At 45.8% G+C, this 287,252-nt stretch overlaps 3 protein-coding genes across 14 annotated transcripts; 1 reads left to right on the forward strand and 2 right to left on the reverse strand.

Moving 5' to 3' along the window:
* The first annotated feature begins 14,674 nt into the window (after positions 1 to 14,674).
* Positions 14,675 to 171,275, forward strand: HELZ (helicase with zinc finger). 11 transcript variants are annotated; one of them, XM_082441863.1, is made up of 35 exons: positions 14,675 to 14,743; positions 16,063 to 16,118; positions 17,127 to 17,203; positions 20,090 to 20,146; positions 26,181 to 26,238; positions 38,361 to 38,588; positions 40,921 to 40,957; positions 51,417 to 51,541; positions 53,996 to 54,052; positions 58,168 to 58,219; positions 59,614 to 59,689; positions 61,700 to 61,898; positions 62,366 to 62,473; positions 63,532 to 63,829; positions 70,798 to 71,065; positions 78,381 to 78,714; positions 79,583 to 79,713; positions 84,754 to 84,933; positions 85,476 to 85,580; positions 91,118 to 91,296; positions 94,193 to 94,311; positions 95,466 to 95,611; positions 96,898 to 97,045; positions 100,920 to 101,103; positions 102,255 to 102,483; positions 108,787 to 108,991; positions 115,780 to 115,831; positions 116,616 to 116,806; positions 118,537 to 118,744; positions 130,269 to 130,348; positions 134,284 to 134,824; positions 135,223 to 135,481; positions 136,282 to 136,798; positions 160,442 to 160,694; positions 164,490 to 171,275. In XM_082441863.1, exons 6-35 carry the CDS (start codon positions 38,379 to 38,381, stop codon positions 164,822 to 164,824), a joined length of 5,826 nt encoding a protein of 1,941 aa, XP_082297989.1. In that variant the 5' UTR covers positions 14,675 to 14,743; positions 16,063 to 16,118; positions 17,127 to 17,203; positions 20,090 to 20,146; positions 26,181 to 26,238; positions 38,361 to 38,378; the 3' UTR covers positions 164,825 to 171,275. The 11 variants fall into 11 exon arrangements, with proteins under 11 accessions (XP_082297989.1, XP_082297988.1, XP_082297990.1 ...); XM_082441862.1 differs by lacking the exon at positions 26,181 to 26,238; XM_082441864.1 differs by lacking the exon at positions 17,127 to 17,203.
* A 12,572-nt stretch (positions 171,276 to 183,847) lies between these two features.
* On the reverse strand, positions 183,848 to 195,017 carry CACNG1 (calcium voltage-gated channel auxiliary subunit gamma 1). 2 transcript variants are annotated; one of them, XM_082441968.1, is made up of 5 exons: positions 194,665 to 195,017; positions 188,232 to 188,300; positions 186,197 to 186,271; positions 184,963 to 185,100; positions 183,848 to 184,529 (listed from the first exon to the last, which is right to left on the reverse strand). In XM_082441968.1, the coding sequence occupies exons 1-5, from the start codon at positions 194,897 to 194,899 to the stop codon at positions 184,303 to 184,305; spliced, it is 744 nt and encodes a 247-aa protein (XP_082298094.1). In that variant the 5' UTR covers positions 194,900 to 195,017; the 3' UTR covers positions 183,848 to 184,302. The 2 variants fall into 2 exon arrangements, with proteins under 2 accessions (XP_082298094.1, XP_082298095.1); XM_082441969.1 differs by lacking the exon at positions 188,232 to 188,300 and having other exon boundaries at positions 194,665 to 195,011.
* Positions 195,018 to 206,698: 11,681 nt separating this feature from the next.
* Positions 206,699 to 264,114, reverse strand: CACNG4 (calcium voltage-gated channel auxiliary subunit gamma 4). Its single transcript, XM_082441967.1, has 4 exons — positions 263,806 to 264,114; positions 218,403 to 218,486; positions 213,545 to 213,685; positions 206,699 to 209,442 (listed from the first exon to the last, which is right to left on the reverse strand). Exons 1-4 carry the CDS (start codon positions 264,023 to 264,025, stop codon positions 208,904 to 208,906), a joined length of 984 nt encoding a protein of 327 aa, XP_082298093.1. The 5' UTR covers positions 264,026 to 264,114; the 3' UTR covers positions 206,699 to 208,903.
* Between the last annotated feature and the right edge of the window lie 23,138 nt (positions 264,115 to 287,252).

A 287,252-nucleotide genomic window follows, 5' to 3' on the forward strand; every position in this document is an offset into this window, starting at 1 on the left:
GCTCGCCACAAGAGAATTCATCACTGAACTGTGTACCTCTTGCTGTCTCTGCGAATGAAAAGCTCCGCTCCGAAACTTCAACGACTAGAAATAAGGGAGTTAGACTTGTAGGCCCTAAATGCCATTGCCAGTTACAATCAGGTCTAGGAAGAAAATGTCCTCAAACATATTATCCTATTTGAGTGCCATTTTCCTGTGGAAGAAGTCTTGGTTCAATTGTGAATGCCAAAAATAGGTTACCAGGGTGTTTCTGGTTTGTTTTGTTTGTTTGCTCTTGTGATATCAGTTCTTAATTGGAACATGGGAGGTGAAAGGCAGGAAGAAAAGAAATGGGTATTTTTTAAACTCTCTACTTGAAAACTGAAAGCTTTGAAAGGAGTAAGAGCTAGCCTTGCTGCAGACTTTCTCTAACCAAGCCATGGCTGGAGATGCCTGTAACCCTCAAGCAATCGTTCCCATTTTACATATGGGGAAATGACAGCAGAGAGAGGCAAAGGACTTGCCCAGGGTCATCTGATCGCAGGAAACAGCATTTCAGGTGACTTGTTCCAGAATTTGTGCTTCTAGTCACAGATGATGGGACTCTTCTCCAGACCTATTGAGAGGCATGGGTTCTGCCTTCAAGTTGGCTGCTTCCTCTTCGACAGTTCTGTGGCCTTTATTTCCTTCCTGCTCTGCTGATTCAGGACCCCAGGAAGCCTGGCTTCCTGTCAAGATCATTTTGAGGACTGCCAGCAGAAATGCAGACTCAGCAAAGCAGTGCTCACCACGGGAGAGGCTGCAAAAGGTCACAGAACCAGAGGCAAAGGCAGACCCACAGAAGTGCCTGTGCACGCAAACATGCGCTGAAAATAACCTTCTAGGGGAGACAGGGAAAGGGGGTGGGTACAAGAACTGGAAAGCAAAACAACACGGATGAACCTGGGGGAGATTATGCCGAGAGAAATAAGCCAGACACAGACTGACAAACACTGCATGATCCCACTTACACATGGAACCTAAAAAAGTCAGACTCTTAGAACCAGAGAGTAGAATGGTGGTTGCCAAGGGCTAAGGAGTGGGGAAAATGGGGAGGTGTTGGGCAAAGGGCACAAACTTTCAGTTTGTAATAAGATGACTAAGTTCTAAAGATCTAATGTATGGCATGGTGACTATAGTTAATAATTTGGTACGATGTACTTGAAATTGGCTAAGAGAGTAGATCTTAATTGTTCTCACTCCCCATTCCTCCCCAAAAAGGTTAAAGTGATGAACGTATTAATTAACTTGATTGCGGTAATGATTTCACAATGTATATGTATGTTAAGTCATCATGTAGTACACCTCAAGGAACTCGTTTTGTACAACCTAAAAGAAAAAAGCAAGAAACAGCAACTAGATAAGTTTGGGGATGCCAGAAATTCTTTAAAAGTCTATTTATTTCCTTTTAGAAAGAAATATTTCTGCCTTTATTAGGAAGGAGAAAAATATAGTCTTTTGTTTGTTAAATCTATCCACTGAGTTTTAAATTTTTATTTATTTGTTTTTAAATTGGGATGAAATTCACATAACATAAAATTAACCAAAGCGCACAATTCAGTGGCATTTAGTACACATTGGTGATGTGCAACCCCCAACTCTAGTTCCAAACATTTTCATCACTTCAAAAGAAAACTCCATACCCATCAAACAATTGCTGCCTCTTCTTTCCTGCCCCCAACCCCTGGCAACAATAGAAACTTTTACATAGCGGCTTAATGAGCTTGGGGACTTTATCCCTCATGGATGGCGGGGAAGAGTGCATGACAGGACCGTAAAACTAGACTAAGGGCATGCTTCTTCCATTCTGCCTTCGCTGGGGCTGGAAAGGAAAAATCCAGTGGTGGTTTTGGTGCAAAGAAGTTGCTGCTTCTCCAGGGCAGACTGGCACCATGTGCCCACCCACACTGTCTCTTGCTGCAACCTGCACTTCTTGTACCCCAAATTACTTCCCTTGACACCAAATAGTCTGGCCAGGGAGCAGTAGGTAAATGTTAGGACCCTCCACAGAGCATCGAGGCTTAAAAAAAAAATAAGAAAACATGATAAAAAAAAAAAAAGCCAAAAACTCAAATATATAACATACAGGGTTTGCAAACATTCAGCCCAATATTTTGTAACCTTTTCTGTTTTCTTTCGACCTTTTTTATTGTGAAATAGAACACACACAAAAACATATGAAACAGAGATGGACAGCTCATTGTTATATCACAAAGCAAAGATCCGCGTTCCAAAACATTACGTAAGGCAACTAAAGAATGCTCACGTATGCTCCCTAACCTCCCTTTGGAGGTGACCTCAGGCCTGAATTTTATGGCAATCATCTCCTTGCTAAGCATGTATCTCTCAACACTATAGCTGAATTTTGCTTGCATTTTGAACTTTGTATAAATGGACCACAGGGTATGGACTCTTTTGTAACTGGTGTTTTTGACTCAGCGTCCTTTGTGAGATTCATTCATGTTGTCGAATGTAACAGTTGTTCATTCTTTTCATGGCTGTGTAGTATGCCATTGTATGGCTGTAGCAGTTTACTTACTTTTTTTATAGGTACACTTTTATATAGTTTCTTTTTACCAGCTTTATTGAGTTATAATTGACAGATAAAATTGTATATATTTAAGTTGTACAACATGATGATTTGATTGTTTACTTATTCTCCTGCTATGGCTAACAGGTTTTACCCAACTTCCGGCTGTTACAAATAATGCTGCTATGAGCACTCTTGTGCATGTCTTTTGATGTACAAGTTCACATATTTCTGTTGGGCATATTCCTAAAGTGAGATTGCTGGGTTATAGCATAGGTTCATTTCAGCAGATGCTGCCAAACAGTTTTCAAAGTGGTTATACCAATCTAAGCTTTCACCCAACTCTATTTGAGAGATTCCCTTGGTCCACATTCTTACCACCAGTCTGCTTTGTCAATCTTTTAGATTTTAGCCATTCTGCTTGGTGTGTCATGCTATCTCATTATGATTTTAATTTGTATATCCCTGATTATTGCTGAGGTTGAACACTTTAAACATGTTAATTGTTCATTTGGATTTTTTTTTAATTGGGGGGGAATTGCCTGTTGAAGTCTTTTACCTACTTTGGAGTTGTTTGTTTTTTCCTTTTTATCTGTGGGAGTTGTTTATATATTCTGGGTATGAGCCCTTTGTTACGTGTTGCAAATATCTCTTCCTACTTGTGACTTGCCTTTGTGCTCCTTTTCTTTCTTACGTCTTTCTTTCTTTCATCAAAGTATATCATGATATGTTTACATGCACAGAAATTCTTAATTTTAATGCAGTTAAGTTTATTTATTTTCTTTTTGGTTAGTGGTTTTTATATGCTGTTGAAGAAGTCTTTTCTATCCTCAGGTCATGAAGATAGTCTTCAATATTACCTTCTAGTTCTGAACTATCCAATATGGCAGCCACTTGTGGCTATTTAAATGAAAGTTAATTAAAATGAAATAAAATTTTAAAATATTCAGCCCTTCAGTTGCCTGTATTGAACAGCACAGATGAGAGAATATTTCCATTTTCTCTTGGTCTGTACTGTTCTAGAAGCTTTATTGTCTTGTCTTTCATAGTTAGATCTACAATCCACCTGGAGTTAACTTTTGTTTACGGGGTGGGGTGGAGGTAAGGCTTCATTTTTTTCTGTAAGGGCATCCAACTGTCCTAGAACCACATAATGACAAAGACTTCCATCACTGGTCTGCAGTTTCACCTTTGATGTAAATCAAGCATTCAAATAGGATCTGCTTGTCTCTGTGTTCTCTCTTCTTTTTATGTATTTGTACCCAAACCACATTGTCTTCATTTCTGTAGCTTTACAGTAAGTTTTAATATCTGGTAGAGCAAGTCCACCTACTTCCTGTTTCTTCAAGAGCGTCTTGATAATTCTTAGCCCTTTGCATCTCCTAATAAATTCCAGAATTGGTTTATCATTCTATTGTGTTTGTGTCTTTTGGTCTATTTTATACCTTTTTATAATGTTTGCTTTTGTCCTGACCATATGTATATTGTATAGTATATAAAGTGTTTCTCCTCCAAATCTGTCAGTCCTTGAATATAGTCCCACAGAATATTTGTTTACTTTCTATTTTCAAAAACTTACTATGGGCAATACTCTTTGGGAATAAATGTGTTATATGAGCAAAAATATTGCAAGAAATCAATATTTGGAGATTTTGATATGGTTGTATATAATCTATAGAGCATTTGTGGGTGAACTGACCTCTTGAAACTTTTTTGAGTCTTTAAACCCAGGAGTATGGTATGCAGGTCAGGGTGTCCAGAAACAGATGTTTAATGGAGTTTGGAGCACAAGAGTTTATGAGGGAAAAGGAAAGCAGTTGAATTGGGCAGAGGAAGAAATCAGATCCAGAGCTGACAAAGCTTTGGCTACCCTGGTGTGTTTTGGAGCATTTATTGTTGTGAGAGTGTCCGGTGTTGGGCTGAAATGTCCATGCTGAGTCATGAAACCCAGGCTGCCCGGGAAGGGCAGGAAGAGAGTGACCCCAGGCCAAGCAGCACTCAGCAGCTGAGGCAGGCCCCAGGCTGTGCATTCCCCACAGCTGGGCAGTGTCCTTCCCTGAAGGAGGACCGGGTGTGTCTGGCACTCCCAGGTCTACACAGCTCATTCTTAAGCTTTTTAATTTTCTCCTCCACTTTCTTTCCTGGCAATTCTGGGATTTCAACTTTTCTAATAGTGAGTTTGCACCCGAGACCCTTACCAGGATGTTGAATCCTGTATCCCAGGAGAGCACTCCCAAGTCAATAGACTCCTCTGCACCCACGTTTATATTCTGGCCCCCTTGATCAAGCACCCTTAGAATCCAGTCCCTGGCATACTGGCTAGGCCTTGCAGCACTTTTGTGGGATATAATCCCTCAGCATGTCCCTAGCTGCCACAGACTGTGACTCAAGCTAGTGATAGGCATAGTGCCCAAGGAGGGGCAATTCCGAGGAACCTAGGCTCTTCTGCATGGTGTTCCAGCAAGTGGGGGTGCTAGCTCTTACTGGGGATTCGGGGGTGATGGGTCACTTCTGCAGGCTCAGAAGGTCCACAGGAGTCCAGGAAGCCGAAATACTCAGTGTCGTCGCCCATACGTCTCCATCCCGTCCAGGGCCCGACCGGCCTCTGCTGGGTGTTTAATCTTCTTTGTCTTGGTTCTTAGCTTTCTCTGCCTTGTCACTGTGAGAGACGAGAGCTTCATTTTATGCAACCAAGGAGGCCTCTGGTTTTCACACCTGGCTTTCAACTGCCCATTACCTTCAACTCTTTATCATCGTTCTGTAGAACATTAACGATGCATATCAATAACCATCCAAACCAATCATCTCTACAGCAACGATGTCCTCCGTAAGTCTCGCGTGCCTGATACACTACCTCTGCCAGGGCTTTCACTCCGACCAGGACACCCTCCTCACGTGCCAACAGAAGGATGTGAACAACAGAACCAGCACCTTGGGCCAAGGGCTGTCTGAGCCCCACGCACCTACCATCAGTAAGGGGGACCTCCTCGCTGGCCGGCTCTGAACCCCATCTTATCACCTGCTTTCTCAGACCTCTCCTGAGCCAGCCGTCATGGGTGAGAGTCTTCAGAAGCAGAGGCAGAGACCGACTTTGAGGTGCAAGATGCTTATGAGGGCTCGACACTTGGGGAAGGGAGGGGAGGCAGCAAGGTCAGGCACAGCAAAGGGTCAAACAGCAATGCTGGCCCCATGACACTCCGTCAGTGCAGCAGGGAGTGGCCAAGAGCTTTGGAATATCGTGCATTAGCTGAAAATGGCCCTAAGTATGTCCCTGTCCCGTGTGTGTCACTGGATGTGTGCTGTTCTGGGACCCGTGTAACCTCAGGCAAGGCAGCTCTCTGCAGCTGGAGGCTGCGAGCAGGCCACATCTGCATGGCTGAGCAGAAAGCTCTCTCTTGAAGGGCATCTAGATGACGGCTCCAGGTCTGCCACACATGATGCTCCTCATTTATGTCGATTCCACAATGGTTAGTTCTGCAGAGTTCTGGTACACATTCCAACAGATACCTTCCTATGTATTCACTGTTTTACCACTGTTGCAAGATTTTTTTTTTTTTTTTTTTTGGTGATTCCCCGTTATTTAAAAAAAATTTTAACTAAACTATAGTTGATTTACAATATTGTGTTAGTTTTCAGTGTACAGCAAAGTGATTCAGCCATATATATATATATATTCTTTTTCAGACTCTTTTCCATTACAGGTTATTACAAGATATTGAATATAGTTCCCTGTGCTCTAGTGAATCCTTGCTGTTTATCTATTTTACATATAGTGGTGTGTATCTGTTAATCTCATACCCCTAATTTATCCCTCGCCCCCTTCCCCTTTGGTAACCGTAAGTTTGTTTTCTACGTCCGTGAGTCTGTTTCTGTTTTGTAAATAAGTTCATTTGTATCAGCTTTTTTTAGATTCCATATATAAGTGATATCATATAATATTTACCTTTCTCTGACTTACTTCACTTAGTATGATAATCTCTAGGTCCATCCATGTTGCTGCAATGGCATTATTTCATTCTTTAATGGCTGAGTAATATCCCATTCATCTGTCGATGGACATTTAGGTTGCTTCCATGCCTTGGCTATTGTAAATATTGCTGCTATGAACATTGGTGTGCATGTATATATTTTTAAACTTTTTATATTCTACCTGATTATTGTTTTATATAGTATATACTAGTGTGTAGAAATACATTTTAATATTGATATTAGTAACCTTACTCACCTCATTTGTTAATTCTAATTGTATACTTGTGGATTTTTAAACATATGTATCAGGTCATCTTGTACACAGTGTTTCTTCTTTTTCAAACGTATACCTTTTACTTTTTTCTTGGACTGCTTTCTGCACTGGCTTGGTCCTCCATTATGATGGTAAATAGAAGTGGTCAGAGCAGGCATCCTTGTTGCCGGTTCAAAGGGAGAGCTTTCAACATTTCACTACTTGGTATGATGCTTGTAGCTTTCTACACTATTTGGTGTGTTTGTTGAAAATTTTGCACACACTTTATCAAGCTCAGAGAATTCCTTTTTATTACTACTTTGTTAGTATATACATTTAAAAAAATCATAAATAGTGCTGAATTTTATTCAACATTTTTTTCTGAGTGATTTTTGAATGTTAAACTAAACTAACATTCATAGAAAAGCCCACCTTGGTTGTGATGTATATTAACTTCTTTACATATTGCTGGATTCATTCTGCTGGTCATTTGTGTAGTTTTACATTAAAGTTTATGAGTGAGATTAGCCTGTTATTTTTCTTTTTGGTAATGTCTTTGTTAGGTTTTGGTATCAAGGTTGTGTGGACCTCATGGAATGGTTAGGGATTATTTCCTTTTTCTATTCTTTGAAGGAAAATTAGATTGGTGCTATTTTTTCCTTAAATATAACTCAGCGAACTCACTGATGAAGCTGTCTGGGCCTGGAGTTTTCTTTGCAGGAAGATTTTAAATTATAGGCCTAATTTAAAATAGTAGATATAGGACTAGTCTGGTTTATATATTTCTAATTGTGCCAGTTTGGAAAATTGTATTTTCAAGGAACTGGTTTATTTCAATCAAATTTTCAGACTTATTGGCATACAGCTGTTCATAACGTTATCTCAGTGTCTTTTTAATGATTGAAAAATCTGTAGAAATGTTCCCTTTTTCATTTTTTGGCATTATTTGTGCTTTAATTAGTCCCATGAGGAGTTTATTAATTTTATTAGTCTTTTCAAAGAATTAACTTTTGACTGTTTCCATTTATTTGCACTTTCTTTGTGGTTAAAGCAATCTCTCAGAAGAATACTTTGCTTATTCTTATTTCAGGCTTATTTTTTATTACATGCTTTTAAAAACTTTCCATGTTCACATGGCTCTAGCTACATCTTAATTCTTGGATGTAATATTTTCAAAAACTTCCAGTGTAAAATATTTTCTAGTTCCCACTGTGATTTTCTAAATCCACGAGTTATTGAGGAGTATATAGAATTTTCAAATATGTAGATATTTTCTTACTTTTTTTCTTGTTTTCTAGCCTAATTGCATCACTGTCTGAGAATGTACTCTTTATGATTTAGAGCATTTGAATTTGTTGAGACTTGCTATATGGCCCAGCATTTTCATAAACATTCCATGTAGACTTGAGAAGAATTTGTGATCTGCGGCTGCGGGTGTAGTATTCTATATATATCTGTTAGGTAAGGTTTGCTTATCCAGTTGTTCAGATCTATTTCTTACTAGCTCTCCATCTGCTTGTTTTAACAGTTACTGATATATGCATCTTCCACTATACTTGTAGATTTGTCTCTACCTCCTTGCAATTCTGTCCATGGTTTTGCTTTCTATATTTTGACGCTATGTGTATTTGGCACACACAAGTTCAGAACTGCTACGTCCTCTTGGTGAATGAAGCACACCGTCATTATACGTCCTCTCGGTGAATGAAGCACACCGTCATTATACGTCCTCTCGGTGAATGAAGCACACCGTCATTATACGTCCTCTTGGTGAATGAAGCACACCGTCATTATGAAGCACCCCTCTTTACTTTCAGTTATGCTTTTTTGCCATACAGCCTACTTTCTTTTGGTGGTTTTTGCATGGTTTGTCTTTTTAAACTTTTGTTCTTCTTCCAAAAATTGTGGTACAATGCACATACAATTTACTGTCTTAACCATTAAAACTTTTAAAAATTGCGGTAAAAACTCTGTAACTTGAAGTTTACCATTTTAGTCATTTTAAAGCATACAGTAAAGTACATTTGCATTGTTCTGCAATTAATCTCCAGAAGTCTTTTCATCTTACCACACTGAAGATGCTATATATGTATCCAGTTAACAATTCCCCACCCTTCCTCCCCACCCCCTGCTTGGCAATCACCCTTCCTACTCTCTAAGAATTTGTCTACTCTAGATGCCTTCATACACATACAATCGGACAGTAATTTGTTTCTTGCTGCTGGTTTACTTCACCCATAGCACAATGTTGTCAAGGTTCATCCATGTTGTAGCATGTGTAGCATTTCCTCCCTTTAAGGCTGAGTAATATTCCATTGTGTGTATATGCCACATTAAAAAAAAAATCCATTCGTCTGTTGATGGACACTTGGGTTGCTCCCACCTTTTTGCGATCGTGAATAACGCTGCTGTGAACACGAGTGTGTAACATCTGTTTGAGTCCCTGCTTTCAGTTCTTTTGGGTTTATACCCAGAAGCGGAAGTGCTGGGTCATATGGTCATTCTGTTTCAATTTTTTGAGAAACTGCCATCATGTTTTCCATAGTGGTCGCACCATTTTACATTCCTACCAGCAATGCACAAGTATTTTAATTTCACTACATCTTTGCCAACACTTGTTATTTTCTGTTTTTTGTTTTTGATTTGATAACAGTTGTCTTAATGTGTGCGAGGTGATACTTACTCTGGACTTAAGTTGCTGTCAAAAGCAAAGGACCTTAGGGCACAAGGACCCCAAATCTTAGAATCACCTCCCTGTTCTGTCTACCCCTGCTAGTTTTCACTTTTGTTACCCTACCAGATGTTTCCAAGCAGATGTTTTGAGGAATACCTTGTCTATTTTGTTTTAGTAGTCCTCAGTGGGAGGGTTAGTCTGAATTATCTGGACCACCATCACTTCTTTTCCATATTTCAAGAAGAAATGAAGTGGGCCTTAAAGGTAGAAGGAGAGTAGGAGTCCACGGATTTAATATTTCTTTATTTTTTCACCCACGTTATTTCCCACATCTATATTTTAAGTAACCTGGAGTAGATGTCCTGGCTGAGTACTCGCAGTAGCTCAAATTAACAGGCAGTGAATTTTTTTTTTTTTTTAGATTAAGTGGGAATAAAAAGAGAAGAAAATCCATGGAAGAAAAAGGAGTGGAAGAAGAAGGGGAGAGAGAAGAAGGACCTGGAGGGATAGAGATGGAGAAGGCAGAAAAGTGGGAAGAAGAAAAGAGAAAGATGAAGCGGGGAGAACAGAATTAAAGGAAGCTCCATTTAGCTTTACCAAGACCTGTAGCCAGTGCTCCTCTAGAAATCCAGAGTTACTACTTGTTTAACAAGCAAACAAACAAAAAATTCCTTTCGCATTGTCCTTTCCTTGACAACCATTCACTTATTTTCATGATTGGTCGTGGAAAAGGAAATTAATTCATTCACTCAACAAATATTTATTAGGTACCCACTATATTCCAAGCTCTCTTCTGGGCACTGAGGATAAACAAATGAACAAAACCTACACAAGCCCTTGCCCTTGCTGAGCTTCCATTCTAGTGGGCCACTGTACCCAAGGTACAGTGACTGAGGCGCTAAATGCTATAACAAACAGATCACAACTTCTCAGCAGGTTAACATAATAAAGGTCTGTTGTCTGCTCAGCTGAGAGTCCTTGCATGTATTTTTGGTCATGCAGATCTGCCCTGCTCATTCAGAGTCACACTTCTGCTTCACGTCTATTGGCAAGAACTAGTCACATGGCCCCAAAGGCAAAGGCATGGCTGGGAAATGTAGTTGCCAGTAACAAACACAAGTCTTTGGTGATCAGCAAACTGATTCTTCACATGGAAAGATACAGACAAGAAACTGAATAACAAATTATTTATTACTTTAGGAGGTGATAAATGCTACGGGAAAAATGCAGGAAAGAAATAGAGTGTCTGGGAGGGGGGTAGTATTGAAATTTTAAATAGACTGGCGAGAGACGGACTCACTGGGCTGAGCAAAGCTTGCAGGAAGCAGAGGAGTGAGCCATGTGAATATAGGGGAGACGGTGTTACTGGAAGAGGAAACACTCAAAAAGGAGCCCATTATGGCTGAAACAGAGCCAGCGGAGAGAGGTAGGAGATGAGGTCAAACAAATCAGAGGCATATTGTGTGGGACTCTAGTTTCATCCTCTGAATGAGATGAGAAGAAAGCAGATGGGTGTGAGCAGAGGAGAGCTGGGATTCGATCTGCACTTTATCGAGACCAGTGTGGTAGCTACACTGGGAATACACTGAATGGGGGCAAAGGGAAGGAGATGAAAGTGCATGGGACCAGAGTGGCAACAATGGAGGTGATGAGAGATGTCGGTTGCTAGATACATTTTGAAGGCAAAGCAGGATTTGTAGATGGATTGAAGATGGAGTTTGAGAGAAAGACAGGCGTGACTGTGGCCTGAGCAATTAAGAGATGGAGCCAGGGAAGACCGTGGTGGAGCACGTTTGTGGGGGGAAGTCAAGAACTCACCTCTGGACGTGTTGAGCTTGCGACGTCCATGCGAGTTTCACGTGGAAACGCTAAGAAGCTGCTGGATTAGGGTCTGAAGCTCAGGAGAAAGCCCTGGGCTTGAGCTACAGGCTTAGAGTCCTTTCTCAGGGTAAAGACGCTATTCAAAGCCTTGAGACCGAAAGAGAAGGGCAGGCAGTGTAGTTGAAAAAGAGAGACCCAAGGACTGCGCCTTAGGTCTGGAAAGAATAAGATGTGGCCATTGTTGGGGATGGGGAGAAAAAAAGTGAGGGAAGGAAGCGGGCGTGAGTGGGGAATTATTTGGGGCTGTGGTTCATCAGATCAGAATCAGAATGGAGCACCATTAATGGTGACCAAGGGGTCTGTTTCCCCCCAACTCCGCTCCTACCTGCCTGCCTCTAGCTGTGTACAATCCCAGTGGTCTGATGATGGGCAGGGCCCTCAGCTGCTCATTCCATGCTTCTGCACTTTCACCACCACCCCTCGCTCTCATAACGGTTTGGTCATTCATTCAACAATTCTTTGCTGAATGCCTATATATGTGCCAGGCCCTGAGTGAACAAGCTAGACAAGGCCTGTGCCCTTATGGAGCTTATACTCCAAGGGGGCTGGGGCAGATAACAAACAATCAACAAACAGACAAACAAGAACATTCCTAATCCAGGGTAAAAGAATAGAGAATGCCCTGCTTTGGTTAAGGGGATCATGAAAATTCTCTTCCAGGAGGGGACATCTGAGCTGAGACCTGAGTGCTGCAAGGATGACGGTCATCAGATCTGGGGGTCAATGGTCTGGCTGGAGGGAGGCTTGCTGTCTGAGACCTGAGTGTTACAAGGATGACGGTCATCAGATCCGGGGGTCAAGGGTCTGGCCGCAGGGAGGCTTTTGCTGTGCTGCCGGGGAATGCTGAAGGCCAGCGTGCTGGTCACGGTGAGGAGCCGCCTCACACAGGACCCTGCAGGCTGCGGTTAGGAATTTGGTTTTATTCTAAGTGTGACGAGGACACCTCCCGTGGGTTTACGCAGAGGACTCACGTGACAACATTTCACAGACCTCACTGGGTTGGTCAGATGGAGAGCAGACAGTAGGGGGCAGAGTGGAGGCAGCGAAAGGAGTTAGGAGGGTTTTCTAGCTCAGGCCACAGGTGGCATCTTGCACTAGGATGGGCCAGGATGCACGTTGTATTCGACGAACGGGTGGGTCAGGCAGTCGCATATACCAAGCTCTTCTCTGGGTCCAGGCCTATGCAAGGCCAAGAAAAGCACCTACTAAAGAAACGTCGGCGAGGTACAGTCCTTGCCCTCAGCTTACTGAGTGCTGAATTACAGGAAACTCAGACCACACATATTAAGGTGCCGGGTAAACGCAAAGCAACCAGTAAGTCAGTGCATAGGAGAGGCTGACCAGGTGCAGAAGCGGGAAACAGTAACTGGCTCCCGCGTAAAGAGGAGACTTCGAAGCCTTCTCCAGACGGGCGGGGCGGCCCATCTTCCAGCGGGCAGCGGCAGAGGGTCGCGAGCAGCGCTGCCCCCCCGCCCCCAGCCCACGGCCCCGCGTGGCGGCGGGGCCTGGATTGTCCAAGAACTTGGCTCCGGGCTCCGGTTTCCCAACTCACTCGGAGCTCAGAGAAGCGGTGACTCACGCGAGGGCCCTCCCGGCACGTCGCGTTCTCAGCCGGCCTGCAGTGACTCACCACCTCGCTCCCTCCCTCACCGCTGACCCCGGGCCAATCCCTTAATGAGTCTACTCCCCACTCTTCTCACTTGGCCGGGACAATTGCCTGGTGGAGTTTTTAGCTCCCCGGGGGCAGGGCTTCTGTCAGCAACCGTCCAGGTTCCTCGAGAGAGGCTTCTCCCAGGGTCTGGAGGAGCATAAAACCCTTGGGTGGACCCGAAGGCCCCAGGCCCTCCCCGTGCACCGAAGGAGGGCTTTAATGCCTGTGCATTCTTCTAATTTCAGAGCCTTTCAACAGCATTTTATACCAAACACAATTTCGCAAGTCTTGGTGTCCTGGAGGAATTTTCCCTTGGACACCTCTTGGTCAAAATTTGCTTGGGGGAAACAAAAAAGCAACCAGAGTTGGTCCCCAAAGTCTGCAAAGCAGAGACCAGTGGCAATGGGAGGTGAGAGTGCGGCGGACTGACCAACGGGCCCCGGGGCAAGGGGACCACCGCGCGAGGGCGCGGGCCGATGCTCTGCTCGCCCGCGCAACCGAAAGCAGGCGGCGAGTATCGCGAGAGCGCTCAGCTCCCCTGCAGCGAGCCCTCGGGCAGGAGCAGAGGCCCAGGCGGCGGGCGTGGGCTGCGGGGTCGCTCGCCTGGTTCCCCGGCTGGCCTCTCGGCGCCCCTACTTCCAGCGCGCCCCGTCGCAGCCAGGCGACCTGAGCGGCCCCCAACCAGCTTTGGGCCGGAGTGCTGCCCGCAGTCCTCCGCTCGCCCGGCCGCCAGCGCTCGCCGCCCGGCTGGGACCCGGCAGGTGGACTGCGGCGGGCGCACCCTCCTTCCGGCCCCGGCCCCTCTCCCGGACCCTCCCTCGAGCCCTGGCGCGCCTCTGCTCCCCGGCCAGAGCTCGCAATCTGCGCCCCCGAGTTACCTGCCTCGGGAAGTCCCAGTTCGCAAGCAGCCCGGACTGTAAAAGGGTGGATTCGGCAGAGCCCAAAACCACATTCCTAGGGGAGGGGTGGGGTCCCCATCTAGAGGGTCGCGGATCGCATTACCGGCCGAGGGGAGGAGACAGCGGAAGGGAGAGTCAACAGGGGTAAAAGTTGCCTTTCGCTTAGTACTCCCCCTCCCCCTCCCTAACGCGCGGCGATGCCGGTAGGCTCGGGGACACAGTGTCCGCCCAGGTTCCGGAGCCCGACGGCCCCGGAACGGCTTGGCAGGACAGAGGCATCTTTCCATCCGCGGATGCGGCAGTCAGAGCGCCGGTTGGCCTGCAGGGCTGCCGGGCTCCGGGGCCCCGAGGGCGACCCCCGGCCGCCCGGGGGCGGGAAGCAGAAGCCCGCCTCCGGGCACCGAAGATCTAGAGCAATAACAGACGCATAAATAAATCAATGAGCAGCTCTTTGCTGCCAGCAGCAGGGAAACCTCGGGCTGATTAAATGCAGACGTGGGGTGTCTGCCAGGACAGGAGGGCGGCGGGGTACAGGGAACCGGCCTGGAGGCGAAGGGTGGGGGGAAGGGAGGCCGGGGCAGGAGCGACGGGTAAGACCCAAAGCCACGTTTTTAAACATGGGGGGGGAATTTTAAAGGCAAACAGTACGGGGGAGGAGGGGGGCCGGGCTGCGAGCCTCTGGGCCTCCCAGCCACCCGGGGCAACTTTCCGGGCGGGAGGTGCGGCCCGAGGGGCGGCGCCGGCGGCGGGAGGCGGGAGTCCGAGGCCGAGGGGGTGGGGGGAGTCACTTTAAAGGCTCTTTCTTACCCATAATGCTTTGTGGGGACGTTGACAAGTGGATCCAAGATGGCGTAGAAAGTAATGACAGGTAAGTCCTGACTTCCCCCTTCTCTGCTGCTGGGACCGCTCCGCGAGCTGCCGGAGCCCTCCGGAGAGGGGACCGGACTCCCCTCCGGTCCCCCGAGTCCCGGGAGGGGCGGCCCCGGGGCGGGCCTGGGGCCCAGACGGCCCGCGGCGGGGCCTGGGAAGCGGGGCTCTTCGAGGCGAGGCCCGGACGCTGGGGCTGTTTACAGCTTCTTCCCCTCCCTGGCCCCCTTCCCCTCCGCTGGGGGCCGCGGAGCCCTCGGCCCAGGCCGTGGAGGGGGCCTCGCAGACCCCGGCCGCGAGCCTGCGGGAGGTTTGTCCAGCCCACGGCACGCCGGGAGGGGGAGTCGAGCCGCCTTGCACGCTCCCCTCCTCCGGGTCGCGGCTGGGGGTGGGGAGCGTGCAGGCCTCCCACGCCCCGCTCGATTGCCCCCTCTGGGCTCGGACTTCCACGCGGGGTGGGGCGGGGGCCGGAGGGTGGGCGCGGGGAAAAGTGGGTCAGGGGTGCACCCCTCCCTCCCCCGCCGAGGGCTGTTGCCTGAGCTTCACTTTCTCTACCCCGTTTCTCCGCCCCCTCCTCGGAAATTCTCATTGGCCCACAAGCACATCAACAAAAATAAAAACAGACGATCCTTTCCTGGAGATTCCTTCAAGACTTCCCTTTTCTTGAGCTAAGGGACCGCAGTTTTATCTAAGGAACTTTGATTGCTCTCCCCCCAAATTATTTGAGCTTTCTGCACCCTCCCCTTTGCTGAGGATCCTCCAGCCAGGGTTGGAAATCAGGGTCTTAGGATTCTTCTTGGATTGAGATCCTCAGGTTTTGTTTGAAACTCAAAACTGTTGTTCCTTCACCCTCACCACTTACACTTTTCAGGCAAATCGTTAATAGATGTGTAACTCCAGAGACAGTGGATTCCTAGAGTTGGGCGGGGGGAGGGGGGAGGAAGGCGTCGTCCTGGCTAGTTTGTTCTTAATTTTGCCCTCTCAAACTCGTATGAATGGATTTCTTCTCCTTCATCTTTTCATTTTTCTCCTTCTTTTTCATTTCATTTTTTGAAAGTAAGGTCAGTCAGATATGACATTTTTATGTTTGAATTTTAAGAGCACTTTATAATTATTCTTTTATCACACAGAGAGGAAATGTTTTTGTTTTAAAGTAAAGCAAACAGACTCATTTACAAAGCTTGCATACTGTACCATTTTGGTAACTTTTTCCATTTGAAATTTATATGCCCTTTCACTTCAGGCTGATAGAATGTTTGCTACTGATCATGTCTCTTACTGGTGTTGTATAGACACATTTTACTTTTCTGTTTATCTCAGGAATTGGATGAAGTAATTGATCACTAAAGAACTACAGTGCTGGTGAGATGTGTAAGGTGAGACTGCAGTTAAAAATGATTTACCTTTTTTCCTTCTTTATTTTAATCAAGTCATGAGGGTGAGACTGAAACTAAGTAATTTGATGGGGCCATCTTTATTTCCAAATCACTCACTCAGTCAAATGGGAGTAGAGGCAGGGCTAGATTTGGAAAAGACAACTGTGTCAAGTATACCAAACTTTTCAGCTCCTGGAGCTTATCCAGAGCCAAATGTTATTTGCAGCCATCCTTGATTAGTATCTTCACCAGGGGTAATTATAGTTTGCCTATTTAAATTCCCTTGTGTAACTTTAATTGAATGTCTTAATTTTATCTGTCCTTTGGTGTCCATCACTTAGTCTGCATTGAGTGTTAGTGATTGTGTATGTGGATTTTGTGTGTCTGCAGTTTGTGGGACTCATGTAAAGTACACCCTTTCCATTGGAAAGAATTATTTCAGGCAAATCCTGCTTTTATTTTCTGAAAAATGGAACAGTGCTTGTCTCTCTCATAATTATTTGGAAATAAAAATGATAGTGGTGCATTTTGGTTAGGTTATTAGGGATAAGACTGGCTTCTTATTATCTTCTGGTCACATGTAGTGTGTGAATTCAGAGTGTTGCTCTATTTAATCTAACTTATAAGGCTTTGGATTTATAGAACATTATTAATATAGTGTCAATGAACAGTCAGTATTCTGTACTGGTGAGAAGGAGAGTGGTTTGCTAATTTTACATTCTTCACAAGCAATTTTCTCAACTTTAAAAATATATCTTTTTTTTTTATTTTAGGCATTGTAGATGTACTATACTACAGTGTGTGTGAGTGTGTGTGTCTGTAAAATATTTTACTATGGTTTATTGAGAAAATGTAAGTTGTTATGGTAGATTGGTTACTGCAGGGTTTTGTTTTTTTTTTCCTTTAACACATCTGGGTAGCCTTTGTATTTTGAAATCCACTCACAAAGTTTTCATCTCTATCACACATCTGTTTAAGAAGAGTAAGTTGTGCTTTATTTTATTCCAGATTGAGGCATACAATTGACATTTCTGCCTTAAAAAAAAACTTGGGAGAGGAAGGTGGACATAAAGCAAGATCTTTTTGTAAGTGCACACACCACATTTGCTTGTGTTTGAAACTCAGAAGTGCTTGTGTGTATTACATATATTTTTATTTTTATTCTTAGCAGAGCAGATATGGATTTTAAAATTTATTTATTTTCAGCTTACAGATGGAGGCATATTCATGCCTTAGACCTCCCAATCTGTACCTTTTATCTTTTTTTTTTTTTTTAATATACATAATACTTTGTGGAAAGAACCAGTGATCTACTTTTGGGCCTATGGAGATGTTTGTTTATAATCTAAAAGGGAATATTTAGAAATAGGTAATCTTGTGTGGCTGGTGTTGTTTGGCCTGAGCTGTGTCAAGACATTTTCCACAATTTTCACACGTGTAGACCATGTGAAGTGTTAGTATTCACTTCAAAGTGAAGTTGGTGGTTGACCACCAAACAGGTTGTCACACGAAGCATTCTAAAATGGGAAATGCCATAGTACTGAAGTTTGTGGTGAAGTGGGGGTCTGTGTCTTTGAGCTGAATGAAAACATAGCTTTCTTAGTCTGTCCTTTTGGCTGGGAAGCTGGGACACTATTTTTAGGTAAGGCGGGAGTTTTGGGGAGTCAGTAAGTGCCTCTCTATCAGCTGGTGCGCTTGATTTTTGCAGTTGTTAGCAAGAAGTTTTATTTCTAATACCATAAATATTCAGTCTGCATTGTTTTAAAGTATGTATACATTTATGGACAGTCCAGTGTTTTACTGGAGAAGGGAGTGATGCCAAAATAACAGGGGAAATCATTCCTACTTGCAAAGGGCCTTGTGTAGTTTAAAAATATAGAGCATATTCATGAAAGGCTAAGAATATTGCAGAGGGACCTACAAATAAGTAGACCAGATCTTACAGATGCATTTTTGTTCTCTGTTTAAGAAGTAGGCATGGTATTGATATTAAATGCAAATCAGTCTATAATTATCTGTCAGACTATATTTAAGATTCTAAATACAGGCCCAGCACAAGAAGTAAGGTCCTTTGCCTGTGGTTTTAAATGCGTAGCAGTTTTAAATGCATAGTAGATTTGGGGCCAAGTTTATCAACTTGTCGATAAACAAGAGATGGGGAGGAGCTACTTAAAAAATTATAAACAAATTGTTATGGCTCTTTATTTCCATAAACTTAGATAAGTGCACATGCAAATGTAACTTGATTTCTAAGTAATAGTTTGAATTGTTTTCTAGGAGAGAAGTATGATACGTGTGGAGAGTGCGGCCACAGCAGCTTGTAGTTCATTTAAACTGCTGGCTGTACTCAGGGTGGCTCCTGTAGCGCTGGCTAGGAGCAGCACGAAACTTAGTGGTCTGTCACTTCACCGGTGGCTGAGATAATACTTTTGAGCTTTCCTGAATTTAATAGAGTTAATATTCCTCTTTCAAAAATAAATAGTAGACATAACATGAAGATTTTAAATTTATATATATGTATATATATGTGCGCATATATATTTATATATGTATATATCTTTATTTTAAAAGCTACCAATTGTCTAAAGCAAATTGAAAGTTTTTCAGCATACGACTAAAGAGTCATACCAACTTGTTTACTGGTGTAAATTGTACTGGGTCAGTTTCTCCAAGGGCAGGAAGTTGTCTGGTAAAGCCAGAGTCTGTGTGTTCAACTTGTTTTGACCCCCAAAAACCCTGATTCATCATTAGGTTCTTCAAAGAATGCACGGCAAATTTTTTTGAGTAAACCATTGTGACATGTGAATGTTTGTGATTTTTGTTATTTCTGTGCCATATTTTAGGTGTTCTCGAAACCTCTGAATTTGCCTTTTTGCTTTCTTCTGTCGATATTCTCCTTGTGGTGAAAATATCCCTGTGAGGCGAGCTTCCTTTCTGTAGGCAATATGTGTAACTAATACAGTTAAAAAAATTATTTATTTTTATGTAAAACTGATGCATGCTATGGTAAACAAATCCGAGCAGTGCTAAGTGTATATAGGAAAAAAGATAAAAAGCCTCTGCTCTCCTTCCTCCATCTTTAGCCATGTCCCCCTAATCTGACCGTAGAAAGCAGTTGGTGTTACTTGGTGTTTGGAAGACCTCTCTTGCCTAGGTGCGCGGGCAGTAGTGAAAGCAGAGGGAGAAGTCAGGGAAAGGCATGGCCACTGAAACCGTTTAGATGTTAGGCAGGGATGATTCCGCCCTTATTTCCTGTGATGTTAATTAATATTGATAATCTTAAACTTCCATTCGTTCAAGATAACTGTAATTGAATTGTTAGTGAAACACTCAAACAGTTAATTGCATTGTCAGGTTGGTAAAGTTTTGATTTGTTGATCTTGTAAGGAAATAAATATTTGGAAATTGAATTCACGTAACCTTAGGGCCGGGAGTAATGTTGGTAATTATCATCTGTGGAACTTTATGATGAGATGCACAGTATACTTACTATAGGCTTTTTATAACTCATTATCTTTCCTTTAGTTTTCAGAACAACTCCAAGGTAGCTGTTATTTCTGCTTTGCAGAGGAAATTTAGGTTAAATGTGAATTAACGGACATAACGTTGCAAGACTAGTAAGTAGTGGTGCTGGCGTTGTGCCTTGGAAAGGGCGTTCTCTTTCCATTGCAGTCTGCTCTGCTGCTTCTATCTAGTCTGTCTTATTTTCCAGATAAGGAAATTGAGGCCTGGAGAAGTCAAGTGACTTGCCCAAGGTCACACAGCTCATTAGTAGCAACATTAAACCAAATTTTTATCTCTGGACCCTTATCTCAGGACTCTGGGTCCTGGCTGGTTACGCTACATTTTATTGAAGTACTGTGGACCAAACAGCCACACGCTGTGAGCACTGGGTACAAATGCTCCAGAACTGATGCATCAGCAGTCTGGTTTTCTAGCATGTGTTAAAAGGTTCCTTCTCTCTCTTTCAGAAATTATAAAGAGCTCTGATGGGCTATTTGGGTGATACCCAGTGCAGTGAACTGCAGGTGAGTAAGGTCTGGGAGAGCCTTATTTACAAAGCGAGGACTTGGTAATGCCTGAGGAAGAGACAAAAGAGACTTAATCTAGAGGAGAGTGTCTGGTCAGCAAGATGAGGTGGGACAAGGTGGAGGAGGTAGGGCACTGGTGCAGCGGGGGTGACCTGGCTGAATTGGCGACTTCTGGAGCAGACTGGGTGACGGTGAACATACTCCAGACAGACTGCCTGGCGCTTTGTCAGTTTGTTTGAAGAGAAGTGAGGGTAGGTTAATCTTCCACTTCTGTTTTGAATGAGTAACTGCACAGGGATTCAACCTATCTGCATATGATTGGATCTTCAGAGGTCCTTCAGTTTTTGTGTCAACATTCTTGAGTGTTGGTCACCCAGTGCTCTGATGAACGGGTTAAGTATTCAATTGTTTGTTTTTCCTGTTATCTGCTATGTGTGTATTGTCAGGAATGACTGTATGTATCTGCAGTTTTGAGGATCTGGATCCCAAGAACATGTCAATGGAAACAAAAGGTTAAACTTTTTTCCTAATGGTTGTATTAGTCCTTCAGATTATTTGTTTTTTGCTGAAATGCCCTAAGAATGACATTTTAGTCTTGAGTATTTATTATTTCACAGTAATTAATCTTCTTGGTCCATTATAGTATCTTGGCCATTCAGTGTTAAACTAAGAAAATGGTAATACTACAGAAAAACAATTAGAAGACTGTTTTAATATTGTCCTTGTGGGGCATCAGTGCTAAAATTATTTTTTGATATATTTTTAATACTAGTCCCAGAGACTTTAATGAGACAATGCTATATACTTTTAGGGTTTATAATTAAACTTAGGCTTGGCTACTTATTGATTGCTAAAGTAAAACATTGTTGTAGGGGTTCTTTGTTTCTTGAGTTAGGGTAGTTTTGCACAATTCATCCCCCACAGGTTCGTGGGGATGATCAGAAGACTAGTTGAGCTGGCTTCTTGGTCCTTGGAAAGCTGGGGTCTGGGTTGTCATAGGTCATTGTGATAAGAAGTGCATGAGAGTTCTCAGTTAAGGCCAAAGTGAGCAGTAAAAGAGAGGTGTGGACCTCTTCCTGAGACTATATCAAGTTTGCATCCTGGGACCCCTAGTTTCTCCTCAGTATGGTAGAACTTTCTCTCTTAAATTATAAAATAATTTAAGAATTGTTATTAAGTAAATTATTAAATATTTGGGTTACTACCCCTAAAACAGTTGATTTTGTTTTTGGCATTCTGTTAAAAAAAAAAAAATATATATATAGATATATATCTATATATATATATACACACACACACACACACACACACACACACGCACATATATATTATTGTACTCATTTTTAATTATGCATGTAATTTGAATTTTTCCTATTTATTAGATTATGAAACATTTCCATGTTATAGTTGTCACAATTTTAATTGACATGATTACACTTTGAGAGGCTGCAAAATACCTCATCGTCATGCCGTCAATAATTTACTTAAATCTTTTTATGTTAGATATTTATGTTGCTGGCTGGTTTTCAATTAATACTTTAATCTACGTTATTGTAGATACTATTGTATTTTTTTTCTGGCCAATTATATCTCTAGGATAAATTTTTGAATGCATTATTGTGTTAAATGGTATGAATGTTTTTATGGCTTTTGATGTATATTGCCATACTGTTTTTCAAGAATGTTATCCCAGTTTGTATTACTAACAGATATACAGATGTACCTGTTTCACCATAGCTGGATAGAAATACATTTTTAACTTAAAAGTTTTTGCTTATTTAATAGTGTAAGGTGGCATTTGTACTTCTTTGTTCTATAATGTTGAATTTTTCTCTCTGAGTCTCTTCATGGTGAATTGTTTGTTCATATCCTTTCCTATTTTAATCAGTAAACTATCGACGTGGGCTTTGGATGGTAAGGCAAGTATAACCAGCTAATAAACAGGTGATTATTAAAAAGATGATCAGAACGTGTTCAGTGAGAATGTTCAGAGGGAGTCGAGTCTAGATGGTAAACTTTCTTGAGAACAGTGGTTGAAGGGGAACAGGCGACTTATTCCGAGATTCAGCTCAGCAGGTGTTCAGTGCGCATGCGCTGCGTACCACGTGTTGCGGCCTCTTAGTGCTTCTCAGGTCATCATGGCATATACGTGGTCGAAGGAGGGGGCTGCTTGAGGCCTGACTCGTTGGGGCTTTGGCTGCTGAAGTCGCTTTGTGGAGGGAGGGCTGGGGGGATCGCTGACGAGGACATCTTGCGCTCATTCGCGGCATACCGCAGTGCCGTGGCACAGTCTTTGAGAAGCTCTGTTCTGAAGGATACAAAGATGAATAAAACATCATTTCCTCTGACAAGGAACGAATCATCTAGTAGAGACAGTAGGGGCACCAAAAAAAGAAAGGACTAATAGGAATCTGAAGGGTGCTATAAGAGGGGTTCAGACAAGGTGCCTCGGGGTTCAGCGGAGGGAGCGACACTGCCCCCTCGGGGATATAAGGGAACACTTCAGCTGAGGAGGTGGCATCTAAATTGCACCACTGTGAAACTGAGGCGCCGTGGCAAGAAGAGGGCATTCTGGAGGGAAGGGTAGCTTGAGCCAAGGCTGAGGGGCGGTGTTGCAAATGAGGCGGATGTCCGGAAACGGAGTATCCAAGTTACCCGGACCCTGGGTTTCGTGAAGGAACATAGCGGACAGTGAGGCGGCTGCGAGGTCACGACTGGGGTTTGGAGGGTGAATATGGTGGGTTGTCAGCGAGGAGAAACTAGAGACAGGGTTTTCAGCTGTGTTCAGGGTTCTACTCCGGGCGAGGGATGATGAGTGCCTGAGTTGGTGTACTTGGGAATGAAAGGAGGTGGTGGAGTCAGGAGAGATTTCGGAGGTTGAACAGAGAGGTGTGGTGACTGATTAGGCAGGAGGGGAAGGGAACAGTCAGTTCTGTGTCTCGAGTCAGAGGTGATGCTGAGGTTTTCATGGTTGGATGGCGGCAGAATGGGGCAGCAGGAACACAGAAGCCAGCAGGGAGAACGGGCAGGAGCACAGAAGCCAGCAGGGAGAACGGGTCTCAGGGGTTCAGCACAGAGAAAAGACGACTTTGGTTTTGTGTGTTGAGTTTAAGGAGCTAGTAGAAAGGTGAAATCAGAACCTTAACCCTGGAAGGGACAGAAGAGGAAGTTCAGGGCCCAGAGGAGCTGGAGGGGCCAGTGAGGTCTCACAGTTGGGCAGAGCAGCGCGAAGACTGAAGCTTCCCGATTCCCACTCCAGCGCTCTCTTCACTGCCTCAGACTGAGACGCTTCTCTGCTGTGCTGTTTTCCTCGCACCCAGGTGTGCTCAATAGGAAGTTGGAAGTGGCAGAGCTTATGTTGGGAGTGAAGAGTTTATTTTTTAATTACATTTTTTTTATTATGGAAAATTTCAGGTGTATAGAAGTGGAAAGGGTATAATCAATCCCACTGTACCCGTTGTTCAACTTTAATAGTTACTAATGTTGTTTCATCTGTTTCCTCCCTCTCCATCAATTATATTGAAGCAAATTGGATAAAGTGTTTTGGTGAACTTGAACTCTGGGTATTTGTAGTTAAGGAGAATTGAACAGTTCAGTAGGGTATGTTCTGAGCTTTCTGGGTGGGGGTCTAGAGTGAACAGAAGTAGGATTAATTGCCAGAATTCCTGGGCAAATCACTTACGTCTTCTGAGCCTTCGTTTGTCTGTGAGACGGAGGTAATAATGGCAGCGTCACAGAGTCACCTGAGATAAGGTGTAGAAAACCCTCTGTGAAGTGTGAGCCTCAGGTGTTACGCAGATTTTAGTTGTTGGTAATAACAGAAAAGGTAGTGCTGTTCCTTTGGGCCTCTGTGCTGCTGGCATCCAATACATTCTTATTATTCAGCAAAGAATTACGCGAGGTACCTGAGGCTTCAACAGGGAACAAAACAGACAAAATCTCAGCTCTCCTGGAGCTCATGTTCTGGGTCTGGAGGATAACAGGAAGCTAATACCTTAATAGTGATTAGTGTGGGCCAGACACTGTTCTAAGTGCACTCATATTTTACCCTATGTAATTCTTGCAGCAATGCCTTGAAGTGTGTAGCACTGTTACTATTCCCATTTTGCAGATTTGGAAATCAAAGCAAATTTTTAAGCAGATTGCCTCAGGTCACCATGCCAGGATTCAGATTCAGGCAGAGCTGGCTTCAAGCCTATACTCTTACCCCTTACCCCTGTGCCATTAGAACGCTTTAGCTCATTCATGGCGTACTAGTGTTTGATACAAATTAAAAAAGTAGGCCCTGATTGAAATTATTCCTAAACAAGTAAGTGTTCTCTTCTTGTGGGAGAAAAAAAGACAAAAACAAATGAAAAAAATGGCAGTACATAATTCTCTGTGGAGGGAGGTATATTAATATTCTTATATAGAAAAGTATTTTTCTTACTAACTTTTTATAGGCTTCACCAACTTTCTAGGTTTCTTTAGATACAAATGGCCACCTCAGTGGAAGGAAGTCATTCTCCTGCTGGTACTTGGGAAGAATCTCTTCTTGGATGGATCTCCTTCTTGCTTACAGTTCTTCTTTTTTCTCCTACTGCTCTCTTTCCTTACCTTGGGGCAGTTCCCTTCTCTGATTTCCCCTGTTCTCTGGGCCTCCTTTTCCTCACAGCTGTGGTGTCCCTTCCCAGTCTCATCAGCTGCCCATGTTCTCAAGGATTTCCTTCCTTCTGCCTTTGCCTTCTCTTCCCTAGCCTGCCTCTGTCAGTCACCTTGGGCCTTACCCTCTGTTTTGGCTTTTCTGAGTTGATTCAGTGGGAGTAACATCAGGACCAGTTTCCCACCTCTGCTCTGGCTCTGCCCTGCCAGCTCTGGGTTCTCCTTCATGAGCAGGGAAGATTGGGACATGGGCAGTGAGCGTTCCTTAAGTTTGCATCAGGGTTAGGGCATGGGCCTCACTCCTTTTAAGGAGGGTTAGGAGGGTATTATGGCTTGCATACTTGTGGGGTGTTTTTTTGAATATTGTTAAAATATATATAACATAAAATTTACCATTTTAATCATTTTAGCATATAATTCAGTGTCATTAAGTGCATTCACATTGTTGCACAACCATCACCACCATCCATCTCCAGAACTTTGTCATCTTCCCAAATTGAAGTTCTGTACTCATTAAACACTAACCCTCCATTCCCCTCTCCCTCAAGCACCTGGCAAACATCATTCTACTTTCTGTTTCTAAGAATTTGAATAGGGTCCATTCATACCATAGGTACCTCATATAAGTGCACTGATACAATATTTGTCTTTTTGTGACTGGCTTATTTCACTTAGCATGTCTTCAAGGTTCATCCATATTGTAGCATGTGGCAGCATTTTCTTCCTTTTTAAGGCTAAATAATATGCCATTGTATGTAAATACCACATTTTTTTTAATCCATCCATCTTCTGGTAGACACTCGGGTTGCTTCCACCTTTTGGCTGTTGTGAATAATGTTGCTGTGAACTTGGGTGTATACATATCTGTTCAGGTCCCTACTTTCAGTTCTTTTGGGAAATACCCAGAATTGGAATTGTTAGATCATATGGTAATTCTGCATTTAATTTTTTGAGGAATCCCCATATTGTATTCCATAACTGTAGCACCATTTTATGTCCACCAGAAATGTAAAAGGGTTCCAATTTCTCCACACCCTCGCCAACAGTTATTTTCTATTTTTTTGATAGTAGCCCTCCTAATGGGTGTGAAATGATAATATATACTTGTTTTTAAAGGTGTTTTATGTAGAGTAATAGAATTTCAGGACTAGAAATGGTATTAAAGATTTCTAATTCAATTAGCTGTAGGCAGCAACGAATGTTCTCGTATGTCTTAGCATTTTCACTTCTTTCTCAGTTGGAGAAAGGCATTTTGGGCAGATGGGTCTATACTGGATCTTCGGCTCAAGATGAACTATGTCTGACCCAGGCAGGGTACATGGAATGCAGCTTTGTAAGAGATCTGCTCTTCTCTTCTGCCAGTGACTCTATTTCTTATACTTCTTTACAGTTTCCAACTGTGTCTTCTGGGTTATTTAATCTTCTTTCCGGCTTCTTTAAGGGATAAGGTAATTGTATTCAAATAAACATATTTATTTAAAAAAACTAGGTAAGTTAGCAATTAATGAGCCCAAGATCAGTATAAACTGCTCAGATGATTAAAAAGACTGTAGTCAATATCAATTTGAAGGAAACCTAAATATTACTCCTGGATGTTAGCTATAATTCCTTACTATGTAAAATAAGTCACCCCTTTTCAATCTTTTTTTTTTTAATTTGGAGGAGATGAATTAAGCAGCATAAAATAAAATATATATTTACGAGAAGATTATAACTTCTGGATTAGTTTGGGTTTTGAATCTTTTTTAAGTTAAAGAAAACTGTTAGTTTAATTTATATTATGAAAATCTTTACGCCTACAGCAAAGTTGTAAGAATAGTATAATCAATACCCAATTGTTAGCGTTATGTCATAATTTGCCTTGTCTCTCTTTCTCTGTCAAATAGATAGAATTCTTTTTTTTCCTGAGCCAGCTGAAAGTAAGTGGCAGACATCTTAGATGGCATTTCATTCATACTTCATCGTGTGTCTCCTAAGAATGAGGACATATTTCTTCATAAACATAATACCATTATCACACCTAAGAAGATAATTCAGTAATACTAATAGTTATACTATCAGATATCAAGTCCATGTATAATTTTTCCTATTTCTCCCCGACATGTATTTTATTTCTTTAGTTTTAATTTATTTATTTATTTATTTTTGGCTGTGTTGGGTCTTCGTTTCTGTGCAAGGGCTTTCTCTAGTTGTGGCGAGCGGGGGCCACTCTTCATCGCGGTGTGCGGGCCTCTCACTATCGCGGCCTCTCTTGTTGCGGAGCACAGGCTCCAGACGCGCAGGCTCAGTAGTTGTGGCTCACGGGCCTAGTTGCTTCGCGGCATGTGGGATCTTCCCAGACCAGGGCTCGAACCCGTGTCCCCTGCGTTGGCAGGCAGATTCTCAACCACTGTGCCACTAGGGAAGCCCCTCTTTAGTTTCTTTTAATCTAGAATAGTTATCCCTTCCCTTTTAGTTTTTCATGATAATTAAGCATGTTGCTTGTTGAAAAATTAGAAAATGCAAATGAATTTAAAAAAATTGTAATCCACCACTCAGAGCTACCTACTTTTAATTTTGGAATAATTTTAGACTTACAGAAAGTTGTAAATGTAGGTCAAAGTTCTCATATACTCTTAACCCACCATTGTTAACATCTTACATTTTTAAGGTACATTTGTCAAATCTAAGAAACCATCATTGGAACATCAGTATTAACTAATTTCCAGATTTTATTTGGATTTCTCATTTTCCCACAAAGTTCTTTTTCTGTTCAGGGATCTATCCAGGATCCACGTTGAATGTGGTTGTCATGTCCTCTGGGCTCTGACAGTTTTTCAGACTTTCGTTTTTTTTTTTTTTTTTTTTAATTTCCATTTTATTCTTTTTTAATTTTTATTTTATTATTTTTTAAAAAATAAATTTATTTATTTTATTTATTTTTGGCTGCGTTGGGTCTTTGTTGCTGCGCGCGGGCTTTCTCTAGTTGCGGTGAGCGGGGGCTATTCTTTGTTGCGGTGAATGGACTTATCATTGCGGTGGCTTCTCTTGTTGCAGAGCACGGGCTCTAGGCATGTGGGCTCAGTAGTTGTGGCTCGCAGGCTCAGTAGTTGTGGCTCACGGGCTCTAGGCATGTGGGCTCAGTAGTTGTGGCTCGCGGGCTCTAGAGCGCAGGCTCAGTAGTTGTGGCGCACGGGCTTCATTGCTCTGCAGCATGTGGGATCTTCCTGGACCAGGGCTCGAACCCGTGTCCCCTGCAGGCGGATTCTTAACCACTGCCCCACCAGTTATTCTTTTTTTAAAAAATTATTTCCTCATTTGTTTTTATATGATGATGCCTTTATTTATTTATTTTTTATTATTGTTTATTTTTGGCTGTGTTGGGTCTTTGTTGCTGCGCGCGGGCTTTCTCTAGTTGTGGCAAGTGGGGGCTACTCTTCGTTGTGGTGCGCGGACTTCTCATTGTGGTGGCTTCTCTTGTTGCGGAGCACGGGCTCTAGGTACACGGGCTTCAGTAATTGCAGCACCCGGGCTCAGTAGTTGCGGCACACAGGCCCTAGAGTGTGCGGGCTTCAGTAGTTGCGGCGTGTGGCCTCAGTAGTTGTGGCTCGCGGGCTCTAGAGCGCAGGCTCAGTAGTTGTGGCGTACGGGCTTAGTTGCTCTGCGGCATGTGGGATCTTCCCGGACCAGGGCTGGAACCCGTGTCCCCTGCATTGGCAGGCGGATTCTTAACCACTGCGCAACCAGGAAAGTCCCAGACTTTCCTTTTTTTAATGACAATTTTGAAGAGTCCTGGTTCAGGTATTTCATAGACAGTCCCTCAGTTTGGGTTTGTGTGATGTTCTCCTCATGATTAGAATGGAGTTAGGGTTTTGGGGAAGGAGATATTTACTTTTAATATTTTGTTTCATCTCTATTTCTTGGCTTTTTATATAAGATATTCAATGCATATAGATATATATTTACAAAAGTAGGCTTATAGACTATTATTTTATAATCTGCTTGCTATTTTGTAGTCTGCTTGGTATGATGATGGTCGTGGTGGTGGTACACTTTTGTTTTAATTATGCCGTTGGCTCTCTTGCGTTGATTTACATTTTATTTATAAAGCTCAACTGCTTTGGATTATGATGTGTTTACAAGGCTACACAGATAATCCGGAAGGGAAAATGAAGAAATACAAATGACAGAAAATGTTTTATAATAATAAAATTTTCTTGGCAAGCAGCAACCTTTTCTCAAAGTCAGTCTTTTAATATAATTTGCTTCATAAATATGGGTTTTTTGTTTTTTCATATCTTTATTGATTAGTAAGCATGTTAAATGACTTGGGAGGAATCTCACTGTCTTCAAGAAATAATTTGGAATTATTGATCCAGAATGCTGACAGTTCTCAAAAATGGGTCAGGAAAATCAAAGTAATAGATAGAAAAAAAAAATCTCAATTTTAGCTCTTGATATAACTTTTCTTAAATTTAGGGTTTTTCTTTTTATAATTTAAGTTACTAAAACAGATGGTGGAAGGTCCATCAAGATATTTATTTTATGTATTTAAAGCATTTTACTTTGCTGTATTGAATTCCATTCATTCTGGAATTTAGGAGAATTTACCTCTTTATGAAAGAGATTATTCAAAGTAGAAAATGATTGATGACCTTCGCTTCCAGTTTTCTTCTCAATAGACTTAGTTTCTCTTCTAATGCTTCTTGCATACTCAGTAATTTTATAAGTTTTAGAGAAAAATGCAAGTCTGGCTGAATATTAAGCACAGTACAATAAATAAAGCTTTTTTACTTTGCAGAATATTTTACACGTGTGTCCCATAGATTCATCACAGATTCTAGTTTTGGATAAAGGCAAGTACATTTAAAGACAATACAACATCCCTGTCTATGACATTGGCATTCGAATGAGAAGTGAATTTGGTTCAGGACAGTTCTTGGAATGCTTGGCATTTAGGTTATTTTAGGTCAACTCTTTCGGAAATTCAATTAGAGTATTTATTGAATGGTTTTAGTGAGCTGAATGGTTGTCATGGGGATATAGATGATATAAAACATGACTCCTATTTATAAAATAGTTGTGTTGGTCAGATAAGGCATCTTGCATGATGTATTTAATCCAAGATAATGGATGAGTAAGAGGCAGATCATTGTATAGGAAGTAATTTTGGTTTTGAGAGAGGCATTCTTAGGGAAATAGGCCTTGAAGTGTTCATTTAGAGCTGGGCAGGATTCAGGTCCGGAGAGAGGAGGGGAAGGATATTTGCGTAGAGGGAAGGGCATTGGCAGAGCCTCAGAGGCCTGACGGTCCCTGGGGCATGTGTGGGAATGGTGGGAAAGTTGGGTTGCAGTCAGCCTGTGGGTGGCCTGGACGTTGGGTAATGAGCGTGGCCGTCAGTTTATGGGCGCCGTCTCTAGAGTGGTCTGTAACTTGCTTCCTCCCTGAGGAAGTGTGACACGCTTCTGCTAGCGGCAGTGTCTTCCCCACAGCTGTGCTGTCCGTTGAGGAGAAGGGGGCCTGCTCTGCCATGGCTTCCTTACTCCTCAGGGTATGGCATGTGAGTTATTTTAATAATGTATCAATCTGCCTTTTCTTTCTTTTGTCACCATGCATTTACTTTCTAAAATGGTCTTGTTTTCAGGATAATAATTGGGTTTCCACAGGGAAAATAATAAGGTATGAAGCAAATTACTGACTAAAGGCAAACTACTGACTTAAAAAAATGAATCTCTAATCTTTTTTCTAGTAGTTCTTCTTTTGTTTAAATTTTTGTTTTGTTAGTTACGTAAAGAAACTTATGTGTAGTAATTTCTGCTCAGGTGGATCGTGGTAATGTTTAGCACAGCTCATTGGTCTTCTGGAACCTTCACAAATGCAGTCTGATTCATTCCAGCCAAGTTAATTGTGAGGTGGATAATTTTTTTTCCCCTAATGGAGTCAAACGTAAAAGACAGAGATACAGAAATCATCTTCAATTTAGATTGAAGAAATTTTAGTTACTACTGTTTGTTCCTGCTGTTTGATCACAGTTTATTTTTATTTTTTGAAGTCTGTCTCTAATCAAATAAGATTTAATTTTTTAGAAGCAAAAGAGGACCATGACTAAATTAATAAGAAAAGTTAATTTAAGGACAATAATTGATTTTTAAAAATATAAAAGTACATTTCATGACTTGATCTCAAGATGATCTGGTGGTTATCCTTATACTGTCGCAGAAGGAAGTCCACAGTGGGACGAGAATGATGCTTGCAAATCACCACCCTTCTTATTATCTAGTACTGAACATGTCTTAGTCCAGGCCAGTCTGCCTGCCACCTCTGTGGTACACTGTTGACTTCATTTTTCTTCCAGTATTTACTTTTGGTCCTGGAACAATTATCTAGCTGTGATGGGATTCTTCAAAAGTATTCTTCAAAGTATCCTACATTTTGTACCTAGTGAACTAGTGATTGTTCTGTTTGCAGACATTCTTTCTGAGGCTCTGCTCTTGCCTCGAAAACCTACATTTGCAGAAAGGGAAATGTATAGGTTTTCCTTTTATTAACAAACTTATCCTTCTTTATTTCTTTCCAGTTTTTAAAAACCGTGTCCATTGTGACATTGAGATTCATATTTTAAAAATAATTTAAAAATTTTATTCTTAAAATTATCATACAGTAAAACTAACTTTTTTCTTTTATTCTGTTAATTTAACACGTGTAGTTTGTGCAGCCATCACTACAATCAGAATACAGAATAATATTATCACCCCCCAGAATTCCCTAATGCTATCCTTTTATAGTTAACTGTGCCCATCCTATAACCTCTGCAACCACTGACCTTTTCTCCGTCCCTATAGTTTTGTCGTTTTGAGAATGTCATATAAATGGAATCATACATGTAAGCTTTTGAGACTGGGTTCTTTTACTCTGTCTTTGAGATTCATCTAAGTTATTGCATGTATTGAAAGTTTATTCCTTTTTATTACTGAGTAGTTTTCCATCCTCACTCATTAAAGGACATTTGGGTTGTTTCCAGTTTTTAACAATTACGAATAGAGCTGCTGTGGACAATTTGTGTACAGACTTTTGTGCAAACATAGTTTTCATTTATCTCTAGGGTAGCTGTCTCTGGGGAGAGGGACTCACTATATCATCTGCTGGGTGATATAGTGAGTATATTTTTAACTTTATAAGAAACTGTCAACCCTTGTTCCAGAGTGTCTGTACCATTTTATATTCTCCCACTAGCAATGTATGAGAGTTCCACCTATTCCACATCACTGATATTATCAGTGATTTTAATTTAGCCATTCTAATAGGTATATAGTAATATCTTATCGTGGTTTTAATTTGCATTTCTCTGATGACTAATGCCATTGGACATCTTTTCATGTGCTTATTTGCCATCATTAGATCCTCTTAGTGGAGTGCCCGTTGAAATCTTTTGCCTAGCTTTTAATTGGGTTGTTTTCTTACTGTTGAGTTTTGAGAATTCTTTATATATTTGGATACAAATCCTTTTTCAGGTATGTGATTTGCAGTTGGTTTTCTCTCAGTCTTTAGCTTGGCTTCCCATCCTTCTAACATAATAGTGTCTTTCAAAGAGCAAAAAGGTTTAATTTTGAGAAAGTCCAATTCATAAATTTTTTTCTTTTTTATATTATACTAAGATGGGTAGATTTTAAAATAAGTTTCTGTTCTATAAAAGTGGTGAAAAGTAACTTAGTGACGGGAATGTTCTCCTCAAGTTGACTTTGTGGAAGGTGCACATGTTATTTTCTGGAAAGGTAGTGCTAATTAATATACTCCCTAGTCTTGGGAACATCTAGGACTTTTGTTTAACCAAAGGATGCAGTTGGTTTAGGTTTGTGAGGGTTTTCACACTTTTTTTTAAAAATGATAATCACTAATGTGGTTAAATATGTATACTTTCATAATGCAGAACTATGTAGGAATTAGTCCTTAAGACTCTTCCAGGGTTAAAATAGTGGTATATTACATTCACATTTGATGCTTTTGGGAGTGCCTGAGTTTGTTTCTGCTTCACTGGAACAGCATTAGAACTTTGAGTGTTGGTTCAGATTCAGTGTCATGGCTAAAAGCACGAGCTGCATCAGAATGTCTGGATTTGAATCCTGCCTTTTATTTGCGGTGTAACTGTGGGTGAGTAACTTAACTTCTCTGTGCTTCAGTTTCCTTATCTGTTAGTGGGAATGATAATAATAACATCCACCTTGTAAGGTTATTATGAGGAATCAAGTAGATTACATAATATAGTCATTTCAACAGCATCTGGCCCACAGTAAGCATTCAGCAAATGGCTCTTGTTGTTATTTTTATTATTATTGCTGAAATAGCTTTTTGATAAAATTGTTTAAACAAATGTTTTGGAATATTTTCAAGAGTCAGAATAACCACATATCACACACTAAGTCATTTCTCTCCCATGCCCACTTTTTTCTCTTTACACGTGTTATTATTAATCAATACCTGTGACCAGTGTTTTTAATAATCACGTGTATATACACTGTTTTACAAGACAACTATCCGTTCATTCCATTTTTCACATCCTGTGAGGTACTAATCAGATATACACATATGCATCAGTTCGCTTCAGCTGCCTGAAATATCAACCTAAATTGGCTTAAGCTGGAAAGAAATTTGAGTTAGGCTCACCTAACTGCAAAGTCAGGCACAGCGAGCTGGATTCAGGGCTCAAGTAAAGTCATCAGGACTCAGGTTCTCCCCACGAGTCAAGTGCGCCTTTTCCTGTATGGACTTTAGTTGTAGGAACTGTGTGTTAGAAAAATGGCTGTAGCACATTCATCCCCTGTAGCCTGTTAGCGCTTAGGTTCAGCCGGGAAGAGCGCCTGTCTCTTTCCCAGAAGCCTCAGCAAAAGTCTCATGATGTCTCATTGGCTCTTATGGGGTCACGTGTCTGACCTGGAGCCGATCGCTGTTTGAGGCTGTGAGACTGGGATTGACCAGTTCTGGTCACATGGCAGCCGTGGCTCTATGGCGGAGTCGACCCCGCCGGAGCCACGCTGACTGAGGGTCCGGGAGAGGTGCCTACTCTGAGGGAATTTGTGGGCTTTTATTACCAGAAAAAGGGATGGGCGCTGGCTGGTCAAACGGCTAATGTGCTATTAGGCTCTTTTTGTAGATCGGCAGCAGATCACAGGGGTTAATGGATTTGAATTAGAATCTTGGTTTCTGATTCCAGCTTTTTTGTCTGTGAAGTTACATCCTCCAGGAGTGCGTTCCCCACAGGGGCAGGAGTTTGCAGAAGGTTAGTGTTGTGTATTCTTTTGGTGAAAGTTGGATAATTTTCAACAGGAAGAGAAAGAGTCGAGGCAAATCGGGGTGGCCCTCGCAGTGGGTGGACGTGGTGGTGCTGCTTCCCACAGTGGTGGGTGCAGGCGACTCAGCGCCCTTCTCCGGGCCTTTCTGTCCCCGTGGCAGAGGCTGTACAAGACCCAGCTTGGTCAGTGTCTGTCCGCCACGTGGCGGGGTCGCGTGCTGTAGACACGGGTGTATCCGTGTATCCCGGCCAAGAGTGTCGGCTACATGGTGAGGTGTGTCTGGGAGCTGGCCTCGTGTAGAGGTAGTTTCTAGATCTCTGTGTTTTTTGTAGTCCGTTTTAGCGTGGCTTGAGACATTGTCTCACTTTGACTTCGGCTGGCAGTTTTTATTTTATGTTTTTCAAGAAGGTGCTTGAACTTCTTCAGGAGTATGTGTAGCCAGGTCATGCTGTTTTCTGAAGAACCAGGGAAGACAGTTACCAGAGACCTGCCTTGTATGGAGAGCTGCACTACAGAAGTACCCGCAGTGAGGTTCAGGGAGACCGCAGTTAGAAATGAACTGTTGGGACCTGATTAATTAACAGACGTAATTGTGGTAGGCATCTTCATATCCAGTGCTGAGGTGGGCACCTGAGCCTACATATCAGAGACATTAACTCTTGAAATTAAGTCACTTCCCCCCATAGCTCCCGGAGTTAGTAATTCTGTCCCTAATCTCTACTTCTGTGTTACTTTTATTGAGATTTCCCTGGCTAATATGTTTGGTGATTAATGTTGACGGTAGTCTTTGTGATCTCCCCTCAGAGCCAGTTTTAGGGGTTAGCTTGTCTTTGTCAGCGACGTACAAGTACACTTGTTTCTCCAATGGCTATTGGAGAGCATAATCATTATTATGATCGCATAATCATAACCATTATTATTTTATCGAGATGGAGAAAATGGGTGAAAATAATTCCTCTGTCAAGTAGATAAAGTAGTTACATAGCATGATATTTTATTTTCTATAAATACAGTGTTGTATGTTGAAATCTGTAAAGTGATTTCCACTTTATATAAATCGAAAATATGGAATTTTAGTGAAATAACAGTAGCTAACACTTACTGAGCACTCACCGTATGCCAGGCATTCTTTTAAGCACTTTACACGTATTATTTCACTTAATTCTTAAGTGAAAATAAATAACCATAGGAGGTAGGTATTAGTTGTCTTCTTGCCATTTTAGAGGTGAGCAAGTTGAGATGCTTGAGGCTAAGTCATTTGCTCCAGGTCACACAGCTGGTGAGTGACACAGTTGGTGAGTGACAGCTGGTGAGTTCTGAATGTAAGTCCTCTGGCTCCAAGTCTGTGCTTTGGATCACTGTGCTGTGTTCTCTCCCTAGTAAAGATTTTAGCTACTGTGTTGTTAGTTTTTCTTTTCATTTTATTTCTTTTTGTAATATTTTCTAGATGTGGGCTAGGAGTTTTATAGAGAAGATTTGCTAATTCTAGGACCTTTGGAATCCATGGATTTATCCATCTTCTGTTGCTGTTATCTGGCAAGCAAACACTATATGCTTGTTTATATCAGTAGGTCTCAACCAGGAATGATTTTGCCCCCCAGGGGACACTTGCTGATGTCTGGAGACAGACATCTTTAGTTGTCATAAGTCAGGAGACGTGCTCCTGGCACCTGGTGGTCAGAGGCCGGGATGCTGCCGAAACATCTTGTGAAGCACAGGACAGCCTTCCGCAACAAAGAATTGTTCAGCCCAAAATGTCAGTAGCATCAGCTCTGGCCTATAGAATAAGTTACTGATGATCTTGTAATGCCATTCTGATCTCTAATGGGCAAAGTCACGTTAGTAATGTAGAAATGATTACTTTTGTTGTTTGTTTGATAATTGATTTCCCCAAATTAATGCATGTTTGTATAAGGGACATAAACACCAACTATAACTTAAATATTTAAGTTCCCTTAAAGTAAACTGGGAATTATAGCCCAGTGAGGGAGAGCTGAGGAAGTTTAAAGGGAGGCCGGGTGATGCCTGAGGGTACAATACTCTAAATATTTGTTGGATTACCTTGTGAATAACACAATTAGATTTCATTTTTTGTGTTGTGTTAACTTGTCAAATGTATAAACATTTTAAATATCCTGTAATTTTAAAAACCGTGTTTTGGTATTTTTTTAATTAAAAATTTCATACCGAGAAAAGGGGAGACTATTACATTGTACCCCATGTATGTACCACCCATATTTAACAAATACTAACAAATACTGAAGTCCATTTTGAGCTCTTTCTCATCCCATCCCTTAGGTGTTTCTGCATTTTTTGTTACACCAAACATCTCAAAAGTTGAAGGGGCCTGGACCTCTTCCGACGTCTGTCATCAGGCCTCACTCACTGCTGCTGCCTTTTGTCTGCCTGTCAGCTTCTCCCCTCATCGTTCACTGCAGCATATAGGCGGCAGAGGGCGGAGCCAGGTTGTCTTTTCAAAGCTGGAAAGGCCAGGCCGAGAGTGGATGTGTAGGCTGGAGAGAGGCGGGAGGACGATAAGTATGGGTGTCCCCCAATGTCTGAAGGTAGAGCGTTCCCATGAAACCTTTCATAGGCCGAAATGGCGTAAAGCGAAGAAGCAGTGACCATAGGACACACCTTGCTGACGGATGCACAAAATAAACTGAGCTAAAGCGCAGAAGCTCAGCAACAGTTGAGAGCTGTGGTGCTTTGGTGCCGAGGTGCTGAGTGTGGCTCCCGGGAAGGAGCCGGGCGGCGCCCCTTTCTCCCGCCTCTGCCGCTCACGGTGCGAATTGCCCCTGCGAGCGCTGCTGCCGAACGCGTGCGGACGCTGTTGTCACTTTCCCCCCTTTTTTGTAAAAGTGGATGCCCTCTTTGGATTCCTTTTGGTGAGGAAAACAGGCACTAACGTGGGTCCTTCTTAAAAGCAAAGCGGCATAAATCGAGCTTTGGAAAGATGGAGGAGACCTGTACCTTGGGGCCACTTGGTAAGGTGGAAAGTGGGGAGCGTGAGTGAGGGTGGGAACAGGCAAGAAGAGCAGCCTCCGTACCCACAGAGATGGTGATCAGGGGCCAGCAAGAGTGATCCTCCGAAGCAGCGTTGTGACTGTCAGGTCAAAGGAGTTTAGGTCTTCTTTGCCCAGGTTTTCTGCTCCCTGCATTATGAGTGGTATAGCTCAGGAGAGGCTGCGCTTGAATTCTCAGTCTCTTTCACTTGGACTGCTTAGTGGTCTGTTATTAATGGCAATGCCTGCTTCTCACCAGTTGTTCACAGGACTTCTACATGATAGGTTCCTTCTTTTTTTTTTTTTTGACCGCACCATGCCGCCTGTGGGATCTTAGTTCCCCGACCAGGGGTCAAACCCTCCCCCCGCCCCTTTCCGTGGAAGCGCGGAGTCCCAACCCCTGGACTGCCTGATAGGTTCCTTCTTTATTTAAACACCTCCCATCATGCTCCATTGCTATGGAATAAAGCCCTCACTTCTTGTGGCATTGGAGGGCATTCTTAGCTCCTTTCCCTCCTTCTCTGACACACCTGGAGTTTATCATGTGCTTTCTCTTGTCTTGGTGATTTCTTGTGCATTCTCTCTGAAGAACTCCCCTATGCTCTCCCTGTCATCTCTGCACAGTGAACTTGTGTTCTTCTTTTGAGGTCAGCTCATGCCTTTCGGCAGATGGAAGGTATTTCTTGCTATTTTTCACTTGTGCTTTGTCTGTCTTGCTAGAATCTGAGTTTCTTGAAAGCAGTGATGACATGCTTCCTCTTTGAGTTTAGTGCTGCTAACACAGGGCCTGGCCTCAGGAAGTGTTTGCTGAACTGAATTAATAGCCAGTTCGAACTTGCCCTTGAGCCAGTTTTTTGTACTGGTGGGAAGAATCCTACATGGTATGGACTTTGATTCTCTGCAGTCTCAGTTACAGAATTATAAGACCGAAAATAGGAGGCTGGGGTAGGAAACATTTTTGCACCTTCTGGTTTAAAAGAAAAAGAGACGCCTTCATGGCTTATTACACTTTGTAATATTCAGCATCATGTTTCATTTATAAATTTGATGTATTGTTGGCATGATCCTGACTTACGGTTGATATTTTGCTTGGATTTTAGTAAAGACTTCATAAAATATAAAAGAGAAGTATAGAATTTGTAGCATCAATAGTTGCTGCTCAGCTCTGACCTTGATCAAAAGGCTGGTTGAGAGTAATTATTTAGATAGATAGTTGAGCCAGTTGAGTTAGGAATGGGGCTAGAATTGATAATAAGTTTTTAAAACCTTTTCTTACTTGTTCTTTCTCCCTGTCTTTAGGATTTTTGTCCCTGAGTCATGGAAGACAGAAGAGCTGAGAAGTCATGTGAACAAGCGTGTGAATCACTTAAGAGACAGGACTATGAAATGACCCTCAAGCACTGCACAGAGGCCCTCCTTTCTCTTGGCCAGTACTCCATGGCTGACTTCACAGGGCCGTGTCCACTGGAGATAGAAAGCATCAAAATCGAGAGTCTTCTTTACAGAATTGCCTCGTTTTTGCAGCTGGTGAGTAAACACTGTCCATGAGCCCGTGCTGAACCATGTAGAATGGCTGTTTTCTGTGAGTGGGGACTGTCGCTGATCACTGCTTCTACAAATCACCACATTCTGGGCTGAGGACATGAGTGAAGTGGCTGGTGATTGGTGAATATCTTTGATGGCAAGTAACTGTGTTTTTCAGCCTTGAAAGTATTACGGTTGTATAGCATTTTGGATTATTCACTCCATTCAACAAATATTTCAACAAATATTATTCAGTCAATACAACAAATGTTTGTGCTGTTCTAGGTATTTGCTATACGTTGGTGAAAAAGAAAGAGAAAGACCCCTCCTTCATAGTACTTTTTCTAGTGGGGGGGCAGACAGTAAACCGTAGGCATTACAAATAAGTAAACACTGTAGATTGTTAGAAGGCAACAGTCTGCATGGAAAAAAAGTAGAATAGAGGGTTACTAGGGTTAGGGATAGGGTTGCAGTTTTAAATTGGGTTAAGATAGGCCTCATGATAAGGTGACACGAAGGAGGTAAGGAAGTGAGCCATGTTGAAAACTGGAAGAAGATCATTACAGGCAGAGGGAACAGTCAGTGCAGAATTCCTGAGGCGGAAGCATGCCTGCCACGTCTGACGAACAGTTGGGAGGCCCTTGTGCTGGAGTTAAGTGCCCAAGGGGGAGAGTGCAACAGGGCTAGATCCTGTGGGACCCTTCAGGCCACTGTAAGGGCTGGTGTCTGCTCTACTTGAGATGGGACGCTGTTGCGGGATTTTGAGCAGAGGAGTGGCATGATCTGCTTTAATAGGAGTTACTTGGCCTTTGTGTTGAGAATAGACTGTAAAAGTGTAAGAGCAGATGCAGGGAGACTAGTTTGGAAGCTATTAGAATAATCTAGGCCAGCGGTGAAGTGGCTCAGATCAAAATGCTAGCAGTGGAGATGGTGAGAAGTGGTTTGTTCTGGTTACAATCTGAAGATAGAACGAAGCAGATGTCCTGATGTACTGAAGGCAGGGAGTGAGAGGTATAGAGCAGTCATAGTTTACTTACTTCGCCCTTTTTCTGTCTGAGCAATTGGCAGCGTGGAGTTTCCTTACACTGAGATGAGAGGGCTGTAGGTGGGGAGATGGGAAAGGGTTCATTTTGGACATACTGATTTGAGATGACGTTTAGATATCCAGCTGGAGATGTTGAATAAGCAGTTGGATATGCAGGTCTGGAGTTTGGGAGAGAGGTCTGGGCTAAAGGTGTTAATTTGAGAGTCTGTGGCCTGTGGATGATATATAAAGTCTTACGCCTGGGTCAGATCAGCAGGGGAATGAGTATAGGTAGAGAGAAGGGGAGGGCTGAGGACAGTCTTGTGGCACTAGTTTAAGAGGTTGGGAGGAGAAGCAAAGCATCCTGAAAAGCAACCCATGAGGTTAAGGAAAACTAAGAGAGTAAGCTGTCCTAGGAACCAGTCAGAGAAAGCCTGTCCAGATGAGGGAATGTTCAGTGTCCATTGCTGTGAATAGAGTCGTGAGAACTGAGAATTGACTGAGAGATGACAGTGTGTCTAAATGGGTACATGTAAGTGTATCTAACTGGATTCACTGGCAGTCACTGGTGACCTCCATGAGAGCAGCTTCCATGGAGCGGTGGGTGAAAGCCTGATAGAAGAGAGTTTATGAGGAAGTCAGAGGGAAGGGAATTGAAATACATGATATAGACACTTCTTGAGGAGTTTGCCCCATTGAAGCACAAAAAAACGGAATGGTAGCTGGTGGGAGAAGTGAAGTCAAGGGAAGGATCCTTTCAGATGAGAGAAATAAGAGCATGTTTGTTTATAGGACTGAACCGTTAGGAAACAGAAAATTAATGACGTAGGAGAAACAGAAGAAGCTTGCTGGAGCGCTGTTCTTGAGTAGGCCCTGGAGCAGATCTTCACGGGTGGTAGGATGGGCTTTAGGAAGGAACAGGGCTGGCTCACCTGGTAACAGGTGGAAGGCACGGTGTGCCGGGAAGTGGGCAGCCATGGTAGTGGCCATCCGTGGAAGGTCTCTTCTCAGGGCTGCAGTTTCCTCAGTAAAGTCATTAGCTGAGAGCGAGGATGGGGAGGAGATTTCTGGTGACTTGAGGTTAGAGAGGGCGAGAGGGAGGAGAGTGAATAAATGGCCTAGGGACGTATACTGTAACGTTTGTTTGTAGAATATTGTGTAATCCTCAGCACATGAGTTAGCTTTGCTCTGTGAATATTAAATTTGCAACATTAATGATTAAACTTTGAAACAAAGCTGAGCTTTTTGATAAAATCTGTTTTAAGCAGCCCTTGAGCTACTTAACTTTATCTTGTATCTTTTATTTTGCAGAAAAACTATGGGCAAGCTGATGAAGATTGTAGGCATGGTATGTTTAAAAGCAGGATTCTTTTCTGCTGTGAAGATTTTGAATTATTTAATTGAGCAGTGTTTTTTTCATATGCTAATTTCAAAAGTGATCATAATATTTAAAAAAACCCACCTCACGGTGGTGCCTAGTGACTAATTTGGACGGCGACTTTCCTGCTATGGTGGGTGCACACGTGAACACTGTTCCTAATCACAAGCGTTGGCACTGCTGTCACTCCCTTGGGAACACTGATAATGCCCTTTTAAAGTTTGCGTGCGTATTTTCCGTCAATAAAGAGCCATATGTTAAGAACTGTAGCACATAACACACATTGATTAAAACGTTAAGCTTGGATAAATTGAAAAGCTGGGCCTCTGCCTCCTAAAGTGTTCTTTTCCCCTTCATTAGAAGATTTCCCTTAGAGAGCAGAGACTGACTGAATGCTCTTTAGTGCTTTTTCCTGTTTTCTTTTGGGCAGGAAATTGATTAATAAGATTCGTGCTCTTTGGGTACTCATAGAATAGGAATCCTTTTCTTGGAGATTGCTGCCAATTCACTAGAATGAATCTAGAAGTGAGTGGGAGGAGGGTTCAGTGTACATTCTCACACACTCTTGGTGGGAGTTTTGCACAGCTCAGTGATTTGGATAATATAATGTTTCAGTTATCCAAATTGGGGTTGGGGGGCTGAGGTGTCTAACATAAGTTAAAGTTTTTTTCCTATTTGCTCCTTTGTGTCAAAACTTTTAAAAGTATTAGCTCTTTTTGTTGTTAACCTTACAAAACCATCTTATCTACTCCTGGGGCATATTGGACATAATTTAACCATTCATTAAAGATTCAGTGACCTCTTTGTAAACCTTGCTTCATCGAATTGTATACTTTGGGAGTTAATCGGCCTGAGAGATATCTAGTACAGTCTTCCGTTAAAAAAATCTTTACTATCTGTGGACATTTAAAAGTTACCAAGAAGCCAGATAATACGTCAGATAATATAGAGGAATATGAAGGAGGGACCCACTTCCCTTTCTCCCCTCATCTGAAGGAACCATGTATTAGTTTGCTGCATCTTCTTCACCTTTCTCTGTAGTGATAAGCACAAATGCTTATAATACATAGGTAGGATCTGCCTTTAAAAATTAAAAAAGAATTATGTGATCATCACAAAGTTTCTTGCTTTCTTCTGTAACAATAGATCATGGACATCTTACTAAGTTAATAATACATCAGCTCCAATTCCTGCTGAATATTCCATGGCGTAGATGTGCCGTAATTTATTCAGCTATTCCCATATTGATGGGCATTCAGGTGGTTCTAGTTTTCTAGTTTGTAATAGTTCATCCTGTAATAAACATACATTCTTTCTTACTGTTGCCTTTGTTTCTTTATGGTAGTCTTAAAAGTTAGATATCTGGGTTAAGGAGTTTTAAAAGTTGGATGTCTGGGTTAAAATATACTTGAATGTCTGTTTCTTGTGATCTCACTAACTGGAACCTCTCAGTCTTGACACTGTGACAATCTTGTGTGTGAGAAATGGCCCCTCTTTCTTTAATGTTCCCTTCCTTGAGTACTGGTGAGGTTGATGCTTTTCATTTGGAGACACACAAAGTCCCAGAAGAGTAACTGACTTGTGAAGAGTTGTGGAAGGGTAAACGCTGTGGGTGAAGGAACATAAGGAAGAACGCTGCATTTTTTGTTAACTGTTTTACTTAGCGTTTTCAAGTGAGATACTATTTTACAGCTGCTGAATTACCAAAATAAAAGCTTAACAGGAAACCTTGGAGATGAAGGATAAGTCTGTCGCCTGGATTGTGATCATCGTAACATGAATGTATACGTATGTCCACACTCACCAGACTGTATGCATTAACTGCGTGCAGGTTTTGGATACTGATTATGTCTCTGTAATGTGGGGAGAAAAGTTTAACCAATGTCTAAGATAAGGTTGCAGTGAAATGAGTGTAGGCTTGTGGTGGTGGTAGAGTATGAAGCGGAATACAGCTTGGTAACATGTTCGTTCCTTTGACCCACTAATCTTAGTTCTGGGATACTGTCCCAAGTAAATATTCCAAAAGAAGGAAGAAATTGTACGTGGAATGGTTTTCATTGCAATACTGTGTGGAAAAGAGGAAAACCGGTTAGCTTGCAATAAGGGTTCATTGATTACACTCTGTGCATTCCTTGTTACCATTTATGTGATAAGTAAGAACATGGAAGTGCTTATTTAACGTATATAAACTTTGTCGTTTGAAATAGACATTTGGGAATATGGGCAAAGTTTACATGTGTATATTGCTAATTGTAGAGTTCTGCTTTTATATTATGTACATGTAATTTTTTTTCTTTTCACCTTTTGGTAACTTGTGTTTTTTTTAATTGAAATACCGTTGATTTACAGTATTAGTTTCAAGTGTACAGCAAGCTTATTTTTATATAAGGTAAAATACCACAGTTAAGCAGTCAGTTAGTAATAAAAAGCAACACGAGAATCTCAATCTCTGTTAATTATTATATTGGTTTGTAACGCTAGATAGCCCGAATAGCTCCTGCCTTAATGGCCCCAGAGCTTTGTTTGAATTTTATGTACTAGAGTATCATCCTGGTGTCTGTTCCCTCACTGTCAGGCTATCAGTTTGCATTCCTTACAACTCTCAACATGCCTCATTGCAACTACCCTCCCCCTCTTCTCCACTTGCTGCTTCTGACCCTGATTTCACTTTCTTAGGCAGGGATAGGAAACCAGACAGACAATCTTTGTCATGGAGTTAAAAAACATTGAAAAATTTTTTTATTATGAAAAATTTAAAACATACAGGAAACTAGGGGAAAGAGTGTAATAAACATTCATAGTCTCGAAACTTAGGTTGTAACCTTTTGCCATATTTACTTCATTAATTTTTTTCTGAACTATTTAAAAATAATTATAGACATCATGATATTTACTCCTAAATACTTTAGTACGCATCTCTAAAAAATAAGGTCATAACTGTATAACCACAATATTATTATTAACCTAATAAAAATGACCATAATTCCCTAATATCAAAAACCAGTCCATAATCAGATTTACCTGGTTGTTCCCAAAATGTTTTTTTTTAAGGTTGATTTGTTTAAGCCAGGAACTAATCAGAGTCATAAGATTTAATAGTTGGAATTCTACTTAAAGAAGAAATAGATTCTGAGTGAGGACTCAAGGGCATCCTGAAGATAAACTACACAGACTTTAGGTTGATGGAGTTTAGTTCTGAGTTTGCTGTTGTGTTCTGGGTAGTGAGGGTGGTCAAGCCAGTGACCACTGAGCAAGTGAGGGGGTCAAGTCTGTTTTCATTATCTGAACATACGCTGTATTTGGCATAACAGGACAACTTTCATAAGATAAGGATTCTTTTTCTTCCTCTGAAATATTCATCATATAGGAAACTCACATTTTTTTTAAACTAACAAAAGGGAATGAGGTAAATGGAGAAAGTGAAATCAAAAGATAGTCTTATCAGCTAAGAGTTTTGTGCTACATGTAACGTGTGGATCAAACTCAGTCATTATAACATCAATGAATATTCTTCATAAGGCTGCAAGATTTTTAAACCCTAGGTGAGAGTGTCATTAATTTAAGAAATTAATATAAACAAAGGAGTTTGGGCCATCAATTGATATTTATTATATTGATACTTGCCCTGTGAAGTAAGTGATTCAGTAACCAAAAAGCCCTGTTAAATAGATGCTGACTGTATTACAAAAGGCAAATTGATACATGATTGATTGCACCTTCTGTACTTTCCTTCTCTGAAGAGTTTTGATTAAATAGATTTTATATTTTATGGTAATTAAAAATGTTTTGGAAAAATAGTTAATAGGGGTAACAATACTTATTCAGAATTATCTCTGGGTAAGACCCTCTGAAGTATTTTGTTTAATCACACTGTAATATCATTCCAGTTTTATGGGTGAGGAAACGGATTTTGTGAGATTAAGTAACTTGCTTAAGAGCATAGAGACAGTCCAGAGTGGAACTGTTGTTGTGAAGTGAGGTCTTTCTGATCCGAAAGGCCATGCTCCTTCTCTTTATCCCAAGGTGCAACCTGTTTATTCTTCAGGGTTTTACAGACATTATTCTATTTAGTGCCACAAACCTGGGGGGGAAAAAGGCAAATGGGTATTTTATATTCTAGAAATGAAAAAGACTGAGGCCCAGGATCACGTAGATGATAGTGGAGTGGGGCAAGAGTTTGGATCTTCAAGCCTCTAGTTCATCCAATTTTTCCTGTCGACCAGAATGTTAAATAGGGATGCAGTTCAATAATATTCCTTAATTACTTGTTCTTTAGATCCATTTGCGGTAACTATTTTAAAAATTCCATGTATATAAGCTTTATTTCTCCAACAGGAATTAAAAAAAAAACTTTTTATTTTGAAATAATTATAGATTCACAGGAAGTTGCAAATATAGTACAGACTGATCCCATGTATCTTTCCCCCCAATGGTTACATCTTACATAACTGTGGTACAATATCAAAACCAGGAAGTTGACACTGGTTCCATGAATATGTGTAATTCTATTTCATTTTATTATGTGTAGATTCAGGTAACCACCAGCACAGCCAAGATACAGAAGTGTTCCATCACGGTGAAGGTCTCTCTTGTGCTACCCTTTGTCGTTACACTCACTGTCTTCCCTCCCTGTGTAACCCCTGGCAACCACTAATCTGTTCTCCACCTCCATAATTTTGTCATTTTGAAAATACCACATAATGGAACCATATTGTACGTGATCTTTTTTTTTTCAAATTTTTATTTATTTATTTATTTATTTATGGCTGTGTTGGGTTTTCGTTTCTGTGCGAGGGCTTTCTCTAGTTGTGGCAAGCGGGGGCCACTCTTCATCGCAGTGCACGGGCCTCTCACTATCGCGGCCTCTCGTTGCGGAGCACAGGCTCCAGACGCGCAGGCTCAGTAATTGTGGCTCACGGGCCTAGTTGCTCCGCGGCATGTGGGATCTTCCCGGACCAGGGCTCGAACCCGTGTCCCCTGCATTGGCAGGCGGATTCTCAACCACTGCGCCACCAGGGAAGCCACTGTACGTGATCTTTTTAAGGATGACTTTTTTTCTCTCACCATGTGTTTGAGACCCATCCAGGTTTTTGTGTGTATCAGTAGTTCATCCATTTTTATGGCTGAGCAGTATTCCACAGCATGGCTGTACCACAGTTTGTTCTTCAGCAGGAACCTAAGGCTTTCTGGAATAGGACCTTAACTTCCACTCTTCATTTCCCCATAATGCCTATTAACTGTTTTAAGTAAAGTTCTTATATGTAAGTTGATAGGGATAGAATATAAATCAGGAAAGTGTTTTTTAAATATTTAAGTTAAGTTGGAAACCATCCTCTAAGTGTGCAGACTCTCTTTTGCATGAGTAGGTAGATATTTAAGTAAGCAACAGTCTCTGAACTACGTCCTTTGAACTCAGCTGCAAGAGCCTCACCATGGTTGTATGACTGTCTGTTCTAGACCTTTTCTTATTTATGCAGGGTGTCAGTTATAGTCATGAGTGACGTACATGTATTTCATGTTGTTTTTCACTTATGGAATAAATACTAGCATTAATTTTATATTAGCTCAAATTATATGTATACCATAAAAAGAGAAGATTTAAAATGAGTGGTACCTTGCCTTGTAAAATCTCAATGAAAACCATACCAAAGCGGGGCGGGGTGGGGGGGGACGGACGGACACGGACGGACAGGACGACGACACTGAAATTAAGATTACTGTGAACACCTGAAAACGTAGCCCTCTCGCATAGTGCAAAGAAAATAGTCAGAAGAGGAGCAAAATGTCAGTTCTTCTCAGTAAGCAAATTATTTTTTAAAAAAGTAAGCAAATCAACCATGGAAACAATGAAGTAAGGGAGTGCCTCAGCAGAGGATTTTCCACACTCAGGATTTCCTCTGAGCGCTTACAGCGGACATAGCAAGGTGTTGACTTCTGACGTTGAAATAAAGGCAGTGAAAGAGTTTTAAGATAAAAAAATACAGTTAAATTGATTTTTTTAAAGTAGAAACAACTTCTTCCAGTTTTTGAACAGTTAACAGAGATTAACTTTCCTGTAATGATATAGCAAATGCATCTTGGAAATTAGGGTTCTTTATAATGAGGAGGCTGAAGGCTCTGCAAGCAGCATGCTCTCTCTCTCTCTCTTTCTAATGCACACACCGTACAGCAGGCTACTCAGGAGTCCAAGAGCCTTTATGCTGAGCTGCAGTTGAAGGAAAGAGTACTTTCAAAAATATACAGTAAGGTCTCAGATTCAAAGTTTATGGCACACACAAGAGGGCTGTAAGAGAGATAGAGATTTTTGTGACCAGGTTAAGGACCGAACACTGGAGGGAGCAAAAGCAAGGTAGCAGGGATTTGGGGGAAAAAAAAGAGAGAGAATGAGAGAGAGAGTACATTATAGTATTTAAATCTGGAGGTGAAATATTCAGAAGAGGTCTGTGTGATACCTGACATTGAATACTGTTAGGGCTTTTCATTTTCCAAAAGCGTCTCATAAAGGAAAGATTTTATCTGCAAAAGACCTTGGTAGGAAGGACATAAAATGCCACAAAAGCTGCGGTCCGCATGTCTTAAAGTATTATGTATTACAACTGGAAGTAAAGAGAGGGCAGGGGGAAAACAGGTTGAGACAGGAGAAGGATGGTGGAAAAAAAAAAAAACTATTTGGAAAAATGGACCCGGGTGAGAGATTTGCCACAGAGTTCTTATTCTGGTTTACATGATACTTTTTGTTACTTGTTACAAGTGGACATTTTAACCTGATTTAGGCCTTCTGCTGTTTGGAGTCTGTTTATAAACTCCTCCCCTAACCCCACCCCAGTAGATGTTTGGCAATAAGTTTATTGCCCAAAAATTAAATGGCTGATATTTAGGAAAGGAATTTATTTTTAAATTATAAATTTGTTTTATATATTTATTAAATGAATCTATTTTCATTTTTGATTCAGTTCCTGATGTGTTGGTTCTGAGAATGTGATTATATCCAAGTGGTAAATAACTTCACTTTATTAATGACTCAAGGATTTAGTTTAATGGTAATTTTAAAATTTCTTTCAAAAATTTTGGAAAAATACTACCTTGATTAGGCTATGCTCTTCAATAAAAGGCTTTAGAAATAACTAAGGACTTGATAAGAGAAATAACCTTTTGTGGTCATGCTACTGAAAAATACAGACTAATACTCAGCATTTACTGAGCTTTAAGCTTGTTTTAAATTATCTTTCTCATCGCAGGTAATTCCTTACAGGCAAGGGGAATTACATTTTAATTGTCGATCCTCTCCTTTTGGTAGCCAGGGGCTGTCAAGCACTTACAGAAGCTGTTTTTGTTGAAACGGTTGAATGAGTACTCCTTTAAGATTACTCATATTCTGGTCCAAAACATTCCAAGTAAGACAGATTTCACGTGTTAGAAAATCTTACAAAAACTTAAGAATGAGAAGGGATAGAGACTTGAATTTAGCAACGCAGCTAAGGTGTTCAGATTTCTCCTTTGTAACTCCCAGGGGAAGGAAGGAGTTATGTGCTCACTGTAGAATTTCACAGATAGTTGGGGGAAGAGAATTTATTTGTAAGGAATCATAACTTTTTTACAGTTGCCCAAGATTAGGTTATGTTTTAATGTCATCTCTTTTGGCAAGTTCAATTATTATAGCTGAGGCAAGTTTAAGAATACACTAGGCCATACTTTGTTTTCTTTCAAGCTTTTTCAAGATGTTAAAGGTAATACAGGACCAGATTGGCAGCACTGCAATTTGATTTTATCATATGACACCATAGCAGGATAGCTTTTTATCTATAGTAGTTGACTGTTTCTTTGCCATAGTTCTTCATGTGGGATCCTACAAGACTTAAACTGAATTGCATTTAAAGACAGCCATTAGAAGAAAGTACATCAGTAGTGTTTCTTGTCTAAAATGTTTAGAGAGAGGAAAGGGAAACATAATTCTGACAAATCTGGAGACATTTAGACATCAATGTAATGGAAGAACTTTTGCAAAATAAAATTCAGCATATACCTTGTACAAAACCAAAGATCTCTGAAGAGTGCTTGTAAAATATCATGTCATTTAATACTCTTTAAACATGACATAGTCATCTGAGACTGAAATATTCTTACATTTTTTTTCCATTTCCCTGAAACATTCTTCAGCTCTGGACAACTAGTTTCTTAATATCCCAATTACTGAAAAGGAACTAGGATAGTTCCTCAACAGTTCTTAATACTGTTTTATAATTTTTAGAGGGGAACGTAACATCTAGGGAACTCTTGAGGAGATTGTGCTAGATACTTCAGATAATTAACACAGTTAGTCTTTACCACAACCTTATTAGGTAGCTACTGTCACCTCCATTTTACGGGGGAGGAAACAGGCTTAGCGAATGTGAGTGATCCAGACCTTGGTAGGACTGTCATTTTTCTTCAGAGCATTTTATTAATGCTTGCATTATATTATTTGATCCTTGCAACACATGTTTTCATCTTGCAATTCTACAGATGACCACACTCAGGACCAGAGAGATAAAATGACTTGCCAAAGGTCATATTTGAATAGTTTCAGGAATAGTAAGATCTGAGGGAGATGTGGGCTTACTGTGGAATTTTCTGAGATGCTCAAGACATTCTTAAGGATGCTCCGTTGTTGTTAGTCATGTATTGGAATTGTCAGTTGAGGAGATAAGTGATCTGTAACATGGGTGGTATGACAGCAGGTTGGTCTAAACTGAAAGTAGTTGAATAAAACCTTCTTGAATACAGAGACTGCAACTTTCAATTTAGTAATCTGATTCAATAAAGTATATATGTAGAAAGATGTTTATTACAGTGTTCTTTTTAATAGTTAAAAATTGGAACTGTTCTGGATCAAGGGAATAGTTAAGTAAATTGACGTATCTACTTGATGGAACATTATATAGCTAATAATATGGTTACACTATAATATGGAAAATACTGAATGTGTCAAGGGGAAGTAAAGTAGGATATAAACTGTTATATCAGTTACAGTCATGTAAAAATTATGTAAATATTGATCAGAATTTGAAGAGAACATGAATAAGTGAAAACAGTTTTTTGGTTGAGTGGTGAGTTTATAGTGAACTTCTGTGTAGAATTTTATTAGTGTTCTTTTGTTATGTTATTTGGGTAATAAAAAAATTGAACCATATAACAAAAGGATATATTCAGTACCACCAAAATCAATATATTAAGAACAGGGCTTCCCTGGTGGTGCAGTGGTTAAGAATCCGCCTGCCAATGCAGGAGACACGGGTTCGAGCCCTGGTCCGGGAAGATCCCACATGCCTCAGAGCAGCTAAGCCCGTGCGCCACAACTACTGAGCCTGCGCTCTAGAGGCCGCAAGCCACAACTATCAAGCCAGCGTGCCACAACTACTGAAGCCCCTGCGCCTAGAGCCCATGCTCCGCAACGAGAAGCCCGCGCACCACAATGAAGGGTAGCCCCTGCTCACCGCAACTAGAGAAAGCCCACAGGCAGCAACAAAGACCCAATGCAGCCAAAAATAAATAAATAAAATAATTACATTTATTTTAAATATATATATATATATATTAAGGATGGACCCAATGGACTTTAAATGCAGTATATTATATTGATACTTAAACAAAACATTTCCTTGAAAATAATTAGAAAAAATGCAATTTCCAAAATATTTTCTTTCAGCAAATTATCTTTTTGCAAAGGAAGCTGAAGTGTGTATAAACCAAAAATAGAATCTTGGACTTAGCAGTAAAGAGAAGGGTACAGATTGTTTTACTGGTTGAACCATTAGCAGTTGTGGGAAATCATCTCAAATGACATGGCATAAAAAAATGAGTATATTCTGTATTGTTAGAAATATGTTCTCCTTGTGATTGTATTAAATTAAGTCAGTAAACCCTTGCAGACAAATTCGGTAGCATTTTCTCTAGCCATTTAACAATTGGGTTCTTAGTTAATCTTGCTGGTTTTGATAAAAGCTAATTCTTAATTGCTTAGGAATATCGAAATATTGAGGTTTGCAGTTTCTATGCTTATGCATTTTAATGGCACTGGGTCTCTTTGTCAAAAATGCAAGAACTTTATTCAGCGAATATCTATCCCTGCAGTTTAAAAGCCCTCATTTACCCAGAAATCATAGGGTGAACAGTATTTTCACTGGAGAGCTGTAAGATGAATTCTCATGATTTTGCGGTGATCCTACCTGACTATAGGCTGTAGTAGGTTAGGTATGTTGATTGTCCCATGTTTTTTCTTGGCTTTATGCATGTCATGGACAGAACTGAAACATCACTGCCTTCCTCTAGTAGTTATAGTTATTCTTTTAGTATAAAAGAAGTCATGCTTGGGATAGTGTGCTAATAATAAAATTGAGAAAAATGTGTATCGAATGTTACGTGGTTAATGATGGCTGTTCTTTCACGACAGTGCTGGGAGAAGGACTGGCCAAGGGAGATGGTACCTTTCAAGCAGTGCTTTGCTGCATGCAGCTTAAAGGAAAGCTCCAACCTGTATCCAGCATTCTTGCCAAGTCACTGACAGGAGAGTCCCTGGTATGTTGATGAGTTCTAAATTTGAATGTCTGAAAGCGGATTCATCCATTTGACTCCTTAGGTGTATACCTGCGTTCCTCTAGGTTCTGTCAGAAATCAAAGTTTATAAGTATCTTGAGATGCTTATTCCTCTTCAACAAACTGATGTTTAATCATTGGATTCTTGTAGTTTGTGATAATATATATAAGAATTGGAGATACTTTTTAAGCTTTGAAAGTATAGAATAACTAAATGATTTTCTTTAAAGGTATAATTTAACAGAACCTGGAAATATTTTTGAGTTTTAAAATGCTCCCGTGGACATATGATCTTACGGGATTCTTAAATTCAACAATTTATAAAATGCTTAAATTTATCTAAACTAAGTAATAATTACTTTTGTTTCTGAAGATGTCATATGTGTAAGTTAATATTCATGACTGCTCTGATGGAGTTATCTAATTCTTTTCAGACTTTGGGATAAATGTTTGTATGTAGTATTTAATTTTTGAGAGTTTTTGTTTGTTTTTGGATGAGATAATTGAAAGACTACTTTTTTTGTACTTTAGAGTTGGCAATCTATAGAAATTGGAAGAAAAGAGATATTATAACTTTTTTTTACCAGTTGGTAACTGTTACAGAATTTGCTGATATTTTTCAGGAATCATAATGAAAAACAGTGAAAGCAAGAAAATACATGTATACTTTGTTATACAGCATGAATTCTCTATACTTTACTTCTGAATTAACATAAATTGTGGAAAGCTGGAGCAAAGTTGTGTTTTCACTGCAAATAAATATATATTTGGTAAAAAAAAAAAAAAAAAGGAAATTAGGAAAGTACTTTGTATATTGTTGAGTGCAATGTAATGACCCGTCTCAGAGGGTAATTTAGTTATTTTCTAAGGAATTATTTTGCAGTGAATTGTTTAGTTGGTTTAACAGTATTTTTGGATGTCACCATTTTAACAAATGAATATAAAAGCTAAGATGTGTTATTAATATAGCAAAATTGTATGGGTATTTAGTTCTAAATAGATGATAAAGAATAGTTCTCTTCTTTATTATTTAGATAATTCTATCCTTAAGGAACTTTTCTATATAAGTTAAGCATATTACACAGTTTTACCTGTTGGATTTTTACTTATTTTATTTTATTATTTTTTAATTTATTGGGGTATAATTACTTCACAGTGTTGTGCTAGTTTCTGCTGTACAGCGAAGTGAAATAGCCATATGTATACACATATTCCCCCCCGCCGACCGCAACTTCTGGATTTCCCTCCCATCTAGGTCACCACAGAGCTGTACAGCAGGCTCTCAACTAGTTATCTATTCCATACACAGCAGTGTATACACGTCGGTCCTAATCTCCCAATTCATCCCACCCCCCCTTTCCCCCCTTGGTGTCCATACGTTTGTTCTCTACGTCTGTGTCTCTATTTCTGCTTTGCAGATAGGTTCATCTGTACCACTTTTCTCGATTCCACATATATGCATTAATATACGATATTTGTTTCTCTCTTTCTGACTTACTTCACTCTGTATGACAGTCTCTAGGTCCATCCACATCTCTACAAATGACCCAGTTTCATTCCTTTTAATGTCTGAGTGATATTCCGTTGTATATGTGTACCACATCTTCTTTATCCATTCATCTGTTGACGGACATTTAGGTTGCTTCCATGACCTGGCTATTGTAAATAGTGCTGCAATGAACATTGTGGTACATGACTCTTTTTGAATTATGGTTTTCTCAGGGTATATGCCCAGGAGTGGGATTGGTGGGTCATACGGTAGTTCTATTCTTAGTTTTTTAAGGAACCTCCATACTGTTCTCCATAGTGGCTGTATCAACTTACATTCCCACCAACAGTGTAGGAGGGTTCCCTTTTCTCCACACCCTCTCCAGCATTTATTGTTTGTAGATTTTTAAATTTAAAATTAGGAAGAAGCAATTTGCTTTCAAATCTCAAGTGAAATTTGAATTTCAGAAGAGTGAATGTTTTATGTATTTTCCTTCAACAGCTTTGTTAATGAACCATCTTTAAGTAGTGTGATCATTGTATGTGAATCTGAGCCATAAGTAACTGAGTTCACCATTTTGTAAATATAGCCTATTAGTTTCAGAAAAAGGAGTTTTAAAAAGTTGAGGTTTATTTTTTTCTTTACTTACTCTATCTTGCTCTTCAGTGATACCCTTTGTGAATATTCTATTGAATTAATTTTAACTTCTTGGGCAAGGTGAATACAGTGTTGTAGGGCACACTGTATCTTTTGTCCTGTTAATCTTTTTAACTTTGCGCTTAGATGGTTAGCTTTATCACCACCTCCAATGGTAATGAGGATGGGAGATGAGCATAGCATCGGTTTTCTTTTTACAGATAAACCTTAGAAACAGCTGAAGAGTTAAGTCCCCATAGTAAAGAACTAATATACTACTTGGTTTTTCCGTTTTTCATTTGCCCTTTCAGAATGGGATGGTAACAAAAGATTTGACAAGACTGAAAATACTTCTCACAGAAACGGAGGTAAGACTGTTTCACTGGATCTCTTTGGGAAGAGTTTAACTCAGTCTGGCTAGTACGTGTTCTTTATTAAAATTTGGAAAATCACTGGGCATCAGCAAGGCTTTAAAGATGGGGTAGTGCAGCCTTTAGACTTTCTGTAACCAGGCTTGGTCCCATCCTAGGAACTTTGCTTCCTATCAAGGTGCCTCTGCATCCCAGGTCTTCTGTTTTGTCCCTAGTTTTTGTTAGCTGTCTCTGGCCAATAAATGGAAAGATCATGGGGAAATTTTAGTTTTTAACTACATCTGGCAATTAGAAAATTCTGTTATTAAAAGTGAGATACTCCTCAAGCCTTCTGTGTTTTTAAGTAACTAATAGAAGCCTGTGATTTGAGGAGTATCTTTAGGGAATGAGTTTAGCTGATGGAGATAATGTGTATCAGGGTAAATGGTGAACAAAAATGTGCTCTGGTGAAGCAGTTGAAGGCCGGGGACAGCAGCGGCATGTAAAAGGCCCGTGGCTTTGTAAGTCTCAAATTTCTATTCCTCATACGGGTATATAAGAGTATTTTTATTTAGATGTCTCATTTTAAAAACAGCCATTTTTGTCAGTTTTTATCATAAATGGAAGCCCATGTAAAGTGGTCGATTGATTGGCTTATTTATTTAAAAAATGGCACCTACTATGTGCTAGGTATTATGCTTGGTGCTGAGGATACAGCACTGAACAAGACACTCATGGTCCTTGTTGTCCGGGAGGTTAGAGTCTTGGGGAGGAGATAGACAATAAATACATAAATCAATTAAACAAGTATAGGTAGAATTCTTACTTACATTGAGGTAAGTGGTATGAGGGCAAAGAATAAGCTTTCTGTGATGGAAAAATAACTGGAATGGTGGTGAGGGGGCGAGACACTTAAGCTGAGTTGAGAATGAGAAGGCGCTGGTCTCGTGGAGAGTGCGGTAAGGGTGCTTGCTCCTGTCGGGCCAAGAGGGTGGGACGAGCCCCAGGTGTAAACCTCGACCTCCTGTAGATTTCCTTCCCACTTCAAATCTAATTATACATCGCAGTTCGTACCAACAAATAAGTAAGCAGAGAACACAGTCATGGTGAATTATATAAGCTGCATAAAGATACTGTTTGTTTTGCTACAATTAAATAGCCTTTTAAAGAATGTTATTTTCTTAGTCTTATGTTATCTTATTATGGATTAACTGAGAATCAATAAGCTCTAATTAACTTCGAAGCCATTTCCCTTCTGATATATACGTAGTCTTTTAATTTCTAAGAAGTAAAATATGACAATTATAAGTGTTTTAGACTCTTAAAATGAGAACATAAAATAAGATGATTTTTGGCCTTGTTCTCCTCTTTTATTACCTTAGTTGAATTAGCAGCTTTACATCTGATAATCATACACAAATATATATAAAATTTTATTTTTAATATTTATAATCCTGTTATGTATAAGGTCACAAATATCACTTGACTCTCATTTTGTGACTGTACTTTTGGAATAAGTGACTTAAATTTTGTTTATAATTTCTTTTCTGTGTAACCAGAGTAGTAGTATTTTTGGTTAGTGCACTGGTACTATTAAAAAATCCATCTAGAAAAAGCTAACAAACAATGCTACCCTTACTTATTATTGCACCTGACGTATTTAAAAATAGCAACAATGTGTTATTTAAAGATTGGGCTGAGCTGACGTTTGACCTGTAAATGCTAGTGGATGAGAATAAAGACATGGAACTAAAGGCTGACTAATGAAAAGAAAAACAACACATATTCTGTAGGAAAACTTCAAATATCCAATCAATAGATTTGATTGTAACTTTACAGGAATTCTAGCAGTGTGAACTTCGGCTGCCTTCCCTGAAGGTCTCAGTAGAGACTGAAGATCACAAACTAATTGATGTTGCCTTTCTGTCTTAGGGTCTGAGCATATAAAAAGGGTGTTAAAAAAACAAAACTAAACACAGCACCTGGAAACTAAAAGCCACAGTGGCCGAACATTCAGCCCAGGCTCGAGCTGCTCGTTTTCACCAGCTCTTCTGATGTGGCTGTGCGGCTCCCCAGACCGCGCCAGGCTGAGAGCTGCAGTGTCACCACAGGCGCGCTCTGCCCGCTCGCGGGTTGTTGTAGACGCTGACTCACGAAGGGCGCCACGCGTGTTTCCCTTCTGACAGTTATACATGCTTTCAGCTTTATTTCATCACCAAAACATTGTCTTCCCATTTTTTCTCGCACATTTGGTAAATTTATTTTGATAAATTTTTTTAGAGGAGATACTTTCAATTCATACTTGTAGTGAATTTTTAGCTCTTATATTTATAAATTCTCTGTAGTTAGAATCATATTTTAAGGGCTAGTGTGGGACTATGCTGCTTAGATCTTGCTTATAGAATTTTAAAGGATCTTTTAATATACCTTTTTGGTGCGCATAGAGTCCTTATAATGTTAATAATTACTCCTGATTTATTTGTTAGCTTATGTATTCTTATATTCAGTCCTCATTTTACAAAAAGAATGGGTTGTCTTTAAAAACTTGTTAGTAAGTAGTTTGAGAATCAGAAGGCATTTTCCTGTTGAAACAGTATTATAGTGATTTAGTTCCAGCCCAACCTAAAAAGGGTCCAATTTAATCAGTGACATGTAAATTATGGTGATATTATTGTTTCAGTTATACCCAGTTAGCGTTTATGCCATTCTTTCTATGGTACAAGACATTCCAAATTTCATCTTGGGATACCGTTTCCTCCTTCTCATTCAGTTCGACATTTACTGAGTGCGTGTGCTGTTCAAGGTTCTTTGGGTTTTGGAAAGCTGAGAAATCCATGAAAAACAATCTGAAGGGCCAGCCCAAGATGTGCATAGCTAATGTAGCCACAGGGCAGCCTGTGGTCAGTAGGTTCTGTAATGGAAGTACAAGCAGGGAAAGGAGAGATAAACACCCTGCGGAGAAACCAGGGAGGCTAGTGTCAGAACTGACGTTAAAGGATAGAGGCAGCTAAGTAAAGAGCCAGGAGTGACTTGGTACAATAACTTGGCAGTCAGTTGGTTCAGGGGTAGATGAGACAAGTAGTAATGATGCTCTTACCTAGGATAGTGGCAGGGGGTGTTGAGTATGAGACAGACGTGAGAGGCGTTCTAGACCTGGTTGGGCAAAGATTTGGAGAATACTCGGAGCAGGACAGAGTCTGAGATGGCTTTCAGGGTTTCAGCCCGGCTCTTTTGGGGGAAGAGGAATCCATTAACCTGAGATAAGGAGCGCTGAAGGAAGATGAGATTCGGGGTTAAAGTTGATGAACTTCACTTACACGTACTGTGTTTGAAGTGCCTGGGTGGCCATCCATCCATCCCCCCATCCACCCGTCCGCCCAGATTTACTGAGCATTCATTACGCGCCGGATCCTCTGAGGCGCAGGGATGCAGGGAGGCAGTTGCAGGCTGTTGACAGTGGATCTGTGCGTGGCTGACAGTGGCCCAGCATGTAAAATGCTATAGAATAGTTAAGCTGGCACTTAACTGTTCTCTAGCTGGCACTCAGTTGCAATTGGGGGTGTGGAGCTTAGAGTAAAGTTATAGCCCAAGGGGCACGTGGAGAACTTACATGCATTAGAGGGGAAGTCAGGGCGAGCGGGTCCCCAGCCATGGGCTCCACTGTGGGAGAAGGTCTCGTCCTAGAGCAGCGAGGGGGACTCGGCCAGGACAGGCTCCCAGGTCCTCAAGTGGTGGTGGTGCTGCACTTGATGCAGGAGAAAAAGCCCCTCGCCGGCTGGTCATACTGTAGACGTTAGCAGAGGAGAGTGCAATACGTACACGGATGGAAGGTGCTACTCCACGGGGTTCAGGACTGGGGACCGAGACTTCTCTTGCTCCCAGGTAATTTTTATGTGGGGAAGGAATCTCTATCAGTTTCCTTAATGAGGGCCACAGAAGTACTTCTTTTCCATATTTACGTATGGAAACTAGAGCAAGGAGCAAAAGATACCGTTTGCATATTAATGTTTATTAAAAATTTCTAAATATTCAATCTCAAGCTTTTTAAAAAAATGTTAAAAATGTCCAAGTTTAATTCAACATCAACTAGTTATTTCGTATTATAAACATTTCTTTCATTTGAAAAATTGCAGACAGCAACTGGTAACGTCCTCTCTGGATATCATGTGGAAGACTTAGAAGAGGGTAAGTACGAAACTGTTTAACTTCTGGTAGCTGTGATTTTGGGCATTGCTTCTTTATTGATTATTGGGAGGAAATTTCTGAGTTAGATTACATGTTAGTGGAGGTACAGGAGAGAATATAAAGATTTAATTTTAAGAAGTAGTGCGGATGGAAGCAGTTTGTTCACTAGCCCCTGTCATGGAGTAATAGAGTACGGAGATGGGAGGTAACCCCGGAAGTGACCTATTTTGCCTTCTTTCCTCCATGTGCACAGTTCTGAACTTGAACCTTGCTCTTAGCAATCTGCAGAGGGAGGTCTTTTCTCCTTTCTCTCTATCACAGGCTAGTACAGTTACTACTTTTTGGAAGTTCTGACCTGTAAGCTACGTTGTTCCTGCCACAGTGAAAGTCTGTGATCTCCTCTTCTCCTGCCAGAGGAAGGTGAAGAGAGATGGGCATTCATTGAGCGTTTGCTGAATGATGTCTACCATGTAGTGGCTTTCACAGAAACGAGTACTGACTTCTTAGAGTCTTTCTTCATCTCTTTGATAGGTGATAAAACTGATGTTCATTAAGGTTCGGTAATTTTCCCAGTCACGCAGATAGGAAGGGGCGAAACGCAGCTTTAAGCTCAGCCGGGCGGAGTGTGCTTTGGGGGCGGCGGAGCGCAGTGACCAGTGAGGAGGTAGAAAGTGGCTACAGGGTCCTGGGAAACTTGCTGCTGCCCAGCCTCTGGAGCTCAGCCGTTTCTCTCTGACGCTTTATTTTCCTTGGCTTATTTGGAACCTTTTATCCAAGTGCATTAATTAAAACTCATTGTATTCAGAAGGAAACTAATGTTATTTTTTAGCTCCTATCTCAGAATTCACCTTTTTGAACTTTATTTCAATTGTTAAAAAAAGATTACTTCATTCAGTGCCATGTGTCAGACAGACCCTAAGGAACATGGATGGTAAAGTGGAACTTCTTCTCACTCCATATGCAGTACTGGAATTTGTTTTACAAAATTTCCTTCCAGGATACCATAATTTTCTCATTCCTGAAATAGTTCCTAATAGAGACACGGCTCATACTTAAGAAATGACAAGCATGCCAACACACCTCCCCTTTAGATGCCAGGCAGGAGACGGCACTTGGGAGCATGTCCGCCAGTCGCTGGGATAGAGTGAGGGTCATTGATTTGTCTTAGCTGCCGTGTAACTGCTTCTTCAGTGATTTCTAAGTTTCATATGGCTAAGTGATTTATAATTCGTTTGACTGGTAGATGACTCTTTTGGTAGAGGCAAGCATGTCATGTTCTTTTTACATCATCTGAGATGATGTGTATGGAGGGTTTATAGTATTTCTTACACATTAAAATATCAGAATTATCAGCAAGCCTCAAATGATAAGACTATATCCTGATTACTCTCTAGGATCTTGTAATGGTTGGCATTTCCGCCCACCACCTAGGGGAATCACAAGCAGCGAGGAATATACTTTGTGTAAAAGGTAACGTGAATTTTTTTTTTAAACCAATGACATGTCTTTATTCAAAGGATAGTTAATTTTCCTTCACTTTTTGAAAAGTAGTAATTCAGATTTAAAGAATATGTGAAGGAAGAAGCATAACAATTGAGTAAAATGGTTTATTTTCAATTTGAAACAGAAGCCAAAATGGTCATTATCATTAAATAATAATCAAAACCATATTGATGATCCTTCTTTTAATTATAAACAACAGTGATCTAAATGGAGATTGTTAAGACTTCTGTAATACCAGTTGGATTAATATGACTCAATTTAATTGCTGGTCTCTTGTTTATGTGAAATTTACCTAAATTATGGTGATTGAAGTTGAAGTTACCTTATTTAAACTGAAATGGAGCATAAAATAGATAAAGAAATCTTAAATTATTTTAATAACTTCTCTAAAAAAAAAGAAAATCTATTATCACGTAATCTTATATAGAATTTATGAGTAATTTATATTTGAAGGGCTAACCTTTCAAAATTTAATAATTATATGTTAAGGTAGAAAGAATTATTAAAGTTACATCAAGAAAGGTTCTTTTTATAAGAACTAGAAACTCTTGGTTCTTTAGATATAAGTTCTAATTACTCTAGGTTGCTTTTGATAATGAAGGAAGTTTGATATGCAGCTTTGATGACTGAATAGTCAAGAGGTCAGGTTTGATTTTATTGTAGAAATAAAGAAACTAGGTAGTAAATTTTTAAAATCCTGGTGGCATCAATGTTGTAGGAGAGGTAGAACGCGATCCCGTGCAAAGGAATTATGAGAAAATTTATAGTCCAGATGAGAATATCAAACCTTCAATTTTTACGGAAATAATTTAAAGCAAAGCAATAGAAAGACAAAGAAATATTTGGCTTATTACGACATACTGAAGAGAAACAAATGCATGATTTTAAATGTGTCTTAAGCATAAGAGAACTTAATAAATAGCATAATTTAAGTTCAAGTACTTTATGTATCATCAAGAAAAGCTTTAAATACACTCGTCTTTTCAAATAGGGTGAAACACTTGATAATTTACACTGTGCTGTGGTTCATTTTGTATTTCTCATATTTTTCCAGTTGAAAAATTATAACATAACATTGCTTTTATCCATTTGCTATTTATAGTTTGATTTTCATTTTTTCTCTCAGAAGATCTTTTATTAATTTTTGAATGTTTAAAAACTGGCTGGATCTATTATTTTATAGAGTATTTAAAAGTTAAAAAAAAAAGTTACTGATCAAAGTCTTGCATTTTTATCTGTTTTGACCATTGAATTATCAGTTGAATTTTATGAATTTACCCATTGAAGAATTTAATCTGACTATTGAATTAATTGTGATTCTTACATAAAACTTTTATTCTTAATTTATTTAAAACTTCAAGCAAATTAATATAGTCCAATATTCTCAATGAAATATAGGCAATAGTAATGTAGGGAAGAGTGAAAGCATTACATTTGAAGGTGAAAAGTAGAAGCCTTGAAATGTTAATTCAGTGACATATTACTTTTTTTTTTTTTTTTTTTTTTTCCCAGAACAAAATTTCTAGTATGTGGAAAATTTTCTTTAGGTCGTATCATTTTGGGAAGTAGGGCATACCTGTGCTTGATGAACTAATCCACTTGATGTCAGTGTTGCTTTAGAAAAATTCTGCTCTAAGAGGAATTGTCTAACAGAGTTGTTATACCATGAAGGAAGCTACCTTTGCAATGCCAGTTTTTGTGGGTGGGGGGCGGTCATGAATATGTTCTGCTTTGTCATCCCCTTACTCCAGAGAAAGAGGTCAGTGAACATGGTGGGGGTTGCTGTTTTGATTAACTGTTACAAATGTTTTCTAAACCTCTTCTTCCTCTTCGGTGCAAGACATGTGATAAATATGGCCTTTCAGGAGATGAAGTTTTGTTTTTGTTATTGGAGAGTCGGAGGGCAAATGCTGGAAGTTTATCTTTTAAATGGTCCAACAAAGTATATGATAAAACAGTCTTTCCTATTCTACTTAGATTTTTAGAGCAAGGAATCTGTAGGTATGGTGCCCAGTGTACTTCAGCACATTCCCAGGAAGAACTAGCAGAATGGCAGAAAAGATATGCTTCACGGTTGATAAAATTGAAACAGCAAAATGAGAATAAACAGCTCTCAGGCAGTTACATGGAAACCTTGATAGAAAAGTGGATGAATTCATTATCTCCTGAGAAAGTGGTGAGGAAAATAAACTGCATTTTTTTGTTTGTTTGTTTTAAACAGTGCCCTTGTTTGAGTCTTGACTTTATTTCGTGCTGTATCTTGGTTTATTTCCCTATCCTCTATGTGAAACACTTGATTCTTGATAAAGTGTTTTTAGTAGCAAAAGTAGACCCATTTGCTAAAATAAAGAGCAGAACTAAGCCATTTGTTCGGAGACTTGCAGGTATTATATTAATTTGTCTTCATTCAGGGAGTTTTTATTGCCATTTTTCGTTGTTGTTGTTGTTAGTTTTCTTATGTCTCTTATTTTAGCTTTATTATATTTTGTGCTTATAAAAATAACTGAAAATTAATGTATAAAATACCTTGCTTTGTAAACAGTTCCATCAGCATCTTTACCATTGACATTTATTTACCATGCCAAAAGTGTGTGTTTGTGTTTTTAGGAATAAAACATAACATTAACTGCTCTCTGTTTTCAGCTTAGTGAATGTATAGAAGGAGTAAAGGTAGAGCATAACCCTGATCTGTCCGTTACTGTCAACACCAAAAAATCTCACCAGACATGGACCTTTGCTCTCACTTGTAAGGTATGAATTTTGTGATAGTTGAAGAATATATATGTCTTTCAATTTTCGTAAAGGTTTTTTTGGACCTTTAAACCTGTGTGTTGAAAGAGCATTGAAAATGTTTTATTCTAAGTGCATTTTTATGTAGGTTCTATATTGTGATAAGTATATTGCTGTATTTTGATCATGAAGGGTACAGGTTTTTCTTAGATTTTGAGATAAAAGCTTTGTAGATGTTTAGATACTTGCTTATTTATTTATTTGGTGAAGAGGTCTTCGACATGTTGTCTTCCAAACTTAAAACATAGGATGGGGTTCACGGCTTGTAGTTAACTATTTAAAAATTGAATTGTTTAATCTGGTGGTTCTAAGATATTCAAACAATGAGTTTGTTTTTAATTTTGATTTAATGAAATCACAAATTCTGTAATAACGGGTTTTTAATATGAGACATTTTCTGCAGTGCTTCCCAGCCTGAATTATAATGTTCAAAGTTTAAGAATGAAGCAAAGTAAAATATTTCTGTGAATATATGCAGTGGAAAAGTTTTGTGTACTTTTTGGTGATGTTTCTTCCACTGTACCATCTGCATCTTGGGATGAAAAATCTGGGAACGTTTAGCTTCGGCCTTGAACCCAATCCAGTGTCTTCAGAGGTCACTGCTCTCCTATGAAGACTTCCTCCTTGAGGCTAGATAAAACTTTTTTAGGCCAAGGGTATGGAAAGTTGGAGGTGATGGTGATACAGGGTGAAAGCTTTTGCCACAGTGAAAGATTAATGTATCACAGAAAGAGCAGGGAGGCTAGTAATGTAGCGTAAATGTATCATTTTTGAAAATGTCAGCCTTATTGAGATATAATTGACATCATAAATATATCATTTTAACAACTGATTTTTTTTTAACCCTTCTGATTTTTTTTTCTTAAATGGCTTACGAGTACAACTTGTATTTTTAACGTAGTGTCTTAGAAGCATGGGAAAGTAAAAGTCCCTTATGGAAATATTTTCATTGAAGAGCCCAATTACAACTGGATTTTTCACCCCCTTGTACTCAACAAATTATTTTAACTTCCTTGTAGCCTGCAAGAATGCTGTATCGTGTAGCATTGCTTTATGACGCTCATCGTCCTCATTTTAGTATCATTGCAATATCTGCCGGAGATAGTACTACCCAGGTATCACAAGAAGTCCCAGAAAACTGTCAAGAATGGATAGGAGGAAAGATGGCCCAAAATGGATTAGATCATTACGTGTATAAAGTCGGGATAGCATTTAACACAGAAATATTTGGAACTTTTCGCCAAACCATAGTTTTCGACTTTGGATTGGAACCAGTACTCATGCAAAGAGTAATGATTGATGCAGCTTCTACAGAAGGTAAAATTTAGACTTTTTTCCCCTGATAACGATGTATTAAAAGGCACTATAACAGCAACATTAAAAGATATGTATTGGCCCCTAAATATACCATGGACAGGGAGGGAATAGTAAAGAAAAAGATCCCAAGTTTATTGACTCACTTACTGTGTAATGGGATTCGAATGGTTTGCATTATGCCCTGGTCACTTCATACAGTCATCAGGCAAAGCTTGCTTTGAGGTTCCCCAGACTTGTATAAGTAGATGATCAGGTCTCTTTTGGTCTACCAACTTCATTTGATGATTTTAGCACAGTAAAACCTTTCAGTATTAGTTTGGGTAGAATATCATTTCGGTGGTAATTGTGAATACACCTACAGTGTCTATTTCCATGTTCAACTGATGGTCCAATTAACTTTGCTGATATTAGTACATTATCTCTGAATGGAAAGTCCTAAAAATAAGCTTTCACAACTTGATTTTACTAGTATAAAGGAGACCAAAGTGCCTTTAATAGGATCTGCTTCATGTTCTTGGGAAGAGGTCCCTGTTTTTAACACGCAGGCACCTGCAGAAGATGGTGAATTACTTTGTAAATTGTCATGTTACTGCCTAAACCTAAATTTTATGCCAAGATCCAACTGGATAAGGGAAGGGCACGTTAGCCTACCTTTCTTTGGCTCTTGGTTGGATTTATAGGTGCTTTATTTTATTTCATGAGCACTAAATATTTATTTAACATATAGCAGAGCTGTGTGAAACTTGCTATATTATATTGGCTGTAACTAAGCATATTGTGGAGGATGTTTTTCATTATGTCCACAGTGTCCCATTTATGAGAACCTAGAAGTTTTTTTCATGAGTAACTGCTAGGACTTTATTTTTTGGGCATAACGAGCAGGTGAAACTGGTTCTGTCCCCTTTACCTTTAGCTGTGAGGAGGGTTAAAGCAACATTTGTGCCAAAATGGAACAAGTAGGTGTTACCTTCTTGTATATGTGCTAATATTATTACCCATCCTTCATTTTACCCATACTTTTCATTTACTTTGATCCCTTTCACCTGTTTTTATTCTGTTGTGTTCTGCTTTTGTCATCTTTTTACTACTCTTTGGAATAAAAATATGTTAATTCCCATAGCCAAACAGATAACAGTAGTTGATGAAATAAAAATACTTGATTTATATTTACTAATAAAGCAGTTAGTTGGCATATTTTTTCTGTAAAAGGCCAGATAGTAAATATTTTAGGTGTTACAGGGCAGATGATCTCTATTCCAATTACTCAGCTCTGCATTATAGTGAGAAAGCTGCCATAGACAGTATGTAAATGGATGGGTGTGACTGTGTTCCAATAAAACTTTATTTTCAAAAACAACGCAGGCTGGATTTCTCTTGAATGCAGTGGTTTGTTTACTCTTACGCCATTACGTTGCTTTTAGAGACTAGAACTTGAGAACTACTAGATTGCACCCTTTTTAAATCATAAGGAGATTTAAAATCATAGAGATACTGACATGCATCTCCTACTCTCAAATATAATTCTAAAAGGATGTTCTTGGCTTACATATGGGTTGTACTTTAAAAGTTTGCTTTTAGACTGTGGCTTTTAACTCATGACTCATTTCCCATAAAAATAAGTTTGTAAGTGTTGTCAAAAATCTGTACTAGTTAATAAAAGCCTATTTAATTAATAATATAAAGTGTTAAATATCTGCAATAAAAAGAGAAAACGATACTGTTAAAACATGATAAGGGAAGTGGTGATGAAGAGGATTTCAGGGCACCCTCATGGGTTTGAGAGATTGAGGGTGCTTTGGCTACTTTTGCCCCAGCTATGTGCTACTTTTCTAGTTGGAGAAACAGAGCAGTGGACAGACTTCAGAGTTAAATAGAATTGGATTCAAATCCTGATTTTCTACTTAATTCCTGTATGACCCTGGGCAGAGAACTTAACATCTCTGAGCTTCATGTGGAAACATCTGGTAAATGGGGCTAGTAATATCTGTCATAGAGGATTATCGTGAGAACTAGAACTAAACCTTGCACAATATCTGGCACATAGTAGGCATTTAGTAGTAGCTGCTGATGTTATCATTAGCCGTCATTAGGATAATTTCTGATTTGCAAACAGAAAGAAAAAAGGAAGAGAGAAGCGTTTTTTGTTTTGTTTTGTTTTTGTGTTTTTGTTTTTTTTAGTGAGGACCAAGACTAGGGTGCAGCCAAGGGACTGAAAAGCAGAGATGAGGACCCAAGTTATTGAGGCCACAGCACTTAGAGATCTTGGCAAGAGAAGTTGTCCCAAGATGAATGATGTTTTGAGACTGGTAACTGGAAGAAATAAAGAGCCTCATTTCTGATGTTTCTGATATATCAGTTTGAAAATATAGTAAAATTTATATTTGATTCAGATATGGTAGCGGGAATTAATACAGACAGGGATGTTCTCCCATCTGGGACCAATACTATATACCCTCCCCCCTTTCTGTAATACTATATCCTTTTTCTTAGTGACCTTTTTGCAGTTTGATATCTTTGCCTATTTTCCTTTAAACAAGGTCTTACTTCTAAGTTGTTATGTTATGGAAAATAATTGAATAAAATCAGGCATTTTCTTGAACTAATTTGCAAACATTAAAACAATTTCACATAGTGAAATTTGTTTTTCAAGGACATAGGAAAAACAAATATTACAAGAGAACAATATAAAATCTTCAAAATGTATTTTCTGATAAGATATTTTGAACATTATAAAGAGAAAAACTTAAATCTAGGTTTAGGCAAGCTAGATGACATTAGATTGGCTTTTTTTTGTCATTACTTAAATTAGCTGACCTGTTGTGCTCATTTTTAGTTCTGTCTTTGATATTTTTACTACTCTTACAATTGATGTCGTTTCTTTTCATTGTTTTTTCCTTGTTGGTGAGGTTCAGGTACAGAAAAAGGCACTATATGAACTAAAGAAAAATTTTTTTGGATTAAAGATGTGCTTCTCACAAATTTGTGGCAAAGGACATTTACAAAAGAAGGAAGTTAGTGAGTTTTCCCCTTGCTTAGAACACAAACTGCGTTATACACTTTATACCTCAGTTTGAGTAATAAAAAATTTTTGCTTGACAAAACTGATCTGGAATTCTGCTTTGAATATCTGGAAGCTATATGTTGGAAATTAGTTCTTATATTTAAATTTGAAAACGATATTTATTACACATTACTTTTAGTCTAGCAATGTATGTTAAAATTAACATTAAAAGTTAGTACGTCTTAAAAATTATCTCTGGCTGTCAAAGTTGTTGGTAAATTAAGGACATGTTTATATATATAAATATATAATGTTTACTATTATGGGGTCAGAAAATTAATAGAAAAATTGATTTAAAAAATAGGGGCTTCCCTGGCAGTCCAGTGGTTAAGACTCCACGCTTCCAGTGCAGGGGGCGCGGGTTCGATCCCTGGTCGGGGAACTAAGATCCCATATGCTGCGTGGCGTGGCCAAAAAGAAAAAAACAGAACAAACAAACAAAAAATAGTATATTTGTCAATAAAAGATAAATGTAACTGAGTAGAAGCATGTAAAAAGTGTGAGGTACTCCTATGTTGTTACTCCGCTGTTTTAACTTTTTATTAGCCTCATTAAGAGAACAGACAACATGGATAAGCTAAGAGATGTTCATCTTAACGTCTGAGTAGCTCTTTTAGTGAAAGGAACGATGTTGAAATGGATAGCTGAAGTCGTAGTTTGGGTTTCCTTTGGGATTTTGTTTTACTGTTGATTTGGGCTGTGAAGATTTGTAAAGCCACAGACCAAAATGTTTCCTAAGGAAGAGTGTTGTATCCAATTTTGGAATTAGGAATCATTTCATCTCATTCTCTTTAAGTCCTAGATAAATATACCTGTTTTTAATAAACCCTACATTTGACATGCATTTACTGCATGCCTCTTGTGTGTCAGCCTTTGTGCTGGGTATGTAGGACACTGCATGTTTTTCTCCTAACTTCTTATCCACGGTCCAGGGTTTGTTAAGGATAATTTTCAAGTCTGCTGTACTACATACTTCAAGATAAAACAAGCCAACCCTTTGGATGCTTTATTAGAATAGTAACTATGCGGCTGAAATGAGAGCATTTGCTATTCACAGTAGTCAGAAGGGTGAGGGAAGTTGGGAAGCGAATCTTGTGTCAGACTAGTTATTCCAACCTTGAATTCTATTTTTGATAGTAACAGTTCTTCCCATATGTTATCTTCAAGAAATTAGGTATGTTCTAATTATGTTCAACTTTTTTTTATGAATTTCTCTTAAAATACATGTGTAGCTTCTGCCTATCATATCTCAGGGTAACAAATTCCGTAGGTTTATAATTTGTCAGGGTTTCAGATTTATTATTATAGGAGTTGGTTAATAAGTCAGTGTTAAACTCTCCCTAAGTGATTTTATGCATATTGATTCTAACCTGTTCACTTTTCATCTTCCCAGAATGTTTTTTTAATTTTATTTTAGCCTAGTTTAGACTGAGGAAGAGTGCTTTCTTACCACGGATGGACTGGCTCAGGCTGCCCTGAGCACTGTTCACGTCTGGGTTGCATGTTAGCTGGTGCATGTGCTGCATGGGGTGGGGGGGGTGAGATGAGCCCCAGGACTAGCGTGTCCAGTGTTCCCCTGGGGGAGCCTCAGCTTCCTCCTTTGTTTAAAGAGGAGCTCTTGAGACCTAATGACCTTTAAGCACTCTAAGTAGGTGGGTAATTGAGCAGGTTTAATGAGAAGCTTTTTACAGCTGAGAGGATTGGAGGCAGAAGTTTGTCTCCAGTTGAACATGAGCAGGGAAAGAGAAGTGGCTTTTGCAGAAGGTACCCTCAGTAGTCACTGGCCCCAGGCCATCTTGGACGCCTGAATGAATGGCCAAGGTCAGTGGGTTGTAGACGTTTTGATGCCGGCACACATGGATTTTCCCAAGATTCTTCTCTCTGCTCCCCTAGCTCTCCCCTCTCCTATATTGTATTTATAGTTATTAAAAAGATGGAATAAAATTTAACATTGTTTCGGAATTGTTTTGAAATTGTTGTGCTACCTGCTAAAGACATTCATGTTAAGAATTTCATAAAATCAGGGTGGGAATCATGGTACTAAATAGGTAAAATGAGAAAAACAAATACTATTTCTCATGCCACTTTCCCCAAAAAGCCTGAGTACTTTTAGCCCAGAGTAGAATGATTTTCTGTAAAATTTGCTTTGTATATTAAATAGGTGATACAAAAAGCTTTTTTAAAGGAAAGCTGTACCATTTTAAGTTTGTTATTATCCCAGTTACTTAAATGGCAGTTAGGAATAGCTAGTGACCTTTTAAAGAATGTGAATATAATATTGATGTAGGTATAGTCTGAATCAGTTTCTTATTTAAAATAAAATTATGAAATATAATTTCCCTATGCCCAAAGAATAGACATCCTTTTATTACATATTAAATAAATTCTTCAATAATGCACAGAGTTTAGTGTGTTTTTTTTAAAGAGCTGGTTATTTGGTCTCTGTACCATTAGTGTTTCTCCTTTTGACTTTTGAATTAAGGGAAGAAAATTATGTACATCCTTGCTATTTTGTTAATAGTATCTGATCTTTAGTGATGGTATAATCTGTTTTAGGAATGTTGGCGTTTGTATAATTTAAATATTTTTTATAGCTATGATCTAATAAAAGGATAGGAAGGGCCCAATTTTGGAGTGATTTAGGAAGAAAATGTGGTTAGTTTATGAAACGTCTCGTGAGGCTATTGCAAAAACAGACCATCATTATCTCATCCAGAGGATTTTAAAAATGCAAAATTTTAATAAGAAGACCATCTTTATATATTGATGGTTATAGTTGTGTTTATATTGCCATTTGATGAATAATAAAACTGGCATTTAAAAATGCCTTTTCAAGGAACAAAGATTAGAAATTAAGACTTTTACATTTTAATCTTTTACTAGGATAAACTATTTTCTAATATTGAGAAATTTCTCTTGGTGGATGAGTATACTTACATGTTTATAATTTATATATAACATTTAAATATAGCAAAATCTGTCACTAAGCAAGACAAGACAATTACACAATCTGCTCTCATTTCAAAGATAGCACAGGATAACTTGTCTTTGCACCTTGGAGACTGATCTCTGTTTAAACTTTTTATTATTTCTTCCTAAAATTTTAACTTGAGTTGTAAAACCATCTTTCCAATTAGGTTATATTAAAACTGGATCTTGGCCTAATGAGTTAGTTAAGCAACTTTTCTTCCCCCTTTTGGTCAAGTTTCATACTTATAGGTGTATGTGTGTCCCACCCAATAGGAAACTGAAATGCTCTGTGGATAGAGTGAGGCTACCCAGTGCTCGGGGTTTATGTTACGGTGTATGTCACCCGGTGCTGGTTTTCTGCTGCATTTTTTTCCCAGAGCTGTGAGAACTCGATCAGTCATTCATTTTGACATGGTGCCCTACTTACCGTGCAGTTTAACTGAGGCTAAACTGGATTTTTCTGAAATGGCATTTGAATAGTACATTTTATCACTTTTAATGTGGAATTTAATGTGGGAAAAAAACACGGAAGGTTTTTGTTTCTCTAATAGGAAGAGAAAAGTGATTATCACCTGATGAGATTTTGTCTTATGAGAAATTTACCATACTTTCTTCCTGCAGATCAGATTTCTCTTGACTAAAGAGTTAAGTTCTAAATGTTAATCTGTATTTTTAAAATGTTAATAACTATTTCTGGTATGTCCTAGCCTGAGGTACAAAAAAATATTTTTTACATGAATTCCTATTTATGTTATTTTGTTAACCTAGACAAAAAAATATTTCTGATATGGGGAAAACACTCTGTCAAATGGGGTTTTATATTGTTTCATTTTTAAGAACTTTAGCATACAAAATTCTCTTACCAAAATGCACAGTGTATTATTTGAGAATTTTAATGTTGTGTTCCTTTATAAATGTGTTTTTTGTTTCCATTTAGATCTTGAGTACCTGATGCATGCAAAACAACAGCTAGTAACCACGGCTAAGCGTTGGGATTCTTCTTCTAAGACTATTGTAGATTTTGAACCTAATGAAACTACTGATTTGGAGAAGAGCCTTCTTATCAGATACCAAATTCCTCTCTCTGCTGACCAGCTATTTACCCAGTCCGTTTTAGACAAATCATTGACCAAGACCAACTATCAGTCACGGCTGCATGACCTTCTTTATATTGAGGAGATAGCCCAGTATAAGGAAGTCAGCAAGTAAGTTACTTTAGAAACACTTTTCTTTTCTTTCTTTCTTTTTTAAAATCTCCCCTTTGGATAGTATTTTTCATGTTTAAAATACGGAGGGGGTGCCTAAGCGCAGCCCGGTAGTGAAATGGCTGTTATTCAGTAGCTGTCATCCAGTATTGGTATATGAGCTTAAGGGAAGAACTGTGCTCATCTTGGCATCCCTAGTGTATAGTGCCTTGCTCACCTCCACAAGCCTTGCTGCCGTGCGCTGGGAGTATAAACGCATGGTCCCTGCTCTTCCGGAGGTCTCTGTCAGTGGGAGAGCAAACACTCAATGATTATTTGTCCAATAAATGTACAAAAACTGAAGGAGGCCACATATTTTGAAAAGTAATCAATCATGAAAGTAGTATTGAGGGAATTCATACTGGTTTCTTACATTTCAATTGTAAGGATCGGACTCTACAGGAACACCTCAGAGATAGTGTGGGTTCGGTTCCAGACCACCACAATAAAGCAGATATTGCAGTAAAGCAAGTCACATGAATTTGTTGATTTCCCAGTACATATAAGAGTTAGGTTTACACTATTCTGTAGGCTATTAAGTGAAATAGCAGGATATCTAAAAAAAAAAAAAAAGGTACATACCTTAATTAAAAAATACTTTATTGCTAAAACATGCCAACCATCATCTGGCCTTCAGCAAGTCATAATCTTTTTGCTGGTGGAGGGTCTTGCCTCAGTGTTGCTGGCTGCTGACTGATCAGGGTGGTTCGTGGTTGCTGAAGGTTGGAGTGGCAGTCTTATTTTAATTTCTTAAAATTGCTGCATCGAATGACTCTTCATGAACAGTTTCTCTGTAGCAGCAACGCTGTTTGATAGCATTTTATCCAGTTAGAGCTTCTTCCAAATTGGAGTCAGTCCTCTCAGACCCTGCCGCTGCTTTATCAACTAAGTGTGTGTCATGTTCTAAATCCTTTGTTGTCATTTCAACAGTCCTCACAGCCTCTTCACCAGGAGTAGATTCCACCTCAAGAAACCACTCTCTTTGCTCATCCGTAAGAAGCAACTCCTCATCTGTTAACTTTTTATCACGAGATTGCAGTACTTCAGTCCCGTCTTCAGGCTCCACTTCTAATTCTCGTTCTCCTGCTGTTTCCACCACATCTGTAGTTTCTTCCTCCACTGAAGTCTTGAACCCCTCAAAGTCATCCATGAGGGTTGGAATCAGCTTCTTTTATTAAACTATGGTTAATGTTGATATTCTGCCCTCTTCCCATGAATTACAAATGTTTTTAATGGCGTCTAGAATGGCAGATCCTTTCTAGAAGGTGTTCAATTGACTTTGCCCAGATCCATCAGAGGAATCACTGTCTATAGCAGCCATAGCCTTATGAAATATATTTCTTAAATAATAAGACTTGTTAGTCGAAATTACTCCTTGATCCATGGGCTTTAGAATGGATGTTGTGTTATCAGGCATGAAAACAACATTAATCTTGTTGTTCCTCTCCACCAGAGCTCTTGGGTAACCAGGTGCATTGTCAGTGAGCAGTAATATTTTGAAAGGAATCTTTTTTCTGAGCAGTAGGTCTCAACAGGGGACTTAAAATATTCAGTGAACCACGTTGTAAACAGACGTGCTGTCATCCAGGCCTTGTGGTTCCATTTATAGGGCACAGGCGGAGTAGATTTAACATATTTCTTAAGGGCCCTAGGATTTTTGGAATCATAAGTGAACATTGGCTTCAACTTAAAGTCACCAGATGCATTAGCCCATAATGAGAGTCAGCCTGTCCTTTGAAGCTTTGAAGCCAGGCATTGACTTCTCCTCTCTAAAGTCCTAGGTAGAGTCTTCTTCCAACAGAAGGCTGTTTCATCTACATTGAGAATCTGCTGTTTAGTGTAGCCACCTTCATTAAGTATCTTAGCTAGGTCTTCTGGATAACTTGTTAAAGCTTTTTGCGTCAGCATTTGCTGCTTCACCTTGCACTTCTACTTACATTATGGGGATGGCTTCTTTTTTAAACCTCGCGAACCAACCTCTGCTAGCTTCAAGCTTTTCTTCTGCAGCTTCTTCACCTCTCTCAACCTTCATAGAATTAAAGAGAGTTGGGGCTTGTTCTGGATTAGGTTTTGGTTTAAGGGAATGTTGTGGCTGGTTTGATCTATCCAAACCACTAAAACTTTCTCCATATCAGCAATAAAGCTGTTTTTCTTTCTTACTATTTGTGTGTTCATTGAAGTACAACTTTTAATTTCCTTCAAGAACTTTTCCTTCACATTCACAACTCGGCTAACTGGTACAAGAGGCCTAGCTTTTGGCCTACCTCAGCTTTTGACATGCCTTCCTCGCTAAGCTTGATCATTTCTGGCTTTTGATTTAACGTGAGAGACATGTGACTCTTTCTTTCACTTGAACACTTAGAGGTCGTTATAGGGTTATTAATTGGCCTAATTTCATTACTGTTGTGTCTCAGGGAATAGGGGGCCTGAGGAGAGGGAGAGAGATGGGGGAACGGCCAGTTGGTGGAGCAATCAGAACACACACAGTTGTTTGCTGTCTTGCACGGTTGCGTTTTGTGGCATCGCAAAACAGTTAAAATAGTAACATAAAAGATCACCATAACACATATAATAGTAATGGAAAAGTTTGAAATATTGTGAGAACTACCAAAATGTGACACACAGACATGAAGTGAACAAATGTTGTTGGAAAAATGGCACCTACAGCCTTGCTTGACTTAGGGTTGCCATAAGCCTTCAATTCGTAAAAAACACAGTATCTGCAAAGGACAGTGAAGTGCGATAAAACAAGGTAGACCTGTACTTTTACACGGTCACCTTAGAATTCTCTTTTTGAAAATGGATTGAATGAAACCTCTCAAGATTAGAAAAAATGTATTTTGGCTTGAGGCTGAATTTGATAATCAGGTTTATCTTTTTTTTAATTTTTTAAAGAAAGATGATTTTTTTTCAAAACAGTCCAGATATTAAGAGTTCTTTTTATGTTAAGTTTTAGTATGAGATGTGTGGAGATGGTAGGAATAATACTGCATTTCATTTAAGTGTTAGAATATGCTTCTGAGTTCTTTCAAGATTTTTTTTCAACTTCTCTTGTCCTCAGCTACATGCTGTTGTGCATTCAATAATGATTCCACCTTGAAGTGAAATCGATTTCATTCTCAGATATACATTTCCAAAAGAAATTGGCTCTGGCTGAAGCCGTCATGTGCATGTGCATCAGAGTGTGTTGTGTGGCCTGCAGGACTGGGGCATTGTGGCCGCCCAGCAGTGAAGCTGGCAGGACAAGCCCGATGTGCAGGTGCTCATTTCATCGTTGCAGCGGCTGAGGCCTCTGTCGATTCAGCCTTGGTTCTGTGCCTCTGCCTCAGTAGACCCAGCTGTTTTTTGGCTTATTACCTTGGTTGACTTTTGTTGTCATTCATTTAGTCAGAAATTGCATGAAGGGAAACTCACTATATATAGCTTTGAAGTGTTTTTAAAGTTACACTCAAGAGGTATAACTATTTCTAACATCGATGGAGCCATATTTCTTTTAGCTAGAAGTATGGTTTTAAATCGGTTGAAAACTTTCATGGGCTACTATTCTGCCATTTCCAAAAATGTTAGGAATCCTGTAAGCTTTCAAGTTGATTTTAAAATGTGACATGGAACCATGGAAAGATGGTTTTTCTTCTTTTTAAGACATATCTTTGTTAATTATAGGATATATTTTGTATTTTAGGTATTTCTGAGTTATTAAATCTCAAAAATGCATATTGTTTTAATACTTAAGAAAGCTTACTAATGTCTTTTTAGTTTCAGCCTGTTAATCTTTTAGAAAAATTAAATATTAGTAGCTGTAACTTTGAGAAGGTCTCTAATGTCTGCATCTTGAACATATGGTGACTCTTCTGTGGGAAAAGCTGTATTTCTTAGTTCTAGTGTCTCTGCCTCAACAGTTTTGTTGCAAGGCACAACTCAATGTCATAAAAGAATTCTCTTATTGCTTTAAAACTGTGAGATTAATTTTTCATGCCTGCTAAATTGTGATCAAGTGTTTTGGGATGGTAGATTCTAAAATAGATGTAACAGTAAAACTTTAATATATTACCCAAGTTAGTTGAGAAAACATTATAGGATTACAAGAAATTGTTAGGGAATAATATGAAGTAGTTGAAATGGGAATATGGTGCCTGGAAAAAAAATCAGATTATGACAAACATGTAAAATTAATTCAATGAACAGAATTTATTGAGTATTCAAAGTGCTAGTTTCCAGGCTGGTCATTGCTGATTCTGAGGTAAACAAGTTACGTTTCCTCATTTCGCCAGAGCTTGAATGACATATCAAAGTCAGCTTTCTGGACCAGGTGGCATTTAAGCTGAATTTTGAAAAACAGGTAATTGTCAGGTGAAGAAATAGGACAAAGGTATTTAGTTTGAAGACACAGGATAGGAGAATAAGAGCATAGAGTTGTGGGGGAAGCTGCAAGTCGGTCATCGTAATTTTAATGGAAGGGGGGACGTGTGTGGTGGGGTGGTGAGATAGAAAGCTGTTTACACTTTACCCTCGGAGCCGCCTATCATCAGACTCGCATTTTACAGAGACCCTCTAGTGGTGGCTTGGAGAATAGATCTGAAGCAAGACATCATGGTAGGAGTTTGTTAAAGTAATTCAAGTTAGAAATGTTGAGATGCAGATAATTTAGGAAGAAGAGGAACTAACAGGGCTTGGTGGTTGTATGATGGGGAATGAAGGTTGGTGAGAGAGACAAGGTCAAGGATAACTTGGTTTCTGGCTGGGGCAACTAGGTGGATAGTGCCATTACCTGAGCTGTCTAATACACGGGAGGATTGGTTTGGGGTGGTACGTGGGGAAGTCAGATGGTGATTCTCTTTTGCTTTTACTGAGTTTGCAGAGCATGTAATCCAGTGTGCGTATTTGGCAGTTAGGTTTACAGCCCAGAGCCGAGAGATCTAGGAGAGGGCGTCCTCGTCTTGGGAGAGCCGACAGGGTAAGAAGAGGGCAGGTGGATGCTTAGAAGGTGGGTGGCGCTTGGATGGAAGACGGAGGAACAGCCAGAGAAGTAGGAAGAGAACCAGGAGAGTGTGACTGTGCAGAAGCCAGTGGAAGAGGGAGTTTAAAGGAAACGGAAAGTGGTTGCAAAGTAATAATAATTTTTAAAAAAGATCAGAAAGCTGGACATCAACTTTAGCAACAAAGAGGTCATTTGTGAATTGAGAATGGACTGTAAGGAATCCCTTTTCTCTGAGAAAGCTTTTAATGACCACACATCTCAGTTACGTGGATGGTAAAAGCAAAGTAGAAGTTGAAGTACATTTGAAAAAACATGAGAAACCCAGGGGTTCCTGTTCTTCTGCAAAGCATGTATTTTATTTTCTTTAAAAAGGAAGGTGAACGTAGACTATGTGTAAACTGGGGAGGGTCGCATACTTTTGTTTCAGTTTATGACTTATTTTTACATGAATCCTTAGTGCACATTCCGGTCCTCAAAGAATCAAACGTGACTAGATAACATACAATCTGTGTTTCTTTAAACTATATTGTACTTTTCTAGTTTGGATCTAGTGAAATATGGATAGAGAATGAGAGAAATATAACATGATTTTTTAAAATTCCACATATATATATATATGAATGATACACAGAGCAAGTACTCCTAGAATTCATTTGATCCTCATAGAAAGCCACGTTATTAAATACTAAATTTATGTTTATAATAAAGTATATTTTTACATATCCTTTTGGAGCCTTAAGTATTCTATTTTAAGTGTTTTTTTTTAATTTATTTAATTTATTTATTTTGGGCTGCGTTGGGTCTTCGTTGCTGTGCGTGGGCTTTCTCTAGTTGCGGCGAGCAGGGGCCACTCCTCGTTGCGGTGCGTGGGCTTCTCAACTGCGGTGGCTTCTCATGTTGCGGAGCACGGGCTCTAGGCGCACGGGCTTCAGTAGTTGTGGCGCACGGGCTTAGTTGCTCCACGGCATGTGGGATCTTCCCGGACCAGGGCTGGAACCCGTGTCCCCTGCATTGGCAGGCGGATTCTTAACCACTGCGCCACCAGGGAAGCCCTGAAGTGTACTTTAAAATAACTAATGGAGCTTATAAACGCTATGACTTGTTACGTGCATAAATAGCTGTTGAGATGTGTTATTTTCCTTGAGTGTTTTCTTATTTCTATTAAAGTATTTCTCTAGTCTTACAGTTTTCTAACTTTAAAGTGTATAAATGGAAACTCAAAATTTTAATATAATGTTTTAATTAGAATTGGTTTCCTAATATTGTAAGCAGTACAAATGTTTGTGTTACAGAAGTGTATAATGTTTTAGAAAAGGGTTTTTTTTTCTTTTTCTTTAAGAATTTATAAGACATTCTTGACATCACGTATCCAAAAGAAGATCTGAAAAGAAAATTCAGTAGTACCATTAAAAAGTAGCCTTTTCCACAAAAGGGTGTATAGATTATAGAACAATTAAATTTTTTCATTCAAATTTTTTAAACCTTATTAAGAAAAAGGAGAGAGTGTTCCCATTGTTACCACTTTGTCTTCTCTCTCACAGCACCATTTCAGAATGGCAAAGGAGAAGAGCTATTAATTAATTTAAATCTTTCTTTCACTTCATCTTTCTTGACTGTGTGAATTAATCTTGATTCTCTGTGCTTCTTGCACACACATGTTCTCTTTCATGCTCACATGTGCTCATGGAAGTGGGAGTGAGTGCACCAGCCATTGTCTAATAAGATAGCCTTTAGCTTTTCTTTCCATAAGTTGGGCATGAGACCTGCCTTGATGTAGCCATGAATAAAAATGTATTCTGGATGTTATTCGCCAACGGTATTGGAAGAGAAATTTTATGGTTAGAATCTTGGTAAGATCTGCTTGGAAAGCAGCAGTTTAATAAAAGTCTGTTGTAGTTTCAATACAGGGCATTTCCTTCTGGCTTTAGGTGATTTTAAAGTCTTGACTGTCCTAATGGTATATTCAAACAGACTTTCATATTAACTAATACATGATATTTCATTTTATTAAAAAATCATACTTAGCTTCATTTTAAATGCTCAAACCTAAAAATATGTGTATTCTTCAACACAACTAAGCATGCATTTTTATAAACTTGGAGAGTTTATTCACTTAAAGTTTTGTTGTTTCCAGCTTGGATTAAAGACAGTATATCATTTGTAGCTCAGTGGAGTGGAATTGATAATGAACCTTTAATTTTTCTATGTTTATATTTGATTTATTTTGTTTTACTCTCTTATTTAGTTTTAATGTTTTTGATGTGAAATATTCAAACTCATTTTCTACTTCTGACTTAGGTTCAACCTTAAAGTGCAATTGCAGATTCTAGCAAGCTTCATGCTCACTGGAGTTTCTGGAGGTGCAAAGTATGCTCAGAATGGACAACTTTTTGGCCGTTTTAAGCTTACTGAAACACTTTCTGAAGATACTTTGGCTGGACGGCTGGTGATGACCAAAGTCAATGCTGTTTATTTATTACCAGTCCCTAAAGAGAAGTTAGTACAGACCCAGGGAACCAAAGAGAAGGTTTATGAAGCTACTATTGAAGAAAAAACAAAAGAATATATATTTTTAAGGCTATCCAGGGAATGCTGTGAAGAACTTAGTCTTCGGCCTGATTGTGACACACAGGTATGTCTTGAGGTGTGGCAGCTTCGCTGTGGCTGTCTGTAGTTGCCCTGTCAGCAGGTCCTCTTCTTCTCGTTTGGTTTCCCTCCGTCTGCCACAACTAGAAGTGCAGGTGACTTTGAAGTGTTGATTCTGGTGGGTGGAGAATTGGACCTTTGATAACTTTCCGAGAAAATCGATTCTCTTCAAGTAAAATCTAAAATGTTACAGTTTTATACGAGGTCAAGCTTTCTGATTTCTGTTTTAAATCGGCAATGGAAGAACAGATTAAAATAAACTAAGCTAGATCCTGGGGCAGTTCTTATCTGAAGTTGTATCTGCTGCTGTTCTTTTTGTCTTTATGGATTTTTAGGTAACTGTGCTCAGTCTGCCATATTTAACTGGAAAGCTACTCTTTTCTTCCTTTTAAATATAGCATTTGGTGAATACTATCCATTCATAGTAAATCAGTACAGTGTCATAGGCCTGGTTTTAACCCTTGAGAGATGATATTTCACAGATGTTCTACTAATTTTATCAAATATATTCTTCATAGGAATGGTGGAATCAGATAATCTTTATTTAGAGATTAAGTAATTTACAAGTGCCTCAGTTTCTTTAGATGAAAAATGAGGTTAATAATAGTATACACGTCATTGGTGCTATTAAATGGGATAATCTATGTAAAGTGCATACTACAGCGCCTGGCACTGAATAAGCAAAGCAAATATTAGGCATAATAATTATTATTACACTATGATTACACTTTAAAGGCATCTCTAAACTTGGCCCCTGAAAAAGGGTTATCTCCACAGAGCATTCTAGGAAGCTGAAAAGCGCTGATGTCTGCTTTAATGCTTTTTAAAAAAATTTTTTTTATTTTGTCTTTCAGGTTGAACTTCAGTTTCAGTTAAATCGATTACCCCTCTGTGAAATGCATTATGCGCTAGACAGGATCAAGGACAATGGGGTTTTGTTTCCAGACATCACTATGACTCCAACCATACCTTGGAGTCCCAACAGGTACAAAAAAGAGATATCTCATTCCAGAAGTTATATAAATTTTAAATTTAATATCTGTATCAAACAACTCAAATATGTTTATAGGAAAGTTTCCATATATTCTTCAAGAGACATGTTATTAGTTGAGAAAAGAGAGTACAAGAGCCCTTAGAAAGAAGCATTTGAAGTTCATCATCGATTTTCTTCACTTTTCCTCAGAGTCTAAATGAGTTCTATTGCTTTTCTCAACAGCCTTAATTTGATAGAATGCCAAGCAATTTAGGAATATTCCTGAGTAGAAGCTGAATAGGGAAACTAGGGCCTTTCTAAAGTGGTTCAAATAGTGAATTTAAAATAATTTTTGAATAGGGAAGACATTTTTGTAATTTAGGAAAATGGAGGAAGTATCATGGAAGATGCTATAAAGTTAATTGTTATGTAAATATTTTTCTGCTTAATTCTCTTTACACATCTTTACATGTGGTTAAATATGATGCCTCTATTTTGTTTCCAGACTAACTGTAGTGACAGCTCTATGACTGCATCTTTTTTATTCTTTTACTGGATTTTATCCTCTTGGCCCCTGCCCATGCCCAGCTCACTCCACCTTTTTTTTTTTTTTTTTTTTTTAAATCTCAGTGGCTCCACAAAATAGTTTATTTTTTAATCATTTGTGTCAATCTAGTCATGGTAGGGTGGCCCTGCTCCATCTCTAATGGAGGCCCTGGTATCTTTACTGAGTGGTTTCCAAGGTCACCCTGGGTGCTGACATGAGCTGGCAGACAGGGGAAGCAGGAGCACAGAGGACCATGTGGGAAATTTTTATGGGCCAGGCCTAGAAGTGACTTATATCATTTTCCCTCACACTTCATTTCTTCTGGTCCTAAAAACAGAACAAAGCAAAATATGCCTTATAATACAAAATCCAAATCATTTCTCCCTTGTTTTCACTTTCCTCATTCTTCTTTTTATTGCCAAAATTCTTGAGCAAGGATAGTCAACCTAATTGTGGTATTCTTATCTACTCATCCTGTAATCTGTTTTCTACTTCCTCACTCTCCTGAAAGTAATCAGTGATCCACCAATTGTAAAAATCCAGTGACATCTCATATTTGTAGCTCTCATTTGATTCAGCTTCTCTGCACCCTTCCCTTCTCTCCATCCCTACAGCCAGTGCGTAATTGAGAGATTCAGCTTCTCTGCACCCTTCCCTTCTCTCCATCCCTACAGCCAGTGCGTAACTGAGAGCTGGGCTATTTCAGTAGCCTTCTACTCGTCAGTCCTGCTGTCTGTGTCTCTGTTCTGTGGTCCAGCCCACATGCTTCTTCCAGAGTTAGTTTGCTAAAATAATCATTTCATTTCACTGCTTATAAACCTCTGAAGGGCTTCTCCTTGATACGCAGATAAAGTCTGAACGTCCTAATACAAAACTCATATTATGTGGTCTCATTGACAATGCTTCTCAACAGTATCTTTTCAGATTTCTTTTACTTTTTTCTTCTTACTCTCCCTTTCTTCCTCTAAATCCTCATGTTCTAGCCATATAGAATTACCTTGACGTTTGTTTAATTTGCCCTGAACTTATTTGCCTCCTTATCTTTTTTAAAATTCTTTAAAATTAAAAAAAATTGTGGTAAAATCTACGTAACGTAAAATTTACCATCTTAACCATTTTTAAGTGTGCGGTTCACGTGTATTCACACTTGAAGTGTGCTAAGTGTATTCACATTGTTGTATTCACACTTCAGGTGTGCTAAGTGTATTCACATTGTTGTGTAGTTTATCTCCAGAACCTTTTCATGTTGTAAAACTGAAACTTTATACTCATTAAACGCTGCATTTCCCCCTCCCCCAGGCCTGTGTTCTATCTGTGGTTTTTTTTCTCCCTGAAGTAATCTTTGCCCAATATTGATCTATTGGAGGAGCTACCTGTCCTTTAAAATTTAGTCCCGCTCAAGGGCTCTCTCCTTCTAGTAAATGAATCTGCTCTTCCATTTCATTATTTCAACAAATATTTATTGATGCCTAGTATGTGCTAGATTCAGTCAGTTTTGTACTTTCAAGCATAATTTTTCTAAAATTAATTTTTCTCAGTTGTGTACATTTCTGCTGTTCTCATTAGACTCTGAGCTTTTTAGAAGAGACCACATCTTATTTGTCTTTGAATCTCCAACACAACCTTGCACATTATTAATATATGACACATTTAAGTTAATAAGAATATGTTTAAAGAAGAAAATTAGGGTTTCAAATGTGAGGCCATACCAGTAAACTTATAGGCATTGACTTGGTATGTTCACTTCTGAAAAATATATTGTGGATAGCAGTATATTCAAATACCACTGATTGCAGGTGTTAACTGCAAAAGTAAGGAAATGTCAAGTAGCAGAAAACTTTGAAGCAGGAAGAGATTTCATACCACTATAATTTAAATAGTAATTAAAATGTATCTAGGTCTAGGAACGCTGAGAAGCTATTAGCCATTTAAAATCTTTTCTGGAATAAGGTGGAATATAGAAAGATAAATGAAATTGAGAAATTATTCTTGAGCATGTAGTCTATAAATTAATTACAACAATGTGTCAGACTAGGAAAAAAAAAGAACTTAGAATTAATTTGGTTCAGGGAATAAAATAACTCTCATTTTATTCAGAGTAAACTTGAAAAGACTTTGTTGTTTTAATTGTGAAAATCAGAGATGACTTTTACCAGCATGTTTATTATAAATCTTCTTCCCTTTATTAAGCAGGTAGTATAATAAATGGAGACAATTTGTTTTACTTATTGGCTTTCTATAAATGTTCATCATTCATGATGAGGAACTATAGAGATGACTCACATTGGTAAAGTTTCTGATCTACTCTGAAGCATTTATTTGCACTGAAACAATTGACAAGTAGAATGGTCTATATAAATAAAGAGATATCGACATATTTTGGAATTATACCTGTAAATCTGTCACTAATCTCTTAGATTTATACTTATGTATATAATCTAATATCGATCTCATTCATAAGTTCATTAAAGTCCCCAAATTTGTGAGATTAGAGGGTATTCTAAAAACATTTTTTGATTTTCAAAAGTGTGTGCTGGTCAAGTAATATCTTATTTTTCTGAAATCCTCAGAAAATATTATAGTAGTAGAAGTCAAAGTTAATTTTGCACTTATTGCTCAGTTATTTTTCTTAACAGCTTACGTGCATTATCTTATTTGATCCTTTAAAATAGCTATCTGATGCAAGTATCATTATCTCCATGTACAGATAAAGGAACCATTGGGGTCAGGTATCGTAGAATCATAGTGGTCAGGTATAGATGCAAGCGACAGTTTGTTGGATTGACTGTGGCTTAAACAAATAGAAGTAGAGGCCCAGAGCTGGGTGGTCGAGGGCTGGTACGGGGGCTCAGCAGTACCTTTGCAGACCTAGTCTCCCTTTTCTCTCTACTTAGAGAGCATATTAGTTTTCCGCGTGATGCCTGTTGTTGCCTCATGATTATAAGATGGCTTCTGCGGTTTTATTTATCATGAGCTTTTTCCAGCAAGGTGAAGGAGGAAGGCAAAGGAGCAGGAAGGCTTTCTTCTAGAGAGGCTTTGTTTTGTCTTACTGGGTATAGAAGCTCTTCTGAGGGACTTTTACGTCTCGTTGACCAGAGTTGGGTCTCCAGCCACAGAGGCTGGAAAGGGAGTATATAGCTGTCTGGGCTCAGTAGTAGAGGAGGAAGAGACGGGCACCGCGGGTGGTTTGGGGGTAACCATTCCACAGTGTCTGCCACGTGTATTAGCTCTGGACATAGCACTTACCTAAAGCAGTTTCCTTGTTTATAGGCGGTGGAGCATTGCTAGGTAGTGGCAGCATTATGAGTAAAGAAACGGGTTAATGCTGAGGGGTTCTTTGGAGTTTTAGTGAGTGGCTTCCAGGAAACCTAGTGCCACTGGTCAGAGTCCTTTTGTTTTTTACTTAAAAAAAGTTAAATTTCAGAAAAATAGATAATGACATGTTTATACGCTTAAAATTTGTTTTTAAAATTTGTTTTCTAAGGTTTTACATTAGGAGAATTTTGTTTGTTTGAAGTTATCTATCATAATATATAGCATTAGTTATAATTTTTTAAAACTGAAAGAGTTAAGAAAACTTTCCGTAAATAACTAGCTTCTGTTAAAGTAGAGAGTAGCCTCACAGAGTGGGCATTTTGCTATCTAAACTGTGTCCTCCTATTTCAGGGTTATTTTGTAGGCATTTTGCAGATTTTCTAAGAGTCTCTACACGCCCTTCCTATTTTGGTTTACATCTCTATCATTTTTACCATAGTGGTTGCAATATTTAGTATCATAATTGTAGTTATGAGAAAGAATGCTGTTGATTCTCCACTTAGTTTGATCCCTTTCAGCATCTGCCACCCATTTAAATCTTCAAAACTTAGCCAAGTCATAGAAGGGACACGAATAAGATGGATTTCATTACAACAGCCATTTGTGTTGCCATGACAGGTGTTCTCTACCCAGAAAAATAGGACCTACGTATGTTATTTGTGTGTGTGAAAATAATCAGAAAACATTTCATATTGTTTGACCTTAAAAAAAACCCTGCTTTTTTCTGAATTAAGAACTTTATAAAAGTTTGATGTCTGTTAACCAGTGACACAGGTTTTTTTCTTTTTCTTTTGTTTTAAATTTTACTGAGAGATCTTTCAATGGATTAGAATTTGAAAATCAGTTAGTTTCCCTTTTCCGTTTTATTTGCTATGCAAAGAGACTGCTGCTACTTAGCAACTAGACTGGAAGTGTGTTGTGATGTCTCTTGGTTAGTTACCAGAATCTTTTTGCACTTGGAAAGGACAGGATAACTAAAGTGAATTTTGATCAGAGTAGTAGAACACCCTACACCGACTTTGTTGGGAATTTTTTAAAAAGTAGTTTTAGAATAAACATTTGTTTTTATAGATGCTATGTTATTTCAGTATTTTTAATGGTTCAGTGAAATTCAAGATACTTGTGTGCCGTGTTCTGCTTATGAAGAAGATGCATGTGTTTAAAATAACATCCATATTAATTTTCTTTAGACAATGGGACGAGCAGTTGGATCCTCGGCTAAACGCAAAACAGAAGGAGGCTGTTCTGGCCGTTACGACCCCACTTTCAATACAGCTGCCTCCCGTTCTCATCATCGGCCCCTATGGCACCGGCAAAACATTCACCCTAGCTCAGGCCGTCAAGCACATTCTCCAGCAGCAGGAGACCAGGTGAGGTGGCGTTGTGTGTGACCTGGTCTCATCAGCAGGGCACGGTTTCTGTGCTTGTTGTGAAGACAAAGCAAGGGCTAGCGAGACAGTTTTCATCTTGCTTGTAAAAATTTTTTTAAAATACAAATAAAGAAAAAGAGCCACACTCAAACCCCAAAGCACTAAAATTTGAATTCTCTGAAAACGTGCTGTTTTTAAAAATTGGCAACATAGAGAATGGTAGCTTTTAAATAGTCCTCAAAACGCCAAGTCTGCTAAGAGATTGTGATAAATGTTAGTGCCAAAAGGGTTGGGTTTTTAAAAAATAATTTTATATGATAGATTTAAAAATAATTTGGGGGAACTTATCTCCTTTATAGCTTAAAGAGTAATTAAGCTTTAATAATAATTTCCTAAAAGCATAATTGAGTAATATGTTAGAGGTTACCGAGTAGGTTGAGGGAAATGTATTATATTAAAATGGCCACTGCTTTTTTTGGGTATTATACTGCTTGAATAGTTTTGTGTTTTATCATTCTTTTTATTTGCACCGTTTATTTCAGCAGGATTCTCATTTGCACCCATTCTAATAGTGCTGCTGACCTCTACATAAAGGATTATTTACATCCATATGTAGAAGCAGGCAATCCCCAGGCAAGACCTCTCAGGTATTTTTTTAAGGCTTATTATGTCTCTGTATCATACTTTATTATTCTTAAGAAAAGGTGTCTATAAAGATTTTAGTAACTTTGAGAAAACCAAAATCTTTAACTGTGCATTGGCATTTGGAGGTTATGCCTTTTGAAGAAACCATTTAAATTAAGGAAAAATTTAAAAATCTTTGACCATTCATTTCTTAAACATTAAGTAAAGAGAAAGACATCCTTTTTTAAGTTCTGTATGTAAAAAATGTTGTTACAATCTGAGCCGATTTTGATGTGTTCCTCTAAAAGCTACTATATATAAATTTATGATTTAATAAATTACGATTAAATCAATTTTAATTAAAATTCTAGCATATTTTGCATGGCAGAGTAGTCATGCAGTGATAGTTGTTTATGGAAATAAAATTTTGACTGTGATCATGCAGGTAATTTCATAGACGCTACACATTAGAGAAGCATGAAATTGAAGTGATTTCTGCAGCACGGTGTAACCGACTGGTACTTACAGCTCTTTGCTATCATTTAAGAGATAAAGAAAGTTCTAGGTTAATACAGGTCTTCTAAGTGTCTATGGATATGAAATGTTCTTAAATATAGGGTTGTGGGGGAATAAAATCCTTTTCTTCAGAAAACAATAAAGAACCATTAAATGGTTATTTATTATACCATTTGCTCTCATTGTTATATGAATTAATGTTTAGTTTTGCCATTTTACAAACTAATGTGTCATGCCCTATGTTGTTCAAATACAATTATTGTTTAAAAATTAATTTCTAACCACACTTTTGAATCATAATTCACTAACTTTCTTTCTAGTTGAGCCCAGGCATGGAAAAATGAGGTTACGCTATTTAATTCTTTAATAACCGTAAGCAAAGCCATTTGAATGATTTTGCAATTGCATTAAAAAGAACAAAAGAGGGAAAAGTGGCATGGCCTGTTAACACAGGTTTTTGTGCCACACTCTGTTTCTACTCTGAAGACAAATTAGAGAAGAAATAAGTATTTTAAGTAGAACCCAGTTTTATTTGATAAGAAAATATCACATGTATGCAGTCACTATAAATGAAAATGTGACATTTACCAATGGATAAATTCATCGATAACTAGTTTGCTTCAGATTCTAATCTTTTTTAGCTCATAAGTGAAATTGTTAGCTAGTAGCATTTTTGCTATGAGTGTTCTTACTTCAGTGTCGATAAGATGTTTGATTGTTGGTAGAGCTCGTGTGTGTGCTTATGTTTGTGCATGTATGTTATGCAGGAACTGTGGCAATCTCATTTATCATTGTCCTTGGCTTGGAAGCAGTGGAGTGAAGACCCCTCAAAGCTTGGTTGACCTAGCATAGGTCATTTGACGCTTGGGGCAGGACAGCTGTGGCTGATAAACACTGAAATCCATTATTTGGCTAGCATTATGTTTAGCTTTTCCCATGTAAAGTTATGTTTTGGGCATTACAATCCAACATGTAGTGCATCTAAATATGTAGGATAAGAAGTTATGTTCCAGTAGGGTCTATGTATAGTTGTAGTGGCCCAAATACAGAAACTTGCCCTCTAGTAGAAAATATTTAAATTTATTTAAATACAAATTTCATGTTATTTCATTTAGTAAGTGGAATAAGATAAGAAAAGGCTTGGCCTTTATGTGGCGCTGTATTTTCACCATAGTTTTTTTGTTCAGGAAAGATGTTAACTTGTGAATGTATTTCCTAGGAGGGTTAATACATTGAAATGTTAGGATTTATTAGCACCATCTATTATTACATTAACTGAGATTAATTTATAATTTTCCTAATGGACAACAAATATGAGTGGTATGGGAGATGGAATAGAGAACATTAGAATGGCTGAGCACGCTGGGGAGATCAGCTTTATGTGAATTGTCCCAGAATGCAGGGGAAAGAACACAAGAGGGCCCGAAGTGTCCGCATGTGAACTTGAAGATTTGTTGTCTGTGGAATAAGAGTGATGATGACAAGTTTACCTTCTCACACTGTAGCTTAGAGTGGGCCCTAGTAAACGTGACAAAGTAGGAAAATAGCCATAAACATTAAATAGTTAAAACAGTAAATATGTTTAAATATGCACACTTGTGGTTAAAATGTATAAAATTCTATTAGTTGCCAGGAGTTGAGCTTAAATTATTTTGGGATGGAGGTTTTAGAATCCATTTTAATTACATTTAGTTTCAGTTTTTACTTCTTACTTTATTAGAATTAGAAGATTTTAAAATGGACTAGAGAGGAAAACATAGTTTCTGTGTATGGTTCTGAAAATCAGTAGCTGATTCTGGCAGTTATCACTTATTAGATAAAGGCTATCTATGGAGAAAGTGTACATTTACTGTTTTCTGGACAAATAGAAGGTATATGTTATTTTATAAAGATCTTTAAATAAATAAATAAGGTCTTTCTGATTCTGTAGTATCTTATGTAATAATATTTTGGGGGTGTTCATTGCATATGAATTCAATACATGAATACAATTTCAGTTAATTAAGATGATATATTACCAGACAGTCTTCTGTTTTAAATTTCATTATAATTCATGTGGGGTGTGTGGACAGTTTATTTCTAGAAATATGTAAATTACTTAGTTGGTGTCACCTTTTATACCGTGGACTTGAAAGTGTCAATTCTCCAATTTTGAAAAATGTTGTTGGATGTGTTTTAAATAATCTTATAGACAGTGTCTACCTTAAATGTTGCACAAAATGAAGGTACTGAGAAAATATTTAAGTCTTTTTTTTAAGTCAGCACTAGACTATTATTTTTTAAGGAAATGGGCCAATGATCAAACTTTGTATTCTTACTAACTTCATCTTGAGCTAGCTTTCCAAGGTAACTACAAAAAAGTCAGTAATGAGGCTTAGAACTTCAATTTCTATTTTTTCTTTGAGAAAGAAGCAGTGCCTGGAGTTAGATTTGATAAGTAATTTGAAAAATGAATTTTTCAATTTTATAATGAAATGTTCATTTAAGAAAATATGGAAAATATAGGAAAGCATGAAGAATAAAAATTATCTATAACCTTACCAGAGATAAATACTACTAACATTTTACAGTTTAATTTCTAGTCATTTATATGCTTAAATATACACACATAAGTTAATATTAATGGAATCATAATTTGTAAATACTTTTTCAGATAATTTGTAAAATGAGATTTTTCATATATTTAAAAGTAAATTCTGCTTTGCTGATCTGATTAAATATTTTTTATTAAAACCTAAAGCATGTTTAAGATTTTTACATCTTTTAGGAGTGGTGTTGGTTACTTTCACAGTCCTTCCTATCATAGTAATGCTCTTAAAATACATTACTTTCCTCTATTACAATTTATTTATAAATTAGGGACATTTATTAAATGCTTTTTTTTTTTTTTTTTTTTTTTGCTTTGCTTGCAAAAAGACAATAACCAGTTTTAATTGTTTCGTGGAGGGTTAGAGCACATTGTAGAAGATCATGAGGTTAGTATTTGTGCATATGACATTTGAGCTGCCTTTGAAACATTCTGGAGGAGACAGATGTCAAATAAGTAGTTGGATGTGCATCTTGGAGCTCAGAGGTGAGGTCCTGGCTGGAGAGAGAAGGATGTGCGAGTCATCAGGGTAGTGGTGGTAATTGAAGCCATGGGCCTGGGATGAGATTGTCAGGTGAGAGGACAGAGCTTGACGAGAGCACTAAAGGCTAAGCCTTGAGGAACCAGCTTAGAGAGGTGGAAGGAAAGCAGGGAGCGGTTGAGTTATGGCAGCTGAGGGAGAGAATATTTCAAGGAGGGAGCAACCACAGAGCTGGATGCTGCTAATAAGTAACTTGATGGGCCTGGAAAATGTCCAAACGATTTAGTGACGTGGGAGTTTATGTCCCTTGATTGGACCCTCACAGTCTCCTAAGTTCTTTGCTGTTTCGCTGATTGCTCCTTCCCAGTCTCCTTTCCTGTGTCCCTCCGTTCCCCAGCCTCTACATGCGGAAGTGGTCCGTCAGCCATTCTTCCAGCTAGTTTCCTTTTTACCTACACTTACTCTCCAGGTGAGCTCTTCTAGTCTCAGGGTTTAAGTATGATCTCAACTGTATATTTCTTGTCTTAGGCATTCTTCTGAACTCCACACTTACAAATACCTCTGCTTACTGGATACCTCTACTTGGAGGTCTGCTACTAAATATGTCCAAAACTGAATTCTCAATTCCCACCCCAGATTTGTTCCTCCCTATCACCACTGCTGCCACTCATCCAGTTTCAAAGCCATGGAACATCCTTTCTCTTAAATTCCACATCTAGTGTATCAGTAAATCCTGTCGGCATTACTCTCAAAATGTGCAGTGATCTGACCATTTTCACATCTCTACTGTTACCACCCTGGTTCAGGCTGTCATTTTTTCTTGTCCGGATCCTTACAGCGGCCTCCTAATGGGTCTCCTTACTATTGCCCCCTCCCCCTGCCTCTCTCCCAGTCCCTGGTGTGATGGAGCAGCTGGTACTGGTTTGTGAGAGCCAATCATGTGCACGTCTGCCCAAGTTCATGTGAAATTGGCCATGATAGTAGGTTTTATACCCCAGAAACCAGCAAACACTGCCGATCAGGTCACCCCTCCCCACCCCTCCGAAGGCTGATTGTTCAACATTTACCACACACCACTGTCCAGCCCTCTTCCTGCCTCCAAAACTGCGTATTCCGTCCAAAGAAACAGAGGGGTCCTTTAACAACGTAAGGCATGTCTCATGACATGTGCCCTGTTCCAACTCTCTGATGGCTTTCCATTAAAATCAGAATAAATCCAAAGTCTTTATGAAAGTTTGCAAGCCGTGTGACTTGCCTCTGTGCTGGACTGTAGTAGATTCCCAGCAGATCTTTGTGATGTGGGGGGGGTGGTTAAGGATGGGGGGAGGTGGGCGGGCGGACGGATGAGTTGGTTCTGTACCATCTTAGTAATCTGTTGTATGAGTCCCGTTTCTGTTTTTCTTTTGCAATTAATAGAAGAGATGCTCTTTCTTAAGATTTTCTGATGGTCCAAAATTTAAATTTATTTTTAAATTTCCAGAACTTTAGATAGAGGTCTATTTAAATATAGGTATAAGAATATATTCTAAAGTGAAATGCAAGTAACTTTTAAATTTCTCTTGTAAGTATGCAATTCACTATATTTTATTAGCATAGATAATTAAAATATAAGTATATTTTTGTAAGAATAATCTAGGAAAAAAAAGTAATTCCCAAATGGGAATGTTTTGAAGTAAAAAAACTAATGCTTATGAAACTCTGTGTGTCATTCTGTTGTAAGATTATTCTGAACACTTAAAAATAATTAGATATTTATCTTATCATAGTGTATATACTTTCTGCTTGATTCATTTTTTTGGTGGGGGGGAGTTACAGTTGTATGTTAAATTCTAATCCAGCAGAGTGTTAACAGTTACCAGACTTATTTGTTAATTTCCAGGTATTGTAGTCTTAAAATCATAATGTCGATATTTTGATAATCAGATACTGGTAAGATGTTAATAAGTATAAATAGGAAATGTTATCTTCTTTTATAGGGTATATTTCAGAAATCGCTGGGTAAAGACTGTCCACCCAGTTGTGCATCAGTACTGTTTGATCTCAAGCGCACATTCCACCTTTCAGATGCCACAGAAAGAAGACATTCTTAAACACCGAGTGGTTGTTGTTACATTGAATACTTCCCAGTACCTCTGTCAGTTGGACCTGGAACCTGGTATGCTGACTCAAGACACAGAAAGGGTGTCTGAATGCACAGGGCTCTGCATTCAGTTGAGATCAGGGGTTGGCCTGTGGGCCGTATCTGGCCTACTGTCTGTTTTTGTAAATCAAGTTTTATTGGCTGGAAACACAATCATGCCCATTTATTTACCTATGTTTTCTATGGATTCTTTTGTGCTACAGCAGCTGAGTTGAGTAGTTGCAACAGAGATTGTATGGCCAGAAAAACCTAAAATGTGTACTGTTTGGCCCTTCACACACACAAAAATTATCAACCCCTAGTTTAGACATTTTAGTGACTGCTACTCTATTTGTTCTCTAATTGATCAGATGGTATTTACTTACTATTGATCATGTGAAAAATGCAAATTTGGACAGTGTTGGTTTTTTTACAATTTTCTCAAGTTTTTAATTTTGAAGTAGTTTTCCGTTAATACAGTGTAGAGACAACAATCATGATAGGTTTTTTTATAACATACTATTAAGATTATTTAAGTACAGAAACTATGTAAAATCAAACTAATATACAAAGTACAGACAGATGGTGACAAGAAGTTCTGATAAATATGGCAGAACTTAACCATCAAAATGTGGTATCACTTTAAGTTAGTTGCTTTGGAAGAATATTCATTTATTACCGCTGTATTATGATTGTTGACATTGGTCAACGCCTTTTTGCTCTCTCCTTTTGGAATTGCTTTCAGAGCCAGTGACAAATTCTTTTAAGTCTCTGGAAGGTAGAGACAGTTCTCTTCACCTTGTATTCCTAGCACTTGGCCCAGGGTATAGACACCTGGAGGCCCTTGATAAACCTCTGTTTATCTTAAAGAATGAACAGTGGCCAAACTTTCTTTTTTGAGGGTAGAGTTAATTTTAGAAAAGCTTCAAAATCTTTCTGAGACATGTCTGGTAAGTAAGGTAGGTTATCAAACTGAGCAATACCATTAGGGGTTGAAAAAAAAAAAAAGAGAGAGAGACGTGCCTCTCATGTAATGAGACTTATTTTTCTTGTGCACGCAGCTCATAGCTGGCTGGTGAGGGCAGTTACAAAAGCAGAGTTTCAAAAATGTTTTGAACAGTGGCTGCATCCATTGGAATGAGTTATATTTCCTCTCAACTGACTTCTTTGATGGAACAACACTTATTTGCAATGTAAATTTTGGTATGTTTATTTAACAATCAGTCTCATTACTTCATGATTATACTCTGCGTATTTGCCACGTAAATTAAATACCCAAGCCTCCTAAACAGTATAGTTTTGAGGAAGAGTAAAGAATGGCTTTGAAGAGCAAGAGTGTAGAACATTTATTGGAAGTCAACTATCTGCTTTGTTTTAGGCATTGTTTATACTTTAATTCTCATATCAACTCTGTGGAGGGTTATTTTACAGCTAAGACAACCAAGGCTCAGGCTAAATCAGTTTGACTAATTCAGGTTTCTTTTACTAGCTTAAGCAACAGTATAACAATTTCATGATTTATTCAGTTCCTGATTTAAGCCTAGCTCTGTTTAATTAAAATGTTATCCAATGAAAACAGTAGATTTTTTTCACTAGTCTCAGTTTTTTCCGATTTGATCCTGTAATTGTATAGTCATCTTCCTTAATTAGTCTTGTAGAACAAAAAGCACAAATTCTCCTCAACAGGGAGAAAAATGCATGTGTCCAAATCATGCTTGGGCCACTGTCATTAAATAGACAACAGTTACTGATGCTTGTGCTGTCAACATAGCCATTTGTTTGCATGGACCGTGATGGTGGTGGTGATGGTGGTCGCGGTTATTACTGCCAGTCAGTAAGGTTTAGAAAGTTCCCAGCCTAGAAACAAGTGGCATTAGGAAGTTGTATAAACAGATTGTTTGGAACTTGTTGCTATTCATAGAAATAGAGGTTAGGTTCTTGGGCCAACTCACAGGAGGCTAATTAACCTAGAGAGTCACAACTTGTCATTCTGTTGAGAAGCTACTTTGTGTTCTTTGCTGTGCTAGTAAAAACAGGGCCCCCCTCTCGCTACCTCAGTGAGCTAGCCATCGGGGGCAACATTCACTTCTACACATTGAGACAACAAGGAGATTTTTCTTCTGTCTCCTCTTTAGGGGCAAAGAGGCTTTTCCTCCTTTCTGTGCACAGATTCCTGCGCCTCCGTGTGAGTGGCAGCAGTAACCCAGACGTGGGTGTTTGCATCTGGGGGATTTTTGATACTTGTTGTGTCACTTTTGTTTTTTTCTTTTTCAGACTGGTGATATTTTTACAGCCAGGATAGGGTCTTAGGCTAAAAAATTGTGTATAATCTGTACGCACACACACGCGCGCGCGCACACACACACACACACACACACACACAATAAACCTAAATAATCAAAATAGTGAATTGGCTAACAGATAACCTTTGTTTTTGATCAAAGTTAGATTATCACTTTCTCCTTTATATTAGATTTTGGGTATGATTTTCTTTAATGTCGAATGTGTGTGTTTAAGCTAAAGTTACTTATAAACTACCATTGTTTTATTTTTGGTGTTTTAGCAAATACATAGTGAAAGGATTTTGGGCCTATCACTGTTTTGTTGCCAGCTTTTCTTTGTGGTGAAAAGCTGCTATCTTGTACTTTTAAAGTCTTTTTTATGTGTCCTGATTTAACTGTTAGTCTTGGGGCCATTAGTACCAGATGCCATTTACATATCTATTGTTGAGTAAAATAGTTATTCCTTTCAACTTCTATTTTTTAAATAATGATTTAAATATATGATCTTCTAAATTGAGGACTGGCATTAAAAGTACTCACAGCTCTTAAATCAGGACACTAAGCTCTTTCCTTAACAGAAAAGAAAGACACCACTCCTGCCTTTATCACTGCTGTAATATGCGGTCCTGTGTTTACACTGTGCTTCGCAGGGTTTTTTACGCACGTTCTGTTAGATGAGGCCGCGCAGGCCATGGAGTGTGAAACCATCATGCCCCTGGCGCTAGCAACTAAGGGCACCCGGGTTGTCCTGGCTGGTGACCACATGCAGGTGAGTGCCCTCGGAGTCACCATGTTGAAAGAAGCGTCTGTTATATTTTGATGTTTAATATTTTGTTTTCTAAAACAGCCTATGAAATTGTGCCATGCGCATATGTCAGTTTAAGTACTTTAAATATTTCTGTACTGATAGTGGAAGATGTTGGTGATTCTGAAGGAAAATTGCTACCCGCCCCGCCCCACTTGTTTTCCTTCTTTGGATAGAGAGTGGAATGAATGAGTCTGTCCGTGTCCTAATTGCCATGTTTATTAATTTGAAGTTCAGTTCTCTGTAGTATGAATATTTGATTCTTACTTTTCTTTATCAAATAAATTTCAATGGTCCTTCTTACGATTCCCCAGCTCCTGTCCCCAACATTTGTTTTCCTGAAGGGTTATTGTTTCATTATCATGGGAAACAAAGTGCTTAATTAAAAATAATAACCGAAATCTCAAAGAACTTGTCTGATCTTAATACCGACGTATGAAAGAAACTTACAGTTTTTCTATTAAAATATCAGTTTTGCGAAGTTTCAGTCTGAGGTTCTCTCTCTTTTGTCACGGTCGGCTGAGGTTGAAGCTACACAGTGTTGTGGCTGTCCGTTTAGCAAAGAGCTGGAGGTAGAGGGACAAGTTCTGTTTTTGTTTCTTTGCCAGAAGTTTAATTTTGTTCTTAGCATCAAAGTTACAATCAAGGATGGCTCCTTACACTTTACGAGATAAAGATGGCTTTTTTGCTAATTATTAAAAATAAGTGTTTTAGTCATAGGCGGTGTATCCTGCTAGCTCACTGTTTAAAATAGTTGCTTAATTTTAGTGAGACAGTTGATTGACTCCCCCAGTGATGCAGTGGGTTGCATCCCTAAAATTACTAAGGTAGTAGCTATTTATTATTAAGTTGGAAGAGTCCTTTATTAACCTATGTGTAGAAACTCTAGGTTAGTGTTGGCATGCTGAAACGAAAAGTTAGACAATTTAGCCTCATTCTTTATAGTAGTAAAACTGTTCCTAGAAAATATTTTTGACTCTGCTTATTCCAGCATTCAGCATGTTGAGGTTTAGTACATCAGAAGTTTCAGCATGGTGGATATTTTTTAAAGTATGTTAAAAAAAAAAATACTACTTGTATATTTAGTTAAATTCTCTCCATGTGTCTCTCTGTTACAGCTCAGCCCTTTTGTTTACAGTGAGTTTGCCAGGGAGAGAAACCTCCACGTTTCATTGCTTGACCGGCTCTACGAGCATTACCCTGCCGAGTTTCCCTGCAGGATCCTCCTGTGTGAGAACTACCGCTCCCACGAAGCTATCATCAAGTAGGTGTGAACTGCCCCTCTGTCACACTTCGTGTGGTCCGGTGGAAGGGGACTCAAAACAGCACTGTTCCTAGGGACAGATTATTCCCAGCGGAGTTTACATGGTGTCCCTAGTGTTGCAAATTATGTTTAATTTAATGTCTGTAAAAGTACACTTCAAAAGTCAGCTGTAATTTTTTGTAGTAGGGCAGTTCTGGAAACAAAAACTTTAGGTTCTACCAGCTATAAACATATTTTTCTGTGACTAAATATATAATGTATACGTAAAGCTACATGATGTCATAAACAAATATGTTGACAAGCCACATAATGGTTTGCGTATGTGTGTCTGGCTGTGTTATACAAGGAGTCTATTTTAAAAGAAAGGAAGGCTGGGAGGGAGGAAGGAAAGAAAACCATGAAACTTAGTAGTAAAGTTTTAAAAGGTCTCTATTAAATATAGTATGCATCTATACAAGTATCATAAGTGGTAGCCCAGTGAAAAGTCACAAACCAAACGCACCCCTCAACCGGCATCCAGACCGAAAAACAATGTTCCCAGCACCCTGGGAAGCCCCTTCGTGCTGCGTTCCTGTCACTGCCACCACCAACAACTTAGGATTTTTTCAAGTTTAGTATAATTTAATAATATTGACTATGGCAGTCATGTGAAAATAATTTTTAGGTTTCTCTGAAAGCAGTAGGAGAGATATAAAAAAGTTTAGATTTAAATATGGCTTTTATCAATATCTCGAAATGTGATTCCTCTTTTGTCGTTGCCAGTCATTTGCTGCAGTCAGTGATGAATCGAGTACTACGTAGTATCTTCATTAGTAAAGAGTATTCATTTTACAGTTGAAGACTGGAATACCCTTTACTTGTGTGTATTGTTTCAGTGTCTGTAGATCTTTGTGATTGCATAAGTATATGATCCACATAAATAAAAATATACATTTAAAAATTTTTAGTATAGAAAACCATAACAGCTAGCAAATTTCCTCATGAAACAAGAGTTTCATCTAGTACTGAACTGTCATCATTTCTTCCTTTTCTTTCTATGTTCTGGCTTCATGCCTTCCCCAGATCAATTCATTTATCAGTGGTATACCAGGAGCCCAGTGTGTTTTCATTGCTGTGGCTAATTTTGGTGAAAATCTTGGCATCATGGGTATTAGATGTTTGGATTAAAATTAATCATGGGCATAAAGCAACGTGAGATTTGACTGGTAATTTTTTCTTATGGGTAAAATTAATTTTGATGATAGATTACTTTTTATTTATTTACTTATTTCGGTCTTTTTCTGCAGTTACACCTCTGAGCTCTTCTACGAGGGCAAACTGATGGCCAGTGGAAAGCAGCCAGCACACAAGGATTTCTACCCATTAACCTTCTTTACAGCACGAGGGGAAGATGTGCAAGAGAAAAATAGCACAGCTTTCTATAATAATGCAGAGGTACCTTAGTCCTTTTTGCAAATTGTTGACGTTTTTGCAGTCACATATATAGTCTGGTCTTATTAAGCGTTTTATTTAAATTTTGGGGTTGATATTTTATTGTGTGTGGACTTCATTTACATGAAAATAGTATGGAAGTTTATTCTTTCTTGTGTAACATTGATTTGTTAAGATGAATCTGCCATGGGAAACACAAACTTTGATTTACATTTTGTCTTATGCCAAAATACAGAACTTCATTTAAAAGAAGCCGTCTAAAATGGACTGTGGTGACATTTTATAGCGCACACTCCAGTGAGGAAGACTTGAATTGTGGAGTCCTGTGCTCCGGGCGGTCGCACAGACCCAGATGATGATGGAGCTAACCCATTACGTGCTGCAACTTGTGTGGTTCTCTTACAGTTTCTGACTTTTTAAGTTCAGAGAAAATGTGGGAAGTATGAGGGGTCAGATCAGGTAGCAGACAAAAACCTGTGATGTCTTTAGGGGCCAGCAGGCCAGAGAACCTGAGGTTTGGTTCTGGCTGTCACAAGGGAGTGGAGTTCTGGACTTCAGGAAACCCAGGGGAGGATGTGTCCATAGTTGGTCATTAGAAGAATGATTCTTGATCTGTGATCTCCATCTCCCTTTCTTCCCTTGAGTCCCGTGCTTTACTCATTTTATTTACCAAAAAAAATGCCATTTATTAGGTAATAGTAATTCATCTTTCCATTAAAAAATTGGTCAGAGGCCTGTAGTTAGAAGTCAGTACAAGAAAATTGACAGTACCCACGTGATAAAAGCCTAGCCAAAAGTAAAGAAACTTGACATTTTAATTAGTCTGTGCCAATTAATTTTAGGAAAAGGTAAACTTTTCTTACCTGTTTGAAATATTGACAGATAACTCTAGGGTTTCCTTTATTACTTTTGCACTCAGGTTGGAAACTGCTGGCTGGAAAATCAGTTAAGAAGAGAAAGGAGAATAAATATGCTATTATACTGTCTTTTATAATTAACCATGTAATTACCTTTAGTAGTATGCTTTGTTTGTGTGGATTCAAATTACTGTCTGGTGTCACTTGCTTTCAGCCTGATGAATTTCTTTTAGTGTTTCTTTTAGGGCAGGTCTGCTAGTAAAGAATTCTTTCAGTTTTTGTTTTTTCTGGGAATGTCTTTATTTTGCCTTCATTTTTAAAAAGTAGTTTTGCTGGATGTTAGATTATTGTTTGAGTTATTTCTTTCAGCACACTGAAATATGCTTTCCTGCTGCTTTATTACCCTCATTGTTTCTGGGGAGCAGTCGTCTGTTAATCTTACTGGCGTTCTTTGTAAGTGATGAGTTGTGTGTTTGTGTTGCTGTTAATCAAGATTTTGTCTTTGTCTGTGACTTCTACCATGTTGACTATGATGTGTCCGGTGTGCATCTCCTTGCATTTACCTTACTTGAAGTTCACTGATGAACTTCAGTGTTGATTAAAGTTTTTCATCAAATTTGGAAAAGTTTTTAGCCATTATTTCTCTGAATTTTTTTCTGCTCCTTTCTGTCTCTTCTTCTGGTTCTCCCATTATATGTATGTTGCTGAGCTTAATGGTGTTCCATGTTTCTCTGAGGCTTTGTCCTTTTTATTTTCCCTCTGTTCTTCAGATTGCATAATCTCTAAATATTTTTGTGTTTCCCAGTTTGTTTTTCTGCCAGCTCATGTCTGTTGTTGAGGCCCTCTAGTGAATTGTTCATTTCTGTTAGTTTACTTTTCATCTCCCTGGGGCATAAATTATTCCACAGTGTAATCCAACTGAAGTTGGGCCCCTTGGCAGGGACAGAGGTTGCCGTTTGCGAAGTTTACTCGGACCCTCTCCTAGGCAGGACTTACGGAGCAGTTGGGATGGGGGGATGTGGAACTCGTTCTTCACTGGCTGTCTCTTACCCCTGTGGAAGGAGCTCTGTGAGTTTTGTATATGTGTGTAGAATCTGTGTTGCCATCCAGGGGCCGCCATCCAGCTGCTGTACCACCAAGAGTGGATCCTCTGCAGCCCAGAGCTGGGGAGGTTGGGATCTGCTGATGTTCATTGGCGGCATTGAGTCCACAGAGTGAGTCTTCTGTCCTCGGAAGCTGGGGGAGATGGCAGCTGTCACTTGGCTGCCAAGCCTGCTGGATCAGCTCTCCTGTAATACATCCTGTACGAGCAAAGGAGACTGCTTGCTTCACCCACTATCCCACTCAGATCCTCCCTATGCAGCAGGAGACGGGGGTAGGGGAATAGGTACCACCCAATTGCTGCTAACCGCTCGTAGGCCTCCTGCCGCACATTGCTGGGGAAACGAGATCTGACGCTCATCCGCTGCTGTAACCGCCTGGAGTAGCTCTTTCACCCCAGGGAGCTGGAGCAGGTGGGAACTGCCCTTCGGCTGCTGAAACAGTCCTGTAAGACGGGGCTGTGGGAGAAGGGGGGCAGTCCCAGCCTTCCACTCTTCTTACCAACTTTCTGTAGATTTTGTTGAAACAATGCTTCTCAATTTCTTGGAAGCTCTTTGATCAATCTCCAGAGACTTTGAATGATTATCTGTTGGTCTTGACCAGCTTCATAGATGTCTATCTGGGAGAGAGGTTTCCCCAAGCTCCTCATACCATTCCAAGTCTGTGTATTTTGACTACAGTTTTATGCTGCCTGTGATATAAGGGATAACAGAGGGACGAAGTGGAGAAATGGTTACGTGTTGCTTGTTCCTTATGGGTGACAGCACCGTGTTTTCAATCCAGTTGATTCATCAGAATCCTTGGACAGTCCGGGTAGTTGTTTCGCTTGCTGTTATTTCATTATAACAACAGGATGACTAGAGTCTATTCCTCTGTCATTCATTGAATTTACATGTGGAAGTGGGAACTGCATCCTGGCCATTAATCCTCGAGTTCTTAAAAGGAATAAAACTATCAAATTTTTGTATATTTACTATTATAAATTTAAGTAGATATTACTAACAAATAGTAAATAAATAATGTATTTAAAAGACATTAAAAAATTTCTCCTTCCTTTCTCTGCCCCTGGACTCTTGCCTGACCCTCTATTGAGCTTGCCTTATAATTCGTATTTTAAATTAGGAATCTATTTTCTAAATGTACAGTCATCTCTTCACAGGCAAGGAGCGTGTTTAGTAATCATTTTGTCCCCTGCTGTGCCAAGCATCGACACTATTTGTTTGATGAATTCATTGACTTAAAGTAGATTAAACTACACTAAAAGTTCTCCTCTAATGCACTAAGTGGGGTCCAGAAAATCCAGATGGTAAAATATGGGCTTACTTCACTGCCAGGTGAATGACAGGGCTGGGGCGGAGTCGTACCATGAGAAGGCAGTGAACTCTGAAAGTCTGCCCTGAGGTCCAGATTCGCCCCAGTCCCAGCGGCGGTTTGCTGCCAGCTGTTGGCTGTTCTGTTTATTCATATCCGCAGGGAGAGGAGGAAGGGTAGCCCTCGCACTGCTGAGATGTTTGCGGCGCTGGCTCTAGGGCTCTCCTAATGGGTATCGTCGGCCTGAGCTACAGAGTGGACTGAGAAATACCGGGAACGTGGGCTTGCCGGCCCCACGCGCCTCTCTCTAAACAGGAACCCGAAACTGTCCCCATTTGAGAAGGGGGGCCAGGTGAGGGGTGGGGCCAATGGCCAGTTACATCGTCTCCGATTTTCACGTTTTCACTGGGTGCACTGTTGTAGAGATTTACTGCTTGAAATGTAAACAAAAATGTGTTCACATCAGCAAAGCGTTGTTCCTGGTTCGAGGTGGTTTTAAAACGACATTTGCCAAAATGGAATCCTTTGCACATCGATTTCAGTTACCATATTCTTTTCTCCAAGCACTTGTATAACTTTAATATGTATACGTGTACGTTTGTTTAAAGGTCTTTGAAGTGGTGGAACGTGTGGAAGAGTTAAGAAGGAAGTGGCCAGTAGCGTGGGGGAAGTTAGATGACGGCAGTATTGGTGTGGTGACTCCGTATGCCGACCAGGTGTTCAGGATACGCGCTGAACTTCGAAAAAAGAGATTATCTGATGTTAACGTCGAAAGGGTGCTAAATGTTCAAGGTAACTATTAATGGAAATGAATTAAGTTATTCAAATGGTTAGATCTTAAAGTGTGTGCACATTTGATTTTTAGTTTTCAAGATCTCTTTTCTGGACAAGCAATTATGTATTCATTTCATACCAAGTTCTTTAATGCCAAATTTGGCAATTCAAGGTCGAGCTCATTTACATGTTCGTTAAATTTCTATATCCAAATAAAAGAAGTATCAACAAATGGACTTCCTTCATGACTGTAACTGCAAATGTCTGTATGCTATAGCTGCAGTCGCAGTAGCATACAACACCTATTGTTGTTATAATGTATCTGAGAACTAATTTGTTTATAAAGATTTTTAAAAACTTGTACCTGTCAAGCAAATTTTTAAAGGCATAGCTTGTTCTTCATCTAGATTTTCCTAAGTGAATAAAGCAACTCTTTTAAATTTTCATGTAATTAGTTGCTATGAAATTTGTGCATTTTAAGTAAGTGAAGCAACACTATAATGTGAGTGCCAGAAAAGCCCAGTACCATCTGAGGTTTCATGGTAATATACAATAATAAGAGTAATACAATTTCTAGATCATGGGAAAAAAAAATAACTCCAGTATACCATGCATTCAGATCACGCAGAATTTGGGTGTGCATTTTAGAAAGAATATTACTAATAAGCTAGGAAGCGTCCAAAGACGACCTAGCATAGCTAGTGGTCTAGAAACTGCCCTGTGGAGTCAGAAATGGTTGAAAGAACTAGGATTGTTTGGCCTGGAGAAGAGAGAACTAAGAATTGACGCTAGAACTGTATTCGCATCTGTGGAGACTTGTCATAGAATGAGGGAAGAGATGTGTCGATGTAAGAAAGAACATGTACAAACTAGTCTCTCTCTAGGCTTCCTTATGGAATCAGTTCTTTTGGGTGTATTTCCAGAAGTAGAGTTGCTGCATCATATGTTAGTTCTATGTTTAATTTTTTGAGGAACTGCCATGCTATTTTCTATAGTGTTTTACATACTATTTTATATTTCCACCTACAGTGAACAAGAGTTCCAGTTTCTCCACATTCTCATCAACACCTCTTATTTAGCAATAACATTTAAAAAATGAAATGCTTTTATTATATCAGTGGTTCAGAATAACAGTCCTCTTTTATTTTTAATTTTTTTTTGTTTTACAGGAAAGCAATTCAGAGTTTTGTTTCTTAGCACAGTACGTACAAGACATACTTGTAAACATAAACAGACACCAATTAAAAAGAAAGAGCAACTGCTGGAAGACTCCACAGAGGACTTAGATTATGGTTTTTTGTCTAACTATAAGCTTCTCAACACTGCCGTCACAAGAGCGCAGTCCCTGGTTGCCGTGGTGGGTGATCCCGTTGCGCTGTGCTCTGTTGGGAGATGCAGGTAATTGTGTGTTAGTGTTTGAGGCATTAAAGGGGGCAGTGCAGAGTGATTTGCATCCCTATGCACATATTTATATGACCTCCTGGCTAATTAAAATCAAGTTTAGTCTTAACTAATACCCAGTGGGAACACAAAAATATGTTGCTTTGAGCCTATTCATTATGTATGTAAAATTGTGTGTTCATTGAATCAGTCATCATTCATAAGATGTTTCCTGAGTGCCTACTGCGTTCTAAGTACTCTTCTAGCCACTGAGGATACATCAGTGAACAAAACAGACAAAAATCTCTGCCTTTGTGGGGCTTAACATTTTATTGGGGAGGAGGGGAAGACCGACGACAGTAAGCAAAATAAAAACACTTTGTAGTATTTTATGTGGTAAGTTCAATGGAAAAGAAATAGAACATCAAGGGGCATTAGAAGTGATGGGGTAGGGCGGGCGGTTTGTGATCTCACATGGTGTGTGTGGTCAGAGAAGGCCTCACTGAGAAGCTGACTCTGGAGTAGAGGGTTTGAGCTACGCAGGCTCCTGGGCTAAGAGTGGTCCGGGACAAGGGACTGACCAGTGCCAGGGTCCTGAAGGTGGTTTTGTGTGTGTGTGCGTTATCTTTGCTGGAGACTGAATTTCATACCCATACTCGCCTCTTTTTTCCTTCATTATTGTTTTAGCTCGTTTTTGATGAGTTTCCTTCTCATTTTCTCTCAAGGCTTCTCAATGCAAATCTTTGTGTCTGGTTAATCCAGAGGATCTTAAAATTAGGGGGTTAAAAAGGGTTGTTATTTGCCTTTGGAAAGAACTGTTAGTATTCCTTAGATTGTAGTCATAAGGGATGTTAAAATATCAACATAAATAAAAAATTTCTCTTTGTACACTTATGATTTATACTAGTTAATAGGAATTTTAATTGTATGAAGCCAGTAAGACTTGGCCTATGCAGTGTTGAAAAACCATGTTACAAAAAAAATTTACAAAAAAACAGTTGAACAGAAATTTAGAATATTCTTTATGAAAAAGAAAGAAATACACGAGGGATTACTTAAAATTTTTTAAGTATTCTAGTACCTGTCAGAGTGAGTTCAGAAAAGCAGAAAGAGGTACCGATGGTCTCAAATACGCCTTGGGTAGTTATTTCTTCGTGATATGTTAAAGTAGACAAAGTTGTTAGGAAGTGGACTGTTTAAACCAAGTTTTCTGTTGCAATATAGATATAGCAGCATTTTATTATCTGTTTTCCTGTCTCAGCAGGAAAAAAGTATTCTATGGCAAAGGAGACAATTTGGGACCTTTAAGAATAAGCTGCATACATTAGAGTTTAAGATTCCAAAAGAAGTTAATATACTTTATAGGGGAAAGCCATTAACAAATGAATCACGTAGAGTTTAATTTATGGTTACATTCTGAAGAATAACCTTTTATTTTTAAGGAAATAAAACTTGAATGGTCCATGATTTGTTTATATATAGCTAAACAATTCTATTGTAAAATATCTTTAATTTCTTATTTAAAAAATAGATTTCCATTAATTTTTAGCCACTAATGACTAAAAGTTGGGGAAGGAACTATATTAATTCCAAGATACCAATGAATAAAACTAAGTCTATTAATTTGGCTTCCCTCCTGAGAAGTTCACTTTAGTTACTTTCCTATTCATTGCAAATATATTTGGTTAGAATATTGCTGTGGTAGTTTACCATTTTTGTTTATATTTATCATTTGATAAATGTGAGAGCACATACAGTTTGATTAGAATTTTATTAGATTAAAACATGTAAAATAGGCTGGCATGTATTAAAAGCAACTAGAAACTGTTGTGGGAATAAATAGATATAACAGTAGTCTTGAGTGACATTACTTTTGGACAGTCTTTATAAATAACCCCAAACATTTACCAACATGCGTATTTTTTAAAACCATTACCCCTTTCCATAGAGGTATATTATACTGTGAATTACATGAGATCAACATTTTTCACCCCTTCTCTGACATAAGTCGTTATTTTCTCAGAGCAAATAGGTGAATGATTCTTCCTGAGGCCATGCTATCAGAATGATCCAGGGCTAATTTTTAACTTGAAGCCAGGTCTACTGGTTGCTTATTTCTTACTACTCAGCTGGAGTGTGTCAAGTACCTCAAATTAATTTATAAGCTAAGTAAAATATTTTCAGAGAGGTCAATACATTGTGTAGGGAGAGAAAATCATGTGACCCATAGCTGAATGGGAATGCTGATAATCTGTGTTATTTGGACAATTTAATCAGCTCTAACCCAGGAGCTGATAGTTGAGGCTATGGATATTTATGCTATACTCTTTCCAATTTCGTTAGAAATTAAATTAATCTCATAATACAAGTAAACCTGGAGGACATAATGTGATTCTTAGGTACTATACTAATGAAGGCGTGAATTCTTTGTATCAATAGTTTGAGTTAATCAGGATGTCTCCCTCCCTTGCTCATTTGATATTTATAAAAAACTAATATGATATTTCCAAATATTGATCAAGTTTTCAAGGAATAATTACTGTGTATACTATACCAGTTTAGAAGGCAACCAGTTATATAATCTTTTTTGTTGTAAAGGATTTTTAAACAGAATTTTCCTGTTAACCCTAAGTGAATGGAAGGAACTTTCCCTTCTCCCACTCGCCAAACAAACAAATATTAATGTAGTAGCTGCTGTTTATTGACAGCTTTCTCTTTGCCAGGTGCTAGGTCAAGTGCTTTTTACACTTTGCCTCGTTCATTCATCCTAATAACCCGGTAATGTGGGTATTTTATTTGCATTTTAAATGGGCAGCCTGATGTAGAGTTTAAATTACTGCCCAGGACCACATAGCTACTAAGAGTCTCACTCAAACAGATGTCAGATTGACCTCACTGGGTTACCCTGCCTTTCCAAGGAAGCGAGGCGTGTGCGTGGATAAATCTACACTGAGTGAGGAGAGGTGATTGCGGGCGGCGGGGAGGGGGGGGGGGAGGCGGGGCATGTTCATGCGTTTTTCCAAACCAGAGTTTGGAAGAGATCTCCCTTTGAACCGAATTTCTTCATTAGCGAATTCCACCTGCTCAGTGAGATATAAACCTATTTCACACTTGTAGAGGTGTGTGTATGTGCACACACACCCTCTCTTTCTATGACCTGAGGACACCAAGTGATTTTTCAATGTTTTATCAGCGATCCTAGAAGCAAGGTTAGCATGAAAATGAAAGCAGACTTTGGGTTCATGCGGTGATTGAAAGTAAGGTTTTGTCTTCTGAAAGTAACACTTACATCACAACGTAGAGACACACTTGGGTTTTCTAACCAACATTACTAGAAAAAAATACTAACATGTTAACATTTTAGGGAGGCACTGAGAATTGGTGAAGCCTTTGAATAATCATAGTGGTGAAGTCTTCAGTCTGAGTGTTGTTGAAATTCTCCAGTGATCTTCCAGTTACGTGTTCTGAAATGCCTCATAATGCCATGTGTAGTGTTTCATTAAAGAATTGAGTTCAAGGATAGTGTGAAATGGTCTTTGAAAGAGCCTTCACAAAGAGAGAAAAAAGGAATATTTTTGGCTTTAAGAATTTTTGAAGGAAAGAATACATTTCTCTTAAAGTTTAAAAGTGAGAAATAAAAGTCTTAGTGATAAAGTATAATAATAACACTGTTGGTGCCGTGTTTTACACATGAGGAAACTGAGGTATGAAGAGAGGTTAAATAACTTGCCCAACGTTACAGGGCTGCTGAACGACAGAGCCGTGACTGAAGCCCAGGCAGCCTAGTTCTGGAATCCACGTGCTTGACCATTTTGCTATTCCCTGGGGCTATCAAAAGACAAGTGAGATTTAAGATAGAAATTCCAGGTTGCTTTTGGAATTCGTTGAACTTGATTAGCTTATAGCAAGTGTTTAGTGTTACTTCTGAAACGGTTCCTTTAACTCGAAGGCTGTTTCCTTGAGATCCCTGGGATCTTGTAGATGAAAACTGTCACCAAGCTACCAGCTTCTTGTGACGTGTGAGGTTGTTTAAAGGTTCTGCTTAACTTGATGTTATTTCAGTGCAGTTGAGGTCAGTAAGAGCCATATAGGGACAGGGTATGGAGCTTAAAAAGGAGCTTGAGATAGAGCAAGTTCTAGCATTTTGGTTATGTAAGCTGGAAATGAAAATACGTTATAATAAATTAAAATTTAAAACTGGGCTGTAAAGTCAATCCATTCTCTCCTCATTTTGCTGTGTCTTGAAGTTCACACGAATATGAAATGCCACTCTATGAAATTGTTACTTTATCAACTAGACCAAAAAAACTTCCTTTTTAATACAGGATGTAGTAGAATTGTATTGATAATATAAATAAATACAGTTGAATATTTAGGGGTTCTTTATCAAAAGGGTAGGGAAGTTTTTGGATTTTAGATCCTGAGTGCTAAGTTGAAGGTAGTCTTTCCTTAGCTGTCAGACTATGAGAAAAAAAACTTGATTCCTATGGAAGGTTCTTAAGAATAAAAATAAAGGGCAGCTTTCAATGTGCATTTTTCTTAGCAACACACACTTCCCGTAGCTGAATGAGTATCTTGTTAGCCTTTATGTCTTATTGTTGGAAATACATATTTAATATTTTATAGCATTTTTACCTTTCCTATTGTTGACATGGAGGCCTGAAATTTTTTCTGGACCCATTTCTTACACCCATCTTTAAAAAATTAGAAAAGATGGTAGAAAGCATATGTAAGAGAAACATAGTTTGAAATGAAAATCTGCAAAGTTTTATGAATATATTAATAACTCCATTCCCATATTCATATACTAACTTTTATAATATAAACCTTTTTATTTATGCTTCTTGAAGCTGTCGTGATTACCTGCTGTCCACCTGGACACAAGGGTGCCAACTTGGGAAGAAACCATATCACATGTCTTTTATAGCATAATAAAACATTATTAGAACCTCATACTAAAGATAGGTATGCATATTTATAATAGTCATTTAAAATCCTAAAACTTTTTATATGTTATCTTTTGTAATATATAATATTTTTAATATTTGGAGGTCAATTTTCAAAACTTTAGGAACAACAGTGTACAACTGGATTAATTTTGAATGTATTTTTCTCCTTCAGTGTTTATTAATTTGATTAGGAGATAAATAATCATCATTAAAATTAGCATTCCAGGGCTTCCCTGGTGGCGCAGTGGTTGAGAATCCGCCTGCCAATGCAGGGGACACGGGTTCGAGCCCTATTCCAGGAAGATCCCACATGCCACGGAGCAACTAAGCCCGTGCGCCACAACTACTGAAGCCTGCGCTCTAGAGCCCGTGAGCCACAACTACTGAGCCCGCATGCCACAACTACTCAAGCCTGTGCGCCACAGCTGCTGAGCCTGCGCTCTAGAGCCCGTGAGCCACAACTACTGAGCCCGTGAGCCACAACTATTGAGCCCACGTGCCGCAACTACTGAAGCCCGCACGCCTAGAGCCCGTGCTCCACAGCAAGAGAAGCCACTGCAGTGAGAAGCCCGCGCACCACAACGAAGGGTAGCCCCTGCTCGCCGCAACTAGAGAAAGCCCGCGCACAGCAACAAAGACCCCGTGCAGCCAAAAATAAATAAATAAATAAATTTATTTAAAAAAAAAAAATTAGCATTCCAACTTCCTGTGTTTTTCATAATTTAATTCTTTTAACTTAGTCAATTAATGTTATGAGCTTTGCTGTGACAAGCGTCAGTTAATTAAAAGAAAAATATAGGAATAACTGGTTATTTCTTAAGTTCCTTATGAGACTTATTTACTTTGTGGTTCAGATTTATGTCTGAATTGGCTTTTCTTAGTCACCCAGCACCAGGCTACTTTGGCCCCATAATTCAAATCTGTGTGTGTGTGTGTATGTCTGTATGTATATAATATATATATATGCATACATACAAATGTGTATATGGTGAGTATGCCTGGAAGTACACATCTTTGATAAAATGAGTTATCAAGTTTGAAATCCTTGCTTACTGTGTGGATAACAAAATCTGTCATTCCAAATTAGTGTGCATAGTCGAGCACTGACCATGTTACTTTCATTGATCAGCCAGAATTAATGGAGAGCAGAATTTGTATGTTCCACAGTACTAGACATGACTGTAGTTTCAGAACCAAACTTCTGAAGTCTTGTGATCTGGTGGGAAGATTATACCTGAATCATAGATGAATACTGGGCCTAAGGATTTGGGGTTGGGGTGGGGGAATTCGAAATTATCTTTAGTTGCTTTTAGTCATTTCTGTGATCTCGTCCACTGAAATTATAAACTGATCTTCTAAATCTTTTCTGTAGGAAATTTTGGGAGCGGTTTATTACCCTGTGTCATGAAAATAATAGCCTACATGGAATCACTTTTGAACAGATCAAAGCTCAGCTAGAGGCTTTAGAACTAAAGAAGACGTATGTGTTGAATCCACTGGCACCTGAATTTATCCCCCGGGCTCTAAGAGTGCAGCACACGGGAAATACCAACAGATTGCAGCAATCACCCCCCAAGGTAAAGCCTGTCAGTGAAATTGAAGAGGTTAAAGAGAGAGAACAGTGCAGAGACGTCAGAGCTTTCTTGGGCTGCAGGTTACTTTACGTGTTGGAATTGAAGGTTACATTTGACGGCAAGCAGTTTCTGCAAGGAACTCGTCCAGTGTGGACATTAAGCGAAAATACAGTGTGGTGTTTAGCCATGCTGCTTAATGGCATAATCATCCTCAAAAAGTTTTCAAGGGGACTTCCCTGCGGTCCATGGGTAAGACTTCACCTTCCAATGCAGGGGGTGCAGGTTTGATCCCTGGTCGGGGAGCTAATATCCCACATGCCTCGCAGCCAAAAAAACCAAAACATAAAAATGCAGAAGCAATATTGTAACAAATTCAATAAAGACTTTAAAACTGGTCCACGTCAAAAAAATCTGAAAAAAAAAAAAAGAAGTTTTCAGGTACCTGATTAGGTCTTGTGCCCTTGGTATAATATGACCTCGCAGTCCTCTCTACTGATAGACTTACTTTAGCAAGATGTGAATAAAACAAAGCCGTTTAAAAGACGGCCACACATATTAAAAGTATGCTCTTATAGAATATTACATAGCATGCTGTTATAGCATATTTTTTTACAAGGAATAATATAATAATAGCAATATTTGTATAAAGAAAATAGTTCTGACCTCTTGTTGATGACCAAGTCAGGTGGTTTTTGGCACAGTGAGAAAACGTGGCTGGCTGCTTGAGGGTTGCTTTAATCCACTTGGACCCGTGTTTGCTGTGTGAGAAGTAGTCCAGCCATTGGAATGGGATGGGGGGGAATCAAGGCCCCCATGTCTGCTTTTGAACTATAGTTATTTTGGGCAGAAACAGCTGGTTTATTTGCTAGATTGCCTGAAAAAAAAAATGCTTGCACTTAACATCCTGAAAAGAAAGTTATGAGAGTGGCATGTTTAGTATTTGTTCTGGTTTGTGGGTGTAGTTATAGTCATCAGCATGATATTAAACTTATTGACATGAATTAAGAGAGTATGCCAGTTTGGGGCTTCATTTTTAAAATGTAAAGCTTAATGTGTAAGAAATAGTTATTGGTTTAATAGCCTGAAGATCTTTTTTAGCTGAGTAAGTATTAAACTGAGACGAGAACTGCTTTCTGTTTTAATGTACTGTTGTCTGAGTTTAATAAAAATGGACCTGATATACAATAATGCTTTAGTGACTTGGAATTAAGCAGATTAAGCATTTTGCATAACTGAATCCTCTAGATTTCTAAAGTTTAAACTATTGATAAATTAATAATCAACTTATTTATCAAATAGTTAAGTTTCTTCTATGCGACAGCTGTTATGGTAGGTAGTAGAGAAGCAAATCGCCCCAGTCTTCTTGTGGCAGATGTTGGAGGGTAACGGTCAGAGGAAGTACCACTCCACCACAGTGGAGATTCAGGGTAATTTCACCGAGTGGATGGAGTGAGTGGGAGATTGGGGAGACTGTCAGAAACTAGAACAGAAGCTCCCTTAGGGCAGAGATGTTTGCCTGTATTATTTGCTGCTCTAGCCTCTGTGCCTAGAACAACATCTGGCTTATCACAGGTGCTTAGAAGTATTTTTTTTTTTTAAACTTTTATTTATTTATTTATGGCTGTGTTGGGTCTTCGTTTCTGTGCTAGGGCTTTCTCTAGTTGTGGCAAGTGGGGGCCACTCTTCATCGCGGTGCGCAGGCCTCTCACTATCGCGGCCTCTCCCGTTGCGGAGCACAGGCTCCAGACGCACAAGCTCAGCAAGAAGTATTTTTAAGATTAATGAGTGAAGCTTAACAAAGAGCTCATACGAAAAGCAAGAGTTGTGAGAGAGCAGGCTCTCCAGGGAACAGCAAGTAGCTTAAAGTAGGTGAAGAGTGGGAACCCAGTTAGAAACTTTTAAATTTTATTGTTTTTTATTTAAATGTTTCAGAGACATTATACCTTTTGCACATTCTTAAATATAGTAACTACAATAAACTTTTTACTTAATTGATCAATGTTAGCATCAATTAATGTACCACAGATGCAGCTAGATTCAAGCCATCATATCAAATGTGTACTGACCCCTAAGCAAGATCCTGTGATTTGCTTTTTGTTTTTATTTTAAAGGTAAAGAAAATACATGTTGAATCCACTTGCTTTTCCAACACTATAAACTCCCCGAAGACAAAAATCCTATTCTGTGTACTTCTTATGGCCCCTAGTGCCTAGCCCCACTCTGCCCATAGTAGGTGCTCAGTGAGTATCTGATCAGTGAATAATGGTTATGATGCATCCAGGAGAGTGTAGTGGGGCTTTCTTCTTTCAGTAGGAAGGCTGTGTAATTAAAGACCATAGCAGCCATCTCCCCAATTTTCTCTTTTTAACTTTTTGGGAAGTTTTCTTCACTGATCCAGTAGATATCATCTGTTATTTCACTGTCACTAACACAGAGGTTCACTCAGTTGTTTATATACCTGGTTACTTAAAGTTCTTTATATCATATATAATGATAATAATTTTAGGTAACTAAGTTATAGTGAGCCAAAGGTTACTTTTGTCGTCATCTCTCCCTTCACGCCCCAGTACTATATTTTACTTCTATTAAATTGTTTTGAGGATTGAATTTGTAATGGAGTCTTTTTTTATCCAACTTTCTATTGTAGAAAATTTCAAATATATTGAATTCCCTATCATCCAGCTTCATTAACTATCAATTTATCCTTGATCTTGTTTCAGCTATCAGCCCACCACTCCACCACCACATATACGCACTGGAGAATTTTGAAACAAATTCCAGATGGTTTATTTCATATGCTAGAGTCTTTTGATGAAGGGGAATTTACTTCCTTGCAAGAAAAGCATGCTGTTTCTGAAAATGGGATACTAAGCCATATAATTTCCCCCCAAGTTTCCTTAATGTTTAACTTTTAATGCAATTCTGTGCATAAGAAATATTAAAAACTAGTGAGGTTAATGTTAGCCTAAAACTTAAAATCCCAGTAAGATTTAATGTAGACAGAATCATCGGAAGCCTCAATGATGGTTAAACGTGCTCCAGGACCTGCTCCCTCAGGACTGTCTGGCAGCAAAGCCTACCCCGAGCTCTTGACCAATCGAATGGCTTTACTCTCACTACGGTGTAGGTTCTCTGGTCAGGGTTAGTGAAGGTACAGACATTAGGGGATCCAGGAGCAGGTGGTCCTAGCTAAGCCTCATTGCCCCACTCTCCAGGCATCATTTATTTGTAGGAAGGCATCTGTTTCACGGGCGCCTACAGAATCAGCACGTAGGAAAACAGTTTGCTTGTCTTCAGTCTGCTTACTCCTGGGCACGTGCTGGGAACAGTGTTCAGAAACTTTGCGAAGATGGGACAGATTCATTTGTACATACTGTAAAAACTATTCAGAGGATAGATAATATTCAGAAATGGGTCCTCTGAGAAGACCATGGCATTGTTTTGTAGATCTCAGTTTGTGGATTGTTCTTCACTGTCTGTCTCCAGCTGCTTACGTTGTGTCTCGGTGTCCAGACATGAGAAGACGTGTCAGACTTCTGTGGCTCCGTAGCCCCAGTGCCCAGCCAGGGGTGGACATGTCGTGGGCCCTCGTAAACATTTGTTGAATGAATAAATGGAAAATGATGAAAGAATGAGTGAATGAAAAAATAAATACTTGAATGAATAAATGGTTGAGTAAAAAAAATGGTCCTCAAAAAAACAGATGATGTGAACTACATTTGCTTATAAGCTTTCTCCCAAAGGTGTACATACTTTCTGAGATTTATTAACAGAAGTTTGGAATTATCATTATGGAATGACTTTTCTACATAGTTAGCTGTAGCTTACTGCTGCATTGTTATTTTGTTATATGCTACCAAACACTGTATGTTTTGTATAGACCAAGCACACTTATTGCTCTACAGTTGCATGTGAAGTCTAAATATGCTAGAGGAGTTTTCCCATATTGAACTGTACAGGGTGCTGAATTATGCTTGCAGATATGCCACTGTCTTTTTGTGAGAGGCCCCAAGTTGCTTTTTCTCCCCCATTCGTTCAACAGTATTCATTGAGCCAGGCGATGTTCTAAGCTCAGGGAATCAATAATGACCTAAACAGATGAAGTCCTAGGTGTTTAGGGCCTTTTATACTTTATATGCAACAGCTCCGTCAACAGAGTCATCATGACAGCACGGTGATGCAGATGTTCCCTTTCCAAGTTTCTTTTTCACTTAGTTTATCACACAGCACCCGGAGTGCTGGTGTCTTTTGTCTGGCATGCTTCCAGCTTTCCAGTGCAGGGTCAATCCAGGCTGTGGTTATTCTTTGTATTGGTTTCCTATTGCTGTTGTAACAAATTAGCACAAACCTAGTGACTTGAAACGACACCCATTTATTATCTCACATTTCTTTGAGTCAGATGTCCAGGTTTTTGTTGGTTTCTTGGCTCCAGGTCTCACAAGGCCAGGATCAAGGTGTTGGTCGAATGGGCTCTTATCTGGAGGCTCTGGGAAGGCTCTGCTTCTAAGGTCATGCAGGTTGTTGGCAGAATCCAGTCCTTGCGGTTGTAAGGACTGAGGTCCCTGTTTCCTTGCTGGCTGTCAGCTGGGAGCCATTCTTAGCTTCTGGAGGCTTCTTTCCAGTTCTCGCATGTGGCCCTACCTCTCAGAGCTGTCAACGGTGCATTGAAGCCTTCTCCCTCTCGGCGTCTCTGACTTCCCCTTCGACCACTTGTGTCTCTTCCTTCCTTTTCTGCCGCATCTCTTTGATTCAGCTGGAGAGGTGTCTCTGCTTGTAGGGCTCATGTGATTAGATTGGATCGCCCCAGATAACCCAGGATAATCCTTCTATTTTAAGTCTTTAGTTATATCTGCAGAGCCCCTTTTGCCACATGACATGACAACTCATGGGTTCCAGGGAGTAGGGTGTGTATGTCTCCAGGGGGCTGTTGTGCCTTCCACACTGACCCAGCGACAGCGTTTTCTCCACCTGATACACAGCCGCCCCCGGTTGACGCGTCCACAGAGGCTAAGAAGTCTAAATGGTTTGTTAGCCTCCTGGAACGGTCTTCTCTGTGCTGCGCCCCTGCTCTCCTTTCTTCTGTCGGCGCATCTGCCTCTGGCTGCCCTTGCGGTCACGCCTCGTTGCTTACACTTCTCGTCTTCCACCTGTTGCTGCCGTCCCTGCTGTCTGCCATTTTCTCCTTTCCTCTGCCTGCTTTTCTTTTCACTTCTCTATTCCTCAGAAGCTTGGTTTTTTGTGTTTTTTTTTTTAATAGCTAACGACAATCACTGTGAACATTCTCTTCTGGTTAATGGACCAACTCTGATTCTTAATGGACCAACTCTGATTCTTTCTTGACTATGTTTCTTCTGACTTTTGAAGAGTTAGAGCTTAGCTGCCCTTGCCTCCCCGTCGCTAACCAGCTGACCATAAGCCTCTGGTGTTTAGTGCTAACCTGAATATTTAAAGTTGCTGACGGATGGGGAGATAAGTGAAGCGTCACTGTACCTTTGCTTTGGTCAAGAACAAATTCTTCTTCTTGCTGTAGACATTATCCCCCCACTTAAGTTTTCAGATGTAATGTACAAATAAAAAATTTACGTGGTCGAAGGGTAAGTTGTATAATGTGCTACTTGTGTTGTGTAATGGCTTTGTGTGTTACATTTAACCAATGAAAAGAGAAAAAACATTTTTAAAGTCTAGAAACTCAGAACCATATGTTTCTTCACGTATTTCTGCCCCGAAGTCATCATTTTTAATGGTAGACTAGCATGCCATTGTATGAATCTGCCATTGCTTATTTAATAAATGTTCTACTGATGGACATTTAGGTTCCTGGAGGTGCAATTATTGGGTTAAAGCATGTGTACATTTCTGATGCTTTTGACATCCACATTGCTTTCTAGAAAATTTGTACATTCTCTTAAGCAGATTATGACACTGTGCATTTTCCTGTTCCTTCAGTAAATTTTACAGTTTAAGATACCATGAATCATACTCAAAATATCATAAACCCCAAAGCATATTTACATTCATGTTATTATTTTAAAGGTTCTCATCCTCAAGAGTTGAAGATTGATATTTTTTCCTTGAAAACGGCTTTTACACTTTATCATTTAATTCATAGAAAATTTATAGAGAAGCTGCAAAGGAACAGAATTTAGGTTTCAGTCATATTGATGCATATTTCTTTTTATAAAAAAATTAATTTAAAAAGAAAAAAGAATTTTAGATACCCTTTATTTGAAGTTGAGGAAACTTGAGGCCTAGCACCATGACTTAATGTTTTTATTTTATTTTATTTTATTTTATTTTATTTTATTTTATTTTATTTATTTTTGGCTGTGTTGGGTCTTCATTGCTGCGCACAGGCTTTCTCTAGTTGCGGCAAGCGGGGGCTACTCTTCATTGTGGTGCACGGGCTTCTCATTGCGGTGGCTTCTCTTGTTGCAGAGGACAGGCTCTAGGCGCGCGGGCTTCGGTAGTTGCGGTGCGTGGGCTCAGTAGTTGTGGCTCATGGGCTTAGTTGCTCTGCGGCATGTGGGATCTTCCCAGACCAGGGATCGAACCCATGTCCCCTGCATTGGCAGGTGGATTCTAAGCCACTGCACCACCAGGGGAGTCCCTGACTTAATGTTTAAAAAGAAGGTTGGCTCAAAGGCATCTAACGGTTATTAATTACAGACTCACAGTCTTTAAATTTTAATTGTTGCTATATACATTTATTTTGCATGGGATGAGGAAAATGGTTATTGTTCTTTAATATTAGGTGTGTTTAAATTATTATACATTTGTGTTTTTCTGTAAAGGGGAAAAGCCTCCATCATATCCAGAATGATCATTTCCAGAATGATGGAATTGGTAAGTGGAAAAATTAGCCCTATGAAAACTTGCTTTTATGATGTAAGACATTTATTCCAAATTTCATCATTTAGAAAGAGGAGGATGGAGAGGGACACACACACACACACACACACACACACACACACACACACTCTAACACTTTGAAGCTCATGTAACTCTTTTATTCAACACATCTGTTCTTGTGAATGCTTTGATATGTCATTTCCGAAAAGGGGTGATTTTGTAGGTACCAAGGTACATATATAGAAGTTTTGAGGATGAACATTTAAGCCTCCTATGCAACGTAAGTTTTTGGAACATATTTATATCCTACAAATGTTGGTTATACAAATTTTCAAGATGAAGTTTATTTACGTGATTTAAAATGTTGCAGAATTATGCTTTTAAAACAATAATTGCTTAACTGTTTTGTATGTGGCTGTGTTACAGTTGCAACTCAAAACTTTATTCTGAAGAATTGTTTACGTTTTCTAGTGTCAGAAGAATGTTTACTGTATGGTTTTCTCTCTTGAAGGACACATCTCCAGCTCCTTGCAAGACATTTTAAATTATGCTAGTTTTTAAAAGGAATACTTTGTATATCTCAAGCTAATTTTAGGGAATATGGTAAAATGATTGTTTTTTTAATATGCTCTACTCTTTCACGCTGATAACTCTTTGAATATAAGATACCTTATGGCAAAGCTGGGGAATGTGTTTTGCTGTTGCATGATTTTAATTATTTTTGTCTATGTGAATATGTACAGCTATTGAGTGCATCCTTTCTCTGTTTGTTTTTCAGTTCAGCCCAATCCTTCTGTACTTATTGGCAATCCTATTAGAGCATATACTCCTCCACCTCCTCTTGGACCTCACCCAAATTTGGGGAAATCTCCAAGCCCTGTTCAAAGAATAGATCCTCACACGGGGACAAGTATTCTTTATGTACCTGCTGTCTATGGAGGGAATGTAGTTATGTCCGTGCCTTTACCTGTAAGTAGATGTTTAAGATACTCTCTATTGAATTAGATAAAATAGGCTTCACTAAATTAGTGGCTATCTCAAATAGTGTTCTACTAATCTCTCTCTCTTTTTTTTTTTTTTTTTGGTTTTCAATGTCTGTAAGCTTCTTTCAAAGCAGCTCTTATGACCAAAGAAATGTGAACTGTTGCTTAAAATTTGTTACTATATTGGCAGTGGCTATGAAGAAATCTGTAAATTGGGTGTTTTGATTGAGAAGCCTTTGTATTGTCTTAAATATTTTTACTGGGGAAAATTGGGCTAAAAGTTAACAGAGCTAGTAAATTGGACTCTTGTTTTGTAAAGTGATGTTTTATTTTATCTTTTGCTTTTTCATTCTTATATAATTCACTAAGCCTAAGAAAATACAGTTCTTTGGAGGAAGGAAAAAGGTTTGGATTAGCCTAGCTCCCTTGGATCTAAATTTATCTGAGAAATTCCACACCTTATGAAACCCTACTGGCACTTAAAAACATTATTAAATCATTTCTAAGACTATAGATTTTTAGAGGGCTTCCATCTTATGTTAAAACTCATTTTTCTTTTCTTTAAGATTTTTGAGTATTTTGGTAAATAAAAAAATTTGCTGTTTACTAATATTTCCAAATTCAGGAATTTTAGCCTAGAAAATATTTCTTTCATTTAAGATAAGTACTGCAGTTTCAGGTAGAGATGATCACTGTCAAGGATCTTTGGCACCCCTGCCTACACCCCCAAAATGCAAAGACGCCTAGCTGCCAACGTTTTTCAGCCATCTTGGTCATGATGGTTCACAATCCCGGCAGCCAATGAGAATAACTGTCAATAAGAAATATGTCATTTATGTCGACTCCCCATAGACTTTCCATTTTAGCTGAGTTATTTCTTCCCTGACAGCCTGGCAACATTATACATCATCTGCTTTAAATAGTAAGTCCCTTGGGATTTATATTTCATTTTACTAGGTCAAAGAGACTTTTAAAGATTTCTAAGAGTCTGAATTTAACAGTTGTATTATAATAAAATAATAAGGGTGGTAGCTCAGATGTCATTGTGTTTATTCTTTTTATATTAATATGCAGAGATTATATATTTTGACACACCTAAAGAAATTTTCTGTTTCTGTGGTTTAATTAATCAAAAGCATTAATTAAATTAATGACCTGTTGGAATTTTGCCTACAGTAAGTGAACATTAAATGATTTGGTTATTCATATAAAATAGTAATACATATTTTTTGAGTTGAGACTCCTTAGACTGAATTTTTTCTTAAATTTTTTCCCTGTTCTCTTATTCAAGTTTATTAAACTATATATCTATGCAGTTATGACTTTAAAAGACAGTTTTCATGGTAATCAGTGACATATATGCATTCATATTGAGGGAAAATGATTCAAGACTATAAAATGATTTGATGCCTCAAGGAATAATTACCAGTTTTAAGTCCTTGATTTCTTCCTAACCTAGTGTGTAAGGGAAATGGTCAATTTTCCCTTACATACTAAAGATTCAAGGAGGTTTTTTTTTTTGGTTTTTTTTTTTTGCCAGTTGAGATATAGCAGTCATTCTACCAATTGTTACTATTAGCATTCATTTTGTAGTTATTCATTTTGATAAAATTAACATCTCTGTGTGTGTTTGCTCTTTCCTAATTAATAGCACTGTAGCAGTTTGCCTTTCAAAATGTACTGAAAGCAATTATTCTATTTCTTATAATAACCTAGGTACCATGGACAGGATACCAGGGTAGGTTTGCAGTTGATCCTCGAATCATTACTCACCAGGCAGCAATGGCCTACAATATGAACCTCTTACAGACACACGGGCGGGGGTCTCCTATACCTTATGGCCTTGGGCATCACCCACCTGTCAGCATAGGGCAGACGCAAAACCAGCATCAGGAGAAGGATCAACATGAGCAGAGTCGAAACGGTGAGTCGCTTTGCTGTTCTCGTGTCCCTAAATTGATGGTGTGCCAAGTTGTGTCAACATACGAGGTTCCTTTAACAGTGTGGTTGTCAACTCGTTCATAGAGTATAACCCTTTCGGAGGAGGGATCTGATGTAAACACTATGGGTCCTCTCTCCAGAAGATAGGATATGTGCACGGACACAGAATTTACAGGTAACCTACCACTTAGGATTGATGGGACCAATTGCCTGGAAAAATGTTAATAGTTAGATTTTTTTTAAATGGTAGTCATTTAAAATTGAGACAGAAAACCCTCTCCTGTGAAACATTTTTGTTGACCCAAAATATTTTTGTAGCATACTAAACATTAATGCTACTGTGGCAATAGTTTATTCTCATGCAAATCGTAGTCTCTTGTCTACTCGAATTATAAATAAGGAACAATTACCCTGTGTAATTTTTAAAGTCAGGTTTATTGAGGTATAATTTATATAGAGTAAAATTCACCCTTTTAGAATGTAGTTTGTTGTGTTTTGACAAATATACAGAGCTGTTCACCACCACCAGTATCAAGATTCAGGGTGTTTACATTTCAAAAAACTCCCTCATGTCCCTTTGCAGTCACTTTCTTCCTCCAGCCCCAGCCCTGGGCAACCACTGATCTGATTTTTGTGCCTATACTTTGGTCTTTTCTCTAGTTTGTCATATAAATGGAATCATAGTGTCTGGCTTCATTCACTTAGCTTAATGCTTTGGAGACTTATTTGTGTTGTCTGTGTCAGTTGTTTGTTCCTTTTTGCTGTTGATTAGTATTCCCTTATATGGATGAACCACAGTGTTTTTTTTATCTCTCCATCAGTTGTTTTTATCTATCCTTAATTATTTCTAATTTTTGGCTCTTATGAGTAAAGCTGCTGTGAACATATGTATTGAACATATTTTCATTTCTCTTGGGTAAATACCCAGGATTGAGCTTGTTGAGCACATTTGTTAACTTTGTAAGAAACTGCCATACTGTTTTCCAAAGTGGCCAAACCATTTTTCATTTCTAGTACGCGTGAGATTTCCAGTTGCTCCGCATTCTCGTTAGTACTTGGTATTGTCAGTCTTTTTAATTTTACCCTTGCTTATGGGTATCTGATAGTATCTGATTGTTGTATTAATTTGCATATTCCTAATGACTAATGATGTTGAGTATCTTTTCATTGGGCTTATTTGCCACCTGTATATCTTTGATGAAGTGTCTATTTGTATCTTTTGTCCACTTTTTTACTGGTTTGTCTTACGAAGTTATAAGAGTTCTTTATACATTCTGGATACAAATCTTTAATTAGATATATGTTTTGAAAATATTTTCTCCCAGGATATGGCTTGCCTTTTGATTTTCTTAACAGTATCTTTCAAAGAGTAAAAGTTTCCATTTTTGATGAAGTCCAGTTTATCCAATTTTTTCTTCTTTGGGTCATGTTTTTGGTGTTATGTCAAGTTTTTTTCGCCTAATCCAAGATCACAAAGATCTTCTGTGTTTTTTTCTAGACGTTTCATAGTTTTAGCTCTTATATTAGGTCTCCTTTGAGTTAATTTTTATATGTGGTGTGAGGTAAGAATTGAAGGGTTTTTTTGTTCTCATTTTGTTTTGTTTTTGCATATATGTATGTTCAGTTGTTCTAACACCGTTTGTTGAAAGTACTCTCCTTCCTCCATTAAGATGAGTTGGTGCTTTTGTTGACAGTCAGTTTACTGCCTGTGTGAAGTCTCTATCGTCTTCTGTTGATGCGTATGTTTGTTCGTGCCACATATACTGTCTTGATTACTGTAGCTTCATAAAAGTCTTCAAATCAGGCAGTATGAGTCCTCCAACTTTGTTCTTCTTTTTCAAAATTGTGTATTCCAGGTCCTTTGCATTTCCACATACATTTTAGAATCAGCTTGTGAGTTTCTACAAAAAAAAGCCTGCTGGGATTTTGATTGGGATTGTGTGGAATCTGTAGGTCAATTTGGGGGAGAGCTGACATCTTAATATTTAGTCTTCTGTTACATGAACGCGGTGTCTCTCTCTTCTTTAAGGTCTTTACTTTCAGCCTTTTTAAAAAAAAAGTTTTCAGAATACAACTCTTGCACTTATTTTGTTAAGGTGAAAGCTTAGACTAATAGAGGTATCTTAGTGTTAGAATTTTCCTCCTCAGTAGTGCATCCCACAAAATTCCAGTGTTCTATTTTTATTTCATTCAGTTCAGTACACTTTCTAGTTTCTCTTAAAATTAGATCCATGGATTATTTAGAAAGGTGACTTTGGGTGAGTTATTGGGGATTTTCTAAGAATTTTTCTGTTAACTGATTCCTAGTTTTAATTCCATTGTGGTAAGGGAACATATTTTGCATGACTTGAATCCTTTTGAACTTATTGAGATTTGTTTTATGGCTCAGGATACGGTCTGTCTTTATAAATGTTCCATGTACATTTGGGAAGAATGGAGTGCTCTAGTGCTGTAGGTCAAGTTGGTTGATACGATTGTTCAAGTCTACTTTATCTTTGCTGATTTTCTGTCTACATTGAAAAAAAAAGAATATTGAGAGAGGAATATTGAATTCTCCAAATATAATTGGTATTTATCTATTTTTCCTTTAAGTTTTAAAATTTAATTTAATTAATTTATTTTTGTACAGCAGGTTCTTATTAGTCATCAATTTTATACACATCAGTATATACATGTCAATCCCAATCGCCCAATTCATCACACCATCATCCCCCACCGCCACTTTCCCCCCTTGGTGTCCATATGTTTGTTCTCTACATCTGTGTCTCTATTTCTGCCCTGCAAACCGGTTCATCTGTACCATTTTTCTACATTCCACATATATGCGTTAATATACGATATTTGTTTTTCTCTTTCTGACTTATTTCACTCTTTATGACAGTCTCTAGATCCATCCACGTCTCTATCAATGACCCAGTTTCATTCCGTTTTATGGCTGAGTAATATTCCATTGCATACATGTACTACATCTTCTTCATCCATTCGTCTGTCAATGGGCATTTAGGTTGCTTCCATGACCTGGCTATTGTTAATAGTGCTGCAGTGAACATTGGGGTGCATGTGTCTTTTTGAATTATGGTTTTCTCTGGGTATATGCTCAGTAGTGGGATTGCTGGGTCATATGGTAATTCTATTTTTAGTTTTTTAAGGAACCTCCATACTGTTCTCCATAGTGGCTGTATCAGTTTGCATTCCCACCAACAGTGTGAGAGGGTTCCCTTTTCTCCACACCCTCTCCAGCATTTGTGGTTTGTAGATTTTCTGATGAGGCCCATTCTAACCGGTGTGAGGTGATACCTCATTGTAGTTTTGATTTGCATTTCTCTAATAATTAGTGATGTTGAGCAGCTTTTCATGTGCTTCTTGGCCATCTGTGTGTCTTCTTTGGAGAAATGTCTATTTAGGTCTTCTGCCCGTTTCTTGATCGGGTTGTTTGTTTTTTTAATATTGAGCTGCATGAGCTGTTTATATATTTTGGAGATTAATCCTTTGTCTGTTGATTCATTTGCAAGTATTTTCTCCCATTCTGAGGGTTGTCTTTTCGTCTTGTTTGTAGTTTCCTTTGCTGTTCAAAAGCTTTGAAGTTTCATTAGGTCCCATTTTTTAATTTTTGTTTTTATTTCCATTACTTTAGGAGGTAGATCAAAAAAGATCTTGCTGTGATTTATGTCAAAGAGTGTTCTGCCTATGTTTTCCTCTAAGAGTTTTATAGTGTCTGGTCTTATATTTAGGTCTCTAATCCATTTTGAGTTAATATTTGTGTATGGTGTCAGGGAGTGTTCTAATTTCATTCTTTTACATGTAGCTCTCCAGTTTTCCCAGCACCACTTATTGAAGAGACTGTCTTTTCTCCATTGTATATCCTTGCCTCCTTTGTCATAGATTAGTTGACCATAGGTGTGTGGGTTTATCTCTGGGCTTTCTATCCTGTTCCATTGATATGTATTTCTGGTTTTGTGCCAGTACCATACTGTCTTGATTACTGTAGCTTTGTAGTATAGTCCGAAGTCAGGGAGTCTGATTCCTCCAGCTCTGTTTTTTTACCTCAAGACTGCTTTGGCTATTCAGGGTCTTTTGTGTCTCCCTACAAATCTTAAGACTTTTTGTTCTAGTTCTGTAAAAAATGCCACTGGTAATTTGATAGGGATTGCATTGAATCTGTAGATTGCTTTGGGTAGTATAGTCATTTTTACAATATCGATTCTTCCAACCCAAGAACATGGTATATCTCTCCATCTGTTTGTGTCATCTTTGATTTCTTTCATCAGTGTCTTACAGTTTTCTGAGTACAGGTCTTTTACCTCCTTAGGTAGGTTTATTCCTAGGTATTTTGTTCTTTTTGTTGCAGTGGTGAATGGGATTGTTCCCTTAATTTCTCTTTCTCATCTTTTGTTGTTAGTGTATAGGAATACAAGAGATTTCTGTGCGTTAATTTTGTATCCTGCAACTTTACCAAATTCATTGATTAGCTCTAGTAGTTTTCTAGTGGCATCTTTAGGATTCTCTATGTATAGTATCATGTCATCTGCAAACAGTGACAGTTTTACTTCTTCTTTTGCAATTTGTATTCCTTTTATTTCTTTTTCTTCTCTGATTGCCGTGGCTAGCACTTCCAAAACGATGTTGAATAATAGTGGCGAGGGTGGACATCCTTGTCATGTCCATGATCTTAGAGGAAATGCTTTCAGTTTTTCACCATTGAGAATGATGTTTGCTGTGGGTTTGTCGTATATGGCCTTTATTATGTTGAGGTAGGTTCCCTCTATGCCCACTTTCTGGAGAGTTTTTATCATAAATATGTGTTGAATTTTGTCTAAAGCTTTTTCTGCATCTATTGAGATGATCATATGGTTTTTATTCTTCAGTTTGTTAACATGGTGTATCACATTGGTTGATTTGTGTATACTGAAGAATCCTTGCATCCCTGGGATAAATCCCACTTGATCATGGTCTATGATCCTTTTAATGTGTTGTTGGATTCTGTTTGCTAGTATTTTGTTGAGGATTTTTGCATCTATATTCATCAGTGATATTGGTCTGTAATTTTCTTCTCTTGTAGTATCTCTGTCTGGTTTTGGTATCAGGATGATGGTGGCCTCGTAGAATGAGTTTGGGAGTGTTCCTTCCTCTGCAGTTTTTTGGAAGAGTTTGAGAAGGATGGGTGTTAGCTCTTCTCTAAATGTTTGATAGAATTCACCTGTGAAGCCATCTGGTCCTGGACTTTTGTTTGTTGGAAGATTTTTAATCACAGTTTCCATTTCATTACTTGCTTGTGATTGGTCTCTTCATATTTTCCATTTCTTCCTGATTCAGTCCTGGAAGGTTATACCTTGCTAAGAATTTGTCCATTTCTTCTGGCATAGAGTTGCTTGTAGTAGTCTCTTATGATGCTTTATATTTCTCCGGTGTCCGTTGTAACTTCTCCTTTTTCATTTCTAATTTCACTGATTTGTGTCCTCTCCCTCGTTTTCTTGTTGAGTCTGGCTAAAGGTTTATCAGTTTTGTTTATCTTCTCAGAGAACCGCTTTTTAGTTTTATTGATCTGTGCTATAGTTTTCTTTGTTTCTATTTCACTTATTTCTGCTCTGATCTTTATGATTTCTTTCCTTCTACTAACTTTGGGTTTTGTTTGTTCTTCTTTTTCTAGTTCCTTTAGGTGTAAGGTTAGATTGTTTATTTGAGATTTTTCTTGTTTCTTGAGGTAGGCTTGTATTGCTATAAACTTCCCTCTTAGAACTGCTTTTGCTGCATCCCATAGGTTTCGGATCGTTGTGTTTTCATTGTCGTTTGTCTTTAGGTATTTTTTTGATTTCCTCTTTGATTTCTTCAGTGATCTCTTGGTTATTTAGTAACATATTGTTTAGCCTCCATGTGTTTGTGTTTTTTACATTTTTTTCCTTGTAATTGATTTCTAATCTCATGGCGTTGTGGTCGGAAAAGATGCTTGATATGATTTCAATTTTCTTAAATTTACCAAGGCTTGATTTGCGACCCAAGATGTGATCTATCCTGGAGAATGTTCCGTGTGCACGTGAGAAGAAAGTGTAATCTGCTGTTTTTGGATGGAATGTCCTATAAGTATCAATTAAATCTGTCTGGTCTATTGTGTCATTTAAAGCTTGTGTTTCCTTATTAATTTTCTGTCTGGATGATCTGTCCATTGGTGTAAGTGAAGTGTTAACGTCCCTCACTATTACTGTTTTACTGTCGATTTCCTCTTTTATACCTGTTAGCAGTTGCCTTATGTATTGAGGTGCTCCCATGTTGGGTGCATATATATTTATAATTGTTATATCTTCTTCTTGGATTGATCCCTTGATCATTATGTAGTGTCCTTCCTTGTCTCTTGTAACATTCTTTATTTAAAGTCTATTTTATCTGGTATGAATATTGCTACTCCAGCTTTCCTTTGATTTCCATTTGCATAGAATATCCTTTTCCATCCCCTCCCTTTCAGTCTGTATGTGTCCCTAGGTCTGAAGTGGATCTCTTGTAGACAGCATATATATGGGTCTTGTTCCTGTATCTATTCAGCGAGCCTGTGTCTTTTGGTTGGAGCATTTAATCCATTCACGTTTAAGGTAATTATCAATGTATATGTTCCTATTACCATTTTCTTAATTGTTATGGGTTTGTTTTTGTAGGTCCTTTTCTTCTCTTGTGTTTCCCACTTAGAGAAGTTCCTTTAGCATTTGTTGTAGAGCTGGTTTGGTGGTGCTGAATTCTCTTAGCTTTTGCTTGTCTATAAAGCTTTGGATTTCTCCGTCAAATCTGAATGAGATCCTTGCCGGGTAGAGTAATCTTGGTTGTAGGTTCTTCCCTTTCATCACTTTAAATATATTGTGCCACTCCCTTCTGGCTTGTAGAATTTCTGCTGAGAAATCAGCTGTTAACCTTATGGGAGTTCCCTTGTATGTTATTTGTCGTTTTTCCCTTGTTGCTTTCAATAGTTTTTCTTTGTCTTTAATTTTTGTCAATTTGATTACTATGTATCTCATTGTGTTTCTCCTTGGGTTTATCCTGCCTGGGACTCTGCGCTTCCTGGACTTGGGTGGCTATTTCCTTTACCATGTTAGGGAAGTTTTCGACTATAATCTCTTCAGATATTTTTTCGGGTCCTTTGTCGCTCTCTTCTCCTCCTGGGACCCCTATAATGCGAATGTTGTTGCATTTAATGTTGTCCCAGAGGTCTCTTTGGCTGTCTTCATTTCTTTTCACTCTTTTTTTCTTTATTCTCTTGCATGGCAGTGAATTCCACCATTCTGTCTCCCAGGTCACTTATCCGTTCTTCTGCCTCAGTTATTCTGCTATTGATTCCTTCTAGTGTATTTTTCATTTCAGTTATTGTATCGTTCATCTCTGTTTGTTAATTCTTCTAGGTGTTTGTTAATTCTTCTAGGTCTTTATTAAACGTTTCTTGCATCTTCTCGATCTTTGCCTCCATTCTTTTTCCAAGGTCCTGGATCATCTTCACTATCATTATTCTGAATTCTTTTTCTGGAAGGTTGCCTATCTCCACTTCATTTAGTTGTTTTTCTGGGGTTTTATCTTGTTCCTTCATCTGGTACATAGTCCTCTGCCTTTTCATTTTGTCTGTCTTTCTGTGAATGTGGTTTTCATTCCACAGGCTGCAGGATTGGAGTTCTTCTTGCTTCTGCTGTCTGCCCTCTGGTGGATGAGGCTATCTAAGAGGCTTGTGCAAGCTTCCTGATGGGAGGGACTGGTGGTGGGTAGAGCTGGGTGTTGCTCTGGTGGGCAGAGCTCAGTAAAACCTTAATCCACTTGTCTGCTGATGGGTGGGGTTGGGTTCCCTCCCTGTTGGTTGTTTAGCCTGAGGCGACCCAGCACTGGAGCCTACCCCCCTCGTTGGTGGGGCTAATGGCGGACTCTGGGAGGGCTCATGCCAAGGAGTACTTCCCAGAACTTCTGCTGCCAGTGTCCCTGTCCCCACGGTGAGCCACAGCCAACCCCCGCCTCTACAGGAGACCCTCCAACACTAGCAGGTAGGTCTGGTTCAGTCTCCTGTGGGGTCACTGCTCCTTCCCTTGGGTCCCGATGCACACACTGCTTTGTGTGTGCCCTCCAAGAGTGGAGTCTGTGTTTCCCCTAGTCCTGTTGAAGTCCTGCAATCAAATCCCACTAGGCTTCAAAGCCTGATTCTCTAGGAATTCCTCCTCCCATTGCCAGACCCCCAGTTTGGGAAGCCTGACGTGGGGCTCAGAACCTTCACTCCAGTGGGTGGACTTCTGTGGTGTAAATGTTCTCCAGTTTGTGAGTCACCCACCCAGTGGTCATGGGATTTGATTTTATTGTGATTGGGCCCCTCCAACTGTCTCATTGTGGCTTCTCCTTTGTCTTTGGATGTGGGGTATCTTTTTTTTTTTAAACATCTTTATTGGAGTATAATTGCTTTACAATGGTGTGTTAGTTTCTGCTTTATAACAAAGTGAATCAGCTATACATGTACATATATCCCCGTATCCCCTCCCTCTTGCATCTCCCTCCCACCCTCCCTATCCCACCCCTCTAGGTGGTCACAGAGCACCGAGCTGGTCTCCCTGTGCTATGCGGCAGCTTCCCACTAGCTATCTATTTTACATTTGGTAGTGTATATATGTCCATACCACTCTCTCACTTCGTCCCAGCTTACCCTTCCCCCTCCCCGTGTCCTCAAGTCCATTCTCCATGCCTGCGTCTTTATTCCTGTCCTGCCCCTAGGTTCATCAGAACCTTTTTTCTTTCTTTCTTTTTTTTTTAGATTCCATATATATGTGTTAGCATACGGTATTTGTTTTTCTCTTTCTGACTTACTTCACTGTGTATGACACACTCTAGGTCCATCCACCTCAGTACAAATAACTCAGTTTCATTTCCTTCTATGGCTGAGTAATATTCCATTGTATATATGTGCCACATCTTCTTTATCCATTCATCTGTCGACCTACACTTAGGTTGCTTCCATGTCCTGGCTATTGTAATTAGTGCTGCAGTGAACATTGTGGTACATGACTCTTTTTGAATTACAGTTTTCTCAGGGTACATGCCCAGTAGTGGGATTGCTGGGTCGTATGGTAGTTCTATTTTTAATTTTGTAAGGAACCTCCATACTGTTCTCCATAGTGGCTGTATCAATTTACATTCCCACCAACAGTGTATGAGGGTTCCCGTTTCTCCACACCCTCTCCAGCATTTATTGTTTGTAGATTTTTTGTTGATGGCCATTCTGACCAGTGTGAGGTGATACCTCATTGTAGTTTTGATTTGCATTTCTGTAATGATTAGTGATGTTGAGCATCCTTTCATGTGTTTGTTAGCAACCTGTATATCTTTTTTGGAGAAATGCCTATTTAGGGCTTCTGCCCATTTTTGGATTGGGTTGTCTGTTTTTCTGATATTGAGCTGCATGAGCTGCTGGTATATTTTGGAGATTAATCCTTTGTCGGTTGCTTCCTTTGCAAATATTTTCTCCCATTCTGAGAGTTCTTTAACTTAACACAGTTTACTTTCCAATTTATGTTTTACCACTCAGGTACAGAAAAGGAACCTCACAGTATTTCAGATTTTCCTCTTCTGGTCTTTTATCTGTTGTTATCATACATTTATTTTACTTTTACCTATGTTATAAGCCTCAAACATTGTTATTATTTTCAGTTAAAGAGCCAAGTATCTTTTTAAAGAGTTTTAAATAATAAGACAAATAATCTTTTATATCTATCCATGTAGTTAGTACTTCTGGTAATCTTGATTTCTTTCTGTACATTCATGTTTCTATTTCAGTAATGTTTCTTCTGCCTGAAGGACTTCTTTTAATATTCCTTGTAGTTCAGGTCTGCTGGTGATGAATTCTTTCAGCATTTGTATGTCTGAAAATGTTTTTATTTACAGGGCATAGAGTCTTGGTTGATAGTTTTTTTTTTTTTAATATTTTATTTATTTATTTATTTATTTATTTATTTATTTATTTATTTATGGCTGTGTTGGGTCTTCGTTTCTGTGTGAGGGCTTTCTCCAGTTGCGGCAAGTGGGGGCCATTCTTCATTGCGGTGCACGGGCCTCTCACCATCGCGGCCTCTCTTGTTGCGGAGCACAGGCTCCAGACGCGCAGGCTCAGTAATTGTGGCTCACGGGCCCAGTCGCTCCGCGGCATGTGGGATCTTCCCAGACCAGGGCTCGAATCCGTGTCCCCTGCATTGGCAGGCAGATTCTCAACCACTGTGCCACCAGGGAAGCCCGGTTGATAGTTTTTATCTTTCAGTATTTTAATGATGTTACTCTACTGTTTTCTTGCTTACATTATTTTTAATGAGAAATCTGATGTCATCCTTATCTTTGCTTTTCTGTATATAACATGTCTTTTCTTTCTCTGACTGCTTTTAAGAACTTATTTTTATACTGGTTTTAGTAATTTGTTTATGATAAAATGATATTCCTTGGTGTAGTTTTCTTCATGCTGCTTGTGTTTGTGGTTTGTTGAGCTTCTTGTATCTGTGGGTTTACAGTTTTCATCAATTTGGTAATTTTTGACCTTTATTCAGAAATTGTTTCTGTATCACCTCTTTTTCTCTTCAGGAATTCCAACTACCCATTTATTATGCTTCTTAAAGTTACCCCACAGTTCACGGATGCTCTTTTCATCTTTTAAAAAATTCTTTTTTCTTTTTGTGTTTCACCTTGCAGTGTTTCTATTTCTATGCCTTCAGATTCACTAAGTTTTTCTTCTGCAGTGTCTGAACATCTGCTAATTCCATCCAGTGTATTTTTCCTCTCAGACATTGTAGTTTTCATTTCTTAAAGTTTAGTAGTAAGGCTATTCTGGCACAAAGTTCCAGTGGCATTCTTAAAAGAATGTTTTCAAGGAAGAATCCAAATTAAGGATTTGGTTTCAAGGGATTTAAAATATCCAGTAGTTAGTTCTTATAGATTAAAAGCCTTTCACATGCATGAACTAGCATTATTTGTCTATTATAATTGTGATTTTTTTAACCTGAATATTGCTTCCTTTAATGTTTGTCATCCACTTATATTTAGTTTGATATCTATTACTTTTAAAAGTATAACTGCATTCTTTTCAGAATATCTTTATTTAGTTTAGATTCCTTTACTAAATTACATTGACGCATTATTTGGATTTTTGCTTAATTACATTCGTAAATGGCCAAAGTAGTAAGCCTTTATACATAGGCCTTTTCTATGTCTAGTTTAAGAAAATGAGGCTGTAAATTCCTGGAGAATGGGCAGTTATCTTTGGAGTTATTTGATATTTTAAGGTTATTCCCTTATTAAGTTTTTGCCTTGTCAGAGAGATTTGCTTCATTTATAAATTTTCTGTCTTGCAGAGAAATTGCAACTCTGAAAATTTAAGAACAAAACCCAAGCAGTAATAATCAATTAATAATTGTTGAAAAATGTTTAAAATGTTCTACTTCTTTGTCTAATATTGGATAGTCATTGGCATTTTGTAACATCTACTGGAGACAATTTATAAGAATTTTGAAATATTTTCTTAGGTAAAAGTGATACAAATAATCCTGGACCTGAAATTAATAAGATTCGGACGCCAGAGAAAAAGCCTACAGAATCAAAACAGGTATGTGGTTTACCTTTAGTGAATGTATTGTTCTAATGGAGTTAGTTTGATTGATCGTCTTGGAATCCTGGTGTTTTAAAGAAAATTATCTACCTTTTTATGTATATCTTTTACATTTGTTGTTTCATGAGGATCTGGTGGGTCATGTTGCACTCTCTCCCTCCACCTTTTCTTTGGCTACACTATTTTATTTATCAGAATACTTCTCTCAAATTGTGTTATTTAGCAATAGACTTGAATTCAGAGACTTCCAATGGTAAAGTAATAAATGAAGACACCGCTATAGATGTGTTATTAGAAATTATCTCAAATGGAGAAGAGCTGTTGTGGTGCGGAAGGGAGACTTAACTTCCTCAATCCCTCACCTTGTTCTCTCATCACACCTGCTGTGTGCTGCATCCTTCGCTCTTAACCTGTTTGTTCATCTGCTTTTTCTACTTCTGTGCTCGTGAACCACTTAGGGAAAATTAAAATCATTGGTTGAATTAGTGCCACTGGAAATGCATGCTTTCTAATCTCAGGGAACCCGTGGGGTGCCTCCCCATTTCTTTTGTAGGTGCCTGGCTCCCTTTGCCCAGTTTTCTCAGCAGCTCTTCTGATGCCTGCTTACCTTCTACCTGTTATGCTTACGATCAGGAGATGACCTGGCCTTAGAGTGAAATTCATCAGGATTTCACGCTGTTAACTCAGAACTTTAGTCCTCACACTTTTCCTGGGTCCTTGAACATCCTTCTATATCACCGATCTCAGAGGAAGAGTTTCCATTAAGACTTACCTCTCCTCTTCCGGTCACCTCACAGACCTTGTCCCTTCTCTTCATTTATCTTCAGATTCTTTCCAGCTACTGGTTCTTCCTCCTCAGCCTGTAAGTAAATTGATTGATAGACTGTTTGTTTAAAAGACACTTTATTTGGCCTTTATTTCCTTTATATAGCTACTGCCTAATTTCTCCTTTTTCCCCCTCATCTCTTATTTGTCCCTTAACCAACACAGACTAGTATTAGGCCTTAACATTTCACTAAAACTGTTGAGCTCAAAGTGACCAGGGACTTCCCCGGCAGTCCAGTGGTTAGGACTCTGCACTTTCCCTGCCGTGGGCCCGGGTTCGATCCCTGGTTAGGGAACTAAGATCCCGCAAGTGGTGCAGCCAAAAAAAACAAACAAACAAACTCAAAGTGACCAAATCTTATGAACATGCTTCAGTTGTAGCCTTACTTGACTTTTCTTTGGTATTTGGCACTATTTTCTACCTCTTTCTTCTTGACCATCTTGTTTCTTTTGGTTTCTTTGACACACATTTCTACTTATCACGACTCTGTCCAACATGACCTTCTGTCTCTTTTATAAGGTCCTGTCGACCGCTTCCCATCTGTCCCTAGTCCTAGTCCTTAAGTTGGGGTTTCCGAGGCTTCTCTCATGGTCCCATACCTCTCTTTGCATTCTGTGCTTTCTTACCATAAACTAGTCCAATTCCACAATTTCCATTACTTGCTCCCTGATAGTGACTTCCAAATCTGTATCTGCAACCTCAGGCTGGCTTTAATCAACTGTTCTCTGTATTCAGTTACTTATGCCTCATAAGCAGCTCTGACTCACAGTTTATACAACTGGAAGGGCTCAGTACCCACTGGAGGAGCTGCAGTGCCAATTAGGCGGCCAGGGGAGCTTGCTGATAGAGTAAGAGGGAAGCAGCAGTGAAAGTAGGCGTCCTGTGTGTTTGGGGAAGGGTGCAGAGAGAAAGCAGATGGCGTGTGGGGCGGTACAGCAGCAGCACCTGTAGTCAGAGGGCCAGGGTCAGGGTTAGGACAGACCCAACCAGGAGAGTCGGAGGTGCTGTCAGAGCAGCTGAAGCCAAGATGGCCAAACGTCTCTCACGTCCTTTTTAAAATTTTTCTGTTGTGGTCTTTCCCTGTTAGGGGACTAGGCAACCTGATAGACGTGTTTCATTTTCTTTTCCACCCTGATGCTTCGTCCTGGGGCCTAGGGGGAACATGTCCTAGCTCTCCTTGACTCAGGATTAAGAGGAAAGCAATAGAGGAGAATCTGATTCTGATAATATTAGAGTCGGACTCCTTCAGATTGTACAGTCATCTCCCCTGCTCAGCCCCTTGTAGTATCACAGAGGAGCACAGTCTTGATCTAAACTTCTACGACACTGGCCCAGCGTCTTGTCCATGTCAAAGTCAGAAGTGAAGAAGGCAATTGAAACATCAGCTTATCCACAGACAACCTTGACATCTAATCATGGTCTCCCTCATGCGGTCAGAGTATGCCTGTCAACAGTATCTGTTGGAGAAAGGTGTATCTCAGCTGAAATGTCGCTTCAGTCATTAAAAAGATGAAGATTTATAGGGGAAAATGTTTGTTTATAAAGAGCCTGAATCAGGTTCTGAGACAGTTGAAGAGCAGGCGTGGCAGCTGCTTGGGAAGACTGGGACCGAGTTACCATCCTTCTCCTTTCATTTTCTAGATAATTTACATATACCCAGTAGTCTTCAGGATCTTATTGGCCAAATTTAACGTTGGTCCATTTGAGCTCGACATGAGAATGCTCTTGGTGCATGATTGGCACATCGCAGCCATTTGTGGCAATAGCTTGCTTGCCAGGTTACCCCAGCTTCAATTCAGGAACAAACTGCTTGTTCTGTCTTCTTGAGAGTGGTCAGTTTCATGTCTCTTAAGATCAGACTTGTGTTTCAGAAGGATGCCAGCACTCCCTAGCTTAAAAACCTTTGGTAGCTTGCCACAGTTTACAGGATTAAAAAAATGTTTATTCTCAGTATTGACTCATTCAGGGTCTTGTGTAATTGGGCTTCTGCAGTTTCATCTGATTTCAGGGGGAAGATTAGCATGTAAGTCCAGTTGTAGCTCTATGTGCACGGAACTTCTCGTCTCAAATCTGCTTCAGTGTATAAGGTGTTACCTTTATCTAGTATGTACTTCCCTCATACTAGATAAAAAACTCCAGCTTTTTATGCAAGATTATCATTATCTCTGTGAAGTCACCTTTAATTTTCTCAGGCTCCAGGATGTCACCTCACGTCCTCTTACAACACCTCTAATTTTACGTTTACACGTTGGTATCCTCTACTGGACTCCAAGCCAGAGCTGAGAGCTTAGCAGACTTGTTCTGTGAAAGGCCAGATACTAAATGTTCAGGCTTTGTGGGCCGTGTGGTTTCTGTTGCAGCCGCTCACCTCTGCCGTTGTAGTGAGGAAGCAGCCGTAGACGGTGCGTCAACTTGCACAGCTGTGGCTGTGTTCCAGTAACGCTTTATGCACAGAGATCTGGCGGACTGGAGGTGGCCTGGGGGCCGTCGTTTGCCGCCCCCGCTCTGCGCCCCTGGGGTACAGACCCAGTCTGACTGCTGCTTTATCTCCAGCCCCAGGCACAGTGTCCTTGGTAGGCCCTCAGTAAGTGTTTGTTGAGGAATAATGGCAAACATTGACAGCCAAGCTTTTAATGCAAAGGTGATATAGTACTTTTTTTTTTGTTCACTTCCAAGTTATTTAGACTGAGACTTTTTTTATATTAATATAGATATGTTTGAGGAAGAGATGTATAAAAACAATAAAATCAGAAGGAAAGAACACATTTTAATGATTTATATCAGAAGGAAGTAAATGGTTATCTTTCCAAGGAAGAAAGTGTGAAAATAAAAATAATGTTTTTAAATGAATTAAAGTGGATACGCTAATAAAATAGTAGTATCTTTCCTTGTGACTCACATTTAATATGCGGGTTTTTTTCTGTTTCATCTTTCTTAATTTAAAGAATATTCCCTCATTTGATTGTCAGAAAGTGATTTATTGGGCCCCCAGCGCTCCTGCTATTATGGATAAGAATGGATCATATCTTTTAGATGTGCTAGGGGTGGGAAAAGGTGGTGAACCACAGATCTTCTGCAGCTAAAGAATACTTCTTCTTTTTTTTAGATGGATTTGGAATCAAATCCACAGAACAGAAGTCCTGAATCACGTCCTGGTGTTGTTTATCCCAAATTTCATCGCAAAGATAATCTCAACCCCAGACACATAAATCTTCCCCTTCCTGCTCCCCACGCACAGTATGCAATCCCCAGCCGTCATTTTCATCCACTTCCCCAGCTGCCGAGACCACCATTTCCAATTCCACAGCAGCACGCCTTGTTAAATCAGCAGCAGAATAATTTGCCTGAACAACCAAATCCGATGCCGCCCCAGCCGAATCAGGCAGTCCCGCAGCAGAATCCGCTGAGTCAGCTTTCTGCTGCCTGCCAGGCAGGCCCCGGCAGTGCTTTTTTTAATAATGCGGTTTCTCATCGACCGCAGTCCCCTCCTGCAGAGGCTGCAGGTCCTGAGCAGCAGCCGCCTCCCATGCTGCAGGGGGGCCACAGTCCTCTGCGAGCCATTGCGCAGCCCGGCCCCATTCTTCCTTCACATCTGAATAACTTCACTGATGAGAACCCGCCAGGACTGCCTGTAGGAGAGGCTTTAGGTAAGTTCTCTGATCACTGCTGGATGTGACAAATGCAGAGATGATTTACGTAAATGACGTGTGCTATACAGTATTTTTTGAGTCAGGATGATTCATTTCTTCAAATAACATCAGAAAAGAATCAATAAGTTAGTGTAGTAATCAGAATCTAGTTCCAAATGCTATATAATACTAAGCATCCAGTTGATGTCAGGTTATGTCGTAATGTAGGTAAGGAAGAATCATCATCATCGCCGTAACTTTAGTTACTGGCAAGTTTAGAAAAAACATATGCTTTCTCCAAAACTCAAATTGTAGCCATTTCTTTGTGGAGAATATCTGGTTGTAAAAACTCTTGAAAGAATTAACTTGAAACCCTAAATGCCGAAAACGTAAACTTCGCACCAATGTTTCTACAGATCGTGTGCATGGGAGTGTGGCTCTGGAAGCATTGCGGCAGCAGCAGGTGCGGTTACAGCAGTGGAGTGAGCACCACGCCTATCTCAGCCAGGGCAGCGTTCCTTACCCACACCATCACCATCCTCACCCTCACCCGCACCCGCACCCGCACCTCCAGCATCTTCCCCAGCCGCCCATTGGATTACATCAGCCACCAGTGAGAGCCGACTGGAAGCTCCCCAGCAGTGCCGAAGATGAAGCGGAAACGACTGACTCAAGGTATTTCAGCAGACGGACACGAGCTCCTTACCCTTACCTTTCTTGAACGGTGTCCTTTTAGCCTCAGATTGGAATATTGTCCCAAAGAAATTGGATGCCAGCCTTCTAGGTACATTGCTACACAGTTCTGTCGATTGACTCTAAAATATAGAGCATCTTTTGAGAAGTAACTCTTCTGAAAATCTAGGCATGGACGACCCGCTGTGGCTCGTAAGTTAATGTGGCCCCTTGCTTTGCAGTCCTTCTGAAAGAAACATACCATCACTGTGCGTGGTTTTTTCATACTCAGTCATAATGCAAAGAATGCAAAGAGGACAGAATTAAATTAGAGGTTAAAAGTTAAAAATTATAAATTTATCATCAATATCTTTTTTTCTAGTAGCACAAAATTCTACCGTCTTTTAAGTATATAGATGTTTGAGTGTTCAGTCCTCATTCTAAACTTGTTTTTATGGTGTCATGTGAATGCATTGAAGTGTTTCCTAATCCCTTCTGAATAAGATCCACCATTATGGTGACCTTTTATAGCCGTCAGTTACCAAAGGCATGTAAAGACCAGGACAGTTGTTTTTAACACCAAGGGAAAAGAAAGAAATCAGATACTTGGGCATATTTAGTGTCTTCAGTTCAACACCTATGAGCGTTAATGCTTCCTATTCTTGAGATGAATTAACATTCGTTTTGATTAAGTAGTATGCTACTGTTTGTAAAAATTACACATGTAATTGCTTAAGCTCTCCTTAATGTGATGAAGCTTTTCTTTTGTTTTCTCCTCCTCCTATTTCATCATCCTTATGTAGGTTTCAAGACTTAATCAGAGAACTGTCTAATCGTGATCAAAGTGAAACGCGGGAACTAGCTGAGATGCCGCCACCTCAATCAAGACTTTTGCAGTATCGACAAATTCAGACCAGGAGCCCACCAGCAGTCCCCTCGCCCCCGTCCAGTGCAGACCACAGTTCCCACTTCTCCAACTTCAGTGACAGCAGCAGAGACCTCGAAGTAGCCAGCAGCCCAGCCTTTGCACAGCGCCTGCCGCCGCAGCTGTTCAGCTCGCCTTTCTCATTGCCGGCTGAACACCTCGCCCCTCCTCCCTTGAAATGCCTGGCACCTGACGGAGCCTGGGCTTTTGCCAGCTTACAGCAGAATCGCCTGATGGGGCCGGGTGTTCCCTATGGCCTACCTCCACTGCCGCCCAGGCCACCGCAGACCCCTTTTGTGCACATGCAGAGCCATCAGCCTGCTGTCAGCCAAGAGCCCTTCCACCCGCTGTCGGCGCGCACCGTGTCGTCCTCTTCGCTCCCCAGCTTAGAAGAGGTAAATGCCTTTCTTCTGCGCTCCTCCTTTCGGGAATTAGTTGATGGTGAAAAATACCAATATTTGTTGGTTTGATAATGACGGTGGACAGATCTTAACTATATTTAATAGTCTTGTAAAGATAATATTTTCTTGCAACTTATTTATTTTTCAGCTTCATTTTAAAGAGTTGTTTATTTTTTTATTGAAGTCTAGTTGGTTTACAGTATTGTGTTAGTTTCAGGTGTACAGCAAAGTGATTCAGTTACATATATATATTTTTTCAGGTTATTTTTCATTGTAGGTTATTATGAGATATTGAATACTATTCCCTGTGTTATACAGCAAATCCTTGTTGCTTTTCTGTTTTATTTATAGCAGTCTGTATCAGTTAATCCCATACTCCCAATTTATCCCTTCCCCCTCTCCCTTTCCCTTTCGGTAAACCGTAAGTTTATTTTCTATGTCTATGTGTCTGTTTCTGTTTTGTGTATAGATTCATCTGTATTATTTTGTGGATTCCACATATAAGTGGTACCATGGGATATTTGTCTTTCTCTGTCTGACATACTTCACCTAGTATGATATTCTCTAGGTCCATCCATGTTGCTACAAATGGCAATATTTCATTCTTTTTTATGTCTGAGAAATATTTCATTGTGTGTATGTAGGTGTGTGTATAGATTGTGTGTGTGTGTGTGTGTGTGTGTGTATGTATGTATATATATACCCCATCTTCTTTATCCATTCCTCTGTTGATGGACACTTAGGTTGTTTCTGTGTCTTGGCTGTTGTAAACAGAGCTGCTATGAACACTGGGGGTGCATGTATCTTTTCAAATTAGAGTTTTCCGTCTTTTCTGGATAAATGCCCAGGAGTGAAATTGCTAAATCATATGGTAGCTCTATTTTTAGTTTCTTAAAGAACCTCCATACTGTTTTCCACAGTGGCTGTACCAACTTACATTCCCACAAACAGTGTGGGAGGGTAACCGTATCTCCACACCCTCTCCAGCATATTTATTATTTGTAGACTTTTTTTTTTTTGTAGACTTTTTGATGATGGCCAATCTGACCAGTGTGAGGTGATACCTCACTGTGGGTTTGATTTGCATTTCTCTAATAATTAGTGATGTTGAGCATCTTTTCATGTGCTTTTTGGCCATCCGTATATCTTCTTCAGAGAAGTGTCTATTTAGGTCTTCTGCCCATTTTTTGATTGGGTTGTTTGTTTTCTTGATACTGAGTTGTATGAGCCATTTGTGTATTTTGGAAATTAACCCCTTGTTGGTCAGGTCGTTTGCAAATATTTTTTTTCCATTCCTTAGGTTGTCTTTTCGTTTTGTTGATGGTTTCCTTTGCTGTGCAAAAGCTTTTAAGTTTGATTAGGTCCCACTTGTTTATTTTTGCTTTTTTTTCTTTTGCCTTGAGAGATTGACCTGAGAAAATACTGCTATGGTTTATATCCAAAAATGTTTGGCTGTGTTCTCTTCTAGGAGTTGTTTGGTGCCATGTCTTATATTTAGGTCTTTAAACCATTTTGAGTATATTTTTGTATATGATGTGATGAGGGAGTGTTCTAATTTCATTGATTTACCTGAGGCTGTTCTTGGAACTTATTTTAATTTTCCTCTTTTTATTGTGCTATTTCAGGCTTTGTAGAATGGTCATTGTTACAACATGAAGCCTTTTATTGCTGTTTTAGAACATTTAACATCTGACTGACTTGAGGAGGCTATTCATTCAAGAAGCTTCGTCCTGTCTGATCTGAGGAAATGGTTTTTAGTGGCTCATCTTTTTACTTACATTACATTTGTTAATTACAAATTTGTTCATTAAGGTTTTCCATAGATGTTGGCTTTCTCAGCCAGTGGTCTGTTGCAAGGGCTGTGCTCTTTCTCCTGTCATTCATCCTGGTGCTTTCTTAGACTCGGGCAGTTAATACACAATGACACTGATTCCCAAATATCAGAATTTGCAGTCTTTAACGTAGAATTGACTCTGCTAAACTAAGCAGTTTAGGGTAAACTGAATTATACTTTGGTATTGCCAAAGAGCATCTTTATGGACCTTCACTGATACAAAAATCTTAGTAATTCTAGATTATATAATTTCAAAAATGGTACCATTCGGTGTGGTCTATAAAAATGTTGTCTAGCTGTTCCTGTTAAGCTTGCAGTGATTAAAGGTAAGAATGTGTAAAGCTCATGTGGTCATTATCAATCACAGATGTCTTCTTAAAGCAGGGTAAACATTTTGAATTTTGAGATATGAAAAATATTTTTTTGACATTAGCTTCATTTTGGCTGTTCCTTAATGATTTCTAAAGGCTTTAGAAATAATTTATTCATGTTTTGCAAATTTTCTGCTACAGATGCTGATTAAAAAGTCAAGTTTCATAGGGAAGCTTCTATATCTTATTTGTAGGGTTTTGGAGGTAATTTGTTCAAATTGTTCCAGTATTCATTGATTGGCTCATCCTGTGTAATAACTGTCATTAAAACAACTTAATTGCTGTCTTAGCCTCCTAATGTAAACTGTAAGCATAAGATGAATTGGTATCTGTATATATGTATTGTGAGGATCTAAAGTTTGGAACCATACTTTTAAAGACTGGACAACACATATATGACAGTATTTCAAATTATAATGGAATGGCTTCACAACTGAATAGTAGTAATTTTCAGTTAAGCAGTGTTTTATGTATGTGTCTACCTGTGTATTTGTTTATTTATGATAAAATTCATATAACAAAAAAAATCACCATTTTATCCATTTTAAAGTAAAATTTAATGGATTTTAGTATATGCACAATATTGTGCAGCAACCACCGCTATCTAATTCCAGAACATGTTTGTCACCCTAAGAGAAATGCTGTAACCAATGAGCAGTTACTCCCTGACCCTCCTACTTGCAGTCCCTAGCAGCGCATAATCTATTTTCTGTCCCTGTAGAGACTTCTGATACAAATGGAATCGTGCAATATGTGATCTTTCGTGTCTTGGTCCTTTCATTTAGCATAATGCTTTTGAAGCTCATCCACTTTGTGGCATGTTATCAGTACTTCATTATTGTTTATGGCTGAATGATATTCCATTGTATGGATATACTACAGGTTGTTTATCTGTTCATCAATTGATGGACATTTGGGTTGTTTCCATTTTTTCGCTATTATGAATAATACTGCTGTGTACATTCATGAACAAGTTTTGTGTGAAAGTATATTTTCAGTTTTCTTGTACCTGAAGTTCTTGGGTCAAATGGTAACTCTGTTTTTGAGAGGCTGCCAAACTGTTTTCCACAATGTCTTGGGCCATTTTATATTCTCACCAGCAATGTATAAAGATTCCAATTTGTCCATTATTTAATTATAGGCATCCTAGTGGGTGTGAAGTAGTATCTCGTTTTGACTTGTGTTTCCCTAATGACTAATGATGCTGAGCAGCTTTTAATATGCTTATGGGCCTTTTGTATATCTTCTTTGGAGAAATGTCTATTCAGGTACTTTGTCTGCTTTGAAAAACAATTGTCTTTTTGTTGTGGAGCCATAAGGGTTTTTATGTATATCCTGAATACTAGGTTCTTATCACATATAATTTGCAGTATTTTCTCTCATTTTGTGGACTGTCTTTTCCCCCTCTTGAGAGTATCCTTTGATGCACAAAAGTTTTTAATTTAGATAAGGTCCAATTTATCTGTTTTCTCTTTGGTCGTTCTGCTTCTGGTGTCATGTCTAAGAAACTGTTGTCTAATCCAGGATCACAAAGATTTACATCTACCTTTCCTAGTTTTATAGTTTTAGTTCTTACATTTAATTCTTTGATCCATTTTGAGTTAATTTTTGTACATTTTATGAGGTACGTGTCTAATTCACTATTTTGCATGTGGTTGTTCAGTTTTCTTTGCACCATTTATTGAAAAGACTGTTCTTTCTCCATTTTATGGTCTTGGCAACCTTGTCAAAAATCAGTTGACTGCAGACCTATGGGTTTATTTCTGGACTCTAAATTCTCTTCATTGATCTATATATGTCCTTATGCCATACCACGCTGGCTTGTATACTGTAGCTTTGTAGTGAGTTTTGTATTTGGAAGTATGAGTCTTTGGTACTTTGTTCTTCTGTTTCAAGATTGTTTTGGCTATTCTGGGTCCCTTGAATTACCATATGGAATTTAGGGTTAGTTTGTCAGTTTCTGAAAAAAAAAAAGCCAGCTGGGATTTTAAAAGGGATTGCATTAAATTTGTAGATTAACTTGGGAAGTATTGCCATCTTAACAATATAAAGTCTTCTAGTACCTGAACATGGTACCTTTCCATTTATTTAGGTCTTTTAAAATTTCTTTCAACAGTATTTTGTAGTTTTCCAATTATAAGTCTTACACTCCTTTTGTTAAATTTATTCCAAAGTATCATATTATTTTTTGTGCTATTGTACATGGAATTGTTTTCTTAATTTCATTTTTTGGATTGTTCACTGCTAGTGTTTAGAAGTGCAACTGATTGTATATCTGCAAACTTGCAGAGCTCTTTGTTAGCTCTAATAGATTTTTTTTTGTGGATACCTTAGGATTTTTTATATAGAAGATAATATCATCTGCAAATATAGTTTTGTTCTTTCCTTCCAATCTAGATGTCTTTTATTTCTTTTTCTTGCCTAATTGCCTGGCCAGGACTTCTAGTATAATGTTTAGGGTACATTTTTGGCAAAATTAGGGGAAGACAAGCATTTCCGGCATGAGTTTTCCAAATTTCCTTCTGTTATTGATTTCTAATTTCACTCCATGTGGTTGGAGAACTTACTTTGTATAATTCTTATCTTTTAAAATTTATTGAGACTTGTTGTATGGCCTATCCTGGAGAATGTTTCAGGTACACTGGGGAAGAATGTATATCTTGCTCTCATTGGGTGTCATGTTCTATAGATATGTTAGGTCTATTTGGTTTATATTGTTCAAATTTTCTCTTTCCTTTGGGTCTGCTGTCTAGGTTTTATATCCATTATCGAAAGTAGGATGTTGAAGTCTCCAAATATTATTGTTGAATTGTGTAGTTCTCCTTTTAATTCTGTCAGTTTATGCTTCATGTATTTTGGGCTTCTGTCCTTAGGTTTACATATGTTTATAATTGTTACGTCTCCTTGTCTACCTTTTATCATTATATGGTATCCTTTCTCTCTCATAACAATTTTTGTCTTCAAGTATGTTTTTTTCTGATATTTGTATAGCCACCCCAGCTCTGTTTTGGTTACCGTTTGCATGGAATGTCTTTTCTCATCCTTTTGCCTTTTGATTTTGTTGTCATTTGTTTGTTTAGTGATTTTTCTGAACTAATTTTTTAAATTTAATTTTAAGTTAATTTTTAAATTTTGAACTAATTTATTAAAGTCAGTATTTGTTGTGTGTGGCCTCTGAAATTTTTCTTCCGTGGGCTTAATGATCAACTAGTCATTGCCCAGAGATTTCCTTAAACACCCCATTCCGAAAACATTGCCCAGGTTTTGCAGCGGCGTCTGTGTGTGTGTGTGTTTGCGCACACCTTCCATACTCAGCCAGGCAGTTTACGCCTCTGCTTTAGCTGTAACTTCCTGCTTCTCCAGCCTCCAGATCAGCCAGAGGTGAGAACTTTTCAGGCCTTTCCTGAGCACGTGCACAGCATGTGTGTGGTCTTCTAGATTCCCAGGGAGGAACAGGTCGGAGCTATTCAAAGTCTTTATTCCCTAAAGTATCTTATAACCCAGGCTTTCCTCCAAAGCTTTTTGTTAGTCTGTTGTTTGGTCCAACTGCTATCCATTGCTTCAGGCAGCAGCAACTAAAACATCGGCCTTGTAAATATTTTCAGTATGGCCCCTTCAGCACTGGTTGAGTTCTGAGTTAGATAAGTCAAGTGTTGTTTTGTACCAGACAGGTCAAAACAAATAATTACAGCTCTTTGACAGTGAGGCCCCTTCTGCTCTGATAGTAGTGCTGGAAACGCAGGGTCTTATTTTCAAGGCTACCACTCAGCTGGAGAAGCAGGGGCATGGGACTACGGTAAATGAAAATACCGCAAATCTTGCTCTCCTTACTGAAATTTTCTGGTTTCTCTTGATTAAGTGCTCCCCTGGTTGCTGCAAGCTTTAGTTTCCTAAATTCCAAGAAAGTTGATTGTGACGGTTTTTGTCAGTTTTTTTTGTTTGTTTTGGTTTTTTTAAATTAATTAATTTTACTTTATTTTTGGCTGTGTTGGGTCTTCGTTTCTGTGCGAGGGCTTTCTCTAGTTGCGGCAAGCGGGGGCCACTCTTCATCGCGGTGCACGGACCTCTCACTATCGCGGCCTCTTTTGTTACGGAGCACAGGCTCCAGACGCGCAGGCTCAGTAGTTGTGGCTCACGGGCCTAGTTGCTCCGCGGCATGTGGGATCTTCCCAGACCAGGGCTCGAACCCGTGTCCCCTGCATTGGCAGGCAGATTCTCAACCACTGCGCCACCAGGGAAGCCCTTTGTCAGTTTTTTCATTGCTTTTATGGAGTTCCTCGTTCCACCATTTTTACTGATAACCCTTGTGATATTTTGATCTAACCAGTAGAATGAGTTCATAATGTTTGGGGGAAATAACATGCCACAGTTTTTATAAGGTTTTATAAAGTTTTGTACTTTGCTAAATAATGCTGGATACTGAATAGTGTACTTTTAATCATTGATCTATTTAAATGTTTCTTAGCTTTGGAATTTAAATTCTCTGTACCTTCGAGCTCTTAACATTTGTTATTACTGTTTAGCTGTGAGTGTATGAATAAGTACCTTCAATTGTCAGTGGGTTCTTAGAGTGCAATTACTTTTGCAAAAACATTTGGTCACCTTTATTTTGATGCATGAGATTCACAAATGATGACTGACTTGCAACACTGAAGAAAATACCTTGACAAGGAAAATATTTTTACCACATTTGCAGGATTTGGCGTTTTCAGTACATTAGGATAACTTCTGTCTGTTATGTTGTACAAAACGATTTTGCATGAATCATCTCACAGAATGAATGGTTTATATGCTTGCTGTTTATTTCCAACCTTTTAAAATAATTTCCTTAACATTAACAATACAGAAAAGTGTGTTATTTCCCTGCCTACTGTGAATTCTTTCATTGCTAGAAACCTTGGTAGATGAAGCTTATGTTGGATGAAAACATCTAGATGTTAGCTTAACGGTTAACTTGAACAGATGGTTTTTCATATTGTGTTTCATTAGTTTTCTCTTTTTTTATAATAATTTTGATTTTCTTTTGACAAGTGATATATCTGGTCAGCATGGAAAATGTGGAAGTTAGAGAAGTTATTCCTCATTTCACTATACCAAGATAGCTACTGTAATGTCGGGGAGTAAGAAATTTCCTCTACCCTTCTAGGTTCTTCTGGCTGGTCTGAGAAATAAATTGACATGAGACAGCTTAATAGGAGAAAAATCAAACAAAGTTTAAAATCATCTGTACATGGGAGAGACCCAGGAAGACTGAGTAACTCACCAAAATGGTCAAAGCCCTCACCTTAAATACCATCTTCAGCTAAGACAAAAGGATGTGGGGTGGTGGTTGGAGTTCAGAGCGCAGGAAGGCAGTTGGCTTGGAGATGGAAAATCAAGTGTGTGGTTTGCCGGCGGTGCAGCCAGTGGGACCCAGAGAGGAATTTTAACAAACAGGCTTTGCTGGGTTCCTCCCTGTCTAGACACTTAGTTCGCACTATAGTGATCTCTGGTGACAGCTCCCCTCCTGGAACAGGTCCTCTATCTGCATTCTTTTAGGCAGTTAGCGGGAAGGTCAGAGGTTCTTCCTGAGTCTTTTGGGCCTTAAAAACAATCAGCCTAAATTAATCCTCAAGCCAGAGAGACATTCTGGGGTAACCAATTTTGTTCACCTACAGTAACAGATAGCTTTTCATAGCATTCACAGGTGAGAACATGTAACTGTCATGGAGGGGGGATTACTTGTTGGAGACGTGAAACAATTTTTTTCCCTAATTGCTGTGCTCAGTTATATCACCCCATCAGACCTTTCTTTCTACCAGGTCAAGATCCCTAAACATGATCTTGATCCTATTCTATGACACTTTTTGCTACTTAAAAATTTTAGAGTCTTCTCATTTAGATGCTTAGGGCATCAATCCATGGATTTTCCTTACCTACCTCAAATGCAGCAAAAGCCCTGGCCCTCAGCTGCCTGGATGAAGCCAGGGCTCTGTGGCTTGGTCCTAGTGCCTGCAGCCTCTCCCACTTCTAGTTCTTCACTGATGTGAGGAGATAAGGAGAACGAAGGGCAGAGGGGCCTCCTTACCTGGACCAGGTTACAGACCATCCCTGATTGGAAAGAGATTGAGAAATTGCTCCAATTGGATTTCACATTTCAGTGTAAGCTTGAGGTTATGATTTAAGTTTCTCCAAATATTTAGCCAGTTGTTTTCATACTCTTTATTAAATGATTGCATATTCACTCAATAGAATAGTAGCTTTCTTGTCAAATACTAAATTCTTTATAATACCGCTGTATCACATTTGTGTTTCAACTCACTGCTGTTAGGGGAGGGGGAAATGAAATGCAAGGAGCAGCGAGTGAAGTTAACTCTTGGCTTCTGAGCTTCCAAGGATTCAGTTTCTAGTAATTTTGGCATGATTTGGGATTCTTTCAAGGGTAATTTTGATCTGAATGAGGTTTTTCATTTTGCATGATAACTTTAGAATCTAATCTCTGAGTAAGATGCAGTTCTTCAGTATATGCTGCAATCTGTTTCTGGACTTTCTATTTTTCTCCTCATCTGTCTATATGTTTCTGTACCAGAATTACACTGTTTTAATTTTTGAGGCTTTCTGGTATTCTAATTTGATAGTGTGACGTCTCCCTTATTACTTTGTTTTTTTTCTTCCAGTTTCGGTTTGGGGAGTGCCGGGGAGAAGAGGTTATTCTCTGGTTTTTCTACTAGAAGTTTAGAATACCTATGTGAACTCCTCCCCCCGAAACAGAAACAAAAACCTTTCTTAGGTTTTAATTTCAGTTACATCAAATGGATAGCTTAAATTGGGGGAAATTTTGTCTTTACAAATATTTTAAACCTCTCATTTAGGAACTGTACAGTCTTCAGTATTTTGATTTTTTTTTCCTTCTTCCCTCCTTCTCTTCCTTTTTTCTTTGTTTTCTGAGTGTTCCTCTGTAAAATTCTGTAGTGTTTTCATTTCTCATTAAGTTTATTCTTAGGTTGATTTTTCCTTGCTTTGTGTTTATGAACAGGACCTTTTTTTCCTCCCATTTTACTTTCCAGTTATTTTATCTCGAGAGATAAATCCTCATGCTTCTTAAGTGGAGATAGTTGCATCACGTTAAAAACCTTTTGTTTAACATAGAGCCAGCAGTGCAGAACGCTGGTGCAGAACAAAGCTTTTGCCATTTAAGAGGTACTTTGCCGTGAAATAGTTTGATTAAAAGTCCTCACTAGTAATAAATGGAAAATTCCTTTTAAAAGTGTCATTGTAAAAGTCTCCAAATGTTTATGAAGCTGCACATTTTTGTGCTGCAGTGGTGGCATTGTTGTAATGGCCTTCTAACAAAAACGGAATTCTCGTAAGTCACTTATTCTGATCAGCTTCCTATAAATCAGCATTTACTTATGCCATCTTAGAGATGACGAGTAAGCCTCTGTGAGGTGTCTGCTTTGAAATAGTTCTCTTATGTGTTGGCTTTTGAACAAAGACACTTTTTAACCCATCTGTTTATTTTCATGTTTTCTTTCAAACAGCTAGTTTTGAGGTTAGTTTTCAAAACTATTTTCAGGAAGTACTTGTCCTTCAATACGCAGTGATTTCAATACTGCTGTCTAATCATCCTCCCCCTCCCCCGCCAAGTCTCCTTCTATGGAGCAAGGTATTATTGTACAGATGTAGCTTGAAGATTATATTCTTGGCTGATCAACATAGTCTGTCTATTCTGACTTTAAAGGTGGATGGATGATGACAGGTCACGATTTATGTTGCATAACCAGGTAGTATTGCTGTCTTCTCAGAAGTGTCTTCTCAGATCGTCACTGTGTGGTATCTGATAAACCATCTGATGCATATAACAGAGACAGTGATCAACAAATTAATAAATTAGACCTGTAACTTAAGCATGAATATGCTTAAACTATCAAAGCTAATCATTTAAATGAGATGCTCTATTTTAATTAAAGTTTCTGGCACCATAGTTAATGAGACTTGGAATTTCCACCAGAGCATTTAGCTCTTCCTTAGTGATTAGCTTTGATAGTATAATTATAAATAGAGCCCTAATTCATTAAGTTGCTAACCTTTCCCCCAGTTATTTATTTATACATATACACGTGAATGGCTTGCTAACCTTATACATTAGAGGTGTACCTTATAAGACAGTGGTAAGCAGATTATGAATTTTTACTTAAACTGACAACAATCTCTAAAAATAGAAATTCATACATGAGTTTAGTCATTTAGCTTTTTCTTCTTAAATGGCTTTTGAAACTTTAGAATTACACTATGATTTTTAGAAGGAGATATTAGCAGTGGACTTAGAAAATGATGATCATGTTTAGCAACATAACAAATTCACAGTTTAAGCATGAAGAATGTTTATAAACACACAAACATATATGGAGTCCATACTGAACCCAGGACTAAGGATCTCCGACAGAGGAGAATAAGCCTTTAAGGAATAAATAATGAAATTATTTAAGACCTGAGGCCTCTAAAATTAAATTCTGCATGCCAGTCATTGATAGAGTTGCCATCTAAAAGTAAAGGAACAATCTGATCGGCAGGAGATGTATGTAGAAAGAGTAGTCTTACTCTTCAGGAAAAAAACTGAGAACTGGGCAAAAGCAACAGGAAACAGAAAGTGGTCAGGAAATAAGAAAAGAAGAAAGAAAATAAAAGGTGAAAAGTATAGTTTATATATTTGAACAGCCTAAGGGCCCACAGGACTGAAGTGTAGGGGGAAATAAAAGGGTGTTCTCTGTCAGAAATATATATATTTTTTATAGGCAAAGGATCTTTTTCTCAAATTTTTGTTTGCGGGCCCTTCTCTTTCAGTGTACTTCACAGGCATTTCCCTCTGTGGGGAGAAAATCTGAAATTTTAAACTAATTGCCCATAATGCATTTTATTGTAATCAGTTAGCCGTGCTCTCTATAGTTTTTTGAATTTAAGTAACTTAAATAGGCTTGTATATGTCATAACACTTTAATTATTTTAGCAAATACATCAAATTGTTGATGACTGTTAAGGTCGGTGATGGATTATGTTTGGACTTTTTAATAATAAAAAGTTAAAATATATTCTCATTGACAAAGACTTTGATTTATTGAAGGCTTTAAAGTAAAACTTAGAACTTTGGGATTAGTCAAGTCCTTGAAGATCATTTATTCGAACTCCTCCTTTTAAAAAGAAACTGAGGCAGTGAGATGTTGAAGGACTTAAGAGCTTAAGCAGTTCCTAATCACAGCAGAGCTGAGACTCCTGACCTCCGGTCTCGCGCGTTGTTTCTGGAACATCACACTGTTGTTCAGATCCTTATGCCACAAATAAGGTTTACTCCGAGAAAGCAGGAAGTGATTGCAGTTACATGAAGTAGACGTGGCAGGTGGGTGGGTGAGGCCAGGGGTGAGACAAATCATGTTCTTGGGACCAAATAATTAAATCTTCAATTATATGAAGTTCTCCTTTTCGGAGAAGGGGAGGGATGGTGGTGGAGAGAGAAGGAGATGGTTCATTTTCGAATTCCGTATTCTTAGAGCTATCCAGTTCTACCTACTAAATGTTTGACAGCTCAGATAATTAATTTGGAGATCTCAAATATCAGAAGATTAACTATAAGGAATTTATTTCTGAATGTTCTTTAAAAATTAAACAAAATTCTCTGGCATTACCTTGTTTTTTGAAATTAATTATGATAATTGTGATTCTTCATAGTTACAATTATTCTTCAGAGTTGTCATAGCTGTGAGTTGAAGGTAAACTTCTGTGTACTATTTTATTTATGTCAAGCTGACATATTTTCATTGTAAGAGGGATTGTGGTCTATAATTGATAACTTGACTGTTTCACATTCAGGAAGAGTTGACAAGAGCCAGAATGAGTCAAGGTAGCTCAAAATGTCACAGCAGTGAACCTGACATTTCTCTCTTAGATGTAATATTGCATTCCTTCTAGTATCTCCTCTATTACCTTGTGTTTGGATGTAGGAAAATAACATTGCTTGGTGGGAAAATACTATTTGCAGAGTGTAAGTGCCCTTGCCTGTGAAATGCTTTCAAATGGTATTTTTCTTTATTTAGACCTAAACTGATTTTAATGCACTTTGGTACAAAGTCACGTTCATTTTAGTATACCTTTCTTTCAAGAAAAACAATAACAAAACCCAGAGATAAATGTAATGTGGTTTTGAAAATTAAGATAAATTTTTGCTTCTATTATGATTGAATCTTATGAACCTAATGTGACATTGACGTTTTCAAACTTCTGTTAAGATAATGCATTTTATTTTAAAAATAATTATTTTAAAATAATATAAAAGAAATGGTGGAGAGTGGCATAATTATTTAGGTGAGAGATGATGGTGGTTTGGACTATGATGGAGCAGTAGTGATGGCGAGAAGTAAATTCAAAGTCTGCTTGTAGCTGAGATCTACAGGGATTCCTGATGGATCCAATGTGATGTGAAATGCGGTGAAATAGAACCACCTCTTTCTTGTTTCTGCTCGCCACGTTTCAGTTGCTCAACAGCCACGTGTGGCCCAGCGCCAGTTTACTGAACAGTGCAGGACCCCAGCATCTCCCACACCATGGGAAGGTCTTTTGGACAGAATTGCTCAACTGAAGGACTCACACCCTTCAGCTCTTTGAAACTGTCTTGTATTATTTCTTTGCTAATTGTCTACCATCTTTTTTTCTCTGTTTCTCACTTCCTGAAGCTTCTGTTGATAAGATGTTAGACTTCCTGGATTCTTCAAATTCTTTCTTTCTCTCACATTTTAATGTTTATATTTTTCCTGCTGTCTGAGATTTCCTTCATCTTACCTACAGACCCTTCTATCACACTTTACATTTGAGCCCTCAAATTCTTTCATTTCCAAGAGTTCTTCCTTCTCAGGTTTTTCCTGTTTCATAGCATCTTATTTTTGTTTTTATAAATGCAGTGCCTTTTCTGAGGAAACCAATTGAGAGTTTGTTGTTGTTGTTTTGTCTTAGATTTTTAGTAAGAACTAAAAAAGCATTTAAAAAATATTTTTAAAACATCATTGCTACTTCTTTTTCCTGGGCCTTCCTTTTCTCCTGTTTGTCTGTGACCATCTTTTACGCTGGAGACTCCCTTTAAATGTCCGGTAACCCTTGATTATCTGTGTCCCTGAAAAGAAGTTTGGGAGTTTTATGTTTCCTTAATGACTCACTGCCTGGCAGGCTTTTCCCTGGGGACTTTTTAATGCTTGAATCTTCTAGGAGTGCAGAGTGAGACTACTTGTTCTCTGTACAGACTTTCAGTTAATCCCCCCAGTTCTAACCCTTCGTCCTGCCTTCACTTTCCATTGTAGCTTGTGTTTCTGAGGCCCGAGCCTCTGTGGAATTCTGCAGAGTGGACTGATTCTCCTCTCAACTGGCAGCTCTGACTCCATCCTTCTTCCACAGACACAGTCTTCCATGTGTTCCAGAAATGTGTCCTATGTTGATGGGCAGTCATCCAGTCTTGATTGTTATAGATCCTTTATGTTCATTTATTATTATTTTAGTGGAGTCTTGGGCCAGTCTCCACCATTAACTGGGAATCATGCCTTTAAAAAAAAATACTGTTTCAGAAGTTATCAAGTCCTTTTCAATAGATTACATGACATGAACCCATAGACATTACTGTTGCAAACTACAGTTTATCCAACACACATTGCCTGGCTTGCTAATACTGATTGTTTTTAATCTTATAGTGGTACTCCTCTCCTAGTTTCTTTCTTCCCAGGTAACTCGACAAAACTATAGCACATTGCTTTAGACGTAAGGTGATAACCTTACTGGGAGCTAAACTGAAGTAAGTTAGTAGAGCCCAAGAGTGTTCTATAGTCAGGAATTTCTTCTTCAGAGCTTGGGGAAATTAAATAGAAAATATGGTATGTATTCAACATTAAACATTTAAATCCTTTTGTCGAATACTTATTGAGGACTTTTAGGTTCTAGGCATGGTGTTTAGGTGCCGGGAATACACAAGTGAGTAAGGTCTGATTTCTGCCCCAGAGTCTTTGCGTGTCCTTGACATTTTAATTTAGGTCAAGGTTACATTGCCTCTTCTTGGATCACACGAATCCAGGCCAAAAACATATTTTTAGATTAAAAGAAAAACGTGAGCATCTCCAAAGAATCAATTTTGTTAGTGAACCGATAACCTTCATATTGTATGAAAATTTATAGTTGAACAAGATGTAAAGCAATGGAATTTAGTGGTATTTTAGACCAGTAAATTTGTAAAGTTGTGAAAAATTATTAAATATCCTAGAAATGAGATAAAACTCAGAGAGTACAGACTGATAGTCCAGATTTGTTTTTTTTAACTTGTTCAGTGGTTTTTTAGAAAATTAAATTTGACTAGTTTGAGTGCCAGGCATGTATTCTTTAGTTTATCACAGCATAACTCCATATTGTTCAACACCTGGTCTGATTTACATTACACATTTAGGTTATAGACTTGGTCCTACGGCATTAGAATTTTCCAACTTTAAATGAGTGAAGAAATAAAGTGCAGCTATTAAATATGATGTAATAAATGAGTTTTCATAACATAAAAAGATACCTGTGATATTTTAGTGAGAGAAATTACCAGGCTGTGTATATCATTTTAAATGAATGCGTATGTTTATATGCACACAGGGGAAGATGCTCATAGTACCTGGTTTTCTGCTTGTAGTGATGTTAAGTTGATTGACGCGTGTCAGTGATCAGATGACAGCAGTCTGAGCCACCGATTTTAAAAGTTCCCAGCGACCTTTTGGATTTAGCAGCTATTGGCGACTATCGTTTAGAACTGTTGTTTCATTAGAGATGGCAAAATGGCGATTTTAAAATTCTTTTAATTTCTTTTGTATCTATTTTTCTTCTATAAAAGAGAACTTCTCCTCACTAAATGTTTCATTCCTTCAAATCTGGTCTATATAGAAAAAAATGAGTAGTTCTTGCCCTTTGTTTTCTTGCCCTAAATTTTCAGAGTAATGAATTGGTGCCTTAGCAGGCCCCAGAGATGACCACTCAGGCTCCCCTCACCTTTTTTTCCTTTGGAATATCATCATGAATCAGGTATCATTATATATTTGAGTTTTCAGTTCATTGTAGCCATTCTACAGTGTGACACACTGTTATGTCTCTGGCCAGTGGGAGCCCCTTCATATTGGTGGCTGTGTTCTTTGACATATTGACAGTGACCTTTGGTAGCGTCCTTGCTTTCAGTCAGGACAAGATGTCTCTAGCTCATCTCGTACATGTTCTGCTCCTGACCAGGAATCAGGTGTTTCTCAGGGCAGCCCTGATGGAGACTGTAGTCTGGTACTGGAGGTGCTCTCTGGTACTGCTTGTCCCTGCTTTTTCACTGGGCAGAGCCGGGAAGTACTTTGTTTTTTGAAAGAGAAAAATAAATCATGAGTTCATATTGATATTTCCAAGTCAATGAAGGATTATAAGGTTTTTAATATTTGTGTTTTTCACTTTACACAAAAGATCATTGTTCCTAATAAATGACTAACAACTAGTCATTTGCTTTATATGTATATACATACACATAGGTAAGCTATAGATAGAAAAGGGTGTGTGTATAATAGTTTCATAATAACAGTACTGGTGTTAAATTAGCAATAAATGCAGTTGAAGATATCTGCGCGGTTCATTTTGTCCTAAGGCTATATCCCATAGATATATTTAGTTAAAATACTGGATTTTAAAGGTATCTGAAATAATTCTTCTGTGTGTGGTTATAGCACTCATTTGATAAACATTTGAGTTTATTTCTATTTGTTTTTAGTTTTCAAATCTAATTTTGATTTTAAGAAGCACTTATCAGTACATGGTCCCAAAGTCCAAATTATAAAACAAGTGATATTCACAGGTTAAACTTCCATTCCTGGCTCTACTCCTTCCTTATCCCTTCCCCCTATAGAAAAAAAATATTATTTTTTAAAATTAATCCTCTCATTATTTCTTTTTGAAAATAAAAGCAAATACTTATATATGTACATGTACCTCCCTTTCTTAGCTAAAAGGTAGCATGTTATACATATTGTTGTGTATCATGATAGATCAGAGCTCATCCATAGCAGTACTTAGAAATCTTCCTCATTCTTTTTACAGCTGCATAGTACTTTCATTATATAGCTGTACCGTGGTTTATTGAACTGGTCTCCTATTGACAGACAGTTGGATTGCTTCCAGTCTTTTGCTATTAAAAAATAGTGCTTCATTGAATAGCTTTATGCACACGTCAGAAGGATCTCAAAAACTTTGGTTTATGTGATGTTTAAATATCTATCAACAGTTTTTTTAATATAAGCTATCAGTGTTTAAAACTAATAATTTAAAATAAATATCAATTCATTTAAAAATTATAATAATGAACTCATTACTTGTTAACAAAAATAACTGTATTTTCCAAAACAAAAATGTTTAGTGAAAAGAGTGCCATTTTTTCAATTTTGCAAATCTTCTGCGATATGTCATTTTGGTTGAAGTATATGAAGAAAACTGTCACGCAGATATGTACCTGGAAAAGGGATTTTAAATTTTAATGACTTTTTCAGACAATTATAGATATTCTCCCTTGATACTGCACCAAAACTTGGCAGTTAGTAGTTTCTTAAACATTAGTTGCAATATGGAGTCAAAAATTTCACTGTGATGGCCAGGGTCTCATAAGCTAATATTTAAAATGCCCATAATACAATCCAAGATTACTCAGTATATAAGAAATGATGGAAATCTCAGCTCACACAGGAAAAGCCCATCAACGGGTGCCAGCAGTAAGATGATACAGATTTTGGAATTATCTGAAAAACACTTTAAAGCATCTTATTATTAAAATGCTCCAAAGAGCAATCACAGACCTCTTGAAACAAATGTTAAAATAAAAAGTCTTAGCAGAGAAAGAGAAGATATTTAAAAAAAACAAAACAAAACAAAACCAAGTGGACATTTTAAAACTGAAAAATGCAATAACCAAAAATTTAAAACTCACTTGATGGTCTCAATAGCAGAATGGAAATAACAGAGGAGAGAGTCAGTGAACTTGAAGATCAATTGAATTTGTCTAATCTGGACTACAGAAAGAACAAAGATTGGATAGGGTGCGGGGGTGGGGAGGAACACAGAGCCTCAGAGGCCTATGGGACAAAAACAGAGGTTGAATATTCAATCTTTTGAATTTCATCAGAGTCCAAGGAGGAGAGGAGAAAAAATGTGATGCTGAAAAATATCTGACAAAATAATAGCAGAAAACTTCCCAAGTTTGGTGAAAGACATAAGCCTACAGATTTAAGGAGCAGAGTGAATCCCAAATAGGATAAACCCAAAGAAATTTACACCTGGGCATATTATAATCAAATGGCTAAAAGCAAAAAACAAAGAAAATAATCTTGAGAGAAGCCAGAGAAAACACATCTCATTAGAGAACAGTAATTCAAATGACTAATGATTTCTCATCAGAAACCATGGAAGCCAGAAGGAAGTGGCAAACATTTTTAAAGTGCTGAAAGAAAAGAACTTTTAACCCAGAAATGTATATGCCGCAAAACTGTCCTTCAGGAATGAAGGTGAAATAAAGACGTTTCCTGATAAAGGAAAACTAAGAGAATTTTTAGCCAGCAGACCTTCTCTAAAAGAATTGTTAAAGGAAGTTCTTCAGACAGAGGGAAAATGATACCAGAAGGAAACTAGGCACATCAGCAATGGAAGTTGAGCAACAGATACAGTAAATATCTGGATAAATATGATAAACTGTTCTCCTTGAGTTCTATCAAAATTCCCAGTTGAGAGCAGAATATATAACATTGTCTGATTGTTTTTTAGTATATATAGATGTAATATATAAAACAACTATAACTATAGCATAAAGAGGAAAAGTAAAGAACCTAATATGGTAATAAGTTTTCTACATCTCAACTGAAGTGATAAAATATAGATTCTAAGTAGATGATGAAAAGTTTAAGTATGTATTCCATTATCCCTAGAACACCTATTAAAATAGCATATAAGGAGACATAGAATCACAAAATTAAAATGAAATTACAAAAACATGTTCAAATAGCCCGAAAGAAGGCAGGAAAAGGAAAAAGGAACATAAAACAGGAAATGAACAGGAAACAAAAGACATAAGACAACTGACTTTTAAATCTGAACATATCGGTAATTACATCATATACATGATCTAAACATACCAATTAAAAGTCAGAGATTGTGAGGATGGGTTTTTCAAATAGTTCTAATTATATGCCATCTACAAGAAACGTTAAAAATATAACAGTATAGGTAGTTAAAAGCAAAGGATGGAGAAAGGCATACCATGCAAAGACTAATCAAAAGAAAGCTAGAGTGGCTATATTAGTGTCAGACAAAGTAAACTTCAGAGCATAGGAAGTTATCCAAGAGGGACATTAGTACTGATTAGAGGGTCAGTACATTAAAAGGAAATAACAGTCTTAAGTGTGTATGCATCTAACAACAGAACTTCAAAATACGTGAAGCAAAATCTAAAAGGAGTAACAGACAAATCCACAATTATAGTTTGAGACTTTGACTCTCCCATCTCAGTATTTAATAGATCTAATAGACAGGAAATCGGCCAGGATATAGAAAAAGTGAGCAACATCATTAACCAACTGAATTTAGTTGACATTTATAGAACACTCCAACCAACAATAGCGGAATATATGATCTTTCCAAGTGCAGATGTAACATTCACCAATAAAATATGTTATCTGACCATAATAGAATTAAACTAGAAATGCATAACCAAAGGATAACCAGAAAATCTCCAAAACTTGGAAATTAAACTGCATATATCTAAATAATTCATGGGTGAAAGAGTAAGTCTCAAGGGAAATTAGAAAATATTTTGAACTGAATGAAAATGAAAATATAATATGTCCACATTTGTTGTGATGCAGCTAAAGTAGTCCCAGAGGAAATTTTGTAGCATTAAATGCTTATTTTAGAAAAGAAGACGTGTCTCAGATCAATAATCTAAGCTTCTATCCCAAGAAATTAGGAAAGGAAGAATAAAATAAATTAAAATCAAGCAGAGGGAAGGGAATAATAAAGATGCATAATAAAGATGAGAACAGAATTCAATAAAAAATGAAAACAAAAATAATAGAGAAAAATCAGTGAAACCCAAAGCCAGTTCTTTGGAAAGATCAATAAAACTGATAAAGCTTTAGCAAGAGTGACAGAGGAAAGGAGAGAAGCACAAACTACCAATATCAGGCACGAAAGAGGAGATACCACTGAATCCAGTAGCCATTAAAAAGGGTAATAATAGAGGAATACTGTAAACAACTCTTTGCATAAAATTCAGCAACTTAGATAAAATGGATCACTTCTCTGAATACCACAAACTACAAAAAATCTCACTGAAGATTAAATAGATAGCATACGAATAGTCTTATAACTGTTAACAAAATTGAATTTGTAGTTTAAAAACCTGCCAAAGAAGAAATCTGCAGGCCCAGATGGTTCGCTGCTGAATTCCTCCAAACATGTAAAGAAATACCACCAATTTACACGATCTCCTCCAGAGAATGGAGGAGAAAGGCACACTTCTTAACTTACTGTATATGGCTAGCATTACTCTGATACCAAAACTAGACAAAGACGGTACAAGAAAGAAAACTACAGACATATCTGTGAACATCATTGCAGTATCCTCAACAAAACATTAACAAATTGAATTCAGCAATATATAAAAAAGAATAATACACTATAATCATGTCAGAGCTTATTTCCAGAATGCAAGGCTGGTCCAGTGTTTGAAAATAAATCAATGTAATCCACCATACTAACAGTCTAAAGAGAAAAATCACGTGATTATATCAATAGACACCCCCCCCCCCAAAGAAAAGCCTCTACACATTTGACAGAACAGAACATCCACTCATAAAAACTCTTGGCAAACTAGAAGTAGAAGGGATATTCCTCAACCTCTTAAAGGGCACCTATAAAAATCCTACAGCTGGGCTTCCCTGGTGGCGCAGTGGTTGAGAATCTGTCTGCTAATGCAGGAGAGACGGGTTCGAGTCCTGGTCTGGGAGGATCCCACATGCCGTGGAGCAACTAGGCCCGTGAGCCACAACTACTGAGCCTGCGCGTCTGGAGCCTGTGCTCCGCAACAAGAGAGGCCGCGATAGTGAGAGGCCTGCGCACCGCGATGAAGAGTGGCCCCCACTTGCTGCAACTAGAGAAAGCTCTCGCACAGAAACGAAGACCCAACACAGCCAAAAATAAAAATAAATTAATTAATTAATTTAAAAAAAAAAAACACCAACACACAAATATGTTTAAAAAAAAAAAAAATCCTACAGCTACCGTCACGATTAATGGTAGAGACTGAATGCTGAACGCTTCTAAGATTAGGAATGAGTTAAGATGTCCACTCTCAACATTCCTGTTCAACGTTATCCTGGAAGTCTTAGCCAGTGCAGTACAGCAATAAAAAGAAAAGACACGGAGTTTGGAAAGGCAGAAATAAAACTGTCCCTATTCACAGATGACATGATTGTCAATGTAGAAAAACCCAAGGAATCTACCCAGAAAACAAACCAACAAAATTAATTTTGACTAATGTGAATTTAGCAAGGTTTTGAGGTAAAAGGTCAACACAAGTCAATCCCATTTCCATACATTAGCAACATTCAATTGGAAACCAAAATGTAAGAGCAAATACCATTACAATAGCCCAGAGGAAAATGAAATGCTAGGTGCAAATTAACAAAACCTGTACAGGGTCTGTATGCTGAAAACTACAAAACTGCTAAAAGGTAATTTATTTGGTGTATAAACCATTTCATTCAGTTGTCAGCAAGATTTCTCTGCTTATCCTCAAATTACCTTTGAGGACAGATTCCAAAGTAGCAAATCATATTTTCATGCATTTACCTACATCTGTGTTGTATGAAATAGGTATACCAGGAGACCATCTATATATTATATTTATATATGTACGTATGTATATTATGTGTGAGTGTGTGTGTGTGTATATACATACATATATATATATATATATAAATTCTTCAACGTATCTAATTTTAAGAACATTCAGACAATTCCAGGTTTTGGTTCTTTTTCTAACAGAGGATCAGTTACATTCATAATGTCATTTGAAGTTGAATTTTATACTTATCTACACATTCATCTTTGTCAGCAGCTGCTTAGGAGCTGTTATAAACATGTTACACAATACTTCCACAAGTACTGTGCGTTTCAACTGTGTGATTTTTTTGTATTTCAGTTTGGAAGATATAAATGACACACATTTTTTTTAAAGTTTAATTGAATATTTTCTCCTTTTATATCAGCTTTCCATTGCTTTCTGATTTTTAGTTTTCCTCATTTAAGCATTGTGGTTCACATATCTATTCATTGCAAAAAGGGGCTTATAATGTTAATGCCTGGAATTCATATGAGTATCACCAGGGAATTGGATTATTATAACCTGTTTTCTGAGGCCATGACAGATTTTAGTTTTGTACTTTAGTATTCACACATAAAGCCTTTAGAATGTGCTGCCCTGCAGTTTCTGCCTGGGCTGAACACTCAGGGCATGGTAATAAAAAGAAGCACTTCACTTTGAGTCTAAGAGCTAGTCATCTTCATAACAAACCTTGATAAAAAAAGGCGCCCTGCACAGGCTGCTGTGACTGGTCATTCATTCACTGCCTAGCCATACAGAACATAACGCAGTTTAGGAATGTTGGTTATTCTACTCAATACCATAAGCTAATAACCTTGATGAAGAAATTTCAAATGTGCTGATTAAATTCACAGTTGACACTAGTTAGAATGGTTACTATTCTAGAAAATAGGAATCAAATTTGGAATGATCTTAACCATTGGAAAAAAATACCTTTAAAGCAGTGTGAAACTAAAGATGAATTTAGATACTATACATAAAGACAGAAGAACAATAAAAACATACGAGAAAAGGTATTAATGGGATGGAAGTATTAGCTCTCGCCTTTCTCGTCCAGTAGCTAAAACTTTGGAAATGTAGAAATGATCTGGACATCCTCATTTAACAGTGAGAGGATGTCTCTCCTCCCTCCCCTTCCTGCCTTTCTGCTCAAGGGCAGCCAGTCCAGACCCATTCCCTTGCCCAGTTTGTACCCTTGTGGTTCCGTCTGTGATGACTTCACTCTCACATACTTAGGCCCACAACTTCCCCCATTTAATTGGCCTGACAATATCTGCTTGTGCTATCTTATATTCCCCCCAAATCCTGCTTTTTCTGTGCCTATCTCTCTCTCTCTCTCTTCTTTGTAATCTAACCTCTAGTTCCTGATTTCCAGTTATTTGTAGCAACAGTGGTAAAAGAAAGTTTCCTCCCAGTCATAATGACCACGAACTGAATAGCAAATCTGTTACTTCCGGGGGAGGGAGAGGGGGCAGGAAAAAGCCAATCCCATTCTGTCATGTAAGCTCTAACACGGAAGCTTAGCCTTTATGTTACATCAACAACAAACCTTCCTATGTGGCAGATGCTATGCATGCTGAACTTGCTCAGGTCTCACAGCAGCCCTAGGAGGCAGGCACTGTGGATAGTGAAGCCACATTTACAGATGAAGTTCCCAGGAGGCTAGGTCAGTTGCCCGGGTGATGCCGCGGGTAGAACTGAACACCCGACTGCTACTCCGCACTGCCTTGCTCTTAGAACTGAGCCTGAGCGTGGCCACGGCAGTCGGGCCCGAGGACTTGGAGGGCACTTAAGTAGCAGTAAAAAATCATGAAATGCTGACAAATACATCCTGTCGGAGGGTTGAAGAAATTTTCGTTGTGGCAGTGTAGGGAGGAGAAAAACGTTAATTGGGTTTCAAACATACGAAGGATTTGTTGAAGAATAATGAATGTTCCGTTTCAGTCAGAGACTTTCCGAAGGAAGGCGTGCAGAGAGGGCGATCGGGGGTACCTCTGTTGGGAGGGAGGAGCCCTGTCTTACCATCAGGTCTAAGGAATGACAAACCGGGAGGTTGTGAAGGGCCCATGAGATGAGTCTCGGATGGACGAGTGTGTTCAAGATGTTGTGATTCAGTTGATTGTGACTGTAATTTCCCCATTTAATTTTGAGCAGATACGTTTCTTCATTCTTATTCTTAATGTAATGTTACCTAAAATGTGGATAGAACTTTAGAACTGAAGACAGGTAGTTCAGCCCCATATTTTACAGACAAGAAAACAGAGTCAGAAATTAGACATGTGTTGTCATAGGAATACCTGCTAAGGGCCAGAACTGAGTTTTGACCCCAAGCCTCCTGACACCATGTCCACAGCTCAGGCTGCTTTTTGGGGGTTTTGATAGTCACAGAAGAAAGTGTTTTTGAGAATTTCTACTTAATAGAGTGAGATTGCTGTGTGCATAAGAGCGTGGGGTGTAAGTTTTCACTGATTTATGAACTGTCCTTTTTCTTTGTGTAGTATGAACCCAGAGGACCTGGTCGGCCCTTGTACCAAAGAAGAATCTCATCCAGCTCAGTCCAGCCTTGTCCTGAAGAAGTAAGCGCTCCTCAAGACAGTCTTTCTCAGTGTAAAGAGCTTCAGGACCACAGTAACCCATCTTCCTTCAACTTTTCCCCCCCGGAGTCCTGGGTAAACACCACCTCATCTACCGCCTATCAGAACATTCCGTGCAATGGATCCAGCAGGGCAGCTCAGCCCAGAGAGTTGATCGGTAAGACCGGGCTGGGGGTTGCCGCAACTGCAGTTTTAACTGCTCAGCTCCTGGGCATTTATGGAGTTTTTCTTCTCCCATTCCTTCCATTCGCATTATTATCTTGGGACAGTATTTAATGCTCATAGCTCGCAGGTGTGCCTCAGGATACATATTAATTTAGGACTGTATTGGTTCCATATTTATGGTCTGGAAGGTAAGTAGACCTACCCGTATTTGGGAACTGATCATTTTGATCTTTTTAACCTGTGAATGCGTGAAAGAAGTAAGGGAACCTAAAATGTATTTCTAAATCAGATCACCTTTGCTTGGGAAAAGCTTGTTTTCTGGATTTTTGTGTTTTCTTCTGGGTTGGGGGTGGCAGTTGGTTAGGTCAATTTCAGTTTTCAAGGATTTATTGTCAATAAAGTTATTGACAGTTTGCTACACAATAGAGTTTGGCCATAAGAGAAACCAGTGAAGTCTGACATTTTGAGATTTAGAAATCCAGTGTTTATTCCTTATATTCTAATGAACTGAGAAATCCAAGTCCAAAGAAGAGAAAAAAGAAGGCATAGGAAGGCCTTGGAATGGATATGGCTGTAAACCTGTGTGCTGGGAAGTCTGAAGTCTTCTTCTTCAGCCTTGAACGCGAGTGCACGTTTATCTTTCCTTTGTTTCCCTCTTTTTTTATGTGGAATGTAAAGAGTGATACTGTTTGAGTTCTCTGATCTATATAGCCTTCTCTTTGTAGGCTGTAGTCGTTGATCTTTGTGAACAAGTCTGTGATCGTAGGTGAATTTCTGCCTTGATACCATCAACCTTTATATTTTAAATTAATTTTGCTCATCTTTAGAATGTGAATCCATTGTGCCTGTAACTGACCCATTTTGGAGTATGTGCCATACAAGCATATTTTTAGAACAATAGACATGGTAGGTCAAAAAGCATTAAAGAGGTATTGGTTTCTTTCCTGTCAAGAGACATGGTCATTTTAATCTTTAAACATTCATTAGTACCTTCTGTGGATAAAGTGTTGTATTTTGCCTGGGATTGCTTTGTCATTTTAAAGGTCTAACAGAAATGCACTCATCATATTTGAATTTCCTGAGAAACATCTAAATTACAAATAAGTGATGAAAATTTGTTACTTCTTAGTTGTTTTGTGTATTATAATTTATTTTAAAGACAACATCATTTCTCCTTTTTTTTCTGCCTAAATTTTAAGATAGCTTTTGGCCGAAATCAGTAAAATTCTGATAAAGTTGAGATTTCCTGAGCAAGCGCCCAAGCACATGCCATTTATGGTGTCTTCACCACAAATATAAAGTTATTATTTTCTTCATTGCTAGGAGACAAATAGTAGTGTTCTTCAGTTGAAAGTAGCACTTAGCCAAGTATTTAAAAATTAATTCAAAATCACTAATATCCTGAAGCACAGCTTCTTGTCCAACAGTATGTATGTATGTATGGATGGATGTATTTCTTATTTTATTTTATATTTTATTTTATTTTATATTTTCATTTCATTTCATTTCATTTTTAGAGGAATGTAGCAATTGCCGGTGGTGAATCAGAAGGAAAATAATCACCACTTGGGAAACTTCTTTCTGAAGTTTGAGACTTATTTCTTGAGTTGAAGGAAACTGTTCATATTATATTGGTTTGGAATTTGAAAGAGGTCATGATATGGCCATATTTTCTCCACAATTGCAAGCCTGAGAGCAAAGATCATGTCTCTGACCTTTCTGAACTCTGGATTTCCCATTTTGGTACTGATCACACTTGGTAAATACCTGCCTGCTGAGTAAGGAGATCATGAAAATAGACCCTGTGCGATCGAGGGGGTGATCCAGTCTCACTGCGGGACCTCTGTGTCCACAGCAAGGGTGGGGTTCGTCTCTCCAACACATATGTGTTCGGGTTCTATTCACTTCTCTTGGTGACAAGGCATACTTTATCAAGCATTTTCTTTTTATGCACAGATGAAAATTAAAGATTAGGTAGAGATATGTATTTTGAAAAAAGTCATTGGTTGCCAGATTAGTAAAATTCATAGTTTTAAAGAATAGTTTGTCTTACCTGGAGCATATATGGTAAATCAAATTGGCAGAGATCTTACATTCATGATTAGATAAGTGTGTAGGCATTAGGCTAAACTGCCTCTAAAATATTATTTTGTAAGTATTTATTATTTACTTGAAAACATTCTAAACTCTAATTATATTGTCATGAAGATGAGAATACGGGTAAATAAGAAGACTTAGTAAAGTAAATAAAAATAGTAAGTTTTTGAACAGCCAGTAAAATGTTTATTTTGTATATTATATTAGGCAGTACAGGCCACTTTTATACTGAAGTGTTTGTTAAACTAATGCTCTTAAAAACAATTGTTTCATTCACAAAATCAGTGACATTTAGACAGAAAAGGTGGTAAACGTTCCAGAAAGCTGTTAAATGGCTTACAATAATTTTGAACAATTCTGTGAATTTTTAAAGTTTTAAAATAATAATGTGAAATTAGCATATTGAATCAATGAGACACTAAAACTAAAAAAAATGACATATTTTCTCCTTAACTTTCCAGTCCACAAATAGGTAATAAACACAAGGAAAAATGTCCATAAATATCAGTAATCAAAGACATGCAAAGTAGAACTACAAGATAATTATTTATTTATAAAATAAGCTAAAGTTAAAAAAAATAGTAACACTAGTGTTGTGGTGTAGTAGGGAAATGAGCAAGCGTTGTTGGTTGAGTATAAATGGGCAGTATTTTCCTGCAGGGAATCTTGGCCATAGTCAATGAAAAACTTTGACTGTGTATGTACTATATGACCCAGCCATTGTACCTCTAGTGATTTATCCTAAGGGAGCAGTCGTGAATATTTAGGAATATTTATCTATAATAACATTTATCACAGTGTAGAAAAGTGAAAAATTGACTATTATCCATATTTCTAAAAATGAGAGATTACTTTAAAAAGTTGTGAAATATCTGCATTATATGACATCCTTAGGGAAAAATGCACCAGCAAGTTAAGGCTTATTAGCTCTGGTATTTGGAGATATGAATGACTTATTTTCTTCTTTGGCCTTTGTGTAATTTCCAAGTTATCCTCAATGAATATGTATTATGATTTTAATCCAATCTAATGTTAGTTAAACTTTTAAAAGATTGAAAGCAAAAGCAATGTTTAAAACAAGTTATGATTTAGGGGACCATAAAATTAGTTAGGAAGAGGGGAGTCGAATATTAAAGGACCTTGGAATTCGGCAGATGATAGGAAATGTGAAGTAAAGTCTACAGCAGTTTTCCCCACCTTATTCCATGTTTACTTACATATTACAAGAAAAGGTAGTATTTTTAAGAAATAGAATCCAGGTGCTGCTGTTTCTTAGGTTAATAATAGAAGCTGTTTTAACCAGAAGTCTGCATATAGAGCTCATTTTTATTTAAGAAAGAACCTGTTTGTTCCCATTTTCGAACTGTGAGCAGTTAATATAATAAATACCGAAGTGTACAATTGTACAAGTTAGTTTTCTGAAGCAAACCTTCGGGCTTGACCTTTAGTTTTTATATGTTTAGTTATCGCAGGTCACATAGTTAATTCTTCCTCAAGTGTTTATGAGATGGAGAAGTTCAGTTAGATGTGTTGTGATTGCAGAGTTTTGTGGCAGAAGTTGTCTGTCCTTGTGGCTCTCCTGTCGCTGAGTTCCTGGAGATGAGAACCAGCTGTGACACACTGAGCTAGTGAGATGCCTGAGTGTCGCTGGGCTTGCCCTTAAATCGGTGCTACTCTTCTCTGCTTCTAGCTCCGCCCAAGACCGTCAAACCCCCTGAGGATCATCTGAAGCCTGAAAACCTCGAGGGGTCCAGTTCCTTCAATTACAGTGTCCTGCAGCATCTCGGCCAGTTCCCCCCACTCATGCCCAACAAGCAGATCGCGGAGTCGGCCAACAGCAGCAGCCAGCAGAGCTGTGGAGGCAGCAAGCCCGCCATGTCGTACGCCAGCGCTCTGCGGGCCCCGCCCAAGCCCAGGCCCCCGCCAGAGCAGGCCAAGAAGAGCAGCGACCCTCTGTCCCTGTTCCAGGAACTCAGCCTGGGGAGCTCATCGGGCAGCAATGGCTTTTACTCCTATTTTAAATAATCACTTTTTTTTTCCTCCAGGGAGAGTGTTTTCATTTCTGTTTGTATCAGTAGAATTAAGATAGCTGGACTTCACCTATAGATGCACAGTTCCCTTTGTTTTAATATTAAGTATGTTCTCAATTGCTTTGCTGCTAGACTTGCAACTAATTTTTTTTACAGTATATTCCATTATTTTGCATTTTTGACATGAGTCGGAATTTTGACAGCTTTTATGTGGAATAAAAAATATTTTTAAATTTGTGTATTGTTACATATGTTTGCATCAAGCTAGCAGCTAAGAGGTTAATTGTGCAACTATTAAAAAAGGAGAAAAAAAGTTTGTCTAAAATGTATTTAAAAAGAAAAAAAAATTGTAAGTAGCATTTACATTTATTCAGTAATATTACCATACGCTGGGTTTCTGTACCAGAAATGGCCAGTTGATGTACAAATGTATGTTATTTTTGCTTAAATTCATTGAAAATTTTTTAAAAAAAAGGGGGCAGCATCTTCTAAATACTTTAAGTTTTATCAGCTTTTTTTGGTGACAAGATGCTGCATTCTAAAACTTTTCTAGTTTTAGACTATGTAGATGTGCTGTTGTAATCTCCATCCACCGTAGGATAGAGTTAAAGGCATTCTTTGCAGGTGTATTTCATATGCCACTGTTTTTTGTAACATGAAAAAAACAGTGGCATACTTAATTATATTTTGGACAAGCTACACTTTAAGCTTGTTTTTAATGTTAATTTGATAGTGTGTGTTTTTTTTTTTAAACAAATCATGAAGCTGAAAAATTTTTAGGATTGTTGGTGCTTAGTAGACTTGATAACTATTTTAAAAATGCGTGAATTTAGTAAAATCTTCTTTTCCTCACTATGCATGTGTAAATGTTCGTAATCTGGCTTCCCCCCTCTCCAGTGGTATAAAGAGTTGTGCCGCTTTAAGGTTTTTTTTCCCTCCAGTAAAAATTTTGGTACCTTTATTTGATGTTTACATTAAAATGTGACATTATACATGGCAATTCAGATATTTTGCTAACTGTTTTGTTTGAGGAACATCATTAAAGAAGAAATGTTTGTCAAAGATGTATCAAAATTCATCAAAATCTGGGGCAAGAAGCTACCCTTGTTTTCATGTCTTTTGATTCTTCTAAAAGAACCCCACTGAACTTGTACAAAAATATAAAATTTAAACAGCTATCTTAAATATCCTACAGTCTAAACATTGTTTTGAATGAACTTTGGTAAAATCCAAAGAAAAACGTTTACCCTCTTAAAACTCGTGGTCTTGTAACACTTCTGAAGCGACGCATGTCCACATTGTTTTCCTGATCTAGTAGTACTGCTTTTATACTTCAGAGATATCTTGAAACTACAATATAACCTTTTGAAAAAGATGATAATAAAATAATAAGGTAAGGTCGGGAAGCATTGCAAATCCTGAATGGATCCTGACGATCTGTTCAGAAATAGTGTTTTTTCGGAAGACTGCCTCTGAGTAGGCCATCCTCTCTTTGCGGTCCATTTTTAAAGCAGAGTTGAAACGCGGAGGGCAAAGAAAAGCGTCTACAACGGGAGTTTAGTTGGTGTCGGCCAGCAGTAGTCCCCTGTAAGCCTCAGACAGTTTGGGAGAAGAGAGGGCCTTTAGTTAAAGGCTGTCCAGCTGCAGGACAAATGCAGAAAACCTCTTTTTTTATTCAGTTCTGTCTTTCTGCCCAGAGTGCAGTTCGCTTCTCTGTGGCCTCACGTTACAGGCTGCAGGTCTCTGTGTAAGGCGGCAGATGTAGACGTGTAGACTGCAGACGTGTTAATGGTTAGTATAAATCACAGTTGGAAAACGGAGCAAGTTACAGCACCTCGTTTTCTCTGTAAGATGTCAGGTCACCACATTTAGTGATGTCGGATTTTACTCAACATAGTCACAAGAAAAGAAGAAAAAATTTTGCCATATAGCTGTGTATTTCTAACTCTGTGACAAAACTCAAGATACAGCCCAAACGAAAATGAGATCCCCCTGCTGTGAGGATGTCGATGAAAAGTAATGTTCTTGTCAGCGATGATTCTCCTCCCCCGAAAATACACAGGACTGTGACACAAGCCAGGTAAATGGTCGGAAGCACGCTGATCTGACGAAGACAGAACTGTCCCATCAGGACTGTCAGTTAACCCCTTGTCATAAAGTAATTGCCTAATCATCTGTTTTCCATACTTGAACCTTTAAAAAATACCAGTTTTAAAATTATTTATATTTAAATGTGCCCACCCTACCACCCTTATATATTGATGGAAGCTTTGGGTAAGGAAGCTGTTACATTGTTGTGACTTCACTGTTCTAAGCAGTTGTTTCTAAAAAAACTAAAAGGAACAGCTACTTCTTAGCCCACTGCTCTGCGGAGAATGTCTGAGTGTCCCTCACTTCCTTACTGTTTCTACAGCCAGTCGAGGATTCGAATGCCGTTTCCATCTCCGCTTTACTTAATGCCGTCTTTCCAACTGTGCTTTACATGTAATGTATACATAATAATATCTTGTAACGGTTTTGAGAAAGCCTTACTGCAAGAATCATTGCAAGTTTCCATTGAAATGAGGCGTGGCTTCTGAGTACCATTCATCCTGTTGGATATTACTCGGGTAATGTTAGCAAGTGCCCACGAATCAGACTTAAAAAACAACTTACAGTCGGCCCTCCGTATCTGCGGGTTCCATGCCCACCGATTCAGCAAAGCATGGATCAAAGATATTTAAAAAAAAAAAAAAAAATTCCAGAAAGTTCCAAAAAGGAGAGCTTGAATTTGCCATATGCTGGCAACTATTTGCATAACATTTATATTGAATTAGGTATCATAAGTAATCTAGAGATGATTTAAAGTATATAGGAGGATGTGTGAAAGTTATATGCAAATGCTACGTCATTTTATATAAGGGACTTGAGCATCCTCAGGTTTTGGTAGTCCTGGGGGTCCTGGAACAGATCCCCTGCAGACACTGAGGGGAGACTATGTTTTATATACTAGGTCCAACCTTAGAGTTCAGATGGAACTTTTTTTTTTAAAGCTTGATGTTAGCTCTGGGATAATACCAAGTATCACCAACTTCCTTTTCTTCCAAAACATATTTCTTCTAAGTGAGGTTAGTTGTTCACATGATGTCTTTCTACTACTTTGTTCTTTGTTATCACTCTGAAGTTTCCTTTATCTTGCCAGAACTATTTTTTTATTCATTTTACTTTTTAATTTCAGTGCTACTGAGATTTTCTTTTTTTACCTTAAAGAAATTCTTTTGGGTGATAGAATTTGTAGAGTTTTCATGCTAAATTTTTTTTCCCTATCTAAAAATGAATTTCTGTTAAGATTTGAATGAGCCTCATTCAGTGTAACATGGATATTTTCTGGTGGGTTTTTCAAAGGGGTTTTGGTTGCCATTTGGCATGTGCTTTGCCAATTGTTAGAGTAGAGCTTTGTTTTTGATTAATCAGCAGTTAATTATTGACCATTTAAACAACATGACTTTCATTTTCCCTTCCTCAGACAGATATGCTTTCTCTCCAGGTCATTTTGTATGTGTGAAATAATAAACTGCTTTGTGTGGTTTTTTTCCTCAGAGGTTCTAGAATAAGTTTGAGTTTGGTGTGAACATCAATTGGTCTTTTCAGTTCAAAGAACTGCAGAATAAGTAAAATAATCAGAATTCCCACTGAATAAGTATTACCTAATTAAACATAGCGATCCCCAAGACCTATTTGTGAAAATAGTTTCCTTTTTTATGGTGGCATTGAAATTGCTGAGAAAGTAACTGAATTCCCTAACTTGAGATAATTAAGATATAGTATTATCTTGCTCTGGTATAGTCGATCTTACATGTTTAATATTTTCCACGTATATACATTTCAAGGGCAAAGCTATAAACATATAGGAATGTATCTCTAGCGACCTGCGCTGGAGAGAGTCACCTTGCCTAAGAGCCAGGGTGTGAAAACCAATTTCAAGATAAATTTCAGATTTCAGCTATTGTTATTAACAAAATTAAATTTACTGAAATCGCCATTTTAAGAAGAGACACCTGTTATCCTTAGATAGAATTGTTTCCTACTGGAGTTGTTTTTAAAAAGAGAACCCAGAAAAAGCCTATAAAAATACAAGATTAAAACTTTAAATGTATTGCAAGATACAAATTGCTACCTTGAATGTTACTTAGGCGCTCTGGTTTTTCTTCTAGCTCCACAAAGGTAGTACTTTGTCTTTTATGATTTACCAGACGTTGTTTCTTGCTAACCATCCCTTTAACTATTGAGAAACCCTCAGTTTCTACCACCGCCCTGATGTGCGCTCCTAAACCTCAAAGGGTATGTCTTAATGGATCTGATTGTTCACTCCGCTTTTTGCCACCTGACCCACACACTATTGAGCAATTAGAAATGACGGATAATGTTCTAACCATGATTTCTTGTTCAGAATATCAGCTAGTGACGTCCGCCACATACTATAAAGGCAACAGGAAAGAGTAAGTGGCACGTTAGTCTTCGGAGTACTCATGATACTAGGTTTCTCCAGTTCTCCATCTACTTGGGGTTGGATATTTATTTGCTGAGGTTTCACTGTAAAGCTGCTAAATTCACACTACTACTTTCATACCTGTTTAATTAGCAATTTCAAGACCATTGTTATAAGGAGTGAATCAATCTTACTGACATTTAACATTCTCTTAAAACACATTCAGGAAGTGGCATTGTTATTACTTTAAATTAGAATCTGAGATTAAACAGATTACAAAAAATTTTAATGTAACATTTAAATTTTTTGAAATGTTTGAAAATACCTACTTTGGAATAAACTTTAAGGAAACAGTCACAGGACCTTCTAAATTTTTTTTGAAGGGAGGTACCTAACAGAAAAGAATACAGACTTAGTAATGTGAACTGTGGTTAAATCCTAAACCCAGTTATACAGTATTAGTCTAAAGCTTCAAAAACTGGAGTGTTAAGAAAATCCAGAGACATTCATATACTTACAGCTTCAGTAATGTATTAGACCAGACTTTATTTGCAATTTGTTCAACAGAGAGATTTTATTTTGATACGAATATTAAGCATAAAGCATAGTAAGTTTTATATAATTCTATAAGTTCATTAAACAATATTACGGAATTTTCATTATATTCTTTGGGAGTCTTTTTAGCTGTTTCTACATCTCATATATGAGGTGTCTTCTGTATTTTATTTTGCATACTAGCATGTGACTGCCTGCCTTAGAACTATGTATAGGAGGGGAAACCAATATTACTTAAAATTTTTTTTTTGATGTTTTGAAATAAATTTCGTCATTAGTTTTTTGTTTTTTGTTTTTTTTTTTTTTTGATGTTTGAGCAGTTGAGGGGAAGGGGCAAATTCCATAGGTTTCAACACAGAATAGAAGGAGTATCTGTTTACAAATATGTCCTGCTTTAAGATATGCAAAGTTTGAGCAGGATAGAGCTAGTGGATCTCGAACCTTAGCCAGCGTCAGAACTACCTGGAGGCCTTGTTGAAGTCCAGGCTGCTGGACCTGCCCCCCAGTTTCTGATTCCAGGCTGGAGCCTGACCATCTGCGTTTCCAGCAGGTTCCCAGGCAGCACTGATGCTGCTGGCCCAGGTACCACACTTTGAGAACCGCGGGTCTAGAGAAAGTCTGAGGGTCTTTTCAGTCATGCATTTATTTACTCAGTGTACAGAACTGATCTCTTGAGACGTTTTTATAATTCTGATGCCGTGAGGGGGACGTTCATGGAGAAAGACCTCTGTGGAGCGCCGGGCCCTTTGGGGGGCGGCCACCACCACTCCCCCCCGCCCCCTCAGCGCTCACCCCGGTTGAGGTCTGTGCCGCTCTTCCACGTCACAGGGCAGGAGCTCTCTCATTTGTAGGGTGAGTTTGGTTTTGTGTACACTGCAGCCTGGGCTTTGGTCTGGAAGCTGTGCATTTGCTTGGAGCGCTTAGCGTCAATCTCCTCCTGAGGATTGTGGAAGGAAGCCATCCGACTGTCACGAGAATGCACTTTGCGTTTATCGAGGCCCTAAGTACCGGAGGCCCCGTCCTAAGATGGCAGTGACCTGAAGCATGGAAAACGATAGATTATCCCCAAATGATGTAGTCGTAGTTTTTAAGTTTTGGGGGATGAGGGAGGTGAGGGCAAAGGATTTGCTTTTCAAATTATGTGTTTCTCAGGTTAACAAAGTTATTTTGGATTCTCTGCCATGCCGGTAGGTGTTAGGGGAGCCTGAATTGTCGTATATGGCAGAAGATTGATAATTGTCTCTGATTACTTTGCTACCTTTAAAAAAAACTATATATGTTTGCAAAAAGAGTCTAGAGGACTCTACCACCTACACAGCATGAGTTATTCATAAACCATAGGTGCACATGTATGAGCAAGTTATTTTTGAGAAAGAAACTGCCTACAATATAATAAACCTACAGGTCTTTGGATATTTTAAAATTCGCGTGCTGTTGTTGTTGTTAATATTCCCCCTGGAGTGCAGCTTGAGGGGTATTGGTCTCTGCCTCTGGTTTCTTGTTTGGCTTTGAATTTACCGAGACACTAGAAAGAGAAGAAATTATTTTTAAGGTAATAGATTCTAGAATGACTTAGATGTAGACCGTATGATAAGCATCATAGAACACACAGCTTTGGAATTCTTAAAACCCAGCACTTCCTCCGTGAAAGGCAAGATAACCTTTGGTGGGATTGTTTGTATGTTCAGCACAGGTTACTTTATCCAAGTCCAACTCATAGGGAGCTTCGGTTTGTTTATTCTTTGCACGATGCCTTGGATGTGAAGACCTCTCCGTCTTTCAGCTGGTCACAGGGCTCTTTTGTCCAGGATGAAGTCCTGACGTGTCAGTTACACCTGAATGTCTCTCAGCCTGCCCCCCCTCCCCACCCCATACAGAGCAAGAGTCTTGGATTTTTACATGTCCAGACCATGCCTACTTCCTATAAACCCGTGTGTATGACATTGTACTGTATCCGCTTTCTGTGCCAGTCATCCCACCCGATTCTTTGAAACCCATGAAGGTACTGGTTAAGTGTAGTAGTTGTATCCTAGGTAAATCCGGTGATTAAAATACCTCTCCTCTCAATTATAAAGGTAATGGGTTTTGCATTTTATTAAAGGGTTCTGTCATTAGTGACACAGGTTTTGTTTTTGTTTTTGTTTTTTTTAATGCTTCAAGAATACAGTTCTTATCTAAACTTGTTCAGCTAACTTCATGCAATCACTTGGCAAATTCATACTGGGTCTTATTTTGGCAAGCCTTCCAAAGGAAGGTTACATAAAACTGAGATGATCAGTTTCCATCTCTTAAAAGTACCAGTTGTACAGCCATCTAATAATCATAATTTATGGCAAAATTATAACAAAATTATTATTTTTTTCTTTGCAGTTAATGATACCTCATCTGAGAGTTCTAATACCTAAAGAGTTTATGCTTAAAAGTAAAAATGACTTTGTACCATAAAATAACCCCAAAGCCACTCTCTAGGGTTTTTATTTTCTTCCTTTTTTGTCATTTTCTTTTTTAACTTCGTTTTGGAATTACTTTAGTCGCTTTGGTTCCTTAGAACAAGTTTTCGATTTGGAGGTCTATAATTCCTACCTTGTGATCATTGTCTCAGTGAAGTTCTTTTGTTTTACAAGATTCATGGTAACACAAAATGTATTTTACTGCTACAACTAAAATGTATTTATAATAAAATGCCTTTTTAATAATTTGGAGATCTGTTTGTTATGTGTGAACCACAATCCTCTGCTTCCTTTTAAGAGCAAAGGTCTGACAGAAGTTAAGCACAGCACTTTGATTTTATTCATGATATTAATCAGTAAAACCAGCTAAAGTAACAGAACTCAACATTAATTTGTAAAATTGTGACTCTGTAGTTTCCAGAAATTTGCAACTTTACTTGTATCTCTGAACTTCAGCAGAAGCAAAGGCCTAAAGGCTTCAAGTGTTACCTGAAAGTTTAAAGATCATCAGTGATCAGTGAGAAAATGAGCCCTTTTCAAATTGTCATTCAGCGTGGTTCTTAGGAATTAAAAGTAGTGATCATGAATTAGTCTTAACAAGTCACTTGATGCTGCTGGGCTTGTGGAGCCCAGAATTCATTTCAGAACTTGTAAACCTAGTTGGTATCAATATATTATGAGGGTGTAATAATACACTTCGCAGGGGTGCACGGCACTCATTACTGCCTCCCCACCCCTGCCCCTCCCCTCCAGATGCCGGCTGTGCAGAAAATTGCCCTGAGTCAGGGTCTTGTTTTTGTTGGGGAAATAATTCTTTGCATCTGCCATGATACGATTTTGAGAAGCATTAGCAGGTCAAAGGATGATTTGTGTGGCTGCCTCTTTTATTTTTAGCACCCCGTCAATGTGGCACCGTAAGTCTAACTTGAATATTGTGTGTGGGCAGTCAGCCTTTCCTAGGGACAATTTCTAATTCTTACTCATTGCAGTGAGTCAGTTTTTAAGCTAGGTATCTTGCTTTCTTTGACTTGATCTGATACAACATAAATCGTCTCTGGATTTTGGAAAGAAACACACTTCTTTACAGATAAACCAAATGGCTTTGGAGGACCCCCTGGGCTGCCGTGTGCTCGACAGGAAGTAAGCAAAGTCATCAGTGGGAAAATGCAAATAGGACTGTCTCAGGTGTTAATTCCTATGCATTATTTGAAGCCTCTGAAGCATTTTCTGAGAAGGATATTAGTGTGCAAGTTATTAGGAAAATGTAATTTCATCAAAACTGCAAGGCGAGAAGTGTACGGAGTGCAGGTCAGGCGCGAGAAGGAAGGTTGGCCTCGTGGAGGGGGTGCTGGAATGGAGACTTGCTGGCACTCAGCTTGGCTAAACTGGAACATTCTGATGCCGCTGTGGTATCGGAGCTGAAGAGCCCTGGGTCTGTAATGGGCTCTGCCACTTGATTCACACAGTGGTACTGTCCTAACGAACCACTTCCCAATTGGACGGACATCCTCTCTTCGGACGTGAAGACCCCATCTCGATTGCATAGCCTCAGTTCCAGTTCATCCTACCAGCTGCAGCCCGAGTTTCCTTTCTGAAACGGATCCGATGGTGCCACTCTTCCCGAGAAGCCCTCGGTGGTTGCCCATCGCACCCTAAGTTTCTTAGCTGCACTTTGGAGACACCCCCGTGTCTTATTCCTGAGCACTGCACAAAGTCCCCTAAATCAGACAGCTTGCCGTTCCTCGCGTGGACGAACCCTTGACCTTCTTGCTTCTCTGCTTTGTTTGGAGCACGCCCTTCAGCCCTCAGAGCCCCCAGGTCTACTTTGGGGAGTGTTAGTTGTTATTCAAGGCTCTGTAAATTCCACCTCCCATGCTCCCCAGTTGGAATTAGTTCCCTTATCTCTGTGCCTCCATAATGGGCTTATATCTATGTTAGCACACTTTTTATATTAGAATTAGGAGTTTGTGAGCTTCTGGGTGACAGAGATCTTGTCCTAAGACCCCAAAACCTACAGCACCGGCTCTGTAGTTTTTACAGAGCAGGCCCTCGAATGCCTGCCGAACTGGCTCAGAGGGTTTGATTGAGAGAAGAACTTCAGGACACTCTCTGCTCCCCATGGATGCCTTTTGCCACTGTGGTGTGGCCAGATGATAACCGTGGGCAGGAGCGATGGCCTGGGGCGCAGGAGTGAGCTGTCCTGTGCAGTCACATCCCCGCCTGCTCCGCTCTGCTCTCTGAGCGATGACAAGCATTGGCATTCACCAGGTATCACTGTTAGAAGCCTTGGTTTGACAGCTTCACCATGGTTACGTCAGTTTGGTGGATGCTGCCTGCTTCAGCGTATCCCCGTCTGTAGGCACATTCCTACATGCAGGCTTCTGGGAGAGTGATGGAAGTCCCCTTTGTCTGAAGCTCTGGTTGATTTTACATCCACAGAGGGAGATAATTAGGTTGAAGAGGAGCTGCAGTTGCAAAGTCTGTGGTATTACCCCATTCTTAGCTCATTAAAACAGATGCTCTGCAAATTGATTTGAACCATCGTTTTGGGAAACTGCACGGCTAGTTCCTGAGAAGAAAGGGCACTAATTAGACGATGGGGTGAACCATCCAAGAGCTCTGGAAAGCGGACGTGGCTGGCTGGCCGCGTGGCTCCCACTCTGGGCCCCCCCTGCAGAGGGAAACAGAGGAGAATGTGGTTCGGTGCTCTTTGCTCACTAATTGAACAGAAATGTAATCGGAGGCCTCAGCCGACAAGCCCTCCTGCTGCGAGTGGACGCCAAAAGGGAAGGGCCTGGAGTCCGGGGAGTGGGTGTCTTGCCTCTAGGCCTGCTCGTCAAGCCCACCCGCTGTTAGGTCTTCTGTCCGTTTGGAACCCAGACATGCACGTGTTTCTACAAAGCTAAGGAGAAGTGGGTGCTCTCGGCCGAGGGTCCTCTTGGAAGAGAAAGTTTTGAGGATTCAATCCTCTTCACCTGGTGACGGGGCTTAGCGGGAGTGGTGACCTGGGACCAGAGCAACAGGGAGCTCTTGGCAGGTGTGTGAGTAAACAGGCTTTACCTGAGGAATCAAATCTCCCTGTGACTCGAGAGGCCTTCTAAGACCCAGGTAATTCCTACTGGGTTGGTTCTGTTAACAGGGTGGGAGAGACACTATTTTGAAAAATATTTGTGATCTAGTGTCGTTAAAGGTAATTTTGAATCATCCAGCAAAGCCCTTGTGGAAAGCCGTCTGTTCCTTTTTTTCTTTTTAACTGAAATACAGTTGATTTACAATATCGTGTTAGTTTCAGGTGTACGGCAGAAACCTGTCCGTTCTTAAGGGCTGACGTGCTCCAGCTCAGAAAACCATCTCACCCAGGGATACGCAGCCGCGCGCTCCGCCGTAGGGAACACAGGGGCTCGGGCCGAGCGCGGGACCCCCGAGGCCAGGGAACCAGATCCCGAACGAGCTCTAGAGGCCTTCTTACTGCACTTCCCGCTGCCTCTTTGCAGCACCTTTGCACGCACTCCTGCCGGCCCTTTCCTAGTTCACGCACTTGTCCGACGTACCAACACGTCCCGAGGGCGCTGTATGCCCTACGCTGTGCGGAGCGTGCGACTGGGCTGCGGAAGGTTCTAGCTGCCGGAGGGTTCAGAGGAAAATATAATCCAGCGAGGCAGGCAGGCACAGGGAGCCGCACAGAACGGGGTGAGAACTGGGAGAATCAGCACAGTGTTACGGGCACAGGAAGGAAGAAAGCACAGATTTTGCACGGCGTGGCTGGAGCATGTGTCACCTCGTGATGTCCGAGCTGGGTCCTGGGGAATAAGGAGGACTCCGGCAGCTTCAGAAACGGGGCGGGCCACATGCGGCCGAGGAACCCACCTAAATCGCACAGCACTTACGCCTTACTTTCACATCACCCACGATTGAACTCTCAGCGCCCGAGGGACCATCCCTGGGTTTTGTCCAGGACCAGCTCGTGTCCTGGTTTAGCACAGTGCTTCGCACACACTGTTGTATTTAGTGGGGTAGACAGGATAATGGTTCCCGAGGATGTCCACAGCCTAACCCCTGGAAAAAGGGACTCGGCAGATGTGATTAAGCTAAGGATCTTGAGACGGGAGCTTAGCCTGGATTATCTGGATGGACCCAGTGTTATCACAAGGGTCCTTCTAAGAGGGAAGCCGGACAATCAAAGTCAGAGAAGTGGGAGCTGTGGTGAGGGAGCCACAGACCAAGGACAGTGGGTGGTCTCAGAATAGGAACCGGACACGCTCAGTGGGCGTGCATTTGCTTAAGTGATGGACACCCCCTGTGGGAGAGACGTGAGTTGGCTCAGCGTGTTTGGGAAGCCACGTCCTCCGGGGCGGCCAGTGCTCAGGGCACAAGTGGCAGAGAGAGGGTAGGAGAGCCGGGCCTCACGGCGGCAGGGGCACAAGATGTGGATCGGCGAGTCGTCTCAGAAGTGGAATCTGTGAGGCGTGCCCAGGAGCCAAAGAAACCACAGGGCTTCTCGGCGTGGGGGTGAGGGGATGCAGGGCCATCGAAATGAGGGCGCAAGAAAGGGAGGGCAGGTTAGGGTGCAGGTCCCTGCGGGAAGCACCGCGGTACCCCAGCACTGACACCAGCACAGAGGCGGCCTGGACACAGGCGGGGACCGTGGCCCCAGGCAGCCGACAGCCTGGAAGGGAGTGAAACTTCTCAGGAGTTGTATTGTGAGCTGAGAAGGTCAAAGGCAAAAACCTTGGAAACATGCAGGTTTAAGGGGCAGGTGGCAGAATGACTACGGTAGAAAGGGCCAGGACAAAGGGAGAATTCAGGGAATCTTAGGGAGGAAGCGGAAGCAGAGGCCCGAAGTACAAACTCCCACAGAAAGGAGTCGTAGGGTGCCACTGGCAACAGAGGGGTCCCTGGTGACCTTCAGGAGGGCCCGTTCCGTGGCGTGGGGCATGGGAACCAGCGCGTGGCTCGGGAAGTGAACGCAAAGTCAGGCGGGGGGGACACGAGGCGTGGAGAAGGATCGTGGTTTCAAGACTCTTGTCGGTTGACGGTTGACGGGAGATGAAAGACCAGGCGGCAGCTCTGAAGGAAGGGACACTTACTCCCCTACCTGAGGCTTTCTGGCTACTTCCCTGCCTGTAGCCTCTGGCCCTTAGCGTCTCTCATGCGCATCTCTGTTCGTTTGCCTTTATCATAGCACTTCCCCCTCAGACACCTTCCCTGGCCTTCCATGAGACAAGCAATGTAAACTTTAAGGCTGTCTTTCTTTCTTGAACTCTGACAGTTTGGACTGCTTCCCTGGATGGAACTAGGAGGAGCTTAAAGACCACCTAATGGTTAAACGACTGTCAGCTGTTTCCAAAATGTTAAGCAGCAGCGTTCTTTTTTCTAACAAAGTCCTATATTAGAACCTAAATTTCTCAGCCCAAAATATGTAAAATACAAAATATATATTTTTACTTTTATAAATTTATTTAGTAAACACATTCTGTAACAGCTTCTTGTAAAATCAATTTGTAAGGGCAATGGTGATATTTTGAGGAACACAAATATTGGAAAATGGAATTTATGAAAGACAGATGCAGTCTGACATCTAAATCTAACACTAATTTATTTTCTCTGCTTTCGTTGGGCAATGTGAGCAAACATTGTGATTTATAAAGATAAACAGTAGTATATCTGCCTGCACCATTGTGTCTGAGCAGACATGCACAGGCCTGAACTTTCCAAAGACCAATGCAGAACTGACAATCCTAATCCATGAAACACAGACAAGAAGTTGAAATGTATCCAGAGAAATGGCCGAAGAAACTTTGTTTTAAGGCCTCCTCGGGAGAAAATTACAGCACAAGTTTCAACTCTTTGCAGGTCTTTAATATACACACCAGAGTGATGCGCATAACACAGGTAAGTCACGTTGGGTTTTGTTCCAGTCAGAATAAACTGGAGGGACTTCCCTGGTGGCACAGTGGCTAAGAATCCGCCTGCCAATGCAGGGAACACGGGTTCGAGCCCTGGTCCGGGAAGATCCCACATGCCGCAGAGCAAATAAGCCTGCGCACCACAACTGCTGAGCCTGTGCTCTAGAGCCCGTGAGCCACAACTACTGAGCCCATGTGCCACAACTACTGAAGCCCGTGCACCTAGAGCCCGTGCTCCGCAGCAAGAGAAGCCACCGCAATGAGAAGCCCGCGCACTGCAATGAAGAGTAGCCCCCGCTCACCGCAACTAGAAAAAGCCTGCGCGCAGCAACGAAGACCCAACGCAGCCATAAATAAATAAATAAATAAATAAATAAATAAATAAATAAATAAATAGATTGATTAAAAAAAAAAGAATAAACTGGAGTCCAATATCTGCACAGCTCACAGGGAACCTCCGGGAACCCTTGGTCTCTCCAGAAAACTGGGACCTGGCGAGACTGACTCATATTAGCCAGCAAGACGGCTAACAGCTCAGCTTCTGGAAGGAAGCAGACAGGAGCCTGGCTCTCCTTCTTTCCTCTGCTGTGTGCCTCTAGGTTAGCTACTCAGCCTTGCTGAGTCTCAGTTTGTTCATCTGTTGAATGGGAATAAAAGCGAACACACGGCTGTTGCGAGGCTTAGGAGAGAGAACACATGTCAAGCGCTCAACCAGGTCAAAGGCCATCTTACCATTTCACGTGTGTTTCATGGCGAATTTTAAAATGTGAGATTTATGTTTCCCGAGGTATGGGACCACTTCGTGCATCTCCTGGTATTAACAGACACAGAGAACGGCAGAAGTGGAGGGAGCGTAACGATGAGTTAGTCTAACACGTGCTCTGGTCTTGCAGGAGTTTGTTAACATTCACAAGTGAGGGAACTGAGGCCCAGAGCAGGTTGACAGCGGCCCTAGTCTGGATTCTGCCTACCACAGCCCCTACTATGTGCAGACAGCACACAGTAGGGCCTCGAGATGAGGGCGACTGAGGGGACACCTGAGCCCAGGAGACCCTGGCTCAGCGCCCTGGTCGGTTCAGATGGGACGCAGCCCCGTTCGTCTTTCCTCCACAGCAAACCCTGCATGCGTCCCCCAGAGCAACTTATTTCCCATCCTCCCTCCTCTCCATCCTTTCAGGTGCCTAGTGTGCGCCGGGCCTGGGGTCGGCAGTGGATAAGCTTTCCGCCCTGTGCTGCAAGCGGACCCTGAATGAGGAAATGACAAGAGTGACGACTGTCAACCGGAGCCTGTGCCGTCCTGAGCGCGTCTCAGCACGCTTTACAGGCCGCCGTTTCTGGTCGTGAGACGCCTTCTAACTACTTGAAGAAAGTAAGAGGGAGAGAAGCTTCCGTCAACCAACTTGGCGGTTGGTTCCCTTTCCTCATTTTCCTCCACCTTAAATGGAGACGATCATACGCTGCCACCTCCCTGCCTCTTGGACGTTTCCCGGTAGACTGTGTCCCTATTTTGTTAGCTTCATTTGGTGCTTGAAGCACGCGCGGGGTCACCCTAAGACCCTCTGTTCAAAGCGCAGTGCAGGTTGGCTTCCGACTGCCTCAGCCTGGCAGGACGGGGCGGGAAAGGACCGGGCGGGAAGGGCGTTAGCTGTTCAAATCAGTGACTTGGATATTTGTTTCGAGCTCTTGAAACTCAGGAGTGAGAACGCTCAGACTTGCTTGCAGACCAATCCCCCGAACTCCGTTTATCCTGGGGCTACCAGGGCCATTCGTGGGCAAAGCGAGAGGCAGGTTTAAAGCCAAATCAACGAGCATTTCCAGGAGGTCAGGGCTTTCACATTCAGGCCAGAAACTTGTCAGGAGCAAAGACAGAAGAAAACAAAGTATCGCTCCTTGTAATGGCAATTACCTTAATGAACTTCCTTCCCAGGCAGGATCCGTGGCCGGCGTAGCCATGAACCTGTGGCCTCGGTGGCTGCTACCGCGCGAGGCTGTGAAACGGGGGCTGGAGGAGGTCACGGCAGCTGCAGCCCCGCGGCTCGATCGCTTCCACATCGCGGATTCATTCAGACCTCGTCTCTGCTTCAGATCTCTTCTGAAAGCAGGCAGGGTATAAATTAGAAATGAATTGGTAAATAAAATATTTGATCAAAATGGAACAAGTCACACCAGCAGGGGAAGTATTGCGGTAGGATGTGATCAGAACCCCTCTTTATTGGGGCAGTCAGGAAACATAGAGGTAACAGAATTGAAATGTTCAATCCCACGGAGGGATTAATAAGGACCAAACCACTAGGGCAGACCCCATTATGTGTCAGCCAAGGAGAGGGTGCCGTGTCTCTCGGTCCCCCTAGTTACCTGGGCAGAGGCTAAGCGAGGACTGGACAGGCCCCTGGTTACACAGGTGGGCACCAGGTAACCAGATCTTGCGAAGCAAGTCCTTCTCAGGTCTTCCGGTGTTTCCTCTGTACAGTGGTCACAGGAGAGGAATCAAAAGGAAGAAGCAGTAATACGGATCCAGCCTCTATTTAAGATTTTGATGCTGTCTTCATCCTGGGTATTTTGCAATAATTCTGATTTAAAAAACTCCCACATCACCTATCCAAAAGAATGTAAAGCAAGCTCCCAAAGACATATTTGTACATCCACGTTCAGAGCAGCATTATTCACAATAGCCAAGAGGTGGAAGCAACCCACGTGTCCACTGATGCATGAACACGTGAACAAACGTGATGTACCCATACAGTGAAGTATTATTCGGGCTTGAAGAGGAAGGAAATTCTGACACAGGCTACAACATGGACGAACCTCGAGGACATTATGCTAGTTGAAATAAGACAGACACAGAAGAACAAATAGTGTATGATTCCACTCATGGGAGGCACCAGAGTAGTCAAATTCAGAGAAACAGAAAGTAGATGGTGGTTGGGATGGGCGGGGAGCTGTTAAAGGGGACAGAGTTTCTGTCTGGGGGATGAAAAGGGTCACGGGGAGTGGCTGCACGATGACGTGTAACATGACTGAGCTGGGCACTTAAAAATAATTCAGATGGTAGATTTTATGCTGTGTCTGCTTTACCACATTTCTTAAGAAGTCTCACACTTCAATGTTATTTATCTTGACTGAGTTGCTCGTCCTGGCTCCCTTACCTCATGGGATCTGATGAATCTGAAAAAGCTGAGAGAGTGAGAGCGTTACGGAACCTCAGGGTTTGATGATTTCGCCGTCCGTGCCCGTCCCGCTTGGCTGCTGCCGGCCCGCCTCCGAGCCCGTGGCGCGGTGTCCGGCTGCGGGCCCGTCGGCAGGCCCCCCGGCCGGGCGCTGCGGTGGAGCCCGGGGACGCCGCGAATCCCGAGCCTGACCCGTCACAGCGTCCTGCCTGGCCAGCGTCGGTGAGCGCGCTGGACACGAAAAGACGTCTTCCCTCGTTGGTTTCGTTGATCGCCTCGCTTTTCAGCGCTGGGCTCTGTTCCGCTCTGTCGAGCCGTCCTCTTCCCGCGGCAGAAGCTGGCGCAGACGCGGGGCTGTGTGGCTCCCTGGCTGCAGCCGGCCGGCCCCCCGCATCCGCACAGCAGCTCCGGGCCTGCGGACACGTCCCGCGAAAGCCCTAGACGCTGGGAAACCAACGTATTCTGCGATGCAGCGGAATGGTCAGTGGCTATTGCATGCAGAGTGATTCCGGCTGCTAAAAGCACAGCTATCTAGGTGGAGATACAAAGCGCACACCAGTCTAATTCCCCTAAAAGTAATAATAATAATAAAAACAATAATACTGGACCCCAAAATGGAGTTCGTGGGACGACAGCACCCTTCCTGCTCGCAAACCGCGGCCCCACCGCCCAGGCTGGCGCGGACGCTGATCTCCGAGTCTCTGACCCGGAGCCAGCGGCTCTCAGGCGCCGTCTTTGCCTCCCCGGGACGCGTCCGCCCTCGGCTGCGGGGCCACGGGGAGCTGAGCGGCCTCCTCTGCGTCTCGCCTGCCACCCGCCCTTCTCGGCAGCGCCCACCCTCTGGTGTCACCCCTGCTCTCCTTGACCCTTTCGGCTTCACAGCCACGCACCGGGCCTGTGCACGTTCCCCGACTCAAAAGCAGGCTGGCTGGGCCCTGTCCGCCCCTCCGAGCGCAGCCCGGACCCCGGAGATGTCAGAGGGCGACCTTCGCCGGCCCCGCCATGGTCGCTACCCAGACGCCCCGGACTCTGCTCCTCCCTTTTAAACTGTTCTCAGCACAACGATCGAGTTTCCTTCCTCTCGCTTTACAGAGGCGAACAGCTAGGGGTTAATAAGCTGGCTGATGAGACTGGTTACTCAGAACAGGACCGGACGGTCAGTATTTCTGACGTTGCGGGCCGGTCTTAACCCGGCCTGGAAGCAGGAACTAGCATCGGGGGGTGGGGCGGGGCGCGGCTGCGTCTCGGCGGATTCGCTCCTGGACCAGACTCCAGCCAGGCCACTCCGAGCCCTCCCCTGCAGCCACCTTGGCCTAGAAAGACGCGAACAGACACTAACACAGTTTCCAACAGCTCAAGGCCACACCCCTAGGATGAGCCCAGCCCCCCCTTAAAGTGTCTGCCTGAGAAAATTCAAGGCTGCCGAAAGAGTTTGCTGTTTGTTCCAGCCAACACCTGAGGACAGGGCCCTTGTCTCCCAGCCTCTGTGAGAGGGTCGGCGCCTAACTTGAATCATCTCCAGTTCGCCCAGCCCCTTCCAGCCCTTGGCGATCTTTGGCTTCTCAGACCCTGTGGAGCCCTCCTCACCCCTCCCGCATTCACCCTTTAAAGCTCCCGGGCGCCTCTGTGCACACAGCTGAGTTCAATTCATCCCAGACTCTTCCTGTGGCAATAGTGCCTTACTGATTAAAATCTGCCCTGACCACTTTAATTGTGGCCTTGTTTATCTTTGGCAGTTCTGGTAAAACTTTGCTTATGGACACTGAAATTTGCATTTCATGAAATTTTCACATCACTAAATCTTTTTCTTCTTTCGATTTTTCTTAACTATTTAAAACTATAGAAACCATTCTTAGCAGGCAACGGGCCCCAGGTTGACCCATGGCCAGTGGTTTGCTGACCCTTCTCTGCAAGAAAGGTCTTGACATGGACCACTGGCGCACGGTGAAGGCAAAGGGTGGAGGGGGCCTCTCTGCCCACCGTGTCTGACTCACCATCTCTGAGGGCTGGCCGCGCACGGTGAGGTTTGAAGGCGGAAGGGTGTAAATTATGAAACTCCAGGAGGCCCTACGTGTCTAGCTGCTAAAGCCCTGTTTCCTGATGTTCATTGCAACAAAAATCCAGTGTCTGAAATCAGAGCCTTGCAGCTGCGTGGCTGGAGTGCTGTGTTAGCACTGGGATGCCTGGCATGCCAGCAGCTCTGGAAATAACCCTCTTTATTTTTAACGCCCGTGGCTGGTCAGACCGCCTCTGGTTTCTCCCAAAGACAACCCCAGGGCCCAGAGTTACAAATTGGAATTCAGAACCTCTAAGTCTCGTTGGTAAGCAGACAGACCCTCTGTCCCTCTCATCCCCACAAAAGTCCTCAACATCCCCGGGGGCTACGCCTTCATTTCCCCTGCTGGGTCACGGGGCCCCTGGGCTGTGGTCAGGAACCCAACAATTTCTATGCAAGGCCAAGGAAAAAGCAAGTTTTTGAAGAGGTTTTATTTCAAACCACAGTCAGAGTCTAACCAGTTAAAAACTGCTTGTTGGGTCTCCCAGAAGCCAAGGAGGGGCTGTGCGGGTCACCAGGAAGGAGAGGGGGTCTGGCCATTCACACAGCTGAACACCCAGAACAGGTAGACGAACCACAGAGGACAGTCGGTGGGCTTATCAAGGACAACGGGGAACTCCAGCGGGAGGTCGGGCCTCTCCAAGCGCCTGTGCACCTGCCTTCCTCCTGCGTGGGGCAGGTCTGGACCACGGCCACTTGCTGGGTTCACCGCCCAGAGAAGTGCTCAGACAGGGCGGGCGAGCAGCTGTGCTGCCGGGGGTGTGGGGGGGCGGGGAGGGGCGGGTGGGAACGGGGAGAAGTAGCGCTCCCGCCTCCTTCTAGAATGTTCTGGGCTGGGGACAGCCCCGAGGAGGGTCGGGGCCCAGGAGGGCTAGTGCTCGGGCTCGGCGTCCATGCAGGACTCCCAGGGGTTCTGGGGCATCCGCGGCAGGGAGAAGAGCAGGAGGGCGAGGCCGCCTAGGAAGAGGAGGACGAAGGCCGCGCAGGCGCAGGCGAAGGACCAGGAGTAATAGTACTTGATCCAGATGGTGTCCTCGCTGTCGACCATGCGCTTCACCGACTGCCGTGTGACCTCTACCGAGACGAAGATGCAGAGACCTGGGGGCAGAGCTGGACTCAGGGCCCCGCTGGGGCTTCCGCGTGGGCTTCCAGGTGGAGACCCCGCCGGGGGAGGCGCGGGGGCGTGAAACGGCCCTGGGACTGAGGCCCCCATCGGGAAGCTGCAGAAGTGCTCCCTTTGCCTTTAGCGGCCTTGCGTTCCTTCCTGCGTTTCACTATTTCAAGGTTAACTGAAAGTTTTGTTAGTAACTAGCACCCTCCCTGCCTTGAGGTTTAAGTCTTGGTAAGAAATGGACAGATTGCCGAGATCTGCCCCCTCCCGGCCCACCAGCCCTGGCTGAAGCCCTGGGCAAGCTCGCCCCTGGGTGGAGCCTGGGAATCTGTCCCCACCCGGGCCCCAGGTAGGCAGGCGTGAGAATGGGGTCGAAGCATCCCCGCAGACCCGGCCCCCGGACGGGAGCCCCCGTCCTACCCGCGAAGGCGAAGAACATGGCTGCCGGCCTCAGCAGGTAACCCCGCTTCTTCCGGAAGGACAGGAGCGCGCAGGCGGTCCCCACGATGACGAAGCCCAGGCTGAAGATGGCGATGGCTGCGGCCGAGATGCTGTACTCTGCGGCACACGAGAGGGCGGGGATGCCGGGACCTCAGAGGGGGCCTCATCCCCTGCACCTTTCGTCACCACTGCTTGTGCCGCAGCCAGGTTAGTGACAGCACCGCATTCTACTGTTCCCTTTTCCCAGGTGAGAAAACTGAGGTCCGAGAGGTTAAATCACTCCTTCAGAGTCGCACAGTGGCTAAGGGGTGGGACCAGGACGTGCACACGACCTAATTCCTTCTCCCAGGTCAGGCACCAAACTGAAGTTCCTCCCTCCAGGGGCAGAGGCCTCGGAAGGAAGCGTGAGATTTGCGGCTGGAGACCTTTCTGGAGCAGAACCCTTCCTCCGAGTGTCAGGGCAGAAGGTGGCACTCAGGCTGGTGTGGTCTGTCCTGGGACTGACCAGCAGCCTCTGGAAGGATGACGGAGTGCGGCTTGTTACAGAGCTCGGTGCCCAAGAGGATCTGCGTGTGTGTGTGTGTCAGAGTGTGTGCACCTGTGCACGTGTGTGCATGTGTGCGTGTTTGCATATGTGGGCATGTGTGAGTGTGCATGTGTGTGCATACCCATGCCGCGTGCAGTCTTCTGTACACATGCACATGCGGGTCTCTACTCAGTCCAGGGGGTGCCTCCGAGCTCGGCGGTTCCCACAAGGCCCCCAGGGCACGTGTGCCCCAGTCCCCACCCTCTGATTCTCTGGGAGTGACTTATAGGCGAGGGAGGGACTCAGAGGGACTCCGCGCACACTCTGAGCCGCCAGCCCTGCAGACCGTTGCAGGGATCTTGCGTCCTGTTCCATCGTCAGAGCTCCTGTGACAGTGGCGTCCCTTGGGCTCTGTGGGCAAATGGACTCCTTCTGCCCTTTGGGAGCTACCAGGCAAGTCCCTTTCACAAACCCGCCCGAGCCCTGATGCAGGACGCTCAGGGTGCCTGGAGGCAGGTGAGGCTGTCTCGGGGCGCAGAGGGCGACCAGGCCGCTGCTCAGATGCATCGGGAGGGGCTGCTTGTCATCGAGACCCAGAAGTCGGGGCATTTGCGCCCGTGATTTTCCGGTTCAGCAGCGTGACGGGAGCCACTTTTCCTCCCCTCCCTGCTCTCCACACGGGCTCACCTTTCTGAGTGGTAACTTCGAAGATCTCCGAGCTCTCGCCTGGGTTAAAATGCCTGAAGTAGGAACAGTTTTTCTCTGCAAAGGAGGGAGACGGGCTATGAGTTGAGAGAAAGGGCTGCAGCCGGGGCAGGAGCTCAGCCGAGAGAGGGCGGGTGCCGTCCCCCAGGGGGCTTCTGCTCCCCAAACCCTGACTCTGGGCTGAAACAAACATCTTTCACCAACCCTGAGACCAAAACGCTGGTAGGAAAGGGGGTTGCATTAGAGGCTGGGAGATCATCAGGGAGCTGAGGCTGATTGAGTCCAGGGGGCAGAGAGCACTGGGGTACTGAGCCCATTAGGCAGACAGGGAAACTGAGACCCAGAGCTCAAGTCATCTGTTAGGGGGTACAGGACCCGTGGTCAACCAAGGGCCAAACAGTGGTTCTCAGCCAGGGCTGATGCTGCCCCCAGAGGACACTGGGCAGTGTCTGGATACGTTTTTATGTCACAACTGGGCAGGGCTGCTACCGGCATCTGGTGGGTAGAGGCCTGGGATGTGCTGAACATCATACCATGTACAGGACAGCCCCCTACAACATAGAATTACAGGCCCCAAATGTCAGTAGTGGTGAGGTTGAGAAACCCTGGTTCACATCCAGTCTAGGGCTGGGTTTCTTATCTGCATCCAGGCCCACCTGAGGCACTGGGTGTGACCTGGGAAGCAAAGTGTTTTTCAAGAACTTTCCAGGAGATTCTGATGTTCAGCCAGGTTTAGAAGCCTGGCTCGCAGCCCCTTAAAATGCCCTTCAAAGGGCTTTTCTGAGTAGGCCATCTATATGGACTTGGGTGAAGGGCAGAGAACCTCTAATTGAGGGCCAAATGTGATCAAAAGCTCATTTCATTAGGCCCTCAATGCCTGTGGCCATAGAAACAGCCCAGATAAGACCTCCCCAGGTGAGCTGCTTGGCCCACCTGATTAGTGTCAGAAAAGCCATAGAAGATCTGTGCTGGCAGTAGGACCAAAAATCTGGATTTGATGGGGGGCAGAGGAAGAACTCAGAACAAAGAAATTCACACTGATTTTCAATATAATTTCTCTTCCATTCTTCTCCTTTAATCTCTCTTATGACTAGATATACTGTAAAATCAAAGGATAGTCTTATTGCTTATTGAATACAGTTTAATATTCTATACTCTTGATTTAGGAAGTAGATGAATGGGTTATTTTATACTACTTTGTTTCTTTAAAAAAAAAAACTAAATTAGGTTGCTTTTTTTTTTTAAAGGAAACTTGATGGCAATGTTGGCATTTTTTTTTAATTTTATTTATTTATTTATATTGATTTTTGGCTGTGTTGGGTCTTCGTTTCTGTGCGAGGGCTTTCTCTAGTTGCAGCAAGCGGGGGCCACTCTTCATCACGGTGCGCGGGCCTCTCACTACCGTGGCTTCTCTTGTTGTGGAGCACAGGCTCCAGACGCGCAGCCTCAGTAGTTGTGGCTCACGGGTCTAGTCGCTCCGCGGCATGTGGGATCCTCCCAGACCACGGCTCGAACCCGTGTCCCTTGCATTGGCAGGCAGACTCTCAACCACTGCGCCACCAGGGAAGCCCATAGGTTGCTTTTTACTTCTGTGAGGCCCTTCATTGAATTCTTTTTCCTGTGGATCCTTGAACCTCAATAGAAAAACATCTCTGCTCCTAGTCTATATGGCATCTAGTTTGTGCATCCATTTCTTTACCTTCAGGCTACATTCAAATGATCACCAGGTGTCTGACGCCTAGCTTCTTTTGGAAACAAACCTGAGGTTTGCGAAGTCATAGCTTTCATTGGGGTCCAGGCTTCCATCTGCCTGACCTGTATAATCTTGTTCCACTGAAGCCTGTGGCCTCCCATTCCCCCTCCCCCAATGTCAGGGTCACTGCTGCTCCCCTAAGCCCAGGAAGAGAGTGACCCCGGGAGATGGAGCCCGGTTTAGCAGCAGTAAATGTTCCATGAGGTAAACAGCCTTTTCTTTGAGCTTCTATATTTAAATCACTTTCCTTTTGAGCTGAGTTACCTGGGGTGTGTGACTGCCACTGGTGATTCAGGATTGATGCTGTGCTTTTCTCTCTTGCAGCTTCTGGTGCTATTTTAAAGCATAATGGAACCCTCTTATATTTGTTAGATTATTAGCTATAGATTCTCTTGAATCCCTGCTTCAAAATGGCTCGTGCGGAGTCACAGGTCTCCTCGTGTCTCCCTCTGGACAGAGGAAAACTTCTGTTTCCTTCTTTAAGGGCCAATCTCGGTCATCATTGAAAACCCTCTGAAAAGAACTGACTGAATTCAAGTGTGTTTCACGGTCAGTTCCCTCCCTGACGACGCACAAGCCAAGTGAAAAGTGTTCGGCACGAAAGGCCCATCGAGAGCCCGGCCAAGGCCCAGCTGTCTGGCAGGTCCGCGTTGCCGAGGCTCCTCTTGCACAGGGAGAGTTCGGGGTGTCGGGCCCCCCCCACAGACACCGGGCTCCTGGGGGAGCCACCCTGCAGATTCGGGGGTGGGGACGTGGGCCCAGGTTCAGTCTTCCCCTCCCTCCCCTCCTCTCTCCAGTGCTCTCTCACATGGGCGCTGGGGGGCACCCACGCGGGGCACCTGGAAGCCTCCGCTTCTCTCTGATGTGGCTGGTCCTCGGGCTTGAGGAGGGGCGAGCCAACCCCGTCTGCTCTCTTGCACTTAGCACACGAGGAAGGCCAGCGGCCTCTGCGCTGACCAGGAGAAGCGTCCGCTGCAGGGCCCGTGGCTGCCCGTTGGAGGCCACGGCCCCTTTGTGGTCCCGTTCGGGTTAATCAGCTCGGGCACCTGCCAGTGTCACTCAAGAACTGCCCACGGTCCTGCTGGGATGGGCAGTCCCCGCCCCCGCCCCTTAGCCTGGGTGCTGTCTGGGTGAACCGCATCAAGGGCAACTTGAAAAGGAAGGACATTTGAGACGGGCCCCGCGTGGGTAGCAGGTGGGAGGGAGAGGCTGCGTGCAGACTATGAGCCTTCTCGCCTCTGCCTCTCTGACGTCCCTCTACCCCGTGCCCCCAGCCTACATCCCACTTGCTCAGGACCTGCAGCTTTGCCTTGATGGGCTCCAGCCCCTTCACTGGGCAGAGGGAGCAAGGGCTTTGGACCAGGTTGGCGGAGACACCAAGGCCGGGGTGGTGACCTGGGGCCATAATTAGCAGCTCCGAGGCTCCTGCAGCCTCCTTGTCTCTGCAAATGGCTCACAGTGATTTTAGTATTTGTATTTCTTTTTTTCTGTGTTTCTACCATGAACAGTCATAAGACTCAGTGATCTAAAAACTTTAAGTGGATTATTCCTTTAAAAAAATGTCATAAATCAGTTACTGGGGTTGGAATATTCGGCTAACCGAAGATTCTGATTAAGGGAGGGACTATGTATGCAGAACCATATCTGTGCCAAGTTCAAAGAACTAGAACAGAAGGCACATTTAACGCCAAGCTGAACTTGAGTTAATATGGATCTTTCTCTGATAGTTGGCACAGCTTGTATGATTAGGGGACGCCTCTGGGTTCTCAGTGAGAATGTATCAACCCAATGCTCGTTGATGCAGACTTTAATATATATATAAAAAAAAAAAAAACCTTGTTGATTTGCACAAAACCAAGGGAACAAGTGCTCTGAGGGTCAGAAGAAATGTTTCACCCACTTGTTACTTGCATCAAGGCCAGGGTTATCTTCACCCTTTTGGTAAAAGCAGTGCTTGATTCTCCCGATAGTGGTTTCTCTGTGCTCTGTGTTCCCCCATCCCTCTGATTGAAAGGGGCTGGAGAAATCCTCAAGACCTGACCCCAGAGCTTCAGAGCATTGCTGTTGTATGGGGGAGAAGTCTAGTTATGGCCAGTCTCCAGCATGGGCTCCTGCGGATGGGAAAGGGAGCCTCTGAGATTCTTGAAGTCAGTAGTGTCATGTTCTTTCATTTGGCTCCAGTCCTGCCCCACGTACTAGAAGAGAAGATGGGCCACTAGAGAAACTGGGCACTGCTGCTGCCTTGTGCTAAGGAGGCAGAGTCTGAAAAGAAACAACATTCCACGCAGCCCAAGGGCAAGGGATGACCTTTCTGAGGATTCATCTGGGCTTTCAGACAAGCAGCCTCTTCCGACACCTGGGAAGCCCCTGCTCTCGTTCTGGAGACATTGGAATTGACCTCAGGTGCTCATGCGGTGCGTGGCAGTCCTTCTAAGACTCGTGGTCAGTGGAAAACCCAAGTTAGGCAATTTGTGTCCTCAGAGCCTCCAGCTTTCTATGGCTGAGTGGGACCTTGAAAAGCTTCCTCTATTTCACCAGCTCTCGATGCAGCTTCCTCTAAATCACGTCATGTCAAAGCTGGTCTCTCATGTGTTTGCTTGGGTCAGCAGCTTTTGGGAATATGGTGTCTGCATGTGCCGTGGAGGGTGTGGGGAGGGACTGGAGAGCAAGGAGACTCTGGATTTGAGACTTTAGCCCCGGGAAGGCCGCTCTGAGCCTCAGTTTTCTCACGCGTAGAATGAGAACCCCCTGCCTCCTCACCGGGTTGTTGTAATAAGTAGTAGAATGTAGCAACTAAGGTGAACTTTAGGGGTACGAGTCCTGGCTGCTCTGCCATGGTGACTGTGTGACCTTGGTCAGATCACTCAACTTCTTAGTCCCTTGTTTATCTGTAAGATTGGATGATGATAATAGTATCACATTGTAAAGGATTTTGTGAGGATTTGATGACCCTGATTACTGTCATCTATCTATCTATCTATCTATCTATCTATCTATCTATCTATCATCTATCTATCTATCTATCTATCCATCATCATCTGTCATCCCACTGCCTTCCGGCCTCCATGGTTTCTAGCAAAAATAAGCTGTTTAATCTTACTAAGAATTTCTTGTATGTGATGAGTTGCTTCCTCTTGTTGCTTACAAAATTCTCTGTCTTTATCTTTCAATGGTTTGATTATGATGTGCCTAGGTATGAATTTATCCTGCTTGGAGTTCATTAAGCTTCATGAATTTGTAGATTAGTTTGTAGATTTGTTTTTCATCAAATTTGGGAAATTTTCAGCCATTATTTTTCACGTAACCTTCCTGCTCCTCCCCCGCCCCCACCTCTCTCCCTCTCTCCTCTTTTTCTGAGACTGCTATTATGCATATGTTAATACATTTGATACTGTCCCACAGGTCTCTGAGGCTCTGTTCATTTTTCTTCATTTTTTTTTCCTGTCTGTTCCTTAGACTAGCTAATCTCAACTGACCTATCTTCAGGTTCACTGGTTTTTTTTCTTCTATCTGCTATATAACCCCTCTAGTGAATTTTTCATTTCAGCTGTTGTACTTCAAAACTCCAGAATTTCTCTTGGGTCTTTTAAAAATCGTTTATATCTCTTTATTGATATTCTCTATTTCATGAGATATCATTCTCATCTTCATTTTAGTTCTTTAAACATGGTTTCTTTCAGTTCTTTGTATCTAAAATAGCTGATTTAAAATCTTTATCTAGTAAGTCCAATATCTGGGCCTCCTTAAAGATCTATTGGCTGCATCCCCCATCCTGACCCCCACCCCATGTATGCGCCCTGCTTTTTTAGTTCTTTGTGTGCCTTGTAATTTTTTTAATTTAAAATTTAAAACTCAACATTTTAAACAATATAATGTAGCAACTCTGGAAATTAGATGTCCACTCTTCCCCAGGGTTTGCTCCTGTGACTGTTGGCTACTGTTGCTTGTTAAGTGATATTTCTGAATTAATTTTGTGAAGTCTGTATTCACGTACGGCCACTGAAATCTCCTCTGCTCAGTTAGTTTGGTGGTCAGCTCACAGAGATTTCCTAAAATGCTTGGAACCAACACATCTCCCAGTGTTTACTGAGGGGCTTTGTGCTAAGCAGAGGACCAAGCATTCAGCTAAATAGCCTACATTTCTGCCTTAGTCTTTTTTTTTCTTTCCCTCCCTCCCTTCCCTTCCTTCCTTCCTTTCCGCCTTCCTTCCTCCCTCCCTCTCTCTCTCTCTCTTTCTTTCTTTCTTTTCTCACACAGCTGTTGGTTTTCAAGGCTATGACAGAGTCGGGGAGGGGAGAACAGGAATAGTGCGCGTTAAGACACCACAAAGCTCATTGTTCCCACTGAGATTCACCAGTTTTTCTTGAATAAGCACTTGCTGGATTGCTGCAAGACTGGTTAATTTCTAGAGTTCTGAAAAAGTTTATTCTGACCATTTTGGCTAATCTTCTCATTGTTTTTATGGAGAAGAGGATTTTTAGAGGTTCTTACTCTGTCATTTTTTCTGATGTCATCCAAAGTTAATATATGTAAGGCACTTAAAAAAACAATGTTTGGGGGACTTCCCTGGTGGTCCAGTGGTTGAGAATCTGCCTTCCAATGCAGGGGACACAGGTTGGATCCCTGGTCGGGGAACTAGGATCCCACATGCCGCGAGGCAACTAAGCCCACGTGCTGCAGCTACTGAGCCCTCGCGCCTCAACTAGAGAGCCCATGTGCCAAAAACTACAGAGCCCACGCGCTCTGGAGCCCGCACGCCACAACTAGAGAGCCTGCTTGCCACAACAAAGACCCCTTGTGCCACAACTAAGACCCAATGCTGGCAAAAATAAATAAATAAATAAAATAAATACTTAGGAAAAAAAATGTTTGGCAGACAGTGCTATGTTTGTATTTGCAGTTGTTGATGTTGTTATTAATAAATGAGAGAACACAAATGAACGCTGTTCCTCCCTCTGGAAAAGAGTGATGCAACAGAGCACAGGAAGGATGGGTGGGGAAGGAAAAAGATGTCCACTTGCAGAGAAAGGAGGGAAGAAGGCAGGAATACACTTCGGAAGCTTGTTGGGGGTAAGGCAGTGCTCACAAGTACGGAAGGTATGATTCTCTCTGGACCAGGATAAGACAGCCTGGAGACAGAGTCTGCTCAGGCTCAAGGCCAAACCATGCCGGCTCGTCCCTTGTGGCTGGTCCACTCGCCTCCCTCCCGCCTGTCTCCTTGTATAGACTCACCTCACCTCTCTCTTCTCCTGCTCTGTAAACTCACCAGGCTTTAAAAGGCTGGCGCCAAGGACAGGTGGACAGGACCTTGTGCGTTCCCATGCATGGTCCCTGGAGACTCTGCCCTGCCCTGCCCTGCCCTGCCCAGGGGAGTTGGCTGGATGAGGCACCTGTCTATGGGTGTGCTCAGCAGTGGCTGAGGGGCGTGGGCATCTGGGCTACGTGATACCCTTCAAGCACATGTCTGTGCCTGTTAAAGCCCTCAGGCCTGGGACTTGGTGTTTCCAAGACAGCTGGGTGTTTATGAGTCTTCCGGGTGTCCAGTAGGAGCGAGCAGGGCAGGGGTTTCCTGGAGCCAGCAGGAGGGGAAGGAAGAGGAAGGAGCGAAGTGGCAGAAAGGGGTTTGGGCACCTTCCTCCCCACATGGACTGCAAGATCTTCGGGGACTTAGCAGTGACTTTCTTGAAGGTAAGGGCTCAAGGAACAGCCCGTCTGATAACAGAGGGCATAATTCTGAAAACCAGGTGGGATGCTTCACTCACCCTGGTCCACTGTCACCTTGGAGTGACAGCTGTAAGCACTGGAAGGGACTTTATGTTGCTGAGCCCAAGATCCGTATTTTATAGGAAGAAGCAGAGGCTGTGATGGGCTTTGTCAAGCCCCATAGTCCTTTGGGGGTCGTGGCCTCTGATTCCCTGCACAAGCCTCTTTCCTCAGCACCCACTCTGTTTGCTATGCATGGGGAGGGCTCCACGTCTGCGGAACAGACTAGCCACCCTCATACCGGGTGTTCTGGACAAAGAGCTCTCCTTCAATGTGTGCTTCGCTCACACGGTAGGAAATCGAGGACGGCATCTAAATCACAGTGGAAGGAAACACTTTCTAATTCTGAAGGGGCCCTGGGTCAGGGAAGATGTGCAGGAGGACCCACAGTTCTGGCAAAAAGGCAGGTGGCTGGTCCACAGCCCGGTCCTGCCGCACAAACACGCGAGCTGTGCCCAGGAGGGACTCCCGCTTGGTTTCGTGCTCTTGCCGTCTTGACATTCTTAATAATCGTGACAAGGAGTCCTGCATTTTCATTTTGCACAGGGCCCTGTAAGTTCTGTGGCCGATCCTGTCTACACCGCAGCCTGGAGGCTGGAGAATGAACCGCCCCCCTCCCCCGCGCCGGGGGTCCCTTTCACCCGAGGACAGGGGCCTGTGTCTGCAGGGAGAGGGTGGGGCCTGGTGCACCCGGAGCCCTAGTCTGGTTTCTTTGCTGAGCCTCTGCCCGCCTGTCCAGACCTCCGCTCTGGGCGCCGAGCCCCGAGCCCCAGCCGGACGCAAACAGCTGGGGCCGGACGCCCTCACTGCCAGGCCGCCGCGGGCCACCGGCTGAACCGCGCGCCGCCCAGCTCGCGCCCCCGGGCCCACGGGCGCGTGGCTTTCCCGGGACGGACCCGGACGGGCAGGAGGGGGGCTGGGGAGGGTACGTTACCCCCAGGCAGGGTGATGGGTCCGCAGCTCCTGTCCCTGCCGTCGCCCGGCACGATCCGCTTGGTGCAAATCCGCCAGAGGCCGAAGTGCGCCACCTGGCAGCTGGCGTTCCGGTGCTCCACGTGGGGGCTCAGCACTGCCCAGTGGTCGGTCACCACGGCCACCAGCGCCAGCACGATGCCCGCCAGCACGCAGAGGAGGGTCAGGCGGACCTTCAGGGCCTCGGTCTGCGGCATGGCGGTGGCGGAGCGGCGGGCGCTGGGGCAGGTCCGGCGGCCGCGTCCTCCCGGGCAGGTGGCGGTCGGGCCGGGGCGGCCGCAGCTGTTCAGTGTGCCCGGCGGGGCCGGAGGGGGCCGGCCGTGGGCGGGGGGGCGCTGGACGGGCCGAGCAGCTGCCCAGACGTGTCAGCGGCCTGAGGAGGCTTCTATTAATGCCCATCCCGGCGCCTGGCCCAGGACGGCTGCTCCTCGGGTTTCAGGGCCGTCTTCGCTCCTGGAGCCAGAAGCACGCTGTGGGGGGGGGGGGGGACGGCGCTGACGTGACTGCAGGGCTCTCCTCGGGGTACCTGAGCTGGGAGGGGCGAGGGGCGAGGGGCAGGCAGCCGGGCCCGGCTGTGCGAGCATCTTCCTTCTGGGGCTGAAAGGACCCCGGGGGGCGCAGACTGCGTAGCCTCTGGCCTTGCACCGGGCGGGCCGGTCACGGGTGGCGGGGGCGTGAATGGGTCCTCGTCCGGGGGTCTGGGGGGAGCCTGCCGAGCGACACGTCGGGGATGCCCAGCCCGGGGCCTCTGGAGCCCACCGCCCAGGTGGGCGCTCCAGCCCTGAACCCCACCACACCCCAAACGGCAGGAGGACCTCCGGTGGCTCCGGAGCCTCGCATCAGCTCGCACTATTTCCTTATCAATTCTCTTTCCATCCCCCCGGTGAGGTCTAGAAGAAAAGCTCTGTCTGGGGTTAGTAAGTCTTTAACACCTTTCTGATGCTTGTAAATCCAAGACTAGCCTAGAGAGGACAAAAAACCCAGCTGGGGGCTTCCCTGGTGGCGCAGTGGTTGAGAATCTGCCTGCCAATGCAGGGGACACGGGTTCGAGCCCTGGTCTGGGAAGATCCCACATGCCGCGGAGCAACTGGGCCCGTGAGCCACAATTACTGAGCCTGCGCGTCTGGAGCCTGTGCTCCGCAACAAGAGAGGCCACGATAGTGAGAGGCCCGTGCACCGCGATGAAGAGTGGCCCCCGCTTGCCACAACTAGAGAAAGCCCTCGCACAGAAACAAAGACCCAACACAGCCATAAATAAATAAATAAATAAACAAACCCAAAGTTAAAAAAAAAAAAAAACCCAGCTGGATTTGACTGTGGTGCTGTTGGCACTGTACCCTTTTAGTTGCACCTTCTATTAATGGCAGGTAATAAAGATTTTCCAGTTACATTGTCATTTACAAAATAAATATACTTAAGTAGGAAGAGCAGAAGTAGGTCGATTTACAGGTGACTATTAAGAAGCTAAGGGGCGTGTGCTGCCACAGAGGACACGTGGGGTTTGGGGACCGCCTACCCACACCCCCTCCACCCCAGGGCCGGCACTCCAGGCTGGAGCCCCTACACCCCTCCCGGGCTTCTGCATCTGCTTTCTCAGGTCACCAGGGGCCTCTTTTGGGGTGTATCCAAGAAGCTGATGCATGGCCAGGAAGAGACCCCTGAGCTGGGCAGGGGTTTGACCTCTAAAATCCTGGCCTCTGGTTGACACAGCTTACAGAAAGACTGCATGTGTGAGGAGGAACATCCAGGGGTCCAGCCGTGAGGTCACAGACTGCTAATAACAATGCTGGTCACAGTGAGAGCTCAGCCTCAGTGAGTGCTTACTACCTACCAGGCCCTCCGCTAAGCCTTTCCATACCACTGCAGTTAATCTTCACACCAGTCCATGAGGTGAAGACAACTCTCACTCCCATTTTACAGATAAGGACCCAGACGCTCAGAGACATGAAGTAACTTGTCCAAGGTCACACAGCAGGTAAATGGTGAAGCCAGGTTTCAGAACCCAGAGCCCAAACTCTTAACCAGTGGTTGGAGCTGGGAGGAACTTTTGAGATCTATTCTGACTGTAGGGGAGGAAAAATATCTTTGTCCTCTGCCCTAACGAAAGACAAATTGACAAGAGAAAAGTATGCAAATTAATGGGGTTTTTTAAATTAATTAATTTATTTTTGGCTGTGTTGGGTCTTTGTTGCTGTGCGCGGGCTTTCTCTAGTTGCGGCGAGCGGGGGCTACTCTGCATTGCGGTGCACGGGCTTCTCATTGCGGTGGCTTCTCTTGTTGCAGAGCACGGGCTCTAGGCGTGCGGGCTTCAGTAGTTGCGGCTCGTGGGCTTCAGTTGTTGTGGCTCGTGGGCTCAGTAGTTGTGGCTCACTGGCTCTAGAGCGCAGGCTCAGTAGTTGTGGCGCATGGGCCCAGCTGCTCCGCAGCATGTGGGATCTTCCCGGACCAGGGCTCGAACCCATGTCCCCTGCATTGGCAGGTGGATTCTTAACCCCTGTGCCCCCAGGGAAGTCCTAATGTAAGTTTTATGTGGCACAGGAGTCTTCGTAAAACATGAAGACCTAAAGAAACTGTTAAACTTGAGCCTTTTCTTTTTGAGTAGTGTATTTATTGTAATAATTTTTTTTCCCTGAATGAAAACATGTTCATTATAAAAATGCAACTACATACATGTATATGGAGAAGAAAAGAGATACTTGCTCTTTTTGTATTCCTCATCTGTACTACCCCTTTCCTCATCCAGAGACAAACGCTGTTCACAATTTATACCTGAGCGTTTTAATGCATGCTGTGTGTGATGAAGAGTGGGTACAGGGACTTCCCTGGTGGTCCAGCGGTAAAGAATCCGCCTTCCAATGCAGGTTCGATCCCTGGTCGGGGAATTAAGATCCCACATGCCGCGGGGCAGCTAAGCCTGCGCGCCACAACTACAGAGCCCACGCGCCCTGGAGCCCATGCACCACAACTAGAGAGAAGCCCGCACACCGCAACTAAGACCCAACACAGCCATAAATAAATAAGTAAGTAAATAAATAAATATTTTTAAAAAAAGAGTGGGACATACAACAGGACAAAAGAAGTGAGCGAAGGGCAGGAAACTGGTTGGGGGGGTGGGAAGCAAGGTCTGTTCATTCAGATGCTCCTCTGCATTTGTGGGACATCTGCTCCTTTCTTCTGGGCATAAGGAGGGCACCTCTCACGTGAGTGTCTCATGACCTGCTTCAGGGGAGGGTCAGAGAGGCCTTCCTGCACCTGCCTTTTCTCCAATTCCTTCAGTTCAAATGTGCGGTATGCCAAGGTACCATATCTTGGGGCAGCGTGTCCTGAACCCCCTTGTGACTGATTAAGGAACCTGTGGCCTAGAGACAGGACGTCACAGACCAGGACCTCTGTGAACAAGCACAGGGCAGAGACCTCGGGGCTCCAGCCACGGACCGGCCTGAACCTCTGCATCACACACCAGCCCCTCATCCAAGCTGTAATCTCCCGACAGCGTCTCTCTGAACCTTCCTCACCTCTGCCCCCTCCTCCCCCTGCCCGCATCCCCCACACCCGTCACAGCCCAGTGACCTGCCGGCACCTGTCACGGCTCGCTTCAGCTCAGAGAGTGCCCGTGTGCCTTCAGGCAGCTGCCCCCGAGAGCACTCTTGGAAGTTGGCACGTGACGCGCGGCCTCAGGCCCCTGGCATCGCCCCTGTGGGCCCGGCTCCAGGGCCCAGGCGGCCGGGGTCTCAGGGGGCGCTGGGTAGCCTGATGCGGACCCGCGGTGTGCCAGGGACCCCAGCCCAGCAGCAGGTGAAGAGCAAGAAGTAGATGCTGGAGCTTTAGGACTGACCATCCAGGAAGAAGCGCATTTCCTGGTGTGGTGGGCGTGGCACCCTAAGCTTACCAGCGCCGGGAGCCCCCCGAGGTCTCCGAGAGCATCCTCGGGGGGCCTGGCCCGCAGGCGCGCTCAGCCTCGGCCACAGCAGCACCGCAGGCCCCTCCGAGAAGCCAGGCTGCCTGCTCTGCTCCCCAGGCCTCGCCGGGCCGGGTGGGGGGGCTCCGTGGAGGCCGGAGCTGGGCCACGCCAGCAGCCTTCACTAAGGCCCTACCCTTCCCCGGGGACTGGCCTGTGGGTGCGGGAGCCAGCAGGCTGCAGGGTCGGAGCCCTGCCCTGCCGTCCGCCAGCTGCGTGGCTTTCAGCCAGTTAACCTCTAAACGCCTTTTCCTCTAGGACTTGAGATAATGCACTTCAGCAGCTCAGCCCGCGGTAGATGCTACGTACTGAATTAGGTCCCCCTTAAATGCGTACGTTGAAGCCCAAACCCCAACCGGATGGTATTGGGAGGTGGGACCTTCAGGAGGTATTTAGGTTTCGATGAGGTCACGAGGGTGGGGCGCCCGTGACGGATTATAAGGACAGACGCCAAAGAACTTGCTGTTTCTTCTCCTCTGCCACAGGAGGACTTCGCGAGAAGGCAAAAAAGCCCGGAAGAGGGCTCTTACCAGAACCCAGCCGTGCGGCACCATGATCTAGGGCTTCCAGCCTCCAGAGCTGTGAGAAAACACATTTTGTTCTTTAAGGCGTTCGTTCTGTCACGGCAGCCTGAGCCGACTGATGTCGTTGGCAATTTGTCCAGCTTGGTTATTGCTACGACTGTTGCTTATAGACTACAGATGAATCAGCTTTCTCTGACGGGCTGTAAGCTTCTGGAGACTATATTATGTACTCATTCTGGGTTCCCTCAGAGAACCCCCTGGATTTGAGCCCAGGGTTGGCTCTTCATAAAGGTTTGTTGAATGACGGATGGATGGATGGACAGATGGGCTGAAGGAAGGGCACAGAAGCTCAGATAACTGACTCCACTAGATGAGCCAAAGGACGTTTCCATGGCCACAGGAGCATAACAAATGGCAGCTCGGGCTAACCCAGTACAGCTTGGACCAGAGGCTAATGTACTTCCAGGTGCTGAGGGGCAGCCCAGGAGGGCACCACTGCCACCTGTGTGATCAAGTGCACGAGGGAGAGCCGACATTTTCTGCAGACATTCTTCAGATAGAGATGCTGCACTCAGCCCATCGGGAGTTGTCTGCACTTCACTCGTCCAGAGGAACCAGCTTCCATTTGTCCCAAAAGACTGCTCTTTTTCCAAGAAGGACCAGACATAATTGAGGGAAGGAAACACCTCCCAGAAGGGGGCCTCATTTGGAGCTGGGGCCAGGGCACACCTGGGTGGGGGAACCCTCTTCAGAAACGTGTTGATCTGATTTTGAGCTCAGGCTTCGTTAGGCTGAGAAATGGCCTTGGGTGTATGTCTTAAAAGACTATAAAACAAGGCGCCACCCTGCTGTCTCAACCTCTTTTCGCAGCTTCATCTCCCTCCCTGCAAGGTTCAGCGTGGACCTTCTGTCGCCTCAGGCCTGCCGTCCCCAGTTCTAACCTGTGAGCCAAGAACGGTCTCTGCCTCTGTCCAGGGGCCCAGACTTCTCCCGTCTGCAAACTCAGAGATCCCATCGCTCGACCTCTGCTTCCATCATCACATCCCCTTCTCTGACTCTCCTGCATCCCTCTTTCCCTTAAATGGACCCTTGTGATCATGTGGGGTCCCCCCAGATAATCCAGGACAATCTCCCTGTCTCAAGATCCGTAATTCAATCACATCTGCAGAGTCCCTTTTGCCACGTAAGGTGACATAGTCGCAGGTTCCGGGGATTAGGACACGGACATCTTTGGGGGCCACTATTCTGTGTGCCACACGCACTGACTTATGGTTTCCTTGATTTTTTCTGGCATCGCCTTGCAGCTCAGGTGCAGGGATGGAGAAGGTGGGAGGTGACACTGAAGGAGGGCTGGGGCTCTTCCAGGGGGAAAAACTAGAAGGAAGAGGCCGAGGGAACTGAGGGCAAGTGTGGGTTTAAAGGATGATTTGTCAGGTCTGGTTAGGATTGGTTAGGTCATGGTTAGGGTCGCCCCGCGACCTGGAAATGTCACCGTGTTGGGAGAAAATGGAGAGGTCAAGACCCTGAAGGGCTTGGTGAGGTTGCAAAGCGGGTATAGTGGGGGGATGTGCAAAGGAACTGGGCGCAGTGGAAGCTGTGGTCACAGGAGGATGGGGGCCCTGATGATCTGGCGGGGGGGACAGTCAGGGGAGGTGGTGAGATCCAGGCTGGGGATGAAGGTGAGTGGACACGACAAGGTCAGGTGGTCCCTGGAGGTGCACAGGCCGGAGAGCTGAGAGGCCAGGAGTCGGAGTGTTGGCCCCATGGACGTTGACGTGGCAGGACTTGGGCTGCAGAGGAGGCCTCGCGCCAGAGCGGAAGCCTCTGATGGCGTGAAGGAGAAGCCGGGAGGGCGTTCATGAGGTGACAGTGGTGAGAAAGCGCTCGCGGGGTCTGCCCAGGCCCTCTGAGAAGGCTCTTCCCCAGGAGGGTGGAGGAGCGATGGTCTGGAGCTGTCAGCATCCCCCCACTCTCCTCTCCTGCAGTTAGAAGTCCAAGGACATGAGTTCAGAACCTCCTCTGATCGCAGGCTTCTGTTCCTGAGGTTGCATCGGCAGTTTTGTTGGGCGCTGCAAGTTTAAAGGTGTCTGAATCAGGTGTATCTGCCCCACAGCTTCCTCTGGATCCTAAGGTCCCTCAGATCTCCCTTCTCCCTTTCCAGCCCCACACCTCTTGGGACTGAGGATGGGGCCGGGCAGCCTGCGTGTTACACTGGGACCCTGGCAGGGAAGCCCAGAAGGAGGGCGGGGAAAAGGAGAGTCCTTGGGGGAAAAGAAGGTTTCATCTGTCCCGGGAGGACAGTTCCAGAGGACACAGTGGAGACGGAAGGTGAAAGGGAGGGTCGGCGGGTGGAGAAGCCTGCAGAGACTAGGGGGCCAGAGTGCATCTTCCCAAATGGCTGCAGCTGCCTTCCTGCTCTCGCACGTTCCTCCGGAACATGCCGCTCCCCGTCAACAAGAGGAGTCCCTTCCTCTCCCCTTGACCTCAAGCAGGCTTTCGACTGGACGCTTCAAGTGCAGCGGGAGTGACGCTCTGTGACCTCTGAGACTCCCACTGTTCCCTCTTGCTCTGGGGACACCCGCCCTTGGACCTGGCCACCGTGCTGTGAGAAGCCTCGTGTGTAGACATTCAGGCTGAAAACTGGAGCCAAGGTCTTTGTCAGCAGCCAGCATCACCCGCCAGGCCTGTGAGCCGAGCGGCCTGAGATGATTCCAGCCCCCACCATCGGGCACCGAGTCTTCCAGCCGAGGCCCCAGGCACAGGAGCAGAGCTAAGCTAGCCTGACCCTGCCTCTGTCAAGCAGAGATAAGATTCTGTGACCGTATTTAATGGTTGTTTAAGAGCACAGAGTGTTGGTGTCATTTGTTACATAGCCTTACTAGCTAATACACTCAGTGACTGGAAGGAATGAGGTTTTGTAATTGAAAGAAGCAGCCCCAGCTTTCCAAGAAGCACTCAGTGGGAAGACAGCCTCCTGGCAGGGAGTGGAGGAGGAAGGCCACGATCGCCACAGCCCAGACCCCCCGTGCGTACGCAGACAAGATCCTGACTCTGTTTGGTGTTGGACGAGGAGCCTGGTCTTCTCACCAGCCGCTGGGATAAAGCTGGGCCAGAAGGTCATCGTGTGACGTCACCAGATCATTCTGTTTTGTTTTGTATTGGCTGTGCGACTTGCAGGATCTTAGTTCCCCCACCAGGGGTTGAACCCTGGCCCTCGGCAGTAAAAGCACAGAGTCCTAACCACTGGACTGGCAGGGAATTCCCAGAGAAGTCACCAGACCTTAACCAAAGGCAGCCTGAATATCCCCGAACTTTGGTCTCATCCAGACACTGTTTAAGATCTAGAGACCCGAATCCGGCAATAGTTATATAAATGGTGGGATCTCTGTGTCATGCAGTCATTAAAGATTATGTTTTCAAGGAATAATCTAAATTAAAGACATGGGAAGATTCTCACAATGAATAACAGTGAACAGGGGCAGGGTATTGACCCCACGTACATTTGGGTGCAGTGAAACCTTAACTGTGCTTACATCTTAGGTGGTGGGATTTTGGCTGGTAGTGTCTTCTTCTTTAACTTTTCTGTATTTTGCAGATTCTTTTTAAAGGTAAAATGTAATACTCTTAGAATGAGAAAAACATAAGTATTATTTGTTTTAAAAAGCACCTAGTTATTTGCAATTTAATTTGTGGACTCTGGAGATCTCACAGGGGTTAACGTATCTCCGAGAACCCTTATCAAGGGACAAAGGTCAGGACGTAGGTCCCTCCCAGCCCCCTTTCCTGAAGTTGTGAGCACGAGGGGGCGGGTCTGTCACCCTCTTTGATCGCAGACTTCTGTTCCTGAGGTTGCACCAGCAGTTTTATTGGAAGCTGCAAGTTTAAAAATATCTGTATCAGGTGTGTCTGCCCCGTCTCCCGCTCTGGATTCTAAGGTCCCCTCGGTGCCACCCCTCCCCCGCCCAACTCCAGGGCTGGGCGGCCAGGGGTGCTATATTAGGAACCAGCTCAGGAGCAGAAGTCACGTGACTGGCTCTGAGCCCCCTGCAGGGAGGCCTGCCCCCCACCTTCTTCTCCCCGCCGCCAGGCCTCTCCTCTTGCCAACTGCACGCTAGGGACCTAAAACAGGACCTCTCCCCACACAGCCTGGGGACCACGGAGGGCAGAAACGGACGGGCACCAGCCAGAGAAGCCACTGGGACAGGAGCCTCCTCCCGGGGGCACCACCCAGTGCCTGGATCGGCTGGAAGACGGGCTTCTCCCCGACCGACGTGCTGCCGGCACAGACACCCCGCAGGCCCGGCTCTCAGAGCACCTCCTTCCAGGGCTGTTCTAGAATAATTCTTTTGGGGAAATTTCTTGAGTGTTGTTAGTCGACAGACGGTCCTGAAAGCTCACTCTAAGGCCAGTCCCCAAGCTGGCGTATTTATGAATGTTTGCTTAAGTTCAAGTCTAATTCATCCTCCCAGCGGCCCTGGGAGGGAAGCGTTGCCCTCCTTCCTCATTTGCCCCGGGAGGGAACTGGGGCTCTGCGAGAGCTTGGGTTACTGGCCGGTGCTGCCCAAGGGTGGCTGGGGGATTTGGTCTCTGTCTTTCCGGCTCTTGGCCACGTCACTGCAGCTGCCGGCAGTGGGTGGTGAGGCCCAGTGGCCAGCTGGGCCAGGATTCTGGGCTTGTCCTACCACTGCCCTTTGGTTCAATTCCATCAGCATTTTGCCCCCAAACCCTGGGACAAGGCACACCTCCCCTCCCCCAGGGAAAGGTGGCCCTTTTCCCATTTCCTTCTTCAACCCCCAACTTCTGTTTTCACAACTGTTGGCTCAGAAGTGAAGAGGAGAAAGGCAGAAATCCAAGTGTGTTGAAGGGAAAGGAAATACTGAGAATAAGTACGTGAGTTTTGCTAACGTGGCCACAGCCTCGATGCAGCACCGAAAACCCGCTGTGTGATCCTCCCCCGTTCTGTGCCTCAGTTCCCCTCATTGTAAAACCGGCCGGGAGTTACTGACATTTTGGACCAGATGATTTTCGGGGACGGTAGGGAGTTGAGCAGCATTCTCGGCCTCCACCCGAAACGCCAGGAGCATGCCCTCCCCCGCTGTGACAGCCAGAAATGTCTCCAGACATTGGCAAATGTCCCCTGGGGGTAAAATCACCCCCCCCCCCACAACTTGAGAACCACTGGGCTAGTGGTGTCTCCCTTTGGAGTTTGTTCTGAAGATCCTCAAAAAATTTTCCTTCCTTCCTTTTATTCTCCCTTCCATCTCCCTCGCCTCCTTCTTTGGACTTGATTCCTCTTCTATGATGAGCACATTGAATGAGATGATTCCTAAGATACCTGCCACCCCTGCTGGTCTTGATGTCCCGTGATCCTGAGATTCCTGTTTACGTCAAGGCTTGAGCTCAAGCCTGCTCCTCCAACCTAGGAAGAAGGTAGCATGGACCCATTTTACAGATGGGGCATCCAGAGCAGAGAAGAGGCCCGACTTCAACTCGGGAGCTGGAGGAGGGGCTCTGGACACACAGAGGCTGATGCAGTCCCAGGCAAAGGGGTCAGTTTCAAGTAGGCACTCCCAAAAAGATCGGGGAGGGGAGGCAAAAGAGGGAGATGCCCAAAGACCCAGACCAGGAGCTGAGACTGACCAGCTGTGTCCCTCCCCGGCTAGACTACACAGCCCGTCTCCCGGCTCTCAGGTGGGACCACGTGATTGAGTTCTGGCCAGTGGCATGTGCGCAGAAGGGGATGTCACAACTTCCTGGTGCATTAAAACCTCTCACAACACCCTCTACCCACAAGACCACCTGCCGTCCCCCTTCTCCATCTGCCCGCTGGATGTCAACGCCAAGGGCAACCTTAGACACCCATGTTGTGGATGGCAGAGCCTCCACGGCGGGTCTCTGAACCTCTGAATGACGGTGTGTATTCTGTACACAATGTACCCGCCCCATGGATCGGACTCTATGAGTGACAAATAGACTTCCATTGTACTAAGCCATTCTGCATTGGGGGTGGCTGGCTACACCATTAGCCTACTCTGAGTGACACAGGGAAGGGGTAAAGTGAGGGCCGGAGGGGGCTCTGGGCCCTAGACCACCCACTTCCGTGTCGGTTCCCGCGGCTCTAACTCTGCCGGTTATGGAGACAGAGTTTTTCGTTGAACTGAAATGCGTGGCCGCGTGAGCCCCGCGTCGGACGGAGGCCGTACCGTGGCGCTGAATGCAGACTGCATGGGAGTCCACCCAGGACTGCTGCAAAAAGTGTGTGCTGAGCCAGAGTCTCCTCAGGGCTAAAAATAACCAGAAGTTCTGGCCCCTGGTGCCAACGCCGAGTGTTGTGGCTCCGGGTTGGCAGAGCCGTGAGCCCGGAGCTTGGCAGGAGTCAGTGGGTGGGACAGGGCAGAGGTCCCCCGCCCCAGCACCGGTGGCTCAGTGCCTCTGGGAACGTCAGTTTCCCCGGGTGCCTGTCTCAGGAAGGAGGAAAGAGGGTTAAAAAGCCAGGGCTGAAAGTTCAGACAAGCCGGTTCCTGCAGCCACAAGGGCCAGGATGTGGGGACACTGGGACCTCAGCCTCGCTCCCAAAGCCCTGGGAAAGGCCTTTGTGATACCAACGTTCTCCTGAAGGAAGCTCAAGAGTCCAGTGCATCTTGGCTCCAGGAGGACCAGAGAAGGCCACGGCTCTCAGGAAGAAAACTCTCCTGAAAGAGAGGGGAACGTGTCACTGGATGTGAAGGTGCGCTGGGCTGCAGCTCCAGTGGGACCAGGGGAGGATACTGATTATCCGGCCTCAATGCCTGTCCAAGGGGTGGGTGGATGTACAGCCGGTGCCCGCCTGCCAGCGTGAGCCTGGCGGGTTGCACCATGACCAGCGGGGGTCTGTGCAGTATCTTGATCAGAGGGGTCTTTCTGGTCCCCCTCTCCATCCCTGATTTCTCTCCTCCCAGTGGCTGGGAGCGGGGGCAGGCAGCTGCCATGCCTGGGGTTGGGTGGCTCCGTGCCATTTGACCTCTGGTTGGAGCCGCATTCTCCCGTCCAGTTCCTCCAGGCATGAAAGCTCAGACTCTGGGACAGGAACCCTCTATCTGCTCCTCATTCGTTTTGGAATTGGGAGGGGAAGGAGGCTGGTTCTGGGACTTTTTAGGAACCCACCAGGCAGCCTGGCGCCCCTGAGGCTGCAGCTCTGTCCAGCCAGCGCCTGCCCTGCAGACTCTGAAGACAGGCCTGGCTTGCTCAGCTGCCCAGACGCTTCCGCCACGCCGGGGGTGGCCTGTCCCTCTTCTGCCTCGTCTGTGACAGGACACCTCCATGGCATCAACCAGGAGCGTGAAGCCAGCTGGCGGTGCCGGGGGGATGGCCAGGGACCCGGACAAAATCCAGAGAAACTGGCCTTGACCAGCACAGGGTCCGCTCTCGCCTCCCCTTCTCCTGGAGGGTCCCCAGCGTCTCCTAGACCTGAGGGCACTAAGTGCCCACGAAGACTTGAAGGGACCCCCCCCTCCCCCCGCCCACATCGAGAAGAGAACGTTTCAAAAATGTTTTTATTTAATTAAAAAAAGACAGAACTAACAACCCAAAACCAGTAGTAGGTACGGGATTCACAGGGGCTTAACTGGCGAGACACACAGGGGCGGGATGGAGAGGGCGTGGGGTCGGGGGAGTGTGGGGGGCACAGGCCACCCGGTGCCCCCGTGGGCGCAGGTCTCAGAGCGAGGGCAGGCGAGGAGGAGGGGGCGACCAGAACCTGGGGCAACGGTGGGAGAAAGGCTGTGAAGACCAGAGGCGCTGAGGTGGTTCTGCCCCCTGCTCTTCTGTCCCTCCTGTCGCTTCTTTCTACTTTCTTGGTCCCGAAAGTGGGCCCTGCGTTCTCTTCCTGGGACTGGGCAAGAGGTAGGATTCATTGGAACACAGCTTTCTCCACGAAATGATGGAAACTTCCAGGGCAGCAGGTGGGAAGGTGGCTTACGTGGAAGAAAGGACAAGGCTGCCTGCTTTTGGAAGTGACCTTGCTGGGGGATGAGTCCCCAGATTTTGCCCCCATCCTTCTAGCCTGGTGGGATGGTGTCATGGCCTGGGGAGGGGGAAGGCAGGCAGGGGCAGGCCACGAGCCCGGACACTCCAGCACTCACTGCTGTACATGCTTGGACAAACCACACAAAGCCAACCTCGACGGGAGGGAAGGATTTCGAGCAAGCGCGGAGGGGCCCCGGCACGCGGTCACTGGGGGTGGGACATGTGGAGGTCCCCTCTGGGGGCGGCGGAGGATGGCGACGACCATGACCCGGATCTGAACTCCCGGGGCCGAGTCCGCCCAGGGGGTCCACGAGCAGGTGGCTGAGGTAAGAATTTGCTTGTCACTTCTGAGTACGACAGCTACCGGGGTTGCGGACAACTGCTTCAGAGGGATTACCAGGTCTCAAAAAGTAAGAAAGGATCTGTCTTCAGAAAGCACGTGTTTATATAAAAGAGGCTCAGCTCCGTGTTCCAGAAAGCTTTCCTTCTGAGCCCGGACACGCTTCCACATTCTCTGCTTGCCTCCAGAGGGGAGAAACGGTTGGAAAAACGTCAAGCATGGAACCTGCCGCCTCACTTCCCAGGTGCTCGGCCCTTTCATCCAAACTTCCTTGCTGAGTGCTTTCGGGGCAGGGTGGGGGCAGAAGAAGTGACAGGAACAGGGGCTGAGGCAGGGGCTGCTGCCACTTTTCAAGAGGGAATTGATGTAACTGCTCTCCTGGCATTTCTGCAAGAAATCAGGATGAGTGGCCACCGCGGAAACGGGGGTTTGTTCTGATCTTTTGGTCTCTGTTCACCCTCGGGTCTCCCTTTCTTGCACAAGGTTCGGGCTCTTGTTGCCAAACAGCTGGGGGGAAGGTCTGTCCCTATGGCCCCCCAGGAGGGGCAGAGCTGCTCCTCAGGCCAGTGGGCAGAGGTGGGGGGACAAAGTAAGAGACCACCCTTCCTCTGACCCGTGGAATCTTCCTGACTCTCAAGTACAGTCAGTGACTTCTGCCCTTTCCATGTGAGGCAGAACCTTCCAGAAGCAGAGAGGAGAGCCTTTACCTCACGCCCAGCCAGCGAAGACGCCCCCAAACCCCACAGATTCCTCTGCAGGCCTCGATGTCCCCAGGCTGAGGGAAGCGGCCCCGGACAGCACAAAGGCCAGAGCACCAGGTGGTCACAGGCTCTCTCCTCAGCGTCAGTGTTACCTCAACAAGCGGCCGCTGCCAGAGACAGACAGACAGACAGAGGGAAAGGGGGCAAGCTTCGGCTTCCTCGCCTGCGGCTCACAGACGCCAGAACCTTGGGTTCAAAAGCAGCTGACCAGCATCCAAAGGCCCCTGCGGGCCTGGTGAAGCCCGGGCAGGGAGGGAAGGCCCCGAAAGCCTGTTCTTCTGGCAGAAGATTTGTTTCCAAGAGGAGATAATGGCTCGATTTTGTTTTCCCGGGTGGGGCAAGGCTGTGCAGCCTCAGGAGAGCTCTGGGGCCTCCTGGGAGATTTCGGAACCCCGGGGCATCAAAACACCCTTTTTGGGGATAAAATCAGCCTTCTTGCTTCTGATTCCCATCTCCGGGGCTTCGCTCCAAGCCAGCCCGCAACCCATTCTGGAGACCCGGGAGGGTGGGGTTTGGCCTCAGTCTGTTGTCGGTCCGTCTTACGGGTCAGATGCCCCCTGTGGGGTCCAAGCCGCCCACCTGGGGAGAGGCCGGTGCCGAGAGGACGGGGCGGCTCACACCGGGGTGGTCCGCCGGTTGAGCATGCTGATGTGCACGTCCCCCTTCAGGTCCTGCTGGAAGAAGTCGTGCACCTGCAGGAAGCCGGCCTCCTGGTCGGGGCTGTAGCTGGCGGCCGTGGTCACCTTGAGGGGCTCCCTGGACAGCGTGTACATGGCCAGCTCGCCCATGGGAATGGCCCCGGCGATCTTGAGCCCCACCGGAGACGCGTCCCTGGACGGGGAGGCCTCGGTGGACCTGGAGCTGGACCGCGAGTGCCGTCGCCGGTACCGGTAGCTCGGCATCCTGGCGTAGGGCGACGAGGAGGGAGCCTTAAGGAACTCCCGTTTGGTCTTAAATCTCAGCTCTTTGTTTTTCTCAATGTAAATGTTTACGGCCAGGACGCCCACGGTCTCAGCCACAATGAAAGACAGGGCTCCGAAGTAAAAAGACCAGCCGTAGTTGTAATGGTTTTTTTTGTCTTCGTCGCGCTTGTCGCTGGGGTCTCCCGTGTTGCTCGAAATGTAGACGATGATGCCGATGATGTTACTGAGGCCTGAAAGGGAAGCAGGAGGGGGGTGGGGGTGGGGGTGGGGGTGGGAACAAAGGCAGAGAGAGGTTAGACCCACAGCTGGGCAGGGGCAGGTGGGTGGGGCAGAGGACAGGTGGGTGGAGCAGGGGCAGGTGGGCGGGGCAGGGGCAGGTGGGGGGGCGGGGCTGGTGGGCGGGGCGGGGCAGGGACTGGTGGGCGGGGCAGGGGCTGGTGGACAGAGTAGAAGGCAGTTGGCAGAGCAGGGTCAGATGGGTGGAGCAGGGGATGGTGGCCACTCCCCTTTTTGGTGGGTATGTCTTTGTTCTGGTTGCTAATTTTAAGTAAAAGTAGTTGATTTTGAACGGGTAATGAAGTACGGAGTTTGAGTGAGTATATAATAAAACACAGGTTCTTACTACCCAGTTCCCCTCTTAAGGCAGCTACTGTTATCTTCTCTCGTATATCCTTCTCATATCCATATCCAGTCTCTCTCCCTCCCTCCATCTCTCTCTCTCTCTCTCTCTCTTCCATTTTTTGCTTTGCACAATGCTCTTTGGCCCCTTGCCTTTTCACTCAACTGTCTCCACCCGAGAGACAGTTCCCTATCAGGACAGGAAGAGCCATCTCTGTCTTTCTAACTGCGCGTGGCGCCAACCCCGCCGCAGGGGCATCTACCCAGGCCTCTGCTCCGGACATGCAGGTGGCTTACAGCCCTCGGCTATGAGACAGCCTTATGTCTACACCACTCCACACACACGTGAGTAAAAATGTGATGAATTCCTTGAAGTGAAACTGCTGCCTCACCGGGTGTGTGCATTTAAAAACAAACTTTTATTTGGGGATAATTTTAGCTTTATTGAAAAGGTGTGAAGTCAGTACAGAGAGAGCCCCTTTCCAACTCCCCGTTCCGTTTTCCCCCATTAACTTCCTAGGTTACCATGTACATTTGTTACAACCAGGAAGCCCATCTGGTGTGCTACTATCCATTTACCTTCCAGACCTTCCTCGGATCTCACTGGGGTCTCCACTAATGTCCTTTTTCTGTCCCACGATCTTGAGTCGTGCTTAGTTGTGTTTGAATTCAGAGTGCCAGCCCAAGCACCCTCCATAGTGGCACAAAATGTCTCATCAGCCTATAATTCATAGTATCAAACTTCTGGATCTTTGCCAGTCTGGGAGGTGAAACCCGTTAGTGTGTTTATGTGATTTTCTCTCATTATAAGTGAGGTTGAGCAGAGCCGAGCTGCCTGGGTTTGAATCCTGGTTCTACCAACTCTCATCTCTGGCACTTTGTGCAAATTACTTACCTCTCAGGGTCCTCACGTGCAAAGTGAGAATGCCAGTGGCACGCACTACACTGGGTGGGTGTGTGGATTCAACGAGCTAATGCATACAAAGCACCGCGCCCAGCACGTAGAGAGCATGCTTTGAGTTCTATCACAGTCTATTGTGTTTTATCGTAATGTGTTGTATCATCTGTGCCCTGCCCAGGTCCTCTGTCCATCTTCCTACCGCACCAATCCCAGCGTGGATGGGTTAGAGTATTTCCTGCTAAGGGCTCAGCGATCCAGCTGTAGGTCTGGACTCCTCGCCCCTTCCGCTGTGCTCCAGAAGAGCCCCCACTGACACGGGTTTTCACAATCACGGTTTGCTTCCTTCCGTCCCTCCTCTCCCTGCCTGCTGGCTTTGTCTCTCCTTCCCCTATTCTGCACAAGTCATAAGAATGCTCTGTAAATCACATCCCAACTGATTCCATGTTCCCAAAGAAGTTACCGGCGTCCTCTTCTGACTCTCCCAGCCTTTAGACCACACTTCTCCTGAGGCTCCAATCATTTCCCACCTAGAATTATCCACGGCCTGTCTCACCTCACCGCCGGGCCCCGCGCGTGACTCTGGGTCTGCGCTGCCTTGGCCCACGATCAGGGCTCCGTGATCCAGGGAATAAACGGGAACCAACGAACAGCCCCTTGCTTGCCTGCATGGCCATTGTGTTTCCTCGCTGCCACGTCCTCTCCTCTGTGGCTAGACCTGTGCTTTCAGCTGAGTGTCTTTGTGCCCCGGGCGCCACAGCCCCTCTGGAGACCCAGGGCATCTGGAGATGCCTTTGAGAAGGTTCCTCTGGGGGGAACAGGCAGTGCAGGGGGCAGCATGCTTTAGAGGCTGACAGCCCTGGGCTCAGCCTGTCTTTGCCGCTGGGTGACTTCAGGGAAACCGCCTGGGGCACGTGACCACCTCCTCAGGAGCTGGGGTGATGGGGGTGTGCATTCTCGGGAAAGGAAAGGGGACAGGATTCAAACGGCACAGCAGGATTCAAGTCCACACCTTGAGCAATCTGCCTGCTTGGAGGAGGAGAGAGAATGGGGTGTGTCCCTGCCTTCCTGCCTTGGCGCCCGTTCTGGGCTAAGGTGAGGAGAAGGGACAGGACGGGGACCTGGCCCGGAAGGAGCGTCCTGCTTCTCCCTAAGGAGATCCTCCTTCCCAACACATGCTCACACACACACACACACACACACACACACACACACACACACTCACACACACTCACACACACACACATGCTCACACACACGCTCTCACACACACACACACATACACTCTCACACACACGCTCACATACACACGCGCGCGCACACACACACCCCGCAGATGCGCGCACACACACACACACACATCCCGCAGATGCACACATGCACACTCTCACACACACACACTCACACATACATCCCCCGCAGATGCACACACACATATATTTACTACCCTGGAAGGAGACAAAGACTGAAGTGGGCCGGGAGAAAAAGCACAGGAATGGCAGCCAGGAGCCCTGGCCCTGAGATTCTGAGCCGGTCCCTGAGTTGCTGTGGCCCGCAGTTCTGCGATGCAAACGGCAGTCACCTTCCTTCTCCAAGAGAAGCCATGAGAAGAGACGGGGATGAGATGACCTCTGGGGACTTACGTGGGCCACGCAGCTCGCAGGCCCCTTCCTGGGCCAGTGAAGGACGCCCGGCCCGGTGGCTGGGAGTCTCACTGTCACCCCCATGGTGCTACTGGGCTGACTTAGGGTTCAGAAACCAGGCACAGGGACCCTCGCGCCGCTCTGCCTCACGGGTCCGGTGTGAGAACAAGGCTCTTGGAAAGCAAGAACGCCGTTAGGACAGTGCAAGGAGCTTTGATGACAGTTCAGGAAAGAGCTGCGGGCGGAGCTGTGACATTGCTCACGCTGATTCACGGGGACGAGGCTTACGAAGTCAGCGGCTCCCGCCGCAGCACGACCAGCCCTGCTGCACCGTCTTCATCCCGCCGGGCCGCCCGGAGTCTTGAGGACGCCACTGGCCGAGCTTGGCCCCTCAGACGCCCCTCCACGCCCCCAGCCCCAGCGACTCAGGCCACTGGGTTCTCCCCTGGACCAGGCGTGAGCTCTGACCCATCTCCAGCCTGCAGTGCAGTGTCTGCGGCTAGGCTCAGAGGAGCGACCGTGTCAGGCCCTTTCGGACCCACTGGGCAGGGAGCGGGTTACTCTCACCCGCAGCTCTGGGGGGCACAGAGGTGCTGTTGCCTGCCTCGGAGCCAGGAGACTCGGGCGGTCAGGGTGGGCAAGTGGGGCTGTCCCCTCGCTCACCCTGCCCCGGGCGCGCGGGCTCCGCTGCTCCTGCACCCGCGCCGGCCCTGTGCCCCCCCTTGTCTTCACCGGGTCAACTCCTTCAGGCCTTGGCCCCTGAGCGTCCCTGCAAGGACCGCCCGACCCCCAGCTCAGCCAGCTCCCCGACGGGGGCTTGTGAGGCACCAGCACTGCCCCTCTGTGGCCTTCCGCGCACCGGGGCTAGTTATTCTTATTTTTAATTGAGGTGAAATTCCCGTAACGTAAAATTAACCCTTTAAAGTGCACAATTTAGTGGCATTTAGTTCATTCACAGTGTTGTGCAACCACCACCTCCACGTGTTCCAGAACATTTTCATCACCCAGGAGGAGACCCCGTACCTGTTAAGCAGCTGCTCCCCACTCCCTGCCCGGCGCCCTGGACTTCTGACCTGCGTCACCCGCGGCGACGTTGCGATCTGCCCCCCGTCATCCCCGCCGCGCGCCGCAGGCGAGCGGTCTGTGCAGCGGGGACCAGAGCGGACGGCTCACCTGCGGCCACGAAGAGGATGCCGGCGCTGAGGACGATGTTGTTCTTGCGGCTGTGGAGTCTCCCGGCGCCGATGCAGAGCCCACCGAGCAGGAGGAGGACGGTGCTGAGGATGGGGAAGACGCTGGAGGCGCGCACGAGGCCTGGCCGGCGGGAGACACAGAGAGAGGGCCGTGGGGCTGGCCATCCTCCCGGCCTGGCCGTGGGCGTCGGCCCCGAAGCTCTCAAGGCCCTTCCGCTGACTTTGAAGATTCCCATCCTGCCCTGGAGGCCCGAGGTGGGTAGGGAGCTGGGGTGGGGCAGGGTGGACCACCAAGTGATGGCCCCGGCCTGCTGGTCAGTCCCCCTGGGCGCCACGTGGCCTGGAAGCACATCTGCCCACGTCTCAGGCTCTCCCTGGACGTGGGCCCCACTTCTGCCAGCCGGACGGGGGGAGACTCCCTCAGCACCACCAGGGAGGCCACAGCAACAGGCACGAAAACACTGTCAGACGGCCCGTCACAGCTCGCGGACCCCATCTCCGTGAAGCCTCCGGGATGCTGGGAGCGGATCCGAGAGAGGCAGCTCGGACGGGCGGCCGAGGGCACGGGCTTTGCCTTCGGTGGGCCTGGGTACCCTGCTTTGTGACACGCTGGCTGTGTGGCCTTGGCCAAGGTGGGACCTCCCTAACACTGGGTTTCCCTAGTAGTGGAAACAGGCCTACGTCTAGGGTGGGTTCTGCACACCTAACAGGCTTGTTTAGCAAAGGCCCTGCTCACAGTACACACTCCTTAAGTGACGCCTTGATCTCCCATCTCCGTCAACACCAGCCTTATCACCCCAGGAAGCTCCGGACCTCGTGAGGTCACCGAGGAGGAGGTGGCTGGACCGAGGAGCACGTCCATGGACTGCGGGGTCCCCCAGAGCCAGATCTGCAGCTGTGCACTGCCCGGCGGGGCGACCAGGGCAGCTAGCTTCAGACCACTTCACTCCCCTCTTTTATAACCTGGGGATAGTAATACCTACCTGTAGGGGTTGAACTCTGGCCTCCCAAAATCTATGTCCACATTCTAACTGCTGGTACCTATGAGTGTGACCAGATTTGGAGAAAAGTCTTTGCAGCTGTGAGTAAGTTAAGGATCTTGAGATGACACCGTCCTAGATTACGGTGGGCCCTAAGTCTAGTGACAAGCGCCCTAATATGAAGAGGAAGCGACACAGCAGAAGAGCCCATGGGGGGAAGCCATGTGAGGACGGAGGCAGAGGAAAGAATGATACAGCTCAAGACAAGGATGCCGGGGCTGCCAGAGCTGGAAAAGGCAGGAAAGATTCTCCCCTAGAGGCTTTGGAGGGAGCACAGCCCTGGCAACGCCTGAGTGACGACGTCTGGCCTCCACTCCGTGTGAGGGTAAATTTCTGTTGTTCTAAGCCCCCCAGTTTGTGGTGATTTATTACAGCAGCCTTAGGAAAAGAATACACTACCTGCAAGTGTTGTGATGAGAATCTGGTGGAATAAGGTACATCAGGTGCTTAGCAGGGCCCTAGGGGATGCGGGTCCCCCTTCCTGAGAGTCTGGCTGGGAGAGGAGGCAGGAGGAAGGGAAGGGGCACGCGAGCAGAGCCCCGAGCTCGGCCTCCCAGCCCAGGAGAAATCCCGGCTCCGTGGACCCTGGGGGCACTGGCATGCCCCCCTCCAGAGCCAGCTGAGCTCGTTTGCGGCCTTTCAGCCTCTGAAGGCAGCGTTTGTCTCCCTGTTTGTAAGCCCACCAGTGTGTGCCCTGCTGCACAGAGAGGGGCTTGTCCGGGCATTGAATGAAGCTCTTCTCTCCGCCTCCCCCTCCTCCTCCCTCTGCCTTCTCACAGCCGCAGGTTTTGGGCGGAGGTTTCCTGTGGGCTTTTGAAATGCGCCTCTGATCCGTGTGGGCCAGCAAAGGGGGACCGGGTCCCCCTCGGTGCCCTCGTTCTGCAGGTGGGTCAGAGGGGTTGCAGGGAGGGAAGCCTGGAGCCTCTAACATCTCCGAGGTCGGGCCTGGCCCAGAGCCATCCATCCTGCCCACGTAAGTCACGTGAGCACCATCCTTTGCCACGTGGGCTCACCCGGAGCTCTAGACATGCAGGCACCAACCACGGTGCAGGCTGGGCCTTGCACAGAGCGGGGCTGATGTCCAGCCCACGGCCCTGTGGCTACATCAAGCTCTGGCAAGGATCTGTGTTTGCCCAGAGGGGGGGCATCTCCTTCTCACTCGCCCTCAGGCTTGCCGTGGGCTCCCAGCAGCCCTGACACCAGCACTCTGGGGTCAGCACAGAAACCACCCACCAAACCCAAAATGCGGCGCCTGGAGAAGGGGGACCAGGCCCAGGGCAAGAGGGACGGGAACCCCTGAGGCCAGCGGGGTCAACAGAGAGAAATGGCAGGGAATCAGGGAAACTCAGGCCGGATGGCTGCAGTGACCGTGAACTTGCTCTGTCCTGGAATGTTGCCCACCCCCTCTGGCTCCAAGCTCACAGGTGCCTGCACTCCGGGGCTCGATTTCAGGGCCAATTCTCGCTGTTTCTGCAGCCCGAGCGGAAAACCACCTCCCTGATGGAGAGTCAGCTCTGCCCTCCCCACCACCTCCACCGGCAGCCGAGATCACAGCCCCCGAAGCCGTCACCCCTTCTCTTCCTTGGGCTCCTTAATGAACCCCGCTGGCCCCCCGCAGTGCACAACTGAGGAGACATTTCCTTCCCAAATGAGCTTTGATTGCTGATGTGCAGCTGCCATCATTTTATTTGGGAAAATCGCTGCTGGGGCCCTCCCAGCCCTCACGCCCTGCCCGGGGCACCGCCGGTGGGGTCTGAGGACAGCAGGAGCCTGAAGCTGGATTGGCGAGCGTGCAGCACACGCTGGGTTTGCCCCTCCCGGACCTCGGACCACCTCTCTCCATCCTGCTCTGGGCCCTGGGAGGCTGAGGCCAGGGGCCGGGTCATCGGGGTCCCCTGACTCCGGCTTTGGGAGGAGAGTGCAGGCGAGACGGTTACTCCCCCGGCTTCCTTCCTGCAGGTGAGGACGAGGATGAGGCGGCTGCACTCCGTCATAAAGGCCGCAGCCCCTGCCAGGCGGCCTGTCCTTGCAGCTCCCCTGGCGCAAGTGTCCACACCTGCCTCTCCCACCTGTTCAGGCCGAGGGCTGTACGGGGTCCTTCTGTTGCTAGCCGCGGTGTGTTCACCGCCCCTTGTAGGTTTCCCTCAGCCCCGCCCACACCTCTGTAATTAGTCCTTCACTGAATGCCCTTCCTTCATCCATCCGAGCGTCCCCTCTGCTTCCTGCTGGGACCCCAGGAAGCCACATCGTCTGACCTCTGGGCCAATGTGCCACGAGGCCCATCCAGAAAGAGATCCCAGCACTCTGGGGACCATGAAGGGGAAGGGCAGGGGAGCAAAGAGGCAGAGCCCGCGCCGATTAACCTCAGGCAAGTTCACGTGGGAAGTGGGGAGGGAATGGCGTGTTTCTCCAGGAGCTGCTTCCGCGCAGTCCCAAGGTGGCCAGGGAAGCAAAGCTGCCCTCAGAGCCTCAGGGACCATCTGACTGCCCTGGGGCGGCAAACAAGGGGAGGTCCCGCGTCAGGGCTGGCTTTCACAAGCAGCCGCCCCAGATGGCTGTGCAGGCCACGCACCATGCAACTCACAGAGTGTTATGCATACGCTAGTCTATGCAAATGACAGCCCTTGGGTTGTGCAGTGTGCAACCTGCACAACCATCTGTGGCGGCCCTATGGACTATCATTTGTTGGGTTCAGTGGTGGCCCGCAGAAAGCAGAAAGAGAGTACAGGCGTGAGGAAGGGGAGAAGGTGAGGGAGGAGGAATGGGAGGCAGATCTGGGTAAATTATTTCAGGTTCTGGGCCTGGCCAGAGCAGCCTGACGCTGCCCCAGGCTCCAGGGGAACCACACGCTGTTCTACTTCACTAGATGACTCAGAACCAAAATCCTTTCTCTTAGAAAAGAACGATCCATGAGCAGGTGCAGAGTGAACTCTGCTCCCTCTGAGGACACTGGTGTCGATTCTCCATAAATGAAGCTGGCCTGAGCCCCTGGGGGCGCTGCTGGGAGCAGCTCTGCGTGCGTCTTGGCTCATGCAAAAGGGGAAAATGACTTCAAAACGGTGCCGTTTTTTCCATTTCCAGGTTCCTCCCCAGGCTGAGGCTCCATCCTTTCTCCCAGGGAGGTGCCCACGGACGAGATCTGGATTTAGGGTGTGGGGCTGGGTTTGTCCTTTGAGTTCCGGATTCCAGTCTGGGGGCCAGCCCCGCTGCAGGACCCGGGCAGGGGCAGCTCATGGGCTCTACCAGTCTGTGCTGGAGACACTTAGGGCCACATACCCGAGGCCGATCCCGCCACCTTCCTCACTTTCTCCCACAGGCTGCCTGGCACCCAATGGCTGTTTCAGCGCGTGACTTAATCTGATTTTTCAAGACTAGAATGCTGGGTGGGGGTGGGGAGGGGTGGGCAGGTCCAGGGCTGGCCGGGCCGTGTGCTTGGGGTGTCACAGCCCCCAGGATGCCGGGCCCGGGCAAGCCTACGTCCTGACCTCTGGACCAGCCACAGCAATCAGTTCCTCTGAAGACAGCGGCCCTGGGGAGCAGGGATTCCCCACCCTCACTCCATCTTCCCCGGGCCGCAGCCGGGCGTGGTCCTATCAGCCAAGTAACTCCACCGGGACACCCAGCACATCGCGGCAACCGTGAACAACACTCCATCCTCTGGACTAACAATTCGGAATCAGAAAGGGAGGGAGGGGAGCACCTAGGGACCGGGCCCTCCACCCCCACGGGGCCCTTCGGCCTCCCCGCCTCCGGCTCCCGCTGCACCCACGGAGGAAGCGGGGGGTCGCCGGCACTCACGCAGGAGATACTCCGAGCTGTCGTGGTCGTAATCGTTGTCCTCCGGGAAGTGGTTGATGCGGAAGCAGCGCCCCTTATAGACCCCTGCAGGGAGCGAGGGAAAGAACAGCGTAAGTGTTCTGCGGGCTCCACGTCCTTGCGCCCCAGACTCGCCGGCCGGGTGTGCCTGGCTCTGGGCGTGGAGGGCGCAGAAGGGCCCCTCCGATGGGGCGTGGGGCGCAGAGGAGGAGCGCTCAGCGGGGGACGCGCCCCAGGCTGACCGCACCGTGACGGTCCGCGTCTGGACACCCGCGAGAGTGAGGGGCACCAGGACACGGGGACAAGAGGCCTCAAGCAGAACATCCTGGGCCAGCAGGACCCAAGGGGACTGCGGAGCCAAGGCTCGAAAAGTGACAAAGACCTTCCCAGTGGGATGGCGGAGGGGCCAGCCGGGCAGAGGCGGGGCTGTGAAGAGGCAGGGCTGGGGCCCGCCGTGTGTCTGGGGAGGGTGGGAAGTCCAGTGCGGCCAGAGGTGAGAAGGACCCGCGCAGGGAGAGGGGCCGTGGGCCAGGATGAGATCTGCCGCCCACCTCCCTGCGGCAGTGTCCGTCTGTCTGTCTGTCTCCCCTTCTCCCGCAAGCACACGGTTATGGTGAATCTCCCCTAAGTTACAGGCCGAATCTGCACACGGTGGGCAACGTGACTGTAATCCCCTCAGTCGGTGTGATAGAAGGAAGAGAAACTTCCGGAAAGGCCCAGACCCTCTCCTGCCCGGTTTCCCTCCCCGCTCAGAGAAGTAGCCTTCGCGGGACACCCTGAGTAGCTTAGTGACGGCAGGAGGACTGCCCAGTCCTCCCTTCTGGAATCTTCCGCCAGCTCTCCCAGCGCCTGCCCCCCTGCAGTGTGGGAGTGCCCGGGGCAGAAGCGGACACAGGTCGGGGGGCACAGGGTGCCGGGCTCTGTCCTGCCAGCCCACCCCTCACGCCCAGGCCGGCCCCCCGGCCCTACAAGGAGCTCGTGCTGACCCCCGCACGGGCCCGCCTGCTTTCAGCTGGAGGCCGTTCTCGTTCTGCAGCTGCTGCTGAGCGACTCGCTGACCCTCCCACGTCCCGGCCGCACCTCCTGGTCGGGTGCATGGTGCAGGGAGCAGGGCCCGCGCCAGGCCAGGCTCCGTCCCCGTCCTTCCCAGGGAGAAGGGCCTCGACGAGCTGGGGGCACCTGCAGTGCCTCCCGTTTATCAGTCAGCTGCCCCCCAGTCTCCCCTCAGCTGGGCCCATGAGCTGCTGACTTCAGAGAGCTCGGGGGCTGTTCTCCAGGCCACTGCTGGGCAGGCTGGGTTTGGTCAGGGACAGTGGGGGACAGTCTGAGGGTGTCAGAGGTGGCGCCTTGAGTGGGATACGCTTCCACAGTGTCGTCTGAGCCGGGTCAAGCGTGAGCGTTTTAGCTACCTGCCTCAGTCTCCTGCTCTGGAGAATGGGGACAACCACAGGCCCCCTCTAGGGATCTCGGGAGAGTCATGTGAGACGCTACTGAAAGGCACTTCAATGATTCTTGGCCGGCGCTGACGGCTCAGGGGAGATTTGCTGCTTTGGGACGCAGACGTCACCCACCCTTTGCTCCGTGGCTCTTACTCTGGTGGAGAGCCCTGAGTACCTGTGAGCCAGAGGAAGGAGCCCAGGGCAGGCTGGTGTCAGGATGGCCAGAGCGGGCCGCACCCCAGATTCAGGACGTTCGTGGAGATGCCGAGCGAGCGTCTTCCAGGCGTGGCTGGGCGAGGTGGCACCCTCTGCTCTTCTTCCCTCTCCCCCTGCACACTTTTGGGGCTACTTTACGGGTCTAAACAAAATCACCAAGTCCCCCGCGCTTGTGGGAACAGTCAAACATTAAGAGGCTGAAAAAGAAGTAAATAATCTCTCTTCAGAGTTGATCTCCAGGGTCGACAGTCGGCTGTGCGTCTTCCCACGTGTGCACGTGCGTGAGGCTCCCCCTGTTTTTTAAAAATTAATCTTTTTACTTGGAGATAATTGTAGATTCACACGCAGTTGTGAGAAACACTGCAGGGCGATCCCGTGTACCTTTCACCCAGTTTCCCGGATGAGAACATCCCAACCAGGATCCTGACATGCTACAGTCAGGAACCTTCTACCACCTGGAGGCTCCCTCGTGTTGCCCTTTTATAGCCACACCCACCTCCTCCCGGTCCCCAGCCTCTGACCCTGACCCGGGGCAACCACTAAGATGATCTCCATTTGCACAGTTTTGTCATTTCAAGAAGGTTCTATACATGGAATCTTACAGCATGTAACCTGTTGGGCCGGTCTCTTCCACTCAGCATAATTCTCTCGAGAGTCACCAAGTTGTGGTAAGTATCAATAGTTTGCTCCTTCTGACTGCTGAGCAATACTCCACAGCACGGATGTACTAGAGTTCATGACCTCTGGATTGTGTCCAGCGATTACACCTGTGGTTTCCAGCCATTTCCAATAACGCTGCTATGAACAGGTTTTGGGATGAACCTAACTCTTCATTTCTCCGGGCTAAATGCCCAGGAGAGTAATTGCTGGGTGACGTGACGGCTGCGTGTTTGTTATAAGGGACTGCCAAGCTGGTTTCCACAATGGTTATAGCCCTTATTTTGAAAAAGGAATAATACAATACACTTTACTCTGTAACCTACTTTTTTCATGTAATAATGTATACACACTTCTCTAGGTCAATACCTATAGATTTAAAAAACTTGTTTGTTTTTAATAAAAAGTAATAAGTTGATACTAATCCAAAAGTTGCTGGCAATCTTAGAAGGAAATAGCACAGGGACTAGGGAGGTAAAGCTTTCGCTCCACCACTGACCATGCTAAAACCATGCTTTGCCAGGAAACCACATATTTACATATTTGATGGGAAAACAAAGCAGGTTTTGAAACTAGCTTGCATGTAGACACGTTAGTTCCAAATGCCCTTCCAATGTATTTTGCGAACCTCCACTCTGCATTTAGGGTGCTATTTTCTATTTGATAGAAACTGTAAATAGGGATCACACTGCCCAACATATTAGCAGATTTTCTGACACATTCTTCTTAGTGGCTGCGTAACCGTGCGTAGTTATGGCTCATTGATCCAACTATACGATAGGAAGAGACATTTCCCTTTCTCGGGGCCGTGTGTACACACTGCGGATCCCACCGCAGGGGATTCTGCTCAGAGCGTGCTGACAGCCCGCTCTCCCGCGTCCCCCCCGCCCCTCCTCTGCTTTCCTAACTCCTCTCCATTCCTCCTTCCACACCAAGCTCTTGTGCACAGACTGAAGGAACGAGCATTGCCTTGAGTTAAACTGTGTCCCCCCTGCACCCCACCCCCCCCGGAAAACTCACGTTGGAGTCCTAACCCCTGGTCCCTGTGAATGGGACCTTATTTGGAAACAGGATCTTGAAGATGAAATCAAGTTAAGATGAGGTCACACTAACTTAGGGTGGCCCTAAATCCAATGACTGGTGTCCCTATAGGAAGAGGGAAACCTGGACCCAAGGGAAAAGGCCGTGTGAAGACAGAGGCAGAGGTTGGAGTGATGCGTCTACACGCCGGGGGATGGCAGGGATCGCAGGCAACCAGCCAAAGCTAGGAAGAGGCAAGGAAGGAACGTACCCAGAGTCTCAGAGAGGGCAGAGCCCTGCTGACACCCTGATTTCGGACTTCGGGCCTCCAGAACTGTTCGACAACTGTATTCTGTTGTTCCAAACCTCCTGGTTCGTGATGGTCTGTTCCAGCAGCCCCAGGACACTAACACAGGAGCACTGCTGGGTGAGAGGAAATGCAACACGCCTCGTTCACTCACTGGGGGCCAGCCTTGCAGGAAGGCAAGCAGACGTGCTGGCCCTGCCTGCTCCTCTGTCAGCGGCAGGGGCCCCCACGCGATGTTCAGGAAGCTGCGTGTACTGCATCTGCAGAAGCATCTTCCTGTTGCAACAAGACTCGTGCAGTCTCTCAGGCTCACGCTTCCAAAGCGCCTGGAGCAGGTTCCCCACCAGGGACCCTCCAGCTAGTGACAGGGACCTCGCCACCTCCCAAGGCCTTCTGTTTCCAAACAGCTTTAACTTCCAGTTCCTGAGAGGTTGTCCGCCTCCACAAGACCCTATCCACGGGTATTACTTATAATCCCTGGGAATAAAAGAACCATCCTCTATCGTGCGTCAACACTTCAAGCCACTGAAGAGAGGAATTGTATCCAACAGGATGAAGGACAAGCTAGTTTTCCAGCCATCCAGGGTTTGCGCAAAAAGGGAGGCCCGAGGTCGAGGACGAGAGGAGGCTGGCAAGCTGCCAGCAGTCGGGACCAGACGCGTCCCCCGGCCCCAGTCTAAAGAAGTGGGGTCTGAGGAGGAGGAGGGCGCCTCGAGCAGAGAACGTGGGTACCTCCCCTAAACGAGCGTCCTCTCTAGGTCCACTATCCCCATTTTCTTCAGCCGTTTCTTTACTGATGCTTCCAAGACCCTCGCCCAGCCCCGCCCGCTGCTCTGGGTCAGCCCCGGAGCGCAGCCCTGCCCCTCCTCTTCTCGGGACCCCGGCTTCTGTCCTCGGGACCCGCTCTTCCTGGACTCGGCCTCCCAGGATGTTTTCATGAGTGGCCTCACCTCCCCCAACCTGTTTAGTTGGACTAAAGTCCTTTAGTCTGAAGGACTTCACATCTATCCCTGTCAAATTGAATTTTGTGAGTGTTGGCCTCAAGGCATTTAATAGAGGAGAAAATTAATGGCTGATGTGAGAAGAGAGAACGCCATTTCCCATCCGTTTCACACGTGCTCTCTCGGTAATTGGGCCATTTGCTGCGTTATCTGCTAAGTGATGAGCAGGGGGGGCGGCTAATTTGGAGATCCCAGATGGACCACACAGCGGGAATGCCGCAGCACTCCCGGGGTCGTGGTCTGTGCTCCCGGGGACACGGGGGTCCTCTCCTTTCGCGGGACAGGGAACCACTGCGTGAAGAGACTTCTTGAGACACGTGGCCCCAGACGAGTTACTTCTTCATCTGTTAAAGCTCGGGAACTGGGCCCAAAGGAGTCCCTCCTGCTCTAAGATTCTAGGACTATTTTGTGTGCCGATGTTAACATATCCATTCATCTACATACATCATACTAGAGGTATTTCTCTAAGCCTAGGAAACATCTGGAAAGAAATATCCTAAAAGGTGTCCACTGTTTCATTTCTCGGTGAATTCAGATTTTCCTCTTTACATTTTCTCTGTATTTTCTAAATTTTCTACAGTGTCTGAAAATGAACCAATGAGGTTTATTGAAAGAAAGAAAAGAAACCGGATCTTTGACTCCAGGGAAAACGTGGGGCTGTGTCTGAAGTGACCGCAGGGCCGCCCAGATGTGGAGGCTGGTGAGTGGCGGGTGACCCGCTGGGGGGACGTGTGTGTGGGTGACGTTTGCCCCCGTGGGTGAATATCCCCATTGCTTGCCTCTGGGCGGTGACGGTCGTGCCCTGGGGTTACGCGCTGATAGACCGCGAGGGTGACCGACCCCCAGGACTCAGGCGGCGACGGGCACGTAGGACTTTCAGTGCTAAACCCAGGAAAGTCGCAGGCAAATCAGGACAAGTTGGTTACCCTGTGAGTCATTTCAGGGTGTGACATAAGCCTCCATAACAGGCTGCCTCAGAGGTCGGTCGCAGTTAGGGGAGCGCTGGAGAAAAGGATGTTGGACGGTGACTTGATAATAATGGTGATCTTCGTGTCATCCCTACGGCTGCTCGCAAAGCGTTCCCACAGGCACGGCGTCACCTGCTCTTCCCAAACACAGAAGCAGCGTTGGTGCTGGCTGAGCGCATGGGCGCCCCGGGCCCACCTCTCACTTCTCTGCCCACCTTTATCCCAGCCGCTCCTCAAAGCCGCGACCAGCTCCCCGTGGCGTCACCTGCCCGAACCTCGACTTAGCTGCTCCAGTTGCTTCTTGCTTTTTTGCCCGCGGCACTGGGTAGGTCGCCCGGGGGGAACTGCACACACACTCACTCGTTTGTGGAGCTGGAGGTTTGGGGGGCGAGGGCCCCCCAGCGCCGGGGTGACCTTGGAGCAGGAGGGCGGCAGCCGGCGGCTAGGCGTTCCCATCCTCCACCCATTCTACCTGCTTCTGGGGGCGCGTCCCAGCAGGACCAGACCAGTGATGGTCAGCTCAGGGCCGCCCCTCGCACCGCCTTTCCCTCTACCTGGGTTCCCTCTCCCACCCTCCCCCAGGCCCGCTCCCCAGGACGGCCACCCGGGACACCCCGCCTGCACACAGGCCCTGGCTTGGGCTCAGATAAAAGCTGGCGCATCAGCCCATCTCATCTTTGTAAAAACACACCTTTGAAGATGCAAGAAAGAGGCATAGAGGTGTCATAAGCCCTGCTTTCCCAAGTCCCGGGGCAGAGGCCCAGCTCGGAGAACTAGGCCCTACCTTAGGCCGCAGAGGAAAGACGTCTCTGCCTCGTTTTAGAGAAGAGGAGGCTCGGGGCGCCCATGGCACAGCAGCTGCTGTATCCAGCTCCTGACGTCTCACCACGCGTTCTTCCCAAGCGCCCGATGCCAACGCCCTTCCAGGAATCCTCGCGAGTGCGGGAAAGGGCTCTGATGCAGGGAAAGGGCTCTGATGCAGGGAAAGGGCTCTGATGCAGGGAAAGGGCTCTGATGCAGGGTGGGTCCTCCCCAGACACATCAGGGAGTGAAGCCAGCTAACAACCGCGAGTGCCGGGTTAGCTTTAAGACAACGGTTTCCTGACAGTGAAGCAGGAGGCAACTGGCGTCTCCAGACTCTGGAAGAGGCAGCTCCGGGCGGCAGGTCCGGGGAGGCCCGGTCGGCAAGGCCCCTTTGGGCTCCAGGACGGGTGAACGTGAGTCGAGTTGGCCCTCTGTATGGGTTTGCAGCTGTGCCGTTTCAGGGGGAGATCCGGTCGGACAGCAGGGGAGGGATGTGAGGCGGTTTCGGTCCTGGGCTCTCGGCCCCGAGTTGAGGCTGAGCTCCGAGCCGAGGTCTGGGCTCCGGTGGGAGGCCCGCACCCGGGAACAGGTGCTTCTGCAGTGTGGGCTGTGGGGAGTGCTCAGGCTCGCGACTTCAGAACATCCCTGGTCAACAGAGGAATGGGAAAGCCCAGACGAGGCCCGGCTGCCGGCGAAGGCCACCCAGACCGGAGAGGAGGTGAGGGAGAGAACCCCATGTGGACCAAACATTCCAGCAGCCTTGTTCGAATCATCTTATGTGTGGGAAAATAATCAAACTACATTACGTGTTCTAAATAGCTATCAATTTGGACTTTATAATAATTCGAGGTGGCCGTGTCCTAACTAGTCCAGATCAGGGAGGTCTCACTGGACCTGAGTCAGACTGTCCGTACCAGCCGCAGCCCTGGTCCAAGGGCCAGATGGACCAAGTCCCTGTCTCAGGTGGGCAGTGGGAGGAGCTCAGAGCCCGCCTGAGCCTCCGCTGCCCCCGTGTTTCCCCAAAGCTGCCCGGCCCCTGGCCCCAACCCCCCATGGGAAGGGCGGGAACAGCCCGGCAGGCCTGGAGGCCTGTATGTTTCCAGGAGGGTACAGGCCTTGCCAGAAAGGACCCGGGCTTTGTGGAGGAGGTGGGGGGCTGAGGGGTACAGGGCTGGGCTGATGGGTGAGGAGGGGCGGGGACAGTGTTATCCTCAGGATAAGAATAACATCAAAGGTTCACTTAGCACCTGCATGGCCAGGCACTATTTAAGCACCTGACATCTGTTAAGTCACTTCGTCTTCATACTAACCCTGGGACGCAGAGATGATTACTGACACCATTTGCTACCAAGCGCCCTAGCCGGGATTCAAACCGGGGCCGCCCAGCTCCAGAGGCCGGGCCCTAACCCTCCCTCCCACACTCAGGAGGCAGAAGGGCATGGCGTGGCCTCAGGGCTACGGGTAGTTCTGATTGGCTGCAGCGTGACAGGGAAACATGGGTCCTTGACACTCTTTATTGGTGGGAAACCTGTTCTTCCAGAGTCTTGGGCCGATGGCACTGGCTCAGGTTCGAGGCTGGGTGAACCTTGCACTGGAAGTGGAGGTTTTCAAGAGTGGGCCCCCTCCAGTCAGGACAGAGAGGTCAGGGAGAGGTGGAGGAGGGCGCGAGGGCAGAGCTTGGCTACGGTGGCAGCTTAGGGTTTTCCAGAGGTGCTGATGTGTATAGAGGGGCGCTACCGGGGTCCGTATATGCGAAAGGGCAGAAGTGGACAGGCAGGCCGGCCTCGTGTTCTGGAGCCCCGGGTGGCCTGGCCTGGGGGGAGAGCGGCCGTGGGGGTGCAGTGGAGGTCCCACAGGGAGACTGAGGAGATGGGGCCTAACCGCACAGCCGCCAGGAGGGCGACGGGGTTGGAAGGCTTGAGGGGCAGCCTCTCCTGAAGGGAGCTGCCTGGGTGAGGGCGGCAGGCAGGTGCGAACGGAAAGGGCAGCCCAGGACGACGGCGAGCGGTGCGCCTGTTTGGGGGAGACCCTGGCTCCTGGTCTTAGACGTGTCTGCAGATGAGGGACCGGAGCCCAGGGTGGAGGTGACCTCGACCATTCCAGCACAGGGAGGCAGGGGGCTGCCGTTACAAAGCACCACACACGCATTCACGGTCTCGCGGTTCTGGAGGCCAGAAGTCCTAGAAGACGGTGCGGGCAGAGGTGGTCCCTCCCGGGGCTCGGGAGCATGCCCCGCACCGCTCCCCGTCCCCAGCGCCTAGTGGCTTGCTGTCCACCACTGGCATCCTGGGCTTGCAGAAGCATCACCTCGATCTCTGCCTTCACCTTCACACAGTGTTCTCCCTGTACGCCTGTGTCTCCAAATTCCCCCTTTTCACAAGGACACCGCTCATATATGACCAGGGCCCATGCTCATGACCTCATTTTAACTTGATTAGCCTCTATAAAGACCCTATTTCCAAACACGGTCACACCCTGAGGTACTGGGGTTAGGACTGCCACATACGAATTTGGAGGGACGCAACTCAGCCCGTGACACCGGGTTAGGGGCAGACGCGACGGGCCAGGCGTCCGTGCTCCCGGCTGCCGCCGCAAAGCCAGGCTCCAGGCCTCCCCGGCCCCGCCCCATCTCCAGCTCCCTGTAATTCCCCCTCTGAACGCCCCCTCATCATCGCTCCGCTTCCATGCTTATCTCCAAAGAACCTCCTAATAACTGTGATTTCCCAGCTGGCACACGCTGGTGTTCTCCTGAGGGCTGGCCTCTGTCCAGCTGTAAGGCGGCAGGCTGTGGGAAGCCTCTCCCGCGGGCTCCTGCAGAGAACCGCCAGGCTTGGAGTGGCAGTGAGGGCTGGGCTGGACTTTCCTGGGGGAGCCTTAGCTCCCTGGCTTGTAAGTGACCCTGTGAGACCCTGTTAAGCATTACAACCTTATGCATTATGAAGTTCCTCCATCCAACTTACATTTTTGAGCACCTGCTACGTGCTAGATGCTGGGGACTCAGATGTGGCAGAGTATCTGCTCAGTCCTTCTTCCTGGGCTCAGGGCTACACTGGATCTCTCAGCTTCCTTTGCAGGTAGATGGGCCATGGGACCCAGCTGGCCAATGGGCAGTGGGCGGAAGTGATAGGCATCCTTCCTGGAGAGGTGGGTGCACCTCTCCCTCTGCACGGCCTCCCCCGCCAGCCCGGGGGGTGGTGGAGACACAAGACGGGCACAGCCTGGGTCCCTGAATCCTTTGTGGAGGAGAGCCATCCCCAAAGAGGACGACCCACCTTGCATCAAGGGCAGTAAGTCCACTTCGATTTCGTCTCAGACAGTCTACGTTTTGGCGTGTTTCTGTTTCATCGATAATCAAGAAGAAGAGACAAGACAGGCGTGGTCTCTGCCGTCCTGGAGCTTTCCAGGTACACAGTGATCCAGTGATGCCTGAGGACGGGGTCTGAAGGCGGAGGCCAGAGTTCCAGAGAGCACGCCATCCGCGGCTGCAGAGGAGCGGTCAGGGGAGCTTCTCCTCGTCGGGAAGGTGGGAAATGTCCTTACCACCTTTCAGAGCGGAAGCGGGGCCTAACCCTAGCCCTAGCCCTTGCTGGTCAGAGCACTTTGAGAAGATCGATTGTGATGATGTGGAGGGTAAGTCTATAGTTTGAAACTTCTCGTTTCTCGGAGCTGCCTTCAGACCAGACTGTGGAGTTTGAGGAGGAGCCCCTGTGTCCCCTCCGCGGCCAGGTGCTTGGGCTTCACAGCCTGCGCGGTTGCTCTGAGCCCCAGCGCCCAGGACAGGTTTCCCTGGCGCTCTTTTCTCCTTTCTAAAATGAGCTCATAGGTCACTGAAGGGCCTTGCTGTCCCTCTAGGATCTGTTTGGGGTCTTTTTTTTGATGTAGATGTCGTTTATCCATTCAACCCTTTGCCCACTCTTTCCTTTAATTCAGTAGCCATCTACCGATGCCAGGCCCTGCGGGGGCCCAGAGGCGCGGGTCCGGCCGGCAAGAACGCATCGCCTGGTTGGGGAGGTGAAGTGCCCACATCACCTCAGAACAGGGAGCTAGTGACACGTGCTACGGGGGAAGCCGCAGGTTCAGGGGGCTTCAGGAATGAGGGCTGGTGCTGGACGGGTGTCTGGGCAGCTCGGGGGACGGGCTGCGTTCACACAGAGCTGAGGAGTGAGCGTGGCAGCTGGGGGTGGCAGCGAGGGGGGAGCCCAGAGGCATGTTTGGGGAGTGAGCTTCCGGAAGAGAGCGTGGGCGCAGGGTAGGTGGGTTGAGGGAGGAGGGACGCATTTAGACTTTGGCTCAGAGCCGGCAGCTTCCTGCAGCTGCCAGACAGACTGTGGCAGCCTCAGGGCCCGCGCGGGCAGGAGCGTGGGCCGGGGGGGGGGTGGGGACCTCGGGGCAGCCCGCCTCACCCCTCGCTCACCGTCAGTCATGAGGAGAGAACGTCTCAACTTGCATCGTGTCAGACCCAGCAAGGGAGAATGGATTCCGCAGACACCTGGACCCACCCTCAGCTCCGGGCTGTAAGCAGGTGGCAGACAGGGGCTCCCACTCCGAGATCCTTCCTAACTTCCCCAACAGTCTAGGGGAGCCACCAGGTCCAAAGGGCGTTTCCCCCAACGGGACGGTCGGAGTGGGGCTAGTGGAGGATTTGGGAAAGAAGACACCCTTGTCATCGGCAACAGGAGAAAGATGGCACCCGTTTCAACGGGGCTGGACTCTGGTTCAGTGTCCACCAGGGGACTGGGGTCTGTGGTGCAAGCTCCTGCCCCCAGGCGGTGGGATTCACAGAGAGACGATTTCTGTCCCCAAATTCTGTCTCTGTAAACCTGGAACCTAGAGATCACAGTCTGGTAAATGGAGGCATCTCTCGAGGTCCTAGACTCTAAGGATCTTGTGCTGAGACAGGTGGGCTGGGGCAGGAGATGGGGAGAGAAGGGCGGGCCATTGCCGGTGCTCAGCCCATCCTGAGGCTCTGATGGCCCCCTGGGGTATGCCCGTGGAGCCCCTTGCGCTGGGAATGGGTCTCTCACAGAGTGCCCCCCGCACTTCCCAGCGGCTGCATCGCATGGCCCTGCCCCAGCCAGGGATCCTGGGCACGCATCCAGCCCGAGCTGGACCAATCAGATGTACTCTCAGGAGTTTGGAGTTTGGATCAGAAGCAGAGGAGACCCAAGGGCAGAGAGACTTTGGGGGTGCTCATGAATGGGGAGTTCTTGGTGGTCCACGAGGCCAGCTACGGAAGATTCTCCCCTTTTTCAGTCTTGGCTGTTAATCTCGTTTAATCCCTTGGGACCCTCCACACACTCCCAGTAAAGTCTTCCTTTGGGATTAAGTCAGAAGAAGTTGGTTTTTTGCCTGCAGGAGAGCTTGACCCACAACGAGCCGCACCTTCATCAGAGATTCCAACCCAGTTCTCGCGGGCCCAGGTCATACTTCATTCCTCAGGGCAGGTCTGTGATGCTTTTACGAGACGTGAAAATGACTGCAGGTTTCTGGGCGACCACGGAACCCCGGGGAGAGAGGGTACAGGATACCGGGGGACGGCAATGCCGAGCGTCAGCCCCCAGGTTCCCACGTGGAAGCACGTGGCCTGTGAATTTCAGCCTCTTGAGATCACCGTCACCTGGGAAAACGCTCGCTGGGCTGGTCGGTTGGTCGTTTCCTTTCTCCTCGTCTATAAAGTGGGATTCCCACAGACCTGGCGCCGTTGCCTTGAGGAATAAGGGGAGAGTGTGTGACCAGCACAGACAATGTTCCCATTCGTGGTGGCTTCTCCTCCATCTCCATAAAACAGAGCCTTCCGGGCTTCCCTGGTGGTGCAGTGGTTGAGAATCTGCCTGCCAATGCAGGGGACACGGGTTCGAGCCCTGGTCTGGGAAGATCCCACATGCCGCGGAGCGACTGGGCCCGTGAGCCACAACTACTGAGCCTGCGCATCTGGAGCCTGTGCTCCGCAGCGGGAGAGGCCGCGATAGTGAGAGGCCCGCGCACCGCGATGAAGAGTGGCCCCCGTTTGCCACAACTAGAGAAAGCCCTCGCACAGAAACGAAAATCCAACACAGCCAAAAATAAATAAATAAATAAATAAAATTAAAAAAAAAAAAAAAGAGCCTTCCTACCTGCTGGTGGCCCACGAACCAAGCCCTGGACCCAAGTCTCCCCCCATATACGTGCTGCTGTTTCAAGGAACGCCTGCTGTGAGGACCCCAGAGCCCCACCTCACAGCCCAGCTCCCTGGCGCTTGGCTGCAGGCGGGACCCCGGCCTCCCTCTCTCATCATCTGTGTCCCGTGTCTCACTCTCCAGCCTCACACCTCCTTCAACCCTTCGCTCCGGGGCTGCCAGGATTTTCCAGGCTTCCTGCCGAGATTCATAATTGAACGGAGCCGGGGAGATTTCCCTGAGAGCTCGTTCTCTCTCCTAACACAGGGAAGTGGGTGTGCGCTTATTGTCTCTGTGATTTTTCTGCTTGAATCTGCTTGATAACTACTGCTTGGATGAAATCTCAATACCAAGGTTCAGGGTTTTTTCTTCTTGTTTCTTCCCTTTAATGAGCAAATATGAAGCTCCAAGGGGCAAAGCAGCTCGCTGCAGATTGCAGGCTTTTCTGCTGGTTTGGCTCTGTGGATCTCTGGAAAGTTATGTTCCAATAACCTGAGAGTTTTAACTGAAGGGCTTGGGTGAGGGAAGGAGGATCATAGTGTGGAATTACAAACTTCTAGAAGGAACCCTTGGGACCATCTACTTCATCTTGTTCACTTTACACATAAAGAACCTGATGCCTGGAGAGACGAAGGGCCATTTCTATGGCGACAGGCTGGCTGGTGCCAGAGTCAAGCCTAGAACCCTGGTCTCTGGACTCCAAGTTCAATGCTGTTTGGCCCATTGTCCTCACTGCCTGCTCTGGTGCAAGGGTTCACAACCAGGGAAGACTTTGCCTTTCAGGAGGAGACAATGTCTGGAGACAGTTTTGATTGTCAGAACTTGGCGGGGAGAGAGGAGTGGTGCTATTGGCAGCTAGTGGGCGGAGGCCAGGGATGCTGGTAAACACCCCACCGTGCACACAGGACGGCCACCCCCAGCCCACAGGGAACGATGCCGCCCAAAACGTCAGCAGTGCTGTGGTTCATGACGTGCAAGTGGCCTGCACAGAGCTGAGCCCTCCCTTCCCAGGCCCACGGCAGACTTTGCGAATCCATAACAGCAGTCTTCTCCTTAATCACGGTCTAAAGGCTTCTCAATGCGGTGCTCCCTGCAGGGGCTACGCGTCGAGATGATACCTTTCGAGCATCCCAGCGCTAGAGACCGCGGAGATGGCAGGTTCTGAAGTCGTTCTGCTGGGTCGAGTCCTGGCTCTGACGTCACCTTCTAGCTGTGTCATCTTGGGTCCTAACTAATCTCTCTGTGCCTCATTTTCCCCATCTGTGAAATGGGGATCATCCACGGGAAAAACTTCAGAGGGCTGTTTGGCGGATTAAACAAGTTCATGCAGTCTGTAAATGTCACCGTGCCTGGAACAACATGTAAGCTGTTATTATGATAATCAGCCCTGCTCTAGTGACAAAGAGGCAGCTGGTCCTATCACAGGGGAGCAGGCCAGTTCTGTACCCTGTAGGACTGACATGGACTCTTCCTTGTCCTCATATGCCCGTGACGTTGCAGCTCAGAATGTGCAAAGCCCCCCAACCCTTAGAAGGCCCAGCAAGATGACTGCTGCCCCCTAGGCCCATGGCCAATGGACTGACAGACAAGGGCTGGCTCCCCCTGGGCACCGACTCCCTGCAAAGCCCTGTGCTAAACTCTTTCCATTTTCTCATTTACACCTCAAAATAACCTATGAAATAGGAGCTGCTAGGAACCTATTTTACACACAAGGAAGCCGAGGCTCTGAGACGGCAGGTAACTTCCCCAAGGTAGCAGAGCCCCAAGCAGCTGAGCCGGATTCTCACCTGCCCCGGGCTGACTCCGGAACCGGGGCCCCAGCGCCAGTGTCCTGAAGGCACACACCTGCCCACCGACCACCAGCATTTTCTGACAGTCTGGGCGGGGCTGGGGGCTGCAGGGGCTGTATATCCGCTTCCTGAGTCTCCCCAGGTTGGGAAGAGCTCCTCCTGGGCAGCCAGAGACTGGGTTCAAACCCAGTTTTCAAGACCGGCACCTGCAGTCCAGAGTGCCAGGTTCAAATCCTCCCTCACCTGGTGGAACCGGGGCTGCCAGGGCACTCGGTCAGGAGACACCAAGTCGTGGGCTGAGACCGGACTCGGAGCACCTGGGCTGATGAGCCGCACCCCACGCCCCATCCATTGTCGCCCACCCCCAGAGCGCCCAGCGTCCGGCCTGTGCCCCGCCCACTGTCGGCGACTTTCCGGGGAAGGCGTCACGATTCTGGACCCTGTTCCTTCCGTTCTCTTTGGAGCCAGAGAGAGCGTGTCCATCCCGTTCCCGCCCCCCACGAGGACCCCCGATGCTGGCAGAGCAGCTGTGGACGCCCAGCCCCCCTCAATTCAAGTCTGCACCCACACTCTGGGGCCTGCATGTGCCAGGCCCCCGGCGGCGCTGGGCTACGGCGGGGCGTCGGCCAGAATCTCTGACTTGGCACCAGCGTGCTGGGGAGCCTGTAACGGGGTCAGGAAAGCTGCCCAAGGAGCTGGCACTCGAGCTGAGCCCTGAAGGATGACCGCGAAGGCAGCGCGGATGCTCCAGGCAGAGGGAACGGCACTGCCAAGGCCCAGAGGCGAGAGGTCAGGAGGTCGGGGTGCGTCTGGGGAGGTGAGAGGAGGCCAAGCAGTGTCTGGAGGCGGAGGCCGGGGAGGAGATGGGAAGTGGCGGGTCCTCGGGGTCAGAGGGAGCCTTGGAGAGTGTCAGACCAGCCATCAGGTGGGATCCTCAGAAGGTCTGTCCCTCCCCAGGGAGGGGGACAGGGCGGCAGCTGGAATCCAGGCTCTGGGACAAAGTCTCACCCAAGGTCACCCGCTGGTCTGGGGCAGAGAGGGGGGATGCCCTGCCCATCTTCAGAGTCACCCCCCCACCCTGCCCCCCGGTGAAAGCAGCCTTGGCCCCCTCGCAGTGGCCTTCCCAGGCTGCTGTGCCCTCTTCCTCCTGGCTGTGCCCAGACTCAGGGCCTGGAGGACTTGGCCACCAGCCCTCACTTGTCCTGTGCCCCTCCCAGGGGGTCCCAGAGGCCACACCCGCACCCTCTCTCTGCTGCTGGCTCGGGTTCCAGGGCAGGTGCCCTGCCCCGGCCCCAGGCCCTTTCATTCCCAGGCACAGCTTACCTTCCCTCCCATTCCTCCAGGAGGCTTGGAGCTGAGGCCTGGGGCTTTTGCTTGCATGAAAGCAAACAAACTGCAAAAGCCAGCTTCCCTCCCTCCAGGGCCCAGCAGGGCTGGCTGGGGCATTGGTGGGCCGGGACACAGCAGGTCCAGGCTGGTTGGGAGCGAGAGGATGACAGAGAAACGCCCAGAAACAGAGCAGAACAATTGTGTGAGTCAAGCAGTCCATTTACGGGGAGGATACAAGTTAACGGGAAGCCTTAGCGCAGCTCCTCAGCATTAAGCAAGAGAAATGCTGTCGAGAGACACAAAGAAAAGGCGAAGAGGCTGGGAATGCAGCGGGATTCTGCTCAGAGGGAGCCCGGGGTCAGGGTGGGGAGGAGTCCCAGCCATCACCTCATTAGGAAGCAGTCAGTGTTTGGACATAACTCAATTATATGTCATCTCCGGGGGCTTCTCAATCTATTACTCACCACTCCGTCCCAGGCCCACTGGAAGTCGGGGGCGGAGTCGGCCCTCTCCTTCCATCATCTACAGAAAGCCCTGCTCCCCAGAGGGCGCCCTGTCAGACAGCCTGAACCTGGAGCCTCCCCCAGCCTAACAGTTTGCAGGTGCTCTGGTTTCTTACCAGACGCACAAGGGACACGGGACAAAAGTCTGCAGAGGGGACCCTCGGGGGTCAAGCGGCTGCTCCCATGCTAACTACCCCCGTTACTAGGACAACTACCACCATCCCCAGCAGCTTGGTCCTCATCACAACCCTCTCCTGTGCCGGCTGCAATTATCATCGACTCCATTTTACAGATGAAAAAACTGAGGCCCCAAGAGGTTAAGTGACTTGCCCAGGGCTGCCCAGAGCTGGCATTAGGACGCAGGCAGCCACCCCTCAAAGCCTGAAACCACTCAGCCCTACCGCCATCCACACACACTCTATATCAGGGGTCCCCAACACCCCAGTACCAGTCTGTGGCCTGTTAGGAACCGGGCCGCACAGCAGGAGGTGAGCGGCGAGCGAGCGAAGCTTCATCTGCATTTGCAGCCGCTCCGCATCGCTCGCATTACCATCGCTCGCATTACCGCCTGAGCTCGTCTCCTGTCAGATCAGTGGCGGCATTAGATTCTCATAGGAGTGCGAACCCTACTGTGAACTGCGCATGCGAGGGATCTAGGCTGCGCACTCCTTGTGAGAATCTGATGCCTGATGATCAGAGGCGGAGCTGAGGCGGTGACGCTAGCGCTGGGGAGCGGCTGCAAATACAGATTATCAATAGCTGAGAGGTTTGACTGCACAGAGACGGTAATAAATCAATCGCTTGCAGACTCATATCAAAACCATCCCCTTCCACCGTCCCTGGAAAAACTGTCTTCCACGAAACTGGTCCCTGGTGCCAAAAAGGCTGGGGACCGCTGTGCTAGGTAATACTTACGCACGGGCACCCGCTGGCCCGGCAGGGGCCGAGGGAGGCCCAGCCGTATGGTGGAATGTCCCGCCAGCCCCGGGCCATCTCAGGAGGGCTGCCTCTCACTGGCTTCCGTTTCAGGCAGGCACCAAGTGGACCGAGGTGATGGGTGTGTCTCTTGGGAATGTGTGCAGGAGGGTTCTGGGGGAAGCAAAGCCCCAGAGGGAGAAGGACGCACACGAAAGGGACCTGGAGACTTGGAGCAGGAGGCACGGAGGGGACTGGGCAGGTCCCCAGGCCGGGCCCCAGGTGAGCCCAACCCCACGCTGCTGCTGGCAAGGAGCTGCCTGCCTGGGGGGACACTCAGGAGGCACAGACCGGAACGACCAGAACCGATCGGGGCTCAGGAAAGCACACGTGAACATGCCTCTGAGACCTGACCCTGGGACGCCCAACGCAGGGGCCTCCGGATGGACGCGCCCCCCGCCCCCCGGGACACTCTGTCCAGAGGAGCCCTCGAGTGCCCTGGACCCTGACCAGTCAAGCGAGGGGCTCGACACCCCTGACCCTGGCAGCTCCTCCCGGGTGTGGCTCCCTTCCTGGCTTCCGTGGCCCTTCTCTGCCGCGCTCTCTCGACTTCTTCCAGATGGTCCTTCTCGGGCCCTTTCTCGGGCTCCTCCCTTGGTGGGGGCGGCGGTCGGAGTTTCTCTGCTGCCCTCACTTCCCCTGCTCACAGCCCCCAGGTGACCTTCCACCGCCCTGGGGGCTCCGGTCCCCCATCCATCCACAGCTTCTCTGACTTCAGACCCAGCCTGCAGCAGCAGGTGGACACTGCCACCCAGATGTCCAACAGGGACCAGACCATCGCCCTGCCCTGGGCGACCCTCGTCCTCCTCCCTGTCTTCCTGCCCCCGGCCGCTGGGGGGCGCTCTCCTTCCTGCCTGCGTTTCATCCACCAGCCAGCGTTGCAGCAGTTTCACCTCCTGAAGATGCATCTGACCCCTCCCCGCCTGCACCCCCATGACCTCGCCGGGGCTGGGCTTGCACGGCCTTCCCCTAACGGGCACCCTTGTACAGCCTCCCTCGAAACTTCCTGCCGCGGGGACTCTGACCACAGCGCCGTCGGCGACTTTCGGGGCCCCCGGGATGGAGTTCGGGCACGGCGGCCACCTCGGGCTGCTCCCTCTGGACCCTGCGTCCCCTGCTGGCCGCACCCTCCAGCGACCGCACAGGGGTCCTCGCTCCCGTCACGCTCTGCCGAGCCACGCTCCGCTTCCGGCTCTCCCTGGCCTGGAGTTTCCCCCGCCCCTTCCGCCTTGTACACGCCCCAGGTCATCAGGGCCAGCGCCGCCCCTTCCCAGAAGCCCTCCTGGACCTGCTTCCCTTCCCTTTTGAGCGGCCATAATGCTCCGCGCACTCCCCCATCACTGCTGCGTTCTGCACTGTATTGAAATGGTGTCTCCCCCGAGCCAGAAGGTCAACAGGTCTGAGACTCACCTGTCCTTGGACCTCCAGCTCCTGTTCCCAGGTGCCTGATTCATGTCGGCGAAACTGCACTGAACTTCTGCCGCCCAAGGGGGCCTCCATGGGGCCGGGGACGTCGGGGAGCACTGCTGTCTCCGGACCCCTGGCTCCAGGCCCACGTGGGAGGGTGGAGAGAGCACCGACGCTGCACTGCCCTGTCTTCCCCTCCAGCGAGGCCCCCAGAATGCCCCACAGCAAGTCCTGAGAAGCCGTGGGAGGACGTGTGCAGTGCCTGCTCATGAGACGCCAGTCAAAGCGCTGCTGTCATGGACCCTCCTGGGCCAAGACTTCACTGCAGGAAGCGCGACCGAGGGTAACACGGTGAATGTGACTGTGCTAGAGGAGGATCCCCGGGAGATCCGCCCTCTGAGAACCGCCGTTGTGACCCAGCGTGACCGGCTGTCACACAAGCTCCATTTTAATCCACTCCGAAACCAAAGGTTGAAGTGAGAGCCGCAGGGAAAAGGAAAAACTCCGAGGTCTGTCTGGATCCCATTTTCAACACAACACACACTGTCCTAAATCCTAGAGTCTTGATGTTTCAGAAGAAACGCTGGCCCCCACGGAGAGGCGCGGACTCACAAATCCCGACCCTGGCAGGTCTGGAAGGGTCTGGTCCTCCCACCTTGCCCTCCCCATGCCTCCCCTTTCTCAGCCGGCACCGTGAGAAGCCGCCCCGGGATGGCAGGGCGCGGGTCACTCAGTGAGCCGTTTCCCCCCACATTGAGACCCAGATCCAGAAACAGGAACGGCAGGCACATCCCTCGGCGCCTGGCAGGACCGCTCCCGTCTGTGGACAGAAGCCCGCGACACCCACTTCCAGGCTTCAAGTAACGGCCGGAAAATGAAGCTCGTTCAGGTGCCTCGACCCAGGGCAGCACAGCCGTGGAGGCCTGAATATTTTAGATCTAATGCCTCTGAGTTATGGCCTTTATACCTTTAGATACCAGAATAAACTTGATTTGAAATCGCCCTCAGGGGAAATTCGCTAAAGAGAAATAAAGATGTCAGATGGAGTCTAAGGTACTTTGCAAAGTCGCTCTCACCACCGGTGCTCATGAGGCCATGAATCTCTGGATAATCTGGGTGGGGTGGGGGGAGACTATTCCTGCCCTCCTCGTATCGATGCCCTGACTCCCCCATTCCTCACCACCTCCCCCCTGTACTGGAAATATCACTTCTTCACTCACCCTCTGCCCCCTGTCGGCCTCTGAGAAGGAAGGGAAGCCGAGAGCTGGGCGTGCGGCCCCGGCCACGCTGCTGTTCTACTTACTGCCTGTCCCCATTTTACAGAGGAGGAAACTGAGGCCCCAGGAAGTGCTATGAAGAGCAAGTGGAGAGAGCCAGGACTTCAACTCAAATATCTGGTTCCAAAGTGCATGCTTTCTACTGACATGACACCCAGCTCAGGGCTCACCAGGACCCGGCCACCGGAGGAGCCAATTTGGCAGTCAGCTGAGTCTATTACTGTTCATACTCAGCAAGTGGCTTAACTCCTCTGTGCCTTGTTTTCCTGCTCCAAACGGCCTGGATAATCCCAGGCCCCACCTCCGCGGGTGCGGATGAGGTGGAGTGGAGCACGGGAGGACCTCGGCACAGGGCCTGATGTGGCTTCTCCACGTGCGCCTGCGCCGAGAGGGAAAGCACTTTGTAACGTTAGCCCCAACCTTAAAACGCTTTTGTCCTCGACGGACAGGACGTGCCCAGCTGCCTGTGTGTGGACAGGTGTGTGGGTGAGTGGGTGCCCGGAAGCTCCAGCCGGACGACCATGGCGGGGTGGTGGATGGACAGACGTGCACCCGCCCAGGGCCCAGCCCAGCCCCAGCGGGGCTGAGAAGCTGCCTTCTTCCCCAAGGGCACGCGCTTTGCTCTGCGCGGACAGGCACTTCGGGTGTGACCTGCAGGCAGGAGCAGAGAGGGCAGATGACAAGGCCCCGGCAGCAGGCGGCCCGGCCTGCCCAGCCCGTCAGAGCCACGACTCCCACGAGCCCTAACTCACAGGCTGCTGCCAACGCTCAGTCATAAATGACGGGAAGCCACTCAGCAAAAGCCGAGCCCGGAATCGGCGCAGCGCGGCCCCCGTGAACCCAGCCAGGCAGCCTCTGGGCTGCGAGGCCGGCCCGAGATCTCTCCTGACCCGTCCACGCCCGGGCCGGCGACCCCAGGCCAGCTGCTGACACGTGGGGCTGGGCGTCCCCTCGGGGGTCTCCCTGCGGGAGTCGGAGGCAGCCAGGTTCCGAGGGCTCTGTTTGCTGATGGGGATCAGGATGGCGGCTGCAGTCGGAAAGGTCAGCCAGGTGTTTTCCAGATGTCTGGGGAGCCGCAGAACAGAGAAAGGAGAGGGAAGACCCACAGTCCTTGTTGGGAGACCCTGCCTGGTCTGGGGTCTGGGGGCAGTGAGGTTGCAGGACCAGCGGGCTGGCTTCGGCCAGGAGGCGCCCCCGATTCCATCCAGAGAGCCTGGCCCTGTTTCAGTGCCAGAAGCCCCCATCCCTGTCCCCATATAACAGGATTTAGGAAGACCTTCTGGGGGACAGCGGGCTCCCCCCAGAGGGGTGCATGTACTTTCTGGGCCCCTGACCCTTCTTCCATAAACGGCCTCCTGGTGTCGCCACAGACAAGGACCCCATCTTCCAGAGGGTCCTGCGTGGGTCACGTTTCCACCTACGGCCCAACTGAGACAGAATCAGAGTTCGTTGGGCCCTGAAGTTTGTGTAATTAGACAGGCCCTCTTAAAGAAAAAGAACACACAATTACACATACACAGTTAGAATCCGGGACTAGGAAGGGCCCCTGCAAGGCAGGACCTGAAGCTTTGGCTTCTGAAGCCTCAGGGTAAGCCCACTTCGTGCTGATCTTGTCGAGAGAAAGCAACGCAAACACCCCCCTCCCAGCTGTCACCTGTTCAGGAAGCCCCCACTAGACCGGTGGTCTCTACGTCAGGCTCTGGGAGCCTTGGGGGGCCTCAGAGGGGTGCACACAGGCAGTTCCTGTCTGACCCTCTCCCAACCCACCCGTGGCAGGGCTGCTTTTGGCTGGCTTCTGAACACAGACCCCTCAGTCTGAGAAAGATGGGCATGGTGGCAGGGCTGGGTCCATTCTGTGCAGCTGGGAGGACTTTCTTACTTGATATAGACCCTGTGCTTGGGGGAATCAGTGCTAGGTTGAATGCACGAATGAATGAATGAATGAATGAATGCGGTTAAGGCTTCGTGCGGAAGGCCGCCTCTAGGTGAGCCTTGAGGACAGAGTTGGGTGGGCAGGCAGCTCCCTTGGGGAGGGCCCCATGGCATTCTAGCAGGCGTGGAGGGACGTGAGGCTGGAGATGTGAGCAGACAGAGGGATCTCAGCCTGGAACTCTCCTCTGAGGTGGCCCAGAAAGCTCGGCCTGCAGACTGTGTCTTGGTACCTCTGATTTCTCTTCGCTTCAAAACCTCAGGGCCGGGCTTCCCTGGTGGCGCAGTGGTTGAGAATCTGCCTGCCAATGCAGGGGACACGGGTTCGAGCCCTGGTCTGGGAAGATCCCACATGCCGCGGAGCAACTGGGCCCGTGAGCCACAATTACTGAGCCTGCGTGTCTGGAGCCTGTGCTCCGCAACAAGAGAGGCCGCGATAGTGAAGAGGCCCGCGCACCGCGATGAAGAGTGGCCCCCGCTTGCCACAACTAGAGAAAGCCCTTGCACAGAAACGAAGACCCAACACAGTCAAAAATTAATTGATTAATTAATTAATTAATTTAAAAAAAAAAAGAACAGGTTCCCCAGGACATAGTAAAAAAAAAAAAAACCTCAGGGCCATGTCATGCCCTAAACATAGAAGGTTTCTGGCCCTCGGATGGCAAGACACCTTGCTGGTTGCCCACTTGCCCAAGAATCATCAATGAACATGAGGTCAGGAGCTGTCAGGTCCTCTCCGGGGCTAATGCCTGGGGGTTGCCCAGGGAGGTCCATGCCCTGTCCAGGTGGGAAATCTCTGGTCTGTACAAGACTCTCCTGAGGGTCACGACAGAGAACGGGCTGAAGGGGCCAAATGCACAACGAGTGATCACGCAGGAGGAAAGACACCTGCCACCACTTCCCGCGGCCACTGCCTGGCTCGGCGCCTGGAGGGGACAGCGCCCCTCCCCGTGGGATCTGGCCCCTGGGAAGAGGGGAACCAGGCTTCACACTGCACAGGGAGGAAAGCCTCTCCAGAGTGTCTGTTCTGTCTGTGGATCTCATTTCAGCTTCACTTTTCCAGACAAAGCTGCAGTAATTCTTACTGTTTGGGAGCAGGGGAAGGGGCAGCAGAAACTGAGAGACACTCGGGCCTGAGATCAGGCTGGAGCCCGGCCAGGCCTTCTGGCTCCGGGGCCAGGTGCCTTCCACGTGCTCTGCCCAGCCCATGCTTTCCTTTGTGAAGGAGACACCCTTGCAAAGGGAGGGGAGGGAGCTGCCATTTACCGAGCTCCTAGCAACTTCCAGCGCTTGATGGTTTCACTGATCTCATCCTCATGACACCCCCTGGAGTCTAGTATTGTCATCCCGCTGTTGTAAACAAGGAGAGTCAGACTTAAAGGGTGTAGGGAAAATTCTCCAAGGTCACACCCCAAGTCAGGGGCAGAGCCAGGGCTCAAGTTCACCTTAGTCTCCAAGTCAAGTTCATCTGAGCTTGGTAGGCAGAATCCTAACATAGCTCCCGGAACCCCACCCCTCGGTGCGCTCCCCTCGAGTGTGGGCAGCCACTGTGAATAGGATGATTGGGTGCTGTTACGTAAGGCTCCACCCGGGCAGGCTGGAGGGGAGGAGAAGTCAGGGGGACACTCCTGGTGGCCTGGAAGAAAGCAGATTGTCAGGTTGTGAGCTGCCAGGGGGCCGTGTGACAATGAGCTCTGGGCACCCCTAGGAGCCGAGAGGCCCCTGGCTGACGGCTAGCAAGAGAACGGGGCCTCAGTCATACAGGCACAAGGAACGAATTCTGCCAGCAGCCAGTGAGCTGGGGAGAGGAGCGCAGCCCAGGAAGGAACGCGGCCCGCAGGCACCTTGGTTACAACCTCGGGGGACGCAGGCAGAGAACCCAGCCAAGCCGGCACAGGCTCCCAGCCCGTGGACACCGTGAGACAATCCACCTGCTGTTTCAAGCCGCTAAGCTCGTGGTAATTCGTTAAGAAGCACAGGATACAAACATCCCTCTCATCCAAACGAGTCCATTTTGCCCAGTGCAGCCTTCAAAATAGCCACAGAGCCAGAAAGGAATAAAAATATTCATGTCGCCTTGGGAGAGGTATTTCGTCTCTCTGAGACTCAGTTTCCTCAACTGTCAACAGGGGTAATACTGGTGGTACCTACACCGCAGGGCTGGTGGGAAGGTTCAACGAGGCGACCCATATCCCTTCTCAGCCCACCCCGCGAGTTCTCAACACACCATTGCTCACAAAACTGCATTTCTTTTGTTCAAGCTTCCCCACTCCTGGAGAGTGACCTGGGCAACACTTTGGGAGGCTGGTTGATTGGGTAGCCATTTGCGGGGTTGAACTAACTTCCCTGTATTCGCTTCCTAGGGCTGTGTAACAAAGCACCACAAACCTGGGTTAAAACAACAGAAGTCCAAAATCAAAGTGTCGGTGGGGCCCTGCCCTCTCTGAAAGACCCAGGGAAGAACCTGCTTCACGCCCTTCCCTAGCTCCTGGCGTTTGCCAGCCATCTTCGGTGCCCCTGGCCTTGTAAGCTGCATCACTCCCATCTCTGCCTCGGTCTTCTCGGGCCTTCTCCCTCTGTGTGTCCCTCCTCCTCCACTAAGGATCCAGTCTATGGCACTATAGCCCATCCTGGTTATGACCTCATCTTAACCTGATCACATCCGAAAGGACCCTGTTTCCAAATAAGGTCTCATTTACAGCTGCCAGGGTTAGGACTTCAATCTGTCTTTTTGGGGACACAATTCAACTCATATCGCACCCCAGTGCTAAGGATGCTGGGAGGAAAAGTCCCTCAGCATCCTCCTTTTCTCTTTCACCTCCTGCCTCTTCAGTGCCTTTCACGTGACAGACCCAGAAATGGGGAGCCTGCACCCAGGCCTCCGTAGGACACTGTCCTGGAGCCGTGGGGAGCCCCGCTGAGGTCCCGTATCGCTGGCGACCCTCTGAGGAGCAGTGGAGACCGTGATCTGTCTGCCGCTGCCCGACAGCTGCCGGGGCCAAACCAATCGCGGAGGCCACGGGAGACGCGGGCCCAGGTGCCGGGCGGCAGGCCCCGAGGGAGGCCCGGCCGAGCTGCAAAGTCACAGGCAGATGCGGCAAAACCTCCCGGGGTGGAGCTGGAGCTCGGAGGGCAACAGGAAAGCTGCTTCCTCTCTTCAGAGGAGAGCGAGCGCCGCAGGTTCGGGCCGGCTCCGCCCTCTCTCGCGCCCGGGGGTTACAGCGGGAAGACGCACGCGTCCGGCCGGTGGCTCAGCTGAGCAGCCCGGCGGAGTCGCGGCGCCCTGCGCCCTGGTGCTCGTGCCCCAGCCGGCTCCTCCCGACGGCGCGGGCGGGCTGCAGGCGGGCGGGCTGCAGGCGGGCGCCGTCCTCGCCCGGGGCTGGCCCGCGGCACTCGTGCGGTCCGGCTGCGCGCTGGCGGCTGGGGGCGCTGCCGGCCGCTTCCCCGCGGCACAGCCGAGCGCGCGCTTGCCCAGCGCAAGTCTACCCTCGCAGGCCCGCGCGCCTGGGAACCGCGCGCCCAGGCCCCTCGCCCTGTGACTCCGGGCAGCTCTGCCCGGGGTGGGGTGGGGGGGTGCCTGGGACGTGAGGGAAGGAAGTGGGGGGTCGGCGCGTCCCTCCCCGCTGCCTTGGGCAGAGTCTGCGGCAGCCGCTGCGCCACTTCTGGGGGTCCAGCCCCTCCCGGGAAGTCCCTCCCTCCCTCCGTGGGCCCTGCTTCCCCCAAGACCCAGACGCTTGCTGAATGGCCTGGCCTCTGGCGAAGCCACCTCCTCCTGCCGTCTGGCCACTGTCCGGCCGGCAGGGCGTCCTGTAGTGACTCACGGCCGGGCGCCCCACGGCTCCCGCGTCCGCTTCTCAGCTCTTGCATCACCTGGGTCGTCTCTCCCTCCGTTACAGTTCCTCTGTCTAAACACACAGAGTGGCTTCTGTGGTCCTGGATGGAGCTCGACTGATGGAGGAGTGAAAACGGCGAAGCACTTAGGCCGTACCAGCGGCTCTTACGTGCACGGTCTCCTTGCACTGGCGCGTGGGTAGAGGCTGGGGTTGATATATGGACTCCATTTTGCAGACGAGGAAGATGAGGCTCGCAGGAGTTAAATAACTTGCCCGAAAGAAACGTCCGCCTGAACCCAGTTGTAGTGGAGAGAACACGGGGCAAATCCCATCTTACCCACTTAGCAGCTGTCTGTCTGCAGGCAAGCTACCTAATCTTTCCAAGCCCCTGTTTCCTAGTTTCAGAACGCGCCCATCACCCCAAATAGAAACCCCGCACCCATTAGACAGTTACTGCCACTCCCCTCTCCTCCCAGCCCCTGGCAACCACTAATCTGCTTCCTGTTTCTACGAATATGTCGGACATTTTGTATAAAAGGAATAACACGATATGTAGGTGTTGAGGGTTAGATTGTGTCCCTTTCCTCCCAAATTCCTGTTGGAGTCCTAACTCCCAGGACCTCAGAATGCGGCCTTATCTGGACATAGGGTCACTGCCAAGACAGTTAAGAAGGCCATTCGGATGGGCCCTAATCCACATGACTGATGTCTTTATAAAAAGGGCGCATTTATACACAGACACGCGCACACAGGGCGAATGTCCTGTGAAGATGAAGGCGGAGGTCGAAAAGCCAGGGGACACCTACGATCGCTGGCGGCCACTGGAGCTCAGGCAGAGACACAGAGAGATGCTCCCTCCAGCCTCAGAAGGAACCAAGCCTGCCGACACCTTGATCTTGGGCTTGTGGCCTCCAGAACCGAGACAATACGTTTCTGTCGTTCAAGCCAGGAGGTGTGGCACTTTGTCACAGCAGCCCCAGCTTCTGCGTCTGGCCTCTTTCACTTAGGATGCTGTTTACGCGCTCCTGCGTGCTGCAGCGTTTCTCGTCACTGGGTTCCGGGTCCTCTGGGGCTTCGTTCTCGAGTGTTGAGCACTTCAGTCCGTCCCAGCGAGCACTGCGGGACGGAGGCGTGACCAGTGCGGGGAGGCCGGCTGGAGGCCTCCGTGAGAAGCCACGCCTACGGGGGCCTGGGGGGCGGAGCTACCCCTGTCCTGCTGAGACACAGCTCCCAGCCCGCACGGCTCCTCTCACTGCCCCAGAGAAGTTTCCAGCTCTCACCCTGCGTCCCGGGGGCGGGGGCCTCCCCAGGGTTGCCTCGCAGTGTGATTGGTGGTCAGGAGCTTGGGCTCAAAGCCCAGGGCCAGCCCTGCCATTTACACACTCTGCCACTTGGGAGAGTTACGGTCAGCCGCTGTGCCTCAGTTTCCCCATCGGTGAAATGGGGATAGTTAAATAGTGGAGAAATTAGTTAAGACACGGAGCCTTGTATGGTCTTGTATAGACCAGCTGCTGTAAGGGGCCCCGCTGTTCACCTCGTGTGCCCCGTGCTTTTGCCCTGGAGCTGGACTTTTCATAAGGTCCAGCTCATTAGGTCCTCTTTCCTCCCAGGTGTTCCGTCTTGCTTGGTGACACACCGTCCACGGTCACCCTGTGATGGGCTCTCCCCCCGCTCACCCGTCCATCTCCAAGATGGAACTCGCATACATCCTCTTCCCCATGCCGTTGTCCTCCTTCAGGGCTCATCACCCCTGGTCTGGACTCTCCCTGCATTTTCCTAACAGGTCTCCCTGCCTCCAGCCTGGGTCCCTCCTCCCCGTCTTCTGTCGTAGAGCCACAGAATCTGGGTGCCCGAGGGCCGAATGCAGGCCCCTGACATGTGCGAAGGACTCCAGCTTTGGGCCCCGCCTTCCTCCTAACACTGGCTCCTGGGCCTCTTCCCATATTGGCCTTTGGTTTCAGCAGACCCAAAGTTCTTTGGCTTTCTAGAACACACCGTGTCCCGCGCCTCTGCAGTGCCCACTTGGGACCTGGGACGTGGGAGGCCTGTGCCCATTCTGGTGCTCTGCCTGGAAATTCTCCTCCTTCCTGTTTCTCAGTGGATTCATGCTCATCTTTCAACACTGGCTCAGATGACCCGTTGTCCAGAAAGACTCCTGTGACCGCCCCCCGCCCGCGCTGTGCGGCTGCAGCTCCCTGCCGCGTTTCCTCATGGATGTGTTATGGATCTGCCTGTCCCTCTGTCTTCCCACTCCTTACTGGACGCTGACTTCTTCGAGGAACAGGGCTGGATTCTACTTTTTACCCAGGTGCTCAATAAAATGTCCTCTGAATGAATAAAGGATGAATAAATGAGTGAATGAACTTGTGAACGAACGAAGACGCGTGACTCTGCATGTTCAGCTCCCCCTGCCTGCAGACTCGTGCATGTTCTGCAAGACACAGACCAAATGTCACCGCCTCTGGGAAGCCTTCCCTGACTTCTCTGTGGAATCTGAGAGCACCATGACAAGTTTCTCTTAATTAAGGATCCCAGAAGAGCCCCACCCACTTAAGAGCCACCCAAGGGCAGGCCCCACCCTATTCAACATGATAGCCAGAGGGATCCTTTTGGAATCTGGGTGGAAGCCCCTCAGGCCTCTGCTCCAAGCCCTCCATGGCTCCTCCCTCAGAGTAAATGGCCAAGTCCTTGCCAGTGGCCGAGGTCCCCTCTCTGACCCACATCTCCTGCTCCCTGCTCAGCCGCTCAGGCCTGGGACAGGCTCTGGAAGGGCCATGACACCTGCTGTCCCTCTGCCGGACACGATGGTCCCCGAGGGCTCTCCCTCCGAGGCCCCCCTAGCCACTCTGTCATCACGACCTTCACCCTGACGCTCCTGGTTTTTCTCGATTACTGTGTGTCTCTCCTGTGACGATACAATCATTCCGTGTATTGTTGTCTGCTTTATTTATTTACTGCTGTGAAAGAAAATTTCCCCACCACCTGAAAGGCTGCCTGGTAAGTAGCAGGCACTCAATAAATGTTTGTTGAGTGAATAAATGAATGAATCTTTGGGTGCCCATGACTCAGTCTGGGGTATGGTTTTTAAATTCCCAGTGAGTATTTGCTGGATTTGAATAGAAACTTAAAACATATACTGGCGGAGCTCTGGGGGCCGATGGGGCAGGACGAGGGCTGGTGGCCGAGTCCCCCAGGGCAGGGTACCAAACAGTCTCTCAAAATCACAGCGGCTGGGCCAAGAGAGAAGGTCTCCCTAGGGGTCTTGAAGGTTCCCGGAGAGGCTATAGATCATGACAGGTCCAAGTGGGAGGTCTTGTCATTCTGAGCAGCTCTGAACCACGGAACTCGCTGAAACAGGAAGACTTTTTTCTTTAGCAGGTCAAGCAGCATTTCCAAGAGGTCAGGCACCAAAATAATAGCTGAATGAATGAATGAATCAATGAATCAATGAATCCTTGAGTCCTCAGAACTTAGCACGGGTAAGCGCACACATTCCCAACGAGTATTTGCTGGATTGACAAGAACTGAAGAAAACACAGGCCAGTAGGTGAGGAGCCATGGGGGCAGGTGAGGGCTGGTGGCAGGCCACCTGAGGGGTCTTTGTCACCCCAGACCTGTATTTGTCTGTTTTCAATTTTTGTTGAGGCTAATATACACTAAGTGCGGCTTGATGGTTGTATGTCCACATGCATGCAACTACCACCCAGATCAAGGTACAGACACCGTGTTCGCCCTCCTGGAGGTTCCCTCTCGCCCCACGCCCCGCCAGCCAGCCCTCACACGGGGAGCCACACGGCTGACCTCCATCATCCCAGATTAGTCCTGCCTGCATTTGAACTTGATATGAATGGAAGCATACAGTAGGATCAGACTCTGCTTTTCTATCTGCCTTTTGTGAGCCGGGAGTCACCACGTGAGTGCCAACAATCGCAGTCTGGGTGTGAAAGCCTGCTGACAGGTGGCATCCCCTGCAAGACGTGGGTTCCGGGGGCTTGAAGTGCACACTTACTGCCTCCGTAAAGGAGCTGTCTTGAGCAGAACAATTTTCACCTTCTTTGCTGAGAGCACCCCGTCTTAAGAGCCGCCCTCGGTCTGACAGCTGAATCTTTCCTTTCCAGGCTGCATGAGTCAGCCCCAGGGCCCGGCATCATGCTCTGTTCTGGTCACGATGCTGTGCCCACCTCTTCCGAGAAGCCTGCCGTGCCAGCCCGGCCCACAGCCAGCATCTGGCAACCCCTGGGCTGCGCCTGTGGGGTGGGTATTGCTCTGTCTTCACATCCAGCCCTCCGCCCCCGTCACCCCTGCCCCCAGCGTCTGTGTGGCCCCTGGGTTCCGGGCCCTGCGCCACCCACAGCCTCTCCTCAGGGAGCCTGAGGCTGCTTCTCTCCCCAGCGTGCAGCGGGTACAGGAGGTGTCAGCAGCGGGCTGCAGAAAAAGCTGGGGGCGGGTTTTGGAGTCAGAGACTGGGGCTCAACTGCTGGCTGTGTCCCAGGCGGGTAAGCCTGCCCCAGCCTCCCCACTGCCCACACAGGAAGTGTTACCCTCGCTACGGTGCACAGATGAAACAAACTGTGCACATAAGAGATATTCAGATGTCATAGCTGCCGCTGTCACAGCCCAGGGACGAGGAGGGTGAACCTGGAGCTAGACTGCGTGGGTCTGAATCCTGATCTCAACACGTGCGGGCTCTGGGGCCTCGGGCAGGTTGCTTAACCTCTCCGTGCCTCAGTTTCCCCACGTATACAACGGAAGTAGTGATAGCACCTCACTCATGGGGGGCTGAGGATTAACTAAGTCAGTCCATCTGGCTATCTAGCCGTCTGTCTAGCTACCTGGTGCCTGGGACAGTTCCTGGCACATAGTAAAGGCCGTGTAGGTAACAGCTCAAACTATAACGAATAGTTTGACAAATAATTAAGTAGTATTAAATCATGGCTGTTATTAGGATGACATAGCATGTGGAAAGTTCCTGAGATAATACATGCCATGCCTGGTGCACGATCAGTGCTCACCAGATAACCCTTCGTGCTTTGGGTCCTACACGGAGAAGTGGGCGGGAGGGTGTGGGATGGATAACCAGGTAACCGGTCGGGGGAACAGGGCGCCGTGAGGGCTGAGCAGGGCTGGCCCGGCCACCTCCTGCTCGTGGGCAACTCGACGCCCCACCTCCGATAAGGAGGGGGTCTCCTCCGGGTCTCTGGACCCCAGCCCCTCCCAGAGCCCTTTGCACCGGCAGGCACGCCCCAAAGGCTTGCTGACTGAAAGCCAGGAATGAGCTAGAGAAAGCACCCAGGTTTAAAAGCAAAAAGCAAGAAAACCAGGTAGATTTCCTTCCCGATCCTCCGGAGATGGGGAGACCAAAGGCGGGCATAAACACCACTTCCGAGAAGGTGAAGGGCTTTCAAGGCTGAAGATGAGTGTTTTGTTTTCAGCTCCAGGAAAGACTGAACAAGAAGGAACAGACATCACCGTTAGAGGCACAGAGATTCTGATGAGATTCGAGAAACAACTTTCTAGTTCAAGTATTGGCCGTCTCAGCCACAGACGCCAGATGTGGACCTCGCTGGTGCTTTTATCTTAACCACAACTGCCGCTAATGGCTAAAAGCAGCATTAATGAGCAACAAGGACCATTAACCTGGCAACGAGGACCCCTGGAAGCTGATACCCCAGCACCCACTGGCATTTGACCCGTCACCTGACTCACTGACACAAAGAGCAAGGTGTGGTTACAGCGGCGGTACAGGTCACAGTGGAAACTGCCTTTCCTCCAATATCCACCAGGCAAAGACCTTTTCTAAAGAATTTACACAAATGGAATTGGCAATGGAAAAATTTTGAGACAGAAGAATCCTTTATTTTAAAGCACTTGAGGATTTTTTGGTGCAACGGAGCGTGCTTAAATTTGCCACAGGGTGATTTTTCAGGGGAAAAAAAAAAAAAAGCAAGCATCTTCTGTTCAAACTCCATTGGATTCGTATTTTAAGAAACCTTGGCCAGTCTGGCTCAGGCAGAAAAATTCCCCCAAAGGAAGATTTCATGGCCAAGCTTTTATATTAAGTACTTGGTTTTACATATGTGATAAAAGTTTGTGAGAGCATATATCTGGGTTTTATTTGCTTTTCACTTACTGTTGCAGTCACTTTGGGCACTTTTATTACGTGAGATGGATGTCTAAGAATGGAAACCCAATGCGTAAATTGTGCTTACAGGAAATAAAGATTTGATGGTGGATGGCTCGAAAAGGCTTTCATCCAGCAATCAATTTGGTTATAAGTCAGGGGCGACCCGAAATAAAACACTGACCAAAGGTGACTGGGCGTGATACCTGGGGCATGTTCCTGGATGCGGTTAAGGAGAGAGAGAGCAGACACCATGGATGCTGAATGAACATACTCAGCCATTCACCTGTCTGCGGGCTGGAGACTGGCCCTGGTGCTTTTTAAAATTAAATATCAGGTTCATGTATTGCCCTCCGCCCCCCAAACAGGGTAGAAAATGAGAAAAAGACAGAAGGAGATAAGATAAATCACTCAGAGTTCCCATGACCATCATTAAGAAAAACCATTTTGGTGAATTTTTTCCCAATATTTTTTTCAGGCCTCGGAGAACAGCCATAGCCATATTCACATCTATTTTGTACCAGATAACCTTTAGAGGTTTCACATCTGTGGGTGTCTGACTCACTCAATTTGCTATTTAATAGAATTCTCCTCATGTTTAATAACCCTCCTAATAATCGCAGAGTTAAAAGAATACATTTTTATCTAGTAAATGTCTCAAGAACTTTCAAAAAACTGCCTTGAACAGGAAGGAGGAGACGGCGTCTGTGCTTTAAGCATGGCAGACTCGAAAGGAAAAGGGGAAGAAATAATCAGAAACACAAGTTAGAGAGAAAGAAACAGAAGGCGGGGCGGGGAGAACTGGGGGATGGGCGGGAACAAAGGAGCTGGGTTTCGGAGGAGGGGATGATGGTGGGGACAGTGGGGATGGAGGCAACCCAAACAAGGACCCTGGGGACACATCGCAAACAGCCACTGAGTGGGAAGAGGAGCTGACCAGCGAGAAGGTGGGGGACAGGCCAGGGGCCCGCAGGCAACGCCCTGGGAGCCGGATCGCCAGGGCCGCGGCCACCGGCCACAGGGGCGGCCTGGCGGGAGAAGGAAGACCCTCCCAGTGGTTAAGCCGGTGCGCCCTCTCCACCCCCCAGGCGTCTGGCCTTGACTCGAACGCAGGAATCCGTGGGCAGAAAGATAACAAAAGCTATTTTTCATGCAAGAGGAGTTGGACATCAGGGGAAATCAGAGCCCCTTTGTATGACATGCCAAACTGCTGAAGCGAGCAAATGTCTCGGGCGAGGGCTCAGATGCGAGCCGGAACGGCACGCTGGCCCCGGGGAGCCGGCGTCAATGTGCGCTTGTTATCGGCGGAAGCAAGCCTGGGGCACCCTCCCCCCACTGCGCGGCCGGACGAGCTGGTGACACGGCCTTGGCTGGACTGTCCCGCCCCTGGAAGGAAGCCTGGGTGTCCTGAGATGTCCTCGGGGAGTCCCGTTCCCCTCCCAGCTCGCAGCGTGGTCTGGGCGCTGCGGATGGGCTGGACGCGCCCCTCGAGCCCCACGCTCACGGTGGGCCCTCCCATAGCCCCAGGCACAGGGCAGCCTCCGGGGCATCGGGCATGTGTTCCAGCCCCAGGCCGACCGCCGACAGCTCACCTCGGGCCCCCCCAGCAAATCTGCACAGGAGGTGTTGCTCACGTACCCATTTTGCCGAGAAAGCAACTGAGGCTCAGAGACGGTGCAACGGCCGGTCGGAGGCCATTGGGAGGTAGAGCCTAGACTCAAAGCCCGACGCACCCGGGCTCCGGGCCCTCCGCCCCACGTCCACCAGACGTCCTCCAAGACACCACTCATAAGCGCTGCTGTGTATTTCGCGCCTACGGCGACGCAGGTGTAGCAGAGCGCCGTGAGTGTTTCCCACTTGATCCTCCGGACCGCCCTAAGAGACAGGCCTTAGCGGAGCCCCTGGGAGGTTCCCTGACATCCGGATGTGTTCTGAGGCTCTGTCCTCACTTTGCCACCTCTTCTCCCGTGGCTTCCCCAGCACCGGACAGTAAGCTCCCCAAGGCCTTTCTGTACCCACAGGGTCCAGCACGAAGCCAGGCACTCAGCAGGTGCCCCATAAACGCTAACAAGGCGCTCTCCAATCTCCAAGGCAGCCCCGGCCCTGCGTGCTGTTTGCGGGGGCCCTTGGAGGAAACAAGAGAGAGGTGGTTCCAGTAACGCCCCCTGCTCCCCGCCCCACCAGCCGCCAACTTCTGTGCAAACTCAGGACCCTCCAGCATCACCCCCTCCAATCCCAGTTTCCCCGGCCCACCCTTCCTCCAATCAAAGTCTTCTCTGGGGACAGAACAGGACAGCCAGGCCTGGCTACGGAATTTTGGGGGGGTCCAGTGCAAAATGAAAATGGGGGTCCTCTCGTTCAAAAATCATTAAGAATTTCAAGATGGCGACAGCAGAGCGTGAAATCATGCAAAGGTGCATGAATACAGCCCTGGTGACACCAATCATTCTATATCCTTTGCACGTGACCCATTATTAGAGTCTGGGTTTTTCTGTTTGTTTGTTTGTTTTTTAGCATCTTTATTGGAGTATAATTGCTTTACAATGGTGTGTTAGTTTCTGCTGTATAACAAAGTGAATCAGCTGTATGTATACATATATCCCCATATCCCCTCCCTCTTGCGTCTCCCTCCCACCCTCCCTATCCCGCCCCTCTAGGTGGTCACAAAGCACCGAGCTGATCTCCCTGTGCTATGCGGCTGCTTCCCACTAGCTATCTATTTTACATTTGGTAGTGTGTATATGTCCATGCCACTCTCTCACTTCGTCCCAGCTTCCCCTTCCCCCTCCCCTGTCCTCAAGTCCGTTCTCCACGTCCGGTCTGTATTCCTGCCCTAGGGTCTGGGTCTCTCTAGGGCAAGTCTTGATTTAAAACTTTCTGGATCGTTCTCCCTTCTACGCCACCATCTCCCCACCAAATCTAAGAATGCCAACATTTCAGGATCTCAGTAACACTTCCTACACCATATACAACAACATGAGAGAATTTGTCCTCTGCTCTTTTGTCTAGAACTTTGGTTCAGACAATACAAAGGCCCCAGTGCCATTGGTCCCATCAGGGAACCGAGACACTGGGGTCAACAGGCACAGCCTGACATCCCGTCACAAGGGGAGCTGTTTCCATCCATCAAGCAGGTGACTGCCATGTCCCGGTGTCCAGGCCAGCCCCGCCTCCACCCTGCAGAGGGGGGGCCCTCAGCCTTGTGCACTCAGCCCATCTGAAGCCGAGGAGTCTCTCAGGGCACTCCTCTTTGGTTGTGTCTTGGGGAGTGGCTCCATCGGCTGGGGGTGTCTACCGCTGTATCTCCATTTTACAGATGAGAAAACAGAGGCTCAGAGAAGCCAAGGAATCTGCCCAAGGTCACAGAGCTAACACAGGGCAGAGCAGGATTCAAACGCAGGTCTCGGTGACTCCCCTGCCACACACCCAGCCCCTGTCCCATTAACCATCCCGCAGACTTGGTTCAGAGATCACCTGACCTGACTCTTCAGTACAGTGAAGCCCCTGGTGGGAGGTGTCAGAGGTGTGTGGGGCTAGATCTGCGGAGCTTCGCAGATCAGGGAAGGAGCCTGACTTTATCCCAAGTGGGATGTGGCCCCATTGACGGCCATCAAGCTAGGGAATGACATGATCTGATTTCCATTTTTCCAAGCTCTTTCTGGCTGTGTGTGAAGAAGGGCTAGCATGGGGGCGGGCGGGAGGGAGGGGCGGGAAGACGGGTCAGGACACTCCTTGGGGCATCCAGGCAAGACATGACAGCGGCTGGGAGCCAGGTGGAGGGAAAGCTGTGGGTGGGTCTGGGCGGTCTATAAGGAATCCCAAGGGGATGTCGCAGGAAAGGGGTTTTTTCTCATCTCTGCGGTGGCCAGCTCTGGGCTGAGCACAAAGCAGGTCATCAGTGTGTCCTGAGCACGAATGATCAAGTGGGTGGGAGAGGGGACCGGCTGACTCTCTGGAGGTGAGAACAAAGTAGCCAGCAGCAGTGCATCCGATGGGTGAGGCTGCCACCAGCATGCGGGTCCTCACTGAGGTGTCAGGGTGAAAAGAGGCCAAGCCGAGTGTTTCCAAGAAAATGAGCCCGAAATCCCGTACCCTCTGCAGCGCCTCTGTGGGAGCCCAGCCACCGTGCTTTTCACGACACTTTCCCAAGTACCCTCTCATTGGGTATTCGCACAACCCTGGGAGGGCACGGGAGGATGGAGGGAAGAGGGGGAAGAACAGATGCAAGGAGAGAGGAGGACAGAGGGAAGAGGGGGAAAAAGATGCCAGGAGAGAGGAGGATGGAGGGAAGAGGGGGAAGACAAGATGCAAGGAGACAGGAGGACGGAGGGAAGAGGGGGAAAGAGGGAGACAGAGGTAGAGAGGAGGGAAGATGGAGGGAAGGACGGAAGGAGAACGGAGGATGGAGGGAGGGATGAGAGAGGGATGAAGGGAAAGACAGGTGTCATTTGCCCATTTGACAGCCAAGCAATCAGAGGCTCTAGGAGGTTAAGGGATACCCAGAAGACTGTCCAGATGTTAGTGACAGAACCAGAACCAGGCACAGGTCTCCTGACTCCTGCCCCAATGTTTCCACACCCGGCACCCTCTCCTCCTTTATCACAGCCCTGATCCCGCAACACTGGAGGTCACAGCTGTAGCCCCGGTGCCTGCCAGGAAGTGGGATGGGGGGAACTGCGGTCTGGGTGGCCGCCATCAGCGCTCTGAGCACTGCCTTGGTGCTAGACCCTATTTCAACTCTTAATTGAGAGCCCTCTGGTTCTGATTTTGTGGCTCCCAGAAGCCATTCAGTGTGGTTTTGCCTCTGAGAGGTGATGAAAGAACACCACGTTCTACAGTGGCCTGAACATCCCCGGGGACACTCAGCTTCCTCCATTCCCAGACCCTGGAGGCCCGTGAGCTGACCTGGGGTCCCACTCAGCTGAGCTGCAAAGGTTGGGTGACTTATTTTTTCTGGGAAAACTTCCAAGTTTCAGGAAATATGGAAATAAGGGGAAGGCAATCACACCTTGAATATCTACAAGATGCCAGGCACCATGAGGGTTATTTTGCATGCATTTTCCCATAAAACCTTTACAACAATCCCAGGGGTTGATTCAATGATGCCTCTATTTTACAGTGAAGGAACCGCAGTTCAGAGAGGTTAGCTAATTTATCTGAAGACACACAGCTGACTAATGGCAGAGCCTGGCCTCAAACCGAGGCCCATGTGACTTCAGTGCGAGCCACCTGACACTGCCACTTCCACGTGGACTAACGCAGGTGGGGGAAAGTGAGCTGAGACAAGCGCGCAGCCCCTGTCTGTCTCCCCAGGGCCAGGAGGTGACAGGCTGATGGCGGGGGAGCTAGGGAGGCAAACAATTTTTAATCATTTGTTTTCCTTCCAGGCTCTGGAGCTGGGCTTGAGTCCAGAAACTCTCCTGGGCCTCTGCACACTCTTTTGTAAATGGGGCAATGGAGGGGCAGGGGGTTGTAGTGGGGTGGGGGGAGGACACATAAACGGCACTTGCTGGGCACCTCTGCCTCCGTGGGCTTGGTGAGGTACGAGGCACAGAGGGTTGGATGCTGTGACAGTGGGGACCTTGCTCTAGTTCTGCAATCGCGGAGGTGGGGGAGGGGAGTGATGAGCGGGGGAGGGGCGAGAGCAGCTCCAGTTAGAATCCAAAGCCCTTTCAAGCCCGTGGGCAGTGAGGTCCTTTGCAGCTGGGGGACAGAATGCTCAAGGAGCCCGAAGAAAGAGCTGGGGTTAACTTTACGGAGGATGCTGACTTGAAGGACAGATAGAAGTTTGGGGTGGGTAGACCTGGGGGTGATGGAGAGGTCCTGATGTTTTGGGGAGCAGAAACAGTCAGAGGGTTCTTCTGACCCAAGCACAGCTCTGGTTCCAGCATCCCAACAGGGCGGCTCCCCTGCCTCCATCCTGGCTCCGGGGAAGGGGGAGGGGCGGAGGAGGCGGCCTGATGCCAAGGCCAGGCATGGCTAAGTGTGAGGTCACACCCCGCATCCTCGGGCCAGCTGGGAGCCGTGGGTCTCAGGGGAGGTGCCGTCTGCTTTGCAAAGACCCTGGAGCTTCATGTGGAGGGTTGTCTGGACCCCAGCCCCGTCCCGATGCTCAGGGAGCCCTCGAGATGCCATGGGGCAAGGACAGCAGAGAAAGGCCCAGGGGGAGGGAGTCCCCTTCGTCCTTCTGTATTTCTTGCTGCTCACCTTGTGCTACGGTGGTTGCTAGTTGCCTGGTCTTCACCCAGGTGCCGGCCCACAGGGAGACTGGGCCGACAGAGCCCTAACCAGACGGCCCCAAACCTCCTTCTGCCCCCGGCTCTGTACTAACCAGCTGTGTGACCTTGAGAAAGTCCCTCTGCCTCTCCAGCCTTGGTTTCCTTTGCTTGCAGAGTGGAAGGATCCAGCCACATCTGCAGTGCCCACCCGTGTAGACACCTGCTGGGGCGTGACAGGCAGGGTGAGCTGGGTCACCTGCAATTCACGACTCTTAAGAAAGGAATGGAGCCGGGTACCAGTTACATCTGCGGTCACCTAAAGCAGATGCCAGGTCATCCCCTTAACAGAGATGCGCCCCAACACCCCCTTCCCCCCACCCCCCGAGGTTCCGTGTGTTTTCTCGAAGGAAAGAGAAATAAGTGGAGTTCCTTTTAGTTGCCGGGAATCAGATCAGCCCTTGCCCTCAACCGAAATGACACTTCCCTTAGAGCAGCGGTTCTCCATGGGGGGCAATCTTGCCTGGGCCCCCTCCACCATCCAGGAGACTTTTGGCAAAGTCTGGAGACGTCTGTGGTTGTCACAACTTGGAGAGGTGGGGCTGTAGCTAGCATCTAGTGGGTAGAGGCCAGAGACGCTGCTAACCTTCTACAACACACAGGGCAGCCCCGCAGAAAAAACGATCCCGTTCAAAATTTCCAAGGTACCGAGGGTGAGAAATCCCGCCCTGTCGTGAGGGCAGCGGTAGTGAACCCACAACACCTGGACGGGTATGAGCTACTGTGGCTCCCCTGAGCTGTGCTCTACAGAACTTTCCGGCACGCTTTTGGCTGTGGGGGGCTGGGCAGTAGTGTGAAAACCTGGGACCCCCGCGGGCTCACACTTGATTTCCTCTCCCAGCCGCGCTCCTTCTTCCATCTTCCCCATGTGGACAGAGCACCACTGCTCGCCAGCTACCGAGCCCCCCGTCCAGGCAGCTATGCTCGATCCCTGCCCCCGCCCCAGCCTGCCCCCCACGTCCCCCCATCTCTGCTGCTCCCACTTGGCCCCAGGCTTCCAGTCCGGGCGCCTGCAGCAACGCCCACACTGGCCTCCTGGCGGCCTCCCTGCCTCCTAGAATCTCTGTTCTCCACAGGTAGCCAGCGGACTTTCTGAAAACGTAAATCAGATCCCAACGCCATCCCCTCCCCACCCCAAGCACAGATCCTTTGTCATAAAAAGCAGATAAAGCAGGGTGCTGACCCTGACCTCGAGGCCTCTCCCAGCCCCTCCGCAGGGATGGAGCCCCGCCCCCCCTCCTCGCGCTCCGACACCGCACCAGGTTCTTTCCTGCCTCGGGGCCTCTCCTGCCTCTTCCTCTTCCTGGAAGTGCTCCCTCCAGTCCTCCTCTGACAGCTCCTTCATGTCCCTCTGACCAATGGCCACCCTCCCCAGCCTCTCCCAGCGCCCCCGACCCGGCTCTGTTTTCGTCAAAACACTCATCAGTACCTGGAAGCGTCAGGGACCCCATTAAAATTTCGGCTCCAAGAGAGCAGGGGCCACGTCTGTCCTGTCCCCCCCTGTGACTCAGAGCCCCACACGTCTGACACAGAGCAGTGCTCCGTGAGCATGAATAAATGAAGGGGTGGATGGATGGATGGATGGATGGATGAGGCATGCCCAGCAGGCAGGTGACATATCCTTTACACGTGTGTCTTAGCAGAAATAAGGTTGAGAGGCACTGAACTAATCTCAAAGGCTCTTCCAGCTGGAGAACCTGGCTTCCTGTGGGCCACATCAAGGCCACGGTGAACCTGGTTCTACCTGGAGGCTGTGGGCAGGGCTCTCTGGGGCTTGTGTTGCTGAAAGACAAAGGTGGGAGGAATGTTCCAGATCAGCCAGGCCCCACTTTCAGATGAGGAGACAGGGGCCCACCAGGCTCTCTGACACCCTGGATCTGATGACCTGAGGCCCCTTCCTACTCTCTGCGTCTGTTACTACGTCCTAGATATCCCCAGAGTCTTGGTCGTCTGAGCAGACTGACACCAGGAGATTTACTTTAAAGAGCTGCTGGTTTCCTACTGAGCCTTTCTGAAGCCCCGGACACAGGGCTCCTCCAAAGCTGGCTCTGCTGCGAGACCATTAAGTCAGGCTGGGGTCCACCAAGATCCCCAGCTTCTCTTCACTATGTCAGCTGGCTCCAGCTGGGTTTTTCTTGTCAGAAGAGAGAAAAGAGTGAAGAACAGAGGAGGGTGAAGAGACAGAGCAGGACATTAAGGGAAGGTAGACATGAGAAAGGACTGCCAGGGCCCCTTCCTGAACGACGAGAGACTGGGCACCAGCTACAAAGCAGGGACAGAGGAAGGGCAGGCCTGTCACAGACTGAATGTTTGCGTCCTCCCCAAATCCATATGTTGAAGCTCTAACCCCCAACGGTATTCAGAGGTGGGGCTTTGGGAGGTGACTAGAGAGATGAGGTCATGAGGGTGGGGTCCTCATGATGGGATTAGTGCCCTTACAAGGAGAGAACAGAGAGCTCTCTCCGTCACATGAGGACACAGGGATAAGGTGGCCGTTTGCCAGGAAGCAGCTCTCACCAGGAACCAACCGAATTGCCCAGCACCTTGATCTTGGACTTCCAGCCTCCAGAACTGTAAGAAATAATGTCTGTGGTTTAAGCCATTGAGTCTATCACATTTTGTTATGGCAGCCGAGCTGACTAAGGCAGCCCCCTTACCTGTCCCTTCCCAAATCTGTGTGGTTCAAACAAAGGGCATCCCCTGGCTGGGGGAAAGCTGGGCTCATCTGCTCAGCCTCAACCATGATCCAGACAGAGGCAGGCATCCCTGACACCCAGGAGCCGTGGCTATCTTAAGGCTCATTTTCTCCACCTATAAAAGGCAGATAATTAAGATTTACCTTGCAGAGTTGCTGGCAATTATACGAACTAATGTTAAATCCTGCACGGAGGTTGATGTGATGGCTGTTACGAGCAACCCTGGAGGGCAAAGGAGGGCCTGCGGACGAGGGGACCAGCTGATGGGCTGGGTGCTGCGGGAAGGGAGCCTGCTCCCTGCTCGCACACCCCCCGGGCCTGACTGGACAGGCTGCCTGTGAGTTACTGCAAGAGAAAATGAAAGACAGGAAGAGCGCCCAGCCCAGTGCCTGGCCTGGGGCAGGAGGGGAAAGGAGGTATTCAGATCCAAACCTCCCTGAACGGGCCTGTGTCCGGAATGTGGTATAAGGCAGAGCTTCCCAGCTGACCGGCCGTGAAAGGGTTCCAGATGTGCCAGAAAAGTGTGCCCCCCAGGAACTGGGCAGGGCCTGGGGTGGCTGGTGCCCTGGGGTAGTCACCGATGGCTGTCCTCTCCTCCCCCGCCCCCAGGGTACAGTGCAAATACCTTCTCTTCCTCTGGGGGCCGTGGTGTGAATGAAGTTTGGGTACACTCATTGGTGAGAGATGCTGCCTGCGGGGGGGGGGGGGGGGGGGGGGCGGGGTGGGGAGTGAGCATGATGGGGCAAAGGAGCCTCTCACTCGCAGGGGCCAGGGTCTCTCTACCCCCTCCCCAGTAGGTGCCCAGGACAGAGCTGACACAAAGCAGCAGGCCCGGGGCCACCCCTGACACTGAGACTGCCATCTCAAGGCTCTGACCGAGCTGCGAGTGTGCTGACGGCAGCTCCGTCTATGGGGGACCTGGGCGGGTGGTACTGCTGAGGCTGAACTTTGCCAGGACCCTGTATTCTGGGCCCAGAGCTCTCCCGATGACAGCACAGTGACCGGCTCGCTCGGGGACCCTGGTGTCTGGCAGCCCCCGTGAACATCTCGAGCTCCCAGTGGGCACGGGGGCTTCGCCGCATAAGCTGCTGACCTCGGGGCCCAGAGTCTCCCCTTCCCTTCCCGTGTCTACACGAGGTCTCCGGTCCCCGGCACACAGTGCGTGCTCCGGAATGCCTGTTTACCTTCTACACCTTGCCTGATTCCAGAATGCGTTAGAGACTGAACAAATGTTGGTGGGTGGTAGCTTTGGTGGAGAAGTCCACAAAGATTTGTTACTCCTTTCCTGTGTCCCCAGCCTTGGGCTGAATGTCACCAAAGATGCAAAGAAAGAAGGAGGTGGGGGTCTAGGGGACGGAGGAAGCAGAGGGCTGTTTGTGGTGGGAACAGGCTAGTCCAGAACGTGGTAGGAAAAGAGAGACAGACAGACAGAGACAGACACACAGAGACAAAGACAGAAACAGAGAGAAGCGAGAAGGGAGTGTGTGTTATGCAATTTGTGTATCAGTTGTACATTCTCACTTCCAAATGCCTTCACGCTGCCGCAAGCCAGCCTCAGAGCCGGGCTCCTCCACTGGATAGTCAAGTACTTGGTTCTATTTTTAATGGTAACCCAGAAGATGTTTGGGAAAGGGCAGGACAACACGGTGGGGAGAGCTTTGTAGTGAGACAAAGGCTCGATGCTGGCCCTGCAGCCTCCTACCTGGGTGCCTCTGGGCAAGTGCCTTGCCCTCTCTGAGCCTCTGTTCCCCACTCTGCAGGTGGAGGTGAAGAGGGCACCCTCTCAGGGCTGTTGTGAGCGTGCCATGCGGTAACGTGTACAAGGCTCTGTGCGCTGGAGGATTTTGACACTTGTCCTATGGAGGGGCAGCGGGGAGACCCGGCTTTGGGGGCGGAAAAGGGTGATGTCAGCCGTGGTGAGTCTGGGAGCGGCAGTCTTCTGCACTCAGCCCTGCCAGCCTGCACAGACACCTTAAGTACACAGAGGGCTGGGCTCTCCTGACCTCACAACATCATTCCTGTGAAACAGCCACGGAACTGAATCTGCTGTTTGTGAGATGCCAGCAAACCCTTCAGAGTCCCACTGTCACAACTGGTGTTTTATTAGCTGCCCGCTGCAGTATTTCTTCAGTTTCAGCTTAGAGGTTTGAGCTTTCCATTTTTTCCCATGAAATGCTTAGGGGTACTTTGCTAGAGAGCAGGTGGAAATAATGCATTGTACACACAGAAGCCAATACTGAGGTGACCATGTCCCCAGGGAGCGGCCCGGGGTTAATGTGTCGTCCGGGTCTCGGCCTGGACCCTCGTTGGCAGGTGGAGACGTCATAGATGGCAGACGGCCGTCGGACTCTGCGATGTGCTTTTGTGAGATAAGCTGGCAGTTTCCACCCAGGCTGAAGGACTGCCAGGATGATTCTAGCGCACCCCGAGGGATCCGGAGCCAGCTCTCCCAGCCCTGGCTTGGTCCAAGGATGTCCTGGCCCTTGGAAGTGGCCTGGTTTGGCCCCCAGAACCCCTGAGCTCCTGGGGGATGACAGAGGCGGCCCAGTTCTTCGGGTGAAGTCCCCAGATGGCAGCTCCCCACCCTCCCTCCGCCAGCAGAGCCAGCTGCCCAGATCAGCTTGGGGCTCTCTTGATGAACATCGAGTGCAAACGGCTCAAGGCAGCTGGCAAGATGCTAAGTGCGGCATCAATCCTAATTAGGATGAGAAATTAATAAAGGAGGCATTCGAGCCACTCTGCAGAGGCCAGGCTCGCCGGCATGGAGGAGTGACTTCCAATTTCGACCGGGAACCTGGAAGGCCTGGGGCCCACATGCCTGGGCTTGGGTCATGACAGGGGCTCGACTTACTGGACCACATACGCAGCACCCAGTGGGGCCTGCAAGGTAGAACACGGGGGCCCAGCCGCCCTTGCTCTGTGTCTAACTCAGGTGCCCTGGCAGGCAGTGACGTGGGCACATCCTCCAGAGGAGAGGAGTAGGTGTTCGTGATCTGAGCATCTGCAGCCAAAAATGATGTTTTTCCCAAAGAAAAGAGGGGGGTGTGATGGTGGGCCCGCCGGCCCTCTGTGTGGCTGTGTTTCCCAAACTACTGATTGCACATGCCTGCTCCTGGAAGACTCCACTCAGCCCGGGCAATAAGCTCCAAATTCAAAGGTCAAAGCACCTCCGTTTGGGAGAGAAAGTGGGGGGCAGGATTCCGGATGAGAATAGGCATCACGGGGGTGGGGAGAAAGGGAGCAAGCACCACCTCACCTGGCGACCCTGCTTTACAAAGCCTCCTTTTACCCGACCCCAAATACGGCCAGAAGAAGGGCCATCTCTTCCAGAGCTCCCTACCAACCTCCAGGAAGACGCCACCCCGCCGAACTCTTCGCAGGGGCTGGAACTGCAGGAAGGAAGGCTGGGGGTGCGGGAGAACCTCCCCGACCACGGAACGCGGAGTTGACACACGCGGAAAGGTTACAGAAAAAGGAGGAGGAAACTCTGTCCAAGGATTTTTGAGAGGAACCCTCCACCAACGTCCCCCACCCCTTTTCCAATCTGAAAGCCAAGACCAAGCGGCGAACCCGTGCACAACCTGGAGGGGAACAGACCGCCCGGACAAAGCCACCTGTTAGTTCAAGTTCCGCAGCGGGGCGGGCGGGAGGCGCTGAAGTCTGGCGCACGTCGCCGCTGGAGGAGTCCGGGTCCCTCCCCCGGAGGGAGCGGTCCCCGCAGTCCGGGGACACCCAGTCCCGGCCCCCAGAGGCACTGCATCCATACACCACCTACTACAGGGCCCGGCCGCGCACCTGGAGGGCGCAGCGCCGCGTCCCTCCTGCCGGGACCCGGCGGCCACGCCCCTCCCAGGCAGTTCGCGGTCCGCGGGTCGCCCCTGCGCGCCCCAGTTCTACTGCACATTCCCGGCCTTGGGACGACGGCGGCGGGCTCGCTGCCCTACTCGGGGGGGTGGGGGGGAGACTTGGTGACGCTCCCCTCCCCTCCCCACCGAGCGGGGAGGAGTGGGCCGGTGGCCCCCTGGAGGAGTACGTGGCGGAGCAAGGTCTCGGCAGGCGCCAGGCTCGGGCGACCCGGGTCCCCAGACCCGCTCGGAGCCCAGCGCCCCCTCCCACCCCTCGGCCAGGCCTCGAGCGAGCGCGGAGCGGCCCCGGCGCTCCCCGCCCCCGGCCGGCCCCGCCCCAGGATGGCCAGTTCCCATAGCAATCGCGCAGACACCGGTTGCCAAGCAACCTCTCCCCCCGCTCCCTCCCTCCTCGGCCGTCCGCTCCCCCCCACCCTAGCTTCCTCCCGCCCCCTCGCCAGCCTCCGCCTCCCCCGGGGGGGCTGGCGCGGCCCCTCGGGATCGCTCCGGTCTCGGGCTGCGCGCGCGCGCGTGAGTTTCGGTGTGTTTCATTGTGTCTGTGTGCGAGGGGGTGTGCGTGTGCCAGCGGAGTTTGTAGGGCCGGTGTGTTGGGGGGGGCGTCCCCAGTCGGGAGGGACCGCGAGGTGCTGCACAGCTGGCCGCGAGGGGACCCGCCCGCTCGCCCCGGCTCCTTTGTGTCTCGCGCGGAGCCAGGGCCGCGCCCACCCCTTCCCGGCCGGCGCCCCGAGCAGGGCGTGTGCGTGTGCGCGCGCGCGTGTGTGTGTGTGCGCGCCTGGGCGCGCGCGCGCGTGGCGAGGGGTGCCGGGGCCGGCCGTACCTTCGATGCAGCACACCCGCCACAGCCCCGAGTGGGTGAGGTCGCCGCGGGTGCGGCGGGGCGGGGGCCCGTCGTCCATGGTCAGGTTGGTGCCGTTGCAGATGTACGCGCTGGAGTAGAGCCAGTAGTCGGTGCCGATGGCGATGGCCATGAGCGAGAAGGCGGCGAAGGCTCCGGCCGTGGTCAGCAGCATCTGCAGCCCGCGGTCGCATCGCACCATGGTGGGCGCCTCATAGTCCGCCGCCCGCCGGCCCGGCCCGCCGCGCCCGCCCGCCCTCCTCCCTCCGCGCGCCGCTCCGGGGGCGCCGGGGCCGGGGGGCGCCGAGGGCCGGGGGGCGGCGCCGCGCCGGGGCTCAAACTCCGAGGCGCGGCGGCGAGTGCGGGCTGCGCGGGCCGCCGGGCGGCAGGCGGCGGCGACCGGGGCTCCTCCCTCTCGGCCCGCCCTCCCCGCTCGGCCCGCGCCTCCGCCCCGCGCCCTCCGCGTCGCCGCCGCCGCCGCCGCGCCCCGCTCCTCTCGGCGCCGCCCCTCGAGCCTCGGCCCCCGCCGGGTGTGCGCTCGCCGCTCTTCCCTCTCGCCCGGCCCGGATTTTCTCTCCCCCCGCGCCTCTCCGCTGCCCGCGCTCGCGCGCGCTCCGCTCTCCTCTCCGGTTCGTTCACATTATCAGAGCGAAGGGAGCCGGGGCACGGGTTCCCCAGGGGGATCGAGGGTGAACGGCGTGGCCAGCCTCCCCGCTTTCCCAGCCCAGGACACCCCGCCTTCCTTACATGGCCCTGGGGGCTCTTTAATATGTGGTGTGCGTGTGTGTGTGTCCCTCCTTCCCCGTGCCCTATCCGCGCCTTTACCTGGTGACGAATGAATAGGCGTGAGTGTGGGAGTGGGAGTGTTCAGGTCAGATTTCCAGAAGCCCCAGATGTGGGTCACAGCTGGGAGACAGGCCAGGCCCCGGCCACTTCCCTCCCCCCACCTAGGTGGCTCTGGGCCACCAGCTCCTGCGGATCCGCCGGCAGGGGCTGGAGGACCCAGACTTTACAGTTGAGGCCGAAGGGAGGTGTCAGCCAGCGGCCCTTCGGGAACACCTGATCCCTGTTTTATGGACGGACGGGGAAACTGTGGTGGAAGCTGCGACGCTCCTCCCCCATTACATTTCGGATGGTCCATGTCTGCCAGTCAGGAACACCCCACTTGTACTGGATTCAAGCGTCTCCACCCCCAGCTGGTTCCCTCTCTTTCCCAGCTCCCTCTTCAATACCTTTATTTCTTTTTCCCTCTCACTCTACTCGAGCTTAACTAGCTTTCCCTCACCTCCTCCCTTTATTGCCAGACTCTGCCTCAGGCCCTGCTGGCTTCACTTAATTGCCTCTGCTGCTGGCAGGATCCCAGCCTGGACACGCTCCCTTCTCCAGAGCCAACCCGGGCTCCTCCTCCTTTAAAATCCAGCTCCAAACTCTTCCCTCTAGGAGGCTCTCAGAGACCAGCACCTGGATGTCCAGCGTGCCTTTACTTCATCCCCTCCCAAAGCTCACATCGTTGGCATCACTGACGGGTGTCTTGCGGGATGCAGCCCTGGACCCCAGGAAAGGAGGTCTATGGAGAGCTGCTTTCTTCTTGCAAGATGCAAATTTCACCTCCTTTTGGCACTTTCCGTGGCCCCTACTACCCAAAGAAAGTTAATTACCCCATGCTGGAATTACTGGTCTCTCTTCCATGAGATTGTGAGCCTTTCCCATACCTGATATATACGAGAAGTGTTTAAGAAACATTTGCTGAGTGAGCAGTGTTTCTTGGCCCCCTGGAAAATGGTAGTCTGATTGGGGAAAATAGAGCCTGTAAATAAGAGGGGGGAAATTCCAAGATAGTATAGCTGCATTAATTAGCACTTGTTGGCCCCTTCTTCTGCCTTTGGGGTGTTTGTTCTGCTTCTTCCAAATCTCAAAGGACAAGAGCCATCATGTGTATTTCACTGTCACCCACCCACCACCTGGTCCCGGGGTCTGCACACAGCAGGTACCCAGCGTGTGTCTGAAGGTGTGCACCAGGTGTGAGACCACTCGCTCTGGCCCAGAACAGGGCTGCCTACCTCTGCCCCTAATATCCACAAGGATAAATTCTGGGTTCTGTTCTCAGAAGCTCCCAGAAAGGTGGATCTCAAGCTTCTCTTTTCTTCATCTTCTTTCTCTTCTTTTTTTAAAAAAAGCAGCAAATCTTTGCTTCAAATTAAATCTTAAACAGAAGCCCACTGTAAACAAGCCAGGTCTCGCACCAGTTAGCCCTGTAGGCGATCACTGGAATTGCTCTGGTTGAATGGGGGACCCAAGGTACCTGTACCCACCCCCCCACACCATCCCCTGCAGCCCCCAAAGCACCCCTGTGGACCTAGGCATCCATGAAACATGGTGTGAAAACTGACACCCTAAGTCAGCCCCTGAGTCACTCGGGGACAAGCCCTCCCTTCTGTTCTGCTTGCAGCCTTCCTCGGGGACTTCGAGAGAAGCTGATCTGATCTGTGGGAGTGGGGGAGTGGGGCGAGTAGCTTCCCTCGATCTCCCCTAAGGTCGGAGAGGTGACATCTGGATGATGGGGTCCGCCTCCAAATAAGCGACCTTTGGGTTGGTCCCACAGAGGCAGAACCCTGTTCATCGGAGCAGTGTTAGACCAGCTCCCACCCCGCCGTTCTCAGATCTCAGAGGAGGGTGTGGGAGGGTTGAAAAAGCGCCCAGCTCGGAGCCAAGACAGTCGCCGTGTCGTGCTGGTTCCACGACTAACTAGCAAGGTGATCTTGGGCAAGCCAGCACCACTGGGGAGAAAGACAGGTCTCCAGCCCCCCTTCCAGAATTGTTTTAAGGGTCAAATAAAGTAGGCTTGCACACCGCATCCACTTAGCAACCCTTCATGGAATGAGCAGTAGATGTTCCCTTTTCTACCTTTCTTTGGAGACCACCAAGCAAATTACTTCTCTGTGCCTCGGATTCCTGAGGTGTTGTAAGGGGGGTAATAGTAAGAATAGCAGAAAATGTAATATACATCCCCTAGAGGGTAACTTCCTCAAGGCCTCACACCTTGAAAGATCCCAGCTCAGACCCCGATGACCTTAAGGCCAGAGTTTTCCAAGGACACTGAACGGACTCTTTGTTCTTGCTGAGTGTTGCTTGACTGTGTTATTTTTACCTGTTAATTCACTAGAGGGGAGGGGACTCCAACGGCAGCTTGGTGGTTTGCTTTCCTATCTGTGGACCCCCAGCTGGCAAGCATGCCTCGTCCTGAGGTAGTGAGGGTGTGGAGTCACAGAAGGGCCTGGCCGCCAGCGAGGGGACTTAGAACCAACTCAAGACCGTCTGAGACCATTCATCATGCCTGGGTGAGCACGATTTAAATCCGGGATTTCTGCTGCGCCGGGTTAGAGAGCTCTAAATGGCAGTATGTAACTCCCACCTGAGGTCCCTGGAGTTTCTCCCGGGTGACATTTCCAGAGCTGAGGGGGGATGTGCCCTTCGCTGTCTCTGGAGGAGGCTCTGGACCGCTCTTGTTCCGGAGAGGCTGGATGCTCGGCCTCTTCCCCCAGGGGGCCGCTCAGGATGCGTTTTCCTGTTGGGGGGAGGGGACAAATCATCATACACATTTTTACCTCTCTGGACAGCTGAGAAGGTGGAGGTATTTAGACCGGCCCTCCAAAGCTGTCTTTTTCAAAACAAAGTGGTTTCCTTCCCCCTCAGCAGATCACTTGGGTAGTTCCCACAATTCTTGGCTTTTTACTTTGGCTGTGGAGACAAAGCTTCAATGAGCTCAGAACCGTCTGACAATCCCAACTGCAGGGTGACGCAGCGGGCAGCGGCTGTGGGAGAGGAATACGGTATTAGCCGGCTCCCACCCCGTAAGATGCATATCAAAGCCGTGGGGAGGCTGCCTTTGTGGCCACAGGCAGAGGAAGGGGAGCAGGAAGGGAGCCGCCCTTGGCTGGTTTGGGACGCTCGGTCATTGTGCTGCAGCAGCGGCTCCGAAAGCCTTTATCAAAAGCTTGGTTCTCCCCCTTTGTCCTCCAGAAATAATGACCTTGTGTGGCAACGTTTTGTCATATCTCATTTCCATGCCCCGAGCGGGTGGTTTGGCTGATTTCACAAGGCTTAATAAGGGGATTTGGGGAGCCTGGGAGGTATGTCAGGTGAACAGACATAAAGAGTGATTTTGAGTTTTTATAGCAAAGGGTTGGGGATGAGTCTTAGAAGGTTCCGGGGCTTGACTCAGTGTGGAGGCTTATCTGCAACCCATCCAATCTGCTCGGAATCCGAGAAGAATGACTCCAGATCCCGGTCCTGACAGCTTCTCCCCATCAGATTAGGTACGCCACAAGAATGACCTTTTTTTTTTTCTTCAGTATTTCAGCAGGATCCTTTGAGGGAGAGCGCAGATCAGAAAATGGTACCCGGCTTTATGTATTCGAGTTTATTCCATTTCATTTGCGTATCACTTCGGTCTCAGGCAAGGTGATTGGAGCTGGATACGTTCCCTTCCGGCTCTGCCGCAGTGAGGCAGTGGCGGGCTCGGTCTCCACGCCAGGCCAGCCCCTAGAAGTGCAGAGGGAGGGGAAGCCGCCTTTCGTGAGTGCCCTCTGCGTGCCAGCGCCTGTGTGCACATCAGTTCATTTATCACGACAGCAGCTGTGGCAGGTGGATGCTTTCCCCCACCAGTTTGTAGAAGAAGAACCTGCAGCTAAACAGAGAGTAACCCACTGAGCCCGGGCACCACCGGGCTCTGTCAGCTACACGCTGCACCCCACCCCCCGGGGGTGGCAGAAACTCAGGGTCTTTGAAGTCCCTCCGCCCACATCTGCTTCCTCCCCCACTCCTTGTATTTATCCGGATGAAATCGAGTTCAAAGTCACACGGAACTGGAGAGGTTAGGAAAGGCCTGCACCTTGCAACCCAGGTGGGACGAAGCAGAGTCCCTGTTTCCCCGGGAAGGAGGAGGTGAGCTGGGCCGATGGTAGGTGATGGGAGACACCGGCCTCGGGAGCCCCCACCCCCCCAGGTGCTACGCCCATCGCCCGTCCTGGTTGGCCAGAGTGAAGGACAGGGGCCGCCCCCGGTTCAGGAGCAGCGGCTTCTTCGTGACAGCTTTGGCCTCGGACTGCCACCCTCCTGGACCTGTGGGCTTATTCAAACCCATGTGTTTTCAGGCTAGATCCCGTCAGGCCTGCGCTCGCTCGGGTCACCGTACTGGGTGGCCTCCCCCTCTAGAATTTGTTCGGGAACCAGCCCCGCTGATGAGTGTATTGGTATTAACGACCTGACTTGGCCAAAGCTTCCGGCCCCGCACGCTGACAGTTAGCCAGTTATTCTGAGAACATTCTTTTCAAAACAGTTGACATGACAAACAGGCTGAGAGGTTCCTTTGTCCACAGCCACCTCTGGAACGGAGCCAATGCTCAAAGGGCCGAGCAGAACTCCAGGGAAGGGGTCGGCAGCGCAGGCGGCGGAAGCGTTTGAGAACGGGGCTGGGGAAGGTGGTCGGTGGCCGCTTGTTCTGCCGCGAACGCGGATCATTGTGCTCTTAGCAAAGCGGAGCTTTTCATTCCTAAAATATAACTGCCCTGCGCAGGAGCTCGAAGAAAAGGCAGCCTCTCCAGCAGAACTTTGCTGCCAAGCGCCCTGCCGCGGAATGAAGGCTTTGGATCAGGGTAGGTCTGGCGACTTCCGACACCACCTTTCTTTTCATCTCCGGCTTCCTGTGGCTGCGGGCTGCCCGCTGGGGTAGGGGCTGAGGCTGCCCTTGGCCCCCTTGGGGCTGCGCTTGCCACTGGGTGGGAGAGCTTGCTTTATTCTGCAGACACCTTTCTGGATCATTGAAATCGACCCAATATTGGCACTCTGCTTCCTCTTTTGGCGATTCCCACTCTCTTTCTTATGGAAGAGCTGCTGGGTCTTTGCTGCTTTCCTCTCCGAGGCTGTTTCTCATGAAGAGGAAAGGGAAGGTCATTGGAGTCGGGTCACTGAAGCTTTCCGGTCCTGCTCTGCCACTGGCTGCTGTGTGGCCTTGGACTAGTGGCCACACCTCTCTGAGCCCTGGTGAAATGGGGAAGGAAGCACCTGCCTCATTGTGGGGCTGTTGCACAGATTCAAGAAGCCCAGGCAAGGCACTGACAGGAGGCTTCCAAGAGCTAAGGTTTCCTCAGCACTTCGTGAGCGTCAGTCTCCATCCTGAATGCCTAACGCATACTAACACACCTGATTTTCTCCAGAACTCCTTGAGATAGGTACTATGATTGGTCTCATCTAACCGAGGAGGTAATGAAGGCTCAGAGAAGTTGAGTCCTTCTCCCAGGGTTGTGCAGGAGGGAGCCTGATTCTGCACCTCGGCAGTCAGCTTCCAGAAGCCACACTTATAATTTTGACTTTACTAAGTAAGTGGTATCATTCTGTCCCCATAGGAACCTATGACTGTGGAGCTTCTGGGTGACAAAGACATTATTAAAATCGTTGCCGTCCTTTGCCAAAACCCTCTTCGAGATCTTGCTGTGGCCAGAGAGCTGGGCCGGTGGCACACAGTGGGGTAGGGAACAGCCCTGGGGCATGTCACTCAGTGCTCCTCCGGTACCACCTCCTTGTAGGGCTGCTGTCAGACTGGAAGGAGATGATCTCTGAGAAGTGTGGTCCCAGCTGACCCCAACCACACCCCTCACCCATCTCCTTCAAATCTGATGTCACTGCTAGATGCACATAACATGAACTGAGAAGTCACGTTTATTGTGCAGATAAACAAGGCAGCCGAGACTCTGGGGCCCTCTTGAAGCAGTCCGAAAAATCACTGGTGTCTTCCTGGGCGTGTCTGCCACAGTACCTGTTTCCCGGCACAAGGGCCGTGCCCCTCTCAGGCCTCCTCCACCCACCCTGGCACAAGGCAGCACCAGGCAGAGTGAATTTGCAGATGCTTGCATCTGGCTCCATACTCGGCTGGATCTGATAACAGACCGTTTCCACATAAACAGAGGATGGATAATGAATTGACTTCCTAGAGGAGCTATTTCAAATGCTCTAGATCTTTTAAAAATTCAAGGAGAAGGCTTCTCTGGGCTGGTGCGGTATCTGTGGAGAGCGCTGTCGCCTGTGGGATGGCACTGCCAGGGGGCTGAATTGCCTGCCCTCAGCCTCCACCCAGAGACAGTTCTGCAGGGAATGGCCCTGTGCGTCTCAGCTCCCTGACCTGCGTCCTTGCTGGGCTCCTCTGCGTGTCCAGCTTCAACAACCTCTGTCCCACAAGATGGGTTCATGATGGGATATGATTAACAGAAGCTCTAATTTACTGAGCAGTTAATATGCCAGGCACTTTATAACAAGAAAGATGTTGTCATCCCCATTTTATAGATCATAAAACTGAGGCTCCAAGAAACTTATTCAAGGTCAAAGCTAGTAGATAGAAGAGCTCGTGTTCCAGTCTAGAACTGGCTGTCTCCAGGGAACATATTCTTCCCACAGTGCAATAGTTTTCAACCCTGGATACCCTTGACAATGGCCTACCCTAGAAATGTACGCCCCACTCCCAGAGATTCTGACCACTCTGGACACACTCAGGGCATCAGTAATTTTTAAAGCTACCAAGGAATTCCTAATGTACAGCCTGGGAAAGAATCAGGGCACAGGGCCAGCATGGCTTTGGACCCAAGTTCTCCTGGAAAGTGTTTGATTCTCAGCTGAATTCATTGCTGGCACCTGCAGCCTGGCTCAGTCTCTGTGCTAACTAACAGGGAATGGCGGGAGGGTGTGTGTGTGGTGGTCCTGGCATCAGCTGGGCTGGCTATGCCCTCGGATCAGTGGGGAAGGCAGCTATTAATCGGGCGTGATCTGGGAGATTCTATGAGGCTCTCCCTCCGCCCTGGGGTGGGTCACGCTGTCTGGCCCTTTGTCTGCCTTTCCGCCCAGCAGGTGGGAAATGCTCCTTGGTGAGGACAAGGGGGCTGTGGCTCTACCTCCAGGCCACCTCCTGGGATGGGATAGCCTGGGGAGAGAGCCAGCCCCTCCCTTCCAGCACCCTGTGCCACAGGTAACGAGGGAGCCGGTTCCCACCCGCGTGGCTTACCTGGGAGAGTGGAGGAACTCTGGCATCAGATCAGAGGGCTTGAAGGATGAGAAGCAGGTGGGGTTGCTCTGAGGGTCCTGTGCCTGGGCTCCCACGGGGGCTCGGGGCTGTGGGACACCAAACGGCGGATGCACCCTGCCCTCGCGATGCCCGGACCCCATGCGCCAGGGCATCCCAGAGCTGGGTGCCCGGGCTGGGGGTTGCGGGGCTGCCCACCCTGGGCTCCTCTTCCCTCTGCCTCGGCCGATTCCCAGCAAGCTGCCCGCTGCACTTGCCAATGGAGCCAGATGCTGCTTTGGGGAAAATACCTTCTGGAGTTTGTTGTCTGAGCCCTCCCAGCTGACACCCACGGTGGAGAAGATGTGTCAGGATAAATGGAAAATCTCTTCATAAATATTTGGAAAAAAGCAAAAAGGAAGAGAAAAAAGGAACTAACCTTTTGGGATGCGTTTGGAAGCATCTTAGTGATGGCCCTAACAGATGGGGGAAGCAGGTCGTTAACGTTCGTCACTTTGCAGGACGGTCCCTGCAAGAGCAGCCAGCGGCCGTGTCTGGCTCAGGCTGCCCGCACCGAGGGGCCCGTGGCTCGGCCGCGGCTCCGGGGGAGGCCGGGCCTGCCTGGGTCTCCAGCAGACACCGAGCACACTCAGGTGCCGGCTGCCCTTTTTTCATAATGCACAACTGTGTCTCTAAACCCAGCTGCCTTGGGACTTTCTTACAAGTGCAGCACGGGCTGAAGAGGCGTCTAGGGGAGCCCCTGGAGAAGAGTAAAGAGGCCCTGGGGGCTGAGGCGCTAACAGGGTAGAGCTGGCACCCGTGCCAGGAGGAGAGAACCGCACACCTGAGCTGGGAGGCCCCTGAGCTGGGGCCTCCACCTCCCCGGGGACTCGGCTGAGGAGAGACAGGGTGTTTACGGCCGGTCAGTGTCGTCAGCAGTCCCAGGCCCTCCCAGGCCTGGAGACCACCTTCGCCTCACCCCTGCCACTCCCAGTTCCGGACACACCAGCCCGTGCGTCCCTGGAAAGAGAAGCCGCCGCTCCCAGCTCCACGAGGCCTTCGGGCCCCTAGCATGCTCTCCTGCCTGCCCTCCTGCAGGGTCACCTGCCCCACTCAGGGGCCCGATGCCCGTCCGTCCTGGGTCACAGGAGGCAGACCCGTCATACTGGAGGAGAGGATGGTCCGCCGGGCAGTCACCGGGATGGGCAGGGTCTCCAGAAGACAAACCCTGGGGAGAACTTCCTTGGGAGGAGTGGGGGTCCCTAAATCTAAGCGTCGGTGCCTGTGGTTAACTTGCGAAGGCGGACGTGCTCGGGGCACCTTTGCCCGGGGGGTGGGTGCACATACTGCCCTCCCAATCTGTAGTGACTGCCGTTCTTTAGTCTCCATGGCTGGCGCCATCGCACCGGGAGAGGGCCTTCCACGCATCTGCAGTCGGGGCCGGGGGCTGGCGGAGGAGGCTGCGGAGGAGTGATGGGGCGTGAGGAGATGTCTGTCCCCCAGCATGGAGTGGAGGCCCCGGGGACCTTGACCGAGACATTCGGAGGAGCATTTCCTGTTACCTGTGTATCAGTCAGGGTCCTGCAGAGGAGCAGATCAATAGAGCACATACCTGTATGTGTGTAAGAGGAGATTTACTGTGGGAACTGACGCACAAATATAGAGGCTGAGAAGTCCCACGATATGCCATCTGCAAGCTGGAGAACCAGGGAAGCTGGTGGTGAAAACCAGTCTGAGTCCCAAGGCACAAGAACCAGGAGCTGTGCTGTCTGAGGGCAGGAGAGGACTGATGTCCCAGCTCAGCAAGAGAAAGAGAATTCGCCCTTCCTCCACCTTTTTGTTCTATTCGGACCCTCACAGATTGGATGATGCCCACCTGCGTTGATGGGGGTGGCTCTTCTTGGTCTCCTGACAAGTGCTTTGCTTTTTTTAAAAAATTTATTTATTTTATTTATTTTTGGCTGCGTTGGGTCTTCGTTGCTGTGCGAGGGCTTTCTCTAGTTGCAGCGAGCGGGGGCTACTCTTTGTTGCGGAGCGTGGGCTTCTCATTGCGGTGGCTTCTCTTGTTGTGGAGCAGGGGCTCTAGGCACACAGGCTTCAGTAGTTGTGGCGCACAGGCTTCAGTAGTTGTGGCACGTGGGCTCTAGAGCACAGGTTCAGTAGTTGTGGCTCACGGGCTCAGTTGCTCCGCAGCATGTGGGATCTTCCCAGACCAGGGCTCGAACCCGTGTCCCCTGCATTGGCAGGCGGATTCTTAACCACTTTGCCACCAGGGAAGTCCCGACAAGTGCTTTTCTCTTCAGGAAACACCCTCACAGACACACCCAGAAACCATCATTAACCAGCTGACTGGGCTGGGCATCCTTCAGCCCAGCTAAGATGATGCAGAGAATTAACCATCACAGCCTGTCTCTTCCTCAAAGTGCAGACGTTGGAACTATTAACTGCTTCCGGAAGGGTGCAGAACCTTCGAGCTGGCACTCGTTTCTCTGTCCGTCTCGGCAGGAAGAGAGCTTCAACCACAGGCTGGGTCTGTGTCCACCGGTGGGACGTGAAGTCTGCCTTTCTGCGTCAAGTTCTGTCCGTGTATTGACAGTGAGTCAGTTCTACCAGACAGAAATGCTGGGCTCTGGACACAATTCTAAAAGATGGACTTAGAGAAACTGATGATGAATTAAAAACACCCTGAAAATAGGGCTGGTTGAGAAGCAAAGGATTTGCTTTCTTTCTTTTTTTTCTTTGTAGTAATACATCATTTATATTTTTTTTATTGAAATATAGTTGATTTACAATGTTGTGTGAATTTCTGCTGTACAGCAAAGTGATTCAGTAATACATATATATATATATATACATTCTTTTTAAAAAGATATTCTTTTCCATTGCGGTTTATCACAGGGTATCTGATACACAGTAGGACCTAGTTGTTTATCAGGATCGGCTCTCTGAGGGAGCACCTGACTTACCCTTGGCTCTTCATTCAGCCGACCTCGTCCCACAGGTTCCTCCTGTTGTCTGGCCCTGGGCTGGTCGCATTCTCTCTGATGAGTGATTAAGCAGAGCGAATGTGATGTACTTATCTATTGACCCAGGTGACACGTGTTGTGGGTTGCGTGGTGGCCCCCCCAAAAGATACGTCCGTGTCCTCACCCCCAGAACCTGTGAAGGTGACCTTCTGAGGAGAAAGGATCTTTGTAGGCATCGTCAAGGACCTTGAGACCATCCCAGATGAGGGGCAGGCCCTAGGTCCAGGGACAAGTGTCCCTACAAGAGAACGGGGGGAGACAGAGGGGCAGAGGACGGCGGGGGGCCACTGCGAGTCCAGGACGGCCAAGGTTTCCAGCAGCTACAAAAGCTGGAGGAGAGGCATGGGACGTGCTCTCCCTCAGAGCGTCCAGAAGGAACCAGCCCCGCCAACACCCTGACTTTGGACTTCTAGCCCCCAGAATGCAAGAAAATACACATGCGACGTTTAAGCCACCCAGCTGGTGGCAACTTGCAGCCCAGGAAACTAACGCCGTGCACCTGTGAGGCCCAGAGGCAGGAGGCACTGGGCTGCCCAGTCGGAACCGCAGGGCCCAGCCCTCGCAGACCTTCTGCTCTGGAGCAGGGACAGACTTGCAAGGGACACTGTGCCCAGGGCGCTGGCACCACGGAGTCTGTCTTCTTCCAGAGCTGCTTCTTCACCTGAACGGCATTGCCCGCTCTGGCTGACTCACCTCCCCCGGACACCCTCGACCTGCGTCCTCTGCAGTCACTCACCCTCGGCAGCCAGAGGGCTCTGGACAAATGCTAGTGACTTCGCTCCTGCTGGACGCCAGGTCCCAGATCTCCCAGCCCGGAGAGTCAAACACTAAGGCCCGACCTGGCCCTGCCGCCCCTGCTGCCCTCTCCCTGCACGGCTGGCCGAAGCTCACCTTTCCTTCTCAGCCTGCAAGCTCTTTCCCAGCTCAAGGCCGTCACACACCTGGCTTGCTCTCTATCTAGCAAGTTCTCTCTTCTCCTTGCAGGTCTCAACTCTTGGTCTCAACTTCAGTGTCACCTTCTCAGAGAGGCCTTTCCAGACCGGCCGGCCGGGGTTGAGCACCTCTTTCTTCTTCCTCATGTACTTTTCTTCTTGGCTGTGATCGCCACCATCACTTAGTGATTGAGAGGGGAGACGTTTCATGCCTGTCTTTTCCACACACGGCAAACCCCAGGAGGGCAGCGGCCGTCTCTGTTTTATTCAGTTCTGATTCTCCACCACCGAACGTAGGACCTGGCAGAGAGAAATGCTCCATAAATATTTGCTGAGAGAAAAGGTAAATGAATAGCTTCCTTGAACCATATGGGGGAGGGGAGGAGAAAAAAGAGCCCCCACTTAGGTGGCAAACTTCTCCCGAGATCCTACAAGCTTATTGTCTCATGACAGCAGGCTTGGAAATGTAATTACTTTTTCTCTCTCCTCCAAAAGCCTTTTTTTTAAAGTTTGTTTTTTTCCCTGGGGAGTAAATATGTGCATTAACCCTTAAGGCAGCAGCAGGAGAAGGGTTTGCGGGTTTAGAGCCAGCTTGCGGAAGTCAGTCCCCCAGAAGGAGAAACTTCCCGTCCAACAGAACATTGGATGAAAGTTAAAATGCACTTGCAGAAATAAATTGGTTGCTATAGCAACTGGTCCTGGTTCTCCCTCACAAGGAAAACATAGAAAGACGAAAGGGAAAAAAAAAAAAAAAGAGTTACCTAACTTTGGTCTAGGCTTGAGAGAAGGAGCTGTCCAAATAGAATCAGCGACAACATTGTGAAATGTTTCACATCACCAGCATAAAATGACGTTTGCGTGCTTGCATCGGTCTGGCTGCTGGGCTGTCTTCCCCAGCCTGATCTGTCATTTCCATTGCTTCCCTGGCTCCCACGGGTGGCAGAATGTTTGATGCCCGCCTGACAAGGCTTCCCGACCCTCTCAAAGTGGTACAGTTTAATACAGCTCTTGTATTAAAACGCTCCTCTGTGCCAGGTCCTTTGGTAATGAGTAATCAACTTCCAGAAGACTCTCCTGGTAAATTCAGATTTTTATCGATATATGGTTTCCCAGGGTGGCATCCACCCACCTGCGCTGGGAGAGTTCACCGAAAGTATCAGACGGGGGAGTGAAGTCTCAGAGGTGATTCTCAACGGTGCGTTTGGGATTCGTGGGGAACAGTGACCTGCTTACGGGGGGAGGGCAGCGATGGGAGGGTGCACCCTGACCCGGCCACGTTGTTGGTGACATGCAGGGGTCCTCGTGAGGGGACAGCCCAGCCTCGGCTGGTTTTCTCCGAGCAGATTATCTGTAGAGCGTGTGGTTCTACAGAAGCACTTTTAAGTGACAAAGAGACACAAAGAATGTTCGTGATGAAGGCAGTTGGGGGTGGTGGTCCGTGACGTTTGTAGGTTCATTTCACCCTTCGTCTTTGTTCAGTGTGTGTTTATCGAACCCCCTCTGTGGGAAGCAGAATCACGGCTCCACGAAGAAGCCCACGTCCTAATCTCTGGAACCTGTGAATATATGTATATGTTACGAGATAAGGGGGTCAAGGCTGCAGATGGAATTAAGGCTGCTAATCAGATGACCTGCCCGCAGGGGGTGGTCCTGGATTAGCAGGGTGAGCCCAGTGTAATCACACGGGTCCTTGAAAGCAGAAGAGGGCCAGAGTGACGTGATGTTGAAAGAGCTGAACCCGCCGCTAACTCTTAAGGTGAAGGAAGGGCTGAGCCACGGAAGGCAGGCGGCCCCTGGAAGCTGGAACGGACGGAAACGATGCTCCCCCAGAGCCTCCGGAAAGGAGCACGGCCCGGCCGACACCTTGACCTCAGCCCAGGGAGGCCCGCACAGCTGTAGGATAATAAACCCGTGCTGCTTGAAGCCATGAAATGTGTGGTGATTTGTTACAGCAGCCCCAGGACACTCCGAGTGCCAGGGAGGCGTGCTACCCACATCCCCACCCCGGCGTTACAGTCCAGAGAAGGGGCAGCCGGGCCTCTTGGGGGCGGAAGGAAGGACTGGCCAGTGGGAGAGGGGCAGGGGGAGGACAGCCCGGACCAGGGAGCCGGCAGGGGTCGGGGGCTGGGAAGGCCGCAGAGACGCGCAGCCCTGAGCCTGCAGCAGGGCTGGTGAGCTCGCCTAAGCGGCTTGAATTCCCTCTGAGAGCTGCAGGGGGGCCTCGAAGGTTCTGAGCAGGAAACTGACATGTTTGGATGAACCCGACCGGAGGGATCAGGCAGACGCGAAGCAAGTCCAAAACAGAGGCAAGTGGATGGAAATCGAAGCTCGCGGGGCCCTGGGCCGAGCCGGGGCGCCCTCCCCTCCGCTCGTCCCAGCTGAGTCTGGACACCTAGGGTTGCCTGACCCGCTGCAAATAAGTCCTGCAGCTCCGGGGACCGGCCTGCACCCCAGCACACGCTTTCCTCTCCTCAAGGGGCCCCGAGGCAAAAAGGCAGTGGGCAAGGAGCCGTCGTCACAGGCCGAGCGCTGGGCCTGCCGGCCCTTCATAAATTAAACGTGAACTGTAAAAATTGAGTATTTAAGGCATAATTGCCATGATTTTCTAATATAAGAAAAGCAGGAAACGGATCACCAGCCAGAATGAAGACAGGCATTTAATGCATTTCTCGAGCCTGCTGACAAAGCAGTCCCCGGGGAGGGGGCGGCCTCGGGCCGCTCGGGGCTGCAGCTGGCTCTCCCGGGCGGACGGACACCCCCAGGCCTGGGGGCTGCTCGGCCGGAGCCTGTCCTTGGCGGGCTGAGGCCTGGGTGGCCCGAGCCGGGGAAGGAGCAGCAGGTTGCTGCCCTGGTGATGTTCGGGGCCCTGGGCTGGGCTCGGGCTCCGGCTTCGTGTCCGGGTTTGCGTGGCGGCCAGAAGGGCTCTGGGCAAGTGGGAGGTCGGTGGAGAACCGCAGTCTGGGCTCTGGAAGGTTGAGGTCAAGTGCAGACTCTCAGCTGAGCTTCTTGCCCTCAGCCGAAGCCATGGGGCCAAAAGGTGGGCCTTGAGGAGGAGCCCGAATTCACTCCTCCTGTGACTGAGCTCAGGGACCCTCAGTCCTTCTGAGCAAGTTCCCACTGTCCTCTGCGGCTCTACTAGTTGGGTCCTGCCTTGTCACTCCTTCTCCAGTGTGTCCGGGTCCCTGGGTCACCGTGGTGACACCACCATGTGATTCAAACCCCACCACGACCCCCAGGTACTATGATAGCAAGTGCTCTGTACACACCCTCGAAGGGTTCGGCAGTTTTCCACGTACACGCTGTCAGGGGCACGGTGAGGCTTCAGACCCAGGTCCCTGCCACCTCCTGAGCCAGCCTCTCCCCTCTGTCCCAGCCACCGTCCCAGCCTCCTCCCCGCAGTCCGCAAGGGTCCTTCTTAGACCCGTCCTGGGGTGGGCTTGCTCTACCGAGAGGGGAGATTTCTGGGGTTTGGGGCGGCCACTTTCGGAAGCAGCCGCTTTCAGGAGCGGCGTTTTGCGGCCGCCTTCAGAGCTGGGTTGTCTCCCAGCCAGACCTGCTTCCCGAGTCATCGCGTGCTTGCCAGACTGAACAGCAAAATGCAGGTGAGAGGCCTGGCCTTGCTCCTGGTTTGGGGGGCCCTCTCTTTCCCTGTCTTCCTCTCCTGTTTCCATCTGGCTCACGCCGTCTCTCACCGGCACCCTCCAGCACCAGGCCCAGAAGACACACATTTTCCTTCGCCAGAAGCCCCATCCCTTCACAGACAGCGATTAAACTGCGCTACAGGTACCAGTCAAAGGCTGGAGTCTGCCTTCAGAAAGCTCCCAGCCAGGAGGGGAGGCAGACAGGTGACAACAAATTCTACATCCAAGTGCTGTGACGGGCAAGGCAGGGGCTGAGGGAGTCCAGCCTGGGCGGAGGTGTGGGGAGGGAAGGGACAGTTATGCAGCCCCCCACGATGAGCGGAGCACAGGGGAGACTTCCAGGCCGGGCGCTCAGCACAGGTCTGCTCGAGGGAGGGAGGAGAGTTTGGGGAGTCAGGGGTGGTGGGGACAGGCTGGCAGGAGGGGAGAGGGCTGAGGCTGGCACAGACTCAAGAGTTGGGTCACAAAGGATTTTGCATCTTTTCTTTAACGGGTGGGATGTCATCGAAGGAACTTAGGAGCAAGAAACTGAGCGACATGGGCAAACCTTTTGGAGAGCTGAAACTAGCATCAGCGTGGAGCAGAGAGCAGAGGGTTCTAGAAGGAGACCCTGAGCTGGGAGGCTGTGGGCCTCTGGGCAGGAGAAGGTGCTGGCTTGGGCTGGGCAGGGACAGTGGGATGGAGAGGGGGAGAGACTTGAGCTTGGCCCGGGTGGGGGGCGGCACTGGGAGTTTGTCTTGGACAGAGGTTTCCATAAAACCGAACCGAGAAGGAAACAGCAGAGGGACAGCAGCCACTTACGTCCCAGGCCGTTTCCCGATCCCTTCTGGTCCCGGAACACGCACCGTGTTTATTTTCGTGCCCAGCTCCAGCTCTCAAGACACGTCACTCAGAATTGAGTGAACAACGTCACCCTGACGCTGTGTGATTCATGGTCCCTGTGACGGGCGCTTGGGAAGCTGGCGTGGCCTCTGTGGCCACTGGCGTCTAATTGATTGAATACATCAGCTAAGGAACTGCCGTTTCCTCAATGAAACCTAAAATCGCATTGACGCTGCAGCTGCAGCTGAGAAGGGCTTCAACCGTCCAAATGCTTCAACAGAGGTGGGCTTGCTGGGACTGTCGCTGGAGTTTATCACCGCGCCCTTGAGCTGGTGTCGCCTGCACTTCCCCAAGGGGAGGAACAGACACAGGGGAAGCAGTGAGCTGTGTGGGAGACTCTTTAGAGGGTGACGATGGTCACTTTTCAGAAAACAGGCCCCCCTGCCCCCAAAGCACACACGCATGCACGCACACACACGCACACACACACACGTGTGTGGTGGGGCTAAGACAACGAATGTTCTATGAGCAGCTCTCATCTGAAGGGAACTAACTGATCCCACTTTTCGTCTTACCAGTCCATTAATTCTTTATTAAGCCTTCTTTTACGACTTGGGAGGCTTTGGGGCCGTGTGGCGGCATCACAGGAGAGCTGTGTAATCCACACGATAATCATTTATTCACCGGCAGGACAAAGGGCGCTCTGTGTCGTTAAGAGTAGCCCCAACTCTCACCCCGGCACAACTGTCTCACGGGACTCAGGTGCGCCAAGCTCAGAGCTCCCTGAGTCACCTTCCCCTCTGAGAAGAAAGAAAGGGAACAGGGTGCCTCGAAGGAATCTCAGAGACGGATCCCACCTCGCCATCACCTCCCCTCAAGCATTCCAAGACAAATGGTAACATTTCTGGGAAAATCGCGCTTCAAGATGGTTCCCTGATGGCAGGTGGCTTGAGACAGAATTTATTCCAGGAGAAGGGACTCAGCTCTGTCTGCGTTCTGCTCCCCGGAGCTGCTGGGCAAAGTTCCAGGAAGCCGGGTCGTTAAGCAGGTTTTCAGAGGCTGAGGTCACTGCCGTTCTCTCCTCTGCAAAAGCACAAGACGTCAGCTCCCCCCAGCAGCTGACTTCCTAGCTCCTGAACGCGCGGCCCCGTTCATTCACTCACTCATTCACTCCCTACTCCACACAGTTTATCACGTCCCTGCAGTGTGTCAGGCACTGGGGTACAGAGATGGATAACGCACGCGGTCCGCTTGTCAAGGAACTGGCTTTCTGGTAAAGGAGGAAGGAAAAAGCAGGCCAGTAAAAGAGCGATAGAGCGTGGCGTGAACAGTGAAAGAAGCGGGTCCAGATCCCACCTGGATCTGGGCCGGCCTCTGCCCCAGGGCCGGGGGGACAGAGTATGCCAAGGCTTGGGGTGCGTGGCCAGATGGCGACTTCAGGGAACCGTTAGCAGAAGTTCAAGGAGAGGAATGGCTGAGGTTCGCGAGCCAGGTCTTGAGGGTTGTGTCCGCTTTGCTAAGCAGTTTAGGTTTTATTCTGGAGGCAGTGGGGAGCCTGTACAAGTTTTGAAGCCAAAAAGGGACACTCCTCAATGTGCAATGTATGCATTTTAGAACGATCCCTCTGGCTGCAGTGGGGTGAGGCTTAGGAGAGGGAGACGGGCAGCATGAGAACCTGACCTTTGATGTGGGCAGTGAGCGTAGCCAGGAGAGAGGAGGTGAGATCTCCAGGTGACTTATGAGACATGGAGGGTGAGGAAGGAGGGGGTGGATTTTATTCCTGGGATCCCGGCTTGGGGAGCTGTATAAGTGAGATTGCCCCTATCTGTTTCAGGAACGCTTTTGGTAGCAAGACATAGAAACCTAACAGTGACTTAAGCAATAAAAGCATTTAATTATCCCATACACCGAGAAGTCTGGTGGTGAGCCATCTAGGGCTGGTTTAACATCTTGATAGTGTCATTAAAGATTTAGGGTCTTTCTTTCTGCTCTCCCATCCTCAACGTATTGGCTCTTTAACCTCATGGTTGCAAGATGGCTGCTGTAGCTCCAGATGTTTTCATGGCACTCAAGACCAGAAGAAGGGGAAAGAGGTGGTCACAGCCATGTCTGTTCCCTTTAATCAAGAAAAACAAAGTTTCCAGAAGATTCTGCCTATAGGTCAATGGCCATCCTTAGCTGCAAGAAGGCTGGGAAAGTGAGTTTTTAAATTTCCAGCACCAATAGTGAAGGCAAGTAAGGAAGAAAGGGATTGGGAATGGGTATTGAGTCAGCAGTATCACCAACCAAGATGGAAAGGTTCAGAGGAAAAAGCAGCAGAGCCCCATGCCCTGGGGTGAGTGGGTTGCAGAGAAAGAGCAGCCTCTACCCAAGAAGGTTATGTGGACGTGGGTGCTGGATGGGGGGGTGTGTTGATTTCCGGCCTCAGTGTCTCCTACCCACGGCTTGCCCTTCCCCTGTCTCTGAGGCTGTGTTTCCTAACTCATTCCGCCAATGGGACGCACCAGAGGGGCCTGGAGGGCAGGGGGAAGGGAGAAGTAGGGGTCTTCCCCTTCTTCTCTGTCTCCAGGGCCTGCATCTCCTTGCTCCGGTCCCAGGTTTCCCCGCTTGACCCCAGGCCCTGTTCTCCGTCCCTTCTGCCCAGCGGTGAGGGCGGCTCCCTGCTCTGCTGGCCTCGGGCACCCTGACTATCACAGTTGACTTCCCAGTGACTCTACCTCCTATGGAACCAATTCCCTGGATTCAATTCTCTCTATTTTAACTATTCAGAATGGTTTACGTTTTCCAGGTTGGACCCCATCTGGGCCACCTGTCTTTGAACAGGCAGGGGATCAGTGGTGGTGGGAGGAGGGTTGTGTGTAGGAGTTTCTTTCCGGAAATAATGGCCCCAGTAAATAGAGATAGAAAGAGAGCAGCGGATAGGGCTGGGTCAGGGGAAAGAGGAAGAGGGAAGATGTCCTGGGGGTGACAGGATGAGAGGCCTCTCGGGAGGGACCCACGGTTGGAGACATGGCTGGGCTGGGGGCAGGGGGTGGGTACCGGGTGCAGGTCCAGCCGCTTCCAGGCTGTGCTGGAATCTGCAGTCTTTCAACCCTCCTGGAGCCGGTGCTCATGGAGCTGCAGACACTGTTTACACCCAGAGTGAATCCGAGACATGGCAGCCGTCCAGCCTGCCCGGATGGACAGAGCAAGGGAGAAAGGCAGGAGTTCTGCGTTGGCGTGCTCTGCCTAGGGACCTACTTTCTTAAGTTTCTGCTTCCTGTGGACCTGCTAAGACGCAGCTACAGAGAGGAGACCATGGGAGTCTCTGCAATGCCCCGGCGGCAGGGGGGGTGGGGGGCATTTATCCATCAGTGCAGCTCGGTCACACTGCCATCATAGGCAACCCTCAAGTCCCAGATTAAATCAGTGGTTTCATGCCACAGAAAACCTATGTCTCTCTCACGCTACCAGCCCACTTGAAAGGCCAGCAGGGAGGGCAGCTGAGAAGTCCCCACAGGGGGACTGCTCCTCTCTGTCACCAGGGGCCTGCCTGGTCACAGCATCCGTGAGACCCAGTGCTGTGCACTGGTTCATAAAGCTTCCACCCAGGACCCCATCACTTCTTTCATTTTTTTTTAATTTTTAAAATTATTTATTTATTTATTTATGGCTACATTGGGTTTAATATTTATTTTTTTATTCATGTATGTCTGTCTGTCTGTCTGTATTTATTAAGACCCCATTACTTCTGCTCGTGTTGCTTTGGTCAAAGCAAGTCCTGAGTGCCCAGAAAAAGAGGTTGAATCTTTGTGAACAGTCATGATGAATGCATACCAACAGAGGTGCCCTGGAGCTGCCAGCCAACCGTGCTGAAAGTCACTCACACTTTAGTAAGAAGTAGAGCACCTACCTGGTGGTCATGGCTCTGTTTATATCCACTAAAATGTAAGCTGCATGAGTGCAGGTGTCTATTTTGATCACTGATGTATCTCAAGCACCCAGAACTGTGACCAACACATATGAGATGCTCAACAAATATTTGTGGAATGAACGATTAACTCATCGAACCTCACAACAGCCCTGATGAGGGAGGTGTTATAATCATCTCCATTTTCCAGGTGAAGAAGCTGAGGGTCAGAAAAGCGAGTCAATCACCAGAGCTGAACACCCGGGCTCAGAAATCAGCACAGAAATCATCAGGGAAGTGAGCCCCCATTGGTCTGGAGACCCCATCACCCATCCCTCACGGACGCTGCACTCCTCTGAGGCAGAATGCTGCTGCCCCCCTTTGTCAGTCTGGAAATTTCATCTGCGCGGGGATTGCTTGACCGTCTCCATCGGTTGGCTCCTATCAAGGACCTGTGTGTGCTCGACACTGTGTCAGAGCTGAACGCCAGGAATTCCCAGCGAGTGGGATCCTCCAAGACAGAGCTTTTTGGCGATGATGGAAAACCCACCCACAGAAAGTGACCACGGGGAGACACAGCCTCTCAAAGCCTCAGCAGCAACCGGCCTAGTTTTCCCAGGTTGTTCATCATCTTGGGTAAAACCAGAAGTCAGAGCTTCCAGACCTCAGTCTCACCACCCAGGGGGGTGGGTGTCTGCTGGTTCTGCCCCCAGGGCTCTCGTTCCCTCTCTGTGGGCCACAGCACCCCACCTCCCCTGGAGGACCTGGTCTCCCCTGAGTGCAGCCTTGGGGTCCGGTTGATCTGGGTACCCTGCTCTCTGCTGGCCAAGGAGCGGGGCCTCCTGAGGGTGAGGCGAGGACCTGGACCCCCTGCTGGTGCTGGTTCCCTGGAGAGGGTGTCAGTGGGGTCCACCGCCCTGATTTCAGACCCTTTCTGGTTCTTGCCCCCAGTTCTGTGAGCAGCCCCTTCCCCCATCCCCTTCTGCAGAGCTCAGCCAGAGTGGCAAGTCTGCTGCGTATAACCAGAAAAACCTAACTGACGTACGCAGGGTTACTGGAGGGCGACTCAGAGAGCATCGGATCCAACCGTTTTGTCCTACAGCTGAACAAACTGATGGACGTAATGGCCAGCAGCCTGAGAGCTCTCTCTGAGTCAGCGCTTTTCCTCGGCACCCCGACAACCCAATAACCCAATGCGGGGCGAGCCTTTGTACCCTAGGGACACGAGCCGCAGCACAACGGTGCCAGCAACTCTCCCCACCGCTGTGAAGCGGCAGAGCCAGCGTCTGCCTCTGGGGTCTCTGCTGTCTTCCTGTCGTGGCTTCCCAGGGCTCCCGGGTCCTGCACAGGGTCCCATCACAGGTCGTCATCGAATCCATGGTCAACAGGCTGATGGCAGACTTGTCTGTTCCTTCCCTCCCGCCCTCCTTCCCTTCCTGCTCCTCTGGGTCCCGTGCGGTCCCCACTTTTCTGTTTTGAAGGCCGTTTCTTGAAGGCCTGCTGAACAGTCAGGGAACGTGGGTGTCCGCTGCCCCCCATGCGGGTCCCCTGCCACCACGGTGGAGAGATGGTGCCCTCCCCTGAGGGGCCAGGCCTCCCAGGCCCCAAAAGATGACCGGGGAGCAGCCGTGACCTTCCCTCGGGGGCCCCTGCATCATGCCCGACTCTGTAGAGTGTGCCACTGGGTAGGACGCACAGGGCAGTTCCCAGGAGGAGGCTCACTGACCACGTGGCCCCGACCGCATCCCGCGAGAGGAGGGCTCACCCCACCACGGAGCCTTTCCGGGCTCTTGCTGAGCCCCCTCCTGTCTGCCCCAAGAAGCACGTGCCCCTCCCCAGCAGCTGTGCTCTTCCTCAGGGGCGGCTGCTGCCACCTTGCTCGGGGAGGGGCTGTCCCTCTGTTAGCAGGGCTTCGACGGTGCCCCTTGTGAAGGAAGCACGGACCCCAGGATTTTCTATCCGGGCACAGGGCACTGTATAGCTGTCTATCCACGTGGCTCTTTCGGTGCTTTCCAAGAGAGGGGAGCAGAGCTGAGGGGGGTCGTGCTCTGTTCTCTGGGGGGTGGGTGGCTTTCTGTTACCTCTGCCATCACCATCCACTTGTCGGGTCCTCAGGGAGAGAGGACAGGGTGTGTGACAGTCCACGAGGCAGGTCTCACCTCCGTTAGCACCGAGCAGGGCAGACAGGCAGAAAACACACAGTGACAGGTAGAGGCCATGAGCATCACGTGACACACCGCAGGCAGCTGGGCCGACCTAGCGGCTGGGAGGCCTCCCTGGGGAGGGCACATTTAAAGTGACATCTGGGGAGATCAGGGCAGTTTAGCAGGACCCGACAGGTGGGGTAGAGAGAGAACAGGCCAGGCAGAGAATGGGTCCCCTGATGAATAGTAAATTAACATATCCTTCTGCCCTTTGCTTTTTTTCACATAACACTAAATCCTAGAAATCCTTCTATTTCAACACACAGAGAGCTTCCTGGTTATTTTTAAACACGCATATCATTCCATGGTATGCGTGCACTATAACTGATTTAACTAGTCCCCTTTAGATGGACGTCTAGACTGTTTTGCTGTTTCAAACAGCACTGCGATGAATAGCCTTGTACAGATGCCATTTCTCACTTCTGACTTCCCAGAATGGTAACAGCTATGTCCTTTGCTCTCTCATCTCATGATGGAGGAGTAACCGAGGGGCAGTACTTGGGAAGGCTGCCTGCTGCCCTCTGCAGCCCTCTGCCGCCCGATGTCACAGGCAGGATCTGAGACCCAGGGCCGTTTCAGAGGACATCCTGCATCTCTGTAAAGCTGGAGGGTGGCTCAGTGTGAGATCACGAGGATTGGACTAGGCAGACCTAGAGACCCAGCTCCCCGACAGTGTGACCTTGGGCAGGTCACTTCACCCCGAGAGCTTCGGGGTCTTTTACCGTGAGACGGAGGTCACACTACCCGGCACCCTGGGGCCTCCCGTGCATCGCCTCACTGAATCCTCACCACAGCCCTGAGAGACTGGCATCCTCAGCAACCCCATTTTGCAGAGGAGAACACTGAGGCTAAGAAAGCCCCCTGACTA

This window comes from Balaenoptera physalus (assembly GCF_965194825.1).
Source record: "Balaenoptera physalus genome assembly, chromosome: 20".
Lineage (NCBI taxonomy): Eukaryota > Metazoa > Chordata > Mammalia > Artiodactyla > Balaenopteridae > Balaenoptera > Balaenoptera physalus.

Bases quoted from the DNA above. Each gene is read 5' to 3' on its own strand.
- HELZ (XM_082441863.1), top strand. From the start codon at position 38,379: ATGGAAGACAGAAGAGCTGAGAAGTCATGTGAACAAGCGTGTGAATCA. The intron at 102,484-108,786 runs GTAATTGTGTGT...TCTTTTCTGTAG, and splicing joins TGCTCTGTTGGGAGATGCAG to GAAATTTTGGGAGCGGTTTA. The intron at 108,992-115,779 runs GTAAAGCCTGTC...TTTTCTGTAAAG, and splicing joins TGCAGCAATCACCCCCCAAG to GGGAAAAGCCTCCATCATAT.
- CACNG4 (XM_082441967.1), bottom strand. From the start codon at position 264,025: ATGGTGCGATGCGACCGCGGGCTGCAGATGCTGCTGACCACGGCCGGA. The intron at 218,487-263,805 runs GTACGGCCGGCC...CGCTCCCTGCAG, and splicing joins GCGGGTGTGCTGCATCGAAG to GGGTCTATAAGGGGCGCTGC. The intron at 213,686-218,402 runs GTGAGTGCCGGC...CCCGCCGGCCAG, and splicing joins CAGCTCGGAGTATCTCCTGC to GCCTCGTGCGCGCCTCCAGC.
- CACNG1 (XM_082441968.1), bottom strand. From the start codon at position 194,899: ATGCCGCAGACCGAGGCCCTGAAGGTCCGCCTGACCCTCCTCTGCGTG. The intron at 185,101-186,196 runs GTGAGCCCGTGT...CGTGTGCCGCAG, and splicing joins CGAAGTTACCACTCAGAAAG to AGTACAGCATCTCGGCCGCA. The intron at 184,530-184,962 runs GTAGGACGGGGG...CTCTGCCCCCAG, and splicing joins CATGTTCTTCGCCTTCGCGG to GTCTCTGCATCTTCGTCTCG.